The following is a 288,358-nucleotide window of genomic DNA, read 5'->3' as shown; positions in this document are numbered from 1 at the left end:
GTCATAAAACCAGTGTCATTGAAGATCCACAGTGCACATGGACCAGTATAGCATTACCGTAGTGCTCATATGAGATGTTCCTCCTAGGGTGTCTCAATAACAAAAGAAACACTAGAAGTTACATTTAGAGATAAATACTAGGCATTTGAATTTTTGGCTACACCTCAGAGTCCCTAAGAAATAAAGAAACATTTGTTCTCTGGCCCAACAACTAATGAACTCATTTTATTTTATAGCTCTATATGGTTAAGATACATCAGAAATGACTTTGGATAACCCATGCCTTTGCTGACAAAGTTAACATAGAGAATGTTCAGCTCACTAAGTGTTCAGTAGCATTTACTTATTTTATAAGATGTTGTAACTTTGCTCTCCAACAAGTTAGGTTAGTATCTAGCTTTATACAGTAGTCAAACTTTTTTTTTATGTGTATAAATGAAAGTTTCTGGTAAATTAAATTATGCTCAGTCCAACTCATTGGTTCATATTGAACAACACTGTGCTTATAGTTTTTTAACATTTCCTACTGTAAGTCATCTTAGGGAAGGGAAAAATCTGTATTGGCCTTTCTATTTTCAGTTCCACCGCAGGGTTGAGTCACCATGTTCCAGCCCCGGTGAATTAGTGATAAGAGGAAAGGGCACAAAACGTTTATCAGGAAGTAAGGTTATCTGGTATAATTGCTCTGCTCTCCCCTGGCACCTCTCAGTGCTTGCTCTTGCCTGAACACCCTCCTCGCTTCCATCTGTCCTTTTTTTTTTTTTTTTTCCTCCAGCATGCTGTTGGAATGGAAGCTCAGAAGGCATTTGGCTGATGGTTATTTGGAAAGGCCAAATCAAAAGCATGGTGGTGACCAGGTGCTCAGTGGCAGCCCAGCCACAGATATGGTAAGAACTGGGGCCGAACAGGGGAATCTCCATGACCACAGAGGATCGGGTGGGCACAAGGGACCAGGCATTCAATGTCGGGACTATCCAGCCAGGGTAGCAGGTGGTGTTGCAGGAGGTGGGCGGAGTACGCAACAGGGACTTTGGGAACCAGAGATCCACGGAGATCCAGGCATGAGACAGCTCTCAGCATCGGGCTGTCTGGCAGCTTGGAGCAAGTGACTTGCATGGGCCAGGATGTATAGAGTTAGCTGGGTACTCAGCCTGGCTGGGGCTCGTCTGGGAGGACCTTCCCTGTCATTGTCCATCCTGGCCTGTGAGAAGCTGTAGGTGCCCCAACGGCTCAGTGGGAAGATGAACGAGCTGGTCCAGCAAGTCAAAGAGCAGCAAGTGGGTATGGTCATAACAATTAAAATGATTTTTTAAAAATAGTGTTCTTGGGTTTCCCTGGTGGCGCAGTGGTTGAGAGTCCGCCTGCCAATGCAGGGGACACGGGTTCGTGCCCCAGTCCAGGAAGATCCCACATGCCATGGAGCGGCTGGGCCCGTGAGCCATGGCCGCTGAGCCTGCGCGTCCGGAGCCTGTGCTCCGCAACAGGAGAGGCCACAGCAGTGAGAGGCGCGTGTACCGCAAAAAAAATAAAAATAAAATAGTGTTCTTTTTTTCCTTTTGGCCTCCCTAGCCTGTCCGGATTTCAGAACAGAGACCAGCTCTTCACGTCAGCCGCGGTGGGGATGCTATCGGGGCCGTCCAGAGGTCAGCAGGTGTGGAGACGGGCCTGCAAGCACTCGTCAGAGTTATTTCTTTTCAGGAAGCAGCTATAAAGGAGCTGATACATGGAAAGTGAGCCAAGCATTCTTGGCAATATGTGGGGAGAGGTAGAGAAAGTCGAGAAAAGACTGAACTGACTCTATTCTGGGTGAGAAGAGATATCACCAAATATGGTACTCCCAGGCTGGTGAGGCCTGGGACTCTGGAGTAATATGGCTGTGCTGTGAATGCTGTCACCTAGACAGAATATTGCTCCCGATTAGGTGACAGACAGGGAGTAGGTTATTGAGGGTCTCAGGTATAATGTCCTGAGGGATCTCAGGAGACCAAAGATAGTAGAGAGTATGTCCCTTATGCATCTTATAGCTTTAAGAATGCTGTAGCTCAAGGATCAGTAAAGCCCTAAGTCAAGCGGAGGGACAGGTGGAGGGAGCTGCAAGTCTGATAAACGGGAGAAGAAAGTCTGGTGATCAGAGCAAGGAGGCAAGCCTGAGGCTAATATCAGGCACTGCGCAGAAAGCTGAGGTGCTCTGGGCATACTTGCTATTCAGTGATGGATGGGCCACACACACAGGGAGGCAGGCTGATAAATATCTGAATCAGGGCCATGGCCGTGGCCCAGGGCTGATTCTTCGCATCTGCCTTAGGTGTGATGTATGATGGGGCCACTACAGTTAGAGGGACACAGACAAAGGGACGACATGGAACAAACAGCAGTTGGTTTAGTGCTGAGTGCTTTCATCTGGTAAAAGACTAATTTCCTAGTTCCAAAGGTGGAATTGAGAACATGTTCTTTTGCCTCTAGACGAATGGTTCATGACAGGCAGATAAAGACACCAGCTAAAGGTAAAAATAAAAGCGGCTTTATGGCTACCTGCCTTAGCCTCCAGATCTGGTGGGCAAGTGAGAGGAGTTCCCCAACCCAGGGGAGAGTCAGGTTTGCAGCTCTTGCCACCCCTGGCATGGTACAGGGCATGCTGGTGGCAGAGAGGGAGTTTGCCATCCTTGCCTCCTACAGGGTCCACCTCCTCCAGCTACAGAAAGGCATCAGTGAGACAGAAATGTACAATAGATTTAACAGTAGCTGCCCAGATGGAGTTCATGTTCTGTTACCCCAGGCTTCCAGAAAGAAAACTAGACATCATCTCCTTTATGGGACTAACCAGCAAAATCCTTGTCTTACTGAGTACAGCCAGGTATTCTCAGCCTGGGTCACCATGCATAGGATGACCACATAATTCATTCAAACTTGACACTTCTGAGAGTGAAACAGTTACATACACAGTAACCCAATCTTTTCAATTTTGCTATAAAAAGCTAGTCATGCTCTTAAATTCAAACATAACATTTGAGTCTAAAGTAGATTTGCCAGATAAAATACAAGATGCCCTATTAAATTTCAGGTAAATAATTTTTAGTACGAATATGTCCCAAGTATTGCATGGTGCATACTTAATACTAAAAAGAATTATTCATTGTTTATTCAAAATTAAATCTGAATTCAGTGTTCTGTATTTTAATTTGCAACTGGCAACCCTAAAGTTAAACCACTGTATTATATGCTAATTCAATCACACTGCTTATGATGCAAGGCTTTTGGTCTTCAGCTGATTTAGGACATGGTCTGGCTGACCAAAGGAGAAAGTGGAGGGGACCGCCCCAATTAACCCAGTCACCTGAGCTATGCAAATCAGCTCCCTTCAATTTCTCTGGACTAGGAATAGGCTCAGACTAGGTCTCAGTGCCTGGGGTGAGCTGGGCCAGCAGGTGAGAGGAATCAGCTGTGGGACAGGAAGTTACATGGATAGGGCTTCCCTGGTGGCGCAGTGGTTGAGAGTCCGCCTGCCGATGCAGGGGACACAGCTTCGTGCCCTGGTCCGGGAGGATCCCACATGTCGCGGAGCGGCTGGGCCCGTGAGCCATGGCCGCTGAGCCTGCGCGTCCGGAGCCTGTGCTCCACAACCGGAGAGGCCACAACAGTGAGAGGCCCGCGTACCGCAAAAAAAAAAGAAGTTACATGGATAAACACATTCTTCCTGCTTTCTGTTCACTTTTGCTTGATCTAGTGTACATTAGAATCACCTGGGGAGCTGATAAAACCTACTGAGGCTTGGGCCCCACTTCCAACCAATTAAATCAGGATCTCTAGGGGTGTGATCAGGCATCCATGATTGCAAAAGTTCCCCAGGTGAGCTCATTCTGATCCCAGTGACCTAGGTCCTGCTTACTTGACTTCTCTCCTTTGAATACCCTCCCTGTAGTATCGGACATTTCATAGTCCAGGAAGTACGACTAGAGCACAGGTTTCCTTGTCCATGCAAGACCTGTCTCCCGCCTGCTCTCACCTCTCTTCAGCTTTGGCATCCCCTGTCTCCTACTCCTCTGCTCCCTACATATCCACTCCCAGTTTGCAGTTGATCTCCTCTCAAGTGCATCCAATGGCAGACTGCTTTGGCTTGAAGCAAGGACATCCTCCAGAGAAATGTCGCTGCAGGCCATGCTGATGGCACTGGCTGATTTCCAGGGCTTCCCTCATCCCTGGCTTCTGCCCCAAGGGGGCTAAGCCCAAGACTTTAGCCATAGAGGAAACCCAGATTTTGTATTTCCAGAACAGGGATTGGTAGACCCTTTGAGGGTGGTGTGTCAAAGTGCCAATTTTCTTCCAAAAGGCTCGCAGGGTAAACAGTGGTTTGCTTTCCAAATGGTAGCGAGAAGGGCCTGGCAGTGGCACACTGCCCATCCATCATTGAAAACTGACTCTCTTGCTTGCTTTGGAATTTGACCCAGTGAACTCAGATGAGCTTTGGGCAATGACCAGCTCAGAGTCCAGAGCAGGATACGGCAAGAGCTTTTGGATTATTCATTCACTGAGTACCTACCACGTGCCAGATACCATGCTATATCCTGAGAGGACACAGGTGAATAAAGCAGATATGGTATCTGGAGCCTATGAATCTTACCATCCTTCTAATCACAAGTAACTGAAAGGAAGAAGAATACAGAGGAAAACTGGGGTGGAAATACTGGTGCAGAATGAGAGTGGAAGCCTAAGTGCCTGAATACGCAATACTTTTTAAATGCAGCATTTCACCCAGCACACAATCAACCGCTCTGACCTTCTCAGAGACACAAGGCCACACACTCAGATTCCTTCGTCAAATAATAGGCTGGTGCAAATGGAGCTATTTCTTAAACCCAGCTGTTTACACAACAGCTACAAATCTGTTTAGAAAGAATCCCCGCCATTCACAACTGCCTATCGAGCAGATGCTCAGGGGCATTTGTCTCTCACCACCAGGGTTTCCATAAAGAGGAGGGAGCAGGTTTGAACGTCTGCAGCTCCTGGAACTTCACGTGCTGCTCTGTCTTATTCTGTGCCCAGAGGCTGCTGCTCCTCTCCCCAGCGCCCCTCTCAGAACAATAATGATTTTTAGAGGCATAATAAGGAGGGTTTGCATTGAATTATTAAACAATGGATGTTGAAGATGTGTTTTCTCTGACCTCCTTACCTCTCGCTTTTACCAGCCAGTTTTCTCTTGTACGGAGGCAAAGATTTCTAAAATATTAAAGCAGATTATGTTTTCCTTCTTATAGTATCTTCCAAACTTATTGAAAATCCCTGCATTTAAAAAAAAAACTGCTTTCCCGTTTGATAAACTTTGAAACATCGCATGCCCTCCTTTCATTTTCTGAATTCAGCATAAGTATCAGGGGGAAAAAAAACACTAGAACAAAGCACTGCTTTGTTTTCAAACCAGACCTACAACCCAGCCCCCTGAGATGCGGGTGGGCTGGCATGTGGGAGACTGAACTCCCCCCCCCCACCTCCAGTTCCTGAGACTCATTGTTCTAAATGGTAATATTAACATTTACCATCTTCAATTGTGGGTAATATCCTGTTAGCATTTTCAGTTGTAAACGTTTTCACGTTTTCTCTGTGACATAAAGTATGAGCTGTGACAATGAAATAATGAGACAGGCTTGAAACACATAAACAAGCATTTATACAATCTAATGAGCATTGTGCCTTTGAAATGGCCACTTTGGGAGTCACCACTTTTTTTTAGGCATTTTTCTAGGGCTAAAATGCCATAACTCAAAAAAAAGTGGAGTGATTCTTTAGTTATAGCCTGGGGCAAAAAGCGTGAGTTTTGTTTGGAGACAGGTGACCTGGGTGTGAATCAAGTTCTGCCACTTTTTAGCTATGCGACCTTGACCCAGTTGCTTAATCTCCCTCAGAGCCTCAGTTTCCTCATTGGTAAAATGAGAAAAAAGGCCAGGTAAAATGTATATAAAGTATCTGCCTATCCCAGGTAGCCCAGTAAGTAGTTATTCATACCATAATTATCACTAATGACGTTCTTTTGAATTGCATTAAAAGATCTTTGAGAGTGATTTGGGGGGAAAATTCCAAGTCTTTTAAAGTCAAATGAGAAAAATAAAAGTGGATAATAAATGGCTGGAAATTCTAGTCTGGGTGGGAAAAAATAATCGTTGCTATAGACACAAGCCTAAAATTTCATGTGGCTCATTAAGTGACTCTGAAGTCAACTCCAGAAGATGTTTCCAAATGTTCTGAAAGACTACACTCTGCTTAGCATTGTGCATGGGCTCCCTGGGTGGCCACTTTGAAGTGGGTACAACTGCTTTTAATGTTTAAGTAAGCTGTGTGGTGTTAAAGAAATCCTATTTGCTTTATAGTCACGCCACAGATCTGGACCCTGTAAAAAAGGCTTAACTATTGCAAAATCTGCCTTGTCACTTCCTCTACGTCCTGATATACATCTTCCTTCTTTAAACTGTGGTGTGTAGTCACCAGACTTTTTCCCCCCTTTTTAAGTGTCCTCCCTTTCATTTCTGAACCCTTGTAACAGAAGGGGAAAATGAAACCCAGTTCCTGCTACCAAAAGCTACTGTCATCATTCCACAATTTCAGAAGGCTTTCAGGTTTCCATTTTCCTTGTCTCAGCCCAGATGCTTGGCATATGCGATAGCAACAAAAACAAAATCTGTTGTGTTTTTGGTTGTTACTAATGCTTAAGCAGCCCAGGGATTGAGACAGCTAAGATAGCCACACAAATGAGCGTGCACGCGCGTGTGCGCACACACACACACACACACTTTTTTTTTTTTAAATGCAGAGAGCAAAGAGACAAAATGTGCCCAAAGAACTTTGTCTGGAAGAGTCACCCACGTGCATTCTAATCCACTAATTTCCCTCAGCTTCCCTCCTCCACCACTACTCAGTCTTTATTTCTCAGTAAGAAAACCACTTTATGTGTCAGACAATGATATTACACAATAGAACTATAAATCCAATGTTTGTCTAGAATTTAAATGGCACTGCGGAACTCCACCCTTCCTCCCATTAACAACATCAGAAAAGAAGTTAGTGAGGGGCAAAATCATCTGTTAGTGTGTCTGAGTGGATTTGAAAATTACTCCCCCCAGGGTCTTCTAGGGTTTTAAAATAGGAAGGTGTTCATTCAACTGAAAACATTTTATGTCTATAAGCAATTTAAGATTCAGCATGTCTGGCAATTCGCATTTTTTTAAAGGATGAGAAAAATGCAGCACTAATGTGAATATGTATGTTGCGTAGGGGAACTTCTGAACCCTTCACTGTCATCTTGAGGCTAATGGAAGCCGGGTCTCTCACTATTGGACAGATCTACATTCAAGCTACAAATACAGAAAGGAAGAAGGCTGGAATAAACTCTGTACTGGTGAACTGGAATTGAAGGTTTCTGTGTGAGCTCCTGGTTTTTACATGAGTAGATAAATTAGATTTATGTGTATTTATGTGTGTGTGTTATCTATAGATAGATACTTACATAGGCATACATGTACTGCATGGTCAGGCCACTCCAGATGGCTGTTCTCTTGCTCTCCATACATCCCCTGCCCAACCAGTGCCTGCTTCACCTACACCCTATGCACATGACTGACCTTCCTATGTACTTGTCCCAGGCCCCAGCTAGTGAGTGTTCTTATCAAAGGGGCTGGTGAGGGGCGTGCCCCTCTACTGGTTTCCCTGGTAACTAATGAGCCCACCTGACATCAATTCCCCTGTAACAGGTAATCTCCCCTCCCCCACCCCCCCAAGCAAGGACCTTCACCACGCCCTGCCCTCCATGCACCGCCCATGGTGGGGTGTCACTCCAGGACCTTGATTCAGATGTATAAGCTCCCCCACCTACTAAACCACTGACGTCTCTGTTGCTGACTCTGGGCTCTTTCTTCAGTCTCGAAGCTGGGCAAGCGCAGGCCTTGTAGGCCTTTGTGGTGCAGCCCAACAATTGGCAGAGCCAGCCAGGAAACAGGGAACTCCTGTGAGCACTGAGATGTCGGGAGATACAGGACGGGGAATGGAAAGTGGCAGGGGCCGTCCACTAGTATGTGGGGACCAAAAGTTGTGGGTATAATCCTGAGGTGGCTGTCCACTAACACGTGAGGCCCAAAAGTTCCAGGGGTGATCCTGAAAGTTGCAGGGGATATTCCCGGGGTGGCTGTCCACTAGTATTTGGGGCCTCGTGGTGGCTGGCCTTGATGAATGGGGGCTGCCAAGCTATCTGGAGAACAATGGCATCTAATGGCTCTGCTATTGTATCAAAGTGAGCCTTTTGTAATTGGTTAAGCTAGCTTTCTAGAAGGAACTGGTATTTCTCTTGTGCCTTTGAGATGTAAATTATGTACGGCTTTCTGGAACTTTAATCTTTTGTGATCTCTGAGAGCAAAGGAGAAAAAAGGCTTTTAAGTAAACTCTAGAAATAATTATGTTTTACGAATGTCTCTCTAAAATAGTCTCTAGATTTCGGTAACTTGAAACTAAATGAAGTTAAATGACTATCTGGGTCATTTCAAATAGGATAAAATATTGGAACATTAATTGCTGAGTTTAGCAATTAAAGGTCTCAGTTTAGCTACCTTTGCCTGCTTAGGAGAGGAAGACTAAAGCATTAAGTTTTCCGATCAGGAAATGCACAATTACTTGCTTCTTGGCTTTTGCCAGAGATTGAGGTTTTCAAGGGTTAAGATTATAATCAGTCATAATTCTTGTAACCAAGTTTCTTTATTGATTACATTAAGATCAGGTGTTTGTGCCTTTTAAAGTCTTCTGTCATTTGTAGACAGTAATTGTACTCTGATGCTTCTGCAAATGTGCTTCATCTTCAAGAAGATTCATAGGAAGGACCTTGTGACAATAACAGGTCTCTGATAAATTTCAGATTATACTGCTGAACAGGGTAAGAAATTAAAGAATCCTAATGGAAAGCCTGATGGTTTCATAAAAAGTTAACAAAAAGATTAGTTACTGAGTGAACTGGTGAATATGGTTATAATGTTTAGGGGTTTTGTCTGGAATGTTACTGGTTTTGGTCTCTGTTTTCCAGATAGAGGGAAGACCTTCCCCTCACTTGAGTTATGATTTATGGCATGATTTATGAGTTATGGCAATTTGGTAAATTATAAATTAGTAATTTATAATTACAATTGAGATATTTTTCTTTTCTCACTGCCTGGTGCTTCCAGAAATTGGAGACTCTTGGGTTCTGAGCTGCCTTATCAGGTGAATGGGAATGACTATCTCCCAGCATGTGGAGGAATCTCAGTATTTTGGGGACTGAGAAACCCACTGGGGCAGAGCCTTATGGCAGGCCTCGGGCTTGACTTTCCTGGCCTTGAGAAGCCTGTTGGGAATTCAGTCTGAGACTCCTTCTGAGGAGTTCTACCTCAGCCAGTTTGGAGGGACCTATATGATCAATTGACCAGACTTGTTTTGCAAACAAATTAGTCTTGATTTGGCTGTGTTTGGTGGAGATGAGGGTAATTTCAGAAAGAAAAAAAGGCAATGTTTTTTTAAAAAATATTTTTATTGGAGTATAATTGCTTTACAGTGTTGTGTTAGTAAGACTATGTTTGAGTGGATATTAAATTTTAGTTCTGTTAATTGAGATCTGTATTTATGAAAGTTATTGTGTTACCCACACTTTTGCCCTGATGTTCAGGAGGAAAAGAAAATTCTCTAGTGAAGTTGCCACAGAGTATAACTACTCATGCTATGTAACACTGCTTGCTTTAAGTCTGTTGCTAAAAGCACATGTACAATGCTTGTGTGACAACCAGGTATAAGTGATAAAAATGTATGACCTATATAGTGTTTCCCCATTGACATACCTCTGAGCCTGTTCATAAGATCTGATTAGTTTTCCCCCAACGTGAATGACTAGGTGGATATTAAGGATGCCTAGCACTGAGGGACATGATCTGAACCTGGGGTAGAAGCCAGTACCTCAGCACTGCGGGACAAATATTTTGATCATTAGTGCTTTCTATTCAAAGATTTGCAACCAAAAGGGGAAATGATGGAAAAATCTGCACATATTGAGGTAGGGGGAAGTCAGAAGGCTTATACATGGTTTAGCTTACATTTTACTGACCAGAGCAGCCTGTTTTGTCCTTTCAGACACGCATTGTACATCTGCTTTGGCCATTGAGGAAGGGAATGGATTTGAGAGTCAAAATGGAGTAGCTGTGGTTCAGACATTGAGGTAAAACTAGGTGGCCGTTGTATATGTGATTTTAGACACATTCTTGTATTATTGAAAAGTTGAGTTTTCTGAATTGTAACGCAGATCAGGACAAAAACCACAGGTGGGTATGGTATTACCTCAGAATTCGGTTGCTGCTTGTATTTTGCTTAATGGTCATCATCTCCCCTGTGTTGTGTCTGTTAGATGTCTTATATTTTGTCCCTAGCCTGAGGGAGGAAATCTATTTGAGGACTGGGCAGCAACAATGGCCTCACTGCGAAATGAGTCTAATTGCTGGGTCAAAAGCCAGATGCCACTGTCTTCCTCTGGACTTCCACGAAAAATTGACCCGGCTACTATGATTATGTGGGGACTACCGACCATGGGGGAGAAAGACTCTCACGATCTTCCTGTCCCACATGTCAGTACATCAGAAGGACCCCTGTTGATAAACATTACTGTACAACTGACTGCCCGTGAGCCCTCCTGGGCTATGCTGTGTGGAATGGAATAGGCTGGCTTCTGGACACACAAGTCCAACTAGTGGGATTAACTGCTTTTTTTTTTTTTTTTTTTTTTTTTTTTTTTTACGGTGTGCGGGCCTCCCACTGTTGTGGCCTCTCCCGCTGCGGAGCACAGGCTCCAGATGCGCAGGCTCAGCGTCCATGGCGCACGGGCCAAGCCGCTCCGCGGCATGTGGGATCTTCCCAGACCGGGGCACGAACCCATGTCCCCTGCATCGGCAGGCGGACTCCCAACCACTGCGCCACCAGGGAAGCCCTAACTGCTTTTTGATGGAAAAGACCTAATGGGTTCACCCCTAGTGGCACTCAACATAACATGTGGTGACAGATCTGTACTGTGACTGCTGACTCCTGGCTAGGCCACCAGAATGTTTCACCTGCCCATGGGGGTGGCTCTGGGTTTGTGAAAAACAGGGGTGGGCTTACCTTCCTTATAACTGGACAGGGCCCTGCTGCTATTGACTCCCTTTACATTGACCTGGTAAGTGCTTGGCTCCAAAATTTGCCCACATCCTGGAGAATGACAGTTCTGAGCATACTGGGTATCTTACTCTTGATGCGCTGTGGCTGCTGCTGTCTGTATTGTATTTGTGGTGTCTGGTTGCAGTGCCTGCTATATACCTGACCCCGGGGATATTGTGGAAAAGGGGCGGGCCAAGACTGTAAGGGTCATGCAGCGTGCGTAGCGGTGGAGTGTATGTTCAGGCCACTCAGGATGGCTGTTCTCTTGCTCTCCGTACATCCCCTGCCCGACCAGTGCCTGCTTCACCTCTACCCTACCCACATGACTGACCTTCCTGCATACTTGCCCCAAGCCCCAGCTAGGGATTGTTCTTATCAAAGGGGCAGGTAATGGGCACGACCCTCTACTGGTTTCCCTGGTAACTAATGAGCCTATAGCTGGTAATCTCCCCTTCTGCCCTACCTCGGGAGTGAAGACTGCAACCATGTCCTGCCCGCTGTACACTGCACATGGTGGGGTGTCGCTCCAGGACTTTGCTTCAGACATGTAATATATGCCCCCCCCCACCCCGCCCATTAAACCATTGATATCTCTGTTGCTGACTCTAGGCTCTTTCTTTGATCTTGAAGCTGGGCTTGTAGGCCTGTGGGGTACAGCCCAACATATTCACAGACATACATCCACACCTCTCTCTCTTTCTCTCTCTGTAATTTCCTAGCTCTATCTGCATACAGTGTCAGGAAGTAAAGACATCCAAGTAGCAAGAGCATACCAACATTCACATCTTGGCTTCTAGATATCTTTCTCCATTAAGAAGAACCAGCACTCCTTCAAGAAATGACTGAGTCCAAGATGTGGTGGGCTAAAAACTGATCCACCAAATGATATCCACATCCTAAGCCCTAGAACCTGTAAATGTTACCTTATTTGGAAAAAAGATCTTTGCAGATGTGATTAAGGTTCTCTCAAGATGAGGAGATTATCCCATATTATCTGGGTGGGCCCTACATACCCATGACAAGAGTCCTTATAAGAGAGAAACAGAAAAAGAGATTACGGACAGTAGAGGAAGAGATCATGTGACCACAGAGTCAGGCACTAGAGTGATATGGCCACGAGCCAAGGAATGCTGGCAGCCATCAGAAGTTAGAAGAGGCAAGGGATGGATGCCCCCCTAGAGCTTCCAGATGGAGCATGGTCCTGCTGACAACTAGATTTCAGCCCAGTGATACTGATTTCAGACTTCTAGCCTCCAAACTTGTGAGAGAATAAATTTCTGTTGTTTTAAGTCACAAGTCTGGGATAATTTGTTACAGCAGCCACAGGAACTAATATACAGGGCTAAGACAGTGGATATGCAAGATGAACCTGGACTTCTTTTTCCAGAAAGTAACGTAGTACTCAGGAATGAGGAGGACGTATCAAAAGGACTCGGCTTGAAGGGTCTCGCATTGGCCATATTGAGGGCAATTAAGAATCAAAATAAATATCAAGACTAATATGTTACAACCTGTTATAATAGGAATCCATGAGTCTAAAATGACATACGTAAATAAATTAGAGAAAACTCTACCTCACAGTGTAACACCAACACATAAACATAGAAAGAATGATGGAATTAGAAAATCAGGGTTGGCCACCATCATAATAAAAATTGATTTAGGCAAGAATCATCGGCGGATGCTAAAACCAGTGGATGAAAATTTGATGAGAAACAGAATATTCACATCATCTCATAGTATCTCCCAATAAAATACTTATTAAAAAGTACAAAATGCTTATTAATTAACTTGACTGTGAAGAACCAGCTTAACTAAGTGGCTAAATTTTTTTTTTAACATCTTTATTGAGGTATAATTGCTTTACAATGGTGTGTTAGTCTCCGCTTTATAACAAAGTGAATCAGTTATACATATGTTCCGATATCTCTTCCCTCTTGCGTCTCCCTCCCTCCCACCCTCCCTATCCCACCCCTCCAGGCGGTCACAAAGCACCGAGCCGATATCCCTGTGTAAGTGGCTAAATTTGACAGCACGAGTAGTGGGACAAATCGATGTCGCATATCCCTGACGTGACACACTGGTCCAAGTGTTACTCTGTGGCGGCCCTGACAAAAATGCATGACCTAAAGCTAATCATGAGGAAATATCAGACAAACGCAAATTGAAGAATATTCTACAGAACAATATTCTACAGGCTGTACTCTTTGCAAATGTCAAAGACATACAGGACAAGGAAAGCCTAAGGAACTATTCCAAATTAAAGGAGACCAGAGACAGATGACAATTAAATGCAACACATCATCTTGGATTGGAGTCTAGACCCATAAAGGATATTATTGGGACAGATGGTAAAATTTGAATGTTGTTTGTGGATTAGACGGTAACATTGTCTCAATGTTTGTACTGCGGTTATATTGGAGAATGTCCTTGTTTTTAGAAAATGCGTACTAAAGTATTAAGGGTTAATGAGGCATTGTGCCTGCAACTTCCTCTTAAATCATTTGGAAAAAAGTAAAGTGTATAAATATGCAGAGAGAATAAAGACAAATGTGGTAAAATGTTAACAATTGGGGAATCTGGGTGAAGGGCATATGCGAGTTTGTAGCATTCTTGCAACATGTTTGTAATTTTGAAATTATTTCCAAAGAAAATAAAGGCCATTATTCTTCCATGGTACCTTATCACTTCCATTCAAAGAGTCTTTATGGAATGCCATTATTCAAAAAAGTGAAAGGACATTGAAGGGAAAGCCAGGAGACCTGGTTCTGTCACTCTCTGTGTCACCTTGTGCAGGTAACTGAACTTCTTTGAACCTCCGTGTCCTCAGGTTTATTCTCTGCTTTCTATGCCTAAGGCAGTGGTTTTACTAGTTGGTTTGCTTCAGCTCCAACAATGGCTGAGTCAAAAATTATTGCTGTGGAATGGGAAACAGATGCCAATGGACATCTAATCCCATTTCTTTTTGCAGGGTACAAACGTTCTAAAATTAGATTGTGGTGATGGTTGACTAACCCTGTGAAAATAGTGAAAAATATCGAATGGTGCACTTTAAATGCTGAATTATATGATACATGAATTATATTTCATTAAAGCTGTTAAAATCATTGCTTTTGCTTTCCTCCACCCCCCACACACACCCAACTGTGAATCTTTATGGTTAGAGTAGAACGTCTGTGACGGAATGGCGGTGGTTGAGTAGAGAAGGCTTATGCTCATCCCCGAGGCAGGGTGGGAAGGAAAAGGACAAACAGTAAAGGCCCTTTCAGAATGGATGGAGGGAAGGCTGTGGAGGGGCCCCTCAAGGGCCTGTCTTCCAGGCTCTGTTGTTATCCTCTGTTCCTCTCACTGCACAAAGCCGCTGCGAGACTGGGTCCATATGTGTGGTTTCAACTCTCTCCCATAGGTTGGTGATTCCCTGTGTAAATTAGGCTAATACTGGTCATTTAAAAGCTTAACCAAAAGAGTAGTTTTGGAATTTTTTCTTTCTCACATAAAAGTCTGAGTAAATAGTCCAGAGCTGTTATGAAGAAGCTCCATGACGTCAGGGACCCAGACCCTGGGCCTCCATTTACAGCCTCGCAGGCTGTGCCCTGCAGCTCCAGGAAGCGTTATCCACATACACAGCTTGAACCATCCCTTCTGGAGTAGTGCAAAGTGATGGCCTTGCCCAGGACCCTTCCCTCTTGATGTTCTCCTTTAAGTGGTCTCAACCTTATTGTCCAAGGGGGCAGCGTCTATCTTCCAGGCAGAAAGATAGAGAAAGGGACAGATGCAAAAGGAGGAGCACAGGGTACACATAGGTTGAACCTAAAGTAAGGTTTTCAGAACCTCTCACATGATACTTCACTTATGTTTCATTGTTTAGATCTTAGTCATATGACCAGGCCCAGTTGCAAAAGAAGCTGGGAAACATAGTTTTTATTCTAGGTGTCCATGTATGCAGCAGAGAGAGAGCAAGAGATGGAATTCTAGTACCAAAGAACAACAGGCAATAAATATTGGAGAACTCACAGTCCTAGTCTTTCTTTCCAATCCATACTTCTAGTCCAGATCCATGTATCCAATTGCCTGGACATCTCTACCCAGGTGACTCACAGACTATAAAACTGAACATGGGGCTTCCCTGGTGGTGCAGTGGTTGGGAGTCTGCCTGCCAATGCAGGGAACGCGGGTTCGTGCCCCAGTCTGGGAGGATCCCACATGCCGTGAACCATGGCCGCTGAGCCTGTGCGTCCGGAGACTGTGCTCCGCAACGGGAGAGGCCACGAGAGTGAGAGGCCCACATACTGAAAAAAAAAAAAAAACTGAACATGCCCTAAATGGAAGGTATCATATTTACCCACCCCAGTCCCATCTCAGACCTGCTCCTTCTCCTGTGATCTCCATCTCAAGGAATGGCAACGTCATCCACCAAGTTGGATGGAAATCATCTTAGACTCTCATTTCCCTCACTGCCTGCCCTCTACCCCTACCCTGCAAGCTCTACCTCCTAAATGGCTCTTATAGCTACCTCCTCCTCCCCATTCTCATAACTTTAGCTCAGACTCTCCTTTCTTTCTGGTCTGGATTACTATAGGGATCTTAAACTGGACCCCCTGCCTGTAGGCTGCACGCCTACAACCCCTTCCTCACATTGCACCCAGAGTGCTCTTTCTAAACATAAAACTAGTTTCAACCCACCCTCCCTCAAACTTTCCAGTGGTTGCCCATACCTTTGGTGGTAAAGTTCACTTTCTGAAAGCATGGCGCCTGAGGCTCTACCTGATCTGGCCTCTGCCTGCCTCTCTCACCCCCTCTGCTGCCTCTTCCCCTCAGTATAACTGCCTCCAGTTATACTGAACTATCAATATGTTTAGTTCCCTAAACAGTCAGTGCCACTCTGCCTTTGCACGTGTTGACCGCTCTGTCTGGAATGACCTTCCCATTTTCGTCTATGTAACTTATACTTCTTCAAAACTCAGTTGAACATTGCCTCCCCCAGGAAGTGTTCCCCAATCTGATTTAGGCGCTCTTCCTCTTGCTCGATAGTGCTCCATCCATACTTGTCTCAATACTCAAAACATACAAATCTTTCCCGCTAGACTATAAGCTCTTCAAGGGATAAGGTCTTGTCTTTTTTGCCCTAGTGTCTGGCACATACATATTTGTTGAATGACTAAATATGCCTGGTTCAATCTCATACATGTTTTTTGTTTTGTTTTGTTTTTTGTTTTTGCGGTACGCGGGCCTCTCACTGCTGTGGCCTCTCCTGTTGCAGAGCACAGGCTATGGACGCGCAGGCTCAGCGGCCATGGCTCACGGGCCCAGCCGCTCCACGGCATGTGGGATCTTCCCAGCTGGGGCACGAACCCATGTCCCCTGCATCGGCAGGTGGACTCTCAACCACTGCGCCACCAGGGAAGCCCTCATACGTGTTTATATATAGTATTTAATTCTCATAAAACCCCTATGAGTTATATCCATTTTACAAATGGGGAAACTGAGGCTCAGGAGAATTGCAAGACATGTTAAAGACCACTGAGCTAGTTAGAAATGCAAATGGAAAGTAAATCTAATGTTCTTGCCTCCCTGTATGTTCCTATTTAGACAAATAACATTTGTGGCTGCTATGAATTGAAATATGGAAGCACCCACTTTGGAGCTGGTTAACTTCCATCCTTAATCCACCATCAGAAATGTGCATTTCTTCCCTTTCTCCAAATTCCTGCGTCCCTGAACACAATACTAGGGTACTTACAAAACATAGAGTGTAGGGACTTTGTTTCTTTGCCTCCTCATATGAAAATGTCTTTATTAAGCTCTGATCTCTAGCAGCAGAGTCTCTTTCTTTACTCATCCACTCTTTCAATGAATATTTATTAAACGCCAGCTCTGCTAATGTTAGCCTCATTCTCACACAAACATGCAGAAACAAAGACGTTTCAGCCATTTTCAGAATCTTTTAATCTTTTGTCTGAGATTCAGCCTTGTCTAAGGATACAGTTACAAATGAAGAACAAGCAGCAGAGCCGTACTGTATGTTCAAGGTTACTGGTTATTATCGTTCCTCCTTAAGCAAGGAGTGTACAATCCTTGTATTGGAAACAGGTTCAAGGCACAATAAACAACGTGCTCCCTTATCCCAGATGCACTACGGTGGTTCAGCGAGTTGTTTACCACTCAGGTATTCCTTATTCAGCACTTTTCATACAATAATGATACCTTTAAATTCCCTAATGCTCTACCCTCCCAAAAGGCAGTAAGAAATCAAAACTGTGTGCTGCTTAAATGAACATGAGTTCATTTGTGTGGAGAACAAAGCCATTTTTATATACTCCTGCAATGTCCATTTGACTAGAAGCCAGAATATTTTACACAAGCAGCAAAATCCATCCCCTGAAATTGATTCAGGTTTTGTCCAAAGGGGGGTGGGGTTAAAGAAAAAGAAAAGCACGTGCTTACAATGGCATTTGGAAGCAGTCCCAATTACGAGAGCAGTTCTTAAAGCTGTTCTTTTGGTTTCATCTTTAATTATCTTAATGGAGCAGTAAAGTTTAGTAGGAACAAAGAAAAGCGGGGAAAGGAAAGCTGGGAGTTTTTATTTATTCATTTAACAAATATTGAGCACCAACCACATTAGGACATGTGGAAACGTGAAAATTAGTCACACAAGAGTTCTGCCTTCAAGAGAGTACAATACAGCAGGCAAGTTAACAGGCATACACACACGCATGCACACTCATGTGTGCATACACACACCTGTGTCATCCTCACTGTTCAAACTCTTTACCGGAACTTTTGTTACCCAAACTCAGGAACTGAATAGATTCAGATACTTTTAAAAATAAATCCATCTCCATCCAAACTTTTACTTCTCACTTTCCAAAACTCAAAAACCTAATCAGTATTTCCACTCACTATTCAAACTGTCAGTCTCCAAACTCAGGAACCTGATTAATGTGGCTAGCAGAATAATTAGTACTATGTAAACATGAAAACATTACTATATTGGGTGCTGTAAGAGTGGCCCCCAATGCCATGAAGCTTGGAGGAGCGTGGGATACCTTCCAGTGGAGGTACAATTTCATGGAGAACATATTTCAACTGAGCCTTAAGAGATGGGTAGAATTTTTTATCTCCAACCTCAGTATCACTGGCAATCCTTTTATTTGTCCCTATATGCACCCCTACCCCCAAGCCTAGCACTTTACCTCTACGCCCCCCACTGATTCACTCTCAGCAAATGCCCTTACTTCATAGAGTAAAAGGGGGGCTTTGAGTGAGAGAGAGTGATATCTCTGGTCCCTTCTTATAAGGGCACTGATCCCATCATGAGGACCCTACCCTCATGACTTCATCTACAATTAATTACCTCCCAAAGGCCCCACCTCCAAATACCATCAAACTGGGGAGGTTAGGGCTTCAATATATGAATTCTGCGAGACAGAAACATTCAGGTTATAGCAATAGTCTGGCTCTGTATTTCCTAGCATCTTTTCTCTCTCCTTAGCCTTGTCCTCAGGCAGGCTCAGAAGAGGAACTCACAGCTGTGAATGACTTCATTTTCCTGACCACATTCTCCTCTTCTCAATAAAAACCACCCACCCTTTCTACATTTCATTCATCCCTACCTCATTCCCATCTGTCTCAAAGGATGGAACCCCTTAGCAAACGGATTTTTTCATTTGTCTTTCGAATTCTATCCCCTCCCAAGTCTGTGGATCTATGGTAAACATCTACCATGTTTTTGTCTCTCTGCTCTGTATTCCTTACTTTCCTAACTCCCCTTTCCCTTTTCCATGTGCCTGGGGCTGTCCATAATGGGACTCTGCTTTCCCTAGCACAAGGTGAACCCTTGACCTAAATAAGGCCAATTAGAATCTGTTTCAAGACTGGATACAAGCACTGCAGGACAGTTTTCTTTTTTCTTGAGATTGTCAGTTATTAAACCAATGTAAGCCTGGCCGTCTTACATGGAGTGAGCTTGCCTAAGAACAAGGCTGAGGGAGAGGCAAAAGATGCCAGGAAATACAGAGCTAGAGTACTGCTATAGAGTGAAAGTTTGTGTCTCCCTGAAAGTCATATGTTGAAGCCCTAACTCCCAATGTGATGGTATTTGGAGATGGGGCCTTTGGGAGGTAATTAAGTTTAGATGAGGTCATGAGGGTAGAGTCTTCACCATGGGATGAGTGCCCTTATAAGAAGACACCAGACAGCTTTCTCCCTCCCTCTTTCTCTCTCTCTCTCTCTCTCCCTCCCTCTCCCTCTGTCATGTGAGGACACAGCAAGAAGACAGCCATCTGCACGCCAGGAAGAGGGCTCTCACCAGAACCTGACCATACTGGCACCCTGATCTCAGACTTCCCAGCCTTCAGAACAGTGAGAAATAGATGTCTTTTGTTTAAGCCACCCGGATTATGGTATTTTGTTACAGCCGCCTGAGCTAAGACAAGTACTGACAACATTGTTTTTAAATTTTTGGACTTTTCAGTTATGTGAGTCCCAAACTTTCCTTTGTGCTTAAGGTAGTTTGAATTGAGTTTCTGTTGTCTGACATCAAGAACTCTGATTCAAGTAGTTTTCACTCCATCAATGAGCCTCCCCCCATCTCCAGTAACTTTGGTCTCTCCCCTCAAAACTAGCTCCTTCCCTTCAGCCTACACACACGCTCCAGTCTCATCTGTCCAGAAAAAGTCCCTTTTGATCCTATAACCACTGCCTGTTCTCCCTGCTTCCTTTCATATCTACAGGCCAGGGTTGTTAGGTGATGAAGTTTTCACTAGTCAGTGGCAAAACCAAAAAAGATAAGGATAATACAGTGAAGTTTTGGTTTGGTTTGGTTTATTGAAGTATAAATGAACACAGTAAAATTCACCCTTTTTGCATGTGCAGTTCTATGAGTGTTGAAACTTAGAAACAGTTGTGTTACCACCACCATAATCAAGATATATAGTATATTTTCATCACCCCCAAAATTCCCTCTTGCCCCTTTAAATTAAACCTCTCCCTCAGGCCCTGGCAAACACCAATCTAACTTCTGTCCCTGCAGTTTTCTTTTCCCAAATGTCATATAAATGGAATCATACAGTATGTGGCCTTTTTTTTTTTTTTTCGCGGTACGCGGGCCTCTCCCGTTGTGGAGCACAGGCTCTGGATGCGCAGGCTCAGCGGCCATGGCTCAGGGGCCCAGCCGCTCCGCGGCATGTGGGATCTTTCCGGACCGGGACACGAACCCGTGTCCCCTGCATCGGCAGGCGGACTCTCAACCACTGTGCCACCAGGGGAGCCCAGTATGTGGCCTTTTGTGTCTGGCTTCTTTTACTTCGTATAATTATTTTGAGATTCATTCATGTTATTGTGTGTTTCATTAGCTCATTCTTTTAATTGCTGAGTAATATTCCATTGTATGGTGGTACAACAATTTATTTATCCATTCATCAGCTGATGGACATTTAGATTGTTTTCTGTTTGGTGGAATTATGAATAAGCCACTATGAACATTTGTATATGGTCTTTGTGTGAACATGTGTTTTATTTCGACTGGGTAAATATCTAGGAGTAGGATTGCTGGGTCACAGGGTAAATATTTAACCTTATAAAAATCTGTCAAACTGTTTTCCTAAATGGATGTCCCATTTTGCACTCCTACCAGCAATCTATTGAGAGTTCAACTTACTCTACATCCTTGTCACCACTTGGTATTATCAGGATTTGTTTTTTGGTTTCTTTGTTTTTGTCACTCTAATGTGTGTGTAGTGATACTTCATTGTGGTTTTAATTTGCATTTCCCTAATAACTAACGATGTTGTGCATCTTCTTAAGAGCTTATTTTCCATCTGTATCTCTTTTTTGATTAAGAGGATCTTTGTCTCACTTAAAAAATTGAGTTGTTTGTATCCTTAGTGCTTTGTGAGGGTACATACTCTGGAAAGAAGTTCTTTGTCAGATATGGTTTTGGCAAATATTTCTTTCCTAATCTGTGACATTCAAAGAGCAGAGTTTTAAATTGGTTCAGGCTTATGGTTTGTGTGACATTCAAAGAGCAGAGTTTTAAATTGGTTCTGGCTTATGGTTTGTGTCCTATATAAGAAGTCTTTGTCTAACCAGTGGTTTTGTTTTTAATTAAACTAAACATTTAGTTCAAAGCATTTTTAATTTATTCTGAGATTGTAATTCTTTCTTTGTTGGAATTAAAGTATTTTAAAAAATAATAATGTGACAATAGGAATGTGTGTGTGTGTTTACCTAGAAAAATAGAGATGACTGACAATTCTATATTAGTGTCCTAGGTCAGGTTCCCCAGGAAACAGACAGAAATTTGCTTGTGACAAAGACTCTCTCCTTGACCAAATGCTAGTTAGTCTCCTTTAAGGCCTCTTCTTAACCAGGCTTTGACCTTGGGTTTCAGGGTCTGTCCTTGTCAAGCCTGCATCACCCAGTTGTAGCAAGAGTCCTGTTAAGTCAATTTAGAGAGACTCCCCCACCCTCAGTATCTGATCACCCTCAATACCTGATCAAATGCTTCATCCCCTAGCATCTGCCAGGTGATGATATTTGATCTCCCTGGTCTGCTTTCAGCAAAAATCTTGTCAAGTTGATTTAGTCAGAATTCTCCCCTTACCCCTGATGTTTCCACTTAGGATCTTCCACCCACTGACCCCACCCTGCTCTTGGCTATAAATTCCCACTTGTCCTTCTTATATTTGAAGGACATTGAGCCTGATTCTATATAGAGATCTCTTCTCTCCTATTGCAATAGTTCCTGAACAAAATGTGTTTTTTTAACCACTTTAACTACTGTCCAGCTCTGGTGTTTCTTTGACACATGCAGGAATTTTACTGGGGAGTGCCACCAGAAACAACACCTCTAAGAGTGGGAGTGAAACAGGATTGGCAAAGGGAGCTGTTGAATTGTGATGAGGTTGCCTCAGAGGCCTCAGCTGATCCCAGGGGGAGTTCTGGAGATGGGATGGCTCTTCAGAATTGCCCTGAATGGAGGGAAGGGTCTGGACCTTTGCATTCCTCAATTCTTCCTCCCCATCAAATGAGATAATGTGTAAAACTAATATAAAAAGTGGTATAGGAGTGAGAGAGATTAAAATTTGAACTATAGTAAGTCTTGGTGAGCCCGAGGCAATCTTTTTATAAAGAGAAATAAATTAAAACGAATTAGTCATTTGTGAAACCCTTTCCATGGTTCTGTGACCTTTGCCACCCAACAGTGATGTATCCTGGCAACAGTTTCTGGGCTTTGTGCCTGGTTTGCATCGTTCCCCTCAGCTTCCCAGGGTAAAGACATCGTTTTACCTGTTCCATTGTTTCTTGGCCTCATGTAAAAAGGAATAACTGGTTTGCCTGAATGCAAATGGCTACTCTTTGAAGCTGGCAGATCCAGATGGTAAAGGAACTGCAGAAGGAAAGAGCTCCATGCCCCGAAGTGAATCCTAGGGGATGTGGACAAGGCTTTGTATGAAGACTTTAATAAAGGATAAGTCTTGAGGGTATGTGGGAAATGATGTTTTGCTGGTTTTAATTTACATGCTTGGGCATCATCCAGGCATCAAGGAACCCCCTGCCCTACTTCTCACACTGCTGTCAGCCTAAGCCAAAAAGGCAAAGACTCAAAGTCTCCCACCACCCAGCTCTGCACAAATCAGTCTGAGGATCCACTAGAGAAAGGGGTTTTTCCTTCCCCAAGGTGGTTCTCCTGGCCCCTTCTAGTCCTTTCAGCAAAAGTGCTCCTGGGAGTTGGAGCTGTCAAGAGGGATGAGATCAATCTGCTATCATATTTTTAATCTGACCTTCCCCAAATGAGAAAACTAGCCTAGGATCATTCGACTAACTTGTGGCAGAACCAGAATGAGAGTCAGATCTCCTGTATCTCAAGTCAACCAAGTCAGAAATTCTGAGCTATCCTTGATTCTCCTATCTTCCCCACCTCTCTCATCCACTTAGTCACTAAGGTGTGTTATTTTGACTTAAAAACATCTCTGATTTATCCTCATCCCCCAGTTATTATTGTCACTTCTTTTGCTTAGGTTCTACCTAATCTCTTGGGCAGTTACAGTAGCTTCATAACTGGTCTCTCTGCCTCTGTTTCTTCCATTTTCAGCCCGGCACAGCATCCAGAGTAATGGTTTTCAAGCACAAATCTGACAACACATTCCTCTGTCTAAACCTCTCCACAGCTCCCATTTCTTTTCATGATGAGGGCCAAACTCCTTAGTCATACATCCAAAATGTCACCCTTACCATAACAGCAGTTATGACAAATTTGACAACAAGCACGATTAACAGTGGCTGTAACCAGAAAATCCTTAACTGTTTTCTAAGCTAAAAGTCCTAAGGCAGGCAGTCTTACAATTGGTTTGTTGACCCTGTGATGTTGTTGAACACCCTACTGTCTTCTGTCCTTTCTCTTCCATCTGTGGTGTGTGACTGTCATCCTCAGGCTTCCCATTATGGGCACAAGATGGCTATTGCAACTCTAGATGTCACATCCTCCTATGACAACATTCAAATCACAAAAGAAGGGAATGAGGAAAATGGGAACTCCTTCTTGTACAGAGTTCTTTTTTTTTTTTTTAATCAGAGGTGAAACTCTTTTTTCTGTGCCCTCTACAAGACTTCTATTTCTCTGGCCATAACTAAGTGCTATACCCAATCCTAGACCAAGCATTATCATTAGCGTAAAGGGAATTGCTATGATTGGCTTGACCAATTGTGATTTATATATTGGTCCTGGATACCTTACCACCTGAACAAAATCAAAGTTTTGTTAACAAGAAGAAGTGGTTCATGGAATGTCAGCCTACAGTGTGTGCCCTAACCTAGGCCCTGTGCGCTAGCCTCTACCTACCCCTTAAGCTTCATCTTCTACCACTCTCCTTCATAATAGCCTTCATAAATCTAATCATGTGGAACCACTCACACTTCCCAGAATAGTCCTCCATGACTTTGCACATGCTGTTCCCCCTGCCTGGATTATCCTCTTCCCTTGGTAATCTTATGGATTCTCATTCTTCTTGGAAAACTCAACTGAAGTGTTACCACCTTTGTAAAACCTTTCCTGATACTCCAAAGTAGGGACAGTGACCCTTGACCTTTCCTGGTCCAGAGAGTACCTGGTACATTGTAGGTGCTCGATAAGTATTTGTTAAGAATTTTTGCATCATTCAAATTATTCAAATCAGATTGCTACCACTGCTTACTTGTCAATTAAAATAATTACTTTCATCATAGAACCATACGATGGTTAATTTTATGTGTTAACTTGATCAGCACACAGGGTTCCCAGATATTTGGTTAAACATTGTTTCTGGGTATGTCTGTGAGGCTGTTTCTGGATGAGATTAGCATTTGAATCAGTAGGCTGAGTAAAGCAGATTGCCCTCCCCAGTGTACGTGGGCCTCAACCAGTCTGTTGAGCATCTGAAAAGAACAAAAACACAGAGGAAAGAAGAATTCAATCTTGGCCTGACTACTTGAGCTGGCGCATTCGTCTTCTCCTGCACTTTGGACTGGAACTTACATCACCAACTTCCCTGGTTCTCAGGCATTCAGACTTGAACTGGAACTACACACGAGCCACCAGATTTCCTGGGTCTCCATCTTGCAGCCCGCAGACCATGACACTTCCAAGCCTCCATAATCTCATGAGCTAATACCTTATAATAATCTCCCCCCACCCTGTGTATATGTGTGTATATATACATATACATTTATATACATATACATGTGTATATATATATATATATATATATATACACACATTGTTTCTCTAGACAATTCTGGCCAATACAAGCCAGTTAATGGATTCCTTAGTATATAAAAATATTTCTAAATGGTGAGATCAAGTTGCTGATATGAAATACAATTCTGGGGAAAGCTGAAATACCCTAATTTGGTGTTTAGTCCCATGATAGTCTATCCAATGGTACCTATAATAAAGAATTCTCTTTCATTCCTGCTTATCTTGCATACCTTTTTCTTCCCCACTGTCAAGTTATTTAACGCATGTTATGTAGAGATAGGGACACTTGGAAATGCTCCTCTGTACTGGGGCTAATACTAGCTGGAGTGTGTGTACAGAAAAATTATTCAAATGCATCAGTGAGATTGAGGTCAAAAAGATGACTGAATATGAAGTAGAAAATGATAAAATGTTAGAGTGCAATTTATCCTAAAATGTGAGAAGCAGATTCAAAGTAATTACAGGTGTACAGGTACTTCGCCTTAAATAACATTAATGTGTAAGAGCTTATTCCCTTTTCAATTAATCTCTCTCAATTCTTGTTAATGGTCTATTTCCACAAGTCACCAGGCTCAGGAAGTGGTATTTCACCTTCTCTGGAGCCCTGTGCTCTGACCTGGCTGACAGTGGCTTAGAGCCATTCTAGCAAAGCTGGCGGTGCAAATCTTTGGCATTGTGCTGCCTGCCAGATATTAGCTCCTGAATAAACAGAAGAAGGAAATATCTATGTAGCCACAGAACGGGACTTCGAGGAGGGAAACTACTCAAATCAACAGAATGAGACTTTTGTGGGGTATATAGGTTTAAAAGGAAGAAAACTAGGGCTCTAAGTTAAAGAGTGAAAGAAAGGAAAGGAAGGAAAGAAAGGAAGGGAGGGAGGGAGGAAGGAAGGGAGGAAAGAGGAAGGGAGGAAGGAAGGAAGGAAGGAAAGAAGGAAGGAAGGGAGGAAGGAAGTTAGTTGAAGCCTTGAGGGTCCAATAGGACACCTGAAGATGTTTAGACTGTTGATTCCAGGTGTTTCTGCCTAATTTCTTTGAAATATGACTCGGGTCCTTATCAGGGTCTGCTCTGTCCTTTTTCTAAAAGCACTTTAAACTCTATTCTCCGTACTCAGTCCAGGTGGGATCTCCATTCTTTACATCCAGCCATCTCCTCTGCAGGGAAGAGTCACAGATGACCGAGGTACCTGCCTCACTCATACCTGACAGGAGCAAGTTCTGATTCTCTTGTCACTGCAGCCGTTCCTCGGTCTCACCATCTTGGGCTGCTTCTGCTATTGTTGGCTGCCACTGTCCTTACGGTCCTTGGTTCCCTTGGAACGTCTGTAGCTGAGGGCTAGGATCTGGTGACTGCCTGGGCAGAAGAGGAGGACTGGGTTAGGTGCAATGCTTGCTGGTTAATAAAGGTTTGTCTGGACATTTTAGCCAAATACCCAGCTTAAAGTTCAGAAAGAGTCCATACCTTGTAAAATCTCAGGTTGGAGCTTCTTGAGGGTGCCCAGCAAGGATAGCCTGTGCAAAACTATGCAGGAAGACAGTTGGACTTTCAGCGCTGCAGTCTCCTTTGGGTGTGGCTCCCACAGGAGGCCCAGTGGCCTCCACTATCTCTGTGGGTCACTATCAAAAGCTGCCCTCAGGAAAAAAAAAAAATCTGCCCTCAGGAATGGAGCTAAGGGACTCATTCCCACAGCTGCTATGGCTAAATGAGAAACTTCTCTCAAAAGGTCTTAAAACAAAAGGATTCATGGCTATTTTTGACATCTATCAGTGCCAAGGAAAGAGAGGTGTTCTGGAAGACAGGAGAGCCCTCTTGGTATCTCTGATACCACACCTCATGGGATTTAGCCTCTCAATAATACTGGCTCTTTACCATGCCTGGCACAATGTGCTCAGTATTCAAAATAAGTTTGAAGTCTCCTCTCTTCTGAACTAAACACCAAAGGAAGCACAATCAAGCTAACCTTTATTGAGCGCTTACTGTGTACCAGGTATTTTGCCAAGCACTTTACAAGACATTATTTTCTTCTCAAATTTAGGGAGACTATCACTGGGGATCCTCTTGATTTATCTGAACAAACAGGTATAAATCAAAGGGCATTGATTGGCTCATGAGACTGAGAAGTCCAGGTACAGGGCTGGCCTCAGGCATGACTGGACTCAAACAATGTTATCAGAACCTTGTCTCCTCCCTCCATCTCCTGGACTGGCTCCACCTGCCTTTGTGTGTTGGCTTTGTTCTCAGGTTCCATGTGGGGGCAGGTGGCTGAAGCTGCTCCAGCCAGACAGTCTTCCAGTGTCTCTCTTCTTGGCAGAAAATAAAGAGCTTCCTCCTGAGAGCTCAGTGCACTCCAATTAGGTGGGGTCACGTGCTCATCCCGAACTGGTCTCATGGCCAGGGGCCTCTCCCCATTCATGTTCTGCATTCCTGGAGTGAGGTGGTGCGGCCCCCAACCAGAACAAAGTGTTGGAGGGTAGGGGCGAAGGATCTCCAAATGGAAACTGGGGGAATAGATAGTCAGTAGGCACCAAGAAACTTTCAAACCCTAGTTTCCAGTTTAACAGATGAGGAAACGGAGGCTCAGAGGGTTTCAGTAATTTGCCCAAGGTCACTGCTACTAACTGGCAGAGCAGGGATTTGAATCCTGTCTGCTATATTTAACAAGTTATATTTGTTGTTCCCTTTATTCAGAGGAAATGTGTTTGCTCTTTAAATAAATAAAAACAAAGATGCATAACTAGTGTAAATGAATGAATGTCAAATTTTCCATAATGAAAATCCCCCCTAACTTGTCCTGCAAATGTATCCCAGGGGACAGGCTAGAAGCCCTCTAAGAAGCCCTCTCTTTCCAACATGCCATTTGCCAAGTTCTGCTGCGGAGGAAAGGGAAGGGAATGTGGCTATTTATTAAAGATACAGGACAGGCTTCTAATTCATCCCCAGAATGATTTGAACCAAAAACCCTGTTGGCTTCAAGAAAACCAACATGCTAAGTGAATTCTTGTTATAGTCTATACTTTCTTAGACACTTCAGATGGGCCCAGCTGCTTCCAGGAAGGTTTTTGAAACGGTCATCCAAGAGGTATGGTCATTGTTGATTTTGTTCTGAACTCTCAACCACAAGAGGCTATAACGTCTGTCATTAATGGCCTTATCATATTGACGCAGGGCCGTGTACTAACCAAGACAGAGAAAGCCATGGTGTGCACTACAGGCTGGAACACTCAATTTAGAGTTAGCAGAGTCCTGGATCTGGTACTAATTAACTCTGTAACCTCAGACAAATCACCTAACCTTGCTGCTTCTCACCTTCTTTATAAAAATCTTTAAAATGATGTAACTCTTCCTTTATAGATTTTTGTGAAATTCAGATGATATAATGTTTCTTAAAATTCCAGAGCATCTGCAAACCTTTAAACATTTCATAAATATGAAGTATTATAATCCTTCCAGTCTAAGAATCTGGGATCCCTCACGCCAGTCATGGGTGGCCTGTGAATGGGTCACCTCCATTCCAGTGGCCCACCCATCAGTAAAAGGGCAGCTTCCTGCCAACCAGTCCTCTCTCTTCATTTTGCTGCAAGGCAGTCTCCTCCAGCCAACATTTCACCTTTAGGCTTCTTCTGGTGAAAGTTAGTCACCAGTCCCTGTGTCCCTCGAACTTCCAGAGACACAGGTTAAGACGTCCAAATGATTCTTGTGAAGCTCCCTCACTTTGTTTAAGGTGAGAGGTTGTTTCCTGTGGCAGAGTAGGGATGGGATGAGCTGTGGAACACAGCAACAGGACCACTCTCTATAAAGAAGCCCTTGCTCTGGCCTCTTAAACCTCCCACAAGATGTTTTCTAGCTTCTCTGCCATGGCCTGAAGGTGGGTAATGAGCTGTTACCGGCAGAGGCATTTCGCAATGTGTTTGTACGCCCTGCTTAGCTAGGCGATTTAGCACTTCCTTTTAGAATGTACCAACTTAGGACCTACCATAGTATTCTTAGCCTTTGCAAGCTTGAGGTAATAGGGAAAGTAATTTTCCGTACAAACTAAAACTCACCTATAATTCCACTAATTTTTACCCCTCCTTTGGAAGCGTAGAGAATAAAGAGTGAAAGTCTCCTTCCCTCCTCTCATCTTTACCAGTTTGGTGTGTACCTTTTAAAATTGTCTTTTGTGCTTATACAAATCTGAAAAATAGGTAGATAGATGATAGATAGATGATTTTAAAACATAGCTGCAAAATTTTTGACATTGTTCCCATCTAGAGGTAGAATTTATATTCTCTTCCCTTGAATTGAGGCAGGCTTCTCACTGTTTTGACCCATGGAATACAGTGGAGATGAAGCTATATGACTTCTGTGGTTAGGTCACTAAAGACCATGGAACTTCCACCTTGCTCCCGGAAGACAGTAGCCCTTGAAGCACTGAGCCACCACAGAAGTCTGACTGAGGCCATGATGTTGAGCAGGCCACACATAGGTCCCCTGGTCAACAGTGCCACCTGAATCTGTCCTTCTGCATTGCAGCCTAGGTGTCAGATGTGCAAGTAAAGAAGCACCTTAGGAGTATGTCTTTCAACTCCAGCTGTTCCCATCCCAGTTACTCAAGTCAAACCGGCTCTAGAATCACAGGGCAGAGAAGAACCAACCCTGTATGCTCTGTTTGAACTCCTGACCCACGGAATCTGTGAGCATAATAAAATTGTGGTTGTTTTAGGCCATTACGTTTTGGGGTGGCTTGTTATTACATGGTGATAGGTAACAGGAACAGACAGAGACATTCATGTCAGAAAGTTCCTTTAACTGCAAATGGTGAGGATGGAGCAGATAGGGGCAAGTTTGGAAGCAGGGAAACAAGGTATGGGGCTTTTGCAGTAATCCACATGAGAGATAGGGCTAAAGTAAGGAAGTAGTGGTTGTAGGAAGGAGAGGCAGGGCCCAACGGGGAAGTACTCAGGCTCAACAGTTCAGGCCCACTGGCCAGTGTCAAGAGTACAAAGTGTTAAGAGACAGGAAAAGAAGGTGTCGGGCAGGTGCCCTTGTATGTACTGTAAAGGTATGTCTCCTTGGGCATGTCTCAGCTTTTTTCTCTGTGCGTATAATCAGCTTTCTTACCCCAGGCTGTGATTACATGGTTTAGTTCCACAAACGGGGGACCCTGAATGTTAGCCTACAGATTACATTAATCTATTTTGTTTCATCTTCCGTGTTACTTAAAAGCATCTTAAGAAAATATATTTAAAGTAATGTATGAATTAACAGAGTCTTGTCATCTTTTTCAGCTGAGCCCTGGTACCCTGTCAGTGAACAAAGAAGCCCTGGGTGAGCAGGGTCAGTCTACAGCAATCAGTCTCCGAGGGACCAAGCTCCCTGCAACAGGGCAGTAAGGTGAGCGTACAGGACTACAGAAAGACAGAGAAAAATCACTCCCAGCTACCTCACTAACACGTTTCAGGATATACTAGGTCCAGATTGTAGAACAGTATGTGAGTAGGAATAGTTTACATCCTAAAAAAGATACACACATGTGTGGATATGGGCTTAGACAAAGACTGGAAGCATGCATGCCGAAATGGTAAAGGTTAGCATCTTGGAGGTAGAATTACTTCTGTTTTTGTTGGTTTGCTTGTCTGTTGGGTCCTTTGTGCTTTTTTATGTTTTCCAAGTTTCCTGTATACATATTACTTCTGTAATTCTGAAATTTTTTAATTCTGAAAATTAAAAAAAAGGACAAACAAACTTTTATGTTAAAAATCAGTGGGCCGGGGCTTCCCTGGTGGCGCAGTGGTTGAGAGTCCGCCTGCCGATGCAGGGGACACGGGTTCGTGCCCCAGTCCGGGAAGATCCCACATGCCGCAGAGCGGCTGGGCTCATGAGCCATGGCCACTGGGCCTGTGCATCCAGAGCCTGTGCTCCGCAATGGGAGAGGCCACAGCAGTGAGAGGCCCGCGTACCAAAAAAAAAAAAAAAATCAGTGGGCCGGGGACTTCTCTGGTGACGCAGTGGTTAAGACTCTGTGCTCCCAATGCAGGGGGCCTGGGTTCAATCCCTGGTCTGGGAACTAGATCCCACATGCATGCTACAACTAAGGAGCTAGCATGCCGCAACTAAGGAGCCAGTGCAACCAAATAATTATAAATATGTTTTAAAAAATCAGTAGGCCCTCAGAATTTCATTCACTTTGCCCATCCTTATCAGTGGTAGTGTTTCCTGCAAGTTCCCTCTTAGATCAGCCTACTAATTTTCATCTTGTTAGACTAGGAGACCACAAATACAAAAACAAACTACTGTACACACAAAGTTTAGGGACCTTCTGATTCTCCCTTTCAGGAATCTTTTCTACACCTTTCTCTAACACTCACCCCTTTCTCCAAGTGCTCAGGACAGCCTCTGGGTCTCCCCTAATCCTCTCTACAGTGCCAGGTCTGTGGTCTTTAGTAACCATGTCTGTGCCCCCAAAACCTCCTCTCTCTGGCATCTTCTGTATTCTCCCATTCCCTACCCTCCATCCAAGTGCCTACTTTCCAAGTAGCTCTCAGTCAGATGTCGGAAACAGTCAATAAATATTAAGCTAATTCACAAAATTTAAATAGCTAATAGCTTCATACTCACGGGTTTTAAAAGAGGTTGCCTAGTTAATGTTACCGAGTCTCTAACTGGGGATACTAAAGCTTTAGTCAAATGCAGATTTTCATGCTCCCATTAAATCCATGGGCAGGCAGGTCACAACCTCTCTTAGCCAAGCAAGGAAGTTTTCCTGTAGCCAGGCGCCATCCCCATTACTATCAGATAGAGCAGCAACTAATTCAGTCATGTTGATGGATGCCGAGATGGTGCCCAGACTCGTCCACAATCGGAGCTACAGAGCTAGAGGGTGAGAAACTAATTTCCTCCTGGCCTGAAGTGCTCCAGGTCACCTCTGGTTACAGGGAAAATGACATGAGTCACTGTGTCTCCTGAGCCAGTTCATCCAGAGTGTTGTGCACAGCTAAGCCACCAATAACAATAGGTGTACGCAGAATGCGTGTTGTTTCACCCCATTAGTTCCAAAGCTCTAACTCTAATTTCCCAGAAGAAAGGTTAGGGAAACTGCAAAATGTGGCAGTTACAAAAAGCACTTCAATCCAATACCCAACAGGGGAAAAAATGCAGAGAAACTTATGAACTTCAGTCACTGAGCCAACCCAAAACAAGGCTGTACCTGCCCAAGAGTATCCCTTCCCTGGGGTAACTTCAAATGGTTGCCAGGGTTCTCTGTAGAGCTAGAGGTGAGGAATTTTTGTTGTTGTGTTTTTATGCCAAGGTTTCATTTATTAAACAAAGATGTATAAGTGCCTACTATGTGCCAGGTGTTGTGCCGGGCACCTTTGCTTCCAATCTGAATGTGGATCAGTCCCTGCTCTGAAGGAAGCTACCATCCAACTAGGGGGTGGCAGCAGGGATTGGCGCAAATGATGAAACAAACAGAAATAAAATAAATTAAGCCCTATAAGAGAGTGTAGGAGAACAGAGATGAGAGCAGAGGTGAGACAGAGCTGGGAGTGGGGATCCCGTGGATACGAGGCAAGCTGGGTTGGGGGCGGGGAGGGAGTCGAGGGGGGAAGGGGTGTGAGGAGAAGAGGGTGAGGGGAGAAGGGTGGAGGGTTGGGGGGTGGTAAGGTCCTTCAACAACCGCAGCGGGGTAGCGAGGGGGATGGGCAGCACCCGCACCCCAGGGCGCTAGCCGAGGTGAGCAGAGCCACCCTGGCACGCAGGGGTTGGATGCCAGGCCCCAGGCCCCGGGGGGGTAGGCGTTGGGGGGGGGGGTACAGAGCTGGCAGACCTCCTCAGGAGGGGCCAGTTCCTTGAACCTTCTTCATTTCTTCGGAGAGCGCCTCCTTCAGGGCCCAGTAGGCCTTGTCCAGGCTGTCGTTGCCCATGATCAGGTCAAACAGGCCGGGCTCCTTGCTGCTCTCCAGGTTTCAGGTCGGCCCGGGCGGCGGCCAGGCTCTGCCCTGTGTCTGTGTTCCGCTGCTCCGTGTCTGTGTTCCGCTGCTCCAGGCGGTCCAGCGAGGGCGACCGCAGGAAGATGAAGATGGGCCGCAGGTCAGTCTTCCCGATGTTGCGCACGCCCTGCAGGACTACGTCCAACAAGCAGATGCGGTTCACGGCTTGCACCGCCCTCACGGCCGCTTTGCTGGTCCCATACAGATTCCCTGAGACCCCGGTGTGCTCCATGAAATTCCAGCAAAAGACACAGTACCAACCCTAGATTTTTATATCAGCTTATTTTTCTTTTGTTTCTTGTTTAACTCTTTTTCCAGTAGTTGTTTCATAATCTACTTCCAAAGAGATTCAGAGCAAGCAACCAATGCATCTGTTTAACTGATCCAGTTTAAATGATTATGAAAAAGTTGGAAACGAAAAGCTACATTTCAACTTTATTTCCTCAGTTAGCCTGATAATTGGGAGATAAGTATAGAATATGCCACATCCACTCCAAAGTATATTTACAGGAAAAATGCCAGAGGTCTGGCTCCCTATTCATTTTCTCTAAGAGTTTCCAGATGCCCTAGATGCACCTAAAATATACAATTTTATATGGCAAACTACTCATGTATTCCTTCTAAACTAATTTTTAAAATTATAAACATAAAATATATGCTTATGAGTTAAAATAAAAGTACAGAAGGGACTAACAGTTGCTCCCCAGAAGTAATTACCATCCAAAGCTTTGCAAATCTCTTTCCAATATACATATTAGAACAAGAAGATTGTATTGCAGATTATGGCCTCTCCAGAATTTCTATTGGGTTGGCCAAAAGGTTAGTTTGGTTTATTCAGTAAGATAGCTCTAGCAGCACTTAGCTGTCTTTAACTTCATTTGAAACAATTTTGTTAGATGTGAAAGCTGTCATATCAGCGAGCATTTAAAAAAAGACATCAAAATGGTTGGATTTTTGTGTAGCCATTTTAATATTGAAGATGGAAGGAAAAAGCAACATTTTCAGCATATTATGCTTTATTATTTCAAGAAAGGTAAAAACGCAACTGGAAGGTAAAAAAAGATTTGTGCAGTGTATGGAGAAGGTGCTGTGACTGATAGAAAATGTCAAAATTGGTTTGTGAAGTTTCATGATGGAGATCTCTTGCTGGACGATGCTCCACGGTGGGGTAGACCAGTTGAAGTTGATAGCGATCAAATCGAGACATTAATTGAGAACAGTCAACATTATACCATGCAGGAGATAGCCGACATACTCAAAACATCCAACTCAAGCACTGAAAATAATTTGCACCAGCTTGGTTATGTTCATCGCTTTGATGTTTGGGTTCCACATAAGTTAAGAGAAAAAAACCTTCTTGACTATATTTCCTCATGCAATTCTCTACTAAACGTAACAAAAACTTTCCGTTTTTCAAACAAATTGTGAATGGGGGTTGAAAAGTGGAAACTGTACAATAATGTGGAAGAGAAGAGATCATGGGGCAAGCGAAATGAACCACGACCAACCACACCAAAGGCCAATCGTCTTCCAAAGAATGTGGTGTTGTGTATATAGTGGGACTGGAAGGGAGTCTTCTATTCCAGCTCCTTTTGGAAAATGAAACGATTAATTCCAACAAGTACTGCTCCCAATTAGACCAACTGAAAGCAGCACTCAACAAAAAGCTTCCAGAATTAGTCAAAGAAAATGCATAATTTTCCATCAGGATAATGCAAGACCACATGTTTCTTTGACGACTAGGCAAAACTGTTAACAGCTTGGCTGGGAAGTTCTGATTCATCCGCCATATTCACCAGACATTGCACCTTTGGATTTCCATTTATTTTGGCGTTTACAAAATTCCCTTAATGGAAAAAATTTCAATTCCCTGGAAGACTGTAAAAGTCACCTGGAACAGTTCTTTGCTCAAAAAGATTAAAAGTTTTGGGAAGATAGAATTATGAAATTGCCTGAAAAATGGCAGAAGGTAGGGGAACAAAAGGGTGAATACATTGTTCAATAAACTTCTTGGTGAAAATGAAAAATGTGTCTTCCATTTTTACTTAAAAAGCAAAGGCACTTTCTGGCCAACACAGTATATTGGAGAGGATGTGTCTGTGTGTGTTTGGGGGGAGGGGGCCGCAATCTGGTTAAATGGAAAGGCTAGGAGAGAAGCTTCATTTGCATAGTAAGCAGTTAGTGTTTAGGCTGACGTTGATTTGACCTGGTTTGGGGGGGTGGCGGTGGGAACTGGAGGAGATTATGAGAGAACCTCATCTGAACCTACTCAGAGCCAGCCATAGCAAGCACTGCCACATATATATTTCCATAACTTGCTTTTTTTATTTAAAAATAGGTCGTGAGGGACTTCCCTGGTGGTCCAGTGGTAAAGAATCTGCCTTCCAATGCAGGGGACGCGGGTTCGATCCCTGGTCAGGGAACTGAGATCCCACACGCCGCGGGGCAACTAAGCCTGCGCGCCTCAACAAGAGAGCCCGTGTGCCGCAAACTACAGAGCCCATGAGCTCTGAAGCCCACGCACCACAACCAGAGAGAAGCCCATGCTCCTCAACGAAAGATCCGGCGTGCCGCAACGGAAGATCCCACGTACCGCAACTAAGACCCTATGCAGCCAAAAATTAAAATAAATAAATAATAAATCTTTAAAAACTAAAAATAGGTCATGAATATTTCATCATCTCATCAACACATATAGATCTACCACCTTATTTTATAATAATTACATAGGACTCCGTTGTGTTTAACTAGACTACTGATAAACATTTAGATCTTTTCCAATTTTCACTAAGCATTCTTTTGTGTGTGTGTGTGTGTGTGTGTGTGTATGTGTGCATGATCTGTATGTATATAATCTGCTCATAACATGAGAATTTCTATAAAATAGATTCAAAGAAGGGAAATTTCTAGGATGAAGTATATGTGCACTTTCAATTTTGACAGAAAACTGCCATTGTTTAATATACAATTAATATACTGTTCAATGTACAGTTGTTACATGACCCTACTTCCATTGTGCTGGCAGAATACTGTCTTATATGATTAACAGTGATCATGTAATTTAGTGTCCAAGCCAGAACACTTTCGAAAGAGAAAGGGGATGCTATTAATAATTATATTGGCCCCACGGGCATAGACCAGGACTATCCTGGGCAACCTGGGACATTTAGTCACCCTAATAATTATTAACCTAAACATTATTAATGAGAATAATTGCTGAAAACTTAAGACAGTTTCACAGACAGCTTAAGAAGTTTCCATTGTCCTCCTTTTATCCCTCCGAAACTTACTTTATTACTCCCACAGTTTTACACTGAGAGAGTGTAGAAAACTTCCAGCAGCCTGCTTGTCAGATCTTGTCTTAATGACAGCAAACCAAAGATTTAGGGGAAAGGAAGAAGAATTAGCTTCTAAATATTTTGCACTATTAAACTGTTCATTTGAAAAATGAAGATTCCCAAACCAGGAATCAAAGCAAAATATCTCAGGGAATAAAGAAATAATATGGAGGGAAGGGGGAAAAAAAGTGTTTTGAAAAATACTAGTAAAACATTATTACAAAACATTTGCTTCCTGTAAGTCCAGCCTCAGGATTCCCTGATAAGCCTCAAAGCTATGTAAAAACATGAAAAAGAACATAGCATATTCAGTTTTCTGACGCCTATGACTTGGGTTCCAGAAGGCTAAATTTCGGGTAATCCCTGGACCAATGTTGATATTTATGGCTCAGCGTGAGAACATATATTCTCTTTTGTGTCCTATAAAATGCTGGCAGGTGTTAGGCTACTTCTTTGGCTCTTTATGGACAGTCCAAGACCTGGAATATTAGACATACAGCCTTCTGTGAGTGTAGTCTATCACATATGTCAGTTCCCATTTCCAAGACAGCTGGGAAAAAACTTATCTCATTCCCAGGCAAGATCAATCTATGGCAAAAATCTGTGTAAGTTCAGGAGATGACTGGCAGGTAGTTCCAGATGGAAAAAGAGAGCCCATCACATGCCTTGTACGTGTGTGTTCCCATCCCTCCAGCAGCGCCCTTTGTTAGTCATTAAGGATTACATTCCTTTTTCTGCCTGTTATCCCAGGCTCAGGAAGAAAGCCCCTGACGGGTTAATTGCCCAGCACACTGACTCATCTGTCTTGTGTTTCTCACTAAATGAGAGGCATTAACAGATCAGTGCTGAGGTGTTGGGAAGTATGTTTCTAGCTAGTGGCAAGCTGTTGAAATGCCTCAGAGCCTTACAATACACTACCTGAAGGCAACCCCATGAGAGGGTATTTTCCAAAACGTTCCTCATTTCACCTCTGGTCCATTGGCTGCTAATTCGAAAAGTGGATGTAATGGCTTAATTTTTTTTTAAGGCTGAATGTTACAACAACATATTGTGTAATAGGAACAACTATTAAGCTATGCTGATTTTTTTCAGTATATAGCACTTAGCCCCACTTTCTCACCCAGGCTTTGTTTTGATTAAGGCAGGCATTGGCAAAACATTTGAAACTCATTCTGTTTCTGTGAAACGGATGTTTTCCTTTGTCAAAAGCTATCTGAAAACTGAGATCAATCTATAGATACTGACAAAGAACGATAGCTGTTTGTTTGTCCAAAACAAACAATAATTGCCGAACAGTATGTATGGCAGATCTCACTTATGGAAAAATATGTGTAAATATAGTATGTGTTGGTATATGAATGAGGAAATTTGAAAGACTCTGTACCACATTATTAATAGCTGTTACGTCTGGGGGTGGGATTGCCAGGGCTTTTTCTTCCTAAGACATCTGTATGATTTGCCTTTTATACAATAAGCATCTGTTACTTTTCCAATCCAAAAGAGAAAGGGGATGCAAAAATAAAGTTACTCACAAGGATTGAACTGATTTCTTAGCCCTACAATCAAATGGGCTGAGCTGACCAAAAGCAAACATAAGCAGGAATGACCAGTTCATAATGTGGAAGGCAGCATTATTATATATTAATAAACATTATCTATATACTTCTAAGGACAGAAGAAAAGGACAAATGCTAGACAGACAGAATTTTCTATTACTCATTAAAAATATACTTATTTTGGGCTTCCCTGGTGGCACAGTTGTTGAGAGTCTGCCTGCCGATGCAGGGGACACAGGTTCGTGTCCTGGTCCGGGAAGATCCCACATGCCGTGGAGCGGCTGGGCCCGTGAGCTATGGCCGCTGAGCCTGCGTGTCTGGAGCCTGTGCTCCGCAGCGGGAGAGGCCACAGCAGTGAGAGGCCTGCATACAGCAAAAAAAAAAAAAATATATATATATATATATATATATATATATACTTGTTTTAAAAATAAGCAAATTTATTTCTTAATCTGCTTAGAAAACTTTTTCAGACTTGTAGAATTATTTTAGAAGAGTACTCATTTTGGTTATATAATTTGAACTCTCAGTTTAGGAAAATGTTCAGCTAACATATGTCAGATGTTAGCTGGTAGTGACTGATGGCAAGTTACTGATACAGAGTTCAATTATATCAGATCTAACACACCATTTTGTGAGTCATCCCAGTGTGGTGCAGTGGAAAGTACATAGTTTTTGGAGATTCAACCTGGATTCAAGTCTCCCCTCCCCCACTATACTTACGATTTGATCTTGAATAAGTTACTTAACTCCCTAGATCCTCAGTTTTCTGAATTAAATGTATTTTGTAACAATAACTACTGAGGTAGCGTGGTTATAAGGCTTAAACAAAATAATCTGTAAACTGCATTTTATAACCTGTAAAAAATGCTCTAGCCTATAGCAGGCACTGACTACTGAGTGAATGAATGAATGAATGAATGGGAGAATATTATTCTAGACTTTGTTAAGTGTCCCTACCAAAATAAGGGAGAGAGACTCATTCTAGTTCCTTCAGATGTGGAGTTTTTTTAAGAATAAAAGTGACTCTTATGATTTAGAAAAAGAAAAAAGTAAACAATAGTTGAATGAAGGCTCTAGATTTAGAATAACGCTGCAAAATTCTGAAATTGCCACACACACACGCACACACACACAATTACCCCCAGCACCTATCATCCTTTAAGGCTATCTCAAATGTCACAGCCGTTGTGAAGCCTTTGCTGACTTCCCAGGCAAAAGCAGGAACTCCCTCCCAAGGAGGGCCTGGGATGCAAAGATTAGCTGTGCCAATGAGATTCTCTTTCAGAGGAATTAAAGCTAACAGAATCGAAAGAATTTGCCAGTTGGACAGAGAAGCCCACTTTCAGTATAAGTTCCCTTAAAGATAGTGCCCCAGATGTGACAGTTCTATGACCCAAGTCTACTCTTGGTGCCCCAGTTAGGAAAGAGGTAAAGTCAGGCATATACTCAAGGATAGTTTAATTTAGTTATCCTATACAGGAATTTGGGGAGTGTGTAAACACCTTAGAGAAAAGTTTAAAATCCCTGTTCTTTTAGAAATAACTTGACCTGACAGCTTGTTTGTAGGCACTCATTATGTTTTCTTTCCTTATCCTGCAGCCCTTTCCGTTCTTGCATTTGCCACATGACACTTCTGACCAACAATGTACACACAAGTAACATTTTGGGGATCTCAGAGCCAAACAGTTCAGACGGCAGGCGGACTCTCAACCACTGCGCCACCAGGGAAGCCCTGCAGTGAGTTTTAAAGTGAAGGTGGACTAAAGAAATAGAGCAGTGCTCACGGATTTTCCTTTTAAGGAGACTAACAGAGGAGGAAAATTGTCCAGACAGGCCTGGCATCCTTAATTGCTCCCTCTCCACCCATGGCAAGGCCACAGGTCCCCTATAAATGGAGGCTAGACTAGGTGTCTGCACCTTGAGAAATCTCTCTGTTCTGGCTCCCTTCCAATTTCCTGCAACTTCTGGCTCTATCTTCCTGTTTCTAGTCATAGATCCTTTAACTCCCATCCACTTTTCCCCTCTCTGCCCAGTGTATTTTGGATTGATACAGTGTTTGACCATCTCTTTTGTTCTCACCCTATTTCACCTGATGCTGCCCTCAGTTCCCTTTTTGTTCCCTGTCCTGGGGCTCTACTCCAGCCCCTCCCCATCTGGGTACCCAGACCCTGACTCCTGGCCTCCCTGAGCCCCCCACCTTGTCTAGATTGGAGCAGAACTGGTTCAGAAGGAGACAGAAAGGCACAAAATAGAGGAGGATAAAGTCTAGGAAAGGAGTGTCAGTTGGTTTCACTCTCAGAGAGACTGGGAAAGGAGGAAGAACGAGCAGCAGAGAGCAAAGGTAGGAAAGAGGAGAGAAGCTGAGGAGGGAAGTCTCCTGAGTGAGCACGAGGGGGTTAAGGACATGGGTGGAGGCCTTGACAGAGGAAGGGAAACTTCAGCCAGCCTCCGAGATAAGAGAGAGTAGCTGACGTTAAGGATGGGTGTGGTTAAGTTCATAGGCGGTGAGGAATCTGCTCAGGGTGAGGGGTATGGAGGTTGGGCAGGAGGTTGGAACTTGTGAGAGTTTGGATGGTCACTCAGGGGAAAGGGAAAGTGAACAAAGCAAGGAACAGCACTTTAAGTACTGTGAGACCAGCAGAAGCTGGAGACCCAGCGCTTGTAGTGGTGCCTGTGCACCATTGTGTCATTTTCTCCAGAAGTGCTTTAGCCCGCGAAGACCATCTCTTATGAGCCAGGCTGCGCATCAGGCCTGGTGACTAAGGCCAGCATTCCTAGGACCTGACTTGGTTCTAGCCCAAGGGTCTGATGCATTGTCCTTAAGACACTGGAGGACTCAGAATGAAAGAAACTTAATGTCCTTTCAACTGACCTCTTGGCTCTACAAAGGAAGTGAGTGCCCTGCAGGCAACATATAAGAATTTGACAGGGGACTAGTAGACTATATGGAGAAAATAGTATTTTGCAGGATCAAGGCCAGTCTCCCTACTTGCTGTACACTGACCCTGCCCTGACTGAGCCTCAATGGAGACCCAGCCTGCTGGCCAGTTTTCCTGCTACAACTGGAAATTCTCATGACCCTCGTTGCCCATTTTCCAGAGGAGACTGAGCATATGACTTTCCTGGTCTCTTTGCCACATAGAACAGGGGGAAAGTGTCCTGGGTTAAAAACTCTGAGGGTTTCTGAAGCAAGCCATATTTTATGTATGAAGTTTGGTCAAAGGAAGGGTACCCGCTAGGCCATTCACAAGCGCCAGCAGGGTTACCATCTTGTCAGCACTTTGTAGCAGGGCTCTGAGCCTGGCCCATGACCTGCCTGGAACAGTACTACTCTGGGTGTCCTTTCCAACAGACTGCCTAGCCCCTCCATGATGCACTGTCTGAGAATGCTCAGGGGCAAAAGGCACAGCTGTGGTTGTTCCCTGGAATGAAGAACCACTCTGTACAAGGGCGCCCTGCGAGGAAACCCACCTCCATCACCGGGAAATCACGTGTTCTCTCAGCCAGGAAGGAAGCCAGACAGGACTGAAGGGATCTCCCCTCCTTTCCTTGCTGGTCCATCTATCCTCCTGGGCATGTTTTGGGCACCCTTGTGGTTACAGGGAGCTAAGGCTCCCTTGCAGTTCAGGCCGTTATAGTCCCAGTGTCAAGGTTCCAATTGCAAAGAACAAAAAAATAAGTGCCGCGCATCCACACATTCCAAAACCAAGTGCTAAACCACCTGTACAGGAGAGGCTGGCCTATCCATCACCCGTCTCTACTCTACTCTCTACCACAAAAGAATGAAGGGAGAGAAGCTGGTGGAGGATTGACTCAGAGATGGTGGTGTGATCTTCCCTCATCCATGAGGAATGGGGAATTGGGGTTTCCTCCTCACCTCAGGCCGAGGGAAGGGGATTCAAGGGAACACAGTGTCTGACACATCCTCAGAGCTGGCTAACTGATCTGTGGGACCCAGTGCAAAATACAAATGGGGAGACCCTTGTTCAAAAAGCAGGGTAGGAGCCTCCCTGGTGGCGCAGTGGTTAAGAGTCCGCCTGCCGATGCAGGGGACACGGGTTCGTGCCCCGGTCCAGGAAGATCTCACATGCCGCGGAGCGGCTGGGCCCGTGAGCCATGGCCGCTGGGCCTGCGCGTCCGGAGCCTGTGCTCCGCAACGGGAGAAGCCACAACAGTGAGAGGCCCGCGTACCGCAAAAAAAAAAGCAGGGTAAAATGACATTAAAAGTACTAAATTAAAAAAAATAAGAGGGTGGATTATATCCTTGCTCTCAGAAACACATCCTATTGAAGCAGATCTCAAGGTCTGCTTTGGGCAAAACTTTAGGCCTGGGTCCTTTAAGAATTAAGAGATGAGAAACGGTTATGTGTTTCATTAATTACCTATTGTGTGCCAGGCACTGTGGTAGGCATTTTACATCTGTTATCTTGTTTAACCTTCATGACAATCCTGCAGTTTTCACAGTTGTCCAAGGTCACACAGTTAGTCAGTGGCAGAGATAGGAAGTGGGCCCAGGTCTTCCAGGCTCCAAAGTCTTGGTTCTTTCTATTCTCCTTCAGTGTCTCCCATGGAAGATGGGAAAGTGTAGAATGCTGGTACTTTGGGGGCATCTACTTGTGCTGGCACTGTGCTTGATGGAGTTGGTCCAGCTCTTTGAGGATGAGCTTCTGCTTCTGGAGGACCCTCTTCCAGGCCCTTCAGATGGGCACATAATCTCCACTGTTTGCTGCAGCAGTCTAGCCGCCAGGCAGAGGAGCTGGAACACTGATGGAGGAGGAAACAGAAATGTCTCTCATTCTCTCAGACATTCTTTTGTTCACTCATGTACAGTGTTTCATTGAGCCCTCCTCTTTTGCACTCCCGAGTTCCCAGGGCAATTGTGACTCTCTCTCTTTCTTTTGACCTTCTTTTTGTCTGTCCAGGGCCATGAAAATTTAATGAAAAGACAACTGAGAAGTTATGTACATGATGAAAGGAAAATAAGTTATTTCAGAGTTGCATGCTTTCTTAAATGAGATTTCAATATTTTAAACAACAACAGCAAAATGACCTGTCTGGCCAATTATCTTGTTTGTCCAAGAATTATTACTTGACTCAGCCCTAAGTCCGTGAAATTAACTGCCATCAGATAAAACAAAAAGGGTCATAACTAAGCAGAAGCTGGGCAATGGGGTTGATGATCCTTTTCTTGTAAGGTTATGATATGATCTTGGAATATGTGTAAACTCATGACTGTATTTAATGGCTTGTCTAAAACATGGTCTGAAAGGCTGGAGCTGTGAGTAACCTTGGCAACAGAGCAAGAAGGGAGGATGACCTATGGTAGAATCCAGATTCTAGAGCTAAATGTTCCATGGTGGTCATCTAGTCTGTCTTGTTTGACAAACAAGGGAACTGAGACATAGAGATGCTAGATGAACTTTTTAATGACCCACAAGTCATTAAGGCAGAGTTGAGCCAGGAAACCAAGTCTCCTGGCTACAAGTTCAGGGCTTTGCCATTACATCGTATTATTTTGCCTATGGTTTATTTCTGGAGGTTATTTTTATTTACTAGCTTAATTATGTTTAAATGTTTTTATTTTCATATTTTATTGTTTTAAAAATTATAAAAGTAATATATGCTTATAGTAAAGAAATTCAAAACGTAAGTATATACAGTAAAAATGTGTTTGCCTTTCACTTCTCTCTCCCAAATACATTTTCTCCCCGGAGGAAGGCTCTGTTAACAGACTAATATGTATTTTTGTTGACTCTTTCCTATGCATTTACAAACACATGTATTGTTTCCTTTTTCACAAATGGAAACATGCTATTCATATTGTTTTGAGGTTTGCTTTTTTAATTTAACGTTTTTCTGTACCAGTACAAAGATACTTATCTCATTCTCTCTTTGAAATTGAGAAATAATTCACATAATATAAAATTCCATCCTTTTAGAGTATATAACTCAATGGTTTTTATTATATTCACCATGTTGTGCAACCATCACCACTGTCTAATTCCAGAATGTTTCCATCACCCAAAAAGAAGCCCTGTATCTATTAGCCGTTAGACCTATTCCCCTGTCCCCTCATTCCCCTGGCAACTATAATCTATTTTCTGTCTCTCTAGATTTGCTTATTCTGGACATTTCATATAAATGGAATCATGCAAAATATGGCTGTTTGTGTCTTTTTTCACTTAGCATGTTTTCAATGTTCATCCATGTTGTAGCATGTGTCAGAGCTTCATTCCTTTTTAGGGCTGAATAATTTTCCATTGTATGGATAGACCACATTTTGTTTATCTGTTTATCAGTTCATGGCCATTTGGGTTATTCCTGCTTTTTGACTATCATGGATAATGTTACTATGAATATTCTACATGTTTTGCATGACTAAATGTTTTCAGTTCTCTTGGGCTCATTCTTTTGAATTACTGCATAATATTCTATAATTTGAATTTGCTGTGTAACCATCTCTCCTATTGTTGAACATTCATCTTTCATTCATCTTTTTAAAAAATTACAAATAATGGTGCAATATATATTCCTATGCATATTTCTTTGAGAGAGGCAGCATAGTACTGCAGTGGCACACAGAAGTGAGTGTCTGGATGCCTGCACTGCCACTTATTAATTGTTAACTTAGTCTTTGTGCTTCCGTTTCCTTGCCTGTAAAATGGGATAAGAATAGAACTTATCTCACAGGTTCCAAATGACTAATATAAATAAAGCAGTTAGACAGGGCTTGACACATGGTATGTGTTCAATGAATGTTGTTAGTATTGCATGCAAATAGTTTTGTAGGTTAAATTCCTAGAAATAGAGTTTTGGGGTCAAACTATTCATTGTTATAATTTGGAAAGATATTGCTAATTGCCCTCCAATAACATTATACCAGCAAGAATGAGAATGCCTTTTTCCCCACACTTGCTGATTCTGTAAATTATTAAAATTTTGAGGGTTTTTTTTGCGGTACGCGGGCCTCTCACTGTTGTGGCCTCTCCAGTTGCAGAGCACAGGCTCCGGACACGCAGGCCCAGCGGCCATGGCTCACGGCCCCAGCCGCTCTGCGGCACGTGGGATCCTCCCGGACCGGGGCACAAACCCGTGTCCCCTGCATCAGCAGGCAGACTCTCAACCACTGTGCCACCAGGGAAGCCCCAAATTTTGAGTTTTCAGTTTGAATTTTGTCTATCTCAAAGATAAGAATGTAATATTGTTGCTATAACTTGTATTTCCCTAATTCCAACTGAGATTAAGTATCATTTAGTATATTTATTGGCTACTTATATGTCTCTCCTACTGTGAAATGCCTGTTTTTATATCTGCCTGTGTGTTTTGATTTGTAGACTCTCTTTGTACATGGTTACTAACCTTTTGTTACATATTTCAAAAATATTTTCTCTCAGTTTGGTTCTTACCATCTAATTTTGTTAATGATATCTTTTGTCATATTGAAGTTCTGTATTTTTATGAAGTCTAATATATCAATATTTTCCTCTAGAAGCTCTTCCATAGACAATTAAAAGCTCAACCTGGGATATGGGGAGGGGGAAGGGTAAGCTGGGACAAAGGGAGAGAGTGGCATGGACATATATACACTACCAAACGTAAAATAGATAGCTAGCGGGAAGCAGCTGCATAGCACAGGGAGATCAGCTCGGTGGTTTGTGACCACCTAGAGGGGTGGGATAGGGAGGGTGGGAGGGAGGGAGACGAAAGAGGGAAGAGATATGGGAACATATGTATATGTATAACTGATTCACTATGTTATAAAGCAGAAACTAACACACCATTGTAAAGCAATTACACTCCAATAAAGATGTTAAAAATATTTTTTTTCATGTCAAACTGCTTCATTACATCTTAAATAACAGTACAGTGAATATAGGATCTATCTGGCATCCAGCTTCCTTGCAGTACACTGACTTTAAAATTAAATACAAAAGGTGAGGGACAGGGTGCAGAGAGCTCTACAGGGGTGCCGAGGGGGGTGGGGGCGGGGTGGGGTGGGGTGCTTGTCCCACTCTCTGTGGGCCCAGGGCACACGGCACACAGGATGGTGCAAACACAGGATGGAGAAGTCGCTGCTGCCTCTACGGGAGTGCTTGGTGAAGGGGAGGAGGCCTGCGCCGTCCCAACGCCACTGCTCCACACTGGACTCACACAAAACCAGGGATGTCTGCATGTTAGAAAAATGGTCTGCCTCGGTGCAAAAGGCTGGTTCCATGGGAGAGCCGGGCTGTGAGGAATCCACAAAGGGAGGCCGAGTTCTCCATTCCCTGTACCACCCCGCCCCAACCCCCAATTCCAACAGCAATCATTTGGAACAGGACTTGTTTTTAAAGGAATAAAGAAAACAGTGAATATCCCGCTAGGTGAGTATGTAGAGCTGCTGACTGCACGGCTTCCGATGCGATGCGTGTGCACAGAGGAGCAATGGTTACAGCTTTAAAGAGGTTATTTCTGAAAAGAAAGAGAACATCTAAGGACTGAGTCCTATATGCACTTTTGAGCATTTTTACAGCATGCGATTCTAAGAGTAAACCCACCCGATATGGCAAACGATCAAATTTTTTAAAATTTAACTTTGAAAGTTTGAGATCATTATTTTCAAAACATTGATTTGTACATTGTTTCATACACTAATAACTGACTGACTATCCAAGCACAGGACGGGCACCTCGCTTGAGAGCAGAGGCTCCTGACGGTCAGAGTGGGGCACAGGGTAGTGTCACGCTGTTGTTGTTGTATAAACTTCCCTCCAACTTCACAAGGAGACCCAGGGTGAGATTAAAAACTGAACTGAGAAGGTAGAGAGGGTGGGTTGGGGAGCAAAGGTGCCTAACTGGTGTTCACTGTTCGTCCACGGCGTGTGCTCTGTTCCTGGCTTCTCAGCAGCAAACTTCTATGCCGTGTGTGCACACAATGATCATGTGACACGAGACGAAAAGTAAAAAAACTAGGGACTAGATGTACATCATTAACAATTCCAGAGAGGCTGCACTAGACGCTCTTTCTCTGTTCAACTACTGAACAGAAAGGGATATATTTTAAGAAGGAAATATGAATGTCTGCAAAATCCTGTTAACAAACACAATCTGAAACTTAGAATCAATTACGAGATGAAGTCCTCAACTTGTTTTCCATGAACATCACAAAACAGGATCACTGATCTAGAATTCAAAGAAACTAGTCAAAAAGTGTGTCTGTCTTACAATTACACTCAAGTTTACCTTCTGGTTAACATTAAAAAATTTTTTTTTGAATAAATAAATAAAAGCTCAACCTGGAGATGATACAAATTACTCCCACTCATTAATCAGAACTGGTCACACAGCCCCACCTAACCACACAGGGACCAGGAAGTAGAATCCCAGCCCAAGCCCAGAAGATGAAGAGCAGCCTGGATAACTACCACAGTGGTCTAAGTCAGAAATAGACTGACAGAAATGAGGAAAGGACGAAAGAGTGGTAAGGGAAGTGTTAACAGGCCTCCAAATGTTGGGAGAGAAGACTGTGACCAAGAAGTGCAGAATTAATTCCAGGTGAGTTAGGAAGATGGGGCTTCAGGAAGTTGTTTCATGTGAAGTAAGCTTGGAATAGGATTCCAAGAGGGCCACATTTTCTGAAAAAGCTGACAGAGTTCTTAGCGTTCAAAGAGTGAGCAGAGGAATACTGGTTTTGCTCATCGGCCCTCGATTTCATCCTGATGTGAGGAGTTTATATAGATCATCCGAATATTAAGTCACCAAGCCAGAGGGTATTTGGAATGCGTCTGGGGAATGGCAGAGCTGCCTGTTCTTGAATAAATGCCTGCCCAACCCCCATCCTCTGTAAGCGCTCTTAGTATGTGTGTGTGCACTTCCGTGAGCGGAAAATCAATACCTTTTTGGACAGATGGAAATTGAGCTATGTCAAGGCATACATGCGTTGTCTGATAGCATCTTTCTGCCAGGAATCTAATATATTGATCAAATTTCCCTAGCAGAGCATCTGTGCAATATCGAATGGCAAGACAGGGTAATGGTAGGAATGTCGGCTATACATTTTTCTGAAATGTCGCCTTTAACTAAAAAAATCAAAGCTGGAGATTTTCATGCAGGGCACTGCCTCTCCTGATGAGTGTCCTAATCTTCTTTGAATTTTCTGGCAGGGGTCAGGAACAACACACTCTCCTGTTTCTGTGGCTCACCTGCTCCTCACGGCGGGTGAGAAATGATTTTCTCAGTTGGAACACCCCTGTCAAAGGCAGGGTTCTTCCTCCTCCTCTCCTTTGCCTCCGCCTATTCCCCTCCTTGCTTTGAGCCAAAGCAACATTCCTTTTCCCCCCCAGTAACAGCAGCAAATGTGTCGGGTGGCTATTCGGCTGAAGCTTTATTTAGCTACAGAAGTTGTACCTTTGCATCGTGCATCGTGCACAGGTTGTTTGGATTGTTGTTAATAAGGTTTGTTATTATTGTTGTTGTTTATAGGTCAGAGTGATGATGGGAGAAAAGGAGGACGGGCTCTCCGCTTGGCTTTTTAGGACATGTTCATTCCTAGCTCGGAACGATGACACACAAGCACAGGGGTATTTGCTGCTGACACTGTTCATCGTGGATGCACCTGCCTTCAGCTGCTAAAGAGGAAGGGACACACGGAAGCAGAGAAGAGGATGTGCCTGTATTTTTAAATAAACTGCCTTGTGATGCACAAGGCCTATGAAACATTTTAGATATTGAACCTGAGATACATGGAAAATTACTCACATGGTTTTATTTTTTCCCCCCTAATGACTCTAGTAATCTGAAGGGAAATTATTCTGGTTGAATGACTCATCTAAAACACGTTTTTTGACTGTATCTTGGGCAAGGAAGAATCTATTCAGAGATAACAATTTATTATTTAACATTTCGACAGGTCCACAGAAGTACAAGTCAGCTGAGTCCAAATAAAGAAATGTGCTATTTTTTAACAACTTCTAGATGTTCTTGGCAGAACACAGGCTAGACTTTATTAGAGGAAACAACAGGTATTTATGATGTTTTTCCTTCAGGTTTTCAATGAAAATTTGATAATCACAACAATATTTTAAAAGCCAAGAAATAGCCTTAGAAATGTTTATGCAGATATGATGAAAGGTTAGCAAGGGAAAAAGAAATAAACAAAAGAAGAAAGAAAAAAGAAAGAAAGAAAGAAGGAAAAATGCAGAAACAAACTGTACCCTAGAACTAGAAATAGATGGGCCTGAAATAGAGAAATTGGAATATTTCTGTTACTTCATTCCTATTATTGCATAGATTGTGAGAGAGATCTCCTACATTATAGTATGTTTTTATTTCCCTATAATAAAGTTATTTCATCCTTTATACATGAAAAATACCATCCTGTTGGAACTCTATCATCCCAATGGCAACAAATTTAATATGGGATTTTTATATTTTCACAATGTTTTCAAACATCTCATACATTTTACACTATTTAAGAAGCATGCATTCTCATCAGATAGGTAGAGCATGCATTATTACCCCTGTTTTACTGGTGAGGCAATGACAGCCAAGGTCATATAGCAAAATAATACAGTTGGAATGCACCTCTGCAATAACAAATCTATTACAACATAATGCCTCTTTAGACCAAAACTTACCATATTTTTGGGCATATACTTATTGTCATTTTCTTTCTTTCTCCTGAACCCCTAGAGTCCTTGAAAAGTTCTGTTTGTTGTATAAAATTTTTTTCTTTCTTCTGAGGGAGTCACAAATGAGGGTTTTGTTCCCTTTGCGGTGGAAATGGATATTATGTTGCACTTCAAAGGCCCAAAGGAGGAGAATTGGCCCAACTTTACCTTATACCACTTTCTAGTACCTTCACTTGTAGTGACTTATGCTCTGGTTAATTGCAGCAACATTGGAAATATTAACATAGGTATGTCATGATGATCGGATATAGACATTCATAAATCCAAAATAAGAGTGTGAATAATCATACCATTATGTAACGATCTGATTCCTGTCTCTCTTACTTTTCCTTATTTTGCAGTTTAGCTCTTTATTATCATGTGTTTCGTGTTGAAGTCTGGGTTTACCAACATGTAAATAAATTGAATGTAGGACTTCTGATCTCTTTTGTAACCCTACAGCTAAAATCTTCAATCTTTTGAATCCTCTTGAAACTTTCTTCATTTAAAAATATTCCATGCTCCATTTTTGTTGAATGTTATATGTTTATTGCCTGCTTCCATGCTGAATTTATTATACTCCCTAAATATCCTTGCTAATTCATTCCTTCATTAATTGCTTCATTTATACATCTATACATCAAGTACAGCTAGCATGTATTGTACTCCAATAATATTTACCATGTTATGTTGTACTAATCTGTTTCTCCTTCTAGATTTGAACTCTCTGAGGGAAAAGACTGTGTGTTTCTAATCTTTTCATTTTGGGAGTTACCTGGTACATAGTAGGTATACAATAAAAGTATTTAGATGAATAGTACCTGATAAAATTCCACGTACTTGGCCAGTAGTGACTAAATGTTATCGTGGTAAAGACAATACTGATTTCTTTTACTTTGTTTTAATCATTTTTCTTATAAATGAAAGGTTTGAAATATTTGAAAGAATAAGACTCTATCTTTTGTACAGAGTTCAAAATTTCACTACCATGCAAAATCCTCTAAACAAATAAACAACCTATCTTTTGGGTGGCTGGATATTGAATGCCCCTGAAACTATTAAATACTTTATCAATATGCATAATTTTTTCAGTAGGTTGATATATGCATGTTACAATGGCAAGAAACCTTATTTGGGATCAATATATACTATATTTTAAATCCTGGTAGAATAAACAGAAAATAATGAAACAAATGGATATTTATTTCTTTGTTCATTTGAAATTCTGCCTTGGGTTAAACCAAGCAGCCTTTCCAAAATCATTGTAACTGGAATAACACGCTTTTTGCTTTTGCTTGTTCAATTTTTCATTTGCAAAGGTAAATGCAAATGCTTTTGCTTGTTCAATTTTTCATTTGCAAAGGTAATCCACGCTTTAAAACCTGGAAAACTTTGAAATATGCATCAGGCAGGAGGCCGGTGTGGAGACTGCCTTGAGGTCAGGGCTTTCAGTTCCTTGGTTGCTGAGTCTGAGGTTTCTGTCAAAGGCCACGAAATATCCCTTCATTACTGGTTCTTCACGGCAAGTATAATTAACAGCTTGCCATAGACCTGAATGCTGTAAAAGGATAGATGTCTCCTGTGGTGTGAAAATAGGGCCAGAGACACTGATCCCATGACAAGAGTCCCGTACAGTCGCTGCCCTGTAGTTGGTGGGGATGTGATTTAGCAAAATTATCTGGAATAAAGTAGCTCTGTAATGCGGGTGGTTTCTGACAGCACGATCTTTTGTGGTGCTGGCATGTGCAGAGCACGGAGGCTTGATTTCACATGTTGGCAATTCCTCTGGTTTACCAAAGCCCTTTCCCAAGGACTCTCATGTCAGGCCAGTTAGGTGCATGTTTGTACAGGTGGTGGGTGGATCAGCTGTTTTCCCTGGAAGTCATCCCCTTTTGGTTCCAGTTTTCCCGTTGAGGGTCACTGAAGGGTGACGAGAAGTTTACTGCTCCTTGAAGGCTGAACCTACTGTTGCTGTGGCTGCCAAAACACAGCCTCAAAGAGACAACGATTTGAACCTGGTTTGCTGACTGCTTGTCTCTAGACTCCCTGGCACCACTCAGTTTGGGGAAGAACAAAACATTCCCGGTAGCATTCAAGTCTAGAATTGTAATGAAGTTAGGGTGTCCAGATGTATCCCTTTAAAGGGATTAACCCAGTGTTCCAGGAAGCCTTTTGAGGTTAATAAATTATTTACTTTTTCCAAAGGAGATAGGCATAGGAAATCTTCAATTGTGCTCATAGAGATTAGAATTTGAGATAGACCTTTTCCTAGTAGGGAGGAGGTAGCTGTTTGTGTTACACAGATGCACAGCGGCTCTTTGTTTGCACCTGGGTCATTAGTGCACGCTTCTGATCCTGCCAAGGTCCCAAGAGCCCACCAATCACATTTTGCTGAAGTCTGTCATAAGGAGATTGGGTGATGTGGTTAAAAGAAAAATCAAAAATCATCCTGGGCTGGGAAGGAGGGATTTTGAAATGCTAAGATTTACCTTTGCAAGATTACATACTGATAACCCCTTCCATCATGCAATTCTCTCCTCCTCTGGCTCACTAAACAGGCTTGAACCATTCGCCAAACCCCTCTTCACACCCTTCACACACTAGTCAAACCAGACTCCTTACCATTTCCCGAACACAGTATCAAATACTTATCAAGTCCATGCTATGTGCCAGGTACTGTGTTATGTGTTCTATACACATAGATTTTTCATGGTGACTAGTAACTGTTCATTCTTTTATTCAGTCAAGAAATACTTAGTGCACACCTGCTATACGTCAGGCATAAGCTAAGTGGGGAGGGTGTGGCTGTGAATAAAGTAGACATGTTCCCTGTCCCTACAGAGCTTATAGTCTAGCAGATGAGACAGGTGTTAAATAATAACAAGAATGGAAAGATCGGAAGACATGACGACATGGAGCGAGGAGGTTTGACCCTCAGGAATGGATGTTTACCCTGAGAAATGAAGACATTGTCAGAATCGGCCAAATTAAGAGGGTGAAGATGAATGCTGGGGCTGAGGGAAGAGTCTGAAGGAGTGGGAACAAGGTCAGAGAATGGCACAGTGGTGTGGACTGCACAGCCAATATTCCTGGTTCCAACCCTGACTTACTTTCATTGTAACTTTGGGCAAGTTGCTTAACTTCCGTGCCTCTATTTCCTTATCTTTATTTTTTAACAGTTTTCTTTCTTTCTTAAAAATTTATTTTTAAAAATTCTTATTTTATTTATTTATTTTTGGCTGTGTTGGGTCTTCGTTGCTGCATGCGGGCTTTCTCTAGCTGCAGTGAGCGGGGGCTACTCTTCATTCCGGTGCACAGGCTTTTCATTGCAGTGGCTTCTCTTGTTGCGGAGCACGGGCTCTAGGCACATGGGCTTCAGTAGTTGTGGCTCGCGGGCTCTAGAGCACAGGCTCAGTAGTTGTAGCGCACAGGCTTAGTTGCTCTGCGGCATGTGGGATCTTCCCGGACCAGGGATTGAACCCGTGTCCCCGGCATTAGCAGGCAGATTCTTATCCATGGCGCCACCAGGGAAGCCCCCTATTTCCTTATCTTTAAATGGGGATAGTAACAGTATTAAGCTGATAGTTTTGTTGTCCTGACAAATGAGTTGCTGTGTGCCCAGCACATAGTGAGCTGGTAAGTGTTAGTCATTTTAACAAGGAAGTGAAGGTATTTTGAATTACTCGCTAACCTGGAGTATACAGTGTAAATACAGAAAGAGGGGAGGTTAGAAAAACTGATAGAGCTTGGATTAAGAGGGACTGGGGCATGGGGAGGTCTGGTAAACATGTGAAGGACTTTCTTGATGTGAGAGGAGTAGAAAGTCATTGAGAGGATTTAAGCAGGACAATGACACAATCAGCTTATCTGAGCCAAGCTGGTGGCCATGGAGATAAACCAAAGTGTGTGGATTGGCAAGATACCTAGGAGGCAGAATGAACAACACTGAGTTACACACTGAAAGTGTAAATTAGGAAGAGGGAAGAATGAAGAATGATCACCTGGACCAGAAAGCAACCAGGGTACCTCTTATGTGCAAATAACAGGGGCAAGTCCAGGATAGCTATGGATACACGTGGGTTCATAGGTTTGGTGGTAAGAACTGAGGAGAAATGGAGGGTGGTGGAGGTCTGAGGAAGTATGATTTGAAATACAAGTTGCAGAGAATGAGAAAGAGCATTAACTAGGGAAACCAAGGCAGGGTAAGGGACTCCGGTGAGTTTGGTGATGTTTAATTTTCACTGGTGCCCGACTGCCTAGGTGTGAGGTTTTCTCAGTTTTCGGCAGCTCTCAGATGCAGAGGAGACATGAACAGTTGAAAGTTCTAGGATCAGGATAATCAGATGATGATAATAATCTTGTCTAACATTTATGAAGGTTTACTAGGTGCCAGGTGCTGTTTTAAGAGCTTTACATACATTATTTTATTTAATTAGATGCAGGCATGTCTTAGAGTTGCATGAAATGTACTAAATCATGGCACGTTAACTGACTAAATTGAAGTCAGCAATTAAAAGCTTAGCTGTTTGGCATGTTATTTATATAATTGTCCTGTATAATTGTGTTTCTCTGGCCTCACAAATCTATGGGGAAAATTAGGGTCAAAATAACAGCAATGAAACAATGTCTCTTTCTTTGGCTGTCTTATTCACTCTGAAAAACTCCTTTCCTCAAATTCTGTATCAATTTCCTAGGGCTGCTGTAACAAAGTACCACTCCCCAGTGGCTTAAAACAACAGAAATTTATTGTCTCACTGTTCTGGAGGCTAGAAGTCCAAAATCAAGGTGTTGGCAGGGCCATGCTCCCTCTGAAACCCGTAAGGGAGAATCCTTCCTTGCCTCTTCCTAGCTTCTGATGGCGGCCGTCAATACTTGGCCTCCCTTGGTTTGCTGCTGCATCCCTCCAATCTCTGCTTCTTCGTCCCTTGGCATTCTCCTGGTATGTCTGTGTCTTCACCTAGCATTTTCCTTTTCTTATAAGGACACCAGTCGTATTGGATTACAGCCCACCCAAAGGACCATATCTCGACTTGGTTATATCTCCAGTGACCCTATTGCCAATAAGGTCACATTCTGAGGAGGTACTGGAGGACAGGACGCTAGCATGGTTTTCTAGAGGACACAATTCAATTCATAACAAATTCCTTCCAAGTAGCTCTGAAAGGGCCCATGGGTGCCCCTGGGTGGTCATGATCTTGTATTCTTTGTTTTCACACATTTTTCTCCTCTCCTGTTTTGGTTTGATCCAGTGACGTCTCTCATGTTGCCACCAAGGTCAGTATGCTTCTGCAAAATACTTCCAAACCTGCAAAGACGCACCAGAGGGACAATGCCCACTGAAGGTGCCAGCGTCCCCTTGATGCCACTGCAGTCTGGTGTCCTGTCCCATGCCCTCTCCGATTCAGCTGTAGGTTGGTCTCCTGTGTCCGTTCTGAGTCCTCACATGTCCCACATTGTGACCTGACTCCTGACTGTACCTCCCCTAGCACTGTTTGTAGACTGTACTACCTTACGCCTTGCTTTTGTCCATCCCTCTGCAGGTCCTGCTCCCTAAGCTCAACTGGGCTGGAGGACAATCACAGTGACAGATGCTGTCTGGGATTTAATCATCCTTCTCACTGACACTGACCTTGAACTAGAGTCCTTGAACTAAATTTGTGAGCTTCACCTGTCTCTTCTACTGGTCCAACGGCTGCTATGATGCCCTTTGGTACAAATAAAACCTCTGCTAAGTCAGACATGCCTGGACATATCAACATAAATCCTAGAGTGAATGCAGCTTAGTTTCTCAAGCCAAGACCGTGGCTCCCTATGATATATATTTAAACTAATTTTATACAAAAATTTATCCACACCATGATGCTTAGCATCGGTAACCGTGAGGTTGGGCTATTGGCTGTATCTGCTGCTCAAGGTTTGAAATACATCTTCTACCCTATGAGAAAGGGCTTTCTCCATACACTCCACATTTAGTCTGTACTCTCCTCCTCTTTCCAAGCCTACTGAATCCAGCAAGATGTTTGATTTCAGTCCTCAGCCCCTTACAGCCAATCACAGCCTCTCCCTACAGATAACACAACCACGCCCAGTAATATTCAGCTCTAGTACATCTTGATTTCTTTTTTTTTTAAGAGGCCCTATCATTAAAGTAATTATAAATGTTTGTACCTAATCTTCACTTTAACAGTTTTCACTTTCACCACAGTAAGAAAAGGGTTGACTGTAATTATATCTGGGTGTCTTTGATTCTAGCCTGTCTCCAGGTGTGATATCTTTCTTCCCTACCAAAATATCAATCCAAAGTTAGTTAGTCAATTAATCAATCACCAAATATTTGTTGTGTATTTCTTATGTGTCCTGCATTAGCAAAAAACAAACACAAGGAAATTATCTTTTCAGTAATTATTATTTTAAATTCTTCAAACCCAAATGATGTAAAATCATTCATTCCAGAAGTCCTGAGCATCTACTACGTGTCAGATACTGTGCCAGGCACTAGGGGATACAGCAGAGCAAAACACACATAATCTCTATCTTCTTAGAATCTACCATCTGTTGGGGAAACTGGATCTTAAAAATCTTACAACTAAATATATATATTCACAAATTTTAATAAGAACTGTAAAGGAAATGTATGGGGTACTATGTATAGAGGAAGAACCTAAATTAGATTGGGTGTGGATGGTTAATGAAGTTGAAGTTCATTTCAACCTTTAAGCTGAAGTTCAAAGGATGAGTGAGAAGGGAGGAAAATATCTCATGCAGGATAGAACGTGGAAAGGCTCTAAGGTAGAAAAGAGCTTGGTGCCTCAAAGAAACTGAAAAAAAGACTAGTGAAGCTGGAGCACAGTGAATTAGGAAGAAAGTGAGACCAGATGAAGGAGAGGAAGGTCAAGGACAGATCCTGTATGGCCATGGTAAGGATTCTGGATTCTATCATATACGCCATGGAAGCATTGAAGGGTTTTTTTTTTGGCTGCGTTGGGTCTTTGTTGCTGCATGTGGGCTTTCTCTAGTTGCAGCGAGCAGGGGCTACTCTTTGTTGCGATGCGCGGGCTTCTCATTGCGGTGGCTTCTCTTGTTGCGGAGCACGGGCTCTAGGCGCTGCGGGCTTCAGTAGTTGTGGCACGCGGGCTCAGTAGTTGTGGCTCCCGGGCTCTAGAGCACAGCCTCAGTAGTTGTGGCGCACAGGCTTAGTTGCTCCGCGGCATGTGGGATCTTCCTGGACCAGAGCTTGAACCCGTGTTCCCTGCATTGGCTGGCAGATTCTTAACCACTGTGCCACCAGGGAAGTCCCACGTTGAAGGGTTTGAAGCAAGAAAAAGGCGTGATGGGATTATGTTTTAAAAGATTGCTCTGACTGTTATGTGGACAGTGGAGTAGGGCCAGAAGGGGAGACCAGCTAGGAAGCTATTAAATATTACAGTTAAGGTGCGAGAATATGTTGACCGGTGCTCTGGAGACAGGAAGAAGTGAACTGATTCAGGAGATATTTTGGAGATAGAATTAACAAATTTCTTTTTAGGGCAGTATGAAGAAGAAGCTTTAACCAGTATAGATCGCTGAATTATTTAGGTCCTAGTCCAAATAAACGGGAAGTTAATCATCTGCTCAGCACTGGAGTCACCACTGAAAATCTGTCCTGGTGCATTTCAGGGAATATACCATTGAACAAGACCCAAACCTCCAATTCACTAGGAGATAGAAAAATTGACTTTCATTTTAGTGCATGCTTTGCCTGGGGCTGTGCGGTTCATTTCAGGATTTCAGGAAGTGAACAAATGAAAGTTGGTTTTGTGTTTTTTTTTTTTTTTTTAAAGGCCGTTGTCAGAAGCCAGCTTTCAGAGATATACAAAGAGCAGGAGCAGGAAATGATGAATGTTTTTCTTAATGCCGTAGGCAGTGTCCTGCTTTGTGTCTCCTCCCCCATTTTGCTTTTTCCTTGACATTCACTAGCAGGAGCCCATAAGAGTTTCTTCGAAATAAACCTGCCCAACAGACATCCAAATCTTACTCCTTGCCCACTTCCAATCATACTGACATACTGAGCTTTCTACAGACACACCCTATCTCCTCAGATCTAACCGGTGCTTCTCATGGCCCTCTTTGCCCTCCTTCCACCCAGATCCTGGCTCTCAGAAGACAGCTGGAAACACGAGATGAAATGTACTGTCAACTGGTGGGAAGAACATGCTGGGCTTCCCTAACTGGTTTTTCTTAATATCAATCTGTCACACAAAGAGTAACCCCTTCCCTTTGAGTCAAGACAAAACATCTCTTTGTTTTTTTTGTTTTTGCGGTACGCGGGCCTCTCACCGTTGTGGCCTCTCCCGTTGCGGAGCACAGGCTCCGGACGCTCAGCGGCCATGGCTCACGGGCCCAGCCGCTCCGCGGCATGTGGGATCCTCCCAGACCGGGGCATGAACCCGTGTCCCCTGCATCGGCGGGCGGACTCTCAACCACTGCGCCACCAGGGAAGCCCAACATCTCTTTGTTTTAATGGCCAAGTCAGAGGTTTTGGGTAGCTTGTGGAGCATGCCTCAGGGACAGGTACCCTGATGTCAGGGACACTAAAGAGTTACAAGAGAGGGATACATTTCTGCTCCACCTCTCACTTTCTCTAACCTCTCAACTATGCTAACTTAAAAAGAAAAAAAGTAATATACATGTTGATAGTAGTTTCTCCTGGGTGATGAGGTGGGGGGATCTTTTTTTCTGCTTCTTTATACCTTCCTGTGCTTTCTAAATTCTCTATGATTAGTGGGTATTAATTTGATAATTAAGAAAAAACACAATGAAAATCAAACTTCCTTGAGGTTGGGAATTTTTTGATTGGAGGTACTGGTAACTGAACAGAATACCAAAAGACTCTTATGTACTCCAGTAGGACTTTTGGTATACATGATAACAAGACTCCCCAATCCCTGAATGCTTCAGGTTTCTCACTTTTCTGAATATATCACCCCTTGCTTACAAGTCTCTGATTCTAGCTTAAGTTTTCAACCATTCCAGGTGTTGGGGAAAGAGCCTAGATTCTAATGACATGTTTTTATAATAAGAATGGATCTGCATGGACCCCAAAATTGTCATGCTTATCACTCCTGGGTGGGTGGGTGGAAGCATATATTAAAGAATCAATTTATATTACTTTGTGGAGGCTACTGTGTTAAGTGCCATTACAAGTGAATAAGATAGGAGTGGTGCCCGTCCCTCAGGAGCCAGCTGCACTCTCGGAAAGGTTATTTCTCTGACTTTAAAGATGTAAGTGTTGGCAGAAAACAGCAATTCTTCTCCTTGATCAAGACATCTGTGAGACTCATAAAAAGACAAAGCCATGTCAAAGTGAGCTACACTGTGGCCTTAAGCAATTTTTGTAGCCTGAATAGAAATGAAAAAGCTCTTTTAAGTAACCAAAACAAATAATCTAAAGCACTATTCCATAATCATTTTGATTCCATAACAATATAAACATTGCTTATATTTTTTCATTCTTTGCAGTGTTGTTTGTTTTGCTTTTTGGTCAGCGCTTAAGTACAGATAACAGAAAGCCACTGGTGCAGTTTTAGTCAGGATGGACTGAATCCAGGGAACTAGTGTCATTGAAAGGCCTGGAGGAGTGGGCTGTCTGAAAATCAGGAAGGCCCTAGAGGAACTCCTGGCTCCAAGGGGATGTTCATTCCTCTTCTAGTTTGGTCACAATACCACCTTCATATCCTCTGACTCAAGGTCTAACTTATAAAGTTCACCACCTCACACAGCCATATGAAATACTAGAGAAAAAGGAAAGAGTAAGCAAAGAAAATTGGTTACTGCATGCATTACAAAGCCAGGAAGAAAACAGGGTAGCTAGTACAGACCTTATTTCTGCATCTGGTCCCAAGCCCATAGTTGGTATTTATAACTTTCTTCCACTCCCCTCTCATGTTCTTTTCTTTTCTTTCTTTTCTTTTTAATCTTCAGCTAGCACCTCAGCTAGTCATGCTACTTTATCTGATGGGGTAACTTAAACTTTCATTCTAAGGGTCTGAACCGTTGATGATCTTGCCTGGATTGGGCTGGTACATCTTCAATTAACTTTTATCACTGGACAGAACAACACAAGGGGTTACCATGAAGGTTACCCTTGGTTTTAGACCCACTCCTACCCTCCTACCCATCCATTTCATTTGTATGGGAACTCTTGGTTCTTTGTGAAAATCAGGACCAATCATTCCAGCAATACAGGAAGCCCTGATCTTTTAACATCATGAAGAGCCCATATAGGTCAAATGGTTATCTCAACTTCTCCTTTAATGGAATCATTGTTGAGTCTTCGGGTGGAAGCAATTTTTTTCTGGGTTTTAAGCCTTCAAAACCAGCAGAGAGCCAAGCATTATGAGAAACGGATACAAAAACTTTTTGACTGGGTTCTTATATGTAATAATGAGAAGTGATATTATCATTCCACTCCTTGGTTTCTGGACTCATGTCTGGCTGGGAGAAGCAGCAACATATATTGGTTACTGTTTAGAACGTTATCTCATTCTATAGCACAGCACTCCAACTACTCAGCGTGGTGTCTCCTAGCTGGTACCACAACAGAGTCTTTAATAGGTTATAATACCATTCTGTAAGGGCATGTGCTTATAGGTGATGGGATACGTGGAGAGACCAGTGAAATCCATAGACATCTTTCCTTTCTCTCACTTCTTTCTTTCGTAGAAGCAATATTAAATGGGACACTGTGACAGTAGATAAAGATGTTCACAGACGGTATTGCTGGCAAAAACATAGCTGGCAGAAAAGACAAATCCATATCTAGAATTATTACTTACTCTAGTGAGAATAAATTAATTCCTCTGTCCCCAACTCCCATGATGGAAAAAGATCAATGTAATCAGTCTTGCACCAGGTATTTGACTGGTCTATCTCTACTCCAAATATGGGACTCATCCCAAATTATATTAGGGACTCAGCGTTGTTCCCTATAAGCAGTTGACAGATCAGCCTTGGTGAGGGAAAGACAATATTTTTGAGCCCCTGCGTATCCTCCCTCCCTGCTACTATGACCATTTGATCCATGAGCCCATTAAACAAGCCCCATTCATAAAAATTCTTATATGTATCTGATTATTGAGTACCTCCTTGGCAACAGCCGTAGGCAAAGTTCTTAATCCCTATGACCCATCCAGGGTGCTTGGTTATAAACCGGAAAATCTGACTCCGGTTAACTTAATCAGAAATAGATTTTATTGGATTGCTTTGGGTTGCTCACATTATCTATATGAAGGCTTGTAAACGAGTCTAAGAAAAAGGCAGAAGCCAAGAAAAGCTTATAGCCGAGAACAGAACAGAGGTCATGCCAGAGAAACAATCAGGTCAGGACGCTGCGTTTGACAGTCCAGTTTTTGGATGCTTGATGCCGTTTTCACTGCTAGACTTGAAATCTGCTGCAGCCTCTGAGAATATGCTCCACCTGTTGCCATGTCTTTGATTACTTCCACATGAGACTATATTCCTGGCAGAAGCATCTGTTTGGACAAACATGAGCCACATACTTCCTGCCAAAGAGCCGGGATAGGGATATCTGCCCACTTTACACCTAGTGGGAGCTGGGGTCTTGCCTCTTATCAAGTCCTAAGGGATGGGGGTATCCCACCATCTAGGAAGGTAGCTCCCAAACCTGGCAACAAATCGGCCATACCTTCCAAACCTCAGTTTTCTCATCTGTACAATGAAAAATATCCCTTTTTTACTGTTATCCTTTGCTATGTTTTAACCTAATATACTTTTTTTTAACCTAATGTACTTTTAATCCTTATCCATTGCTATGAGGATTAAATTAAATAATGCATGTGACATACAACAAATCTTGGTTGTTGTTATTTTGTTTCCATTTGTACCTCAGTATCTTTATCTCCTTGTCCTAAGATGTTTTCTGCAATTCCTAACCTTGGAACTGTCCTTTCCTTCAATTCCTGCTCCTAGACTGCTGAACACTGCTGGAAAATTTGACAAAATCTTTCTAGTTGATTCTGTTGCAAGTGAATAGTTTCTATACTCAGTGCTATTGCATACCTCTTGTCCAACTCTGCTCCCATTTTCCCAAGCAAATGAACTTGTCTCCTTAGAGACAATTCCTTCCCCTCCAACTACAAAGTTATGTATGTCTACCCCAATCATTACTATCACCCTCAACCCCAAGTCTCAAATGATGTCAAGTGTCTCCTCCCTTTAAGGGTTAATCCTTTGTCTACACTCTTCTGCTTTCTCTGGGCCCTTGCTTGAGTTTTCATCCCCTGGATTTTCTCTATCTCTCAGTCCACTGGTTTCTTTCTTGTGGCTTGCAGTATCAAATGCTGCAGAGATACTTTTTTGTACTCATTGGATATCACTTGTTCTGGAATTATTTAAACAGGACACTTACTGTTTTTGTAGGTTTGATAAATACACTTTGTAAAAATTGAAAGCAACATAGAAAAATACGAGTAAAAATCCCTTGAAATCTCTAACCCAGAGGTAACCATTCTGAACATCCTTCTTGAACCTGTATCACTATCAAATATGTGTATTTTATGTCTGGTTTTACACAGAGAAAATTTATGTGCACTTTCTTTCCTGTATAATCATTTTTTCTTTCTACGCTGAATCACCTCCACCAGAATACATACATGCTGTTATCTTACTGTTATTTCTCCCATTAAAAAACCCCCTCTGTTATCACATTCCAATTCAACTATTACCTTATTACTCTATCCCCCTTTATAGAAACATTTCCTGAAAGAATGATCAATTCTCACTGTATTGGCTTCTTCTCAGCCTTATTTCTTCTTGTCAGTTTCCTTTGTGGCTTCCTCCTCACCTTCCCAGCGTTTACGCATTGGAGTATCCCAGGTATCTGTCTTTAGATCTCTTCTCTTTTCTATCTACACTCATTTTCTGGGCAATCCCATGGGTTCTGCATATCATTTTTATTCTGTTGACTCACAAACTTATATCTTGACCCAGGGCCTCTCTGATGACCTCCAAACTCTAAATTGCCTATTGGACATTTCCACCTCTGTGCCTGACAGGCATAGCACACCCCGAACTGAACTTTTGAGTTTCACCCTCCACCCCCAACCCTGCTTCTTCTGCAATATCCCCCAATCCCATTCTAATTACTCAGACAGAAGACCTTGGAGTCATCCTTGATGCCTCTTTTTTGCTCACATCCCACATTTAAACCACCAGTAAATCCTGTTGACTCTATCTTCAAAATACATTCAATTTCCAACCACTCCTCATCCTCTCCAATGCTAACCTCCTGATCCAAACCACCATCATATGTCCCTTGGGTGATTACAATACCATCTTTACCAGTGTTCCCATGTTGTGGGTTGACTTGTGTCCCCCCAAAAAAGATATGTTGAAATTCTAACCCCCCAGTACATGTGAATGTGTTCTTATTTGGAAATAGGGTCTTTTCAGATGTAATCAATTTATGATGAGGTCATAATTCAATTAGGGTGGACCCTAATCCAATAAGACCGTTGTCCTCATAAGAAGAGAAAACAGACACAAGGAGGGCGAACAGCTCTGTGAAGAGTCAGAGACACATTGGGAGAACATCATTTGATGATGGAGGCAGAGACTGGAGTTAAGTGGTTGCAAGCCAATGAACACCAAGGATTGCCAGCCACAGTAGAAACGAGAAGAAAGGCACAGAAGAGATTCACCAGGTTTAAGAGCTGCTGACAGAGAGTAAGCCTGCTGAAACCTTGATTCTGGACTTCTAACTTCAAGTACTGTGAGAGAATAATTTTCTGTTGTTTTAAGTCACCCAGTTTGTGGTAATTTGTTAAAACAGCCCTAGGAAACTTATCCACCTTGCTTTTTCTTCTTCTCCTCTGAAGACTGTTTTTCACACAGCAAAAAATATATATAATTTATCTGATTGATGATGTCACTCAAAAACCTACATTTCCTCATAAAGTTAAACATAGAATTACCACATGATTCAGCAATTCCACTGCTACATATATGCCCCAAAGAATTTAAAGCAAGGATTCAAGTTATACTTGTACACCAGTGATCACAGCAGCATTATTCAGAATAGTCAAAAGGTGGAAACCCAAATGTCCATCAACAGGTGAATGGTATATTTTGTTTACAACTAACAAATGGTAACAATGGAATATTATTCAGACTTAAAACTGAAGTGCTGATGCATGCTACAACATGGATGAACCCTGAAGAGATTATGCTAAGTGAAATAAGCCAAACACAGAAGGACAAATATTGTATGATTCCACATATACGAGGTACCTAGAATAGGAAAATTCATAGAGACAGAAAGTAAAATAGAATTTACCAGGCGCTGGAGGGAGGGTGGAATAGGAATTATTATTTAATGGGTATAGAGTTTCCATTTGGGATTATGCAAATGTTCTGGAAATAGATAGTGATGATGGTTGTACAATATTGTGAATGAATTTAATGACACTGGATTGTACACTTAAAATACGGTTAAAATGGAAAATTTCATGTTCTGTATATTTTACCATGATTTTTAGAAATGCATGAAAAAAAGGTGGTTATTACTACATGTAAAGGAAAACAAACAAACACACAAACTCAAAACAAAAGAAACAAAAAAATCTCCAATGTCCTCAATTCACTCAGAGCCCAAGTCTTTATCTTGGCCCTAAGCCTTCTCAGGCCCTAAGCAATTTGGCTCCTGACTACCTCTCTGACCTTCTGTCTCCCTGAAACACTCTTTAACCACATTGGCATCTTTGTTTCTCAGCACATTTTAACCTCAGGGCCTTTGCACTTGCCGATTCCTCTGCTTTGACTCCTACTCTCCTATCCAACTCCCATCTTCAACCCATATCTACATAGTTCTCTCCTTCCTTCCCTTCAGAACTCTGATTAAAAATCACCTCATCAGTAAGGCCTTTCCTGACTCCCCTATATAAAATTACATAACAATCTTTCTATCTCTTACTCTGCTTTACTTTTCTCCATGCACTTCTCTCTGCATACTTGTTTATTGTCTGTATCCTCTCATTTGACAGCAAGCTCCAGGAAGCCAAGGACTTTGTTTTATTCACTGCTCTATCTAGAGCAGTGATAGTAGTAGCTGCTCAGTAAGTATTTGTTGAATGAATGAATGACTATTATAACATTCTTTTGTAACTTGCAAAATACACTTCTCGCTCCTTGAAAAAAAAAAAAAAAACCTCAAGGTGTACTTAATCAAAATTGTGTTGAAATAAAGGTATTTATAGAAATAAATGAATTGGATCATTTGAAACTTCATTTATAAATTCTTTATGTCAGTTTTTTTTTTTTTGGTGGGGAGAGAGGGGTGTTTAGTCCCCTGGTGCTATTGTTTTAAATGTTTTCAGGCTGTGAAAACTTTTGAGAAATGATGTTGATCCTTTCTCCAGAAAAATATTCAAATAACACACAAAGTTTTGCATGTAATTTTATGGGCGCTATGGGCCACCTGAAGCCCATCTATTGAACCCTTTTAGATCTATAAACCTATCATATTTTATAGTTAGACTGGGCCTCCTATAATTCAAAGCCTGAGCTCTACTGAGAACATCATCTTCACTGCTAGGCCATCTTAGCTTATTCAGCTTCAGTGGGAAGTGTAGCTTAAGATTTGATCTCTCTGCAGGTCAGTTCTTTACCTTTCAGCAATGATCACTAACCTCATTTGCTCAAGCAACAGTTTGACTTTATATTTATCACACATAATTCTAAGTTTTAGAAGAGTTACTTTGTGGTAAGTATAACTGTTCCCAAACTTAGAATTACATGTGATAAATATAAAGCGTTCAGACTCAGCACTTGTGAATTTCTAGATATACTGCTGAGTACACTAGTAAATTCTCACTCATGGTCCTACAACATGCACACAGAGTAATGACAATTTAGGATATACAAAAACCAAATGCTGTACACTGCTCAGCCTTCTGTAGCCCTTCATGCTATGGAAGCTACTTTCTCTGAGGTCACTAGTAAGTCTTTAATTGCTAAACCCAATGGCTTAGAAGTCATCCTACTCAACCTCTCTATAACATCTGACAATGTTGATCACTGCTTCCTTGACACAATTTTCATCGTTTTATGGCTTCCTTGACACTTGCTTCTCCTTATTGTTTTGCTGCCCACTCTGGCCTCACCCCAGCCTCTTTCCTTGTCCCATCTTCTTTATCAGGCTCATACCAGGATGTTCCCTTGGACCCCTTTTCATTTCAGTGTATACTCTCTCCCTGGGCAGACTTACCAGGACTTAATCATCATCTAAAGGTGAATGGCTCCCCAGGCCTTCAGCGCTACCTTCTTCTTCCAGAGCTCTAGATCTGTATTTCCAACTGGAGTACTGTGTGTCTCACAAATTCTAACTATTTAACACATCCAACAATGCCCCAAACCTGCTCTCCACTTCCTTATCTCAGTTCGTGGCAGCAGCATCTACCCAGTCACTAGGGTTAGAGTCACACATCACACCTCCTTTCTGTCCATCACTATGGCTGGCTTGGGTTGTTGCATCAACAGTCAACATAACATGGTGGTTAACAGTAAGGACTCTGGAGCTGGATTGCCAGGGTTCAAACCCAGCTCTACTACTTGCTAAGTGGTTGACCTTGAGCAAGATTCTTAACTGCTCTGTCTCAGTTTACTCACCTCTAAAATGAGAAGAGTGATAGTAGCTACCTCCTGGGGTCTCTGTGGGGATTAAATAAGTTTGTATTTGTGAAGCATTTAGAACAGTGTCTGTCACAGAGTAAAGGCTACATAGGTGCTTGTTAGTAAATTGGTTACTGGTTTGTCCCTACTCTAGTCCATCCTTCACACCGCTAACAGAGGTTTTCGAGGGGCTGCCAGTTACTGAGTGGTCAACCAGAGGTCAGTCATTATGCTAAGTGCTTTATGTACAGAATTTCATTTAATCTTCATAACTACCTGTCAGGGAAGTGCTATTATTCCCATTTGAGAGATGAGGAAACTGAGGCATTAAGCGCTAATGTACTTGGCCCAAAGTCACACACTATAAATGCCAGAGTTGGGATTTTAATTCAGGTCTGTCTATTCCCAGAGCCATAGTTCAAAACCAGGAAGCCATACTACACTGCTTTCCCAAGGCAGAGTTAGTCACTGCAAAGACTTCAAAGATCCCGCACTGCCTATGCTGTCATGATCTATTCCTTTACAATTTTATTCCAACTTAACTTTATTTCCTGCAACTTCCCTCTATGTGGCTGTGCTTTCCTTCCTCTTTCCTTCTCTCCTTCCCTTCTTTCCTTCCTTCTTTCTTTTCTTCGTCAACATTTATTGAATGCTTGAATGCCAGGCACCACGCTAAATTAGAGAAAATGAGAGAAAAGAGCAATTTATCTTCAAGGAGCTCATAGTCTGACGCAAATTATTATTGACAATACAGTGAGGAGAGTGCACCAGGGGGATGCGGGAGCCAGAATGGGTAAGGGAGGTAAGGGGATGGGGACAGTTTCTTTGAGGCAGGGACATTTAGCTGCCTTAAAGGATATTCTGGTCAGACAACTTCTTGCCATTCTCTAACAGCCCTGAATTCTCTTTGCTTTTTGCCTTTGAGATCTCTGGAGGTGTCTTTCTCCCTGTCAGATAGTTGTTTAAGACTGTATTTGAAAGCCACTTTTTCTGGGATACCCTCCTTCCCTTCCTAGTCAGCTGAATGTGTCCTTGTAGATACCTCAGTTACAGTGCATATCACATTGTAATCTAGATATTGGCCTATCTGCTGTCTATCTGACTGGATTTTGATGTCCTCCAAGGAAAAGACAGTCTTATTTATTTATTTATTTTTATAAATTTCTTTATTTACTTATTTATTTTTGGCTGCATTGGGTCTTTGTTTCTGCTTGTGGACTTTCTCTAGTTGCGGTGAGCGGGGGCTACTATTGGTTGTGGTGCGCAGGCTTCTCATTGCAGTGGCTTCTCTTGTTGTAGAGCACGGGCTCTAGAGCGTAGGCTCAGTAGCTGTGGCGCAGGGGCTTAGTTGCTCTGCAGCATGTGGGATCTTCCCGGACCAGGGCTCGAACCCGTGTCCCCTGCATTGGCTGGCGGATTCTTTTTTTTTTTTTTTTTTTGTGGTATGCGGGCCTCTCACTGCTGTGGCCTCTCCCGTTGCAGAGCACAGGCTCCGGACGCACGGGCTCAGCCGCCATGGCTCACGGGCCCAGCCGCTCCGCGGCACGTGGGATCCTCCCGGACCCGGGCACGAACCCATGTCCCCTGCATCGGCAGGCGGACTCCCAACCACCGCGCCACCAGGGAAGCCCCTGGCTGGCGGATTCTTAACCACTGCATCACCAGGGAAGCCCTATTTTTGAACTGTCCTTCATTCCCAAAGTGGCATGGCTGGCATATCATAGTGTTCAGTAAAATTTTGATGAATGAAGAGTTATTTTCCTATTTACAAAAGAAAGTGTAAGAGTTACTTCTGATTCAGACTAAAACTATTCAGATTATCATTCTTAGTACCTTAGCACAGTACTCTGTAGAAAGTAGGTTTTCAATAAATACTAAGTATTTGATTGTTCTGTCAATGAACTATCTGAAGTAATGCTAGGAATAAGAAACTTATTATTAAATTTAATTCTGTAGATAAACTAAGATTTTCAGGTCCAACTGAGTCTTGGGGCTCTGGATCCAGCATAAGAAAAATTAAGAATTATTGGTAATAGTATTGAGGATTTCCTGTCTTCTCTGGGTTGAGTCATGGTTCCAGAATCTTGCGCACAGTTAAGGTACCAAGGTATGGTGCTGTTGGGAGCTGGATGCCACGGTCTACAGGAGTTGCTGCCAAGAGTCTACCATTCTTCCATCATCAAAGAGTCTACAAATAATAACTGCTGGAGAGGGTGTGGAGTAAAGAGAACCCTCCTACACTGTTGGTGGGAATGTAAATTGGTGCAGCCACTATGGAGAACAGTACGGAGGTTCCTTAAAAAACTAAAAATAGAGCTACCATATGATCCTGTAATACCATTTCCCACTCCTGGGCATATATCTGGAGAAAACCATAATTTAAAACGATACATGGGGCTTCCCTGGTGGCGCAGTGGTTGAGAGTCCGCCTGCCAATGCAGGGGACACGGGTTCATGCCCCGGTCCGGGAAGATCCCACATGCCGCGGAGTGGCTGGGCCCGTGAGCCATGGCCTCTGAGCCTGCGCGTCCGGAGCCTGTGCTCCGCAGCAGGAGAGGCCACAACAGTGAGAGGCCCGTATACCGCAAAAAAAAAAAAAAAAAAAAAAAAAAAAACGATACATGCACCCCAATGTTCCCAGCAGCACTATTTACAATTATTGAGACATGGAAACAACCTAAATGTCCATCAACAGATGAATAAAGATGTGGGGTGTGTGTGTGTGTGTGTGTGTGTGTGTATATATATATATATATATATATATATATATATATATATAATGGAATATTATTCAGCCATAAAAAAGAATGAAATAATGCCATTTGCAGCAACATGGATGGAGCTAGAGATTATCATACGAAGTGAAGTAAGTCAGACAGAGAAAGACAAATACCATATGATATCACTTATATGCAGAATCTAAAAAAATGATACAAAGGAACTTATTTACAAAACAGAAACAGACTCACAGACGTAGAAAACAAACTTATATAACCAAAGGGGAAACGGGCGGAGGGATAAATTAGGGATTTGGGATTAACAGATACACACTACTATACATAAAACAGATAAACAAGGACCTACTGTATTGCACAGGGAACTATATTCAATAGCTTACTATAACCTATAATGGAAAAGAATCTGAAAAAGAAAATATCTATATCTACAACTGAATCACTTTGCTGTACACCTGAAACATTGTAAATCAATTCTACTTCAATTAAAAAAAAAAGAGTCTACCATTCTAGTCTATACTTGGTAAAGGCCCACAATCTCTTTTGCAGCTGCTCCTGGTTCTGTCTTCCTAGGCACACCATGCAGTTATTATCTCTGTGGTTGTGCCTCCTTCCTGGGAGCCTAGCCCTCTCTTGCTGTCTTTTTTCTCCTGACAACCTTTACCTCCAGTAGAGGGGAATTGTTATGGAGGGCAGCAGGGTATAGTGCTGAGCTGAGAGGAGTCCTCACTCCTTCTCCTATTCTTCTTCTTTTTTTGACCCTGATTACCCTTTCACCCAAGGTTGAGGCTTTTTTGTACAATAAAAGTCAGAAAGACTCATAGTCTATGCCTGTTTTCCATCATGCATCACCCCTTTCCTGAGGAAATAATTGCAGAATCCCTACTGGCATGAATTAAGAGGAAGGGGAAAAGGGAAAAAACACATGGAAAAAAAAAAAAGCCAACAGTAGATGTTGATAACTAAGAGTACTGTCTCGGTTGTCCCCCAGTCTTTGGACATCCTCAAAATTGTGAGAATTAAAGGACAAGGTACTGTACGTATAAGGGGTTTAGAATAATGTTTGTTACATGGACAGTGAGTGCTTAACAAATGTTAGTTATTATTATCCAGGGTTCCTCTACTCAGGGAAGGACCTTGGTTAGTGTCCCAAATCAGGTCCTCCAGGACAATCACTCCCATGCTCAAAGTAGTGCCAAGCTGTGTGTGTGATCTATTCTCCATTCTCCTCAAGGACAGTCAGCCTGGATGCTGGATCCATGTCTGGTCTCCCTGAGGGTAGAGATCCAACCGTAACTCTAGAGGATTCTCTTTCCTCCCAACATTGGTTACCCTCTCAACCCCACTCCTAATCTCCAGGAAGCTCAGTCACAAGTCCAGCTGGTACCCACAATCCTGGTTTGGGCCCAGGTGTTGTTGCTGGCCTTTCTGGTAGCCCCGGGACTAGATAATTACATTGAAATTCAGAAGCAGCATGCAATTCTTGCCACTGACTTCTTTAATTAAATTCAACAAGCATTTATTGAGCACCTAGAGCATGTAAAATAGGATTCCTTTAAATACATGTGGCCCTTAACTATTTAGTCTGTTTTAGTTACTCAGTTTGGATTAATGTTGATCCATCATTGAGGGTTTTATGAAGAATAAATATCAAAATGGAAAAACGTTTGCACAAATCTTTTTTTTTTAATATAGTTATTTATTTTATTTAATTTTAGTTGTCTTGGTTGCTGCTTTCTCTAGTTGTGGCGAGCGGGTGCTACTCTTCGTTGTGGTGCGTGGGCTTCTCATTGTGGTGGCCTCTCTTGTTGCAGAGCACAGGCTCTAGGTGCATAGGCTTCAGTAGTTGTGGCACGCAGGCTCAGTAGTTGCCGCCCACTGGCTTAGTTGCTCCGAGCTTTGGAGATTTTCCTGGACCAGGGCTCGAACATGTGTCTCCTGAATTGGCAGGCAGATTCTTAACCACTGCGCCACCACAGAAGCCCTGCACAAATCTTTGAAAACATAAACGTCTTGTGTGGATTATTGTTGCTACAGTATTAATATTAATTGCAATAACAGCACTGCTGCTTCCCAGGCTGGAGGTAAAGAGCAGCTGTAAGGCCCACAGGCGCCAGACGTAAGAGGTCAGGGGAGGTGCCTTCAGCACGTCCGGCCCAGAAGGGGCGGAGCCTTGAGGAATGTACGCAAAGCCCGCCCCTTACTCCGCCCCTTCGTCGGTGCGCGTAGGCGGTTACCATGGCGATGACGTATAGAGGGCGGGGCGGGGCGGGGCTATGGAGAGGAGGAGGAAGATGGCGGGAGGGCGGCTCTGAGGAGACCTCGGCGGCGGCGGAGGAGGAGAGAAGCGCATCGCCGCGCCGCGCCGGGGCCCATGTGGGGAGGAGTCGGAGTCGCTGTTGCCGCCGCCGCCGCCGCCTGTAACTGCTGGATCCGAGTGGGAGTGAGGGGGAGACGGCAGGATGAAGTTCGCCGAGCACCTCTCCGCGCACATCACTCCCGAGTGGAGGAAGCAATACATCCAGTATGAGGTACCGGCAGCGGCCGGGTAGTGGGAGGACTCGGAGGGGCCACCATCTCGCCAGTCCCGACCTCCACCGCCGCCTTCCGCTCCTGCTGCTTCCCCGCGGACTTTAACCCGGTGCGGCGGGGAGCCACTGCGGCATCCCCGCCGCGGCCGGCCCCCTCCAGGCCCCGCTGACCTTCCCCTCCCCCGCAGCCCCGCTGCCGCCGGAGTAACGGATATGCGGGCGGCGGACCGGGAGGGACGGCACAGCCGGTCGGGGCTGGGGAATGGTGGTGGGAGGGCGAGCTGCAGGTGGGGGAGTCGGGGTGTAAGGGTAGCCTGGGGTCGCGGCGGTTCCGCGCTAATCCCCTCCTCTCGCTCACCCTGACCTCTGGTTCCCACCCTGGGCGAGCGCCCCCTCGCCAAGGTTAGGTCTTGTTTCTCTCTGCTCACCTCTCACCAAGGAATCCTTCTCTTCCCAGATAAGCCCCTCTAGTGATTTCCTTCATTCCACAGAGCCCTTCAGCTTTCCCCCACTTGCCCACTGTTGACAAAGGCTTTGTTAACAGCGTTGAAACTTGATTTAAATGTGTATCACACATGCGGTGGTTACAGTATGCAAACGTATCGTAATCAACTATTTTGTTTTGATAAAAAGACGGTGATTCGTTTTTTCACTAATTTAATGAAGTATATAAAGTAATCATATCTTTGGTTTTGGCTCTTCTGTTGTTTTGGAATGGAGTGAAGGGGAAGAGGAAGGAAGAAAGAGAAGGGAATTATTAAAATTTTAAGGTTTTCTTTCCTAAAATTTTTGTTAGCTAGGGAGAAAAGTACCATCTTGTAAACAATGTACTTTGAAAACATACCTGTGTTATTACAGAAATCATAGCCCTCCTCACCCTTAATTTCTGTGATAACTGCTCCTGAAGGGTATTTAATAGATAGTGATAAGGAACCTTACACTAATAAAAAGAAAAGTGAAGATAACGAGCTCATTTATATTTTCAGAAGCCAAGATACCTGAAGGGCTTGAAGCATTGCAATAGGTTATTCTCAGTGGCTGGCAGTTCAGCTCCTGGATAGAGAAAGACTTGATCTGTAACCTCCAGGAATTCACATCTATGTTATGTGCAGGAACAAAGAGTATAAAATCAATATGAACACAAATATTCTAGCCAGGTTTTATAAATTGAGATATTTCGATTTTCTATTTAATTTCTGTTTTAAGTTCATTGATAGGATGTTTAGGCAACAACGCGGGTTTATTTATTCGTATAACAGTTGTAATAATTGAAGAAAAGGAAAGGGATGTAAGTAGGTTAAACAACCTTGAAGATTGTAAAATAAATTCACCTTGTAACATACAGTATTTGAGTATTGCCAGAAGTGAAAGGCCTAAAATTATGAATGCTTTCTTTAAACTTAATTTTCTTGTAGTGTTTTGTGGCTACATTTTGTAAGAATGAAATAAGGGATTAGCTTTTCAGCCTGTAGAGTTTTTGATTTATTGTTTCTAATAACATTTGGTCAGTTTTAAAACCTTGGCTAGAGTCCAGATGATGGTTTTTATTGAAAGGAAGGTATTGGTCTTTCATCTTTCTAGTAGTAATTTTCAGCACCACTGCTAGTTCTTCATAGAACACAGCATGCTGAAGCAACATCTTATACTTGTTATATAGTATGGAATGCTTCATTTGGGGAGAAGTAATAGTGGCTGATTGTATGCTATGATTCATTTTAAGTATTACAGCACTTAACTGTTTCATAGAATTGTATTAATCTGGAATACAGTTTCTGGGGCTGGAAGGAGAAGCATAAGATTTAGTTTGAAGATGAAGTTACCTCTTGATTTATAATGTCAGCTTTGTGGCTGGAGTCATTCTGGGACTCTTCATTCACATACTCCATTTGGACATTAGTCCTAAATGGTTACTTTAGTTTGGTCAGAGAGGAGAGGAACACATTTCATATGTGTGACTGCGTTATCTTTCCTAGGCCAATTAGAAATTATTTTTTGAAAAATTCATTAACTGTTGAAATTTTATTCTGCAGAGGGTCCCTACTATGTGACTCCTGTTGTGGAAAAGCTCATTGTTTGGTAGGCAAAACTAATAAGGAGCACTTTTCTTTGTGAATTGGAGCCATTAAAGACATTTTTCATAGGGTTGGGGTCTGTGTGTTGTATACTATTTCTCAAGAGCTGGTGCTGTTCCTTTAAAAATAGTTAAAGGGGCATAAATAAGCGTCTTTAGAGTCTAGGAATTTTGGCAGCTTAAAACTTTGGGGAGAAAAGGACATCATAAAAGATGTTAGCATTTGCTAGAGAAAAGAACCTTCTCATAGTGCAGTAACATGTTTCTCATATGTGAAGATGATGCTCTTGAAACACTTAGTAGACCAGACACTTGAATTTGTTTTTCAAGTACTGGTGATGAAATTTGGGTGTATTACTCCTGATTTCTTGTGTAGGCTGCTTTCTAGTGCTGTGAACGACTATGAACTGTTCAGCTTCTTTGGTTTTATGTCATTTTGCTATATTAAATTTTACTTGAAATAAGCAGAGAATTAGGTTGAAGCTGAAAATGTTGTTTTACATCTCCGATTATATGTATTATTGTGTACACACGGTCATACAATAAGTGCTAGTTCTTATACACGTTCATCATGAGGCCATGGGGACAGTCTTTTTGCCTTTCCAGGGTTCTTTCCTCTTTCATAAAATAAGAATATAGGGCCAGAGCTTTTCAAGTTCTGTTGTAGTTCATAGGTTTTTTGTATTTTTTAAAATTAATTTAATTTATTTAGTGGCTGCGCTGGGTCTTCGCCTCTGTGTGCGGGCTCTCTCTAGCTGCGACGTGCAGCTTCGTTGCGGTGCGTGAGCCTTTCATTGTGGTGGCTTCTCTTGTTGCGGAGCACGGGCTCCAGGCACGTGCCCTCAGTAGTTGTGGATTGCGGGCTCCAGAGAAAAGACTCCGCAGTTGCGGCGCACGGCCTCAGTTGCTCCGCGGCATGTGGGATCTTCCCAGACCAGGGCTTGAACCCGTGTCCCCTGCATTGGCAGGCGGATTCTTAACCACTGCACTACCAGGGAAGGCCCAGTTCATAGGGTTTTTTTTTGTGTGTTTTTTTTTTGCGGTACGCGGGCCTCTCACTGCTGTGGCCTCTCCCGCCGCGGAGCACAGGCTCTGGATGCGCAGGCCCAGCGGCCATGTCTCACGGGCCCAGCTGCCCCGCGGCATGTGGGATCCTCCCGGACCGGGGCACGAACCCGTGTCCCCTGCATCAGCAGGCGGACTCTCAACCACTGCGCCACCAGGGAAGCCCACCCCCATAGGTTTTTGATTTAACTTTTAATGGATTTCGTTTTTTGGATTGTTAAAATTATTGTTAGTGATCCATCAATATCCTGAAAATTATCAGTTTCTAATTTAAAAATGAATTGTGGCGTTCACAGACTTGGTCTTCATAGGCAGAATAACAGAGCATAAAAGAATAGAGCAACATGGAGAAACCATATAAAGAAAATCAGTTTGATCCATTTGTGAATAGTTTTTACAAACAACAAACACAAATGGGAAGAGACTACTATCCCTGTTTCCAATAATCTATTTGAGTGTAAATCTTGGCATATAAGATAAGACATCAATAAAGCTTTATAAGAGTACTTTTTTTTCTTTTAATTTATTTATTTTTGGCTGCGTTGGGTCTTTGTTGCTGCATCCGGGCTTTCTCTGGTTGCCATGAGTGGGGGCTACTCTTTGTCGCGGTGTGTGGGCTTCTCATTGCAGTGGCTTCTCTTGTTGCAGAGCACAGTCCCTAGGCACGCAGACTTAAGTAGTTGTGGCTCGCGGTCTACTGAGCACAGGCTCAGTAGCTGTGGCGCACGGGCTTAGTTGCTCCACAGCATGTGGGATCTTCCTGGACCAGGGCTCGAACCCGTGTCCCCTGCGTTGGCAGGCGGATTCTTAACCACTGCGCCACCAGGGAAGCCCCAAAGAGTACTTTTTAAAATTTAGTATCAGTGATTGTATATTTTAGAGTTCTGTAATTGATTAATCAAAATTAATTTAGACCAGTTTCAACCAAATAGGCTAGTATGACCATGTTAATATTTTACAGAATATTAGCAAAAGAAGCAAATATATTTGGTGCCTTAGGCTGCTGACTTGTATTTTCTTCCCTAGGGCCCTGTGCTGCTTTGGTTTCTCAGGAACCAGGAATGGTTTTTTCAGTGTACGCTGTAGTTTTGTAAGGTACTAAAATAATGAGGTATCTAAATTTCAGGACTTTAGAGTTAAAAGGGAATTGAGAGATTATCTGCCTCCTTGTTTTTTTTCCAGGCAAGGAAACTAAGGTCCAGAAAGGTTAAGTTATTTATTTGTCCAGGATCATATATAGATAGCTAGTCTCTTGAGCACAGATGTGTAAGCATTGGGAGTCAGGTCACCCAGACTGTGTGACCCTGACGAAATCACTTCCTCTTTCTGGGCTTTAGGTTCTTCATCTGTAAAGTGAGAGAATTGGACTTGATGGTTTCTAAGCTCACAGCCCTCTATTTTCTAAGGACACATATAGCTCCAAATTTCTGTACATTTTTATGGTTTCATTATGTTTTACATATGAAGAGGACAGAACTTAAAGCATTACTATTAATATCATCCTTTTAAATTAATAGTCTCCTTTCAAATAATTTAAATGATATTTTAATCTGTGACTGGAAAGCTGACCCAGTGAAGCTTTTATTTAACTTAAGTAAAAAGTGATGGTCATAGTTTAATTTTTTGTTGCAAGATTTGGGAAGGGATTTTCCATAAACTGTATATCCCTTATTTTCAAGTGTAAGGAAACACTGCCATAACATTATTGTGATTTTCATTTATAGAACTCTCCCATGAGAACACTTGTGTTGCAGGCTTCAATTTCCCAAAGGTATTATGTTGATTAGTTACGGTTAACTTGCCTTGCTGGAACTTGTTTGAAATTTCCAGTTTGGCCACCCGATGGGGCACAAACCACACTTCTTTTAGGCACTTCTGCAAATGAAAGTACAATATAGCATATTTAAAATAACATTTGTAAATGAGTATGGCAGTAAGATGCCTGGCATATACAAATGTTTCTTAAGTGAGTGAATGAATGTTGTATAAAACAGGAAGTTATTACTGTTCTTTATTATCTTTGTATAATAAAGTACGTTAGGTTAAGTGTCCTGGAAAGATTACACTTGTCCATCCATCCCTGAAGGTTGGTTTTGGATCAGTTTTTGAGTGAAGGCCCAGATCATAAGAACATAAGACTCTTATTTGACCCGAGGTGACCATGGAAAATCAGTCCTGACTTCAAATCCAATCCTAATCTGAAAAGCATTTGAGACTGATTGAGTTGTGCTGGCTAGATGTTGCAAGTATATTTGCATCATAGCCCCCAAAGGAGAGTACCCAACACTCCCATGGAGTAAGAGAAGGTAGTTTTAGAAGGCTTAATTATATTCATTTTTATGCATATGACAAGAAGAAATGAAATTTTACTTATATTGAATAAATGGATTGATGCAATGACCTTGTTTAGGAGGTAGTCTGAGGGAAAGAGACAAGAATTGCTAATAGTTTTCTCACTTGTTTGTTCACTTTCAGCAAATAGCAATTAATCCAGTTTATGGGTGCATAATTAAGATGAATTTATGGATATTATTTAGTTTTGACTAAACTAACTCTTATAAAATGGATGTGACTTAAAAAGACTCTTGTAAAGAAGCCTCAACAGCAGTACCAGCCATAACAGCATAATGCAAGCACATGTGAACAACAAGAAAATGGCAGAGCTGACAATTCTACTTCTAGTACTAGCTTTTTGTCAACCAAATTACAGAAAAAACAATGGTACTTTAATAGACCTGACAAGACGTTTGCCAAAAAGTTTCAAAATAATTAAGATAATTCTTTGAAATAAGATTTTACATCCTTTGTCATCCACAGTGAACACCCTAAATGTATGTTATGTATTAGAGTTTTCTGCCTTTGTGAGGTCTGTTTTCCAGCTTATAGCCATTATAATCAAGTTTCAAAATTAAGTGAATCCTGAAGTTTGAACTAGGCCTTTGAGATACTAAAAACTAAGATTTTAAAAAGGAATGAACTTTTTCTGTTAGGTTGTTCTTTAAAAGTATTGTTATTGATAATTTCTTAAGAGAAATTAAAAATTTTCACATTATTCACAAATGAAAGTTTAAATTATTTATTTTATTATTGTCTCATCTTTTAAAACTTCCACTTAAAAAAGTTCTGAGTTTTATAATGTACACAGTTGTAGAAGGAGATAATTTATAAACAAAGGTACATATATTGGAGGCGCATAGTAAACTTTTTTTTTTTTTTTTTTTTTTTTTGCGGTATGCGGGCCTCTCACTGCTGTGGCCTCTCCTGTTGCGGAGCACAGGCTCCAGATGCGCAGGCCCAGCGGCCTTGGCTCACGGGCCCAGCTGCTCCGCGGCATGCGGGATCCTCCCGGACCGGGGCACGAACCCGTGTCCCCTGCATCGGCAGGCGGACTCTCAACCACTGCGCCACCAGGGAAGCCCCCCCTTTTTTTTTTTAATAGTGATATGACATAAAAATAGTTTGGAAGATTTTTCTCAAGTTGTATAGCTTAACTGCAGGTGGTTTGTGGGTTGCTTGGTATTTAATTGGCCTTTGGGATTGAGAGATTGTCAGAATTCACTAGGATTCTTGCCCAGTTGTATTTTCCTTTTCAGTTCTTCCCCTTACCTAGTAAATGCTAAAAGAAGCCAAGTAGGGCCTTCCCTTGTGGTCCAGTGGTTGAGACTTCACCTTCCAGTGCAGGGGGTGTGGGTTCGATCCCTGGTCAGGGAGCTAAGGTCCCACATGCCTCGCGGCCAAAAAACAAAAACATAAAACAGAAGCAGTATTGTAACAAATTCGATAAAGACTTTAAAAAAAACGGTCCACATTTAAAAAAAAAAATCTTTAAAAGAAGCCAAGTAGACAATGTTCGTGAACAAATGCCTTAAAAAATTATTCATTCATTCAACAAATATTTATAGGGGCTCTATTATGTCCTATAGGCTGATAGATTTGTCATTAAATTCTAGCTCTTTTGTTGTCTTAAAAATAGAAAAAAACAAAAAGCAGTATTTTTTATAAATTTATTTATTTTTGGCTGCATTGGGTCTTCGTTGCTGCGTGCGATTTCTCTAGTTGCGGTGAGCGGGGGCTACTCTTCATTGTGCGGGCTTCTCATTGTGGTGGCTTCTCTTGTTGTGGAGCGTGGGCTCTAGGTGTGTGGGCTTCAGTAGTTGTGGCACATGGGCTCAGTAGTTGTGGCTTGCGGGCTCTAGAGTGCAGACTCAGTAGTTGTGGTGCACGGGCTTACTTGTTCCGTGGCATGTGGGATCTTCCTGGACCAGGGATCAAACCCGTGTCCCTTGCATTGGCAGGCAGATTCTTATCCACTGCGCCACCAGGGAAGTCCCAATAAACAGTACTCCTGTGTGTGTGTGTTTGGTTTTATATTTTAGTCAGCATAGTGCTTTCAAAATTAAAAATGGTGTAGAAAGGGAAAATTGTAGATTGTGGACTTGGAACATGGTGAAATTTGGATCACTTGTGTAAATAATATGGATTCATAATATGGATGAATTCTCCCTGGCTTTTCAAACGTTTTATGTTATATGCCTTTAAATTTAATTTCTTTATAGGAAGAAATTTGGTTACCTGTTTCTTCCCATCACTAGGCAGGTGTGGTATCCATGGGGACTGATCAGAAAATCCTTAAAAAGTTGTTTATTATAGGTCAGAGGAAAGTTTAATTAACCTGCTGTAAGCATAACTTACAATTTTCATATTGTCTGTAACAGGAGGGACAGTATGTTGATTAAGAAAACATAGTCATTCCTTATTGAAGATGACCTGCAGTATTTGGAAAGACTGTAGACCATGAATAAGGAGATGTAAGTCCTTAGACCCAGTTCTGTCCCTGAATAGTCATAAATAATTAGTGAACAAGTGATTTTTTTGAAGATTGAAGGGTGAAATGTAATCATACAGGAAAATGAGAAGCTTTTAGATTATTGTGTGAATTACTTATTTAAGCTAAATTGGTAAAGTTGTAATTCACAGTAATCCAAGTGCTTTGTGTGCTTTTTCTATACCTAAGAGAAGTCCTTTAACTCTTTGGTCTTGGGACCATTTGAAACTCTTAAAAATTATTGAGGATTTCAATGTCTATTGATAATATGCTACATTAGAAATTAAAACTAAGAAATGTCTGAAACACAAGAGTATACAAGCACACCTCTACTAGCCATCAGAGACATGACATCACGTTTCATTTAGCCTCTGGAAAACTACACTGTGTACTCATGAAAGAATGAGAGTGAAAAAAGCACATGAAGTTGTAGTATTATTATGAAAATAGTTTTGACCTTTTGGCTCCCCTGAAAGGGTTTCTGAGAGTTGCTGCCTTAGAGCACAGGACTCCTTTCAGAATGTTTGGAGATGGCCTGAGAAAAAGCTCTCTAGTCTTAGGAAGCACATAAGAGGATAAAGGAAATCCCATAAGTGAGGATTCTCTGGTATATCCCACCTGCACAGGACGATAGAGAAAAGAAAGTTGTCTTTCCTGAGATTCCCACTTTCATTCTCTCTTCTTTGAATTGAACTAGTGGAAATGTGGTCATTTTGTCATTAAGGAGAAAGGAATTAACATTTATTGACCAGTTAGGAACCAGGTGTCATCAGTATGTTACTTCATTTAATCTTCACAACAGTTTTGTGAGATAGATGATTTATTATCTCCATTTTACTGATGAGGAAACCCAGGCTTAGAGAGACTAGTCAATTTGTTCATGCCACACATCTAGTAAGTAGTAGAACCAGAATTTGAAATCAAATTTGTCACACTTTGGAACTCTTGCTTTTTTATATGCGAATTGTAAATAACAGTGGTGGCAGTAACAGTGCCAGTAACAGTAGCAGGAACAACAGCTGTTATTTATTTTATTTTATTTTTATTTTTGTGGTATGCGGGCCTCTCACCGCTTCGGCCTCTCCCGTTGCGGAGCACAGGCTCTGGATGCGCAGGCCCAGCGGCCAAGGCTCACGGACCCAGCCGCCCCACGGCACGTGGGATCCTCCCAGACCGGGGCACGAACTCGTGTCCCCTGCATCGGCAGGCGGACTCCCAACCACTGCGCCACCAGGGAATCCCCATCAGCTGTTATTTTTTGAGTGCTTATTTTGTCAGTCACTGTGACATTACTTTAAAAACGTTTTCTCTTTATAGTAAGCTGTTTAGGTAGGTTGTTATGTTAGTTATGTTTGTAGATGGGGAACCTGAGTCTTAGAGCCATTAAGTAACTGATTATGTTGAAACTGCTAATTGTGGTTAGCAGAGATGAGACTGAAAGAGCCCCTGCTTTTAATTCCTACATCATACTGCTTTATGAAAAATAAATAAATCCATCCATTTATACGTAAGTACATTTAGGCGTAGTCTTACCTGTTCTCCAGCACCTGCTGAAGTAATGGCTGGTCTGTTTTTAGTCCCAGGTCTCAGTCTGCATGGTTTGGAGGTAGTAGAGTATGGTCTGGAGGTCAGAGTTCACCTGTGTTAATTTATTTCTTCCTCAAGATTATCAGTGTAACTATTACGAGGTAGGCAGCTGTTAAATAGAGGACCTTATAAAGATGAGCCATAAGAAAAAAATAATGAGATATAATGATAAGTGTAAGAAGAGGAAGATAAAGAACAGCGTATATAGCTGTTGCTATGCCACAGTCATGGCTTTTGGCTTTTAGATTCTTCCATAGATCATGGAACGTTAGACCTGTAAGGAATTTCAGATACTAATTAAGTCCAATTCCCTTTTTTACTTGAGTGGGAAATGAGGTCCAGAGAGGTTGTGATTCAGGGACACATGGCTTGGTTAGTGGCTGAGTGAACACAATCACCCTGATTCATTTTATTGTTTAACTATTTTGCATCATATGCTTATATGTCAATAACGCGTACAGAGAAGAAACTCTGAAGCCAGACTGCCTAGGTTCATATTCCATCTGGACAGTTTACTAGTTGAGTGACCTCAGGCAAGTCATTCTACCTCTCTGTGCTGCAGTTTCCTTATTTGTATAATCGGGACAGTAATAGTAGTTACAGGACTTTTAAAAAACATCTTTATTGGAGTATAATTGCTTTACAATGTTGTGTTAGTTTCTGCTGTATAACAAAGTGAATCAGCTATACGTATACATATATCCCCATATCCCCTCCCTCTTGAGCCTCCCTCCCACCCTCCCTATCCCACCCCTCTAGGTGGTCACAAAGCACTGAGCTGATCTCCCTGGGCTATGTGGCTGCTTCCCACTAGCTATCTATTTTACATTTGGTAGAGTATATATGTCCATGCCACTCTCTCACTTTGTCCCAGCTTACCCTTCCCCCTCCCCATGTCCTCAAGTCCATTCTCTAAGTCTGCGTCTTTATTCCTGTCCTGCCCCTACGTTCTTCAGAACCATTTTTTTTTATTCCATATATATGTGTTAGCATATGGTATTTGTTTTTCTCTTTCTGACTTACTTCACTCTAGTTACAGGACTTTTGTGAGGATTATATGAATTAAAATATGAAAAGTGCTTAGACAATGCCTATGCCTATATTTGCTATTAAAATTATTTAGTTAATGCTAGGTTAACAGTACCTTTGTGAGGGAAACTGAGCCTCAAATTTTGTCCCTCTGGGCTTGTCCAGTTCATATTTTCTTGGAAAATGGCTTTGTTGATTTTAGGTATTACTCCTGTTATCTGTGATATTTTTATTAATAAATTGTCCTTTTTTATATACAGTAAGAAATTCAGGTGGGAACAATTATATGGTTTTGAAATAAATTAGTTCTCCTTGGTTACTTGTAACTTGCATTCATTTCAGTTATAGACTGTGCCTTCATATTCTTTTCTTTTTTAAAAATTGGGGTGAAATTCACATGTGCATTCCTAAGTATGTTTGAATAGCTTAAGTGAATCCTTTGAGTTTTCAGAGACTATCTAGTTTTAGTTCTTTTCACTTCTGTAATGGAAATTTAATTTTTAATACTAGAATTAGTTTTAGAGTTGAAAAAGACCTTCCCAAGCCCTCTGTTTCACAGATGAATAAATCGAGGACAGAAAGGCCAAGATATGTGGTCAGTCTCACAACTAACTGATAGGAGAGCCTGGAATAAAAGTATTGACCTCCTGCTCACTGCTATACCTTGCTGAGGCTTATCACTGCCATATAAACATTTCTTTACTTTTAATTTTAAGAATAAATTTTCTTTGTAAGAACCCATATAAATTTAAATGTTCTTGTTAATGATTACTTAAATACTCTGTTAATAACATTTATCTGAACCTAATCCATTAGTTCACATTAACGACCTCAAATAGTTCCTGTGTGTGTCAATTAAAAGACTAAGTAAGTTAAGAGACTCAAACCTTAAAAATGTTGTTTACTCAACTACAGAAAATTAGCCATTGCCCCATCTAGGTAGAAACCTATTGTAGGTGAGGAGACAGGACTGAGGAATTACGGTAAGGCTTGAGGAGTTAGGTAGAGATGAGAGCAAGACTCAGGAAAGTTGAAAAATCATTTGGGCATTTCTCTGTAGCATATCTGTTTGAATGTTAACACAGGTTACATGTACTTGAAGAGCACCTCCCCTCCCCCCTGCCCCCCATCTCCCCATCTCTTATGCTGCCAAGCCAAAGTCAGGGCACATCTGACTAGAGGAGATTAGAATATGTATTAAACCAATTCGTTAAGTATTCATGAGTGTCCCCTTCCTTTTTTTAAAAAAATAATAAAACAATGATGATGATAATAACAGCCAATATTTATTGAGTGTTTCCATTGTGCCAGGCATTTTACATTTAATCCTTACCCTCTAAGGTAGGTTTTGTTATCCCTGTTTTAAGAAGTCGCTGAGCCTTGGATTGAGTAGACTGCCCAAGGTCACATAGGTAGTGAATGGTTAAAACCAGAATTCAGACACAGGTTTGTCTTATTTCAGAACCTGGATTCTTTTTTGTAAGTTTATTTACTTATTTATTTTTGGCTGTGTTGGGTCTTCATTGCTGAGTGCGGGCTTTCTCTAGTTTCAGTGAGCAGGGGCTACTCTTCGTTGAGGTGCTTGGGGTTCTCATTGCGGTGGCTTCTCTTGTTGTGGAGCATGAGCTCTAGGTGTGTGGGCTTCCGTAGTTGTGGCTCGTGGGTTCTAGAGCGCAGGCTCAGTCGTTGTGGTGCACGGGCTTAGCTGCTCCGCAGCATGTGGGATCTTCCAGACAAGGGCTCGAGCCTTTGTCCCCTGCATTAGCAGGCAGATTCTTAACCACTGCGCCACCACGGAAGCCCCAGAACCTGGATTCTTAACATGGTGTTACATGGTCAGGATTTCATAGAACAGAAAGTTTATGTTCCTACTTGTTAATGGTTATTTATGAAAGAAAAAAAAGGTTAATGTATACATTTTTGAAAGTTTCTTTGGTTTCGGTAGAGATGAAAAACTGGGAAGAAAATTGGTAACTTTTTCCTTTTTCTTTTGCACTTTTGTTGTACAGCCTTATTAGAATTTCTGAATTGATTTGTAAGCATAATGTATTAGAGAAGAAAATGTTTTAGGGAAAGAAATTACTATCAAATGCAGAATTTTGAAATTCCTCCTTGACCTTTCTTACTTCCATTTTAGAGACAGTGTTATTTAATATGATAGGTTTTATGTAAGGAAAACTTATTAAACCATTTTTTTGTTTGTGTTTATTTTAAATAAATTTGTTTTATTTATTTATTTTTGGCTGCACTGGGTCTTTGTTGCTGTGCGTGGGCTTTCTCTAGTTGTGGCGAGCGGGGGCTACTCTTCATTGTGGTGCGGGGGCTTCTCATTGCAGTGGCTTCTCTTGTGGAGCGCGGGCTTCAGTAGTTGTGGCTCACGGGCTCTAGAGTGCAGGCTCAGTAGTTGTGGCACACGGGCTTAGTTGCTCCGCGGCATGTGGGATCTTCCCAGACCAGGGCTCGAACCCGTGTCCCCTGCATTGGCAGGTGGATTCTTAACCACTGTGTCACCAGGGAAGCCCTAAAACATTGTTTAAACAACTTTATGTTTAAAAAATTTTAGCAATGATATCAATAATTAATAATAATAATTTAATGCATATTTTGTTAACCTGCCCTGTTAAACACATAGTATCCTATTAAAGTAACATCTGCCTTCTTGGAATTGACCTATATACACTAATATGTATAAAATGGATAACTAATAAGAACCTGCTGTATAAAAAAATAAATAAAATAAAATTCAAAAATTCAAAAAAAAAAAGCAACATCTCCCTTCCAAGTTGTGTAATTGCAAGCATACACAATATTTTAGTAGTTAGATCTCTTTTTTTCTCATTAGTATTTGAAATTAAATAAAGATATTATTGGTAAAGGTAAAGTAATACCATTAAACTTTTTTTTTTTATTGGCTGCGCCATGCGGCATGTGGTATCTTAGTTCCCTGACCAGGGATCAAACCTGTGCCCCCTGCATTGGGAGTATGGAGTCTTAAGCACTGGACCACCAGGGAAGTCCCTATTAAACATGTTTTAACGTATCTCTTTTTATTGCTTAGCACAGTGATTTATGTAGGTGCTTCGATATTTATACTTTAAATAACAGAAGTTGGATGAGTTGCCAGATATAGGGGTTGAAGGAGGGAAGAATTTAATATAGATATAATGGTTTAAACCTAGGGAAACTGGTAGAGGAGAGCTACTTATGGGGGTGGTAAATTCATGAAATTAGATCTTAAGTATGCTGATTTCATACACAAAATGTCTATATGTAGAGATAAGTACTAGCTGGAATTTGAAAAATTGTATCAAAGATAAGATTTATTACAATTGAGATAGTAATTAAAGAATTAATTCACTAAGGGAAAGTATGTAATGCAGAAAAATAGAGACATAGAGGAAATCTTGGAAAAAACGTCATAGGAGTTAGGGTCTTAAGGGTAAATGGACTATCAGCAGTAACGTACTTTGTAGACAGGTTCATGAGAATGAGGATTAAGGATAGGCCTTTGGATTTGATAAACCTTGCTCATTAGTGAATTCTGAACGTAAATTGTCTTCTGCTAACTTTATTCCAGGTTTTAAGAGGTTAAAGTCATTGAGACAACATATGTGTACTTCTCATTTGAGAAATTTGTCTGTTAACAGAGTGAGGAAAATAGGATAGAACCTTTAGGAATGAGTAGGATAAAGTAAGATTCTTTGGAGGATATATGGGATCCATTCATCTTGAAGGCAGTAGAGAAAGTAGCTTTAATTTTATCTAAATTTTTTGCTTTAATTGCATTTCCCTCATTTATTGGCTGTGGACTTTTAAACAGTTATTTTATTTCTCTGAACCTCAATTTTCTTGCATGCAAAATGGGGATAATATTTACCTTTCAAGATTATTATGAGAATTAGCTATAATAATATATGAAAGTGCCAGCAAGGGCCTGACCTATAGAAGATGCTTTTCAATAAAGTATAGCTGTTAATTTCTGTCTTCATTAAAAATAAGCCATAGGAGTAACTTTTATTCATTTATTCAGCAGACGTTTATTTTAGGGTGTTGGTACTCAATCTTTTAGTATAACAAGACTCTTTCAACATCATGAAATTTCTTGGAAACCAAATGATGGTAGCTGGACTTTTAGAATCCATTGCTTGAGAAACCACATTTTGACCAAATGAATTACTGCATTTTGTAGATTCTAAGATGCACATTCCTTGTTCCACATTCCTACGCCTTTGAAATTGAGATTCATTTTCCAGATGTCACATAGTTAATTGGTAATGTTTTTCTTTCTTAATGGTACGTAAAATAATGGTGCAGTGATACATAAATTAATGGTGTGTCTTAACAATTGACGGTATCTTAGACTCGATGAAATATGGTAGTATTTTATTAAGTACAAATACCTTCATGTATTTTGACAAGTAGTAATGTATTTGTGGGAAACATTATTTAGCCTACAGAGAATACCTAGTTTATAAGGTTTTACAGTATTGAAATTGGAGCTATGAAGTGGTCTGAGACTGATGGATTAGAAACCATTTTTATAAGTGTACAGGTGTATTGCAGAACCTTTGGGTTCCTTTTTTTGTTTTCTTTCAGATAAACAGGCAAACAAAGAACAGAGTGAGAATTTTATGTTGCCATACTATTATATTTGGTCAAAATTCGACATGTTTTACCAACCTGTATAAACCTTATATATTAAAGAGGACTGGAAGCCAAACACACTAAGAACTTTTCTTGTGGCTAGTAAATGAAAGAGGTTTGAATCTTATGTAGAAATAAAAGATAATGAAAATTAGGAAAAATAAGAAATGACTTTGCATTTTGATATTTCATGAAACTGGAAATGCTATAAAATAATTCAATAAAAATAACATAGTTACTTAAAAAATTAACTGATGTGCTCATTTTGGATATTTAGGCTTTGAAATAAAGCCTTTTTTTTTTTTTTTTTTTTTTTTTTTTGCGTTACGCGGGCCTCTCACCGTTGTGGCCTCTCCCGTTGCGGAGCACAGGCTCCGGACGCGCAGGCTCAGGGGCCATGGCGCACGGGCCCAGCCGCCCTGCGGCATGTGGGATCTTCCCGGACCGGGGCACGAACCCGTGTCCCCTGCCTCGGCAGGCGGACTCTCAACCACTGCGCCACCAGGGAAGCCCTGGATATTTAGGCTTTGTGTTACAAAGTCTGTGCAATTGACAAATGTACTTTGAACCTGTACTGTGCTGGATGCTGTGGCCCATAAGAATTGAAGTGAGACTGCTCTCTGCCCTCAGAGAATTTACAGTTGTTACCATAGTAAATGTAAGAATGAGCCATACAGATTTAATTAGTTATAAAAGAGCATTTGTTATCAGCTTTATTTTATTGTCAGAATAGGATCCTTAGACAAGGAGGATGCTGATTTAATCTATCAGATTTATTCCGTCCCAGCTCAGCAGCTATGTGACTTCTCAAGGGCATTCAAGGGTATAAGTTAAATTACAGTATTGGTGGCTGTGGCTTATGGGAATGCAGTTTTGCTTGTTATTGCTAAATAAATCACTTACTTGAAATTGTCATAGTTTTCATTTCCATAGTTTTTGTATCTTTATAGGAATAAAACTTTTAGGTACTTTGATCAAGACAAGCCAGAGATGTTGGTTATGATCTAATAACATTACATTCTGTGATATAAAAATGTTTTTCAAATCTAGCCTCATGTATTAATTATCTGTTGCTCTATAACAAACTACCTAAAACTGCTGAAACAATAAGAAACATTAATTGTCTTACACTCTTGCTGTGTGTAAAGAGTTTGGAAACAGCTTAACTGGGTGATTCTGGTTAAGGATATTTTGTGAGGTTGTCGTCAAGATGCCAGTCAAGGCTGCAGTCATCTCAAGGCTTGCCTGGGGCTGGATCCAATTCTAGAATGGCACACTCGAATGGTTGACAAATTTGTGCTGGCTTTTTTCAGGAGGCCTCAGTTCCTTACCACTTGGACCTCTCCATAGGGCTGCTTCAGTTTTTTCATGGCTGGCTTTCCCCAGAGTGGGGAATCCAAGAGAGAATAAGATGAAAACCACAGTGCCTTTTATGACCTAGCCTTGGAAGTAGTACTCGGTCATTTATGCAATATTCTATTGGTTATAGAGGTCAGTCCTATTTAGTATGGGAGGGGATTGCACAAGAGCATTACTACCAGAAGTTAAGAATCATTGGGGGTTATTTCAGAGGCTAGTTACCACACCTGATATAAAAATCTAATGGTTTAGAAAAGTTTTGGAAATGAAAGGAAGAGTATCAGAAAATTGAGAGGCCAAAATTAGAGGTAAATCTTGGAAAATAAGATTTCACTCCAAATAGTGGACTATGTGTCTTTTTCTCAAAGAAGCGTGGATTACAGAATGAGCAATACTTGGGCAAGATGATACTTTAATAACCTTTCTGAATTTCAGATCTTCAGTGGTAAAATGAAAATCATATTTACATTAAAGAGTTGTGGGCCTCTGTTAAAGTAGTGTGTTTAAAATACTCAAAATGATATCTGATAGTAGGCATTCAGTAAAGGTAACTATAATTACTTTTATTATCGATCAGTATTTGTGGTCATCATATCCTCAGCTCTCGTGTACTCAAAGCAATCTAATCTAGTTTCTGCCCCATTACTCTACTGAAACCGTTTTTTGAAGGTCACCAATGAGCTCCTGATCCTCAGACCTAATTATATCTCTTCTTAGTCTCTTCTTGATCTCTAAGCAGCTTTTAATTTTTCTTTCCTTTAACTTAAGGATATATTTTATTAATCTTACATATGAATAGTTTAAGTTATAGGCTCTAATGTTAGGCATTTTAATGTTAGCTATTTTTGTTTCTTTATAATTCAGTTGCAGCATTCCAATTAGATAGATAGATAGACAGACAGACAGACAGATGGATAGGTAGGTAAATAGGCATCTGTATTCACCTTCCAGCTGAAGAAACAGAATAATTGTTAGTATACTGAACCCTTCCTTGATAGCTGTTTTATTTAACTCAAATGATCTCAGTTTTCTTTAAAATTTTTCTTCCAGTTTTACTGAGATATAATTGACACATGGTGTAAATTTAAGGTGTGCAGTGTGTTGATATGATACAATTATAGATTGCAGATGATTACCACTTTAGCACTAGCTAACTCCTCCATTACATCACGTAATTACCATTTCATATTTTTGGTGAAAACATTTAAGATCCATTGTTGCAATTTTCAAGTATATAATACAGTATTATTAGCTATAATCACCATGCTGTACATTAGATGCTCAGAACTTGTTAATCTTATAACTGGAAGTTTGTACCCTTTTACCAATATCTTCCCATTTCCCCCACCCCCCAGCCCTGGGTAACCATCATTCTACTCTTTGTTTCTTTGAGTTCGGCATTTTTCAATTCCACGTTTCAGTGATATCATATAGTATTTGTCTTTCTCTGACTTCACTTAGCATAATGCCCTCAAGGTTTATGCAAGTTATTGCAAATGGCTGGATTTCCTTCTTTCTCACAGCTGAATAATATTCCATCGTGTGTTTTTGTGTGTGTGTGTGTGTGTGTGTGTGTGTGTATCTCACATCTTCTTTACCCGTTCATCTGTTGACAGACACTTAGGTTGTTTCCATGTCTTGGCTATTGTGAATAATGCTGCAGAAAACATGGAGGTGCAGATATGTCTCCTCTAAGCAGCTTTTGATAATTTTTAATATATCTTCCTTCTTGAAATGCCCCTTTAATTCCTGTGGCACTCTATACATCTGGTGTTTTCCTTATTGTCTTCTCTGTTGCTTTGTATTCCAAAAGATTCTGTCCTTGGTCCACTTACTTTCTGAAAAATTTCATTTACTTAGGGCATAGGCAGTTTCAAATCACCTTATACACATAATTTCCAACTCTTAACCACTAGCTCTGACCTATTTTCCAAACTGTAGATCTCTGTTTTCATCTGTCTGCTGACCATCTTAGTTGTCCTGTGGATACCTGAAGTGGTTTGTTAACCCAAACTCCTGTCTTTTCTTTGCCCAAGTTTTTTCTTTGGTGTTTTTGCAGCTCGGTTAATAGTATCACTAAGCCTCTTTCTCTAGGTTTACCTATGCTCAAAATCTTAGAGATCTTTAATTCCCTTAGTTCATGTTTAGTTGTTTGTCTAATCTTCCTATTTTGCTTCTTGGTATCCCCCTCTTTCCCATATATCACCTTCTTTTTTTAAATTGCTACTATGTTAGTTAGGCCTTCAATATGCTTTGATCATTTTTAAAGTATTTAACATATTATATTAAAATGTATCTATTTATATGACTATCTTTTCCTTGCTTGATCCACCATTATTTCTTTAGAGCCTGGAATAGTGGACAGAGTAGACATGCAGTAATGTTCATTTAATGACTAAAACTTAGTAACTTCTTTAATGATGATATTAAGTAATCTAGAAATGTTTATGATGAGCCTTTCTTATACAAGTACAAGCAAGGTGGCTAAAACCCTGACTTTACAGTCAAATGGTGAACAAGTGACACACATAAATAATTAAAACATAAGGTGGAAATATTAAGTGCTATAAATGGTTTCAAATAGAGTACTACAGGATTTCAGAGGAATGAGTAAAGACTTCCAGCTGGAGGAATCAGGACAAAACATAAAAGAGATTAAATTTGATCTGGACCTTGAAGGATGGTTAAGATTTGGAAATTAGATTGAAAAGATGGAAGTAGGGATAGGGGATTCCAGGTAGAGGTAATAGTTGTAAACAAAAGGCAAAGATGGAAGAAATATTGAAGTCTCCAAAGTGAGTAATAGGTAATTCATTTTGACTTGAGGGTCAGGTTGTGAAAATGAAATTGGCTTTCTTCAGTTCGGAAGATAAGCCTAGAAACATAGATTGGATCATTCTGGGTGCCTTATAGGCCAGCAGAGGAATATGGGCTTTATTTTGTGGCCATTGGGAAATCCTTGTAAGTTTTTAAGAGGAGAGTCAGACTGGTGCTTTGGAAAGATTGATATGGCAGTTGTTTGTGAGATGTGTTAGAGAGATGAAAACCTAAAGGTTGGTAAATCAGTGAAGAGTCCGTTGAAATAGTTCAGGTGAATGGATAGGAGAGAATGAATGTAAAAGAGGTTGTGGTGGTGGCATTGACGAATCAGATCACTAAACTTAGGAGTGGAAAGGAGGAGAATATAAGAATGTTAATTCAGCTAGGACAGGGATTTTTATTTTCCTTGTGATGTATCCCAGGTGCCTAGAACAGGCTTGGCACATAGCAGATACACAAATATTTGTTGAATGAGTGATACAATAGCTGAGATTGTGAATCTGTGTGATGTGGATACTGGCAGTGACATTAACAGAAATAAAGACATGAGAAGAGTAGGCTTTGGGAAGAAAATGAATTTTGGACATTTTGAGTATGTGTTAGCAAACGTGTGGCTGAGGATACAGATTTGGGAGATATCCACATAGAAATAGTAAAAGCCACGTCAGTGGATATCAGAGTATGTTAGTGAGGAAATTTATAAATGTGAATATAACGGGACGTATTCCAAATTAGTTCTTCCTATTATAAATTATATACATTTTATACATTTAACAAATTCAATAATAATTTAATGTTGTAACAACTTCTGTATATTGAATTGCCTTTGCTGATGGGGTACATTTAAATTCCATGAAAATTTTGAGTCATGCATAATGCTTCTAATATACTACAGCCTTTGGATTGTTAAGTATGTACAAGAATACATTAATTTAAAATTTTAACATACTAGATTAAAAAAATTTGTATACGAGTTTCTTTTTACAGATCATTTCTATCATCAAAAACAGAGCTAGGTTAGTTTATTTGGGGATAGAAATGAAGATTAATTAGATGGTCATTCTTTGTACAGGACATATGAGAATGCTCAGTGCCCTCTTTTGAGGTTTATAATTTGATTTACAGAACTGTTCTTAGCACTTTAGTATCAGGAAAACATGACTGATTTCTAGATGACGAGACAAAGAAACCAGGTCAGATATAACTCACTTGCACATTATTCACATTATTTCTGGGGTATGTAGATCAGGCATAGTGTACATATTTTTAAGTATATATCAAATTATAATAGTACCATTTGGAAAAACCTTCAGAATAAAAAAAAGTCTGATGCAAATTTTATCAAATAATTAAACACTGTTAACAGGGATTATGATTCCTTTAAAGGTTTATAATAAATATTCCTTGTCCTTCCTCTTCAAATGCCTGTGTTTATATTATTGTTCATTAATCCAATAATTAGATTGCCATATGCTGACTTTGAATGAATATTGAAGCAGACAGATGAGAACAACATAGATTAGATATTTTATTGATGGAGATGGTAATATTTATAGTATGTTATATGTGCGGCTAATAGTGAGTTGATAGGAAGTAGGAATCTTTCTAGCTTCTGATCCTTGTTCTGTGAAATGGTCTGTAAAACCCATGTGTTTGGAAAGGAGATTAGAGATGATCTACTGTGGGTTACTAAAAATTAACAACGTAAGAAATTTTTACTGGCGGTATTATTGAACATACATATTAAGTTCGAACTATACCCTATTTTATACACTAGATATGTTGTAGAAAGTTTAAGTAATAAAATTAGGAGTCTTTGTTATTTAATGCGTTCGCAGATTGGGACTGCCTATATTTTCTTGGGAATCTATAGGTTTCTTATAAGAATTAAAAACTGTGTGTGCTCATGTCAGCTATCATCAGAAAATATAATAGCATATTCTAAATCATCTAGTTGACCATCTTTTAAGCTGGTAATGCCAGGAGATTGCAGTGCCTCTATTTATGTTTGTTTGGTCATGTTGGCTCCGGGTACTATTGTACTACTTTGTGAAGAGTTAGTTAAGAACTGAGGCATATCTAATGCATAAATGATGTATTCATGTCTAGTAGACCACCAAATGATGCTACAGCCCACTACATGACATAAGTTTTGTGGTAGTTCACATTCTATTAGCTAACATTCTTTGAGCATCTTCTATGTTCTAGGCACTGTTCAAAGTACTCTTCATGTATAATAATGAAGCATAATTAATATAAGGATTTGTGTTTTAAATTCATACAGTAGACCTGTGAGGTATGTGTAATTACTATTCCTGTTTTACAGATGAAGGTACTGAAGTATAGAGAAGTTAATTTTCCTAAGGTTACACAGCTAATAAGTGGTAGAGTTGGTTTTCATACACATTGTCTGACTCCATAGCTTCTAGCCACTGACTATACTGCCTTACAGTAGATCCCATCTGACGCAGTTATCTGGGCATTCCAAACTCAGAACAGGTAAATTGGCATTGTATTCATGTTATCAATTGAGATTTTGTTTCAGCAAACATCTTGTTTTCTGTCATGTTAATGTTGTTGATTGAATAATACTGGTTTTATGATTGTATTTGGATTTAATTTGTAAGATTTTACTGTCATATGCATTGTTATAAACACTAAGAGTTTTGTCCTAGTTTATATATATTTCAATAACATCATAACAAAAATAACTTAATTTTTGTAACTCAGACATTACAGTAGAGATGCTGATTGCATCAGAATTGCTTTGAATCTTTTTTTGTTTGTTTGTTTTGCTTTTTTTGGCCGTGCCATGTGGCTTGTGGGATCTTAGTTCCCTGACCAGGGATTGAACCCTGGGCCCTTGGCAGTGATCAAAGAAATCTTTTGTAATGCACATGAATACATATTGATTTTATTTATTATACAAATTCAGAGTTTCATGTACAGTATTGGATTTTCTTGAAGTAAAACAGCATGAATTGAGGAAACTTTGAATTTGTTGTTTTGTGCATTTGGAGGTACTGCTCCCAACCCAGGTGACTCATATTACAGACGAACAATCCATAGGTATTAATATAGACAATACTTTGTAGGATTTTCCCCCACTGGTTCCCAGTTGGGGGCTATTCTCTAGTCACTGTCAGGGAATGGTATCCTATAGAGTTCTTATAGAGCTCTCTAGAGTCTATTACTATCAAAAACATAGAGGGTCTCTTATTCAGAGGAAAACTGAAGTAGTAAGAAGCAAAAAAAGAGTTGTCCCTGATTTTACCTAGAGTTATCTTGACTTAAATGAAATTATGATTTATTTTTATAACCAAAATGAATACTATCGGGCTTCCCTGGTGGCGCAGTGGTTGGGAGTGCGCCTGCCGATGCAGGGGATGGTGGTTCGTGCCCCGGTCTGGGAGGATCCCACGTGCCGCGGAGCGGCTGGGCCCGTGAGCCATGGCCACTGGGCCTGCGCATCAGGAGCCTGTGCTCCGCGGCGGGAGAGGCCACAGCGGTGAGAGGCCCGCGTAAAGCAAAAAAAAAAAAAAAAAACTATCATAATTTTTCTCTTTATAAAATTTAAATCATCTTTTTAAAACCTTAATTTGGTAAGCTTTCCTTTTGCAAATTTAATTCATTTTAATTGTGTACCAGAGATTCTACTTAGTGTGCTTTTTCAGTGTGCTGAGAAACCCTTTTGAATTCAAGAACTATTTATTGAGCTCCTACTGCATACAAGCTACTCTGCTAGTCATTGGTGGTTTATTTGGTTACTGATAACTTCATTTGATTTTGGTAAACATGCCTATCATACTTCAGAAGTTGAAAAACTTCATTTAGATGTTTGAGTCTCTGGTATTACCTGCTTCCATGATAGCTTTATTTCCTTAAGTATTCTCTGGCTGGATTTTTTTGTTCCTTTCTTCTTATGTTTTTCTATTTCTAGAGATTTACTCTGCTCTAAGCAATCTATTCATTTACCCTCTTAAAATATTCTGTGGAAGAACCATAACATAACTACTACTCGGCACTTGTTTTTTTTTTAATTTATATATGTATGTATGTATGTATGTATTGGCTGCGTTCGGTCTTCATTGCTGCCCACGGGCTTTCTCTAGTTCCGGAGAGCGGGGGCTACTCTTCATTGCGGTGCGCAGGCTTCTCAGAGCGCAAGCTCAGTAGTTGTGGCACACGGGCTCCGTGGCATGTGGGATCTTTCTGGACCAGGGATTGAACCTGTGTCCCCTGCATTGGCGGGCAGATTCTTAACCACTGCGCCACCAGGGAAGCTCCCTACTCTGCACTTGTATAGGACTTTAATATGAAATTCCAGTCTGTGAACTGAAATAAAGACTTTCTGATGTTTGATAAGATCTGAGCTAACTTCTTTTTTTAAACTGGACGTTAGTGGTTCCTGAGACATCTGAAATAGTAAAGAAAGTAGTGAGCATATATACATTTTTTCTTAAAAGAAGTTCTAGATCTTTGTTTTATTCACTTAGGGCTTTTGTATATTATCAGACTGGTTAGGGTTAGTCATGGAACTGACAGGTTGGTCATTAATTTAAAGTAAATGGTAATTTCATTGGGGAAGAATGTAATTTACTAGACTTGAATACAGAGTGGGTTACCTTGGAGGTTTGTTTCTTCTTTTTTGGTTTTATATGCTTGAATGACTCTAGGCCGGTGGTTCTGGGGAGGTGATTTTTGTCCTCTAGGGGCATTTGGTAGTGTCTGGAGACATTTTTGGTTGGTTGCTGCTGGTATCTAGTGAATCTCTAGATACCAGGGGTAGTGCCAAAAATCCTAATATGCACAGAACAGCCCCCACAACAAAGAATTATCTGGCCCCAAATGTCAGTTGTACTGAGGCTGAGGAATGCTGGAGACCAATTTGGGAATCACCAGTGGTTGGTTAGATGGTATTTGAAGCTATGGGATAGGTAAAGTCACCTAAGCTTATGACTAGCTCTTCTGCTCTGGAGTTTATCCACTTAATTGATTCTACCATTTTGGTAGGTATGAAGAAGTACTTTTCATTCCTTTCCCAAAACCACTTATCAAGAGACCAAACTGCAACCATCTAAATTACCTAAATATGATTGTTAGTTAACTTATTGGTTTGGAAAAAACAATAAAAGCTCTACTATCTTTATAGTCCTGAACTCTTTTAACAGAGGACTTTCCAGACCTCCACTGAAAAGTATTTGTATCCAAGGTGAAAAGAATTCTGGAGATTGTCTACACAACAGTGTAACTTTACTTAACACTATGAACTGTGCACTTAAAACTGGTTAAGGGCTTCCCTGGTGGCACAGTGGTTGAGAGTCCGCCTGCCGATGCAGGGGACACGGGTTCGTGCCCCGATCCGGGAGGATCCCACATGCCGCGGAGCGGCTGGGCCCGTGAGCCATGGCCGCTGAGCCTGCGCGTCCGGAGCCTGTGCTCCGTAATGGCAGAGGCCACAACAGTGAGAGGCCCACGTATGGCCAAAAAAAAAAAAACTGGTTAAGATAGTGAATTTTATGTTCAGGTATATGATACCACAATTTAAAAAAATTTGTATCCAGCATTTTATATCTTCTTATGCAGTGTTCCATTGTATTCCTCTAGGACTGTTCTCAGTTTCTATCACTATTTTTTTTTTTTAGTCAAGAGATTTTATGATCTCTCAGGTGATTTTTCATTCTTTTCCAAATGCCCCTTAATTTTTAAAGTATACACATTAGCCCTCATCTTAAAGATGGGACAATACTGGGTTGATAAGAAAGTATAGTATTTGGGTTTTAGCTTATTAAAGTATTTCACTAAATTCTCAATTTAGGGAACCGTATGTAGTCATTGTCTGGATATTGAAAAAGAAGTAATTGTTTAGCTCAAAATGCTTTTACTGTAAAGATTACTCATGATTCCATGTATGTTTTCTTTCTTTCTAATAGGCTTTTAAGGATATGCTGTACTCGGCTCAGGACCAGGCACCTTCTGTGGAAGGTAAGATGCATTAATCTCTACATTTAGCCACATAAAACTTTTTAAGAAAAGATATTTTAAACTGAACAGTATAAAACTAATATAACCTGCCCTACTATATAATCTTTTTTGTTTTTTATAATATATATTATGATTACTTCGTGTTTCAATGAAACTTTTTTTTTTGTTTAGCTCACATTTACTTTATGATGGATCTCTTATAATGTCCTCAAATCACCTTAGCATTGTGAATCATAGATATTGGTTTAGAGTTAAAGCTCTTATCTGTGTCATGCTCCCTCCCCCAAACAATGTATTTTTATATTTGTCTCTATTGTCTATTCATCCATCCATCCATCATTCAGTAAATCCTTAGTTTATAATTAGTCTGGGCAACACAGCTTTTTCTTTCTATTTATGTCATGTCTTTAGACTGGGACTAGTAAAACAATGAACCATATTTACTCTGTGTGTGTGTGTGTGTGTGTGTGTGTGTGTGTGTGTGTGTTTATAAGCATGTATATGTATGCCTGTGCAGAGTTTGGCAGTCATAAAATGACTGACCTAAGGATAGTGGTTATCTTTCCAGTTATCTTTATTGATCCTCTGTTACCTCAGCTTCTACTCACTAGCTCATTCTTTATGAGTTTAACCTTTGATAGGTTTGGAGAGTTGTAAGTTAAAGTTGTAGTTCTTGTGTCAGTAAATAATTAGCTAATTCGACAACTATTTCTTGAGGGAGTGTTCCTTCTGAGGCTGGATAGTCTTTTAAAATTTTGCATCACATATTTTCAGGAGAGATGAATATGAAGTTGTTTATTAAAACTACAGACCTGTAATTAAAAATCTCATTGTCTTTAATGACATAGAAGTGTATATCTTTCAGCTCTAACTGTTCTGAATTCAAAATATGCTTCCTTCAGCATCTCAAAATCTTTACTAGGGTATTGGCACCTGGGTATTACTTTTATAATATGTCACTAAATTTTGGATTATATTTAATATATTTAACATAGTTAATATAATTCTCTAATATTTAACTGAAGACAAATGTTTAGTTCTTTATTAGGTTATTATCTCTTATTTTATGTGTCTTAAAGAGTACCTCCTCAAAATATTTTAAGAATGTAAGAAAAATGAAATTGCGTGGAAGTTAAGCTGGTTTCCTCACCCTGTGTTACTTGCTTTAATATTGGTTCTTTTAATTTTATTCTCAAAGTTGGACTACTTATCCTTAATTTTTTTTTAAAGTTTTACCATCTGGTTTGTAACAAAGATATTCTGAGATATGTTGAAAGTTATGATCTTTATTCATCCCTCCATGCTGGATCATGTTGCTAGTAATTCTCATATACTTTTAGCTGTTATGGGAGAAAAACTGAATTCTGTCAAAGTATGCTAAAATGACAAATATTTATAGTTAATAACTTTTTCTTTATGTCATTGTCCAGAGACATTAACTTCTTTGGACCCTGTTATAAAGGGAGTACTCTAGGCTGATCATGCAGATATATGTACTGCTTTCATAAGGGAAATATTCTGTACTTGTTCATTCTTTCCATTCTCAGATAAACAAACTAAACCCATGTAGTTTTTGTCTTCTTAAAATGAATTTTTCTCTTTAGAGACACTGGGGAATTGAAGGTATTGGAAGGTAGATTAAGGAAACATTCTATGTAGTATTGAGGTTAGAAAAAGTTATTTAAAGGGACTATAATTTTGTGTCTCATTTGCATTGTGATACTATATTAATTTACTCTCTTTTATATGGTGTTAAATTTAAATGATAATCATTTCTGTCATTCATTTATTCTTGCTATTGGGTTTGTATTTCTAGATTTTTATTTAGCAGTTATCTATAAAATAATGCAACGTCAGCAGATTTATCACAAAGTCCAAGATAGGACTTTCAACTTTTAACAATTTTTTAAAAAAATATAAATTTATTTATTTTTGGCTGCATTAGGTGTTCGTTGCTGCGCACGGGCTTTCTCTAGTTGCGGCGAGCAGGGGCCACTCCTCGTTGCGGTGCGCAGGCCTCTCATTGCGGTGGCCTCTCCTGCCATGGAGCACAGGCTCTAGGTGCGTGGGCTTCAGTAGTTGTGGCACGCGGGCTCAGTAGTTGTGGCATACAGGCCCAGCTGCTCCGCAACATGTGGGATCTTACCAGACCAGGGCTCGAACCCGTGTCCCCTGCATTGGCAGGTGGACTCACAACCACTGCACCACCAGGGAAGTCCCAACTTTTAACATTTTTAAAGGAAAAAAATGTTTGATTGGCCTTGATTATTTTTTTTTATTTTTTTTTTTATTTTTTTTTTGCGGTACGTGGGCCTCTCACTGTTGTGGCCTCTCTCGTTGCGGAGCACAGGCTCAGCGGCCATGGCTCACGGGCGCGCAGGCTCAGCGGCCATGGCTCACGGGCCTAGCCGCTCCGCAGCATGTGGGATCTTCTCGGACAGGGGCACGAACCCTTGTCCCCTGCATCGGCAGGCGGACTCTCAACCACTGCGCCACCAGGGAAGCTCTGATTATTTTTTTGAATATTGTCTTTCTCTCTCTTCTTCATTCTCCTCTTTTTGTATACCTTAAGTTTTAGTAGACTTAAGACTTTTGGTGCCAGTAAGCAAGTTTTTTGTTTTAATCTTAAAACTGGAGTATACCATAAATTGGTGATTTTCAAATCTGCTACACAATTAACTCAGTTTACTTGTGTTTTGTTTGTATGATACTTAGTAGCTTTCTCAGGCCAGTTAAAATAGGATATGGGGAGTGGAGCCCAGGCATTGATAGTTTTATAGTCTTTCTAGGTTATTCTAATAAAATAGCCAAAGTTGAGAACCCTTGCCATAAATAATCTTTTTTTAAAAAAATAAATTTTATTTATTTATTTATTTATTTATGGCTGCATTGGGTCTTTTGTTGCTGCACGCGGGCTTTCTCTAGTTGCGGCGAGCAGGGGCCACTCTTCGTTGCGGTTCGCGGGCTTCTCATTGCGGTGGCTTCTCTTGTTGCAGAGCACGGCTCTAGGTGCACGGGCTTCAGTCATTGCGGCACAGGGGCTCAGTAGTTGTGGCTTGCGGGCTCTAGAGTGCAGGCTCAGTAGTTGTTGCACACGGGCTTAGTTGCTCCGTGGCATGTGGGATCTTCCCGGACCAGGGCTTGGACCTGTGTCCTCTGCGTTGGCAGGCGGATTCTTAACCACTGCGCTACTAGGGAAGTCCCCAGCCATAAATAATCTTAAAGAATTTTAGACCAGTATTGTTAATGCTAAATTTTTTCAGGCAATAACTAGCCAGTAGGTTTATAGGCTTCTTAAGTTCATCTATAGTCTGATTATTCTATTAGCATTTATAGGATGTTTATTTTTTAAATGTTTATTGCATTGAATTGAATATAAGTAATAGCTGTACTGATTATTTACATATATTAAATCGTTATAACTTAACATTGTTATTAGAATTAAAAAACATTTTTGTTGAATTATTACTTAAGATTAGTTATAGTAAAATAAGTAGCTTCATATTTTCGCAGTACTTTTGTTTAAGATCGAGTGGATTTCTGATTATAGTGAAAGAAAGGTAACTTGAAATGGATTCTTAAAGAGTGAAGTGGTTTATTTGATAAAAGTAAATTAGATAAAAGGCACAGTATATGAAAGTTTTTGTTGATTAGAAGTTGAGTATTATTTTTTACACTAGTGGATTATTTTCTTATAATTTCAGGATAGTGCCTTTATTCTTCATAGATAAAGTGGTGCTTTTTTTCCCATTTAAAAGTAAACTAGGGCTTCCCTGGTGGCACAGTGGTTGAGTCCGCCTGCCGATGCAGGGGACACGGGTTCGTGCCCCGGTCCAGGAAGATCCCACATGCCGCAGAGCAGCTGGGCCCGTGAGCCATGGCTGCTGAGCCTGAGCATCGGGAGCGGGAGAGGCTGCAACAGTGAGAGGCCCGTGTACCGCAAAAAAAAAAAAAAAAAAAAAGTAAACCAACCAAACAAAATAATTTCAGTGTATTAAGATATCAAGGAGCATTTACTTAAAGTTGCTTTTATTATTCAAATAAATAAACATTCAGATTCTTGGTTATTTTGCTTGGTTATTTTGCTTCATTCGTCCTTTGAGAGTGAATTTCATGAATCATTCATACATTGATTCATGAAAAATAAAGGGTCTCTACTTTTATTTAAAATAAATGTCTTATGGTTATAGCTAGGAAATGCTCATATTCTGAAATGATATATTTAAAGTGCTAACAGGCATTCCTTATCAATTTATATCTAATCTCCTTTGATATATATCATTACCTACGCTTTTGTGTAATCTTTGTTATTTTTGGTAGGCATTTACATTTAGAAATATGACTAAGAAGGTGAATTAAAATTCTATGTTAAAACTAACACAATGCATTGGATTTTAAATAATGGCATAGATAATTAAGAATTTTACTATTTATTTTATCTTTTTCTACAGAAAGAATTGTAGGGCATATGTGACAGTAGAATAAGGGTATTAAAGTGACTAAAATAGTGGATATATATTTTTTTATGTGGAGGAGCAGGCACACTTAGGACCCTTAGAGTCAGTGTTTAATGAAATAATGTTTTGAGGAATTTTTGGAAATAGATGCTAAAAACTTTTCAACTATATTGTGTTTTTATAGTTCCTGCTGTCAATGTGGTATTTGGTATTTGGGTATTTGGGGCAGATTAAATTAAGCTGCCAACTGAAAGTCCCAGCATCAGTGAATCAGTCACATCTTGATAATCAGAATTGTTTCGAGGCAAGACAATTTATTACAGATATGACAACAGAACTCCTAATTGTGGTACCCATTTGACGTAGTCAAATTCTGTCAAATTTACTTAGGTAAATATTAACACCTGTTTTTGGGGAAACTTCCTCCTTCCTCAGGATATTTTTGATACATATGATTTTCATATATATATAATATATAAACTTATACACTTCATATAATTTATACACTAAATTTATTTTAGTTTGTACTCTGAATTATTTTCAAGTAAAGCTTAAAACTTTATTTTGCCATCTTCTTTTTAAAATGTAGTATCTTTTGTTTAGAAGCATTAATGTTTTCCACTCTTGTGATACAAAAATATGAGAATCTGACAGTCAGCCTAGGTCACAGAATTAAGAAATCGACACTTCTAATTGAAAGAGACATTAAAAGATCATTTTGCTTCACCCTCATCTTAGATTTGTACAATCAGAGACCATGTTAAGGTTGCATGGATCAGTAAGAACAATCAGGATTACTAATGCTATATATGACAACAAAAGGAGAGAGAATTCAAGAGATTAATACTGAAACATAAAAATACTTTTTTTATATTGACTTTATATTTTTATCCAAACGATATCTTTGAGTAACATTTTTAATTGGACATTTCCTTGAGTCTCTGTATTTTTAAAAGATTTATAAAGCATTACCTACTTTGAATAATACTGAACTACTTGACTTGTTGGGCAAAAGCTAATTGTGTCTTTCAAGAAATCTCTTTCTACTAATTTTTTTATTGCTCCACATAATTCCTAGAATTTTTGGGAAAGGTTTATAGAATTAAATAAAATAATTAGATAACAGTAGTTATAGAGGTTAGAATAAGGGGAAAATAAAGATAAAACAGTGATATAAAGCTCCAGTAAATTTAATATATAGAATAGATACCATAAAGATCCTGGAAGAAAAAGCACATCAGGTAAAAATTAAGGAAATCTGAGTAAATTATGGACTTTAGTTAATAATAATGTATCATTATTGGCTCATTAATTGTGACAAATGTACCATACTCATCATGTAAGATGTTAATGACAGGGGAAGCCGGGGGGTGGGGGGGAGTATATGAGAATCCTTTGTACTACTTTTGTAACTTTTCTGTAAATATAAAACTATTCTAAAATAAAAAGTTTATTAAAAAAATAGATGCCATAAGATTTATACAGTTGCCAGAAACTAATTGTAAATTCAGCCCTGACTTTGCTGGAGTTCAGAGGATAGAGGAGAGCATGATTAATTTCAGAATTCACATAAGGTAAATTTATACCAGTTACTCAGAAAAAGATCAGCTCTTACTGAACATGAGATCTGAGAGAAACTCTTCCTTTGCACCTTCGTGAAGAGTATTTTGTTTGGTGTGGTGGATAGTATCCCCAACAGCTATTTTACAAAAAGCATGACAGTAAGTTTCATGAGGCTGCTTCTTACAGTCCAAGGGTATAATGTAAAAATTTATTACTCTGACCTACAAGGCCCTAAATAATGTGGTCCTATGTCTGTGACCTCACCTTCTGCCATTTTCCCTCTTGTTTACTAGGCTACAGTCACATTGCCTTTTGTTGTGTACCTAAATCAGCCCAAGCTTGCTCTTACAATAGGGCCTAAGCTCTTGCCTTTTGTTTCGTTAGATCGGTCCATAGCTGTGTCCTTCAAGAGGCCTTTTGAATACCCAATCTTATGTAGCCACGCAGTCACTTTGTATTACATCACCCTATTTTATTTATTTATTTTTGCATACAGTTTTTTTATATCTTGTGTGTTTTCATTGATTTATTAATTTTGAGATAAGTCCCTTGAGACCAGAGATTTTGTCTTTCTTTTTGGACCATTTTATACTTAGTATCTAAAATAGGCACATACCTTACATATTTACTGAGCACATCAATGAATAGGAATAAAAATGAATCCTTTCTCTCAATCTTCCTTAAAGCCAAAGTACCATTTATTTTAAAATTCACCTAGTTTGCTCCTTTGTTTTATTTTTTTTAATTTTTAACTTCTCTTGATTTTTAGATGCAGAATTTTACCTTATGGTTAGATGGCTAAGCATACTGTTTGTTGTTGTCTTATGATGCTGACTGTAATTTCATAAGATATAGTCTGAGGTGACACACATAGCATTTCTTTAAAACTGAGCGAGAAGCAGATGATATGAGATCTTAGTTTATAAAGATTTTTTGGCATTGTGTTGTCTTGATGCCAAGCATAGAGTTTCCTTTGATTGCTGAGAAATCATATTTTATAAGCTACTGGGTGACTGTATATTTTTTGTAAGACACTAAACCACTTCTTTTTGTTTGGGTATGTTTCCTTTCAAAGGTACATGAAATAGGCATAGATCTGAAAAATACATATATGAATTGTTGGAGAATTTTTTCCATATATGTCTACTTAGTGGAATATATGTTTTTATATTATTTGAATTAAAATGGAAAGACCTAGAGGTGCTTTGGTTGTTTCGCTTTCACATTTTGCCTCTTTTGTTATTTTATAAAATATTCCTTTTGATGGGGAGTATATAGCTAATGTTAGCCTAATATAGCTCTCTGATTCAGTTAGCTTAATACAGCTATCTGACTTTCTAAAATGGAATGAATAGATATAGTTAAGGATATAAGTCACTGACCACTGCTGCATTAGTCTCTGGTTTTCGGCCAGTTCTTTTTAGTCCCCCATCCCCTTCCCCAATCTTATGAACAGGTTTGTTGGATCATTTTTGCTTAGGTCTCCTCTGCATATTCAATTTGGTTAGCAGATGTTTTACAGTCTCCCTAAGCTCCTTAGAATTCAGCTCTTAGTGGCACTGAAGATGAAAGTATGCTTGTAAATTATTCATTCTGATTATACGCTTGAACGGACAGAGTCCACTTCAGGCATCTTCTTCCACCTCACCTCTCTCCATAGGTCTTTGTTGTTTTAACAGATGTGAGCTTCAAGAGGATGGAAGACCGAACTGCATTTCTAAAATACATGAAGTAGTTTTCGCATGTATAGGATTACTGTTAAATCTATGCATTCATAATACATTACTTTTCTTATGTTGTTTTTAATCTTGTGTCTCCCCTCCCCCCAGTTTTCCTTTTTGCTATCCTGTATCACTGTCCCTTTAAAAAATTTTTTTCTGACCTAGAAATAAAACCTTTTGATATTTGTAATAGGGAGAACTATATGTAATTTGTTACATTTTCAGCTGGGCAGTGGCAGGAGAGTATCTTTTCTAAGTTCCACTTTTCTATTAGTGTTGTTTTGTTTAGTCACTTACTGTCAATTTTCAGAAGTCCTTCTGCTAGTAGTAGGTTTATATTGCATGAGAAGACTATAGATGAGTAGAGAGTTTAACCTCCAGAATGAAATGCTGGATTCATTTGTAGCCACTGCAACCTTGTTTTGAAATAAAGAAATACAGGTGGCTAAGAAGTGGAAGTTGAGACAGGAGCCAAGCCAAAAAAATAATTGTCATCTCTTTAAGAATGATATATTTTCTATTCCCCATTAACTTCTTTTAGAAAGGATCAAAAGACCTGACTGATATTCAGAGACATATAATGGAGTTTTTTCTTCTGAAGGGTGTGCTTATTTCATGTTTACTTTGGAAAAGGATTGCATATTCATTTGTACTGTGGAAATGACAGCTTCTAGGTAAAAAATATTATCACCTTCAAAAATGTACTTGTGTATTCTTTAAAGATGTCACTAACCTCAAACTAGTTCATGAATAGGAAAGATGTGCTTCTGGATAATAAATAACATTACATTATTCGAGTTGACAAAATATCTACTTCTCTTTCACAGAGAATTAAACATAATTTAATGCTCATTGTTAGGACATAAGATGACAATATAAATAGGTAGTAAATTATGTGATTAAAAATATGTATCAACTTTGAGTAGCATATAGGTGGGAAGCTAGAAGAAATGAAGAAGTGCTTTGAACAGGCTTTTAATCCTTTCTTTGCGACACTGCAGAGTATTTAAAATATTTTCAGTGTTTAAAATTTTCCTTTGCGTATAAAAGTCAATAACACATAAGGGCACTGTGTCATTTGTCACATAGTGGTATTTCTTTTTTTATTGGTAAGTTTGAGGGAAGGTCATAAAGTAGAGAAGGAATAAATATAAAACATTAAGTCATGAAGCAGAAATGTTCTGGGAATTATTGGTGTATACTCTACATTGTATATAAAGGGTACTATAACACAGGAGTATTGAATATGATGATTTCAGATAGAATTTTCTAAACTAGTGTTAGAAAACTGGAACAATTGTTAAGGCTTAAAGTTGGCAGAATTTAAAGTTAAGGGAAGTTTTTCTTTATGCTCTTATTTCTTTAGGTAGAACCACCTTAGGTTTTTAGTAAAAGAACACCAATGAGAAAGGTAGAAAGAAGCATAAAAAGCTATGATCAGGGTCTTCCCAGGTGGTGCAATGGTTGAGAGTCCGCCTGCCGATGCAGGGGACACGGGTTCGTGCCCTGGTCCGGGAAGATCCCACATGCCGCGGAGCGGCTGGGCCCGTGAGCCATGGCCGCTGAGCCTGCGCGTCCGGAGCCTGTGCTCCGCAACGGGAGAGGCCACAACAGTGAGAGGCCCGCATACCGCAAAAAAAAAAAAAAAAGCTATGATCAGAGAGTAGTTTTCCAGCACTAGGTTACATCATTGAATAAAAGAAACAAAAATTCCTGACCTCAAAATGGAAAAGATGCTCTAAAAATCATTTAGATTCTCAATAATGTTTAATTATTGAGGCAATATGAAGAAGGAATAAGGTATTCAGTGGTTGAAAGAGTAGATAATCCCCTTTGTTAGTTTTCTGTGTCTGCTGTAACAATTTATCACAAACTTGGTGGCTTAAAGTAAGAGAAATTTGTTCTCTCACAGTTCTGGAGGCCACAGTGTGAATCAAGGTATTGGCAGGGCTGCACTCCTGGAATTTTGGGGGAATAATCTACCTCTTGCAGCCTCTGGTGGTTGCTGGCTTCCTTGGCTTGTGGCCACCTCAGTCCAATATCTGCCTCGTCACTTTTTTTTCTCCTCTATCTATTCTCTGTGTATCTAAGGACATTTCTCATTGGATTTAAGGGCATCTAGGTAATTCAGGATGATTTCATCTCAGGATCCTTAATTACATTGCAAAGACCCTTTTTCCAAATAAGATAACATCACAGGTTCCAGAGGTTTGACAAGGATAGCATTTGCCTCCGGTGGGGGTGGTCGTGGTCAGTTTTGGCCTACCATATCCCTAATCCAAATTGAAAAAAAAATACATTGTGATTAATGTTCTTCCTTCAAATTTTGTGCTAGAGCTAGAGTTACAACTGAGGCATTTGCATTCATATTCTAATCTACCCATGTTGAAAGGAGCAGTCAAATGATGTCAAAGAAAAGTTCAAGTATGATACCCAGAAAGTGAAAAGCTGTCCAGTAGATAGTCAGGCTTGAGTGTATAAAATATAGTATAGGACAGTTTATCTGCCTCTAACCAAACTATCTTTCTTAAGAATTTCTTTTATATTTCTGGTATCCTTCCTGGGGGAAACAGAAAGGCAAACCTCTTCCTAGCATGCAGGTTAAGTGTCCTCTCCTCCCCCCAAAATTTTTATTATGGAAAATTTCAAAGGTATACAAAAGTAGAGAGAATGTATACAGAATCCCATTTATCCATCGCCCAGCTTCAGTCCTTATCAATTCAATGCCTAGTCTTGTTTTATCCCCCTTGATTATTTTGAAGCAAATTCCAGAAATTATATCATTTCTCTGTAAATATTTCTTTCTTTTTTTAAGGTACATTAAAATAATTGAAGAATAGTTGATTTACAATGTTGTGTTTCAGGTGTACAGCAAAGTGATTCAGTTATACATATATGTATGTACATATATATATTCTTTTTCAGATTCTTTTCCCTTATAGGTTATTACAAAATATTGAGTATAGTTCCCTGTGCCCTACAGTAGGTCCTTCTTATTTATCTATTTTATACATAGCTGTGTGTATGTGTTAATCCCAAACTCCTAATTTATCCCCCCGCTTCCCTGTTGGTAATCATCAGTTTGTTTTCTGTCTGTGGGTCTATCTCTGTTTTGTATATAAGTTCATTTGTATCATTTTTCTTTTTTTAGATTCCACATATAAGCGATATCTGACTTACTTCACTCAGTATATTAATCTCTAGGTCCATCCATGTTGCTGCAAATGGCCTTGTTTCATTCTTTTTTATGGCTGAGTAATATTCCATTGTGTATATATGTGTGTGTGTATGTATGTATGTGTGTGTGTGTGTGAATATATACACACACACACACACACATATACACAGCACGTCTTTGTCTGTTCATCTGTTGATGAACATTTAGGTTGCCTCCATGTCTTGGCTGTTGCAAATAGTGCTGCTATGAACATTAGAGTGCGTGTATCTTTTCGAATTATGGTTTTCTCTGGTGTAAATATTTCTAAAGGATAGTTTCTGCCCTAATTACCAAAATACAGTTATCACACATAAAAAATATTAATAGTAATTTCTTAATATTATTAAGAATATCAGACAGATATTTAATACTATTAAGAAATTTCTAGTAATATATATTTTAAAAAATTTATTACTTTGACTAGAGATGCAAATAAGATCAATCATATGATATACTGTGATTAATAAGTCTCTTAATTCTCCATTGATCAATAGTGGTACCATCCAATATGGTAGCCACTAGCCACAAGTAGCTATTTAAATTTAAATTAATTACAATTAAAATGAAATAGTGTGATCTTCAGTCACACTGCCTACATATCAAGTACCCAGGAGCCACATGAGATTAGGGGCTACCATACTGGACAGCATAGAGCATTTCACTCATTGAAGAATGTTTTATTAGTTAGAGCTGATCTATAGATTTCCCCTCCAACTCTTTTATTTTTCTTGTGTTTTCTATTTTCTTTAAAAAATGTTTATTATCATTATTACTTGATGGAACAAACTGGCTTGCTTGGTTTTTTTGGTCTCCCAGAGCCTGGATTTTACTGATTGTACTCCTGTGGTATACCTTAACATGGTATCTGTTCTCCGTATTTCCTGTAAATTTGTATTTAAATCTAGAGACTTGATCTAAATCAGGTTAAATATTATGTATATATACTTTTTCCCAAGAACACTTTATACGTGCTGGTGTGTACCTCTTTTAGGAGGGATATATAATGTCAGATTGTTTCTCTTTGTAATCTTACTAGCTATTGATGATCATTGCCTAGCCCCAGATCCATGAATTTGTTAAGGTTTACAAAATGGTGATATGTATATTTTTTAATTTTATTATTATTTATTTTATTTATGTATTTTTGTCTGCATTGGGTCTTTGTTGCTGTGCGCAGGCTTTCTCTAGTTGCTGTGCGTGGGCTTTCTCTAGTTGCTGTGAGCGGGGACTACTTTTCGTTGCGGTGTGCGGGCTTCTCATTACGGTGGCTTCTCTTGTTGCAGAGCACGGGCTCCAGGAGTTGTGGCTCGCAGGCTCTGGAGCGCAGCCTCAGTAGTTGTGGCACACGGGCTTAGTTGCTCCGCGGCATGTGGGATCTTCCCGGACCAGGGCTCAAATCCGTGTCCCCTGCATTGGCAGGCGGATTCTTAACTACTGGCCACCAGGGAAGCCTAGTGGTGATATCTTAATGCTCTTGTGTTTATTAGCCAGCCTTCTATAAAGAGAAACTTACCTTTGTTAACTCTTTGCATAGGAAAGGTAGGATGATTGCCTAATTCTTTTATTTTATAGTTTTCAAAATAATATTGCTGCTCTAACATTTTCCAAAGATGACCAGTGAAATGTTTTTAAGTGTTTTAATGAATTAATATGTTTAAACCTGTTTAGTATGTTTTGGTCCATTGTAGTTTTTATCCGTATTAATGATCTGATTTTTAACTTTGACCCAGTAGGAGCCTTTTCAAGTGGTTTCCTCATTCCTTTTGATATGACCCTCATAGTCTTTGATAGCTTCCTTTCTGTCTGATATGACACAACTTTCCAGACTCATCTAACATATTTCCAGCCTGGGAGCTGGAATCAACCATTTTGCCAAGGAGTCTTGATTCTTTTCGTGATAACCAAGGAGTCTTAATTCCTTTAGAAGCCACATATAAGCACTTCTTTCAGAGTATCATTGCTACTGAGTTATTCATTGTTTTAGGCTTTGTTTTTCAGTGGGGAGAAATATATACATACATACCCACATATGCATACATACATATATTTTTATATATGTTTATATTTTAAGATAAAATACCTCATTCATTAAAACTTAGATTCTTAGTATACTTTAGACTTGAAAGTGTCTGCTACAGCTGAAAAGGTGAACTGTGATGAATTTTAGGATTGAATAATACTCTTTAGGCATGGGAACCACAAGTACACCTCTTTGGCATTAGAGTATTGGGGGTAGGGAATCTGCCTATACAGATTAAATTTTCATTTTCTTTATTGAAGTTTGAGAGGGAAAACATAGTTTATCACTATGAGACTGAGTGCCAATTTGTGGTTCCTGATGAGAAATTGATCAGCTGTGTTCTTGTTACAAAAGGTGCAATCAGTGAGATTGGAAAAGGAAATTGAATTTATATTGGTGTGTTATCACATGCAATTAACTTTGCATATACTCCCGAGGCACATGAATCTTGAGGTTGAAATATCTATACTTTGAATCAGGGCATTGCAAATCTAGTGTGATTAAATATATTTAAGAGTTTCTGTTGTTCCACAATTGGTGTGCAGTTCTAAAGTATGTTCTTATTAGGCTATTCAAAAAGGAGTCTTTTGGTCATTATAATGGGAAAGTGAAATAGCTGAATTTGTGCATTTCTTTTATAAAGGATGGAGCAGAATAAGGAAATTTATATTGTATGATTTATTATTTTTATACTCTTTATTTTTTCTTTATGACATCTCTGTCATCTTAGTAGAACGAGGTTGTTATCCTTTTAGAAGACTACGACTAGTCTTTCTACTTAAGGAAAAATATGATACCGTTCACTCATGATGTGGTAAATAAGTTGGGGTATTTATAGCAGAGAGGAACTTTAAACAATACAAGAATAGCACAGCATATTAGGTAGATATCCTCAGGAACAGTTTATCTGTTGTGTACACAAAATAATCTTCATAAACGAAGTAGTAAGGGAATGATTAATGGAGGAGTTGAGATTTGATTTGGGTCTTGAAGCATAGTTATAGCTGTAGGAGAGGGCCTTCTAGGCACAGAGAAGCAACAGGACAAAACCAAAGGGGTGCAAGTACATAAGACGTTCGGGGGGATTCAATAGAACACTTTAAATGAAGCAGAGGGTTATTATAGGAGAATAGTGAACTCTAAGGATGAGCCCAAATTTCCAAGAAGCTTAAATTTTTTAAAAAGTTGGACTTTATTTGGGAGACCAGTATATCTTAACATTTGGGGCTGTTAGTCTAATGCAGGTGAGAATTTAGAGATCATTGTGAATGCTTTGCTCTAGTTTAGCAGTATCCAAAAATAGAAGTCCAGAGGAATGCAGGCTTTAGGTATGGTGGTACCATCCAGTCTTCAGCTCTGCTAAATATTTTTATGATTCTTGTAATTGTGTCCTCTTCCATGTTGGGAGTCTTCCAGCTGTCTGCCATCAACAATTAGGGTCAGGCTTCCCTGGTGGCACAGTGGTTAGGAATCCGCCTGCCAATGCGGGGGACACGGGTTCAAGCCATGGTCTAGGAAGATCCCACATGCCACGGAGCAACTAAGCCCATGAGCCACAACTGCTGAGCCCACGTGCCACAACTGCTGAAGCCCACGTGCCTAGAACCTGTGCTCCGCAACAAGAGAAGCCACGACAATGAGAAGCCTGTGCACCGCAATGAAGAGTAGCCCCCCCTCACCACAACTAGAGAAAGCCCACGTGCAGCAGTGAAGACCCAAGGTGGCCAAAAATAAGTAATAAAATAAAATAAATAAATTTATAAAACAAAAAACAATTAGGGTTACATGCTCCCTTCAAGATATTGGAAAAAGCAGATTCATAATTAAAAAAAATTATTATTGAAATATAGTGATTTACAATATTGTTAGTTTCAGGTGTACAGCATAGTGATTCAGTATTTTTGCAGATTATATTCTGTTATACATTATTACAAGGTAATGGGTATAATTCCCCATGCTATATAGTATATCCTTGTTGCTTGTCTATTTTGTATATAGTAGTTAGTATCTGTTAATCCCATACCCTAATTTGTCCCTCCCCCTTCCCTCTCCCCTTTGGTAACCACAGGTTTGTTTTCTATAGCAGATTCATAATTTTTAATTAGCTACATGACCCAGAATATGCACAGAAGCATTTTTTTTTCTGAGATAAATTGACGTAAGATAAAATTAACCATTTTAAAGTGTACTGTCATCCAGTGGCATTTAATACGTTCACAGTGTTGTTCAACCATCACCTTTATCAAGACACAGAGCATTTTTAAATGGAATTTACTTAAACTGAAAACGAGGTTTACTACAAAGTAGTAGTACAAAGTAGGCAGATGTTTTTGCTTGCTAGTTCTTCAGTCAGTCTATATTGTAGAAATATATTTCTTTTTAAATTCTCCCTTGCATTCATATTTAAGTTTTATAATTTGGGGGAATCAAAGAATTAACTTAAGGATAGAATTTTTCTTGTTTTGATAGTAGTTGGAAAATAAAGAAGGTCAGAAAACCTGAATAGAATTTTTGTTCACTTTTGAATAGAACGAAGTAGTTTAACTTAGAATTGTTTTTTCAAATTAGAACTGTGAAGAGAGGCATTTAGAGTTGGTAAATTCTAGTTTTTTGTTTTTTTTTTTGCAATATGCGGGCCTCTCACTGTTGTGGCCTCTCCCGTTGCGGAGCACAGGCTCCGGACGCCCAGGCTCAGTGGCCATGGCTCACGGACCCAGCCGCTCTGCGGCATGTGGGATCTTCCCGGACCGGGGCACGAACCCGTGTCCCCTGCATGGGCAGGCAGACTCTCAACCTCTGCGCCACCAGAGAAGCCCCGGTAAATTCTAGTGTTTAAAGTGCCTACACAACACCATCTGAATAGGGCTTGGGGGTATAGGACCTCATTCTTCTCTGTTCTTACTTATACGTTGTGTGTTATGGACCTAGAAAGGTGAACGTTGTGCTTCCTGATTTTAGTTTTCTTTTTCTGGTTCTTACCCTAACTCTCCAAAAACTCTATACATTGTTAATTTGGAACATCCCAGTAGAAGCAGAGTGTTGATTGTTGCAAACATGAATTCTGGGCATTTATGCAAAATATTTTAGATTTTAACTTTTAATTCTTAGAAGAGGTCTTTCGGGGTTCTGATTTTGCTCATGAATGTCTTTAATCTGTATACTAATTTTTTCTCATGGTCACTTGTTCCTTCTGTGGAGGTGGTAGTGTTGGTGCTAAAGTAGTAACATGAGGAGGATGGCAGTGATATTTCTAATTAGTGTTTCTTAGTTCTTTTAGGACCCCTAGTGAGAAACAATTAGGTCAAATTAATTTAGAAAAGCTAAGAAGACTATTTAAGGCACTATATTCAATCAGTATGATACTATGCAGCTTAATTGAACATGTATTTACAAATATGAATTTTCAGAATTATCAGATGGGTTTAATAATTAGCCAGTAGTTTTTGCCTGCTGTTCCTATAAATAGTAGCATCTCAGTTTCACATCTTTTATGATTTAAAAGACTGAGTCTAAAGAAGTATCTTTAATTTCCTGCTTTTGTTTCACTTAACAAATACTTAGTGATTATGTACTGTGTTCATTTGAGGTAGTGCAAAGGATTGGAAATAGATAATGGTGATGGTTGCACAACATTGTAAATATACTTAATACCACTGAATTGTACACTTAAAATTGGTTAGAATGGTAAAATTTATGTTACCATATAAAGAAAAGGAAGAAAAATCTCATCAGTAAATATATATTTCTGGCATGATTTCTTTGTAGTTATGAAATTTTTTAGTGAAGATTTTATTACAAGATTATTTTTAATCCTATAGTCCTGGTGTAACTGATTCCTACTTTTAGCCATAAGTATTTAGAAGAAGAACAGGAAAATATAATCTCGTTATGACTTTTCTTAGTTTTGAAAGTCCTAGCCATGGCAGTCAGAGAAGAAAAAGAAATAAAAGGAATCCAAATTGGAAAGAAGTAAAACTGTCACTGTTTGCAGATGACATGGTACTATACATAGAGAATCCTAGAGATGCTACCAGAAAACTACTACAGCTAATCAGTGAATTTAGTAAAGTCACAGGATACAAAATTAATACACAGAAATCTCTTGCATTCCTATACACTAACAATGAAAAATCAGAAAGAGAAATTAAGGAAACAATCCCATTTACCATTGCAACAAAAAAAATAAAATACCTAGGAATAAACCTACCTAAGGAGGCAAAAGACACTGATGAAAGAAATCAAAGATGACACAAACAGATGGAGAGGTATACCATGTTCTTGGATGGGAAGAATCAACATTGTGAAAATGATGATACTACCCAAAGCAATCTACAGATTCAATGCAATCCCTATCAAATTACCAGTGGCATTTTTCACAGCACTAGAACAAAAAGTTTTACAATTTGTATGGAAACACAAAAGACCCCCAAAAGCCAAAACAATCTTGAGAAAGAAAAATGGAGCTGGAGGAATCAGGCTCCCTGACTTCAGACTACAGTAATCAAGGCAGAATGGTACTGGCACAAAAACAGAAATATAGATCAATGGAACAGTATAGAAAGCCTAGAGATAAACCCACACACCTACGGTCACCTTATCTTTGACAAAGGAGGGAAGAATATACAATGGAGAAAAGACAGCCTCTTCAATAAGTGGTGCTGGGAAAACTGGACAGCTACATGTAAAAGAATGAAATTAGAACACTTCCTAACACCATACACAAAAACAAACTCAAAATGGATTAAAGACCTAAATGTAAGACCAGACACTATAAAACTCTTAGAAGAAAACATAGGCAGAACACTCTTGGACATAAATCACAGCAAGATCCTTTTTGATCCACCTCCTAGAGTAATGAAAATAAAAACAAAAATAAACAAATGGGACCTAATGAAGCTTAAAAGCTTTTGCACAGCAAAGGAAACCATAAACAAGCCAAAAAGACAACCCTCAGAATGGGAGAAAATATTTGCAAACGAAGCAACTGATAAAGGATTAATCCCCCAAATATACAAGCAGCTCATGCAGCTCAATATCAAAGAAAACAACCCAATCAAAAAATGGGTGGAAGACCTAAATAGACATTTCTTCAGGGAAGACACACAGATTGCCAACAAACACATGAAAAGATGCTCAACATCACTAATTATTAGAGAAAAGGAAATCAAAACCACAATGAGGTATCACCTCACACCAGTCAGAATGGCCGTCATCAAAAAATCTACAAACAATAAATGCTGGAAAGAGTGTGGAGAAAAGGGAACCCTCTTGCCCTGTTGGTGGGAATGTAAATTGATACAGCCACTTTGGAGAGCAATATGGAGGTTCCTTAAAAAACAAAAAATAGAACTACCATATGACCCAGCAGTCCCACTGCTGGGCATATACTCTGAGAAAAACATAGTTCAAAAAGATACATGGGAGGCTTCCCTGATGGCGCAGTGGTTGAGAGTCCGCCTGCCGATGCAGGGGACACGGGTTCGTGCCCCGGTCCGGGAAGATCCCACATGCCGCGGAGTGGCTAGGCCCGTGAGCCATGGTCGCTGAGCCTGCGTGTCCGGAACCTGTGCTCCGCAACGGGAAAGGCCACAGCAGTGAGAGGCCAGCGTACTGCAAAAAAAAAAAAAAAAAAATGATACATGTACCCCAGTGTTCATTGCAGCACTATTCACAATAGCCAGGACATGGAAGCACACCTAAATGTTTGACAGATGAATGGATAAAGAAGATGTGATACATATATACAGTGGAATAGTAGCCATAAAAAGGAACGAAATTGGGTCATTTGTAGTGATGTGGATGAACCTAGAGTCTGTCATACAGAGTGAAGTAAGTCAGAAAGAGAACAACAAATATTGTACATTAATGTGTATATATGGAATCTAGAAAAATGGTACTGATGAACTTACTTGCAGGGCAGGAAAAGAGACACAGAAGTAGAGAATGGACTTGTGGACACAGGGTGGGAAGGGGAGGGTGGGATGAATTGAGAGAGTAGCATTGACATATATACACTACCATGTGTAAAACAGATAGCTAGCAGGAAGCTTCTGCATAGCACAGGGATCTCAGCTCCGTGCTCTGTCATGATCTAGAGGGGTGGGATAGGGGCTGGGAAGGAGGCTCAAGAGGGAGGGGATATATGTATACATACAGCTGATTCACTTTGTTCTACAGCAGAAACTAACACAACATTGTAAAGCAATTATACTCCAATAAAGAAAAAAAGATTATTGAGAAGTATAAAAAATTTTTTTAAATGAATGTATTATTTAAAATATCATGCCATTAAAAATTACAAACTATTTCATAAAGATAACATTTAATTTTCTAAGTCATAAAATTAAACATTTTGTTTTTATACAAAAAGTTTCCCCCCAAATGAAATGAAGTCTAATTTGCATTTACAAGAAATCTTCTAATACCTGTAGTCCTAACCAGCATGTAAAGTGACAAGAAAAGCAGTTTTTCTCTTTTTTTTCCCCTGGTTAATATATGTTTTTAAAAGCTTTATTGTGGTATAATTGATATTCAAGAAACTGTACATATTTAAAGTGTAGAGTTGATGTTATGATATTTGTATACACTGATGAAACCACCACTTAATCAAGATAGTGAACTATCACTCCCCAAAGTTTCCTCATACCTTTTTATAATCCCTCTTTCCCACTCCACCCCATCCTACCCCTCCTCAATCAGTGATCTGCTTTTTTTCACTATCAATCATTTGCATTTTCTAAAGTTTTATGTAATTGTATTTATTTATGTAGCATGTACCCTTGTTTTGCTTTTTTCATTCAGCCTAATTATTTTGAGATCTACAGTGATTGTTCCATCTTACATTCCCTCTTACAGTGTATAAACATTCTGTTTTTCCTGTGTCCTCACCAATACTTGGTATAGTCAGTCTAATGTTAACTATTTTAATAGGAACATAGTGATATTTCATTGCAGGTTAATTTGCATTTCTCTAATGACTAACAATATTGAACATTTTCCTTGTGCTTATTTGCCATTTGTATATCTTCTTTGATGAAGTGTCTGTTCAAATCTTTTGCCCATTTTTAAAATGAGGTTGTTCGTTTTCTTATTCGTTAGTTTTGAGAATTCTCTTTATATTCTGGATACCAGATCTTTATCAGATGTAACCTTTGCAGAGGTTATCTCCCAGTCTGTAGCTTGTCTTTTCATTCTCTTACAAGTGTCTTCTCCAGAGTGGAGTTTTAAAATTTTGATGTAGTCTAATTCATCAGCTTGTTCTTATATGGATCAGGCTTTTGGTCAACTCTAAGAATTCTTTGTTTAATTCAAGGTACTGTGGACCGAATGTTTGTATTCCTCCCAGTTCTTATGTTTAAGCCTAATCCTTAGTGTGATGACATTTGGGGTGAGGCCTTTGGGAGGTAGTAGGTCTTGAGAGAAGAGCCCTCATGAATTAGATTATTGCCTTTATAAAAAGAGACATGAGAGAGCTTGCTTCCTTTCTCTACTCTCTGCTTTGTGAAGATGCAACAAGAAGGAACCCTATTGCAAGCCAGAAGTAGTCTCACCAGAATCTGAGCATGCTGGCACCACGATCTCAGACTTCCCAGCTTCCAGAACTGTGAGAAATAAATTTCTGCTGTTTAAGCCACCCAATCTATGGCACTTTGTTATAGTAGTCCAAACTAAGACACGAGGTCACAAATATTTTCTTCTATGTTTTCATAACTAAAAGCGTTATAATTTTAGGTTTTGTATTTAGGTCTGTGGTCCATTTTGAATTAATTTTTTGTATATGATATGATTTATGGGAAAAAAATTAACTTTTGCATACTGCTGTCAATTATTCCAATACCATTTTTTGAAAAAGCTATCCTTTTCTTCAGTATATTGTCTTTGCATGTTTGTCAAAAATGTGTGGGTCTATATTTCTTGATTACCAAAGCTTTAGTAAGTCTTGAAATCAGATTGTGTTAGTCCTCCAGTTTGTTCTTTTCCAAAGTTGTTTTGGTTATTCTACGTCTTTTGCAATTCCATGTGAATTTTATAACAAGGTGTACATTTTTATTAAAAAAAAAAGCCTGCTGGGATTTGGGATTATGTTGAATCTTTAAATTTGGGGAAAATTGACATCTTAACTATATGCTGTCAGTTCTGTTTAATCTTCCATGTGATGAATAAAGTATATCTCTTCATTTATGTATTTTTAAATTTCTTTCAGCAGTGTTTTGTAGTTTTCAGTACACAGGTTTTTTACATCTTCAGTCAGATTTATCCCTAAGTATTTAACATTTTTTGATGCTACTGTAATGGTTTTGTCTTTCCATTTCAGTTTCTAATTATTTGCTGTTAGTATACAGAAGTACAGTTGACTTGTATATATTGATCTTATATCCTGCAACTTGGCTAAACCCACTTCTTAGTTCTGGTAGCTTTTTTGTAGATTCCATCAGATTTTCTATACAGACCATAATGCCATCTGCTAGTAAAGACAGTTCTACCTCTACCTTGCCAATCTGGATGTCTTTTGTTTCTTTTTCTTGACTGATTACACCAGGTAGAATCACTAATATAATGTTGGATAGAAGTGGTGAGATTGGACATCTCTTCTACTGCTCATTTGATGAGAGTTTTTATCAAGAGTAAGTAATGTTACTATTGGTGGGAATGTAAGTTGGTGCAGCCACTATGGAAAACAGTATGGAAGTACCTCAAAAAAACTAAAAATAGAGTTGCTGTATGATCCAACAATCCCATCCCTGGGCATATATCCAGACAGAACTATAATTCAAAAAGATACATGCACCTGTATGTTCATAGTAGCACTATTCACAATAGCCAAGTCATGGAAACAACCTAAATGTCCATTGACAGATGAATGGATAAAGAAGTCGTGGTACATACATACAGTGGAATACTACTCAGCCATAAAAAAGAATGAGGGGCTTCCCTGGTGGTGCAGTGGTTAAGAATCCGCCTGCCAATGCAGGGGACACAGGTTCGAGCCCTGGTCTGGGAAGATCCCACATGCCACAGAGCAACTAAGCCCGTGCACCACAACTACTGAGCCTGCACTCTAGAGCCTGTGAGCCACAACTAGTGAGCCCTCATGCCACAGCTACTGAAGCCCGTGCGCCTGGAACCCATGCTCTGCAACAAGAGAAGCCACTGCAATGAGAAGCCCGCGCACTGCAACGAAGAGTAGCCCCCGCTCGCCACAACTAGAGAAAGCCTGCACATAGCAACAAAGACCCAACACAGCCAAAAATAAAAACAAGTAAATTAAAAAAAAAAAAAAAACAACGAAACAATGTCATTTGCAGCAACATGAATGGAACTAGAGATTATCATACTCGGTGGAGAAAGTAACAGAAAGACAAGTGCCATATGATATCACTTATATGTGGAATCTAAAATATGACACAAATGAACTTATCTATGAAATGGAAACAGACTCACAGACATAGAGAACAGACTTGTGGTTGCCAAGTGGGAGGGGAAATGGGGGAGAGATGGACTGGGAGTTTGGGATTAGCAGATGCAAACTATTATATATAGAATGGATAAACAACAAGGTCCTACTATATAGCACAGGAAACATATTCAATATCCAGTGATAAACCATAACGGAAAAAGAATATAAGAAAAGAATATGTATATGTATAACTGGAACACTTTTCTGTACAGCAGAAATTAACACAACATTGTAAATCAACTATACTTCAATAAAACTTTTAAAAAAAGAGTAGTAGTGTTAGACTTTGTCAAGTGCTTTTTCCACATCTGTTGAGATGATCATATAACTTTTGTTTTTTTAGTTTGTTAATATGGTGAATTAAATTGCTTGATTTTCAAATGTTAAATCAACCATTCATTCCCAGGATAAACCCCATGTCTTAGTCTGTTTAGGCTGCTGTACCAAAATATTATAAACTGAGTGGCTTCTAAACAACAATTTTTCACATTTCTGGGGCCTGGGAAGTCCAAAATCAATGACCTGACAGATTTGGTGTCTGTTGAAGACCCGCTTCCTCTTTGACAGTCATTTTCTTACTGGAACCTCATGTGGTGGCAGGGATGAGGGATCTCTGTGGGTTCTCTTTTATAAGAGCACTAATCCCGTTCATGAGGGCTCAACCGTTAGGACCTAAACACCCTCCAAAGACCCCACCTCCTAATATCTTCACATTGGGCATTAAGATTCATATGAATTTGGGGGGGGGACAAAAATATTCGGTCTATAGTACCCCACTTTGTCACCACATACCTTTTTTATATATTGCTGAATTAGATTCACTAAAATTTCATTAGAATTGTTACATCTGGGACTTCCCTGGTGGTCCAGTAGTAAAGAATCCGCCTTCCAATGCGGGGAACGCAGTTTTGATCCCTGGTCTGGGAACTAAGATCCCACATGCTGCGGGGCAGCTAAGCCCATGTGCCACAACTACTGAGCTCGCGTGCCTCAACAGAGAGCCCGCATGCTGCAAACTACAGAGCCCATGCATCCTGGAACCCACACGCCGCAACTAGGGAGAGAAAACCCACGCATCACAGCAGAGAGCCCCGTGCGCCGCAACGAGGAACATCTCGCATGCCTCAACGAAGATCCCATGTGCTGCAATTAAGACCTAACTCAGCCAAAAATAAATAAATAAATAAATAAAAGTAGAATATTTACATCTATATTCATTAGGATATTTGTCTATAGATATCTTTTCTGGTAATGTCTTTGTCATGTTTTGGCATCAGGGTAATGTTGGCATCATAGAATGAGTTGGGAAAAAATTCTTTTCTCTTTAATTTTCTGGAAGGGTTTCTATTGAATTGGGATTATTCTTCCTTAAATGTTCGATAAAATTCAGCAATGAAGTCATTTGGGCCTGCAGTATTCTCTGTGCAAAGGTTTAAATAAGGGTATTTAGATTATCCATTCTTCTTGAGTGAACTTTGGTAGTTGATGTCTTTTAAGGAATTAGCATATTTAAATTGTTGAACTTATAGGTATGAAGTTGCTCATAATATTCCCATATCATTATTTTACTAGCTGTAGAATCTGTAGCTGTGTTACCTTGTTCATTCCTGTTACTGGCAATTTGTGTCTTCTTTTTTATTAACTTATAGTCTGGCTAGAGGTTTATCAATTTTATTGTTCTCCTCAAAGAACCAGCCTTCGGTTTCATTGATTTTTCTCTCTCTGTTTTTTTTTTTTTTTTTTTGGTTTTCTATTTCATTGCTTTCCTTGTTGATCTTTATTATTTCCTTTTTTTCTGTTTACTTTGAGTTTAATTTGCTCTTCTTTTTCTAGTTTTTTAAGGTGGAAGCTTTATTTCCAGTGTTACCCTTTTCTGTTGATCAGCCCTTCTGATCAGCATTTTAATCAGTGTCTTTGTTGATAATGCTAATAATAGTATTTCAACCACTTATTGAGTTGGAAAGAGTAGCTAATATTATGAAGTATCAATTTGATCCCATCTTAGGCTAAGATGGTGGCCTAAACAAATCAAGATACATGCTAATTAAGAAAAATCTCAAATCTTATATTCAGTGCCAAAAAATCAATTTGGGAAGTATGGGATAAGGGAGATCAACTTTAGTGCAGTATTGCTTAAGAGTAGTCAGTAGGATCCACAGTGCTGGATAACCAGGTATAGTTATCTGAATGTAATGTGGCCACAGAAAATCTAATTTGAGCAAAATCTTTATTAATGTAAATATAGTGTTTAGAAAAAAGAAGGTAATAAACCCACTCTTCTTTACTGAATTGACCATTTCTAGAATCTCGTATTTAATTCTGAGCACCACACACTAATGGATTTAGACTCATTAGCACTCTTGGCCAGAGTAAGCAGATTTGTAAGTGGACAAACCATGCCATAATGAGTCTTGGAATCATAAGATGTTAGAGTGTTTATGGATCTTGGAGACTGCTTTATTTTTCAGTTTAAGAAATCAAAGTTAGGAGCTGTCTTTTGGTTAACTCAATGTTACACACATAATCAGTGGCAAGTGTTCGATTTTCAGTTTCCAGAGATCATTTCAGCATTCTTTCCACTGACCCATCTTGTCATCAAAATATGGTCAGAAGAGGTGTGGGAGGTTTTGAAATGAGGAAAGATCAAAGATCAACAATAAAGTGTTGTAATAAAATTGTTTTAATCTTAACAAAAAAGATTGAGCTATCTGTGTGGTTCCCGGTTCCTGTAGATAGTCAGTGGGAGACTGGACTGAGCATCCCTAGTGTGAAATATTGTATATGGATTCATGTGTCAGGTAAGCTATAGGCTATATCAGCTGCAGAAATCTTTCTGAGTCCATTTCTTCTTTTGGTAGCTGCCATAGTCACTCTTACGAGCATTCTCATACTGCTGCCATTTCCCCCAATACTAAAGTAGTGCTGCCACCAGCTTGGAATTCCTAGGGGTGACTTGTGAAAGACAGGTACTTTTTTCAGTTGTAAGGCAGGCTTATCTCTTCCTGTCCATATTAGGGCCATTTTCTTTTCCCTTTTTTGGATGTCAGGCATGTTCTTTGGGAAGTTTCGTTACTTCTACTTTATAAGAAGAAACAGGTTTTTCTCTCTGCTTTGTTTAGAAGATGACTTCTTTTCTTCCAGAGCATTTGTGCTTCTACCCTAGCCCTGTTTCCCAAGTTGAAGTCTCAATTTCATTGCTCTTTATATGTATTTGAGTGCTAAAATCAGTACTTTCTAATGGTGACATTTAGCGGCATATATGATAAATATAAACCGACTCATAGATGTAAGTAATGAGATTTTAGATGTTTCATAAAGAGTGTTTTCTGATCTGTTGAATTATTTTACGACTTATGAGCAGAAAGTGTTTTGTGGCCAAATAAGGTTGTAAAACATTTAATAAAAATAGAATTTTCTACTATTCTTTATTAATATTATTATTATTTTTAATTCTAGGGCATTTTAGGGCTTTTCTTACTTACTATTTAGTTTACATTGTGACCATCAAAGAGGAAGAGATATAGTATTTAATGTTTCCCAAATTTATTTGACCTTGAAACCCTTTTTTCTTTTTAGGGACTAAAGTTCTGTGAGGCACTTTGGGAAAAGTTGACCTTGTCTGTTCCCCTTAATTTAGAAGATGAGGTTACTAGGACCTAGAGAGATGAACCAAATTTCAAATTTCCAGGGTCACTAGTTAGTGATTAAGGAATTACAGTTCTTCTGATCAATTTTAGGACTCTTGCAACTAAAAGGTAGTGTACCATCTTTTTATATTTGATATATTTCTCATTGTTATTTTTTCCCCTACCTCTTACCCATTCTTTTTCCTTCTTCCTTACTTTTTTGCTCTCTTGTCAGTCCTCTCTCATTCCCTTACATGTTTAAGACATTTGAAATTGTGGTTTTATATGGCTTTGCAAATCATTCTTTTTCTCTTAGAATTAAGCTTTCATTTTTGTTGGTTGAAACCTAAATATATTGTTTTTCAAAAGCAACCTCCATTGTGCAATTTTTTTTTTTTTTTTTGCGGTATGCGGGCCTCTCATTGTTATGGCCTCTCCCGTTGCAGAGCACAGGCTCCGGACGCACAGGCTCAGCTCAGGGGCCATGGCTCACAGGCCCAGCCACTCCGCGGCATGTGGGATCCTCCTGGACTGGGGCACGAACCCGTACCCCCTGCATCGGCAGGCAGACTCTCAACCACTGTACCACCAGGGAAGCCCCCATTGTGCAATTTTTAAAAAGCATCCTCAGAATTGTAGAAATCTTCAAATGTATATGAATCATTTTAATTTTCTGTAACTTCTAACTGTGCAAAGTGTGACTCTAAGGTTACTTTCATTCTAACATTTAATGTAGGGGCTAAATATGGAAGTTTTCATTGGTTGCTAAGGTAAGTAGGTATATGAAGTAATTTGGGAGCATGAGTTGCTTTGAGGAGTGTAGGTCTGAGTGAAGGGTGGATCTTATTGACATTTAAAATTAGTTAACTTGGGAGGCTGTCTTTTCTCCTTGCCATTTACAATGAGAAAAATGAAATAAAATGTACTTTGTTTTACTAAAATAGTAATGCTGATATATGTAAAAATATTTTTAATGTGAATAATTTTTATTTTCTGGGTATTATAAATTACACTTGTTTAGTTTTTTTATGGTGAAATATAAGTATCTATACCTCCTCAAGGTACAGTTCCAACTTTATAACTGTGGAACACTGAGTAGGCTCAAATGCTTATTGTGGTTACTTTTTAATTTAATGAAGTCTTTGACAAGTAATTAAAATTCGGGGTGCACTGGATGTTGCTTGTCAATACTTGTTTCTTGGTATCTTTGGCCTGTAGACACTGTCTGACTTGTCCATTTTTATGAGAATTTAAGTTACAGTAAACATGAGTTAGTTAATTTAGTGGATGGTGACAATAGGATATTGGGGAATAGTGAGCCAGTGTTTGGAAGAAAACGAGTTGAGATTAATTTCAATTCAGAGGCACAATTGTTAGTGCCATTAATGGATTAAAAAATATTAAAGAGGGGGGCTTCCCTGGTGGCGCAGTGGTTGAGAGTCTGCCTGTCGATGCAGGGGACACGGGTTCGTGCCCCAGTCTGGGAAGATCCCCCATGCCGTGGGCGAGAAGCCGCAACAGTGAGAGGCCCGCGTACTGCAAAAAAAAAAAATATTAAAGAGGGCTTCCCTGGTGGTGCAGTGGTTGAGAGTCCGCCTGCCGATGCAGGGGACACGGGTTCGTGCCCCGTCTGGGAAGATCCCACATGCCGCGGAGTGGCTAGGCCCGTGAGCCATGGCCGCTGAGCCTGCGCGTCCGGAGCCTGTGCTCCGCAACGGGAAAGGCCTCAGCAGTGAGAGGCCTGCGTACCGCAAAAAAAAAAAAAAAAAGTATTAAAGAATAAAACACTTTGTTCCATAGGTATAAATAAAAGCTGTCTATTGATAAATGTAATGAAGTGAATTTGTAACTTTTTGAAGAACTTGTTAACTTGTTTTGTTACCTTACAAATTCATTTTTGTCAGTTGTGCTTTTTTATACCTTGTTAAAGTATGTTTGTGTTTATTTAAAAATAATTACACAGGGAGCTCAGCTCAGTGCTCTGTGATGACCTAGATGAGCAGCATGGGATGGGGGAGGGGGTGTCGGAGGGAGGTCCAAGAGAGAGGGGATATATGTATGCATATAGCTGATTCACTTCGTGTACAGCAGAAACTAACACAACATTGTAAAGCGATTATAGTCCAATTAAAAAAAAATGTATAGGACAACCTAAAAAAAAAATTGTGCTTTTAGCATAGTTACTCCAATCCTTGGCTTCTATCCTGCTGTCGTATAGATTGTGAATGTAGTCGACACTTTAAAGATTATAGAGTAGGATTCCAGATTATTTTATGTGAATTGATAAAGTACTTATCGTGAATATTTCTTAAATTTTCTGTTATGGTAAATAGTTACAGATGTTATTCATATAAACTGAGCTTTTTGTGGGTCTTTAATAATTTTTCAAAGTGTGTAAGAGGTCGTGAGACTAAAACAGTTTTTAAATTATTGGTCTAAGCCACTGTTTGATTTAGGAATGAGCTTGTGACCATTTTGCCAAATAAAACCTGAGGTGAGGATTTCTACAATATGGATTTCTGTGTAGGTTTCCTTGCTTTTATAAAAAGAGATAGAAGAGAAGAAGTAAATTCTTTTCCACCTAGATATTTGTTGTGTGGTGATATTATGCCTGAAACTGCTGCAGCCATCTTCTTATTATGAGGGGGAACAGCTGACATGCTGAGGGTGGCTGAGCAAAAAGATGGAAAGAATCTGAATCCTTGATGATGTGATGATGTTGACCTGAAATTAATTCTGGAATTGCCCTACTTCCAGATTTCTTGTGATGTGAGATAATGAATTTCTTTCTTGTTTAAGCCATTTCTTCTTTAAGTCTTATTTGCAGTTATAAGCATTTATCTGAAATAGCTTCATTCTGACCCAACAAATTCACTAGTATTTCTATTTATAGCGTGTATGTTTTAAATACCTGAGACATATTTCTGTGTCAGAAACTTTATTTTCAGAGAGAGGAATAGGGATGTGGATATCTGGATAAACCAATTACTTTTGCCTTCTTGATTTTGTGCATCCTAGTTCTATGGTTTTGGAATGCCCTTTGTTTTGAAATGTAACAAAAAAACTCCTACTCCCAGCTAAATGTCATGTCTTTTTCTGATCTTCATTTGTCTTCTCATGAAACATTTATGTATAATTTTCTTATAGTACTGATAATATCATTATAATTATTTTTGTACTTTCTTCTAATAATTCAAGAATTCCTGAAAGATAGGGCTTTATTTTATTCAGCTTCATATTATGATTTCCGATACATAGTAGATAGACCATTATAGAAAATGTTTTAATAAAATTGTGGGGTACTGTTGGGCAACTGGCTTGGCCACATCTCACTGAACCAATTAGGTTAATCCTTAAATAAAGTGACAAAGGCCAGGGAGTTTGAAACCATTGCCTGAATTTTTGTACTGGATTATCTCAGAAAAATCCTGAGGGATATACTCACATGTATGTCCTTAAACATGTAGAGGGAGATATGAGTGGTCAGCCATGGGCAGACAAACTTTATAGAGGAAGATGTAGGGAGATTTGAGCATATGTGAGAATACATAATTTATAAACATAATCAACATTATGAAAAATGGTAAAATAATAGTATGGAGAGAATTTGTAGACTGGTAGGTAAGAGAGTTAGTAGGAGGCATTGAGTGATATAGGTAGTGTGGTATAAGCAATTTTGTCTAAGAAATAGGAATAAAGAGAGTGAGCCAGGTTTGAAATAAGTCAAATAATAAATTTGGCTTTGTGTAACATGTATGTAACTGATTAAGATGAACTTTTGATAGTTCTTTATTTGTTGTTAAAGTTTAAAATAGTTTAAAGTTTAAAACCTCATGTTTATGTAAATGTTTATATTTGTCTCTCTAAATAGATTATTAGCTTATTGAGACTGGCAGCAGTGCAACTTAAACTTCATTATGTCTCCTTTGCTTTGCTTTGAGGATTTAGTGAATGCCAACTGATTAATTTTGTTGATCAGCAAAGCACCTGATAACTTTTCACTCAGAGGCTAATAAGTACGCTTGGCCTCCCAAACGTCTTGTTAAGAGTGGAATCAGACTCAGTTTAGTTTCAGAATCTCAGAACATTTTTAAAAAGAGGTGTGAGCCAATAAGAAGGAAGAGAAGAAATTTATCAGGAGCTTACCTGTTATCAAGCCCTTATAATGAGCTTGCTCCACAAATAAGGTAATGATACAGTTTGCAAAATAAAATAGTATAATTCTAATTTATTGTTATAGTTACTACTGTTGCTGTTACACCCATTTTTAGATCCGTTGTAAACCTCCTGAATATCACTCTGAAGAAATAATTCTTTTCTTTTTTTTCCAGAAAATCTTGAATTATTTTGTGTGTGTCCTCATGAAATGTGTAATACTTTGTGTGCTGTATGTTTTTTATAATTGAATTTATTTTATTTTTTTATTATTGGGGTATAGTTGTTTTACAGTGTTGTATTAGTTTCTACTGTACAGAGTAGTGGAGTTCCCTGTGCTATACAGCAGGTTCTTATTAGTTATCTATTTTATACATATTAGTGTATATATGTCAATCCCAACCTCCCAATTCATCCCACTGACACCCCCCCACCCCCAGCTTTCAATAAGTTTTCTTTTCTTTTCAATAAGTTTTAGAAGTAAGTATGGAGACAGTGGTGGAACAGGTTGCTGTAGATGTTTGTTGATAATCTAGTGTACTGAGAAAGTAGCCTTCCATTCCTAATTTACTGAGTGATTTTTATCAGCAATGAGTGTTGGAGTTTGTCAAAAATTTTTTCTGCATCAATTGAGATAATTGTACTTTTTTTCTTTTTTCTTTTGTTAATATGGTGAACTACATTGATTTATTTTTAAATGTTAAACCCAACCTTGCATTCCTGGGATAATCCTACTTTGTCATGGCATTATTTTTTAATATTTTGCTGAATTAGATTTGCTAAAATTTAGTGAAAGATTTTTGTGTCTGTGTTCATGAGGTATACTGCTCTATAGTTTTCTTTTTTTGTAATATCTTTGGTTTGGGGATCAGGTAATGTTGGCCTCATAGAATGAATTGAGACTTGTTTCCTCTTCTTTTATGTTGTAGAAGAGTTTGTATATCTAGCCCTATAGTGTTCTGTATGAGAAAATTTTTTCTTTTTTTACTATAAGTTAAATTTTTTGCATAGGTATTATAGATATATTTCTTCTTGAGTGAGCTTTGGTAGTTTTTGTCTTTCAAGGAATTTGATCATTGCCTCTAAGTGGTCAGATTTATTTACAAAAGGTGTTCACAGTATTCCCCTTAGTAACGTTTTAATGTTTCCAGGATCTGTAGTTACAACTCCTCTTTAATTTTGATATTGGAAATTTGTATATTATCTTTTTTCCTGATCAGTATGAATAAAGGTTTATCAATTTTATTGATGTCTTCAAAGTACAACATTTTGGTTTCATTGTTTGTCTTTATTGTTTGCCTGATTGTATTTTATTGATTTCTGCTCTTTATTTTCTTCCTTCTTCCCTGTTTGGGTTTAATGTATTCTTCTTTTCTTAGTTTCTTGAAATGTAAGCTTTTGTCTGCTAAAAACTTTGTTGCTTTATTTGGCTCCCAGAAGCAGTCCTCTGCATGTGTAAGTCCAGGTTCTTGGCTTCATGCATGGAACATCAAATAACAAACGTACAAGGCTCAGCGGCTTACAGAAGGTAAACTCACCGCTCTAAGGTTCTTCCCTCTCTGGAATTAGGTCCTTTTCCTTCAGTTTTTGCTTTTTCAGCAGCTGTTTGCTCCTTGGTAGTGATTACTTATGTATATTATTCAGTTTACCAGTTTAATGTGAGGGTGCTAGTTGGCTTCCAGCTACTCTTCCAGCCCAGAAGTGGACCTTCCTTAAGTGGATTATGTTTGAGTGTTCAGTAATTTGGTCGTCTTCTAGGAGTGCATATTGGTTCACAAAAGCAAGTTATTCCAAGCTCACCTAATTTTTTTTTGAAGTTAGTTCTCATAATTGAATAGCAGAATGCCATAGGCATACAATCTCAGGAAGACAGTTTTTTAAACCTTTTATGCTATGCCTGTGGCCAGGATGGAAAAATATAAGATGAATGGTAATATATTTAAGGGGATTTGTAGCTGATTGAAATACTTATAATAAAGACTATTGACAGATTTGTGCCAGTTGTAAGGGAAAGTTTTAGTTTAATATTTTTAGTAATTATTTTAATGAAAACAAGGCATGGTTTAAAATTTTTGTTTTGTGAAGGAATAAAAAAAATTTGTTTCTCTTGATGGAAGACACCTAAAAAAAGATCTTGATGAGTTAAAAAGATCTTGATTGTTTTTACCTGACTGTGTACTTCAGAACTACCTGATTTAAACTACAGATTGTTTAAAACAGGGGTCCCCAACCCCTGGGCCACAGACTGGTACCAGTCCACACAGCAGGAGATGAGTGGCTGGTGAGTGAGTGAAGCTTCATCTGCCTTTCCCCATGGCTCGCATTACTGCCTGCACCATCCACCCCTCCCCCCACCCTACCCCCCACCCCCCATGGAAAAAGTGTCTTCCAAGAAACTGACGAAACTGGTCCCTGGTGCCAAAAAGGTTGGGGAACGCTGCTTTAAAATATAGAAATACTTGGATTCCAGTCTGTATACGTACTGCATCAAAATCTTAAGGATGGACTGGGTTGGGAAAAATTTTTTCAAAACAGGATTCTAAAGATTGTGATGGAGGGACTTCCCTGGTGGTCCAGTGGTTAAGAATCCTCCTTCCAGTGCAGGGAACGCGTGTTCAATCCCTGGCCTGGGAACTAAGATCCCACATGCTGTGGGGCAACTAAGCCCGTGGGCCACAACTGCAGAGCCCACGCGCTCTGGAGCCCAAGTGCCACAACTAGAGAGAAGCCTGCATGCCACAAGAGATCCTGTGTGCCACAACTAAGACCCGATGCAGCCATAAATAAATATTTAAAAATGAACAAAAAAATAATATTGTTTTTCCATTGTTGCTTTTAATAATTTTTCTTTGTCTTTAATTTTTGTCAATTTGATTACTATGTGTCTCGGCGTGTTTCTCCTTGGGTGTATCCTGCCTGGGACTCTCTGTGCTTCCTGGACTTGGGTGGCTATTTCCTTTCTCATGTTAGGGAAGTTTTTGACTGTTATAATCTCTTCAGACATTTTCTCGGGTCCTTTCTCTCTCTCTTCTCCTTCTGGGACCCCTATAATGTGAATGTTGTTGCGTTTAATGTTGTCCCAGAGGTCTCCTAGGCTGTCTTCATTTATTTTCATTCTTTTTTCTTTATTTTGTTCCATGGTAGTGAAATCCACCACTCTGTCTTCCAGGTCACTTATCCGTTCTTCTGCCTCAGTTATTCTGCTATTGATTCCTTCTCGTGTCTTTTTCATTTCAGTTATTGTATTGTTCATCTCTGATTGTTTGTTCTTTTATTCTTCTAGGTATTTGTTCTTTAATTCTTCTGGGTCTTTGTCAAACATTTCTTGCATCTTCTCCATCTTTCCCTTCATTCTTTTTCCGAGGTCCTGGATCATCTTCACTATCAGTATTCTGAATTCTTTTGGAAGGTTGCCTGTCTCCACTTCATTTAGTTGTTTTTCTGGGGTTTTATCTTGTACCTTCATCTGGTACATAGTCCTCTGCCTTTTCATTTTGTCTATCTTTCTGTGAATGTGATTTTTGTTCCACAGGCTGCAGGATTGTAGTTATTCTTGCTTCTGCTGTCTGCCTTCTGGATGAGGCTATCTCAAAAAAATAATAATGATTGTGATGGAAACTTCCAGTTAAGAATTATGAATTATATGTAGTGGTATGCTGAAGCTGTCTCACATAGGCTTGTGATGATTATCTGCATCTCTTCCCAATCCTGTGTTCAGTGTTGGTAGCTTGAAATTGGCCATGATGGGAGTATTTACATTATAGAAATTGGCAAATGCTACAGATTAGTCCCGTCAAATTGGAGAACATTTACCAACACACTACTAGTTAAATGTAATAGAATGGGTTAGATGTGAAGTTTAAAAAACCTGTAGGATGGAAGAATGGGAGCATAATTACAGTTAATATTAAAAAAAAAACCCTTAGGGATTTACCTGTTTCTTTGATTTGAGCCAGTAGTAAGATATAACTTTCAAAAAACGTTAATGCTTTATATTAAGTTGTGTAGAACAGACAAAAGTAATAATACTACTATGCAAAGCCCTAATCAGACCATCCTTTTCCTGGAGTATGAGGAATGATTATAGGTGCTATGTTTTTAAAAGGATATTGAACTTTTCTAGAAATGAACCACTAGTATATGGAAATGAGTTTGAAAACTGTTGTAGGGGTAAATGAATGAAGAAAAGTTGAGCATAGAGTACTTAGAGTAGCTCTGATGATTAACAAGAATAAGAATTATTTTATATGACCTAGATAAGTTAGAACTTGGATTGGTGGGTATGGAGTGGCATATTTTGCTTGTTAGAACTTTCAAATAATTAAAATTACCCTAAAGTTAAACTGACTGAGATATACTGAGTTGGGAATTGGTTGTCAGGTGGTTACTATACACAGTTATTGGAGGGAATTTTTGCATTTGGTAGGAAGCTGGACTAGATCAGTGATTTTTAACCATGGTTGCGTATTGGAATCACCTGGGGAACATTAAAAACAAAACAAAAAAACCCTCAGTATACAGGCTGTATCCCAAATTGACTAAATCAGAATCTTGGGACTTGGGCATCTGTATATTTTAAAGCTCTTTAGGTCATTATTATGTGAAGCCAAGTGTGAGAATCCCTGGATTAGACAAACTGTAATATATTTTCCAACTTAATTTTCCAACATAATTTTGACCATTGGATGGTAACACTTTGTTTTCCTGGAATAGATTGTGAATAATCTACATTTATAAAATATTTAGAAGACCTGGGATATATAGGTATCTGGGAAATGTGTAGACATAGACTTATTGAATCTAAGAACAGAGGGTCTGATTCTGGAAACACTAGTGAAACATTTGTATGATAATTTCATAATGATTAGTATTAAAATAATTGATTTAAAGTCCAACATGTTTAAGTTGAAATGCATTTAAAAATTATGGAACAATAAAGGAAAAAGTTGAATATATTTAGAGTTTTATTTCCTATTTCACATTTTTAAATGTGATGACGATATTAGCAAGATGTTAATCATTGTTGAAGCTGGGCTTTGGGCATGTTGGGGCTTATATTATTCTCTACTTTCTGCTTTATTAATTTTGAAATTTCAATAAATAGTTTTTAAAAACCCAGACTAATGCTATTCTTATAATACATTGAAAGGGTATGCATAGCTGGTTTGTCCTGAAAACATAACACATTAGAATTCAGTAGTTTCCTCTTTTAAAATTGCTTCCTGTGTAATTTTATGCTGTTACAGTCTTTCTAGGAAAAACAAATTATTGGTACATTAGATTGTTTGATTGGAGCAGAGACCTTTGGAAGCTCACAAAGCTCCATGAAATTCTGTCAATGAGAATATTAATACCTGAAGTAAGAAAGTAGATTATATTAGCTAATAATATGCAGAGAGAGAATGTTTCCCCTATGGCCAGAAAAACCTCTGGAGTGCAGAGCTCAGCGTTAAGAATGGTTGTGCTAATTCCTGCTTCTTTTTTATGCACTAGTAGACTGTAGGGGTCATGCTTAAAGTAATGAATGAAATGATGAATAAAATCCCTGTTCCCCTGGGTGGAGGTGGTGTGAGGGGAAGACTCTTTTTCCTTCCCCTACCACCCTCTCTTGAGTTCCTTTCTTGATTTCCTTTTTCCTCTACTTCTGTGCCCACTGCCTCTCTGTATCTCTCTTTCTTAGTATTTTTCCCTTTTACCTGCCCCTTCTCTGTCCTGATATCTGGGTCTATCCTTGCCTGTCTTTCTCTTTCTTCCTGACAGTTTCTCCTTGTCTCTCTGATTCACTCTTTCCCCCTTTTTCTCTCCCTTTCTAATGCTGTCGTACCCTTTCTGATCCTCTCTTCTGTGTTTACCCCCCATCTGTCCATCTGCTTCTGTCTGTTTCTCTCTCCCGCCATCAGTATCTCCCTGTCCTTGACTGTTCATCAGTCTGTTTCTCTGTCTGTCTGCCTTTTGGTCTTTCTCTTCATCTGACAGTTTGTCTCTTGTTCATCATTTTGTCTCTCCTTATTTGTCTTTCTCTCTTTGTGCATCTGTCTTCCTCTCACCATCTGTCTCTGTCTCTTCCTGTTTTTGTGGTTTTCTTTTTATTGTTCTCTCTGCTGTGTTCTGTTCTAAGCTCTCCTTGTTGCTCACGCTTGCTCTCCCAAACCTCCTGTCTGTGCCTCACTCTCTTTGTCTCCATTGCTTATTATCTGTTACTTGTTCACTCTCTATTAATAACCTTTTACTCATTCTTTTATAGAGTAGTCATTGTTAATATTTTATGTACCTGAGGTGCCCAAACTGTGCACAGAGATATTTTACATTTCTGAGGGAAATACAGCATTACTTGACGTCTGTTGGAAACTGCTCAAACTACTAGCACTAAGTAGTTCACAATTTCATTGTTAGATCTCACTGCCTTCCTTTTGATGTTATATATTTGTGAAGATGAATTTTCAGTGGCTTTTGAGATAAAATGCAAGTACTGTATGAAAACTACTGAAATCAGGGAATGAAGATGGTGGTGTCCAATGTGATATCAGTGTTTGAGAAGGTAGGTAGTGCCCAACACGACACAAATACTTATTAACTTATTTTGACCTAACCATTTAGTAAATGGAAAGTATTAGGTGTTTTCCTGGGTCTGAGGTCACCATGATAAAATTACTGGGACAGATTGTGGTATGATTCAAGTAGGTTCTGAAACTGTTTCCAAAGTGGATACAAACCGAGGTATATTATGTGACCCATGGTTATAATGGGGGACTTGATAAAAGCACAAATCCCTTGTATGGAACACACTTCAAGTTAAGAGGTGAGTGTAATTCCTGAATATAGTTCCTGAGTAGGAAAAACTCACTTCTCCTGTGTGTCACTACTTGCCCAGAACACTTCATTTCTGATGCTTCTGGTCACCAAATGTATGCCTCCCACCCCCTAGCAGTTCTCTGTGATACCAGCTAGTTGTCCTATAATTCCATTCAATTCTGACACTACCTATTTGGAGTTAGTGTCAGATCCCACAAGTTAAGGACTCAGTCCCATGAGACTGGCCCAACATTCCTCCCACTTCAGACGCCAATCCCAGGTTGTCATCTGTTCTTCTGACTGAATGACTATAAATCAGGGTTCCCACAACCCCCTCCTTGGGTCCTATAATTTGCTAGAGTAGCTCACAGAACTTAGGGAAACACTTACTTAATGTTTACTGGTTTATTATAAAAGGATATGATAGAGGATACGGATGAACATCTAGATGGAAGAGATACATAGGGCAAGGTGTGTGAGAAGGAGTGCAGAACTTCCATGCCCTCTCCAAGCACACCAGTCTCCTAGCAACCTGGAAGCTTTCTGAACCTCGTACCTTTGGGATTTTTATACAGACTTCATATCATGTAGGCATGATCCATCACTGACTCAATTTCCAGCACTTCTCCCTTTCCTGAAGGGGAGGGAATGGGGCTGAAAATTCCAAGCTTCTAATCACAGCTTGGTCTTTCTGGTGATCAGTTGCCATCCAGGAGCCCACCAAACATTGCATCATTGGCAGAAAAGATGTTCCCATCACCCAGGAAATTCCAAGGGATTTAGGAGCTCTGTGTCAGGAACCAGGATCAAAGGCCAAACATTAGAACAGAAGATGCTCCTAATGCTCTTATCACTTAAGAGATTGCAAGGGTTTTAGGAGCTCTGTGCTAGGAACCAGGGAAAGAGATATGTGTGTGTGTGTGTGTGTGTGTGTGTGTGTGTGTGTGTGTGTGTGTGTGTGTATTTTTTCTATTATTTCACAGTTCCCAAAATGTATCATCTTAAAGTTTTCCTATTGACCTAGAGCAGAACTTTGGTAATTATGTGATTCTAATCACTCTTAGTTCTTAGAGTACATCTCTTTTTTTGGTTCTGTGTGCAATTTACTACCCTCTATGCCCAAAGACTTAACAGCCACTTTTCTCCAGTAGTTGTCCTGGTATACTAACCATCAGCTGTAGGTCTCCTTGGATCAGCTGTAATCAGAGACCAAATTTAGGGATGTCACAGTGCCTGTGTGACTGTGGAATAAATATGTCTTACCACCATCATTTCCTCTTGATTATAGTGTTAGACTGTCTTTGTTCAGGTGACTCTGCCAACTTATGTTCTATCTTTTTATGGCTGTCAGCCTGAGTACATCTATGTTGTATTTATAACAGTTCTTTAGTTTTATATCTGAAATCTTTCTCTCAGGATAAAAGGTTTCTACTGGACTTTTACTCCATCAAATTTTGTTAATTTTTGCAAGTTCACATCAACAATCATTTGTTTGGCTTTGAGATTATGCTTTATGTATTATAATTAGCTCTGAGATGCTTTCCAGTTACATAATTTATGGTTTTATGATGGCAGATCTATAACGTTTGCATTTTTCTAGAAACTGATGCATATTAAATTCTTTTAACACTGGCAATTACAAAATGCATTCTTGAATTATTAACTCTATTACAAAATATTACTTTTATTCCCCAGTAGAACCTTAGGACCTTTATCTTTCACCCTCCACTTTTTATATGGTTGTTGCACATTTTGGTTCTACACATATTTTATAAATTTATTTATTTATTATTTATTTTTGGCTGCATTGGGGCTTCTTTGCTGTGTGCGGGCTTTCTCTAGTTACGGTGAGTGCGTAAGCTTCTCATTGTGGTGGCTTATCGTTGCGGAGCACGGGCTCTAGGCACATGGGCTTCAGTAGTTGTGGCTTGCGGACTCTAGAGCGCAGACTCAGTAGTTGTGGCGCACGGGCTTACTTACTCTGCGGCATGTGGGATCTTCCCGGACCAGGGCTCGAACCCATGTCCCCTGCATTGGCAGGCAGATTCTTAACCACTATGCCACCAGGGAACTCCCACCTTGATATTCTTAAAAGGGTATTTAAAAGTCAAAATAATCCTTCTGAATACTTACTGTTTCATTTTCAATTCAAAAATGAAAGGATCTTTAAAATAGATTATTTATAAAGTCCTTCTCTTATAAATCCAATATCTGAATGATCAGTGAGTCTGCGTTATGGTTTGTTTTTTTTCTCTTGGTTATCATGTTTTCTTGCCTATTTCATTATATGCAGAACATTGTATTGATATATATAAAAGAAGCTTAGAGAATTCAGATGATGTCATCCTTGACTAGAGAGGATTCTCCCTTTTCTCTGTTAGGCAGATAGGTGAGTGGCTGAGTACCTCAATCCAGTCAGGGATTGAGCCAGGTTTGAGCTTGGGTGCACTTTTCATAGTTTCACTAAAACTATAGTTGGTCTTTTTCCTAAGCCCTGGTGATTTTGATTGAGAACCTGGCTTATCTCTGTCCCCTTGGCCCTGAAATGCTGTAGGAAATCAGCTCTGCTTTTCAGAGGTTCTCAGCCCTCCTGCCACCCATGTACCTTTAAAACCTGGCAGATGTCTTGAGGAGCAAGTGTACTGATGTGAGTTATGTACTTGAGGCAAGGCCCCTCCCTCTGTCAGGCTTTTGTGTCCTAAACTACTATACCCTCAAGTTTTATCCCATATAACTACTAGAAGCTTTGTGGGTTTCTTTTTCCCCCATCACAGATTCCCTGTCTGGGTCAAACCCAATCCATAGCCCATGCCTAAGTCAGAAATTAGTGAGTTTGGAAACAAAAAAGCAACTGGTGATCATCAGCTCTACTCTGAACAGTTTTCCTTGGTCTATAAGTCTTTGTGGCTCCCACAGCTCTCTGTTACTTGTACAAATAAGATTTTAAAACTTATCCAGCCTTTTCTAGTTGTTGCATTGTAAGTGTTTGTTTTGACCTACTACATTCTTATTGAAAGTAGGAGTTTGTAATTATTTTTTTGAATTAAAAGGATGCTATAGTGAGTCATTTTTTAAAATGTAAGCTTATTTCTCACATATAATACGATTTAGATGAATCATTTATCTGTCCTCATATACATTTTTTGACCTTTACTCTAGTAAAATCAGTCATTTTTTTGTTCCTCAAGATACAGAATATATTAATGATTGCAGAGGTGACTTCGGTAGGGAAGGGTAGCAGCAGATGTAACATAAATTTTGCAAAGGAGCTGTTGGACAGATATAATGAGAAAAGACAAGTAAGCGGGAATTGAAGATTGTGCTCACTGTAAAGTAAGCGTTTTTGAAGATTTTTGAAGTCAGAATATTCTAAAGAATCAAAAGTTCCAGTAAGGCATAGTTTCTCTCCTCCAGATGCTTTATTCTAATTGGGAGATTTGAGTTTAGGACTGAGTATATTTTAAGTGCCATTTGAAAAAAGGACATGCAACAGGTAAGTTTATTGATAAGAAGATGGTAGGGAGAAACAGTATATATAATTGGTCTGGCTGAAAGGTCAAAAAATGATATTTTCTTATACTAGTTCTTTCTTAGTAGTTAAATCATTTTATTAGTCTTTCATTCTTTTAGCATTATTTATTGAGTACTTGTCCTATGCGAGGAGATAAAATTGTAAGTAAGACAGATAACGTCCCTGTAATTGTAGAGTTTATAGTCTAATAGAGAAGCATCAGAATGGTACTCAACTCTGTTTGTAATAAGGAATCTGAGAAAGTACAGGGTTCTTTGTGAGTGTATGGTGGAAAATTTGATGAATTGGGGGGTGGATAATTTGAGAGGGTTTCTTTGAGGAAGTGGCCTTTGAATTGAGGGATATAGAGGAATTAACTGGCAAGGAGTATAATTAAGGAGTTTTTATACATTGTAGGACTGGGTTCAAAGATATATCCCAAATGTGAGAATACCTAAAAATGCAGTCTAAACTAATAAGAACCTGCTGTATATTAAAAAAAAAAAAAAAATGCAGTCTAGACATCTCTCACAAAAGTCTCTGCTATGGAATTTAATCAAATAATTAATTTACATTATTCTTGCATACTACAAAAATGTGTACATTTCTTAAGTAGAGTATGTTACATGATTTTCATTGCAGCAGGCAATCTTGTGGGACATACACCTTTTTTTAGGTGTTTAACAAATTTCTTAATAACTGGAAAAACAATGTAAAAATTTGACTTTAGCAGTTTACTCATTTATCAAATACATAATGCATATTATAAATTTGATACCATCTATTACAAAAGTTAAAATTTATTAGGATCTACACAGATAGGCCTTAATATTGGCAGCCATCAGTTAATTAGTCATCAAAATAAATACAGATTCCACTGGAGTTTTGGAAATTTATTTTGGTTCTAGCTCTACCTTGTAGAAACTTTCCCATATTAGGGAAAGTTTAGATTGTTAAATTTACTTCTTTTTGGCTTTGTTTTATTTGGCTAAGCAAAGGAAGCAGCTATAAACTTTTCTGCAGAAATAATTAAATAAACCTTTAGAAATCAAGATTAACCTGTTCAGTAGGCATTCTAGTATAAATTCTGTTGACTTTTATACCAACTTTGTTTCTGCTACCCTTGTAAATCACCTCGAATTGTATCCTATTGAAAGTTGTGGGTTCCTTTGTTTTTTTAATTGATGTTGGCTACGTGTAAGCTTAATAGCATTGATGCTCTATGTGATTTTTATGACTGCTTAAGAATTGTATAATGAATTGATTTTTTTTTTTTTTTTTTGCTGTACACGGGCCTCTCACTGCTGTGGCCTCTCCCGTTGTGGAGCACAGGCTCCGGACGCGCAGGCTCAGCGGCCATGGCCCACGGGCCCAGCCGCTCCGCAGCATGTGGGATCTTCCCGGACCAGGGCGCGAGCCCGTGTCCCCTGCATCGGCAGGCGGACTCTCAACCACTGCGCCACCAGGGAAGCCCATGAATTGATATTTTATAGATAGTTAACTAATATGCCCAGAAGAGACAAAAGGAATATACAAATGATAGACATAAGATTAACTGATGTACAGTAGAAGCCTTATGTATCATTAACAGATAGATGGTAGTGTTTAAATATTAATCAAAAATATTTGTTGAGTGCCAGACATTTGGATGTTACTTCTCCCTTAAAGGATCTGTTTATTTCTTCAGGGAGATAAGGCTGTGTAATTAGATGACTACTTGGGCACTCCATGTTTTTGTAGTTCTCTGCCTGGAATGACCTATCAACATGGATATACAAATAGTAGTATTAAATCAGATTGAATACAGTGACTTATTTTCTTGGACTCTTATTTTTCCCTTTTTTCTGCTACATTCTTTCATTGTGCAGAAAAATTTGAAATATTCCTCGTTTCATAACTTGATTCTTCCCCTCTGTGAGCACCCCAGAATTTATCTTCTAATTGCCATGTTCACCTTTACCACATTGTATTATAATTAGGTTTGATCATGTAAGATAATTCTATAAGATATCTCTGTGTAAGATAATTTGGGATGTTTTTTGCTTCTTTTATCTATAACACAATAATATAATATTAATGATCGATTAATTTGATCAGATGCCTTTTCAGTATCTATTAGTATGATCATATGGGTGTTCTATTTTAATTTGTTAGTATAATTGATTATTGATAGATTTATTGATGTTTTACTCGCCCCCCTTTACATTTCTAGAATAAACCATGCCTGGTAATAGTATATTAATTACTCTTTTGAACGTCTCTAGTTTTATTTTATGTGGGTTTTTCTACCTATATATGTAAGCAGCACACAAGTTACTTAGGCTCTCTGTGCCTCAGTTTCTTCACCTATAAAACATAGATTATAGTAGTTACTATTTCTAATTTTGTATGAAGATTAATTGAGGTAACATATGAAAGTCCTTAGAACAGTGCCATGCCGATAACATGCTCAGATAAGTTTCAGCTATCATAACTATCATTTTTTCCCTAAGTGGGGGGTGAATGAGATGGTGAAGCCATCTGATCTTGAATGGTAACTTTCCAATCACTTTTCAATCATTTCTATAGTAATTTGACTATTCAAATTTAGTACTTATTATTGAATCATTTTGGTGATTCATATTTTGTTGGAAAGTTATTCATATTGTTTACGTTGACAAATAATGCCATACAATCACTTGGGGTATATGTTTTATGTCTTTTAAACTCTCCTCTATCTGTGCTTATGTGTCCTTTCTCCTTCTTCGTCTGTTTTGCTATCCCTGTTTTCCTAATAAGTCTTTTGGATTTATTTAACACCCCCTACACCTTTTTTTTTTTTATTGGATTAATTTTACCTTTTATCTTTATTGTTTAGGCTTAATAGGTTTTGGTCCAAATTAGTCTCTTTTGCTTTTTATTGCTTTCTACATTCTTTGAAATTTCCTTTTGATATCTTCTTTTAACCAAGGGTTACCCAAGAGTATGTTTCTTTTTTTTTTTAAAGATTTAATTTTATTTATTTTTGGCTTTGTTTGGTCTTTGTTGCTGCGCACGGGCTTTCTCTGGTTGTGGCGAGCAGGGGCTACTCTTCGTTGTGGTGCGCCAGCTTCTCATTGTGGTGGCTTCTTTTGTTGTGGAGCATGGACTCTAGACATGCGGTCTTCAGTAGTTGTGGCGCCAGGGCTCAGTAGTTGTGGCACGCGGGTCTAGAGCGCAGGCTCAGTAGTTGTGGTGCACGGGCTTAGTTGCTCTGTGGAATGTGGGGTCTTCCCAGACCAGGGATTGAACCCGTGTCCCCTGCACTGGCAGGCGGATTCTTAACCACTGTGCCATCAGGGAAGTCCCAAGAGTATGTTTCTTAATTCCTAAGTAGTTAGAAATTGCTTTGCTTTCAAGTATGTTTTTTATTTCTTTTAAGCATTTTTTTTTTTTTGTCTATTTCTTTTATTTGTTTGTCTTTTGCTCTATTAGCTTCTGATGTAGAGAGCAGGAATTTTACAGGATATGTTCATGTGTGGGACTTTTTTCTCGTTAGTAGTGAGTCCTTTCAGTCTGGACATCTAGGTCTTTATATAATTTGTTTAAATTTGTTTATATATATGTGTGTGTGTATATATATATATATACACATATATATGTGTTTAGATTTGTTTAAATTGTCTCTCCCTTTAGACTCCTACCATTTGCATTTTAGGTCTCCTGGGTATGTCTTTAAAGTGTCATGTTTTTACTCATGTTTTCTGCTTCAGACTTTTTGTTCTGGGCTTAGAGAGATTTTTTCCACTGTCTCTTCCAGGATACAAATTTGGGTTTGAGTGGTGAACATCAACTGAATCATTAATTAGGAAATCATGTTTTTTTTTTTTTTTTTTTACAGATTGAAAGAATTTATTATTCCTTATACAGAATTTAGTTGTCTAATTATGTTATTCATTGTTTTATCTTTCTCCTCCAGCATTTTATTTCACTGAGTCTTCTTATTATTCTATATGCTGATTATTCTACTTGTTATTTGCTCTACTGGATCCCTTTGTCTTTGTGGACCTTTTGAATTTAGGTCTAGCGGTTAGACAGTATGAATTGGTGGGAATCCTGTGGTTGGTTGAAAGCAAATGAGTTCCTACCCCCATGGATCTACAGGGGTATAGACAGGCAGGTTATTGTCAGTTTTCTTCTGATGCAACTAGAGGAATACTTTTATTTGCTGTTCTCTCTGTATTCTCTGTAGGGATACTCAATCCACCCATTTATTTTTGTGAGGTTAAGGAGGTGTGGATCACTAATACTAGGCTGATGTTGATCTTTTACGTTTCCACAGTGTTCTAAATGCTGAGGGCCTCCCAGAACGGCCTGATTTTTCTTCCTCTTCCTAAACTCCAGTGCTCTTCAACAATTGCATATCCAGCCCATGAGGGAGAAGACCACACCAGTTCTCTCTGCAAGGATCTCAACAGTTATCAAGTCCTGAGTTACACTCAATTGCCCATGGGTGACAACAGTCATATGTTTCAGGAAGGTCAAATTACTTGGAGTTAGTAGGGAGCAGAAGGAAGCCTGCATTCAGGTTATCCCTGTTCCCAGAATCAAATTGGCTAAAGTCTTGATTGCCGAAATCATCACTATCCATTCAGCTTCCCCACTCCCCACCTACCAAGGAGAAAATGACTTAACAGTGACCATATACAAGTTTGGAAAGTTGAAAGTATCTTTCTTGAAAAGTATTTTATGTTTTCCAAAAGGTATGGCCTTGGATTGTCCAACTTACAAATACTTTTTTGATGTTCTTCCATCTTACTTAAAGTACTGATATTATTGATAGTTACCATATTTTCTCAGTGACAGGCCTACATATATGTAGTTATGTGTGTGTTTTTACTCACAGGAACTGACAAACTATGGCCTGTCTGTTAAATGTCTTTAACATTAAACATACTTTAAAGTATCCACCATTCTTTAATAGACATTTTCTCAAAAATGAACAGAGTATCACTTCAAGAAAAGCAACTGACAATATTAGTTACCAATAAAAAATTTTGAGCTTTTAAGTGAAAATAAGAATTTGGAAAAACTTTTATCTGCCAGTGTAAGCTTGACAGCTTCCCACTACTTAACACTTTTCTTTTGAGACCAGACGTAATATTAACTGATGTCATTTTAAAATGAAATGTGTCAACTTTTGGAAGATCTGTATAACTCAGTGAACTAATATTTTCCAAATGACCAGTGCATGTTATTACGCAATGATGATTGGATATAAGATCTATTCAAAGTAGAGGGTAGACAAATGGATTTTAATGTTAACAGTATGAAAAAAGATACTTACACATTGCAACTAACCTTTAAGACAAGTTACTACTTGCTGACTTTTGGTGTGGTGTCAAAAAAGAATATACACAATTATCTGAAAAGGATATTAAGATACTTTTCCAACTACATATGTGAGAGACTTAATTTTCTTTAATCATAATATATTGCAACTGACTGCATGCAGAAGCAGATAGGAGCATCCAGCTATCTTATATTAAGCCAGGCATTGCTTTTTTTTTTCTTGTCCTTAACCTTTTAAGTCACGAGTTTAACATTATCTGTCTCAGCTTTGAGACTTATAAGTCACATTATATGTGACTTTAACGTGCAACAGAAAAAATAAAACCAGCACATCATGAATTCATCTAGAGTTGTGTATTTTTTTTACAAACATGTTCCAGAAATTATTAATAGTTTTAATCTGGCTTATCCTTTTTTGGTATGATGAGGCTAAATAAATCATGGCAAAGAAATAAGTATTTTATGATTATCATATTTTCCTTAGCATATCAGATACTTTAAAAAGTATAATGCATTGAAATGAAATAATGCAAACAAGGAAGAAATATTACCCTTTTTTTTAAAATGCTTGCTTATTATTATCATTATCATCCCTCTTCTATAGAGCAGGGAAACTGAAGGGAAAAAGTGGCATACTTCTCACAGTTTTACTCTTTCTTACCTGTATCAAGTACTTTGCTCTGTAAAACTCATTGCAACTTTTATTACCAAAGAATCAAATAGGACAGACATGGGTTTTTTTCAGCTCAGTGACTACAACACTTTCTTTATGATGTGTAATGCATTCAGTAACATACCAGAAATTGTTTCTTTGGTTTCTTTAATTCTTTACTAATGTGATTTAATTATCACTTTTTCTCCATGAATTACAGACAATGTTCATATATGGACTACAGGGAACAGGTTAAACTTGTATCAGAAATAAGTGTATTATCTCTGTTTTGTAACTTGATGCATTCCCATGTTCATTCTCTGGTCTTAATAGGTGACTGGAGTTTTACTCTCACCTCCTAAATGTCATGAATACTTAAGTATGTATCAGTATTACTCTTACTAGCTTTTCATGTTGAAGATGCTGTCATTCTTCTTTTATGTTGTAAGGGGTTTTGGGCTTAGTTAGGTTTAACTAGTTTGAAGACAATAAATCAAGAATTACATTACGGTCAAAAAGAATCCTTAGTTTAATCTCAGCTTTGCCTTGAACTAGGCAAACTATGATTATCCGTGGGCCTCAGTTGCTTTATCTGTAAAATAAGAGAAATGGATTCGATGCTTGATAAAGTCCATTCTAGATTCAAAATCTTATGTTTTGACTGTTCAACCAGAAGAGTTGTGAGGGTTGTGAATGTGTAGTTCTAGACGTAAGCCTTGAAACTCTCAATCCATAATAATTATAATGAGGACCCTCATTAAGACTGATTAGCTGTCTGCTAGCAGTGCACTGGCAAATACACACGTGGGCATAACATCTTATAATGGCCCATATAAATTAGCCATAATTTAGAGAAAATGATAAGATAATAATAGTAGTAATCCTAGCTCATATATTTAGTCATTCCATCACTTTGAGTTATTATAAACATTCTTCTCTGATGAGATAAAATAGGTTTATAAAAGACTGACAGGTCTATAAAGATTTGTTAAAGTTATTGTTTTTTATCCCCTTCCCATATACATTTTTTTTGAATTTTATTTATTTTTTTATATAGCAGGTTCTTATTAGTTATCCATTTTATACATATTAGTACATATACATATTTCTTTCTCCTAAATTTATTTTAAAAATAGTTTTCTCTTAGCCCTTAGATGACTTATCTGCCATGTACACCCTTAAATCAGTCATCCAAAACTAACTGAACTACAGTATCACAAATTTTGCTCTAAGGCTATTTCTTAGGTTTTAGTTAGCCAGTAGATGGTAGGACTTAACAAGTTTCCTGAATACATTCTGGATTTCTTCACCAACACTAATGTAATGGTTTTCATTAAAGTCTTTAACCATTATTTTCACTCTTAGTATTAACTAACTGTTATGTAATAGATTATGGGGGTAAAAGTTTTGGGGAGGTGAAGCCCATTTTGAGACATGCTCTGCCTATTTAATAGAGCTTTATAGTTTTCTTTGCAGTAGGAAGTGACCTGTTAATTTTTAATTTCTTTACCTTCAGAAAGGCACATTTTGTTAGGAACATTTTATCTTGGTGATAACATTTATAAGGCCAGGCAGCTAATAAAACTGAGGGCTGTAACAAAAAAAGAAAGACAGAAAACTAGGAAAAAATGTTTTTCTTTCAAATTAAAAAATAGATGCACTCACTGAGCAGAAAGTAACAAAGGGAAAAATTTGGACTTTACATAAGATGCTGTGTTAGGATATCTTTCTGGTTTCCTTGCTGATACTTATACATCTTAAATAGTGTTTTAATTTTTTTACTCCAGGTGGTTTGTATATTTGAAAGTATTTTCCGTTTGGGGGAAGTTTTTTTTTAAATCAAGAGATTAAATAATTTTGATGGTTTAAATTAGAATTCAATTGGAATTGTTCTTAGTTCAGTTTTTCTGTTATCTGTATCAAATGGTGTGTATGTGTGTTTGTGTGTGTGTGTTAGTGTAATATAATTTTCAACAGTGGTACTTAGATGACTATTAAAGTGTTTTGACTATTTATTTTGGATCAGGATAGTATGATGGAACATGGTGACACAGGTAAATGTGGCTTAAAAGTTAAGACTTGTTCTCTGCTAAATGGAATCAACCTATTCTGGTCACAGTATTAGTTGTTTTTGTCGCTTTTATAATTGAAAAATTTACTTTGTCTGCATAGCTCTTAAAAGTAAAGCCCTCATGAGGGGTTCAGATATAGTGTAGTTCTGTTTCTAAGATGAATGAAATATTATAAGTGCTCTCTCTAGTAATAAATATTGTGTGAGAAATGATTTTCAAATAAATTTTAAATGTCACAACATATCATCTACTTCGTTATACTGTACATAATCTACTGTAATATTGAATATAGTGAAGGAACATTGATGAATGAATAAAGGCTATTAATACTTTCACGTTGTACTTAGGACAATGTACAGTTCAGTTAAATTGCTGGGAAATTGTATAAAAGGATTTCTTTAATTTCCTAAACATTATAGTCCATGTTAATATCAGTAGTGCTAATTTTGTATCAAATCAGTCCAAATTTCAGTATAACATAATGAAGGTTAATTCTCATTCACACAAAATCTAATATGGGTATGCCTGATCAGGACATTCTCCTAGATAAGTTTTTTCCAAAAAGTGATTTAAGGATCCAGGCTTCTTCATACGTATTTCTACCATTTTCAGTCTGTGATTTCAGATGTCACCACAGAAACAGAGAGTGTAGGATACTGTGTGGGAGATTTTAATTGCCCAGGCCTAGAGGTAGAATATATCACTCTCACCTGCATTCTGCTGACCAGAACTCAGTTATGTGACCCTGCCTAATTGCAGAGGAACTCAAAGATTTTGTTTATTTGTGTGCCAGGCAGAAGAGAAGATACAGTTTATTGGGAAGCACTAACATTCCCTTCCACACTGATATTTAGTAAACTTGTTTATTTGTCAAAGTTGTGGTATTTAGTAAGCATATATTGCATGCCATCTTATATGGAATATAGTTTTCTTTAAATGAAGGAATCAAAAGAAATCAAAGAACTTCACAGTTTTTGGGCACAAGAAAATACACACTGAATGATTGGAAAACAGTTTTTTGAAAGGTACAAAACAATATAGTTCAAACATAATGTGTGTTTGCTGATCAAAAATGATCAGAATGAATTGAATGCAGTCAGGGAAAAATGAATTAATACCTGATTCACACTGGTTTTAAAGGTGATATGAATTGAAAGAGGAGAACATAGAGCTTTACAGTTGAGAAGGATGAAATCTGGAGGAAAGTTAGCAGATAGACTTGCAAGAACAGGGATTGTGTAAGAGAATCTGAGTTAGAGAGGTATGTTAGGGTCTTGTCTAGTGGATTACAATGTTTGATTTTGATATTTAATAAATATTCATGTGTTTTAGCATTTTTCTAACAGTTTTATTTCTTAGAAATCAGTAGAGCCAATGTATGGTTTATGAAATGATAAGTGGTTCTGACAGAGAGGAGAGAGTGCTAGGAGATAGGAGAGAAGCTGCTTTTTTATATGGTAATAAAGTTTATTAGATTATCTTTCAAGAAATATTAAAAGGAAAACATTTAGTTATGTAAACCAAACCAAAGCATAGTGTCTTAGAGAATAAACCTGATTAATGGCAAATGTAATTATGCAGTGACATAGGACAGAATTTCTGAAGCCTTTCAAGTTCCATTGTATTAAAGCAGTAGGTAGTGCGATAGTCCTTTAGCCTTTTTGGAAGCTTTTCTTTTTTGGTAGATGTGAAACATAAAAAAGACTTGAGGACATAGGCCACTATGGTGATTATTTATCATCTAATAAAAGAAATTTGAAGACTGTTCACATAAAGTAACTTTTAAAAATTAATGAATTAGAGCAATCTAAGGTATGATTTTGTGTGTAGGATATGAAAATGCATATTATGATTTAACATTAGATCAGTGATTTTCAGGTGTGGTCCCTGGACTAATAGCATCAGTATCACCTAGGCACTTGTTAGAAATGTATATTCTTAGACCTCACCTCAGACCTATTGAATCAGGAGGTGGGGCCTGGCCATCCGTGTTTTAATAAGCTCTTCATGGGATTCTGATGCATGCTAAAGTTTAAAAACCACACACTTAGAATGTTATTGTCCTTTTTTGTACTAGCCAGTAAGCAAAATTGTATACGTGTTATTCTGTTCAAGAGATGTACCCTTCTAGAGTGCCTTATTAATCAGTTGTACTGTCCATTTCAGAATATTTAAAAGGTGGAATTGATCAGAGAGTAAAACCAGAGCATGTGGTAGTTAGATGTCATTAGAATTTAGAAGGAAATTACTCCATTTCAGTGCTGACACTGGAGAAATCTAGGTTGTAAGATTTCTTTGTTTTCTGTGTTTTTTCTTTTTGGTACCATTTGTTGACATTTAGCCAACAAGTATGAGAGTGTTGAGTTTGCCAGACTGAGGGTAGACTTAGGTAGTTGTTAGTAATTGGTCTGGAATGTTACTTAGGACAGTATCAAAGTGGGTCTTTGAGAGAGGTGAGGAAAGAAGTTGTGCCTGTCTTGAGTTTGAGCAGGGATTGGAACAGTCATTTTGCTATTGGTTATGTGTGTCATAGTTTGAAAGTCATTGTCTTAATAAATTGTGTCTTTCTAGGACACATTATTAGGGCTTAGGTTTTTTTTGTTGTTGTTTTATTTTTTATATATACAATGAGCATTTGAATAGGAATGCTTAGAGAAAGTTAAGCCTTAAACTAGAAACATTTATATTAAATTTATACATTCAGTTGTATGTTTTAAATTATTTTAGAACTCTCATTTTAAGAAAGGACTAAAAAAAGTTGTAGAAATTAGTTGAGAAATCGGCCAGTGGTGAAAATGATCTGATGTATAATGTAACTTAATTGAACAAAAATGTAATTTTATTGTTTCTAACTGATAAATTCATTTATGCTTATTAATCTGGGATTTGACTGTTCTTTGAAAAATCCTGCCTGAGAAAGCAAAAAGTTTGACTCTCAGAACACTCGTCCCAAAATAGAGTTCAGACTGTTTTTCAACTTGACACAGTTGTCTCTCTTGCCTTGCTTTCCTCCTGAAATGATGTTTCCATTTTGGGGATGGGAAGAGCTATGATTATTTATAGACTAGTGTGTTTTGGACAGGTGGTGTGCTTACACACATCAGTGGAATTATCAAGTGTCCCCCAAGGCCTTTAATGTGAATACATTTTATTTTATCATCACTCTTTGTATTTTTAAGAACAAAATAATTATGTTGGATGGGGAGAACATTCTCTTTAATTTTATATTTTAACACAGCAGTTGTCCTCTATATATTAGGGATTTTTCAGTTTTGGAATGATAAAGTTTCTGGTAAACCATAAAGCTTTGTCATTGAAAAATTTTAAAGGCTGCTTTGTATTTTCTTAAAGAGCATATAAATTATAAACATCTTTCCCCCTTTTCCACTTTCTGCTATTTGACAGGAGTTTTTTAGGGAGTCAGACCCTGTAGGAACCTAAAGCATTAATAAATTATTGAAGCTTTTCATATCATGTAATTCCAAAATTATAATAAAGTCATAAAGTATCTGTTGGCAATACTACATAACAAAAATGTTACAACTTAAAAAACTCCTGAAGTTCAGCATGTGGACATATTTTTCATCTCTAAAACCATCGTTATGTCAATTAAGTAACCGTAGAGTCAATATTCCAATTATTGTACTAGGGCCATTTTGCCACAAAAGGCACCAAAGAAAATTCTTTCAGTCACTGTGTATATGATAGCTGTCTTCTCTAGTAAGAGTGCACATAAGGAACTGCTTTCACTTCCTCCTTGTAGTAGGCCGGGACTCCTTTCATTTTCTTCTGTTTTGAGAGTCCCTGCCTCTTGAGAACCTACTCCTATCTGCTTAGGGACTGGATGGTATAATATAGTCCCATTCAGAAAACTACTGATGGTAAAATAGTCTCCTCCTCTTTTCTTCCCCTTACCTGTCTTCAGCTCCTTTCTGGAATCTCTTTGTTCTCTATCCTTTAAGCCTTGGTCATTTAAAACCATGTTTAAACGCAGTTTTCTGCGTTCTTCATTATACTGAATTAACAACTCATTGTAGGATCATCCAGATGCTTTGACTAGAGGTATTTAGCATGCCTCTTGAGGCATTTGGCTATTTCATGATTTGCATCACATGGTTAAAAACCTCTTTCTATCTGGATAATGTACGTGACCATAGTGTTTAACAGTCTTTTCTGTTCTTACAGTTCCTATTTTACCCTTCTTTCTACAAACAAAAGTGGAAAGAAGAGTGGATTCTTTCCTGAGTATGTTAACACTTAGTTTAATAAAAAAACAGAATTGTCTGCTAAATTTGGTGGTGAAAAAAAATGAGTAAGCCATGGTAGTTGAGAAGATTAAGTGTCTACTTTAATAAGATAAATATTATAAGAGGAAAGAGAACCAAGTGCTGTGAGAGTAAGAAGATGACATTCTGCCTTGAGCCAAGTTTGGGAGGAGATCAAAGAATGTCTAGAAGAGGTGACATTGAAGCAGGACCTAGAAAAAAGGCTGATTTATCCATTAAGCACTGTAAGTACAGTGCCTAGGGCCCACAGTTCTCTTAGGAGCCCACAAAAAATGTTTCCATTTTAATTTACTTTAAAATCAGAAGAAAAAGAAAGCAGTATAAGAATAATGAGGGACTTCCCTGGTGGCTCAGTGGTTAAGAATCCGCCTGCCAATGCAGGGGACACAGGTTCGAGCCTTGGTCTGGGAAGATCCCACATGCTGTGGAGCAACTAAGCCTGTGTGCCACAACTACTGAGCCTGCACTCTAGAGCCCGTGAGCCACAGCTGCTGAAGCCTGCACGCCCTAGAGCCCGCACGCTGCAACTACTGAGCCCATGCGCCGCAACTACTGAGCCCACGCGCCGCAACTACTGAGCCCACATGCATAGAGCCCATGCTCCACAACAAGAAAAGCCACTGCAATGAGAAGCCCGCACGGTGCAACAGAGTAGCCCCTGCTCACTGCAACTAGAGAAAGCCCGTTCGCAGCAACGAAGACCCAATGCAGCCAAAAATAAACTAAAAAAAAAAAAAAAAAAAAAGAATGAATATGTAATAATAAATCCAGCCTGGATTATATTCCTCTTTATACTAATGCAATTGTAAAATATAATTTTCAATATTTTTTAAAATAGAGGTAGTGGCTTACGAAGGCAAAAGTGCCTGGGTGGGACTTGGAAAAATTAAAATGTGGCCTGCCTTGAAGGGTAAGTAAGGGTTTGTGGGTGCTAGAGGCTGAGATTAGCAAAATCCTGAGTAGGAAGTTGATAAGTAAACCACAGATTCACTTTAAGGAACTTTAATAAATGTGGTATCTCTTACACATGCTGCTACTAGTTGAAGTGCAGTGATGACTAGAGAAATAAACAGTACTTAGCTAGAATAAACAACACTTGGTATGCTAAACCCCAAATAAAGATGCCATTAATTAGCCAGAGATAATCATTATGTTGAGAGGCAATATCTACTTTAATATTTCCTTAGTTATCAATTTAATGTCAGTTTTTCAAAAAGTATTTTAAGATGTACACATCATTGGTAACAGAAATGTGGTTAAAATGTGGTGGTATGAAAAATACATCTTTGATTCTAAGAAGCACTGTAGTTTTTTGGTTTCACAAATGCATTGTCATGAAACTCACATCTCAACATAGCATGAACCTCCATGGTGAAACGAGGATTGACCGTTTCAGACCTTGATTTTATTCACTGTCATAAACTATAACCTGTCAGTGTGGGATAGTTTTAATTATTATTTCTATTTTACAGATGAGAGAAACAGTCAAAGAAATATTGGAGTATCTTTTCCAGGGTCAGACATTTAATAAGAAAGAGGCAGGGCCAGGATTTCAACCCAGGTAGTCTTCATTCCAGAACCTTTGCCTCCTAACCATTATACTTCCAAGTTGCTAAATTCAGTTTTGGACATGTTGAGTTCAAGGTGTTTGTGGGAGGGCCAATGGCAGATGTTCAGTATGGTGTATAAGTTTGGGGCTCAATAAGTAGTGAAATTGTTGTCGAACCCAAGTTCGTGTGCCTGACCCACAGTGAGGCCAAACAAACCAAAACGTGGAATTGGGAGTGGAGAAAGGTTTATTGCAAGGGCCATGCAAGGAGAACAGGGCAGCTTGTGCTCAAAAGACCTGAACTCCGCAAAGGGTCTCAGGGAAGAGTTTTTAAGGGAAGGTGAAGGAGGGGAGTTGCAGGGTGTGTGATCAGCTTGTGCACAGTTCTCTGACTGGTTGATGGTGAGGTAACAGGGCAGCGTCACAGGGGTTAACATTATTAATTCTCAGGCTCCAGTAGGTCTGCTGTATGCTCATGGTCATCAAGTAGTTAACTTCTTCCATTTGGTGGAGGTTTTAGCATCTGTAAAACAACAGTTCTACTGGCCCAACTGCTATTTTTTGTCGCTGCATGTTCATATCCTTTCACTCAATTCTTGAGGCAGGCTTATGTGACTCAGGGAAGGCCTGATAAACTACAGCTTTTCTACAAACAAGAGTCAGGCAGAGGATATGTGAGACGGGAGTCTGTTGCAGGAAGGCCCCACAGGATCTTGCTGGTGACAGTATGGGCCAGACATGAAGATTTTGGTGTCTTAATCACATAGGTGGTGGACTTTTAGTAGGAAGAACCAACCATGAAGATCAGTATCTTGGAAACCAAGATGGAGGGATAGGGTGTCAAGAACCATGAGTGGTCAGTATTGTGAAATGCAGTGGAGGGGGTCTCATAAGATAAGGACTGAAAAGTCTATTGCCTTAGCAGCAACAAGGATATCATTGGTGTCTGTGGAAAAAGTTAACATTTTATTTAATCAGCACTACCTCTTTCATATTAGAGGGGAAGTTGGAGCACAAAAAGATTAACTTCAGAGTGTGACCTTATTTGAAAATAGGGTCTTTGCAGATGTAATTAGTTAAGGATCTCGAGAATCTTGTCTATAGTGAGCCAGTGAGGAATGACAGAGATGCAGCTTAGTTCCCCTGACTACTCATGAGGGAGAGTTGATCTTTAATGTGTTTTTATTGTGGCTTCATTGAATAATGCCTGTTGCAGTGCAGAAACACACTTAAATTTGGAAGTACATGTTGTCAGACAGAATGTGTCTGTTCTGTATTTAATAGTCCAAGTCTGTTTGAAAACTAATCAAATAGTGTCTTTTTAAATGGTTTTAAACAGATTTGGGTATTGCATTATGGCTCTCTCTAGACATTAACTTGTTGAAACTTAAGAAAAATTGATTTCCAATTAACACCAGATTTCATAAGAAAGCAAATATTAGCTAAATAATTAATTCCATGAAATGACATGTATTCCAAACAAAAACAGGCAACATCTGTTAATTCAATTGGGAAGACAGGATTGAGTTTCGTCCTTTAATTTTTAAGTTTTGTTCAGAATTTTTATTTCAAGCATCTTTTAAGGACATTTATTGATCAATACTGTGTCACACCAGAACTTGAATAGTGTAGAATAGATTATACTCAGAATAGTTCAATTGTATTCTAATTATTTGAAAATTTGTTATTCACATTATAATAAAATATTTCAGAGGATTTTGAAGGTCCTCTAGTTTCAACTCCCATCCTTTGTGTGAATCTCTTTTACATTATTACTGAGAGGGTCCTATAACCTCCTTTTTATACCTCCAGGGATAGGGAGATTATTACCTCTGAGAGGCATGCAGCAACCAGTCATGTGTGTCTACCATATACTAGATGCCAGAGATATGATATGGCAGTGAACAAAATAGACACTTGCCCTGTCTTCATGGAGTCTGTAACCTAGCAGTGATTCCGAATAAGTAATTAGAAGTACGTAAGCGCTGCAAAGAAGAAATACAGAGTGCTAGAAGAATTTAACATAATCTGGGAGGGTCAGAGGATGTTGCCTTAAATTATTAATGTTTTAGCTGACACTTGTAGGATGCATTAGCTAGGAAAAAGGTGGGGAAGTTTTTCAAGTTGAGTAAACAGCATGCACCAAGATCTTGAGTTGAGAGCATGGCACGGTCAAGGAACCTGAAATAATTACGAGAGGGCATTCTCCTCATCTCTGCAAGAACCTAGCATGCCTCTTATGTATTGAGGACTAAAGGAATTCTTTAAGGATTTGCAGCTTTGGAAGGTCAGCATGAGAAATGGTGAAGCGCTTCTGTTAAATGAATTTATAAGAGTCAGACCTCAACAAAATAGGGACAGGATGTGGAGAACATAAGAACACCTGTGAGACATCTGTGGCCTCCCATAAATAACTGGGGTCAGGGATGGGGTGGGGAATGGAGGCCAAAAGGAGATATGAGACATTATGCAAGTGAGGGCAACAAGCAGTAAATAGTGGAGTTAACACTAATACACTTCAAGCTGGTAAGGCTGGAGAAAATTTAGGTTATATATTACCTAACATAGCATTTTCTAAAACAAACGATTTGATTTAAGCTATTTTCTTTCTCTTTGTTTCATTTCCCTCTTGCAGTAGTGATAATATAAATTGATACTGTTATTTGATTGCTAAACATTTTTTTAAAATTAATTAATTTATTTATTTAGGGCTATGTCGGGTCTTTGCTGCTGTGCACGGGTTTCTCATTGTGGTGGCTTCTCTTGTTGCAGAGCACAGGCTCTAGGCCCGCGGGCTTTAGTAGTTGTGGCTCGCAGGCTTTATAGCGCAGGCTCAGTAGTTGTGGCGCACGGGCTTAGTTGCTCTGCGGCATGTGGGATCTTCCTGGACCAGGGATCAATTCTGTGTCCCCTTCATTGGCAGGCAGATTCTTAACCACTGCGCCACCAGGGAAGCCCTGATTGCTTAACATTTTAAATTTATTTTTTAAGTTAACATACATAAGGGTGTATGTATGTTTTTGGGGTGTACAGTTCTATGAATTTTAACACATGTATAAATCCATGTAACTACCACCACAATCAGGATACAGAACAGCTCCATCACCCCCCAAAAACTCCTTGAGCTATCCCTTTATAGTCACACTCTCCTCCTACACATTACCCTCATCAACCACTGATCTGTTTCCATTACTATATTTTTGTCTTTTTGAGGATGTCATATAAATAGAATAATACAGTATAAAATTTTTTTTTATTTTTTTGCAGTACCCGGGCCTCCCACTGTTGCGGCCTCTCCCGTTGCGGAGCACAGGCTCCGGACGCGCAGGCCCAGCGGCCATGGCTCACGGGCTCAGCCGCTCCGCAGCATGTGGGATCTTCCCTGAGTGGGGCACGAACCCGCGTCCCCTGCATCGGCAGGCGGGCTCTCAACCACTACGCCACCAGGGAAGCCCTATATGAATATTTTTAGTATTTTATTTTATCGATTGTATTTTGTACTATATATATTTCTACAGTTTTGGATTTTTAAAAATGATTGCTCTATGAATTACAATATATAAACTTCACTTTTCACAGTCTACTTAGAATCAGTATTTTACAATTTTATTTGGAATGTAGAAACCTTAACACCAAATAGGTCTCTTTCCCTTTTCCCCTTTATGCTGTAGTTGTCTTATTTATTACATCAACATACATTGAAAACCCCTTCAGACAAGGTTATAATTTTTTCTTTCAACTGTCAAACATTTTAAGGAACTCAAGAGAAGTATAGTTCGTTACGTGTATCCAGATACTATCATGTCTGTTCCTTTTTCTTCATTCCTGAGTTTCCCATTTTCCTGATGGTATTATTTCTCTTCTATCCAAAGAACTCTCTTTAGCAATTTTTTTTTAAGAGTAGTCTGCTGCTGACAATTCTCTTAGGTTTTCTCCTGTTGATATTACTTTTATTCCACCTTCATTCCTAAAGGATATATATGCTAGATATATTTTCTGAGTTGACAGATCTCTTCTTGGTGTATTTGAAAATATTACTCCCTCTCCATGGCTGGTCTCTCTGATTTCTGATAAGAAATCTGCAGTCATTAAAATTATTGTTACTCTCTAAGTAATCAGTTGTTTTTTCTCTTGCTACTTTCAGGAGTTTATTTTAATCTTTAGTTTTCTGCAGTTTGATTATGGTCTGTTTGGGCATGAATTTGTTTGGATTTATCCCATTTGAGGTTAAAGGAAAACTTTTTCTACTCATAACTCTTCTGACACCAAGGGTTTTCCACATCAAGCAATTTTCTAATTCTTTGTGAACACCACCTGGTTTCCTACAGTTGAATTAAGTTCTAACACTACCTTCCTGGTGTTAGCACAAAACCCATACGTAGGTTAAGGCCTTAGTCCCACAAGACTGTCCCCACTTTAGGTATCAATAGCAAGTAGTGGGTCCCCAGGTTACCCACACTTCTGTCTGATTTGACTACAAATCAGGGGTCTCCACAATCCCCTCCTCAAGTTCAGTTATTTGCTATAACAGCTTATAGAACTCAGGGAAACACTACTTACCACCACCAGTTTATTATAAAGGGTACAGATGAACAGCCAGATGAAGTGGTATATATAAGCAAGGTCTGGAAGCATCCTGAGCACAGGAATTCCCATGGGATAGGGGTGCACCGCTCTCTTGGCATGTAGATGCACTCACCAATCTGAAGCTTGCTGAACCCCTTCATTTGGGTTTTTTTAAGGAGGTTCCATTATGATGACATGTTTAATTAAATCATTGGCCATTGGTGATGAGTACCCAGTCTCTTCCCCTCTTGGAGGTTGGGGGTGGGGTGGAGTGTGACTGAAAGTTATAACCCTCTAATCATATGGTTGGTTCCTTTGGCAACCAGCCCTAATCCTTAAGCTATCTGGGGTCTTCCAGCCACCAGTCATTTAAAGTGGTTTGTTATATATATACACTAATATGTATAAAATAGATAGCTAATAAGAACCTGCTGTATAGCACAGGGACCTCTACTTCACTTCGCTGTACAGTAGAAACTAACACAACATTGTAAAACAACTATACTCCAATTAAAAAAAAAAAAAGAGAGAGTTGGGGGACATGGTGGGGAGCTGGGGGTATATTCCCAGGAAGGCCCCACAGGATTCTGCTCAGTTTCAATATCACCCCTCTCTAGCCATGGGACTCTCCTTACTGATGCTTCTTGCATTAACCACAACATAAAAGAAAACTTACAATCCTTATTGTCAAGAAAAACTCAATTCATCTGGACTCTTGATATTATTTTAATATGTATGTGGTGTTATTTTATAATGATTTCTGAAGATGTTTTCTCTTGATTATATATTTTTGTTTTGTTATCCAACTTTATTAGTTTATCTACACAGTTTTACCATTGAATGAGAAAATAAGCTGACATTGTTAAATGCACACCCAGGGAAATTCTCTATGCTAGATGTTCATATTGTATTCCTTTAATCCTCTAAACAACCCTGTGAGGTCAATATTATTATCTCTGAATTGTATCTGAAGAAACTTATATCTGTAGATTAATAAATTGCCTAGGTTCACACAGGGAATACATTGTGGCACTGAAATTTTATATAGACCTATATGAATTCATAGTCTGAAGTGGAAAAGACAAAGAATTCACCTTGGATATCAGGAGAAATGATGGAACAAGGTCAATATTGGATTTTATAGGGGTAAAAGACTTATTTGGGCAGCAACAATGGAGGCACTGAGGCAAGATGTATATTACCAAATCTATAGGAAAAGTGGGTCATGACTATATCACAAAAAACATTTAATTTCACATACAATATTAATACTAGACTACTTACTAAAATAGGAAAGTGACTACATAGGGGCTAGACAACAAAAGTAATAACACTGTGGCAAAGAAAATAAGATGTAGCTATCCATTCCCCCACCCCGCGCCCCAAGTATCCTACCCCAGAGGCTTAAGTGGACAAAGAGAAGAGGTTGGGGCTATCCAAAAATAAAGTGGTTTGTTATAAATTACAAAAGATGCTCCTCTCACCCCGTCACTCAGGAAATTACAAGAGTTTTAGTAGCTCTGTGCCAGGAACGAGGAAGGAAGACTAAATATATATTTCTTAGTTATATCACAGCATCATATATTTGTTTTTGTAACATAATTTCAACATCTGTGTCATCTTGGAGTTGATGTCTGTTGTCTTTCTTATGAGTATTGAGATTTTCCTGGTTATTTATACGCAAGGTAATTTTGGATTGTTTCTTCGGCATTTTGAATATTATGTTATAAGATGCAGGATCATGCTTACATCCTGTGTGCGTGCGTGTGTGTGTGTGCGTGTGTGTGTGTGTGTTTTTTTAAGATTACTGGTAATCTTAACAATTTATTCTCATGGGGTTATTGTTGTAGCCTATAAGGAGCTTTTATCTTAGTTTTTGTCTTCACTGACTATTAGGATATGCATTGATTTTTACGAGATGTTAAGAGTATGGGAAAAAAAGGAAACTTTTTAAGGCTCTTATTGTTCAAAGCTCTTATCCATTAATTTGTTAATGAATTGCTTATTTGTACTTTTTAGCCCATAAAAGTTCACAGGTGAATCCACTGTTTAGTTTGTAATTTACTTTGCTTTAATTGTTGTATTTTTAGTGTTCTTAAATATAGGGATTATTTGCTGTTTCTTTAGTATTGATACATACTATTTCCCACTCAGTAAATACTCAGTGAATAAGTTATCTAGAATTTGGATAGTGAAGGGTTTTTTTTTTAAAGGTAATAGTGGAAGCTTTATTACTAATTAAATATGATGTAATACAGAAATACTCTGATTTTAATTGAACCCTACAAGGCAGAAACCATGAGCAGATGTACCCAGAAAAGTTAGACCATATAACCATAAGAGATAAGAAGACTGGCCAGTCCCTCAGTTGCCATGACTTTCCAATTCCCATGAGGCACACCTCTATCAAGATTTTTATGGGTGGGTCCCTAGCTTTTCAACCCAAATCCTTATGTCCATGCAGCAAACCTTCCCTTATTTAAAGTTATGAGACTCTCTGTTCTTCCAAATCAGAAGAGCATACCAAAACCAGGTTTCCACTTAAAATTTGCAAAGAAAAACATCCTTGTTTGAATTTTAATATTAAAGTTTGGTATAAAGTATATCTTTGATAACCTAGTATAATAGAGCACAGGTTTAGAGTCAGTCATACCCCAGCTTGGAGCACAGTATTACCATTTACCAACTTTGGGATCTTTTTTTTTTTTTAATTTTTTTCAAATTTGTTTATTTTATTTTTGGCTACATCAGATCTTAGTTGCGGCATGTGAGATCTTTCGTTGCGGCACAGGGGCTCCTCTCTACTTGTGGTGCATGGGCTCCAGAGTGTGTGGGCTCTGTAGTTTGCAGCATGTGAGCTCTCTAGTTGAGGCGCATGTGCTCAGTAGTTGTGGCATGTGGGCTTAGTTGCCCCACAGCATGTAAAATATTAGTTCACTGACCAGGGATTGAACCCGCATCCCCTGCATTGGAAGGCGGATTCCCAACCACTGGACCATCAGAGAAGTCCCTAACTGTGGGATCTTGAATGAACCACTGCTGAATTTCAGTTCCTTCGTCTGTGAAACATTTAGATGGTATCCAGCCAATACTCTACTGGAGCTGGCTTGTACCAGCTCATAAGAGCTGATTAAATTTTTAAAAATCTTATGAGCTGATTGTTAAATACAATCATCATTAAAAATTAAATTATGTAAACTTATAATTAAATAACTTATATTAAAAGCAATGTCATATAAATGCTCAAAACTCATCACTTCCTAATTATTTTGCTATACTGTACTATTATTTATGTCTGCTGTATCTGTATGGTGAAATATATAATGATGTGCTATTGCATATCTCTTCCCAGCTTTGTGTTTGGTGCTTTCACATTGGTAGCTTGACAGAAATGTGTCACGGTAGTATTTATACCATGGAAATTGGTAAATACTATAAATCACAGCTTGGTTTATTGTTTTGTTGATTGTCTAGATTTAAGAAAGTGACAGAGAAAATGCCAGTATAGCAGATTAAACTTAAACAGTCTGTTGCCTGTTGTTGTGAGTAACACAAAAAGAAATTAAAGAAATATTCTAAATTACTATCTAATTCAGCAAAGAAGTTGCTCATTTCATTGATGAACAAGTGTGAGGTTATGACATATGTCTTTGTTGTTTTACTTTCCTCTTATTCTTTCACATAAATGAAAATATGAAACAACATTAAGGTTGGAACTACACTCATTCATAAGTTGTAACCCTAGGTTGGCTTCTTATGACATTTGCAAAATCAACAAGAGCATTTTGTCAGAATCACTTGGCTCTATGGAATTTATAATAAAGAGTATTGCATATTTTATTGATATTATAATTGTAAATTGTGTCTTATACGTCCTTTATATTGGTAAAAATTTATAATAAACACATATAAATTTCACACACATACACGCACACATTGAGAACTGATTATTAGACATTTATTAGTGAAACACTGTGTCTGGCACAGAGCAGACATTTATTAAATACTTTCCCCTTTCCTTTTCTCCCCTTTGGCCTTTTCAAACAAAATACCTGCCATAATTAGAGTAAGCAGGGTTGGTGAAAGAAAATCTTAACACTGGCTTTAACTTCAAGGTTAGTATATCCTCTGGTATTATCACTTTCACCATTATTAAAAACATACCTTAGTTTGAAGGAGAAATGTGGGGTGAGGGAGTATGGTTTTCTTTTGAATTCCATATCCTGGGAGCTTTCAGGTCTAAAAATACCAATACTTCATTTTATTTCAAAGAGGGACATTAGAAGCTTAAAGAATATATTTACTGAATATTGAAAAACAACTATGAATTGTAGCACTTATCAACATTTGCTTGAAAATGTTTTACCAAGAAATGGGAATAATTTAAATTTTGGTTTTAATTTTGAAACTTTTCATTCTTTTTCATCCTTTGTCCCCCTTCCAGTATTAATAAGGAAATGATTTTATAAAAAGCATTTCAGCATTGGGTACAGCACAGACTGATTCTCATTTTCAGTAACTCAAAAGATATATTATGGATTCTTTGACATTACATTTTCCATCATTATGATGGCTTTTCTTCCCATTTTTAATCTGGAATAAAACATTTTTTTAAGGCTCCTGTTTTGTTTTTTGTATGCATTCAGAATATATTCTAAGAGTCATGTAGTCAGTGTTCTCACTTCTGTCCCTTGATCTAGTTTAGATAAGAGAAAAGCAGCTGTATTTCTGTAGTGCATAGCTGATTGTGTTCCAGCTCCCAAAGGAGAGGAACTAATTGCTGAACATAGAGAAGATAAAACATTGAGATACCTTTCTGTGTGTATTTAATATGCTACTAATCAGGGGAAAGTAAGCCTTTACACGTTTTAATCCTATTATTTCCAAAAGAATAACATGGAGTAATAGTGTTTCCGCCTCACGTATGTTTGAAAATATATACAGGAAGGGTTGAATTATATTTGTATCTTTATGGAAAACCAATTAACCACGCATATGTGGGTCTGTTTCTGGGCTATTGTATTCCATAGGGTTTATCCTTATGCCAGTGTAGTATTTGTTTTCATGATTATAGCTTCATAGTAAGTCCTCAAAATTGGACAGTATAGGGCTTCCCTGGTGGTGGCAGTGGTTAAGAAACCGCCTGCCAATGCAAGGGACACAGGTTCAATCCCTGGACCAGGAAGATCCCACATGTGGCGGAGCAACTAAGCCCAAGTGCCACGACTACTGACCCTGTGCTCTAGAGCCCGTGAGCCACAACTACTGAAGCCCATGCACCTAGAGCCCGTGCTCCGCAATAAGAGAAGCCACCACAATGAGAAGCCCACACACCGCAACAAAGAGTAGCCCCTGCTCACCGCAACTAGAGAAAGCCCACGCACAGCAACAAAGACCTAACACAGCCAAAAATAAATAAATAAAAATTTAAAAATTGGACAGTATAAATCTTCCAGCTTTTATTTTCATTTTCAAAATTGTTTGGCTATTCTAGGTTTTTTGGCACTCCCAAATAAATTTTAAAACCTACTTGTCAAGTTTTGCAAAACAGCCTGCAGGGATTTTGTTTGGGATTGCATTGAATCTGTAAGCCATTTTGGGGAGAATTGACATATTAACAGTGTTGAATATTGTAATCAACGAACATGATATAGTTCTCCACTTACTTAGGTCTTCCTTACTTAGTCTTTGCGGTGTTTTTAGTTTTCCATGTAGTTTTAGTTTTCCATATTTGTATGTACAGGTCTGGAATGTATTTCACTAAATTTATCCCTAAGTATTTCATGTTTTGATGCTATCATAGAGAGTAATGTTTTAAAATTTTATTTTCTAATCATTTGTTGCTAGTATATAGAGATATAGTTAAATTTTGTATATTGTCCTTATAATCTGAAACCTAGTTCAATTCAGTTATTAGTTCTAGCAGTGCTTTTGTAGATTTCTTAGGATGTGGTACATACACGTTGTGTTGTCTGTGAATAAGAACAGTTTTAAGTTTTTTCATTTCTGATCCATATGCTTTATATTTTTAAATTGTTAACCCACAGTTACAAGGCATTTCTTACTCATTTATGTATCTTGTCTAATCATTGGTAAGTTCCTTAATTTGAAAGCATATGACCAAATTTTCTTGATGTTAGTAATTAGAGGAACTCTGGTATAGCTTTTCTAATGAGAACAGTCATTCAAAACATGCCTTTCATATCAGTACCTAATAAATAATACTTGGAATGAATTTATTAGAAAATGAGAGTTTCTAATTTTTACAGAAAACTGAGGCTCTTTTAAGCTATGTCTTTTACCTGCTACTGTTGAAAAAATTAATACATTTTATATTAGATTTACTTTGTGAGCATTAACATTAGTTTTATATATAAAATAGCAATAAAAGGGAAGCCAAATCTACTGAAAGCATTTAAAAATTTTGTGTGTTCTTCCATGGTATTATAGCTGTCAGAATGCATTACTGTTTTATACATTTCCTAGAAAATTAAATATAGGTCACTTTCAGAGGTAGAATAGTTTAAATGAACCAGTAGTTCAATTTGTAGTGGCAGTCCCTCTTTCCTGTAGAATAGAAAGAGCAGATGGCAATAATCATTGAAATAAATCTCACCAACATGTCTATAATTTTAAGTGTGTAAGGGATGGTGAGCTCATCTTTCACATAGACCGTTGAAAATTGTTTCCCTCAAGAGGAAGAAGAAAGGAAGAGTTAATGTCTAAAGGGAATAAATGTGTCGCCCATAAGTCTGGGGATATGAGCTTCGACCCTTATAAATACAGAAAGCAATGTAATGATAGCATCATCTATGACACTTAGTAATGGAAAAAGAGGAAAGAGATAGTATGAGTATGCGTGAAAATAAGATTGAAGCTTCAAGTGAAAGTTGAATGTTTATGACATTAATATTTACTTGCAGACTCAATTGCTAACCGTGGATGGCAGAAGATACAATGGATTGGAAAAGGAACTTTGGTTATAAATAAGAACAGAAGAAATGTGACAAAATAAAGGGTAGTAGTTAGCTTAGAAGATGACAAAATTTTTTAAAAGATTATTCTTTTCTCTTTTTGGAATTATATGGCTAAATTTGTTCTCTTTGGTATACTTCTGTTGTAGATGCTAAAATTATTTGGATATTGAAACTTTACCATAAAACATTAGATGATATTGGTATCTCCCTATTCTTATCTTGATCTTTTCGGAGGGTTTTAGAAATAGCAGTTTTTACCAAAGTCTTACGTACTTGATTTTTGGCATTTGAAACTTGCCTGATTTTCATCTTCTATAGTAACTATTACTGTCATTTTTCTTTGAAGACTTTAGGAATTTCCCCATTGCTTGACCACACACCTTGGTTAAACAGCTAGATTGTGGTGAAGACGCTTGATTGACTATAATTTTAACCAAAGATAAACCAATTTTGATTTAACAGATCCCAGAGGAAGAATGCTCTTCCACATACTGCCTCTGAAATGTCTGATTGTGTAGGAAAATTGAACATTCAGTAATTACATTTTTTAGAAATATAACAATTTCCAAATCACAGATCTTCTGGCTTGTCACTGGATCATCATAGACAGTATCAATGTACTTTTAAAGAGTGCTCGAATATATAAAGATAAGGTTACTGATAATGATCTTAAATAGGCACAGTGAATCATAGAACTAAAAATTAGTTCTCCAATTTGCTATTGAAACATTAAGTTTTAGAAGTTGATAGGCGTACCACATAGAAAAGAAGTAGCAGGTATCTAAACGTTGCTTTTAATGATTTTAAAAAACAAAAGTAGGAGTTAGTTTAGCTGTGCCTTACTTAGAAAGAATACTGTGGTTAGCAGCAGAATCTGAGTTTGAATCCAAACTCTGCTACTTAGTTGACTTTTGGCAGAGCTCTTTGAACCTAACTTTGCTCTGTACAAAATAGTAATTGGAGTTCTGACAGTTCAAGATTGCTGTGTGCACAGGACCTAGCAAATTGTAGACACTGAAAAATTATAGTTGAATCTCTCCTGAAAAAAAAGTAGAACAAATAGAACATGTAAAGGTAATCAACTTTAAAGAGGCAATACTGAAAATGTAGAACTGTCACTTCAGTTGTACTACTAATAAATAAGCTCAGAGGAAAACTAATTTTCTTCTTTATTTTGTAGTAACAGTCTTCATTTCATCACTTAATTTTATATCATTTGTATTGCTATCAATTTGATACATCTATAAAATCAACATAACCGTATTTTGGCTGAGAGAATGTAATGTCTTCTACTTTTAGTTTAGTTCTTGCTAGCACAGTCCTAAGTGTATGTTCATATGTGTGGTTAACAAATGGGTGAATATGTATTTGAAATTGCACTATTATTTCCTCAAATTGCACGTTATTTCCTCAACTTTTATTGTGGTTCCTGTAGTTCTCTTACTATTTCCCACCACTGAAATCTGTCTGTCCTCAAATCTGTCTGCCACTCTTGCTTTAGAGCCTTTGTCTTTTCTGTTCCCTTTGTTCTCACATCTTTGCAAGGTTAACTCCTTTTGTCATCCAGGTCTCAACTCAAATGCCACTTCTTCAGAAAGGTATTCTCTGACCATCCATTCTAAAGTCATTCTCCCTGCATGTGTTACACTATCATATTACTCAGTTGCATTTTCCTCATAACCATTATAGTATTCTGAAAGTATCTTTTTTAATTTAATTATTTATCCTTTGTATAGAATATGAGTTCCATAAGAGCAGGGCCCTAGTATGTCTTACACTATGTCAGTGACCCCTTGTGGAAAAGTTAATATCATTTATTTTGACTATTAGTTTCTTTATGTCCAATATACTTGTTGTATTCCTGTTAATTGATAGGTCTGTAAGAGCTTGTTTTATATATTGTTCTCTCTTGTTTTGTATACGTTTGAAATTTTCTACAATATAAAGTGTTATAAAGGATAAAGCATATTTATATTACAGAAAAATACTTAATGTTATGGAACCCAATTTTGTCCTTTACTCTTCTCCTTTCTTATATTTTAAAATAACTTTGTAAGAGTAGGCTCTTCTCCTCCCTCAAAATTTTTCAGGGCTCTTTTTTCTTTAAAAAGTCTTCTGTTTTCTCCTCCTCTCCCATACTCCCCATCTCCCCAGTATTTTAGTCCAAAAGTCCAGTGCATGGTATTGGAGCCTGAATGGGATGAGGAGGACACCTACATGGACAGGAGTGGATTGCTGTAGCCGTAGAATACTGGTTACACACAGGGGATTGATCAAATAAGTAAATATGTTGAAGGTAATAGGAGCCAGGTATCTAACTTATAGGGAAGGAAATTTCAGATATGGAGAAGAATAAAACTAGAATGAACCTTACGGTTTTGGGTTGGCATTGGAGATATTATGATGAACTCATGGTTTTCAGCATAGATAGATAGACATGGTGGGTGGATGTGTATACATATATACCTTAGTTCTGTCTACTGAGAGGGCCTGGAAATCAACACCCCAATAACAGTGAGTACACTGAGCATCCAGATGTTAGTTTCTAAGTATAATTAGTTCTACTCTAACACTTGTTTTGAAATTATGCGTTTGTTCCAATGCAGTTAATATATTAGGGAACAGGTAGAAAATGAAGTGAATTTTGTGTTTATTTATGTATGATTTTGCCTTAGGTGAACTCAGAATACTACACACAGCTGAACCAAGCTGTGTAGAGATACACAAGATGCACGCATGTGCACACCTCAAACATTTACCAGCTATCTCATTTTACCACTTGTGTTATCCACCATACCAGTCCACATCTGTTATAAACTTTCCCTAATTTCATACAGCTAGCCCTCTTTACCAGTTCACAATAATTCAAAAACTATAGCCCTTCAGACAACCACTTCCACGAGCAAATTTGAGATCTTCTTTTTCTAGGTAAAATGCTGTGTTTACTGCAGCATTTATGTATTTCTTAGCCATTTAACATATATAAAACTGTGATACTATTTTTATTAGGTTCCTGTTTTTTAAATGTGCCCTGATGAAGGTTTTGAGTTTTGTGCTCCTAATCCCACTTTACCCATCAGCCTTGTGGTTGTTACTGAACAACTTTGCATAGTGTAGTGATTTGGGGGAACTTGTATATCACCCTGCAGAAGTGACTGAACCTTTCTTCACTAAGACAAACCAGAATTCCTTGGAAAAGTGGTTGACTCCAAGGTTGGGAGAGAGAGTGTACAAGATGAGCCTAGAATACTCTGTTGTGCCAGAAAGTAAGGAAGTGCTTGAAGAATGATGGGGACATGTCAAAGTGACAGAGAAGCCTGGTCCAAGAGGCTTCCACTGGCCAAATCTAGGACATTTTAGGCGTCAAAGTGAATAATGATAGTAACAAATAGAGATCCATAAGTGCATACTGATATAAATTTTAGATTGAATACATTTGATTCTGATTAAGAATAGGATATTTACACGGTCTCAAACTACCTCTCTATAAAATACTTCTTGATTACAAAGGGGGAAAATGAAAATAAATCAGTAAATTTAAATTTTGATTAGGAATAGGATATTAATGTAGTCTCAAAGTACATGCTTCACAAAATGCTTATTAATTACAAAGGGGAAAAAGAATTCATTTACAGTGGAGAAGCCTACCACTTAAGGCACCACCTTAAGTAATCAGTTAACATTACCCGTAATGGACAAACCTAAGTCATCTGCCATCTGATCAAATGCAATAAGAAGAACACAGCATCAGTTCTGTGAGGTTCCTGCTGAAGATGCATAACTTGAATCTAATCATGAGGAATTACCAGATAAACCCAAATTGAGAGACATTTTATAAAATAACTGCGTGCAATCTGCTAAAGTGTAAAGGTCATTGAAGTCCGGGAAAGACTGAAGAGTTGTTTCAGATCAAAGGAATCTTAAGAGACATGGCAACTAAATGTAATTCTGGACTGGATCTTTGGAGAAACTTGAATAGGATCTGAGGATTAAATGATAGTATGTATCATTATTAACTTTCTGATTTTGTTGTTTACATTGTGGTTATGCAGGAAATGGTATTATTAGAAATACATTCTAAATTATATGAGGATGATGTCATCATTTTGAAACTTATTCTCAGATGGTTCAGGGAAATAAATCATTTTTCTGTTTGTTTGGATTTTTAAGTATATTCACAGAGTTGTACAGCCAGCACCATAGTCAATTTTGGAACATTTTCATCACTCCCCCCAAATCCCTGTACCATTAGCACTCACTCTTCCCTCCTCTTCATCTCTGTCAATCCTAGATAACACTAATCTGCTTTCTGTCTCTGGATTTGCCCGTTCTGGACATTTAATACAAATGCAGTCATACACTGTGTGGTCTTTTGTGACTAGCTTCTTTCACTTAGCAAAACGTTTTCCTACTTCATCGATGTTGTAGCATGTATCAGTACTTCATTCTTTTTAATTGCCAAATAATATTCTATCAGTTGATGGACATTTGGGTTGCTTCCACCTTTTGACCATTATAAATAATGCTGCTATGAACATTTGCATACAAATTTTTGCATGCCTTTAAGTTTTCAGTTCTCTTGCATATATGCCTAGATGTGGAATATTTTTGGGTCATAAGGTAACTCTGTGTTTAAGCAGCTGTACCATTCTACATTCCCATCAGCAGCATATGAGGGTTCCAATTTCTCATATCCTTACCACTTGTTGTTTTCCAAATTTTTGATTATCACCATCTTAGGGATGTGAAGTAGTATATGTCATTGTGGGTTTTTTTCTGTACAGGTCAGTGCTGATGGGAAGGATTGAAATTTAAATTAGCAAGAATGAGATAGTTTTGGTAAATCACATTACTTTTCTGATACACACAGTATATTATGATATCATGAAGGAAAGGAACACTGAACCTGGTGTGTAATAAACATGCACTAGTTGGGTATGTTTAGTTGTCAAATATAATTCTAAGTAGGAGATAAACTTTTGTGCTTCTGGTCCAGGTAATGAAATATACTTTCAAAAAATTTTTTTAAAGAAATTACACTCAGAAGTGAGTTGTAAAGTATTTCCAGCAGTTAAAAAAAAACTTTTTAGTGAAATTGTTATCTGAAAATAAGTGTGGTAAATAGGTTTACAGTGCTGGTGGCTTAAAACTAAGAACACATTTGTTCTGGAGGGAGGAAGTGATTTCAGGGGGAAAAATGTAAGTAAAAATTACCAGTAAGTTTTCATTTTGTATCCCCAAATTAACATGTTTATATCTTATGCCTTTTATTTCTTATTTTGGGGTGAAAAAATGAAGGAATGAACAATAATCTACAAATTTATTGGCTACTTTTATTTCCTAATAGCCTTTAACAAAAGTTTTATTTGTAGCCCTGTTTAATATAGGTTTTATTTGTTATCAAATAAATTTGTCCCCTATACGTGGTGGCCCAAGAGTCATGACGCTCTATATAGTTTCTATGTTCTAAGGAAATTGTGTATATTATCTCCCTTAACATTTACAAACACAGGGCAGGTAATATTTTTATTAGTTTAAAAATGGGGAAACAAGCCTAAAGAAATTAGGAAATTTGTACGTGGGCACAAGGCTAACAAGGGGCAGAGCTAGGGTTAGAGCCTAGGTCTTGAGCCCAAACTTTTAACTGCTACAGTAACCTGTTTCTCAGTGTTCTTAATGAGATGATGAATGTAAAAGCATTTTTTATCACAAGAAACTTAAAAAAATTTTTTTTCATCTAAACTGAGTGTGTAGAGGTTTGGCTTAAGACTCAGGTTTACCTATGAAGTTTTATTTAGTTTGAGTACTACATAAACACTAGAGATTGTACATTATGTTTTGTTCATAGCTTTCTAGGAGGATCTCCTTCATTCATAGAAGATTCATAGGTCTGTTTCCAGATTCTATGTGCCAAAAATAAATGGTCAGAATTGATGTTTCTTTATGAAACCCTCAAGCCCTATAATTCTGTTATAACCTTCTTTTGGGGAATGCCACCTGAGTTTAGATTGGAAACATGACCAAGATTATATTTGTGCAGTTCCTGTGACTCTGAGGACAAAAGATGAAGAGGATATTGCACAATTAAATCGTAATCAGGTATTTCCCTCTGCAGGATTTATGCACATTACCCTTTAACAGAATTAAACAGAAAATATTAAATGTAAGTCTGAAGAGTATATAAACTTTGCTACAAGAATTAAAGGCTTCTCATTTCACTGAATATATTCCAGCCTATTAGACATTTCAGATTCCTTCTTTTAGTAACTAGAGCCATTTCTCAGTGTCCTTAAGGGTCTAAGCTGTTATTGTTCATAATGATTCTCAGAATATTGCCCAATAAAAGAACTTTATTTCCCTCTATGTGAATAAAAATTCTATGACTAAAGATTTCAGTAAGTTCAGAAAAAAGCAGTGCTTTTCACTGTCTGACATTCAGTAAGCTCAGTCAACTGCAGTCTACTTGGACTAATTTGTTCCAAGCATCCTGGAACAGGGACGAATTGCTGCTGTATTCTCTTCTCTTTACTTCAGAGATTTTAGCATTCTGAAGCAGTAAGTCTTAACTTTCTTTAAGGTAAATAAATCACTTTACATATTTTATGAAAAATGTAGATAGATGTCTCCTGGAATCTCTAACATTTTACATCTAGTTTTAGAAGGAATTCTTTATAGTTTATCTGTGAACTTCTGGTTAAGAATGCCAGTTTTAGGAGTGTCTTTGACTTTCTTTGTGTCTTTATTTTTATGTCTTGGGAACTCATTTTGAATATTGTTTGTCCCTTTCTAAAGGAGAATTCCCACGCTGTTGCTTCTTAGTAATATTGTATTATTTATATTTTAATACCAATTTTCCTTAATTTGATGCTTTCCAAATGTTAAACAAAAGGTCTCATTTTCTTATGAGTCAGTGAAGTACTAATGCATGTTCAGAACTTAACATGGAGGTTATAGAGTTAAAACACTGTACGCACAAAGCATGTCCTCCTGTTTTGCAGAGGAGCAAATCATTACTTTGAGATTGACAAAGCAAAGGTAGGATTAATACCTCTTACTCTCAAATTAAGTGTAATCTTATTGGAATAATTATTCCAATATCTTTATTGGAATAATTATTATATAATAATAATTATCTCTCCTAGTACTTATTGAGCAACAAGTATATGCTAACATCAGGCCCCTGGAAGAAATACGGCAGCCAAGACACAAAAGTGGCCTTGGCATAAGACACAAAAGAAAGCTAAAACATGTTTAGATGAATTGAGTTTATAATAAATAAGTCACCTGAAGACAATTACTAAAGAGTTTACTCATTTGTTTTAATATCTAAATTGTATAATAAAGTTGCCTAAACTTTAGTAGTAGAAGTAGTAGTAATAGAAGTTAAGTTTATACTGTCTTGACTCTCCTAAACATGTGCTGTGATTCACCTGGTAACAGATATCCTAAATGTAGGTAGAAATTATTCATCTCCATGGATGTATGATATGTTCTACTTTAAGTGTAGAAATGATTATCAGTTGAATTCTTTCATTGCAAGCAATTGAAGTTGAATGAATGAATAAAATGGGAATTTATTGAAAGCTGTTATGGTGGTGCATAGAATTGAAAGAACAGAATAGCTGGATCAACTAGAAAGTAAAAACAGGTCAGCTTTTGGTGCTTCCAGCACTAGGCTGTGGACTTTCAGAGCTTGTCTCTCAAATTATCTATGGTGAAGGACATCTATATCTGTTGGTTTTTTAATTCAGTATTCTTTCTTTTAAATAATTATTTTGGTTTTGAGCTTATTACTGTGTTTATATGTAAATACTGTTTAATTTAGATAGTTTATTACTTCATTAATCAGCTTCTCTCTACAGATGTCCTTGGGATAGCTTTTTGCTTCAGTGTTCAGTTCCTTCATGGATTTGTGTTTTCTCTTAGGTTTTTGGCTTCTGAAGATGTCTCTTACTTTCTTTCAGCTATGCATGTAAATAAATGGTTTTTAAATTTTGTTCAGCATTTTTAGGTGTTCTGTACTGTGAAAGGTTCTCAGCATGTCTAATCTGCTTTGCTTCTAGAAATACATCTCAGTCTCTTCATCTTCACCTTCTTGTTAAAAGTTCATCAGACTATACTACTCCCCTACTTGTTATCTTTTATAGGTTTCACCTAGCCCTAGTCTTATCTGATCCCTGCCTTTGCCTTCAGGTTTATTTTAGATTACTTTCACTTGGTGTGGTCCAGCAGTACTGGATATTTTTCTCAAGTCAGCCATACTCTCAACTCTTGCATATATACTGTGACTTCTTCCTGCCCCACATCCTTTAGTTTCTTCTTTATATCTCATCTGAAGTGTCATTTCCTCAGAAAGACTTGCTTGATCACTTTACACTGGCTTAGTGCCCGTTGTCATGCTCCCCTAGCATCCTGTGCTTTCCTTTTTATTACGTACTTTGCTCTTCTAATTACTTAATTAGTATCAGTTTTCTCTAAAAGTGTAGAGACTGTGTTAGCCTTCTTGATCACTATATTCCTAGTCAATAGCACATTGCCTGGCACATAGTAGATATTTTTAAAATATTTACTGTTTAATATATAACATTGATATTTAACACTTGTTATTGGACTGTCATTAATTAAATAGTATGGGGAATGCTATTACAATTAAATCATTCTCTTGACTAGGTTTAGTTGTTTTTTATTTTTTAATTGGTTTGCCTTCAAACCCTAGACATTTTGAATTAATCTTTTTTATTTTGAAATAATTTTAAACTTCCAGAAACATTGAAAGAAGAGTACAGAGAGTTCATGTATACCCTTCATCTAGTTTTCCCTGATGTTGACAGCTTACTTAACCGTAGTGCAATTATCAAAACCAGGAAATTAACAAGTTGGTACAATACTGTTGAATAAACTACAGACCTTACTGGAATTCTACCAGATTTTCTCTTTGTGTCCTTTTCTGTACAAGAATCCAATTCAGGATCCCACATTACACTGAGTTGTTTGTCTGTTTAGTCTCCTTCAATCTGTAACATTTCTTTAGTCATGACTTTGACACTTTGATGAATACTGTACTTTGATGAGTTATGTTTTTTTTAACAATATCTCTAGGTTTACTTTTGTCAGATGTTTTTTCGTTAATAGATTCAGATTATGCCTTTTTGTCAAGAATACCACAGAAGTGATATGTCCTTCAACAGTACATGATGTTGATATGTCGTATTTTATTGGTGATATTAACGCTGATTACTTGCTTAAAGTGTCGCCCAGTTTCTGCACTGTAAAGCTACTATTTCCCCCTTTGTATTGATAAATATCTTCCTGCTCCTCAAACTTTTGCCCACTGATCTTAGCATCTGTGGGTGGGTCTTGCCTGCAACAGTTTAATACTGTGGTATTTGCCTGATGGTGAGTTTGTATTTTTCTCATTCCTTCTACCTTTATTAATTAAAATTCTTCTATAAGGGAGAGTTGCCCTTTCTCCCACATTTATTTACTTATTCAATTATTTATATCAATATGGACCTGTGGATATTTGTTTTATTCTATGAATTATCATTTATTCTATCATTTACTTTATTGCTTTGGTCATTGGGAACTTCTTCAGGATGGTTTCTGTGTCATTTTGACATCCCCCAATCCTTTTGTGAGAATTTCTTATTTTTTATCACAAGATATTCCAAGGTCATCTTGTATTTTCTGTGCTCCAGCCCTGGAATCAACCTTCTTTCCTAAGAGCCCTGACTCCTATTAATTGGGGAATGGTACTTAGAAGTCAAGATCTGAGTGCTCGGTGTTCTCATTGTCATTAGAGTATCGTTTTCCTATACTCTGACAGCAGATAGAGCCAGGAAGTGTGTGTGTGTGTGTGTGTGTGTGTGTGTGTGTGTTAACCCTTGCATATATACGTATCTATACTATGTCTATCTATCTATGTATATATTAACAACCATGAGTTCACACTGATATCTCTGATTCTACTCTAACCCATAAGGTTCATTGTAGCTTTTTCCCTTTTCTAGCCCCCTAAGACTTAGTTCCCTTATATCCTTTCTCCTATTCTATGCCTGAAATTTACCTGATACTCCTTGTCCCAAGAGACATAGACTATTTACAGTCAATAATTTAATGTGTTAAATATGCTCAGGGTTGGGCTTCCCTGGTGGCGCAGTGGTTGAGAAGTCCGCCTGCCGATGCGGGGGACACGGGTTCGTGCCCCGGTCCGGGAAGATCCCACGTGCCGCGGAGCAGCTGGGCCCGTGAGCCATGGCCGCTGAGCCTGCACGTCCGGAGCCTGTGCTCCGCAGCGGGAGAGGCCACAACAGTGAGAGGCCCGCGTACTGCAAAAAAAAAAAAATGCTCAGGGCTGTTCTGGCCAGTAATATCTCTGAGAAGGGTTTTTGAAGAGGGTAAGTGTCAGGGAACAAGGGAGATAGTGTGAATATGAATGTTGGGACTGGGGAAAGAGACAGTTTTCGGGTGCTGAGGGGGAAAATGTTCAGGCAGAAGTACAGCTCATGTTAAGGTCCAAAGGTAAGAAAAGTATGGCTGGTTCAGGGAACTGAATATAGTTCAAGATAGCTATAGGGGTTGAGACATAGAGGTTCCAATTTCATACTGGAACTAGTTTCATAGTAGTTGGAAAAGATGCTTGATATGATTTCAACCTTCTTACATTTATTAAGATTTGTTTTCTTGCTTACCATATGATCTATCCTGGAGAATGTTCCATATATAATATATACTTGAGAAGAATACGTATAGGCATACCTCGGAGATATTGCAGGTTTGCTTCCAGACCACCGTAGTAAAGTGAATATTGCAACAAAGCGAGTCACAATTTTTTGATTTCCTAGTGCATATAAAAATTATGTTTATACTATACTGTAGTCTGTTAAGTGTGCAATAGCATTATGTCTAAAAAATGTACATACCTCAATTTAGAAAATACTTTATTGCTAAATATATGCTAATCATCATCTGAACCTTCAACAAGTCATAATCCTTTTGCTGGTGGAGGATCTTGCCTGGGTGTTGATGGCTGCTGACTGATTAGATTGTGGTTGCTGAAAGCTGTGGTGGTTCTGGCAATTTCTTAAAATAAGACAATGAAGTTTGCCTCATCGATTGACTCTTCGTTTCACAGATGATTTTTCTGTAGCATGCATTGCTGTTTTACCCACAGAATTTCTTTCAAAATTGGAGTCAGTCCTCTCAAATCGTGCCACTGCTTTATCAACTAAGTTTAAGTAATATTCTAAGTCCTTTGTTGCCACTTTACCAATCTTCACAGCATCTTCACGAGGACTAGATTCCATCTCAAGAAACTATTTTCTTTGCTCATCCATAAAAAGCAACTTCTCATTCATTCAAATTTTATCATGAGATTGCAGCAATTCAGTCACATCTTTTGGGTTCCACTTTTTTTTTTTTTTTTTTTTTTGTGGTATGCGGGCCTCTCACTGTTGTTGTCTCCCCGTTGCGGAGCACAGGCTCCAGATGTGCAGGTTCAGCGGCCATGGCTCACGGGCCTAGGCACTCCGTGGCATGTGGGATCTTCCCGGACCAGGGCACGAACCCATGTCCCCTGCATTGGCAGGCGGACTCTCAACCACTGCACCACCAGGGAAGCCCCTAGGTTCCACTTTTAATTCTAGTTCTTTTGCTGTTTCCATTATAGCTGTTAGTTACTTCCTCCACTGAAGTCTTGAACACCTCAAGTCATCCCTGAGGGTTGGAATCAACTTCTTCCAAATTCATGTTAATGTTAATATTTTGACCTCTTTCCATTAATCATGAAGAATGGTGAATCGTTTCTAGAAGGTTTTCAATTTACTTTGCCTGTATCCATCAAATGAATCACTATTTATAACAGCTGTAGCCTTACAAAATGTTATTTCTTAAATACTAAGACCTGAAAGTCAAAATTACTCTTGATCCATGGGCTACAGAATGAATGTTGTGTCAGCAGGCATGAAAACAACATTGATCTCATTGCACATCTCCTTCAGAGCTCTTGGCTGCCCAGGTGCATTGTCAGTGAGCAGTAATATTTTGAAAGAAATCTTTTTTTTACTGAGCAATAGGTCTCAATAGTGGGCTTAAAATATTTAGTAAACTATGTTGTAAACAGATGTCCTGTCATCCAGGCTTTGGTTGTTCCATTTACAGAACACAGGCAGAGTAGATTTAGCATAATTTTTAAGGGCCCTAGGATTTTTGAAATGGTAAATAATCATTGCTTCAACTTCAAGTATTCTGCTGCATTCACCCCTAATGAGAGAGTCCCCCCATCCCTTGAAGCTTTGAAGCCAGGCATTGACTTCTCTCTAGCTGTGAAAGTCCTAGATGGCATCTTCTTCCAATAGAAGGTTGCTTTTTCATCTACACTGAAAATCTGTTTTACAGTATAGCTAATTTCATTCGTTATCTTAGCTAGATCTTCTGGATAACTTGCTGCAACTTCTACATCAGCACTTGCTACTTCACCTTGTACTTTAATGTTATGGAGATGGCTTCTTTCCTTAAACCTCTTGAACCAAAACCTCTGCTAGCTTCAAACTTTTGCAGTTTCCTCACCCCTCAGGCTTCATAGAGTTGAAGAGACTTAGGGTCTTCCTCTGGAGTAGGCTTCGGCTTAAGAGAGGGTTGTGGCTGGTTTGACCTTCTTTCCAGACGAGTGAAACTTTCTCCATATCAGCAATAAGCTGTTTTGCTTTCTTATCATTCATGTGCTCACTGGAGTAGTACTTTTCATTTCCTTCCAGAATTTTTCCTTTGCATTTACAGTTTGGCTAACTGGCACAAGAGGCCTAGCTTTCGGCCTTTCTTGGCTTTTGACAAGCCTTCTTCACTAAACTTAATTATTTCTAGCTTTTAATTTAAAGTGAGATGTGTGACTCTTTCACCTGAGCACTTAGGGGCCATTGTAGGGTTATTAATTGGCATATTTTCAACATCGTTGTGTCTCAGGGAATAGCACAGCCTGAGGAGAAGGAGAGAGACTGGGGAACAGCCAGTTGCTTGAGCAGTCAGAACACAAGCAACATTTTTTTTTAAATTAAATTTAATTTATTTTTTATACAGCAGGTTCTTATTAGTTATCCATTTTATACACATCAGTGTATACATGTCAATCCCAATCTCCCAGTTCATCCCACCACCCCCCCGCCCCGCCACTTTCCCCACTTGGCGTCCATACGTTTGTTCTCTACATCTGTATCTGTTTCTGCCCTGCAAACCATATATACAACATTTAATGGTAAAATTTGCTGTCTTATATGGGTGCGGTTCATAGTGCCCCAAAACAATTACAACAGTAACATCAAACATCACAGATCACCGTAACAAATATAATAATACTGAAAAAATTTGAAATATTGTGAGAATTACCAAAATGTGACACAGAAACATGAAATGAGCAAATGCTGTTGGAAAAATGGCACCAATAGACTTGCTCAATGCAAGGTTGCCACAAACTTTCAATTTGTAAAAATGAACTATCTGCAAAGTGCAGTAGAGCTAAAATGAGGTATGCCTGTATTCTGCTGCTGTTGGATGGGATGTTCTGTAAGTCTGGTTTGACTTGTTCAAATCCAATGTTTCCTTCTTGATGTTCTGTCTGGATGACCTGTGCATTGTTGGAAGTGAGTTATTGAAGTACCCTACTGTTATTGTATTGCTTTCTATTTCTCCCTTAGATGTGGGGTCCAACCCCTTCTCTCCTCTGGGTGAAGCTGGGAATTGGAGTTGGGAGTTCCCTCCCCATTGTCTGGTGCTTGACCAGGGGTGGGGTTTATGGCGAGAGTGTGTCTCAGCCTTTCTTAACGATTTCAAGTGGGTGATGTGGGCATTTTCTCCTTCACTTGGTATGTGAGAGTCACTCAACTAGTTTCTGGATTTCTTTCAGAGGAAATTGCTCTGTGAGTAGCTATAGATTCAGTGTGTCTGTGGGAGGAGGTGAATTCAAGAGTTGTCTATGTTGCCGTCTTGGACTAGAACCCTCAATCCATGTTTTCTTTTAAGACAGATGCAGCTATAAAGTATGCTTTAGTTGTTTAGGTGGTAAATTTATCTATATGTAATTAAGAGCCCAAACTGTGATTTTTGGATCAGAAATTAGGTAAGGGATGTTTCTTTAATTGAATTGAATATGTTCTTTTCTCCTCAAGAAAATAGAAACTTTACCACCTTCCATTACCAAGCCTTCTGTTTAAACATATAAAATCACTAAGCTTTTTAAAAAATTGATTGTAGCAGCCAGTTTATTTCCTTAATTTAATTGCTTTATATACTTTTCCTTTGTTATCTTAGTGTGATTCTGGAATGCATTTTTAAAAATTTTTCTATCAGTCATTGGAATAGTCTTTATCAGTGGCTATTTTTCTGCTCTAATTTGAAGAATACTAAACAGTCTCAGAATATAGAGGAGGAGGGAAGCATATAAAATTCTGGCTTTGAGTTAATTGGAGCTAAGAGTTTAATTTTTTTTAGTTGATATGTTGCTATGAAATCAGAATAAAATTTGGGAATATTAGGGAAGCTTTTCAACAAAGTGTAATTTACGGATCTTAAAAGATTAACAAAGAGTACAACATACTTGATTTTTCAATGATTTTTTGTTAGAAAGCTGTGTGGCCTAGCTTTTTATATCTAACTGGAATATTGATGTTATGTCATTATAAATGCATTCTATCTTTAGCTACCTGCCTGCCACATCAGAGGGAAATGAGATAGCTACATAACTGTCGTTCTTTGAAAGCTTTATTCTTGGAATAAGTAACCAGAGTGGTTATAATTCTTATGGTTTGTTCTTGTATTCATCTTTGTAAAAAAAAAAAAGAAGACTGAAAATTCAGTTAAACTAATACTTCTCAGGTAATCATCAATCATCAGATATCTTGTATTTGGTTTGTTTATAGTAAACCCAGTCTTAATAATACATATGACCTGTTCATTGCTTTACAGAAGTGAAAAAACTATGATTAGTAATAATTCAGCTAAAGGTAGATTTAAACTACATAGATGTGATTAATAAAGTGGCTTTAAATAATGGCATATACTTTCTAGTTATGTGAAATAATTAGGCTAACAGAATTAGCAAATGGAAGTCATTCAGTAAAGAATAGATAATTCTCTTAAAAATATTATCTATATACAAATTAGCATTTTGTCATATTGGTTAAATGAAGGAACAGTGCTGGAAAAAAGTTATTTTTTATTGTCTTTTAGGGGAATCCATTTCCAGATCTTCCATATATACTAATTCCGGAAATTGATTTGCCTAAGTAATTGCCAGGCAGTTGTCCAGGATTTCTCTTTCAAATGGTCTTTCTCTGATTTTATAAAAGAAAGGCTTGTTTATTATTAAATCTGAATAGCCTCTCTGGCCCCCAAACAAAGGAATAGTCTTAACTACTCAAATGGTGTAGATGTTGAGAAAGTGAGTGATTAACAGGGAAACAAATCTTTTTGAACTCAAATTGTTTTCACTGAAATTGAAGAATGACTTATTTGTTACCTTATATATTATTAAAACTAATTTTTAACAATAGATCCCTATGCAGTTTTTGGAAAACACTTGGAAGGAGTTCAAAGAATTGACATTGCTACAGCATACTTTTATTCCAGTCTACTTATTTATGTGAACAAGATTTCTCAGAACTTACATCTATAAAATGAAGAATAAGGATAGCAATGCCTCTTAATTGTCTTACTCTACAATATTCTTAATATTCTAGCAAATAATGTAATATTCATCATTTTAGCAAATAATGTAATATTTATCTTTCTAGCAATGAAGTAACATTTATCAATGGATATGTGAACTAATTGGGAGAAAAAGCTTTTTCCAATTAAAGGTGAAATTTATTTGCCAATTGCCAATAGCATTTTACTTTTTATATCTCATGTTTACCAAGCTTATTACATGTTTATGTTGTATTGATGTAGTATGTTCTAATAATAGTAATAATAGCCCAATCCAGAAGAAATTTTAATATTTGAGCTTTATGGTTCAGAAAGTTTTTGTATTTAAATTTTCATTTATATACATTTAACGGCTAGGAACTATAATAAGATAATCAATAAATGACTTTCAAATCCAAAAATATATTAGAATAAATTTTGTAATCTAAATAGAATGGAAATACAAGTTCAAGAAGAAAATGAAATGATATAAAAGTTTTTGATAATGAATGGATGACAGTTATCATATTGCTATGGCATTTAAATTCCATTAGCTATATTTAAAACAATGTCATATTAATTTAAAATGCAAATAATTATAATGCATCACAAATTTCATTGTTTATAACTATTTAAATGTGTTCAAAGTCTTTCGTCATAACTTTAAAATATTCAAGATAGTTTTTCAAAAGTTTTGCTTTACCACTGAATTATGCCCTTGTTGGAATTATTTATTGCTATTTCATATATTGGTGTTTTTTGACTAGCAGACATTAGGTAAGCATTCATTGGGGCTGATAAATAGTTCCAATTATATCAAAGCTAGTACTAATGAGATTAATTTCATCTCAATTATATGTCACTAATGTGAATTAAAAGAATTTTTTGTTGTTGTTCTACCAGGACTATTTAAAGAGCACATTTAGTTAGATCTTATATGATGAAATGTCAAGGTAGCTCAGAAAATCTTGTTTAGGACCACTTCAGCTTAGTGGGATTCAGAATCATTTTGCAGAAATTAACAACTTTAATTGCAGAATATGAAATTTGGAACTTGAGGATGACTTAGAGATTTCCTATTGAAATGCCCTCATTTGTCAAAGAGAAAACACAGAGCCAGAGAGTCACTTACTCAAGCTAATACAGGGAGTACGCAACAGAACCATATCCAATCTGTCAGTAAAACCTATAGATTTTATCTCCAGTATCTCTACTGAGTTTCTGTACTTCTTCTCAGGCTCCAGTGCCCTCACCCTTGTTCAGGCAATCATGATCTCTCATCTGATACCTACTGTACTAGATCTGATTAGTCTCCCCACATCACCTCATTTACAAACCATATCTGATCACAATTATTCCTCTGCTTAAAATCCTTCAAAGATGTCTCATTGGTCATAGGAAGAAGGCTAGTCCTTTGTTCTGCAAGGCCTGACTGATCAGGCCTCTTGCTTGCCTGTCTAGCCTTAACTGCCACCACTGTCCCCTTTGCTCCCTGGATTCCAGTCACACAGGCCTCTTCAGTTTCTCAAAAGTACCATGCTCGTTTCTTTTTACAGTATCATGTTATATGCTGTTCCTGCTGCTTGGAGTGCTTCTACTGCTCTAGCGAATGCTTACTTATCTGTCAGATTTCATCTCAAATGACACTTTCAGAGACTCCCACACTGCCCCTCCCCCAGTCCTTGCAGACTAGATTGGTCCCACTGCTGTTTTTTTCTCATCTTTACTTTTTTCTTCAAAACCCATACTACACTTTGTATATTTGTGTGAGTATTTGATTAAAGTCTGTTTCCTTGGGTAGAGTGAGGGCAGAGTTTATGTGTATTTTGCTTATCATTATATCCCTAGCACCTGCCTCATTGCCTGGTACATGCAAGGAACTTAATGCTTGTTGAATGAATGATGCCCGATTAGTTCTATTTCTACTTCACCAATGATTTTAGAGTAACATTTCAGTGTTTGAAATCTTCTTTGCCATATGCTTTATATAACTTACCCATCTGTTGATGAAGTAGCATTTGGGAAAAAATAGAATTTCAAGTTATTTATTCCTAATTTGTAAATCACACTTTAAAAAAAAAAACTCAGAACACCTTTTTTTTTTTCTTAAAAGCATGAAACCAATAGTGCTAAATGTTCTTCCTATATTTGATGGAACCTAGTCACATGTTAATTTTTATTTATCAGCTGTCTTCATTTATGTGTAGTTTCTGAGAAACTAAGAAGCCATAGAAACTATTGCATATGGAGTGTAATAAAAATGCAAAGAGATGGTGGTAATATTAAAGTTCATGCCTCTCAACCACAGAACCATATTACTGGAAATTGTAATAGATATTCTTCACCCCCTTCCCCATCCTCCCCCAGCCATTCCCCCTCCACCCCCAAGAAGGATTGTGTTCTTGTAAATAACTTTAGAAACACAGTATACTACTTCTCCTTCTTGAAGAATAATAACAATGTTTGTTAGCATAGTAAAGCTTCTTTTGCCTTAAAGCAAAGTTTCTCACCTTTGGTGACGGTGACATTTTGGGTTGGATAATTCTTTGTTGAGGAAAAGGGGAGAGAGAAGATGATATACTGAGTATTATAGGGTGTTTAGCAGCATCCATGGCCTCTATCCACTAGACTCCAGTAACACCCTCTCAGTTTTGACAACCAAAAATGCCTCCAGACATTGCCAGATGACCCCCAGGAGACAAAATCATCCCCAGTTGAGAACTACTACATTAAAGGGATCAGTTTAACTCTAGACTCATATTTCCAAACTTATTTGAATTCCTTGAAATTCTTCTCCTTCTTTTCCTTCATCTACATACCTAATGTCCTGGGAAATGCTATTTTAAATTATCTTTTAGTAAAGCTAAACTAATTCTACCTTTTTCTTCTACTTTTTTAGACTCCCCCTTAAAACTCTTCAAAACTTTCCATTGCACTTTGAATAAAATTCAGACTCCTTAACGTGGCCTTCCTGCATGTAAAGGCCTTTGCCTACTTCCCTAACCTTATTTCCTATCACATCATGCTGTCAGTCCCATTGTGACCTGCTTTCAGGTCCTCAGGCACCCGAGTTTCTTTCCTAATGTGCTGTTCCTTCTGTTGGTAATCATTTTGCCCTTGCTCTTCCTTATCTTTTAAGTTCAGGTTTCAGATTAAATGTCATTTCCTATGGAGAGGTCTTTTCTGACCATCTCTTACCCTGCCAAAAAGGATAGTCATCCATCCCAATACCTACCTTCTATCTCAATACCCTGTTTGTTGCCTTCACAGTACTTTACAGTTTGTAATTATTTGTTTATTTGTGTGGATTTTTTTTTCTGCCTTAGTCATTAGAATGCAAACTCTGTGAGGGCAGGAACCACATCTGTCTTGTTCATCATTATATATTTAGCATTTAGCACAGAGCCTGTCATCTAACAGGCACAATAATTATTTGTTGCATAAATAAATAAATATGCTTTAATTTATCAGTGTGTTTCTTTTATAGGGTTAACCTTGGAGTTAAATTATTTTTATTGAGATATAATTCAGATACCATAAAATTTCACCCGTCGAAAGTGTGTAATTTAGTGGTTTCTAATATAATTCTAATATATTCACAAGCTTGCACAATCATCACCACTATCTAATTCCAAGGCATTTTCATCACTCCCCATCCCCCCTTCCCCCAGCCCCTGCCAACCACTAGTCTACTTTCTGTCTTTATGGATTTGCCTGTTCTGGACATACCATATAAGTGGAATTTTATAATATGTGGTCTTTAGTGTCTAGCTTCTTTTCCTTTGCATAATATTTTCAAGGTTCATCCATGCTGTAGCATGAAATACTGCTACATTCTATCTTATGGCTGAATAATATTTTTTTTATATGGATATGCCATGTTTTGTGTATCCATTCATCAGTTGCTAGACACTTGGATTGTTTCCACTTTTTGGCTATTATGAATAATGCTGCCATGGGCATTCATGTATAAGTTTTTGTTTTCACTTCTCTTGGGTATATACCTAGAAGTGGAATTGCTGGATCATATGGTAGCTCTATATTTAATTTTATGAGGAACTCCCAGACTGTTTTCCCAAGTGCCTACACCATTTTACATTCCTACCAGCAGTATATGAGGGTTCCAATTTCTCTTCACCCTTGCCAGCACTTAATATTGTCTTTTATTATAGCCATCCTACTGGGTATGAAGTGGCATTTTTGTTTTGATTTGCATTTCCCCAATGACCGATGACGTTGGAATGTGCTATTGGTCATTTGTATATCTTTTTTTGAGAAATGTCTATTCAGATCCTTTGCCCATTTTTTAATTGGGTTCTTTGTCTTTTAATTGTTGAGTGTTAAGAGTTCTTTATGTATGCTGGGTATTAGATTCTTATCTGACATATGGTTTGCACATATTTTCTCCCATTCTGTGGTTGTCTTTTCACTTTATTGATAGTGCCCTTTTATACACAAAAGTTTTTAATTTTGATGAACTCCAATTTAATCAATATTTTCTTTTATCACTTATGCTTTAGGTGTTTTATCTAAGAAACCATTGCCTCATCTAAGGACATGAAGATTTATGCCTGTTTTCCTTTGAGAGTTTTAATACTTTTCAATTTTATATTTAAATCTTTGATCCATTCAGTTTTTGTATATGATGTGAGGTGGGGGTGCAACTTCATTCCTTTGTGTACAAATATTTAATTGTTGGAGTTTTGTCTTTTTAAACTTTAATAAAGAATCATAATTTTCTCAAAATTATTATGAAACAAATATGTTTCATTTTTACAGTTAAAAAAAGTAATGTATGGAGCACATACTATGTACCAGACATTATGTTGGGCATAGGATCTGTAAAGATAAAAAAGATAATTCTTACCTTCAGTCTCTCACAGATCTGGAAATTAAGAAACTTGAAAGTATTGATAGTAATAAAAATGTGAATGGAACATATAAGATATTTGAAGAAGTTACTAGTGGTTTTAAAGAATTGGTTTTTGAGAGATTGCATGTGAAAATAAGATGACATGGTAAAAAATAAAAATATTCCTGAAAATTGCTGTAAAAAGCACTTGATGGTGGTTGCTATGCAGTAGGAATATTTTACCTTGATTAGTACTCATCCATAAATGCAAGGTAAAGATAAGACCATAACAGAAATGACAAAGAAATCTCTCACTCATTCTCTCTCTCCCTCCTCTCTCTCTCTCTCTTTAGTATAACTGAATGAATTAATATTTATTTAACTAAGAGTAAAGGGTTCTTTACAGCAGTGCTCTCTGAGTCATTCTTTGCCAATTCTGTGTTTTTTCTCACCCCTTTGTCTTCCTTTTTTTTTCCTCTTGATGTTAATCTTATATTTGTTGATACATCTTGCTAAGATTTGCACTTATTTACAACAGCTTTCTTTGAACTGAGTTTAGTCTTTTGTGACTAATTATTGAGTTAATAGTTTTGTGACTAATTGACATTAGGACATGTTAGATTCGTTGTATTAGTCTGCACGGGCTACCATAACAGAATACCAAAGACTGGGGGCCTTAAACAACAGAAATTTATGTTCTTAAAGTTCTAGAGGCTTGAAATGCAAGATCAAGGTACCAGCTCTTCTGGTAAGGCCCTTCCTGGCTTGCAGAGGGCCTTTTCGCTGTTTCTCACATGGCCTTTACTCTGTGTGCACGTGCAGGGGAGAGAGGTGGGGAGGGAGGGAGAGGGACATCTCTGATGTCTCTTCCTCTTCTTATAAGGACAGGAGTCCTTTTGGAATAAAGCCCCACCCTTATGATCTCATTTAACCTTAATTACCTCCTCAGTGTCCTATCTCCATATCCAGTCATATTGGGATAATTTGCGTGGAGAGCACAATTCAGTTCATAACACCCACGTAACACATTGTAGTCACTTTGATATTCTTTATTTTACAATAAGAAAGTACAGTTAGTCTCTGTAAAACTTACATTGTTGCTGGAGGGGGTGAAAAAAAACCTTACATTATCTAGGCTCTCTACACCTATATTTCCTCACCTATACAACAAGAAACTTGGACGAGTTGATTTCTGAATGCTGAAATTCTCTGTTCCTTCAATTTAGTTACTGATTTCTAATATTATTCAGCAGATAGGTTTTAGGAAGCATCTTATAATAGAAATTCATGTTCTGTAAATCAGCATTCTACCAACTCATTACTGAAGTGAAAGTCTTAGTCATTCTATGTACCTCTAAATTCTGACATAGATATTTTTTTCAACAAGCTATGCTGGTTAGGTTTTTACTATATTATTTTAAACTAGCTATGCTGGTTAGGTATAATTTAAAGAATTGAATGTGACATGTTTCTTTTTTCTTCCAGTTAATAATACCTTTTATTTATACAATAAAGTTTATCCTTCATAAATACATTTCATTGTAATGGATACAATAAATACAACATAATAAGTGTAGACAGTAAAATGTGAGAATCCCTCTCATACTTACTCCTCTTTCAAAGGAGTTAACCACAATTAACAGTTTAGTATGCATCCTTCTAATCTTCTTTCTATGAATCTACATATGAATATTAATTTATATTTTTTCATAAATGAGATCATACTGTATATATTCTGTTATTTAAATTTTTTCCTCAGCATTGTGTCTTGGGATTTTCATAAATACCAAGATATATGCATATCATATTTAAAATAGCTGCATGGTGTTATATAATGTTATTGTAATTTATGTAAGTGTTCCCCTTTTGTTGGATATCACTTTGTTTTCTTTATCACTATTAAAAGTAATGTGCAGAGATTCCTTTAGAATATACTTCCTACATGTGGGATTAAACACATTGAAAATTTTGATAGTTACTGTCTTCCTAAAAGGCTTTACAGATTTACATTCCACCAACAGGGAGTGATAGTGTTCATTTACTTTCACCACTGCCAAGATAATACCACTATTTTAAAATTGCTTCCAATCCAATGGTTGAAAAATTATATTTTCATTGTTTTAAAGTTGCATTTATCTGATATTTGGAATGTTGAACATCCTTTCACTTGTACACTGTATATTTTTCCATAAATTTCTCTAGTTTACCCATCTTTCTTATGGAGTATCTTTTTAATATTGATTTGTAAGAGTTTTGTAAAATATATTTTGCATGTGAATTCTTTATTTTAAATGTTGCAGGTATGTTTTCCCTGTCGTTCATCTTTTAACTTTGCTTTTGGTATCTTTTGATATGGAGATTTTTCATTTTGTGAGAATGTCAGTCATGCTCTTTATCCTCTCTGTTTTGTGTACTGTGTAGGAAGCTTCTTCATGTAGAGTTATTTAATTTTTTGTAGTATTTTATGTTTCTTTAACTCCATTTGGAGTTTATTTAAGTGGGTAGCCAATTCACCCAACCTTACTTGCTATGTAGTCCATTCTTACTGATTTGATACCATTTTATCTCAATCTAAATTTGTGTTATGCCGATCTATTTCTGGACTCTCTATTCTCTTCTTTTTGTTGTATTTTCCTAATTTCTTTACCAATAGTGTACTTCTAATTACAGTAGATTACTGTGTCTTTTGAAATCTGAAATGACAAGAACATTTTCCTTCATTTAATTTATTTTACACAGCTATTCTTGCTACTTTTATCTATAGTTTTTTTCCTCTTCTCTCTCTGTTTGCTATTACTTCTTAGTGTTGCTGTAATCTTACTCTACCCTCTTCTGATTTGTGGCTATTAAGTTATATGTGAACTAGAAAATTAGATAACAGACTGCTGGTATTTTAGATAAAATAGTCTCTAGATCGAGGAAATGAAGAATTCATATGACATTGATTCGTGGGTAGAATGTTCATGCTTTAATACATAAAATTTATTGCACGCGTTTTAGTTTCTCAGAGGCTTAGATTTTTTGTTGTTTCTAGGTTCTTAGTAATATTTTGAACAGTTGATGTTGCTGAATATGCAACATCATATAGAAACATTCATATATGTTAAAATTATTTTTTTAATTGAAGTATATAGTTAATTTACAATACTGTGTTACTCTCAGGTATACAGCAAAGTAATTTAGTTATATATGCGTATATTCTTTTTCAGATTCTTTTCCATTATAGGTTATTACAAGATATTGAATATAGTTCCCTGTGCTATACAGTAAATCTTTGTTGTTTATCTATTTTATATATAGTAGTGTGTATCTGTTAAGCCCATACTCCTAATTTATTCCTCCCCTGCAAAATTATTTTTTAAACAGAAACTACATTTAAATCACTTTGAGGGACAACTTTCTTTATTTCCATCATTTTATGGTAATGAAAGTTGTCTGTTAATAGGGAGACAAAGTAAATATGACCAAGCCCACTTCTTGCTTTGGGGTTTTCTTCTCTAACAATACAATAGAGAACAAAATTAAAATTTAAAAAAAAAGAGTAGGTAAAGTAGAGTAAGATTTACTCTTATTCTATATCAACTAGAACCAGATGTATTATAAGAGCAGCATCTGGAGAATTTCCTGGCTGTCCAGTTGTTAGGACTCCGTGCTTTCTCTGTGGGGGCCTGAGTTCAATCCCTGGTCTGGGAACGAAGATCCTGCAAGCCACACAGCGTGGTCCCCCAGCCCCACCCTGCCACCAAAAAACAAGAGCAGCATATGTTACCATGGAGCATCTTTAACTCAAGGTCAGCTTTAAAAAAAGCTTTGACCTGCTTTATGGTTTGGAAAAATAATTCTCACTGGCCTTGGGCAATTATAGCCTTTATTGTACCTAAATTGCTAAGCTTACATGAGGTACTTAAAGTAGCTGTCCCTTCTTTACTGCACAATCAGTAGAATCCTGCATTAGCTGTTCAGTTCTAAAGCATAAGAAATAGAGAAGTAGTAGTGCTATTTTTTTTTACATTTGTATATTCAAATTAAATGAATAGATTCAACATGCTTTTTTAAACTTCGTTTTAAGCTTTTGTTTTCTTTAGAATATCTCTGGTACTATGAGTTTGTGTGTATGTGTGTTACATATTACTTAGGGAAATACTGTTTCTCTTATTACTGGACAGGTGAATTATTTAAGGGTTTCCAGGATTGCACTAAGATTTGGAGCATCTGAGGGTTGTAAAAGAACCTGTACTTTTTGTAGACATTTCAAGCTTAGAGTGCCCCAGAGATCCAGAAATAGGGTAGTTCTAAATTATGATTAGCATCTGGAGTCTAGTCAGAGCTTACTTGGGCAAGAAACATACCCTTTTTAGGCTTGGGGTTCCTGAAGCTATATGTATCTATACTACGAGATTCAGTAAATCAATATGCTATATGACAGCTCACAAAGTGGATCCTGCCTGCAAAGACATATATTGATTGGCCCACACAGTGTTTTTAAAATACCTAGATTTATGGCTTCTGACTGAAAAATTGGAAGATCTGACAACCTGAGCAGCAACTAGCTAGATGGACTTGTGCTCTCCGCTTCACCAGAATCCATACCACTACTTATCCTGAATGTGTCAGTTGCCATTTGTCACCATACTTGCACAATTACCCACTTACTTAACTCATTTATGTTCCTACCCAGCAACTGAAGGTTTGGAATATCTAATTTATAACTATCAGTTTACATCTCTTTCTCTGTGTCTGGTGCAGCTAAGGTAAAAATGAGTAGATAGCAATTTAATATAGTTAGAACAATCAACTCATTTTTTCCAGAAACACATTACATATTCATGTCTTCATTATCTGTTGCATTTTGTGAATGCAGTACTTAATCCTGAGATACTTTATTTACTCTCTGCTGAATCCTACTCACTTCACCTCCCAGCACCTAGTTTCCCTTGATCACCTCTGCAGTAGTGTCTTCTGAAGTCTTATGAACACGTATTTTGTCCACCACTATAAGTTTATTATAGTAGAGATTTAGAAAACTTCATTCAATTAAAAAATAATTGTGTTCCTGTGAAGAGGCCTTTGATTAGCCTTTTCTTAATATAGTTCACAGTTCATTTTTTTCAAAGAAATACATATATTGACATTCGAAGACTAAGAAAGTAGTAATTTAAATTTTTATTTCCATAATTTTCCTAGTTGGCCTTTGGACACTAAATTTTAATATTGTTTTCCTTGCTTTCAGTTACAGATGAGGACACAGTAAAGAGGTATTTTGCCAAGTTTGAAGAAAAATTTTTCCAAACCTGTGAAAAAGAACTTGCCAAAATCAACACATTTTATTCAGGTAAGTAGTTGTTTGGTACAATATACAAGAGACAATTTCTGCTGCTAAGGAAGTAGGAACTCTACCATGTCATTGTTGAAACTTCTGATCATTTTAAAATTGGGGCTTTTCTTACTATATTGCAATTAAAGGATATTTTCTTTAGCTGAGGTAGGAATGCATCTGGTACTTCACTGTTTGAGCCTTATATGGTCATTGCCTAGTTCTCCTGCAGTTGCAAGGATTTCAGGACCTCATTATGACTCAATACCTTGAGCTTCACTGTGGCCCAGTCCAAAGCATTAAAGAGTCAGAAACTTGGTTTTATCATTTCTCTCAGAGCTGAATGACACAGTTGCAGCTTATTAATTATGTCACTTTTATGCCTTTCCGTTGTGTGGAACACTCATATCTGTCTCTCTAGGGTATGGTCTCCAGAGTAGCATCTACAAGATGCTCTTGAGAAGAAAAGAAAATATTAGAACTTCTATTTATTTATGTCTGACCCTTTAAATTGTTGTTTTTTTATATATGTTTACTCCCCTACTCCTTTAACATCTGTTTTTTCATTTCATAGAACTCACCTTTTTTGACTACCTCATTCTGTTCCATTTGACCAGGCCCCTCCCAGAATTACTTTCATTTCCATCAGTCCTTGAGCTTTTAATCCCTTTACCCTCATTGCCTTGTGTTGATTGCCTCTGCCTGGCAAAACTCCAACCGTGGACCAGTCCAGCCTTTTACCTTCTTCATGCCTACCCCCAGGCTGCTTAGGACAGCCGGGGAAAAAAAAATCACAGCAGAACAAATTTGAACCACTGTAAATTCATTGTTGCATTCTTAACTATGTTCTCAAAGCTGCCTGTGGATCCTGATCAGTGCCCTTTTTCATATTTCAAAGTGCTTTTCTAAACCCTATGCCATTCTCTTGAATTCTCTGACCCAAGCATCTTCCCCATCATGTTCATTATACCTCCTACTTTACAAATAAATATAAAGGCCTTCAATTCCTGTTGGTGTGTAATACTTATGCAGATCTGTGCCACTCCCCTCCCACCAAATACCTATAGATATTCTTACCCTTATTTATTTTCCTCCAATATTTGTAGAAAAGATATACCTCTTCAGTCTATGGAAAATTCTATAACTACTGACTGAATTTCAGCTCCTGGAGACTTTGTTCCAGAAATTATTTCCTCTAAGAAAATAACTTTCCTCTAACTTCCCTTTTCAATGGATTAGTTTCCTTAGCAAGTCACTCCCTTTAAACAGAAAATAAATAAATAAAAAAGGAAGCAAGGACTTCGCTGGTGGTGCAGTGGTTAAGAATCCGCTTGCCAGTGCAGGGGGACGTGGGTTCGAGCTCTGGTCCAGGGAGATCCCACATGACGCGGAGCAGCTAAGCCCGTGCGCCGCAACTGCTAAGCCTGCACTCTAGAGCCCGCAAGCCACAACTGCTGAGCCCGCATGCCACAACTACTGAAGCCTGCGCACCTAGAGCCTGTGCTCCGCAACAAGAGAAGTCACTGCAGTGAAGAGTAACCCCCACTCGCCACAACTAGAGAAAGCCCACGCGCAGCACCAAAGACCCAACACGGCCAAAATTAAATTAATTAATTAATTTTAAAAAAATTAAAAAAAATAAATGGGATCACCTCATCTTGAAAAAAAGGGAAGCAAATATCTTAACTCTGTGTTCTCCTTCTCATCTTTCATTTATGGCTGGATTTCTTCCTAGGCAGAGGAAGTAGTTTATGCAAAGGCACAGAGCTGTGAAAGGGCATAGCATATATGCACGTCCTTTTCACTATGTTACAAGCACTTAGAAGGCAGAAACAAAACAGAAATATTATTTGAAACCATGCAAATGCATAGATTTTCAGCAAGGGAAAAATGTACAGAAGGAATTAACAGTGTTCAAGGACAAAAATAATTTCGACAATTAGGAGGTAAGAGGATAAAGAGGAACCAGCAATGTAGACAGAGGAGAGGGGCAGCCATATAATGTAGAATGAGGAAGAAGAGACTAAAAGAGGAAGGCATTTGCAGTGGAAAGAGTATTTCGACTGAGAAAAGTCTATTGGGTATGATCTAAGGTTGTAAATGAGAAATATAAAGGTCAAGTTTATTAGCATTTTTCTTTTACTATGATTGTTCTGGGAAGGATCTCTGAACCCAACTCTAATTGGATAAATTAGATTACAAAAAGTAGATAAAGCTTCTTGATTTACAAAGAAAAATATCTGCTCTTAACAATAGATACATACTTTATATATTTTGAGTTAACAGTAAAAAATACATACAAATTATGACCTCATTACACAGACAGATGTGTGTGTTTTATATGTTTGCATGCATCTGTATATGTGTGTATGTGCAATATATTTGATTAAAAATATTTTCTCAAGTATTGTTTCATGAAACAATACTTATTCTTACTACTTATATTCTGTATTCTCTAATTGTTTCTATTTGATTTTTTAAATGCTGATTTATGATACACTAAATTGCTTTCATGATCTCATATTGAGTTACAACCCTCAGTTTGCAAAATGGTATTTTAGACTTGGTTACTTTTCAAAGATAATTTTAGGCTTTCTACTATTAAAAATTTGGGGGCTATGATTTAATGACTTCCTTTCTCTGTGCTTATTGGCAGAGCCATTAGGGCATGTCTCTTGATGTCATCAAGGAGTAGGTACAAATTGGTAGTCTTCAGACTGACTTTTTGCCAGGTCAGGAAATGATGGGTAATATGAAGACATGATTGACAGAAGTAGAATTGGTGCTTGTCCTAGATTGTGTCATTTTTCTCCTTATTTAGCCACTTTCTCCATGGCAGATTGTCTTGTATACTACAATCCTCAGATACTAGGGCACATGAAGAACTATAAATAATATAGGGGTGAGTTCATCTTATAAACCCTACCTCCACCCAGTTACATCTTACAAATTATTTAATGGTCAGTTAAAAATTGTTATTTTTTAGGTGAGATATAGTATTGACTGAAACCTTGAAGTACCCCCTGCCCAAATGCTATAAAAGCTAAACCAACAAAACAATGAATACTACTAAAATATGGATGTATTTATTTTCATAAAAGTCTATTACCTATCAATTACATTTTGGATTTTTGAACCTTATTATTTTTTTTGAAAACGTTTACCATGTAACCTTCCTTGGCCTCTACGTACTTACTTGTAAAATGGGCAAATTGATTCCCAGCCCTCTGGGATTTCACATGTAAGGAGTCAGAAGCTATTTTCAATATTTCACAAAACCTAATGTAAGTTATTTTATTGTTCTTTTTTTATTACATATTTTTTGGCTAATAAGATATAGGTATTTATTTAGATTTATAGATAAAATCTTCAAACATTTGAAGACCATGGGAAGAGAGGGAAATTTTTTAAAGGAGGTATCCTTTTGGTGATAACATTGCTGATCACTGACCTAGAGTTCTCCCAGGTGTCTTCTCGCACTGAAAATGGTATCAGTCAATACAAACTGAAGGTTGTAGTGCTAGAAACTTTTTTTTATGATGACCAGTAATGTCCTTTTCCATTGGGAGTACAAATTACTTCATGTCACATCTTTCTCTTTTCTCGAACCAGTTTGCTTTCTCCCTCCATTCAAAATACTTGGCTTCTAAGCAGTATTTCTATGCACCTACATTTTATTTTTCTTTTTCTTTTTTTTTTTTTTTTGCGGTACATGGGCCTCTCACCTTTGTGGCCTTTCCCGTCGCGGAGCACAGGCTCCAGACACGCAGGCTCAGCGGCCATGGCTCACGGGCCCAGCCGCTCCGCAGCATGTGCGATCTTCCCAGACCAGGGCACGAACCCATGTCCCCTGCATCGGCAGGTGGACTCTCAACCACTGCACCACCAGGGAAGCCCCAATGCACCTACGTTTAAAAAAAACTCTTAGACTACATCTGTTGCTTTTAATATTCCACAGTTAAAACAGGCAAGCCCTTTTTATTGGTTGGAATATTTTAAATGTCTAAATGCTTTTTCCTTTGTTTCTAAAGGAAATAATTTCAGGGTTTTTATCTGGCTTGTCCTAATTTTTGACTTCAGTTTTTATGTTAGGAACTCACAACACTGTTATGTGCTTTTCCTTTCTTTACCAAAAAGGAGGGAGGAAAGGTAGGAAATCACAGTAGTGTTATTCATAAGTAGGAAAATAATGGTAATAGAAACAGATTTATTTCTTGGCTGTAAAATATTTTCAGTCTCCATGTAAATGTAAGACCAATTGGATAATAGTTACTCAAAACTATTCCTATTATACAGTTATTCCTGTAATCCTATTATACAGTATCTTGCTATATGTTTACTTCTCTTCATTCTTATTGAATTTGAGGCACTGTATAATAATGAAACATAAGAAACTCTCTCACTGAAATACTAAATGTTCATTTCACAGGTGATTATGTGTCTAGTACCCCCAACTGTGACTTAATGGCTAGTTTTGTTCTTTGCTTATTCATGTGTTAAAATGTGGATTAAATATATTTAGTTAAGTAGGGTGACCATAGGTTTGTAATATTGTTTAAAATTCTATTGTCTTAGCGTTTCTTCCTACATCATTACAACAAAATCAGTTACTTTTTTTTTTAATATTTATTTATTTATTTGGCTGCATCGGGTCTTAGTTGTGGCGTGTGGGATCTTCATTGTGGCATATGGGATCCTCTGCTGCGGTGCCTGGGCTCCTCTCTAGTTGTGGCGTGCGGGCTCCAGAGTGTGCGGGCTCAGTAGTTGTGGCGTGCAGGCTCTCTAGTTGTGGCATGCGGGCGGCATGTAGGATCTTTGTTCCCCAACCAGGGATCGAACCCACATCCCCTGCATTGGAAGGTGTATTCCCAACCACTGGACCACCAGGGAAGTCCCCAGAATAAGTTACTTAAAAGCTATTAAAGGATGGGAGGTTAGGGGAAGTTGGGGAAGTGAATTAAAGCAGCTAGAGTGGCTTGCTTTCTTTCTAACACATCTGATGAAAATTAAAATTACAATTATTTACGTTCTATGCACAATAAATGTTGCTTTCTTCATTTTCTTTAAAAAAGTGATTGGGGCTTCCCTGGTGGTGCAGTGGTTGAGAGTCCACCTGCCGATGCAGGGGACGCGGATTCATGCCCCGGTCTGGGAGGATCCCGCATACCGCGGAGCGGCTGGGCCCATGAGCCATGGCCGCTGAGCCTGCGCGTCCGGAGCCTGTGCTCTGCAACGGGAGAAGCCGCAGTGGTGAGAGGCCCGCGTACCGCAAAAAAAACCCCAAACAAAAAAACAAAAACAAGCCATGGGAAACCAACCTTTTCTTTGTCTTTTCTTCTTTCTTTCCTCCTCCTTCCCTCCTAGCTTTTCTTTTCGTTTCTTTCTTTCTAAGACTGAAAGCATGGGCAATGCCCATAGTCATGGGGTAACAGGTTTTTAGGATGGCATCTTCACAAAAAAGCAGACTATCATCTAAATTAGTGTTCTTTTAAACAATTGTAGGTTACAACCCAATAAATGACTCACAGGGTCAATAAGTGACCCACAGGGGTCAGCACATTTTTTTAAAATATGAATAGAATATAGTAGAATGGAAAATATCAGAGTACATCTAATATATTTCTTTACTAATTATATCTTTAAAAAATTTATGATATTTGTTATGTAGAGTTGTACAACGTACTGTGGAAGCGAACATGAAGAAGCATAAATGGAAACGTTTAAATTTGCCATATCCTCTTGGAGGAGTGTGTTCGGGAATGGCTGTGTGGGGAGTAGGGAGAGCTGGAGTATGGTGTTCTAGGACAAGGGAAAAACCTATCCAGATGTGTAATGCATTAAAGTCCGTGACATATTTGGGGGTGAGGAGGATAACAAATAGTCAGCTGAGGCTGGAGTTGTAAGAAAATAAGGAGTGTTATTGATTAGAGAGAAAAGTGGAATGGAAGAATAGGATGCTATTTTCACACATGGAGGTTTTAGACTTAAGTATTTGAGGTTGTCAGAATTTCAGGTAAGAACTCCAGAAAAAGTCGTGCAAAAATAGGATGTAATGCAACAAGATTAACTATCCTGAATAGTTAACCTATAATGGGTCAACATTCTTATAAACTTACTTTGTATTTCAGGTAACAGTGAAATCCATAAATTGAATCAGAAAGATGATAACATTGAAAGACAATAAAAGTATTCTAAGACATTAACTTTATCAAGAAATGTTCTTCAGTTGCATAACATGATAGCTTTGCTATTTTGAAGATACCTTGTATTTCTAAAATAACTTTTCTAAAAGTAAAAATATGTATACAAATGTCGTTAAAACTAAAGATCTTGATAATCTTTTTTTAGCTCTTTGAGGGACACATAGGTACTTTGAAAGTCTTGAATGGTTATTGGAAATTTTTATCAAATATTTTATTATCAGTGTATGAGAGCTTATGGCATTAAACAAATATTATTAAGATAATAATCTGTTCATATTTAGAGTGACTTGATTCACTGGCATGAATAGAAATTGGAATTTATTGCCAAAATAGGCTGTTTTCATCAGTATTTATAAAATTGCTTAGGAATATTCATTTTTATTTTTTATAACTGTATTTGTAAATTTTCATTCATAGACCAAAATAAGTTTTATATACACATTTAATACCTCTTTTTAGGTTCTGTGCTGTTCCATGTATTTGAGCTTTTTGGAGATCTAACTTTAGAAAACTGAGGTATCATTGCAAAATAGACTTGGACACTTGGTGTCAAAAGCAGTGTTTCTCATCCTTTTTAAACCTATGCCCCTTTGATAAGTTAAAAAATCTCACACCATAACTGTAGTAATATTGAATTTTTTTTTCAAGTAACATATGCTTTATCCTCGACACTCCCACGTAGAGATTCTCTTTCATTATGCTCTTCTAGACAGTCGTGCCTTAAGGAAGAGAATCACTAGTTTAAAGAAAGTAGCAAAATACCCTTGAAAGTTTTACTTTTCCTTATTTCTACATAGGAACTTGGATTACTAGAGAGAACTTTTTTCCTACATATCCATTCATTCATTCATTCAGCAAACATGGATTGAACCTGCTATTGCAAAGATGAAGATAGTCCACACAAAAAAAGTGTATGTGAATGTTAATAGCCGCATAATTTATATAGTAAAAAGACTAAAAACAATCCAAATGTCCATGAACTGATGAACATTTAAACAAAATGTGGTGTATCCATACAGTGAAAAACAGTTCATCAATGAAAGGAACAAACTACTGATAATGAAAAGTAGTTTCATACAAAATGAATGAACCTCAAAATCATGCTAAGTTAAAGAAGCCAGACAGACACATAAGACTACATATTGTATGATTCCTTTATATAAGGTGTCCAGAAAAGGCAAATCTGTAGACAGAGAAAGCAAATCAGTGGTTACCTGGGGGTGGGAGTGAGGATCAACAGCCAGCAACCATGACAGAAGTGTATGAGGTAATGGAAATGTTCTAAAATTGGATTGTGGTGATGATTGTACAACTCTACAGATTTACTAAAAAATCAGCAAACTTTATGCTTACAGTGGGTGAATTTTATGGTATGTAAAACATACCTGAAGAAAAGATATTAGGGGCTTCCCTGGTGGCGCAGTGGTTGAGAGTCTGCTTGCTAATGCAGGGGACATGGGTTCGAGCCCTGGTCTGGGAGGATCCCACATGCCATGGAGCAACTAGGCCCGTGAGCCACAACTACTGAGCCTGCGCATCTGGAGCTTGTGCTCCGCAAAGAGAGAGCCCGCGATAGTGAGAGGTCCGCGCACCGCAACGAAGAGTGGCCCCCGCTTGCCACAACTGGAGAAAGCCCTCACATAGAGGCGAAGACCCAACACAGCAAAAATAAATAAATTAATTGATGGACTTCTACCTCCAACATCTAAAAAAAAAAAAAGGATTTAACAAAAAGAGTAAAAAAATTGTTCATCATAAAAGATGAGGATTATAGAACCATTGCCCTCAGAGAGCTCTCACAGTTAGTAAATAAAGCAAAAATATAAACAAAGAATTGTATGCAGTGTTCTATGTATGCCTATATGTAGTCCCATGAGAGCCTTGAAGGAGCTTCAAATTGTGACTGAGAGTTGTTAGACAAGAAGAATTTTACATAGAAAATGATATTTATGATTAACCATGTAAAATGAGTAAAGAGTTTGCCAGATGGAGAGGCTGTTTGTTGGCTTATTGCTGGCATACAGGTTCTTTTTCTATCCATTTTTTGGGGCTTCTTACATTTTTAATATCCTTGTACTGATAGATGTAAATAATTACAAAATTTATGTATTGACAACTCTGGCTAAGGAAGCTAAACAAATAGCAAACTCATGTATTAATGTTTTAACAACAAAAGTTGATCATTCATGCTACTTAGGATATTCTGGCTTTTCAATCTTACTAAATTACCTGAGGCTTTTAATTAGCATAATAATTTATAGTGGACTTTGGATAAACCTTCACATTCTTTCATTATATATGTGTTTGTATTTGTGTATAATATTTTTGCAAATAGCTATGAAGTGGTTGGGACGTAAATACTTAAGTTGTTTGAACCTAACTACTTAATAGAAGTGTTTGGTATATTTTTCGGCCTAGGAGCATCATGAAAAAATTGCTGAGATGTAAAGTGCACTGTGAACCAAGAAGTTCTATACTGTTTTTGATCATGAGGATAATAAGACAAACACATATGCAATAGAAATGCTTAACTTGTATTTTAAAAAAACCCTAGATTCATTTTCCCTTTGACTTAAATGTGAAATTTGAATATAGGTGAATAGTTCCATTTCTTACAATTATGGAAGACTACAAAACACTTAAAAGCTGTATAGCAGTGGTCCCCAACCTTTTTTGGCACCAGGGACCGGTTTCACAGAAGACAGTTTTTCCACGGACTGGGGGGGCAGGGGATGGTTTGGGGATGATTCAAGCATATTACATTTATTGTGCACTTTATTTCATTATATATTACAATGTAATAATAATAGAAATAATTATACAACTCACCATAATGCAGAATCAGTGGGAGCCCTGAGCTTGTTTTCACTTGACACTCACTGATAGGGTTTTGATATGAGTCTGCAAGCAGTTGATTTTTTATGGTCTCTGTGCAGTCAAACCTCTCTGCTAATGATAATCTGTATTTGCAGCCGCTCCCCAGCACTAGCATCACTGCCTCAGCTCCACCTCAGATCATCAGGCATTAGATTCTCATAAGGAGCGCGCAACCTAGATCCCTCGCGTGTGTAGTTCACAGTAGGGTTTGCACTTCTATGAGAATCTAATGCCGCCACTGATCTGACAGGAGGCGCAGCTCAGGCAGTAATGCGAGTGATGGGGAGCGGCTGTAAATACAGATGACGCTTTGCTGGCTTGCTCGCTGCTCACCTCCTGCTGTGTGGCCCGGTTCCCTGGGGGTTGGGGACTCCTGCTGTATACGATACGCAAATTATCAGGTACAAAATAAAACATACTTAATATGGCTATAGACATAAAAGAAGGTATCAAAACCATGAGCAAAGAATAAGAAATTATCAAAATTGACTTTTAAAAATAACCAATTAGAAAATTTTAAATGACAATATAATTACTTAAATTAATATCTTAATCAATTAAACTGTAAGTTAGTTAGACCTTAAAAGAGAATTTATAAACTGGTAGTGTTGAAGTAGTAACTCAGAATGCAGCACAGAGATAGAGAGGAAAATACAAGGTATGTAAAAGACAGAACAAGAAGGTCAAGAAGTGATAGTTGATATCTGTTATTTGCTTTTTCCACTACCCATTCCATATTTCCTTTGCCCTCAGCCAGTACCTTAGCTGGTGAGGGTTCTTTACTGGGTGGGATAACCGAAACTTTAATTCCTGAAGGGGCTGAATCCTTAGTAATTCTGTCTTTTTTTGATTGCTTTAGTTTTCCATTAACTTCTGTTATTGGTCATGCAAGTACTAGGATGTGTTCCAGGAAGTCTCCTGGGTGGCAGACACAATGCTCATTGCTACTGTTGTGTTATCTATTCCCCTTGGTAATCAGAATCACTTTAACCAGTAAACACCTTCTTTGCCTACTGGTTCAATGGTATGATGAGTCCAAAAAAGGCCAGGTGGCAGTCTCATCTTCCAGTTCAACAGAACCATTGTTGTATTCCTATGAAAGAAGCATTTCCTCTTGAGGACTAACCAACAGGCAGAGCTCAAGTTGCAGGTTGAGTGGATTATTAGATATAATAGTGAAAGGAGCCACTCCTACTTCCACCCCTTCATTCCTAGACTGAATTTTGGCTGTGGTTAGGATAGAACCAAATAATGGTCTCAGTACTGCATTCTGAAAGACAGAACCCCAACCTTTGAGAGTTTTGTCTCCCAACTCATTTCAGTAAGCCTTTATGTTAGGCCAGCTATTTCTGCGTGTGTGATAAAACCGTTTTATTCCATAGATATGCTCATTGCTTTACCACCTTGAAAATGGATAAGGCATTCCAGTTGATAGTGGTGCTAGCAGAAGCATTATAAGCAGGGAAGGCACATCCATATAAAGAAAGCACTTGTTCCAAAGAGGACAAATCTCTGCCCCCTGCATCCAGTGCGTGCAACCTGCCGCTAGGTTAGTCAGTTCCAATGAGGAATGGTATCATTTCTGGAGCTCATTGCTAGCCTCTGCTGCCTTGTAAGTAGCTGCATTATTTGATGCATAGTTTCATACCGGGTGCTAGAGGCTGTGTTGATTTGCACCAGTGATAATACCACATCTAGAATAGCAGCTGCCTTCAGGGTGACCATTATTGATTAAGTTTAACAATAATCCACACTCATTCTTCAAGATTCGTCCAACTTCTGCACAGACTAACCAGATGAGTTAAATGGAGATGTGATAGATAACATCATCCCTGGTGGTGGCACTAACCTCTGAAGTTCCCCTAGGGATATGTTTGTGCTTTTGGCTTACTATCTTGATAGGGAGAAATTCCAGAACTTCCACTAGCCCTTCCTCTCCTGGGTCAGAGTCAAATGTGGAGATTCCACCAGTAGCCCAGTATTTCTATTCCAGTTATACATTCCAGAACTGGAAATATAATCATAGTGTGAGCCTGTGAACCAACTGGGTCCACTGAGTTAAACCTGGGCTAATATTCCATCTATCACTTGAACAACTGTATATCTCCATTTTGACTGCGGGACCAAATGGCATTTGGAGTCTTCAGAAATTTGCATCAGTTCAAAGTATGTGGTAGGCGTAATTCTAAGGTGCCCTCCAAAATCCCTTCCCCCTGATATACACATACTTTCTCTCAGTTATTCAATCAAACACTAACCTAGGTGCTGCTATAAAGGATTTTGCAGGTATAATTAAGGTCTCAAATCAATTGACTTTAAGAAAGTGAGATTATTCCAGGTAAGCCTGACTTACTCATGAGAGCTCTTAAAAGGGAATGAGCTATTCCTGAGGAGAGAGATTCAAAGCATAAATACTCACAAGGTTGTACAACCATCACCACAATCTAATTCCAGAACATTCATCACCCCAAAAAGACCCTGTACCCATTAGCAGTCACTCCTCATTCCTCCCTCCCCCCAGGCCCTGCCAACCACTCATCTGCTCTCTGTCTCTGTGGACTTGTCTGTTCTAGACATTTCATATAAGTGGAATCACACAATTTTGTGGCATTTTATGTCTGGTCTCTTTCACTTAGAGCATTATATCTTCAATATTCATCCATGTTTTAGCATGTATCAATACTTCATTCTTTTTTTATGGCTGAACAATATTCCATTGTACATATATACCATATTTTGCTTATCCATTCATCAGTTAATGGACATTGGGTTTGTTGCCACTTTTTTGACTATTATGAGTCCCAGTTTGTGTTATGTGTACAAGTTTTTGTGTGCATGTATATTTTCAGTTTTCTTGGTTATATACCTAGGAGTGGAATTGCTGGATCTTAAGGTAACTCTATGTTTAACTTTTTAAGAACTGCCAGACTGTTTTCCAAATTACAGTGCGGCTGTACCATTTTGTATTCTCACTCTTCACGGCTTTTAAATTCTGTGTCTTCAATCTTCATCTGTAAAAAGAAAGGGTACACTTGAGGTTTTGCTGAGGGGAAGTGTGGGGTAGAATGAAAGGAGGGTATTACACTGAAACATGTTTTTCCTATCTAGTTCTAAATATTAAATGTAGCATTTTTTTCCCTAGAAATTTTAGGGAAACAGACTAATTAGTAAAAATTCAGACGTCAGTGAGAACTTTTACCAGCTTTTTTATCTTGATGATTTGACAGTTCTGTTTTACTTCTTACAGAAAAGCTCGCAGAGGCTCAGCGCAGGTTTGCTACACTTCAGAATGAACTTCAGTCATCACTGGATGCACAGAAAGAAAGCACTGGTGTTACTACACTGCGACAACGCAGAAAGCCAGTCTTCCACCTGTCCCATGAGGAACGTGTCCAACATAGAAATCTTAAAGACCTTAAACTGGCCTTCAGCGAGTTCTACCTCAGTCTTATCCTGCTGCAGAACTATCAGGTACTTCATTTTTTACCGTGGAGGATAGAACCTTTAAATGATTGAGAAATTAAAATAAATGGAATTTCCTTGAGCTCTACTAATGGGTCAATCCAAAAAGGGAAATTCTTAGCATGTAATTATTCTTTCTGTTCTTATTGGGATTTCAAATGTTCTTAATTGGCTAAAAACCAGGTTATCAGAGATGGTAAAATAATGTTAACAAGACTTCTGTTTTTGAAGATCAGTTTTCCAAAACCTTTTTGTACGGTATTCAGGAGTAGCCCTTGACTAAAAGAGTAATAGTTTGCTTCCTATTTTTAGAGGCATCTCTAAGTAATGAGTAGAAATAAGAAATAATGTATGTCTACCCAACCGCTGCTGGCTATGTAAGAACTTTTATATTCCACCACAGCAAAATTTCCATGAAAGCAGCTGTATAGTTAACTTTCCTGCAACTAACACTAATAGTGTAAAAGATACTGACTTTTCAACTTTCCACTGAGAACCCTTTCAGTTTTATTATCCACAGGCTGCAATATGACTGTATTTAAAACAAAAACTAAAACAAAACTTGGGAAAGAAAAGAAATTTTAAAACCCAACCTAAAAAGTTGAATTACCATGTATGCTAAATTATGGAAATGCTTGGCATTTATTCATTTGTAATTCTTTATAGATTTGTTCGCATAGTTAAATCTATAAAGAATATATTGAAAAACAGATTATTCATTAAATAATAAACATTTAAATAGGCAAAAGCATCTCCCTAATCTTTAAAGAGACCTTATGTGCTATTATTTTTCCACTTTATTCTTTTGATTATTACTTCTAATCTGGTTAAGATCATCACAGGATCATACACTATATAAAAACTAGAGGTTATATAATACAAGTATTACCATGGGTAAATATTGGAATTTTAAAATAAAAAGTAATTATAGGGCTTCCCTGGTGGCACAGTGGTTGAGAGTCCGCCTGCCGATGCAGGAGACACGGGTTCGTGCCCCGGTCTGGGAAGATCTGACATGCCGCAGAGTGGCTGGACCCGTGAGCCATGGCCGCTCACCTTGCACGTCCAGAGCCTGTGCTCCGCAACGGGAGAGGCCACAACAGTGAGAGGCCTGCAAACCGCCAAAAAAAAAGTAATTATAGTGCCATATCTGTAGTAATCTAAGTTTAATGCATGTACTTATTTCCATCTTTCCCTTTCATAATTCTGCTTTCTTTTTTGGTGATTTAATATTTTAACATTCAAAGAAGAACTCAGAAAATAACTTTAGAAGAATAGGAAAGTAATTATATAAGATATATATGATAGGAAATTCCTTTCCTTTGAAATTTACCCATAGCTTTATAATTTATCTTTAAAAAGAAACAGAAATGTGTTTCTTCTTGCTTATAGTGATATAAAATATTAACATTTCATATTCCTGTGTAATATTACACAGGAATTCCTGTGTAATATTACAGGGAAATACCCTTGTTAAATTTTACTTTATTAACTTTGCCAGAAGTTTTTGTTTTGGGTCATTATAAAAAGCTTCTTGAAAATAATTGTTAATTATAAAAGTTCTGATCTGTCCTTTATCCTTTAAGACTGTCTATCCTGTAAGAATACATTTATTTTGAAAATGATGAGAAAGGAAAATGAATTGAAAGCAGTCTCCAAATCATGGTGTATACACGCAAGGAGAGTTTAAGATGACCCATTAAAGTATGAAAAAAAAATTAACAAACAGGCAAGCAAGCAAAACCTAATTTGGAGTGACTGCTCAATTTTTTTTTTTACTGATGGTGATATATGGTCAAATTTGGGAGACCTCTGATTTAAAGAACCTTGCAAATCCACAGTTTCGTGCTTTTTTGTCTGTTGATTAAAGAACAACAGAATTTGAGAATATAGAAAAGTATAGTATTTTGATATTGTAGAAATGCAGGAAAAGTACAAGCTCCTACCCGTTATCAGCAAAACCCTGTAAGTATGATCACTTCTTCTCTTCCACTGACTCTTTGCACACCCATCCCCAAACAGAATGGATGGAAACAAAATAAAAGTTAAGAAAAATAGATGATTATCCATTTCCTGTGCTTGTTCATACATGCTTGCATAGCAGGGGGAAATACATAGCTATACCAGGCCTGCAAAAAGCAAAGAACTAATAAATGTATTCAGTTCATGATAAATCCAGAGGATTTTCTGAATATATGCTTTTGATCAAAGAAGCAAAATAACATAAATTAACTATTTTGAAAACAGTTGTACATAGGAAAATGGAAATAAAAATGTTTTGAGTTTAAGACTTCCATTAATTTACATGAAATAGAAATAATAGGGTTCATAATCCAGTTTCTTTGTATTACTGATAGCATACTACCTTGAAATGAATAAATGAAATAAGAAAGAAGAGTCTTATCTTTTTATAGTACATGCTTTTATGAAAGCATTGCCATTTCCCTCGGTACTCAATCTTCAGTCAACACAAAGGGCTTATTATTTTTCATCTTCTCTCATGGTGGTGGAAATTATAGTAGTGTTTCTCATTTCTTTCTGTAGAATCTGAATTTTACAGGGTTCCGAAAAATCCTTAAAAAGCATGACAAGATCCTGGAAACATCTCGTGGAGCAGATTGGCGAGTGGCTCATGTAGAAGTAGCCCCGTTTTATACATGCAAGAAAATCAACCAGCTCATCTCTGAAACTGAGGTACGGGAATCTCACTTATATACCACATATTTTCAATAATATTAATGTCTTATTTTTAATGAAATAACTCCTCATTTTTATTCTCCTTTTGTTATTGGTTGCTTGCTTTAAATACATACATTCTTACTCATGATTTTTTCTTTTGCTTTATTCAGTATATATTCACTGGGGGTTATCAGAATACCATATGTATAAATGATTCAGAATTATTTATGCAATACTCAAGTTCAGTATAACCTGTGTCAAAAGTTAACAATGTGTCTTTTAGGCTGTAGTGACCAATGAACTTGAAGATGGTGACAGACAAAAAGCTATGAAGCGTTTACGTGTTCCCCCTTTGGGAGCTGCTCAGGTTCGTATTTGTTTCCAGTTGTTTGGTTGGTTCATTTTACCTATTTAATAATCAACATGATCTGTTAGCTGATAAAATATACTAGTTTCATTACTTTAAAAAAGGTTTCAGCCAAAGTTTATAAGTGTTTATTACTATTGCTATTTTCACTTTAAAAAATTAGTTGCCAGATCTCACTTCATAATAAATTGTAATGTCTTCCCACCTTTCTCTTCTTATCCTGTACTACTTCTCTTGTTTATTCTTACTGACACGCTAACTTCGTCTGACCAAATGATTAAGATGAGATATTTATCTGATGATATGGGAGTGGGAGGGCTTCAGATAGTCTGGGCTACTACATACTTTCCTCTAAAACGCAATCGTTGTGCCTAAAAAAGCATTTGTTAAATGATATCTACATACTAGTTATACCAAAAGACATTTAAGTGATATCTTCGGTGTCATAAACTAAATCTCAGTAAATTTAAAAGGATTTAAATCATAGCAAATATGTTCTGTGACCAGAATGGAATGGAAATGAATAACAGAAAGATCTTCCTCATCCCAATAAAAGGTATTTATGAAAAACCTAAAACTAATATCATACTTAATGATGAAACACTGAATGCTTTCTCCCTAACTAGGGACAAGTGTATTCACTCTTACCACTTCTATTCAGCATATTACTGGAGATTATGGCCAGTGTAGTAAGGTAAGAAAAAGAAATAAAAGGCATTTAGATTAGAAAGAAAGAGGTAAAACTGGTGGGGTTTGTTTCGTTTGTTTTTTCTTTGCCGATGACATAATGACCTATTTAGAAAATCCAGTGACTCTATAGAATAGCTACTAGAGCTAATTACTGACTTTATTAGCAAGGTTGCAGAATACAAGATCAATACATAGATATTTAGGGTTAAATCTGACAAAAGATGTGCAATACTTTTACATTGAAAACTATAAAACACTACTGAGAAATTAAAGAAGACAGATACATGAGAGAAGTTAGAAAACCCAGTATTTTTAAAATATCATTTCTTCCTAAATGGATTCATAGATACAACACAAACTAACTCAAAATCTCAACAGGGCTTTTAAAAAATAATTATTAAGCAAATTTTTAAATTTATATGGAAGTACAAAGGACCAAGAATAGCCAGAACAACTTTGGAACAACTAAGTTGAAGGATTAACACTATGTGGTATCAATCTTATTAAAGCTATGGTAATCAAGACAGTGTGTTATTAGTGTCAGGATAGGCAAATAGATTAATGGAACAGAATAGAGAATCCAAAAGTAGACCAATAAATATATGAACAATTAATTTTCAATAAATATGCAAAGGCAGTTCACTGGAGAAAAGATAGTCTTTTCAACAAATGGGGCTGGAGCAATTGGCTTTCATATGCTAAAAAAAAAAACCAAACGCACAACTTCCATACATTGTTCATACCATGTATAGAAATTAATTTTACATGTACCATTGACCTAAATGAAAACCTAAAACTACAAATTATTGAAGAAAATATAGGAGAAAGTCCTGGTGACTTTGGGTTATGCAAAGATTTTTTAGAAATGACACCAAAAGCACTTCACCAAGATTAAAAACTCCTGCTCTTCAAAAGACAACGTTAAGAGAATGAAAAGCAACAGACTAGGAGAAAATATTTTAAAAATATATCTGATAAAAGACTTGTACCCAGAACATATAAAGAACTCTAGTACTCAATAATAAGAAAACAAACAACCCAACTTAAAAATCGTCAGAAGATCTTAACCAAAGATGTCTCGGTGGCAGATAAGCATGTGAATAGATGCTTAGTATCATTAATAGGGAAATGCAAATTAAAACCACAATGGGATAACACACACCTATTAGGATGACTGAAATTAAAAAGATTGACATACTGAATCTTGGAGGACCAAGAACTCTGATATCGCATATGCTGCTGGTGGAGTATAAAATGATGTAACCACACTGGAAAAGAATTTGGCAGTTTCTTAAAAAGTTAAACCTTCACCTGCAGTGAGATCTAGCCATTACACTCCTTAGTATTTACCCAAGACAAATGAAGCATATGTTCATATAAAAACAGACGTTCATAGCAGCTTTATTCATAATAGCCTAGAACTGGTAACAACCCAAATGTCTGTCAGTAGGTGAATAGGTAAACAATGTGGTATATCCATACAATGGAATACTACTCAGCAATAAAAAAAATAAACCTTGATATATGGAACAACATGATGCATCTCAAAATAATTATTCTGAAAAAATAAGCCAGACCAAAAAAGAATATATATATTATGGTTTTGTTTACCTAAGACTCTGGAAAATGCCAACTAACATATAGTGGCAGAAAGCAGGTTTGCAGTTGCCTGGAGGTGGGATGGGATGTGGTAAGAGGAAAAGAATTACAGAAGGCCAAAAGGAAACTCTTGGGGATGATAGACAATGTTCATTGCCTTGGTTATGGTGATAGTTTCATAGGCGTTTACATATGTCAAAATATCAGATTTTGTACACCTTAAATATGTACAGTTTATTGTATGTCAATTTAGTCAGAAAAACAGTTTAAAAAAAACACACATGAGGCTTCCCTGGTGGCACAGTGGTTGAGAGTCCACCTGCCAATGCAGGGGACACAGGTTCATGCCCCGGTCTGGGAAGATCCCACGTGCCGCGGAGCGGCTAGGCCCGTGAGCCATGGCCGCTGAGCCTGCGCATCCGGAGCCTGTGCTCCACAACGGGAGAGGCCACAACAGTGAGAGACCCGCATACCGCAAAAAAACACAGGCATATTATAGTCACACTGCTTGAAAATTAAAGAAAAATCTTAAAAGCATCCAGAGAGGAAAGACGCAAATTTTATACTTTAAATATGTGCAGTTCATTGTATGTCAGTTATATTTCAATAAAGCTGTTAAAAATAAGGAAATTAATTTTGAAAAATTAAGTCTTTAGGACTGCATGTAGAAGGGATAGAGCTAAAGAAAACATGGAAATGGTTATCTCTGGTGAGGAGGGAAGGATTTTGGATCTGGAAGGGGTAAGGATTTCAAAGAAATGGAAATGTGCTCTTCTAAAGATGGGTGATAGGTTTCGGTACCTTTTATTATTGTCTCTAATAGTCCAAATACATTATTTATATGTATATGTGTGTGTATACACACACACACACACATCCTTTTGTAAATATGATAAATTACACAATTAAAAAATTTTTTTTTGAAAAAGACAAATGACCATCTTCCTTCTGAATGCTTTCAGTCCTAAACTAATATAGAGTTATCTATTACTGATGAATAATAAGTCAGAGGAAGTCTCAGTGTTTTTTTTCATTTAAAGGTTTTTAGAAAACATTTGAAGAATCTTAAATGTAATATCACCTACTACAATTTCTCTTATAACATTCATAGCAAATATTTAAATTGATAAGATCATTTCTCCATATTTCTCATCTATTTATGTTTAAAGTATCAGGCACTCTCTTTTATTTATTTTGGAAAGCAGTAGATTTCTTTTTATTATTTTCTAAATTTAAAATTACATTTATAATAGAGAAAAATAATTTTTGCATGTACACATCCTGGAGATTCTTTTTCTTTTTTTTTGGGTGCATTGGGTCTTTGTTGCTGTATGTGGGCTTTCTCCAGTTGGGGCAATCAGGGACTACTCTTCATTGCGGTGTGTGGGCTTCTTATTGCAATGGCTTCTCTTGTTGCGGAGCACGGGCTCTAGGCATGTGGGCTTCAGTAGTTGCAGCACGTGGGCTCAGTAGTTGTGGCATGAAGGCCCTAGGGGGTGTGGGCTTCAGTAGTTGTGGTGTGAGAGCTCTAGAGCACAGGCTCAGTAGTTGTGGCACACGGGCTTAGTTGCTCCATGGCACGTAGATTCTTCCAAGACCAGGGCTCAAACCGGTGTCCCCTGCATTGGCAGGCGGATTCTTAACACTGTGCCACCAGGAAAGCCCCCATCCTGGAGATTCTGACATGAGTGTATGTTTAAAAATTCACTTTAAGGTACTGCAATATAATACTGTAAGTACTCAGAAAATGAGTATTCTTATTTTTATCATTGTCTCTAATTATATAGTACCAAATATGTGAACTCTAATTGAGTAATACTGACAAAATTTAAATATGTACACACTGTAAAAGTGAAATTGCACTTTAATCTCTCCTATAATAAAACTCAGTATATATATAATTTGATGCCTGAGATTCTAATTCTCTTTATTTAGTGACACAGATTTCTGTAAAATAATTAGAATAAACTGGCACTTCAATTCTAGTATTATTGGATAATGAAGGATGATTCCCTGGTCCAGATTTACAAAACTTCAGATCATAAAATATGTTCATGGTAGAACTTTGAGGCTTATAGTGCTAATTTATTACACCATATACTAAATGTATTCAATATTTTGCCCTTTACTCAAAATGCTATTTTTCTGTCCACAGCCTGCACCAGCATGGACTACTTTTAGAGTTGGCCTATTTTGTGGAATATTCATTGTACTGAATATTACCCTTGTGCTTGCCGGTGAGTAGTTTAAATTTTGAATTAAATTATTACTAATCTGCTTATGTCATATTCTGTCCCTCTACCAAAGTTACTACCAAACTACCAAAGCTACTGAAAGAGAAATCTGTCAGGGCTAAGTTTTTTGTTTTTATAAATGATGGGAGGGTGGGTGTTGGTTATTTTGGTTTGTTTTCCCCTTTGGATATAATTATCCCTTTAAACATTGCTAGATTGTGACTCCTTATTCTCCATCATTTTCAGCGTTTAGTTATCAATAACCTCAGCTCCCTTGATCACAGATGAGAGTAAATAAGATTTTACAAAATTTATGCACTAAGGTCATTTACTTTGCTTTTTGGAGACTCTCTCACATCCTTTCCAGAACCTATTTACAATTACTTTGCATATAATTTTAAGAAAATTAATTATATAATATTCTATTCTATAGCAGTTAAAAATTGTAAAGAGGTAGGAGGAATTGCTAGAAACAAGTACATTCCCAACATCAAGAAATGATGTAACAACAAGGGAGGCATAATCTTACTAAACCTCCCAACAGAATTTGACTTACCTCTCAGCAGCATTTTGACATTGTGGATCATTCCTTCTTGAAACTCTTCAGTTGATTTTGATGGGAAACCACACTCTGCTGGTTTTCTTATTAAACTTTGCTGGCAGTTTTTTCCCAGACTCCTTTCTAGCTTTCTTTTGGCATCTAAATGTTAGGAAGTACCACTGGGTTCAGTCCTCAGATCTTTCTCTGTCTACATTCATTTCCTAGCTAGGCAATCTTATTGAAGCCTATGGCTATAAATATCATCTATATGCTAATAACTCCCAAATTATATACTGTTTCCTCTGAATGATATCTAATTGGTTACTTAGATGTCTAATAGGCATCTTAAACTTATGTGAACAAATTTATTTTATCACTAAATATGCTTTCTCTTCCATATAGCATCACCTCTCATCAGTTTCTCAGGCCAGAAACCTTTAGCCTCTCTTTTCCCTCATACCTCATCTCCAGTCCATCAGCAAATCCTGTTGCTCTGTCTTCAAAACATGCTCTGAATCTGACCACCTCCGCCAGTGCCATCCTTGTCTAGCAACCATTTCTTTCTTAGTACACTGCAGCAGCCTCCTGAATTTGTCTCCATACAGCCACTCTTGCCTCTCTATAGTCACCAGTGTCTTTTTGATGCAAGTTAGATCACGTCACTCTCCTCTTCAAAATCCATTAAATGGCTTCTCTTACAATAAAATTGAAAGTTCCTACTATGGTATGCAAGATCTCATCCCTTTGGGCCTTTCTAACTTCATATTCTGTCATCCTCCCCACACTCAGTTTCACTTGGTTTCACTGTTTCCATCCACATTTGTTTTGTTACTATTCCTTGAACACACCAAGCTCATTCCCATCTATGAGCCCTTTCAATTGCCTAAAAGGCCCTTCCCCAAGATGTCTACATAGCTTACTCCCTCACTTCATGTAGTCTCTACTCAAATGCCACCTCCTTAGTAAGGCCTTCCCTGATCAGCCTACCCTAAAATAGCCTGTTCTATCCCTTTAGCCTACATTAGTTTTCTTTGGCGCACTTGTGACATATTTTGTTTGATATTATCTGCTTTCCCATTGGAATATAAATTCCTTAATGCCTTGGCTTTTGTCTCTCCTGTTCACCATTGTATCTCCAGCACCTAAAACATTGCCTGGGATATAGCAGGGTTCAAAAAATGTTGGTTGAAGTTTGAGTGGATGGAAGAGAAGGACAGAGATGAAATTAAATGATATACAGAAAACACACAAACAGCAAAAAAACACATATCTCAAAGATTCTTGAATTTGAGGGCTTTTACTTTAAGGGCAGATAATCCTGGTATACCCCAAGAGTTTGTGTACTTGGGGCTTCCCTGGTGGTGTAGTGGTTAAGAATCCGCCTGCCAATGCAGGGGGACATGGGTTCGAGCCCTGGTCCGGGAGGATCCCACATGCCACGGAGCATCTAAGCCCGTGCGCCACAACTACTGAGCCTGTGCTCTAGAGCCCGCAAACCACAACTACTGAGCCCACGTGCCACAACTACTGAAGCCCGCATGCCTAGAGCTCGTGCTCCACAAGAGAAGCTACCGCAATGAGAAGCCCTTGCACCTCAACAAAGAGTAGACCCCACTCGCCACAACTAGAGAAAGCCTGCACGCAGCAATGAAGACCCAATGCAGCCAAAAATAAATAAAAATAAATAAACTTATTTTTAAAAAAAAGAGTCTGTGTATTTGTGCTTATAATAACTGTGAGTCATTAATAAAGGATTAAATTCTGTTCAGTGAAGTCTGCACAGAAAATGACTTAGAAATAGATGTTATTGTATAAATATCCATTATAATCTGTTTTGGACTTTTAGTAATTATAATGCTGCTTGAACAAGGAAGGTTTATATCACTGTCACACTTAAACTATTCTCGATTCCAGGGACTATGTATTTTTCACTTTTGTATTTCAAGTTCCTAACGCAGTGCCAGACATATAGATGTTCAAGAAGTAATTTACTGAATTCATTATTCCTCATAAACATTCTTCTTAATTAAGATTGTCAAATTGCATATTATGAAATTATAGCCCAGGTTGTAATGGCTTTTAGATAGTGTGTGAACTTTACGTATTAACAGTGTATTTTCATTTGTATGTTTAGAGTTCTCCTTCCCACCAATTTTACTAAAAATTAACTGTGTTATTGTCTACTGTAAGCTCATGTTTTAATATTGGTATACTTTATGTTCATATTTAAATCTAGCTCTGTGTCTTCAGGGATGAATTCAGTTTACTTATATAGAATGCATGGAAATACTACAATAAAAGGCCCAGCCCTAGATTATCAAGCTAGCTGTTATGGAAAGAACACTGACTTATCTACAAAAGGCCTTGCCTGGTTGCAGTCCCAGCTCAACTGTTTCTTAATTGTTTTGGCTTTAAAGACATGACTTAACTTCTCTGAAACAATTTCCTCATTTGTTAAATGAGCTTAATACCTTACAAGAACAGGGTTGTATTAGAATTCATTCAACAAGTAAATTTTATGTATCTATGATTATGCTTGATAATCTTGAGTCTAAAGATAGATAAGAGAATTCCTTTCCTTATGAAGCTTATTACACGAGGGAGATTAAGATATATTAAAACAATAATAATACACTACAAAATAGAAGTGTTTTCTAAGCAGCTCAAGAGAACAAGTGATTACTTTCAAATGAGAGCATCAGGGAAGACTTTACTCATCTGTGTGTGAAATTTTTTCTTTTCTTTCCAAGATGAGCATGGTGTTATCGTCATCACCATCGTTAAATAAGACATAAGAATAGATAAATAAACTTCATTCTTTTTAGGTGAATGAATTGAAATGAAGTTTTCTTAAATTCAGGGGCAAGTTGGGGTTTTGTTTTCTTTCGTATGTATAGCCTACATTTTTGTGAGACGATCTGATTTATTTTCTAATGTGTGTGCTTTATGCATTTAGTGTTGCGTATTTATGTTCTCTCACCTCAGAACCCGTCTTTGTTTAATCTTTGTGTGTCTATGGGGGGAGGCAGGGTAAATACAGTTAAAGCCAGCTGTCTATCCTTATTTATCTCCCAGTGGTTGTGTAAATGATAACAGAGTTGAAAATTGAGAGAGAAACACAGCAGTAGTAATGCATGTACAATCATGATTCTTTTTTTTCAAACATTCACATTAAAAAAAATAATGTGTGTGGGCTTCTCTGGTGGCGCATTGGTTGAGAGTCCACCTGCCGATGCAGGGGACACGGGTTCATGCCCTGGTCCGGGAAGATCCCACGTGCCACAGAGCGGCTGGGCCCGTGAGCCATGGCCACTGAGCCTGCGCGTCCGGAGCCTGTGCTCCGCAACGGGAGAGGCCACAACAGTGAGAGGCCCGCGTACTGCAAAAATAATAATAATAATAATGTGCATAATTGCTATGGTTTCTCAAGGGGACATGACCTGATATTTAATAATTTGTCTGAAATTCACATATTCCAGATATTTAGTGTTATGAAGATGAAAAGTTACCTGTTCAGATTTTTTGAAACTTGTTCTTATAGTTTCCTAGTAACCTGTACTTAATTGATATAATAATAATATATCATATTTCACTTTCTGGTTTGACAAAGACAAGAGTTTGACCATTTAAACTGCCTATAAGGGAACACTTCTACATTGTTGGTGGGAATGTAAATTGGTACAGCCACTATGGAGAACAGTATGGAGGTTCCTTAAAAACTGAAAAAAGAGCTACCATATGATCCAGCAATCCTACTCCTGGGCATATACACAGAGAAAACCATAATTAGAAAAGATACATGCACCCCAATGTTCATTGCAGCACTATTTACAATAGCCAGGACATGGAAGCAACCTAATGTCCATCAACAGAGAAATGGGTAAAGAAGATGTGGTACATATATATACAATGGAATATTACTCAGCCATAAAAAAAGAATGAAATAATGCCATTTGCAATAACACGGATGGACCTAAAGATTGTCATACTGAGTGAAGTCAGACAGAGAAGGACAAATATTGTATGATATTGCTTGTATGTGAAATCTAAAAAATTGGTACAAATGAACTTATTTACAAAACAGAAATAGAGTTACAGATGTAGAAAACAATCTTATGGTTACCGGGGGGGATTGACATGTACACCCTACTATATATAAAATAGATAGCTAATAAGTACCTACTGTATAGAACAGGGAACTCTACTCAATACTCTGTAATGACCTATATGGGAAAAGAATCTTAAAAAGAGTGGATATGTGTATATGTATAACTGATTCACTTTGCTGTACAGCAGAAAGTAGCACAACATTGTAAATCAACTATATTCCAATAAATTTTTTTTTTTAAGTGCGTATAAGGGGCTTCCCTGGTGGCGCAGTGGTTGAGAGTCCACCGGCCGATGCAGGGGACACGGGTTTGTGTCCCGGTCCGGGAAGATCCCACATGCGGCGGAGCAGCAGGGCCCATGAGCCATGGCCGCTGAGCCTGCGCGTCTGGAGCCTGTGCTCCGCAACGGGAGAGGCCACAACAGTGAGGCCCGCGTACCGCAAAAAAAATAAATAAGTAAAAAAAAAGTGCATATAAGAGTGTGAAATAGCAAGCACTCATACACTAGTGGTAAAGTATTAATTGTCACAGTCTCTTTAGAGGATAATTTGGCAGCATATGTAAAAATTTTTTAGTACAATCACTTTGATTAAGCAATTTTATTTCTAAAAGTTTATCTTATAAACATACTTGTACATGGGTGCAAAGACATATATGAAAGGGGGGTATTCACCACTATTTTGTTTATAATAGCAAAATCCTAGGAACAGCTCAAATGTCTATCAGGAACTGTTTAAGAAAATAAATGACATTACCCCTATACAATGGAATACCATGAAGATATGAAAGTGAATGAGTGGAAGTGGCTATAGTACTTTGGAGAACTGTTTGGTAGTATCACCAAGACTGAATATAACTATGCTGTGTTGTTTCTACCTTTTGGCTAATGTGAGTTTTGCTGTTGTGAACATGCATATACGTGGATTTGTTTGGGTACCCATTTTCAGTTTTTTCAGATATATACCTAGGATTGGAATTGCTTAATTATATGATAATGCTTTTTAACCTTCTGAGGTACCACCAAATTGTTTTCCACAGAGGCGCCATCATTTTCTGTTTCCACCAGCAATTTATGAGGGTTCCATTTTCTCCACATTCCCATCAACACTTGTGATTTCCCTTTTTTTTTTCTTAATTATAGCCATCCTAGTGGGTTTGAAGTAGTATCTTGTTATGGTTTTGATTTGCATTTTTCTAATGACATTGACCATCTTTTCATGTGCTTATTGGCTATATGTATATTTTCTTTGGAAAAATATCTACCCAAGTCTTTGCCCATCTTTAAATTGAGTTGTCTTCTTATAGCTAAGTTACTAGAGTTCTTTATATATTCTGAATACTAGACCCTTATCAGATATATAATTTGCAAATATTTTCTCCCATTCTATAGATTGTCATTTTACTTTCTTGATAATGTCCTTTGATGCACAAAATTTTTTAACTTGGTGAAATCCAGTTTATCTGTTTTTGTTGTTGTGTTATTCATGCTTTTGGTGTCATATCTAAGACTTCCATTGCCAAATCCAAGGTCCTGAAGGTTTACCCTTATATTTTCTTCCAAGAGTTTTATGGTTTTAGCTCTTATATTTAGCTCATTGATTCATTTTGAACTAATTTTTGTACATGCTGTGAAGTATGGATTCAACTTCATTCTTTTGCATGTGAGTATCCAAATGTCTCAGCACCATTTGTTGAAGAGAATATTCTTTTTCATTGAATAGTCTTGGTTCTCTTATTGAAAATCCATCAGCCATAGATGTATAAGTTTATTTCTGACCTCTCAATCTATTCCATTTGTCTATATATCTTTTTTTATGCCAGTACCACACTATTTTGTAGTACAGTTTGAAATCATAAATTGTGAGTTCTCCAACTTTGTTCTTTTTTCAATATTGTTTTGGCTGTCTGGGGCCTCTTACAATTCCATATGAATTTAAGTATCGATTTGACATTTCTGCAAAAAAAGGCCATTAGAATTTTTATATGGATTGTATTGAATCTGTAGAATACTTTGGGTAACATTGCCATTTGAACAAGTCTTCCAATCCATGAACATGGGATTTCTTTCAGCAGTGTTTTGTAATTTTCAATGTACAAGTCTTTCACCTCCTTGGTTAGATTTATTCCTTGGTGTTCTCTTCTTTTGTTTGCTGTTGTAATTGGAATTGTTTTCTTAATTTCATTTCAGATTGTTCATTGGTGGTTTATATAAGGACAACTGAATTTTGTGTGTTGATCTTTTTTTTTTTTTTTTTTTGGCTGCGTTGGGTCTTCATTGCTACATGCGGGCTTTCTCTAGTTGCGGCGAGTGGGGGCTACTCTTCGTTACAGTGCTTGGGCTTCTCATTGTGGTGGCTTCTCTTATTGCGGATCACAGGCTCTAGGCGTACGGGCTTCAATAGTTGTGGCACACGGGCTCAGTAGTTGTGGCTCTCAGGCTCTAGAGCACAGGCTCAGTAGTTGTGGCACACAGGCTTAGTTGCTCCATAGCATGTGGGATCTTCCTGGACCAGGGCTCGAACGCGTGTCCCCTGCATTGACAGGAGGATTCTTAACCACTGTGCCCCCAGGGAAGTCCCTTTGTGTTGATCTTGTACTCTGCAACTTTGTTGATTTTATTAGCTCTAGTAGTTTAATTGTGTATTCTTTGGGATTTATACTTATTATTTTTGTTTCCTGACTGTTATAATATATATGTGGTCTTTGGTTGGGAATCAGGATGTAAGACCATATATATATTTTTTTATTTTCAACCTCCTAACTAATCTTCTTGCTACCATACTTGTTCCTTTGCAGTCTGTTCTTCACATGACAGCTAGAGTAGTCCTTTAAAATTATTAATCTGGTCATACCAATTATGTGAAAAACCTTTCATTGGCTTTATACATCTGAGTAAAAGCTTAAGTCTTGACAAAGTCCTACCTGATCTGCCTGTAGGTAACTTTTTGCCACTTTACCTCTCATTCATTCCAGTCATAGTGCCCTGGCCTTCTTCCTGTTCCTGGACTACACAAGGCTTATACCTATCTTAAGGCCCTTTGTACTTTTCCTCTACTTGGAGCCCTGTTCCTCCAGAGAGTCACATGATTGAGTCTCTATTTCCTTAAGGTTCCTGCAAATGTCATCTTCTGAGAAGTTTTCTTGACCACCCTACCGAAAATAGCACCTAACATTCTTTATCTCTTTACTTTTTTTCCTTCAAAATACTTATCTCACTATCTGACATTATACAGAATAGAAGTTGCCTGAAGACAGGTATTTTGTCTGTTGTTCATTACTGAATCTCCAGCTTTTAGAATGGTGTCACACATAATGGGCACCCAATAAATATTTGTCAAATTAATGAAAAAATGAATTTTCTTCAAGTAAAAAGAAACTGATATATACTGAATATTCAAAAATGGGCCAAACGTACTGTTTTCGGCATGTAGTTTATATTGTTCAGATTTAATCTTCTTAACAAACTTACGAGAATAGATATTCTCCCCATTGACCAACAAAGAAACTGAGACTTAGAAAAATTTAATAATTTGCCCTAGTAAAGCTAGGATTTGAAATCTGGTCTGTAGTATTTGACTCCAAAGCAAAGGCTTTCTCTACCTTGTTATTTTTAAATTATTAAATGTGCTATGTGCTATAGAGAATACAAAGATAAATAATAAATGGTTATTTAAGTATATAAGATGTATATAATTAAATTTCAAATGAGTGGTGCTAACAGTAAATTTTATAGTTATTTGGAAAATTGAGAAATTGGTAGTCAAATTGAAATGTTTGGCACAGAATAGGCTCAAAATGAAACATATTGATTCAATAAATTTATGAACAGATGAGAATCTGGTTCTTAAGTAATAAGTAGAAATAGAATTGGTCAAAAGAAAGAGCAAGGCCATTTTCGGTACAGGGGACAACATAAGCAAAATGAGTTTGTTAAAAGGATAATAAAATTTATCAGGAAATAAGAATTTAGGGGCACTATAAGTTTGGGAAACTTAATTGGAGATTAGATTGTGAAGAACTTGAATTGCGAGGCCGAAACGTTTGAATGTTATAATTATTGGCGATCTATAGGATAGTAGTGATACTGAACGTTTGTATGGGCATATGAGCAATTGAATGTAGTAATTAAGAGTACGGGCTTTGGAGCAAAACTGTCTGAGTTAAAATCCTGGCTCTGCTTTATCCTAGCTTGGTAAACCTGAGCAAATTACTTAACCTCTCTGCTGTAGTTTTCTCATCAATCAAATGGAGATAATAGTTTTTAACTCACAGAGCCATTGTGAAGATTAGATGAATTGTTATATGTAAAAATACAATCTTTAGCACATAGTAAGCATTCTATAAATACTAATTGTTGTCATTTATATGACATTTCAATTTTCACATTGCTTTCATATATACTCTTCCTTATAATTTTCATAGTAACACTGTGAGCTAGGCATTACTATATCCAATTCAGTGATGGACAAAACAAAGCCAAAGAAGTTGTGTCATGCCAGAAATCCCCAGCTGACAGAACTGATCTGATAGTTCTAAATTATTTCACCATGGACTAATATGCTGAAAGTCAAATTTTAGGAAAATTTTTCTGGTGGAATTTTGCAGAGTGAAATGAAGAAGAGAAAGAACCTCTAAGCAAGTTTATCAGACTCTTGAGATAACCTAGGTTTACGTTTTATTTATTAAAAATTCTTATGCCAGGGTTATATCCTTGAGAATTAAGAGAAAGACAATTAATGGAGACATTATAAATTTTCTAACTAACCAATTAGTTGATATTCTTTCAGCTGTATTTAAACTTGAAACAGATAGAAGTATTTGGCCCTTGATAAGAATCTATCGCGGTGGCTTTCTTCTGATTGAATTCCTTTTTCTACTGGGCATCAACACGTATGGTTGGAGACAGGCTGGAGTAAATCATGTGCTCATCTTTGAACTTAATCCGAGAAGCAATTTGTCTCATCAGCATCTCTTTGAGGTAATCAAAGCAAGACATAAAATCCCATGGATATAGTTTACATTAGCCATATAGCTGGTTTAGTGGGTACTAAAATCTATTTTCTATTTGAAGAGGATTGTTGATGTAATAATTAAACATTTTTCTTACCTCTGTTTTATTAAAGATTTTTTAAGTAATGGTAGAGATAAAAATAATTTTCTTTCTTTTTGTCTTTCCCATCCTTTATCAGATTGCTGGATTCCTCGGGATATTGTGGTGCCTGAGCCTTCTGGCATGCTTCTTTGCTCCAGTTAGTGTCATCCCCACATATGTGTACCCACTTGTCCTTTATGGGTTTATGGTTTTCTTTCTCATCAACCCCACCAAAACTTTCTATTATAAATCCCGGTTTTGGCTGCTTAAACTGCTGGTAAGTCCAGAAATTTGTGTATCATTTTTAGAGTGGTATATTGGTCATTGGCTTCCTCCAGAATGAAAACAAAACTCCTGTATTGCACAACTTCAGAAGGCATGTTCACATTGTAGTCTAAATGAGTGGTACCCCAGCTCCAGGGGCAAAGAATGCAGTATGGCGGGTACACCTGATGTTGTGCAGTAACAGTGGCCCTAGGAAAAGCACTCATGCATTTTTTCCTCCAAAATGGAATATGAAGTGTCGAGATATTGAAATGACTTTGCAAATTAATAATTCATAATTAATTACTTTAAAGATTAATCAACTGTGATAACATGTAGAATTTTCCCTTTTTTTAAGTGGTAAAACTATTACTTTCCTGTTAAATTGCTATAAGTAGTCAATCAAACATTTTTATTTTATGAAATATTGGTTCTCTAAAAGCAGTAGGAATATCTTGTCAGATCACCAAGTTTAATTTGAGAAATTGACTTTATAAATTCCATTTCTTCTTCCACTTTACCTATTTCTTAATCTCAAAATCAAGCAGTCTCAGCATTAGGATATAGAATTTCCTGCAAAAATGGTAACTATATTTTTTGGGATATTGTAGATTGCTCTGGAAAGGAACTTCTGCTTACTTCCAAATTTAACCAGCTCTATTTTGAAAATCAATTGGGAATGCTTTCGTATAATTATTTCTTAGATTACAAATTACAACTAACAGTAGAGTGATGGTTAGTAATTAAATTGACCAATCTCCACAGACTTCCAGAATTCTCATAATTATCGTCTCACTTTTTTTTCACCTTATAAAGTATATTGCCTTGAAAACTATAGTTTTAATTTCTTTTTCCTTTTGTATGCCCCTTAGGTTTAGGATAATTTTTGTTGTTGTTCTTAGCAATATGCTCTCTTTAGCATTAACTAAATTTTTACAATCTGAAGAAATAAAATATGACCTTCCAATTAAAAAAACATAGTAAGCAGTCAACAAATAAAAGCAGCCTATGTTCCAATGTAGGCAGGTATTTATAGCAATCTGAAAAAGAAAATGGCCCAAATCTTGATTTTTTTTCCCCCCAAAGTTAATTGTTCATTTATTGGTATTTCTTCTTTCTTCCACTAGGATTTTTATCACAAACTGAGAATCTCCCTCTTTTCCACCAACTTCATTCAATATAAATAAATAAATAAGCAAACAAGGAAGCAAATCATTCCCTTAAAGTATAGCACTACTAGGCCTAATTTTGAGTTTGAATTCTGAGTGTGGAACTTAGATGTTCAAGCATGTTTTAATAAGTCATAAGTTATACCATCACCTTTAATGTGTTTTGTCATCATCTAGAAAACATGCTTTTTAGATTTTTTTTTAATTTAAGACAAAAGAAAAAATTGAGCCAGTTTTTTCTCTTGAAATTTATACTAAAAATAAATCATTTCCAGTTAGTACAACAATATTAGATTACCTTTCTTATTTTGCGATTGTCATTTTATTTCTAGATTTTGTGGAGTTTCTAAACTGTGTTATTTGCATAAAAATGTTAATATTCTTCTGGTTACAAGGAAATAACTACAAGATTATAAACACCTATTTTTCCTTCCTAAATTATTGTGAAATCTCTATAAAGTTATTTTCAAATGAGATTTGAAAGACTTAGAAAACTCAGTTGTTAAGATGATTGCATCATTACAATAACAAAATAATACAGTTGTGTACATTATGTGCTAAGTGAACATTTCCCCATTGCATCCTTCTTTGTTTAAATAGGAAGCGGGTATGATTCATGAATGACCAGTTATTCTTATTAGCAGAACGATTCCCCATTGAGTAGACATTTATCTGTGCATCTGTTGTGTGTTAATAAATGAGGACTGTTGATGGAATGGGTTGGCAGGGGTGTAATATGAAATAAGAGAATAGTAAAATATACTCTCAGAAGCAGTGAAATACGGAAGCAACATTGTGATTTGGTATGTTTGTAATAATTATAAATAGTAAAAATGTTATTTATAGAATATTTTACTATTAATTGACCTATTGACTTATTTTAATTCAAATCTCACTGAGAAAATTTATCCTTAGAGTTATTTCTAGTGATTTAACAAGAACGTTTCTACCCTAGTTATGTTTTTCTGATACAGCTTTTCTTAAAGCTTCATCCTAAAGTAAACTACATTTCCCTTTTTCTTTTTTTCCTTAATTTTTGGTGGAAAAAGAACATTGTCACTTGGCCATAGTGGTAGGCACTGGGCACCACTTATATTCATATTTAAATTTGAATCTATGGAATTGATATGTTACTCCTCTCCCCAAAAGAAGCTAAAAAATTTTTAAGAAATTGATTTGTTTTGATATTAGTATTATATGTCAGATTAATACAGTTTATTTACATTCATTAGGTCATATATCCTCTCTCCAGATCTGTATTTGTCCTACTTGGAAATCCAGTTAGGAAGCATAAACAATGCCTCGGATTTTCTAAACAAAAGTATCAAGTTATTCTTATAGAAGGCTGCATAAAGTTTTTAAATTAGAGTCTTTTGCTATATTATTTTGGAATTAGTTTTTCCAGTATTTTCTTTAGTTGTATAATAAAAGTTTTACACGTGTCTATTATAAGAATAGATTAGAGAAATGTTCTCATTTAATAATGTACTATTCTGGACATTTTATATGTATCAACTTATTTAATCCTTTTAATAAACCATGAGGTTGGAGCTACTATTAATCCACAGTTTATAAATGAGGAAACCTAGGTTCAGGGAAGTTAAATAAGGTCACAAAGCCAGGATGTAATGGAGATGGGATATGAACCCAGGCATTCTGGCTCCATAATCTGTGTTCTTAAACACTACCATTTAACAGTTAGACCTGGTGGTCACTTTATCTACATGTTTAACTTTGATTAGTGGATCACCTAACAGGAATCTTAAAATCAGATTTGGAAAGAATGTGATTATCCACAAGTAGAAATTAAGACTTCATCTCCTTAACTGTTTATCTCCTTAACTTCATCATCTTAACTTAGAAGATGATAACATACATTCTTTGTAATAACTTGTTAGTGGTCTTTTTGTGTATGTGGGTAAAACATCAGATATCCAGGTTGTCTGTAGCTTTCTTAATACAGTTAGTGAATTGTTATCATTTTAATTTAAATCACAACAAAGTAGAAGTTGAAAGACCTTACCCAGAATAAGAAAGGAAGGAGAATTCTCACTCAAAAAGGGGAACTCAGGGCTTCCCTGGTGGCACAGTGGTTGAGAATCTGCCTGCCAATGCAGGGAACACGGGTTCGAGCCCTGGTCTGGGAAGATCCCGCATGTCGCGGAGCAACTGGGCCCGTGAGCCACAGCTACTGAGCCTGCGCGTCTGGAGCCTGTGCTCCACAACAAGAGAGGCTGCGACAGTGAGAGGCCCGCGTACCGCGATGAAGAGTGGCCCCCGCTCCCCGCAACTAGAGAAAGCCCACGCACAGACACGAAGACCCAACACAGCCAAAAATAATAAATAAATAAATAAATAAAAAATTTTTTAAAAAGGAGGCATTCAGATAAATCTAAGATGAATTTGACCATGTGTTAATGTCAGGGAGTTAAGTATGATCTGTTTATTTTCATTTCCACTCACCCTACCTCTGACCAAACTACTTTTTCCTTTCTTTGTATTTCCAGGGTATTTTGTATGCCTATCTGTAATAGCAGTTACCACATGGTGCTGTCATTATTTCTTTAGGTATTTATTATTTGACCAAAGGGATTGTGGGTCTTTAAGGGTACAGGCCATGTTTTATTTATTTAGTACCTCCACAATGCCTGACATATAGTAAATACTTAATAATCTTTGTTAAATGTATGAATGACTATAATTATGTTCTTACCTTCATTAGTTGTCTTATACCAATATTTACCACTGCCTTCTTTCTTTCTTTTTTCATCTTCTCTCTTCTGTAAATTTTCCCTTCCTTCCAATTTTTATTTTATGTCACTCCTTTCCTTTTCTAGTGCATCCCTCTATCTCTTTGTTTCTTATTTAATACACTGTCCTCCCCTTCTGCTCTTACAGAGGCTTTCCGTAATAGCCAGGTTTTGAGGCTGGGTGTGGCAGGTTGTGACAGTAATGGTAGTCTGTCTAACGTCAGTGAGAAATGAGAAGTTTGCCCTAGGCTACCAGTTTCACAAAAGTCCATGACTAGACTGAGTAAGACTTCCTGATCCTTTGTTGTTATATCCTAAATTATTCTCTTGTTTCTGTCTCTTTGAATCTTTTAAATCCATTCTGTACCTAGAGTTTCTTAAAATATTATATAAACTGGTACCAGAACCTCTTTGTGCATAAATGATTAACATCTCAATCCCTAATACCTCCTACCCCACCCTACCCTGAAAAAAAAAATAAAGTTTGCTGTATCTGGAGCTTATGGTTGCAAATGGTAACATCTCATCTGGCTTACTGAACAACTTTCTGAAAGAGTAAGCAAGTGATCAGAGATTGAACCGTGGACACAAAATATATCAGCTCCAGAAAGTAATGTCTTAAAGCCTGTGTTGTGTCCTGTAGACCCCTGGTCTAAATTCCAAAGCTCCAAGACAATACCTGTCATAGATAGTTGACACCCAGGATTAATTTGTAATATAGTCATTTATTATTTCCCTGAAATAATCAAGGGAATTATTTAGAGAAAGAATAGAAAGAACCAGCCAAGTCTGAGAGAAAAGAGCCATAGTCTCCCAGGCTGGATATGTCCATTAAATGAATATACCTAGATGGCAGGAGAGCTATAGCTTTAGACTCATTTTCTCAAAACTGTTGCTTAGCCAGAATTCCTTGTTTTAGGAGTCCATTTTCACCTGTGTAAGATAGAAAGGGTCTAACAGGGTGAGGAGGAAAGCTGCCTTCATCCCATCTTCACTTCACTCAAGGCCTTTCAAGGCCGTCTGTACAATTTGAGCTTATTTCTGATGATCAGTATCTAATTCTTTCTCTCTCTGCAACGCCAGGATTTTCCTTTGCAGTAGTAAACAGGCTTCCACAGAATAGAGTCAGGAGGAGTTATTGTTATAGGTCTTCTGTAAAATGGGGATATGGATAACACCTAGCTCAGAATTGTTATAGTTAATGGATTATAAGAAATGCATTATGAGAAAAATACAGAGTGGATTAGTGCTCAAGACATGTAACCTGAATTTATTTATCATTGTTTTTGTAACAGTGGGATGTGGGCTGAGTTTTGTGGCATAATTTGAAGACAAATACAATTATCACCATGGCATTAGTGAAATGAAAGTGACTTTGGTTAGAGAATAATACATACTTCAGATGAGGCGCTATCCTCCCCTTCCTATCCTGTGTAGGCAAAGAAGAGCTTTGTATTCAGTTAGCTAAGATGGGAGAATATTGCAGAAATTATCATAGCACATGGGTCTCCAGCAAAATTTAATTTAGGCTAACGCTAAATGTCCTCTCGGTGCATTTGTGCCATTCTCTGTGCTTTCCACTTCAGCTCTTCCCACCTCTCTGCTTTCTGTTTTCTGACTGTAGCTATTCCTGCCTTCCCCCGCCCCACCCTTTTAATTCCTTTCTTAGTTGTCCATTCAACTCATTCCCTTCATTACTAATTCTCAACCTAGCCACTGTTGCCAGGTCCCTGTGTTTGTGATTGGTTCATTGGTTTCCATTTTATCAACTAAAGTAATCATGCTGCAGGGTCAGACATGAATTAGAGAAATTTAATATGAACTTCCTTCTTTCTGTGTTTTCTGATTTTTTTTCTTTCTCCCAGTTTCGAGTATTTACAGCCCCCTTCCATAAGGTAGGCTTTGCTGATTTCTGGCTGGCCGATCAGCTGAACAGCCTGTCAGTGATACTGATGGACCTGGAATATATGATCTGCTTCTACAGTTTTGAGCTCAAATGGGATGAAAGTGGGGGCCTGTTGCCAAATGATTCAGAAGGTAGGGTATGAATGTGCATCCACACTACTGAACTGCCAGTGTAAACCAAGAAATACTGGGAATGATAACTGAGAAATTTAAGATCATCCAATAATATTACAAATTTAATTAAATGTACTTGGCACTCCTTTAGCAATCTCTTTATCTGATATAATTTGGCTCTTAAATTATATATTATAATTTTAGCTATTCATTTGCCAGGAGATTTACAACTTACACTTAAAGAATTCTAAAACTAAAAAACTTCTAATACATTGGTAATTAAATCACAGATGCTTTAGTGTCAACAATTGCTATCACAGTATTGCTTTACTATGATCAAAAATACTGATAATTTAGAAATTAGATCAAGTGCTTTGAGAAAGTCATAGATGTTTTTTAATTCTTCTTGGGGACCTTATTTTTCTTTTGGCTCTTTTTATCACTCTTTGTTTATGCCAGGTGTTCAAGTTACTAAGGAATTTTGCCTTAATGACAAAGACCAACTTTAGACAGATTATGTAACATCTGACTAACAAAAGTTAATGAAGCCAGTGCCAACACATTTTCATTGATGCCAGCAGATCACAATTCTATTGTATGTTGAACCACTCTGATACATTTCCAGAATTTGAAGAAAATTGATTTACGAACTCTATTCTTCTCATTTTAAAAGTATAAACTCTGTTTGTTTTCTTTGTTCGTTTTATTTAAAGAACAAGAGTGTGAACAACCTATAGTGGGTATATTGTAGTGGTTTGGAGTTCATGAAATTGACTGGAGTCACCAGTGATATATATAGGTTTTCCAGATGTTTCAGAGCTAATTTTTTTCTCCTTGATTAGTGTACTCATCTTCTAATTGTCTTATAGTTTTACCACACTCCAAAGAAGGTGATTCCAGAATAGACAGTCAGAAATCTGAGCCAGCAGATTTTTCTAAGTTCCCACTGTGTATTTTACCTTCTCTTCTCAGCTTATCAACCACTAAAAAGTTTAAGAATATAATAGTTGCAAAGAAAAAAGTGATTCTGAAACCCAGGTTCCTTGCTTTTATGGACTTCCTAGTGGTTACAATATATGACTCTAAATGATGTGAACAAGTTATTTTTTTTTAATTGTAGTCTTTTCTTCTTTGAAATCTTCACAGAACCAGAAATTTGCCACAATTACTCATATGGTGTGCGGGCTATTGTTCAGTGCATTCCTGCTTGGCTTCGCTTTATCCAGTGCCTGCGCCGATACCGAGACACAAAAAGGGCCTTTCCTCATTTAGTTAATGCTGGGAAATACTCCACGACTTTCTTCACGGTGACGTTTGCAGCCCTTTACAGCACTCACAAAGGTATTCATTGATTGTGAAAAGATTTTTCAAAATCTGGATTTTCACCACTTGAATCTGCTTCTTACTCTGGTTACCTTTCCATTTGTCATGCTTCTTTTTTTTCCATTGATGCTCCAGCCCCATCAGGTATACTACTTTGTTCTTGAACACAATTTTAGTCTCATTCCAGTATTTACTAACAAGTACCGTTAAAAAGAATCAAAGTCATCTGGAAGAGAAAGGATTTTGATAACGTTTGACGTCCTGAATTTGTTTAATGGGTTCAATCCAAGACACCTTGGGTTTGCATTTGGTTTTTTAGACTTCTTGTTCATTAATGAGGTTAGGAAATGCTACGTGAAGAAGATTCCCTCTGGCAATCATGTATATTTTTAATCGCTTTCCTTCACCAAGTAGTAAGGATTGTTTCCAGCCTATTTAACTGCAAATTGAGTTCTCTGATCTCTCTAGTTTCTTATCTCCATGGCAACCAGTTATTACTTGAGACTGTTCTTCTGTTGGGAGGAGAAAAAGGCTTTTAGGTTCTGAGCCACATACAGGCACTCCTTTTGAATTTTTAACCTTCTCCTAAGAGCTGTCAATCAAAGATCTCACTTCCATTTACTAAAATGCCTTCCTTCTTTGTCTATTTAAATCAGTATCAGCCTACACCTTAGAGGCTGCACTTTCATCTGTGAGTGGTAAAGAAATGTTACCAATTGAAATTATTACAATTATTTTTAGATACTTTGATAAAAAGTTCTTTTTCTGTGATTTTTTTTTTTAATTGAGATGCTGTATTTAGGAGCCTTAGCTAGTGCTCCAGAACTGCTGCTGTGTGTCTGATGGTCTTGAAAGATTAGGCTGGTTGTTTTTTGTAAAGCTTGTGATTTGGTCCAGCAGAACACTTTGCAGTAATATTGATAATGCAGGCAATAACTTTACCACTGTGGAGGCACTCTTGTTAAATGATATAATTTAACTAAGTACCTCAGTGAAAGAAATACATCCTGAAGCTCCCTTAATTTTTTTTTTTTTAACTCCTCTCTCATGTGCACCTACTGTTTGGCTAGCTCCTCAGACTCTCCATTGTACATGCTTACCCATTGGTCGGCCTGGGATACTGGTAGATTTTGTACTCAGATTTTGCATTTTACCCTTTCTGCAGGTCTCTCCCTTCAAGGATTACCCCTTTAAATTTCTAGCTGTTCCATCAACCCTGACTCTGTCCTGGAGGCAGTAAGACTGATTTTTCTGTGACTGGAGTAGAAAGAGGGTATTGGGAGCACCCTCAGGCAAAAAGCCACAAACTCACAATTCTTACTCTTTATGCCAACATCTTTTCAAAGTAAGCTCAGGCTTTTTGCCTGCTTTTGGTGGCTTTCCAGTGCCTTCTAATAGTTTTTTTTTTTTTCCTTGAAGTATAATTGACTTAACAATATTATATTAGTTTCAGGTGTACAACATAGTGACTCAGTATTTCTATATAATACAAAGTGATCATGATAAGTCTAGTTACTGTCTGTCACCATAAGAAGTTATCACAATATTATTGACTATAATTACTATGCTGTACATTAGATCCCCATGACTTATTTATTTTATAACTAGAATTTTATACCTCTTAATCTCCCTCACCTATTTCACTCATCCCCTAACCCGCCTCCCTTCTGGCAAGCACCAGTTTGTTCTCTGTATGTATGTCTGCTTTTGTTTTGTTATGTTTGTTCTTTTTTTGGTTTGTTTTTTAGATTCCACTTATAAGTGAAATCATATGCTATTTGTCTTTCTCTGTCTGACTTATTTCACTTAGCATAATATCCTCTAGGTCCATTCATGTTGTGGCAAATGGCAAGATTTCATTCTTTTTTATGGCTGAGTAATATTCCATATTGTGTGTGTGTCTGTGTGTGTGTGTGTCTGTGTGTGTGTCTGTGTGTGTGTGTGTATACCCCCCACATCTTTATCCATTCATCTATCAATGGACACTTAGATTGCTTTCATACCTTGGCTGTTATAAATAATACTGCAGTAAACACAGTGGTGCATATGTCTTTTCAAATTAGTGCTTTTATTTTCTTCAGAAAAATTCCCAGAAGTGGAATTCCTGGATTGTGTGGTAGTCCTATTTTTAATTTTTTGAGGAATCTCCATACTGTTTTCCATAGTGGCTGCACCAATTTAAATTCCCACCTACAGTGCACAAGGGATCCCTTTTCTCCACACCCTCTCCAACACTTGTTTTTCGTTGTCTTTTTGATAATAGTCATTCTGACAGGTGTGAGGTGATATATCATTGTGGTTTTGATTTGCATTTCCATGATGATTAATGATGTTGAGCATCTTTCCATGTGCCTGATGTCCATCTGAATGTCTTCTTTGGAAAAATTTCTGTTCAGGTCCTCTGCCCATTTTTTAATCAGGTTGGGTTTTTCTGCATGTTGAGATGTATGAGTTACTTGTATATTTTGGATATTAACCCCTTACCTCATATATCCTTTGCAAATATCTTGTCCCATTCAATAGGCAGCCCTTTCGTTTTGTTGATAGCTTCCTTCCCTGTGCAAATGCTTTTTAGTTTGATTAGGTCCCATTTGTTTATTTTTGCATTTGTCTCCCTTTCTAAGGAGACATATCCAAAAAAATATTGCTAAGACTGATGTCAAGAGCATACTGCCTATGTTTTCTTTTAGGAGTTTTAATGTTTCGGGTTTTACATTTCAGTCTTTAATTCATTTGGGGTGTATTTTTGTATATGATGTGAAAAGGTAGTACAGTTTGATTCTTTTGCCTATAGCTGTCCAGTTTTCCCAGCACCATTTATTGAAGAGGCTTTCTTTTCCCCATTGTATATTCTTGCCTCCTTTGTCATAGTTTAATTGATTATAAGTATTGGGTTGGCCAAAAAGTTTGTTCGGGTTTTTCATAAGCTGTTATGGAAAACCCGAACGAACTTTTTGGCCAACCCAATACATGGGTTTATTTCTGGGCTCTCTGTTCTACTAATCATGTGTCTGTTTTTGTGCCAGTACCATATTGTTTTGATTATTGTAGCTTTATAGTATAGTTTGAAATCAGGGAGCGTGTTACCTCCAGCTTTGCTCTTTCTCAAGATTGTTTTGGCTGTTTTGGGGGGGTCTTTTGTGTTTCCATACAAATTTAGGTTTTTTGTTTTTCTAGCTTTGCAGAAAATGCCATTGGTATTTTGATAGGGATTGCATCGAATCTGTAGATTGCCTTGGGTAGTATGGTCATTTTAACAATATTAATTCTTCCTATCCATGAAAGCTCCCCAAATTTTAACTCTTGGTGAAGAATGCTATTTTCAGTCCAGGCATGCATCATGATTCAGAAGGTTGTTAATAGAGAATTTGTAAGTCAGGCAGTTAATTTGATACATGCTACCCTATGGCTTAATAACCCTTTACTTTTCTCCCATCCTGGGTAAAATTGAGTACTGGTTTTTCTTTTCTTTCTTTTTTTTTTTGGTTGAATATTTTAGGATATAACATGTCTTTAACTATACTGATACCATTCAGTAAGAAGCTGAAAATCTGAATTCCTCGAATCTGTAAACACTACAAATCTGAACAGCTAAAGCTAGAAGCAGTGGTTTGGATAGTATTGTCCTTAGATTTTTTTTTGTTGTTCATGTACCCATTCAAATAACCTTTTAAACTATTGATATATTACTTTATTATCTTTATTTTATTATTTTAAATTATATTACTTCTCAGACATTTTTAAGTTTATGTCTGAAATTTTTTGTCTTAAATTTAAATAATTACAAAAAAATCTTTTCCAGTAAATTTTAAATATTCACTTTTTTTTTTAAAGCTGCTAAGTGTTTCTACTAAGTGTACCCAGGTAATCTAAATATAGAGGCATTATACCATGATTTAATTTTTTTTAGTGAAGCAATTCTACAATAGTCAGAAATTTTACATCTCTGTCCCATTGAACTTTATTTTAGTATAATATACTTTTGTTTTAATGACTTTTGTCTGATACATAGCATGTAAATTGAAATTAAATTATTAATTTCCTATTAGTAGGAAAATTAGTTACTAGGAAGATAAATTCCTATTATTAGGAAAAATACTTGTTAGAATAATTTTTTTCTTTCTGTGTTGTAATTATCATTACTCTGATTTTATCTATAGTTGTCAACATAACATTACAAATTTTAATAATTATTACACATAAATATTTCTTTTTAAAAAAATATTTATGTATTTATTTTTGGCTGTGTTGGGTCTGCATTGCTGCACGCAGGCTTTCTCTAGTTGCGGCAAGTGGGGGCTACTCTTCGTTGCGGTGTGCGGGCTTCTCATTGCAGTGGCTTCTCTTATTGCAGAGCACAGGCTCTAGGTGCACGGGCTCAGTAGTTGCAGCTCGTGGACTCTAGAGCACAGGCTCAATAGTTGTGGCACTCGGGCTTAGTTGCTCCGCAGCATGTGGGATCTTCCTGGACCAGGGCTCAAACCTGTGTCCCCTGCATTGGCAGGCAGATTCTTAACCACTCTGCCACCAGGGAAGTCCCAATGTTTCTTAATGAGGTAAATTTATATTACTTATTACTCTTCCATTTTTCAGTTTTTATATAAGTAAATCCTGAGAAACTTTGTTAGCATTGCTGTATACGTAAGAATGGAAATTTTGTTGTTGCATTGTCCCTCAGTTTTTTGGACAAATTCTGAATTATATGCCCCCCAAAATTGCATAGTAAACTATTATTAATAATTATTTTTTGTGATCTATCAAGTTTTCTTCGTTGAAAGCAAAGAGTTGAAAATAAACTGAGTAAAGAATTGAACATAAACTGAATGAAAAACGATTTGTTAACTAGTCACTAGAGTCATTCACTTTCTCTTTTTCTGGAGAGTATACCAAAAAGCTTGAGTAGGACCAATCATATATTTAGTTTTAAAGGCTCCTTGTTTAGTTCAACATACTCAAGAAACAATTAGGAAAATTAAAATATTGTTTATTTTAATACATTTTTCAATGCAGTGTTTTTGATGAAATGCTTTAACACATTTTTTAAATGTATTTTTGAAAACAAATTTTGGAGCTGCAGATTACACTCATCCAATTTATAGAGAATATCTGCTATATACCCTAATTAGAAAACCAGTCAACCAAATCAGAAAAAGTTCTGACTTTACATACCTTAATTTAAAATACTTTACTGTTAGGGGATATCTGTATGTGTATGGCTGATTCATTTTGTTGTGCAGTGGAGGCTAACACAACGTTGTAAAGCAACCATACTCCAATAAAAATTTAAAAATAATAATAATAAATAAAATACTTTACCATTAAAAATGCTAACCATCATCTGAGACTTCAATGAGCCTTCTCATGCTTTTGCATTAGAAACATCAAAGATCACTGATCATCATAACAATTATTATAATAATGAAAAAGTTTGTGAAATATTGCAAGAATTAACAAAATTTGACAGAAATACGAAGTAAGCAAAAGGAAAAATAGTGCCTGTAGACTTGCTCAACACAATTTGTAAAAAACACTGTGTCTGCAAAGCGCAATAAATCGATACACGACAACAGAGTTTTGAAAGCGTAATAAATCGATACACGATAACAACAGAGTTTTGACTGAAATTAATATACTTATGTATACCCCTGTGTAAACACCTCATTTTTTAGTTTTAATTCTGAATTAGGTAGGAAGGTGAGTGGGTAAGTAGGTGCATAGATTAAGAATTATTGAGAATATTCTATGTATCAGGCTGTGCCAGGCAGTAAAAAAAGAGCAACAAACAAGACACGATTCTTGCCCTTAAGAATTTATGATCTAGTAGGGGAAATAGGTAAAAAGGCATTCATTGGTTGCACAACAATGTGAATATAATTAAAACTTCTGAACTGTACACTGAGAAACGGTTAAGGTGGTAAATTTTATGCTGTGCTTTTTAGCACAATTTAAAAAAGAGAGACGTTAAAATAGAGGGTAAAGAGATAGCAGGGTTACCAGAACAGCCTACATACAGCTTAAGTTCCTAACCCAGCCTCTAGGCCTCAGGAAGGGAAGCGTAGAGAAGACTTCCCAGAGGTTATGGTTAAGCTGTATCTTATTGTCTATATTAACTTAGGGAGGATTCCACTTATCCCATTATGTGTCAAAACACAAGTCCGTGTAATTTATGAGTGATAGAAGTGTTACAAGTGTTACTGTTTCCCAGTTTTGTTCCTCTTTATCCCTAGGGCGTTCCCCCACCCCAACCCCAGATAAAACCCTACCTTTAAAGCAGAGATCATAGTATCTGTTCTGTTTATGTCACAGATTTGTTGTAAGGATCAAATAAGGTAGCGCACATGAAATCAAGAAATTCTGACTTGCTGTACAAGTGGAATTTATCTTTAAATGAAATATAATTCTCTTTACTGTCTAGAGCTAGTATATGTGTGTCTTCCTTTATGGAAAGTCTTTTCACAAGAAACACTTATGATCACCTTGAGTGTGTGGATAAGGGTGTTGTACTGGGTAAGTATCAACTAGGAATGTGTTTGGTTTTTTATTCAAGTAACACAGCTGTTTACTGACTGAACTTGATTCATGTGCCCACAGTCAAACTTTTAAAAACACAAGCATTTTTTAGAGGGACCATTGGTTGTAGTTTAATGATATCCCTAAAATTAAAAAAAAACACTTTTTATAGTTGCTACGTATTAAATATTTATATCACTAAATTTTTTTACCAAAAAGACAAAGGAACCCATGACAGAAAATTTGACATTGAATGGTGATCAAAAGCAGAATTTGATTTCTATTGTTTTCTTGGACAATATTCCAAGAGAAAAGGTATCAGAAAACATAGACTAGAAATGATCATTGAGTTAAAAAGAATAGATTCTGCATGGTTAATGAGGTTGATCTTTTTCAATTGAATGTGTATGTGCTATTTGCAAAGGATAAATTTTCTCAGCGGGGAGAAGTGTAGAAAATGGTGAGGTAACTTTGTTCAGACTCAGGAATCTGAGTCTTTTCAGAGAACTAGCCTACAAGAGTTACCATAGTAACAGCATTATTGGAGGCATTTTCAAGATTGTTTCAAAGGTTATGTCTTATGCCACATGATTTGTAAAAATGGAGACGCAAGGGTTAACGCTATACTTAGAATCACTTTTTAAAAGGTGAGGGAGGGGGGTTAGGCCCATTATTGGGAGAATAAGTTATGATAATACTGCAGCTAGCCCTCGTAGTAAGAAGGAAACACTTTAAACATTTCAGTATATTTTATTTTCTATCTTTGATTTTAGAAACAAAGGATTTAGCTCTCAGCCAATCTTATTTTAAGAATTCGCATTTCGTTACAAGCCTAAATTAGAAGCCAATTCCTACAAGTTTTTTGTTGGAATTGCGAGTGGAGGAGACAGGAAAGTACTTTAAATGGTTTTTGTGTGTCCTTGAGGTTTCTTGGCCTTGGCAAGGAAAAGCCTGTGGGAGGTACAGTAATAAAAAAGCCGTTGTGTTATTATTTCTAATCCATTGATGGGGAGAGAGTACTTCATTAGATTTTCTGGTTTTCATTTACAGTTTCTAACATTCTAAAATATTTATAAATTCTTAGTGGATTTTGCTCTTTGCTGTTCTCTGAATACATAGAAGAAAAAAAAACTTCTCTTAAAAAATACTTCATGTTTTACTTTAGACTCCTTTGTTAGCATTTGTTAGCATTTACTATTAGACATTTTAAAATACTTGGAAAAAAAGAGATACTCTCTACTCACTTAAAAGCCGAGTTCATTTGTATTTCTTTGCTTGGTTGTTTTCCAGTGCCCAGATCTCGTATATCTTCTAGATCCCTCCTTGTTTAACATTCTGTAAGGGGTGCTGTGTCCCCTAATGAGGATTCCTCAGCAGTAGTTCAGTGCCTTCAGTGCAAATAGTCATTTCATTGTTTTGGGTGAGCACACATAGTCCTGAAGTGCTTCCTCTCTGGGGGTATGGCCAGTGTGTTATTCTGTTTCTACCCTGAATAATGAGCTTCTATGCCACAATTTCCAAATTTTAGTCTTGTTATACTATAGTAGAAATGCTTTTTTTTTTTTAATCTCTAGGGAAACTTTTGTTCCATTAACTTTTTAAAGACATACACAAAATTTTTTAAAACAACTCATTTGAATAAATGCTTTCATTTTGGACTTAGTATTGAAAGTAGCTCAAATCTTTAACCCTTTTGAAATTTGATACATTTCGCTGTAATTTCTCTAGCTTAACTAATAATGCAGAAAAGAGATAGATTATTTTATTTGTTTTTTTTGTTTTGTTTGTTTGTTTGTTTTGCGGTACGCGGGCCTCTCACTGCCGCGGCCTCCCCAGTTGCGGAGCACAGGCTCCGGACGTGCAGGCTCAGCGGCCATGGCTCACGGGCCCAGCCGCTCTGCGGCATGTGGGATCTTCCCGGACCGGGGCACGAACCCGCGTCCGCTACATCGGCAGGAGGACTCTCAGCCACTGCGCCACCAGGGAAGCCCGAGATAGATTATTTTAGAATTCACCATTTGTCAGTATTGGCTTAAATTCTGCTGATGCTATAAAATCAGATGTGAGGTATTGTTTCTTTCTGATTATTAAATGGACTTTAATAGTATTTCTTGAGTAACATATCTACTTGGCACTGTGCTGATTTTTTTTTTTTTTTTTTTTTTTTTTTTTGCGGTACGCGGGCCTCTCACTGTTGTGGCCTCTCCCGTTGCGGAGCAACAGGCTCCGGACGCGTAGGCTCAGTGGCCATGGCTCACGGGCCCAGCCGCTCCACGGCATGTGGGATCTTCCCGGACCGGGACACGAACCTGTGTTCCCTGCATCGGCAGGCGGACTCTAAACCACTGCGCCACCAGGGAAGCCCACATTGTGCTGATTTTAAATGATTTTATAAATATTACACTAACAGTCCCATTTATATTTCACCTTAAGTTTCTTTTAAAACATTAAGTATAGCTTTGAATAAATTATATTTTTGTATCATATTTGTCATATAAAAGAAGAAGCTTTTTAAAAAAACACTTGTCCAGGGACTTGCCCCATGGTCCAGTGGTTAAGACTCTGCACTTCCACTGCAGGGGGTGCAGGTTCGATCCCTGGTTGGGGAACTAAGATCTCACATGCCGCGAGACGTGGCCTAAATAAATAATAATAAAGATGATTTAAAAAAAAAAAAAAAAACACTTGTCCTTATACCCTGAAGCTGTTTTTGTTGACTTTTCTCTAATCACCTTTGTTTTCTTAATTGCTCTTATAACTGATAGATGTAATTTGTTAGCATTTCTATGTAAATTGTGTTGCTTTTGAAACACTCATGCACAAAAATTTAAAGTTTAAAAACAATCTCTATTATTGTTTAGATACTGCTGGAGGATCTGTGATGTTTAAAAGAACAAGGTCAAAATTATTTATGAATTCAACTTACGGAGCAATTTGTCTAATTGAAAAAGAATTTAAAGACAAGTACTTGCAAATAAAATTTTAATTTTAATTTATATATTATTTTATATTATATATAATTTTACATGAGGCTCTTATTGGTGAAAAGTATAAACATCAAGAAAAGGTATAGTGTCTAGGTATTTTCAGCAAAAAGAAAAGAAAAAAAGAGAAAAACTGAGCAGGCAAATGAATTATGAGGCCTAAGTTCCTGCTAGGTATATGTTACTCTAGGGAATATAAGTAGTAGATTATACATGAATCTCTGTCTTTCAGAGTTTCATAATATAATACAATAAGAGTACTAATCAGATATTGCTACATAATAAACCACCCCAAAACTCAGCAGCTTAAAACAGCAGTAATTTATTCTGCTTTATATATGTGTATATATTTATTCTCCTTTATGTTTGCGGGTCAGCTGGGAATTGGTGGAACTAGGCTGGGGTCTAGCTATTCTAGCTGAATAGCACGGCTTTAGGCCGCTGTTGCCATTGGGTTTTTGGCTCTTTCCTGAAAGTTGGGTTTGAGTTTGTTACATGTTTGTTCATTTTCGGGTCCCAGCCGAAGGGGCAGCAGTTATCCAAGGAAAAGCTCTTTATGTGGTACTAGCAGAAACAATTACTATTGCACAAACACTTTTTAAGTCTGCTTGTCTCACATCTGCTAACCTCCCACTGGCCAAAAGAAGTCATATAGCCAAGCCTAAAGGAAGTCTGCCCATCCTGAACAGACAAAGCAAATTATTAAACCCAACATCAATGGAGTAAGAGTCATGGAAGAAAGGAGTGGATATTTTTAAACTGTAATCTAATCACCACAAAACAAATTAATTTTAACTGATTTTTTTAATTGGAAAAGGATATAAACATAATATTGTAGAATAAACATGGCTAATAAACATGAAAAATGTTCTACTTTACTAGTAGCAAAAGAAATGCAAATTAAAATCATATTTAATCAAGGAGGTGATGATACAAATTGCTGACAAGGATGTGGAGAGATGAACACTCATTATGTTGATTGAGTATAAATTGGTAAGCAATTTGGTAATTCTATCAAGAGTATTAAAATCATTCATACCTTTTGACTTAGTAACTCCTTTCCATAACTTTTTCCTAAGGAAGTGATTAGAGAAGTGGGTATAAATGAATATATGTTCACAGCCCTATATAGTAAAAATCGAAAGTAATCTTATGAATGTCCAGCAGTAGGAGAATAATTTAATTACAGTGAGTTTATGGTACATGGAATATTATACAGTGGCTGGTCAAAAGTCACCCAAAGCACCTGCAAATAGTAGATGAAGAATAATGATATTGGGCTTTCCTGGTGGCTCAGTGGTTGAGAGTCCGCCTGCTGATGCAGGGGACACGGGTTCGTGCCCTGGTCCAGGAAGATCCCACATGCCACGGAGCGGCTAGGCCCATGAGCCATGGCTGCTGAGCCTGTGCGTCTGGAGCCTGTGCTCTGCAACGGAAAAGGCCACAAAGAATAATGATATTATTTAAAGCTAATAATTATTGAATACTTCTATGAGCTAACATTCTTTTAAGCATTTAACATGTGTTAACTCATTTAATCTTTGCAGCAACATTATGAGGTATTAGAATCAGAGCTGAATGGTAGTTAAATTGGCAAAAGCAAATTTTATTCAGGAACTGTTGCAATAGAGGAAAAGTAATCTCAGTACAGAACTGGGCTCAATTCTGAATATAGAATGGACCAGTGGGGATTTATAGCCAAGGAGCAGGGTGGTGGTCAATGAGTGGAAAATTGCTAAAAGGAAACATCAAGGGTAAGGGAGGATTTTGGCTAAACTGACTTGACAGGATTTTTGCTGAAATCAGATCAGGGTGATCAGATGCCAAAGGTGGAGGATGAAGAATTTGATGAGAGATTGAGGTGATCAGATATCAAGGGTAAAGAGTTCTCTCTAAACTGACTTAGCAAGATTCCTGCTACAACTGGGTGATGCATGCTTGACAAGGATGGACACCAAGTTTCGGTCTAGGGAACTTAGAGGAGCCTGACTATACTTAGGTCAAGGAGAGTCTTTATCCATCCATCACTTACGCTGGGTGCTACAGACTGACCCTGGAATAATGTGGGAGGGAATTACGGAGAGATGTGAATACCAAGGGGCAAGGAACATTGGATGCCATTTTAGAGAATGGCTACCACACTTTGTGTCTTGCCATTATTATTCTCCATTATTCACTTGCTGTGGAAATACACATGTACTAAATGACACTTTCGGAAAGGAGAGAGAAATCCAAGTCCTCAGTCTCCAAGATGGTTTCTAAAACTACAGGGTTTTTGCCTTCCAATAACCCCCTATGCCCAAGATTCATATCACAACCATCAGAAACCCTCTGGTTATCTTAAGAAAGATTTATTTAAAGGATGTTGAGTAGCTTACAGAAATCCCCACAGGCAGTGAAGACATCACAGCTTGTATTCCCAACACTACCAATGCTGGACACCAATGTTATCTCTAGAACTGCAACTGCGAGTACCTCTAGAATGAGGATGTGGCTGCTTCTCTTTGCCAGAATAAATTCTGTATGGTCCAAAATAAAAAGGAGAGTCTTTGTTGGAGGTAATCACTTGATCGTCATTTTTTGGGTGAGGAAATTCAAAACAGAGAGGTTAAGTTACTTGCCGGTCGTACAGCTATGAAGTGGAAGAACGTAGGTTGTGAATCTGAGTACAAACAATATAGCTCCAAAATCAAGTAGCAAGTAGGTGACCATGCTAGAACTCACACCCAGGTCTTGTGATTATTTTTCTCTACCATACTGCCTTCTAATATTATAGAATGACCTGAGCTCTTCCCAAAGGTGAAAAGTTAAACTCGTAGTAAACAAAGGAAGATCAGATAGGGTAGTGTGCTATCCCTACAAGTGCCAGATAAATTTGTGTTTGGGGAAGCACAAAGATACATTGAGAGAGAATAATTAGACTGTACTTTTGTATGGTTAGGCCCGCTTTGTGATCCCTTTGTCCTAATGGCCACATTCGTGGAAAACCAAAGACATTGCCAGGAACTAGCTATCTCACATTAACAGTCACACGCTTTTATTAGTAAGAGCAATGTGGAGTCACCTCAACTATATAAATAATTTCTCTCTGGAAGAAAATTGAAAGTCTTTCTTGAATCGAAGGGAGACGAACACTAACATATTGACATTGTTGCAAGTGATGGAAGAATGGATTGACATGAATAATTTGTTTAGAGTTTTATGCTTTGTTAGGGTCATGAAATTCACTTCCTGAGAAATACCAGAGGTAATTAGGTATTTGTTAAAGCTGGCTGGCTATTCCCTTAATATATATTGTTAATAAACATTCCAGCATGCTTCCTAGAATGTAGCGAGTAAAATATGGAAACAAAGACCAGTAAACTAATACTTAGTTTCACTGGTAGTATTTTGAATGAGGTATAAGATGTGGTTTTAATTGAAATGTTTAGAGTGAAATTTTTCTTATATTAAAAGCAGTATTTTCTTCACATATTAAAAAAATAGTGCTGCTACTTAATAGGAGGGAAAATAAAGCATCTACCTACTGCTTAAATATCACATTGATGTGTTGCATTTTTTGTTTCCTCATGTGGGATTCTCAGGGCTCTCTGTAAATACTTTTTGGTTGCCTCTGAATAATACCGAGCATATTTCTTTTAAAAGTAGAATTGTACTGCTTGCAGCTGTTTTAACTTTACCAGGAAGTCTTTTCAAAAGAAATGAACATCCACCAAAGTGGAATATTGAAGCTTACACAACGTTTCATAGCTGTTGTAGAAAACACTGAATCACTGAAGAAGGATGAACTGAAAGTCTAGGATCCGTTGTATAATCTTCCTCTTCCTTCTCGGTTATGAATATATGACTAACTATGTTTCCTTCCTCAACTAAAAAAAAATTAATATTTGAAATCAATGTTTAAAATTTATCCTTCATTTAACCTTCTGTTGCAGAAAGTGGAATGTCTTTGCCTAGAAAGCCAGATCCATCTCTCTGCTCAATTTAATCAAATCCTCTGCCAGTAAGAATTTTAAAAGCACCATCTTAATGAATGGCAGTGTTTCATGTTGAGAGAAAGAACATGGGCTTTGGAGTTACCACGACTAAGATAATTTAGGAATATTTTACCATATCACTAGACAGAAGGAGAAAAGCCATGTGATTGATCATCTAGATAGATGCCAGAGACATTCATTAATTAAAAATATACATAAGAATACTTCTTTTTTTTTTTAAGGATACTTCTTAAATATAGCAAGTACTGTGTATACATATAGGATCAGTATATACACACATATATATACATATATGTATACACACACACACAATCTATCGATCAGCATCCCACACTAGAATCATGACTAGAGGGGAAATGTTAGAGACATTCTCATTAAAATCTGGACTAACATGAGAATATCTGCAATCATCACTATTATTTAACATTCTTCTGATTATAATTATAAAATGAAAAGAATATTAAAATTTTAAATGAATAAAATAACATTTATAGGTAATATGATTGCCCAGTGCTCTCACTTTGTTTGCCCTTTTATGAACTTTTTATGGTGAATGTACAGTTCTTTTATAAACAGGAAAATAGTTATTTTTATTAAAAAAAATTAAAATGGAGTTGGCCTAGACTGTCTTTCTAAGGCTCCTTCAACTCTTTATATTCTATTATTCTAATAGAGCTGTTTGTCAATATGTAGCATCTTGGCACACATTATTTCATTTTGAACCTGATATTAACCCTAAGAGAAAGTAGATGTTATTATTATTTTAATATATCAGGAAGGTTAAATTGCCTGCCCTGAGTCACATGTCAGTAAGTAGCAAAACCATAATTCTCAGTCTCTGAATCCATTCCTTTTTCTACTTTAAAAAGTTATTTCCAACAAGGCAGCATGATACAATGCTGGGATCCTCAAACTTCGGTATATGTGTGAATCACCATGGATTATTACTTTAAAATGCATAATATTGGGCCCACCTTCAGTCTGATTCACTAGGATTAGGGTGATGATCCAGAAATTTATACATTTTTAACATGCACCTCATGGTGCTTCTACTAAAGGTGATTCATTGGCCACACTTAAGTAAACGTTAGTAGACCATAAGTTTGTTTTCTACATCTGTAACTCTATTTCTGTTTTGTAGGTAAGTTCATTTGTACCCTTTTTTTAGATTCCACATATAACGATATCATATGATAATTGTCTTTGACTTACTTCACTCAATATGACAATCTCTAGGTCCATCCATGTTGCTGCAAATGACAATATTTCATTCTTTTCTATGACTAATATTCCATTGTATATATGTACCACATCTTCGTTATCCATTCCTCTGTCGATTGACATTTAGGTTGCTTCCATATCCTGGCTATTGTAAATAGTGCTGCAGTGAACATTGGAGTGCATGTATCTTTCTGAATTATGGTTTTCTCCGATGTATGACCAGGAGTGGGATTGCTGGATCATATGGTAGGTCTATTTTTGGTTTTTAAGGAACCTCCATACTGTTCTCCATAGTGGCTGTACCAGTTTACATTCCCACCAACAGTGTAGGAGGGTTCCCTTTTCTTCACACCCTCTCTAGCATTTATTGTTTGTAGATTTTTTGATGATGGCCATTCTGGATGGTGGAGGTGATACCTCATGGTAGTTTTGATTTGCATTTCTCTAATAATTCATGATGTTGAACATCTTTTCACGTTCTTTGCCATCTGTATGTCTTCTTTGGAGAAATATCTATTTAGATCTTCCACCCATTTTTTGATTGGGTTGTTTGTTTTTTTGATACGGAGCTTCATGAGCTGTTTGTGTATTTTGGAGATTAATCCCTTGTCGGTTGCTTTGTTTGCAGATATTTCCTCCCATTCTGAGGGTTGTCTTTTCGTTTTGTTATTTTTAATTAAATCTCAAAGTGAATTGATACTGTGATGAGATGCTTCCTAGGTTAAATATTTGAATAGATGTTTCAGAAGTCCTGGTAAAGTTTGGGATAATTTAACTTTTACTCTATTTCTGATACCCAATTTGAAAGAAAATGCGTCAAATGAGGTTTCTATAAAAAGACATCACAGTCTTGGACTCTGAGATTAAGAATTGTTTCAGATGGCTTTTTTAGATCTGATGTGTTATACTAGTTTAGAGTATTGGCAGGTTGTGTGGAAAATGGTGGAAGAGATTTTGGCATTCCATCTTTCTCTGTGCATACCTCCTATTATATATACTCTCACTTCCTTCTTAGATCTGTTAATCATAATGTAGAATATATATTGTCATTTTTTGCTAACATTTATTTTTTTATCTATATTTTATTCAACTCTTATTACTGTATACTGCTCTTATGACTACTTAAATGTTATACAGTCTTTTTTGTTTGTTTTTGTTAATATTGATATTCTTTAATAGACTTATTTTAAGTAAATAAAATAAATACTTCAACATTAGTAACAAATTACAATTGAGCACAATGCACAAATGTATGGCAACACTGTGTTTGACAACACTTAGAAGAGGTTAGGATGCCAGGAAGGGGAAAAAAACAACAACATGGTTTTCTAAAGAACAAAACCAGATCAATTGATTTTTTTTTTTTACTTTCTTTGATTTAAGCAGTAGGCTATAGGCATGGGGGTTGTAGAAGTTCTTATCTACTTTGTTTTAAGTAAATTTTGAACTATTTCACAGTTCATTTTTTTTTCCTTTTTAACATCTTTATTGGACTATAATTGCTTTACAATGTTGTGTTAGTTTCTGCTTTATAACAAAGTGAATCAGCTATACATATACATATATCCCCATATCTCCTCACTCTTGCGTCTCCCTCCCACCTCCCTATCCCACCACTCTAGGTGGTCACAAAGGACTGAGCTGATCTTCCTGTGCTATGTGGCTGCTTCCCACTAGCTATCTATTTTACATTTGGTATTATATATAAGTCCATGCCACTCTCTCATTTCGTCCCAGCTTACCCTTCCCCCTCCCCATTCCCTCAAGTCCATTCTCTACGTCTGTGTCTTTATTTGTGTCCTGCCCCTAGGTTCTTTATAACCTTTTTTTTAGATTCCATATATATGTGTTAGCATACTGTGTTTGTTTTTCTCTTTCTGACTTACTTCACTCTGTATGACAGACTCTAGGTCCATCCTCACTACAATTAACTCAATTTTGTTTCTTTTTATGGCTGAATAATATTCCATTGTATATATGTGCCACATCTTCTTTATCCATTCATCTGTCAGTGGACACTTAGGTTGCTTCCATGTCCTGGCTATTGTAAATAGAGCTGCAGTGAACATTGTGGTACATGACTCTTTTTGAATTATGGTTTTCTCAGGGTGTATGCCAGTAGTGGGATTGCTGGGTCTTATGGTAGTTCTATTTTTAGTTTTTTAAGGAACCTCCATACTGTTCTCCATAGCGGCTGTATCAATTTACATTCCTACCAACAGTGCAAGAGGGTTCCCTTTTCTCCACACCCTCTCCAGCATTTATTGTTTGTAGATCTTTTGATGATGTCCATTCTGACTGGAGTGAAGTGATACCTCATTGTAGTTTTGATTTGCGTTTCTCTAATGATAAGTGATGTTGAACATTCTTTCATATGTTTGTTGGCAATCTGTATATCTTCTTTGAAGAAATGTCTATTTAGGTCTTCTGCCCATTTTTGGATTGGGTTGTTTGTTTTTTTGGTATTGAGCTGTTTGTAAATTTTGGAGATTAGTCCTTTGTCAGTTGCTTCATTTGCAAATGTTTTCTCCCATTCTGAGGGTTGTCTTTTCGTCTTGTTTATGGTTTTCTTTGCTGTGCAAAAGCTTTTAAGTTTCATTATATCCCATTTGTTTATTTTAGTTTTTATTTCCATTTCTCTAGGAGGCGGGTCAAAAAGGATCTTGCTGTGTTAAATCTTACACAATCTTATTTCCATTTTTAATTGGCTGTAATTTTAGCTTGTGTCTGTGGCTTAATTTTTTTCAGTTTAAGAAAAAAGTTTCTACCCTTATGAATGTAGTACCTGAAGCTTTTTTACAGCTTCATAAAGTAAGCACTTGAAACGGTGTCAAAAACTTTTAGGATCCTTGTATTTCTTTGTAAAATAATTATGGTCAGTAGCATTCCATTTAGTTAAAGAAATGACACTGTGTCTTTTTGCAGGAGAGGAGGGAAAAACACATACTTTTATCCATTCCAGAATTATTATTATTTAGTTATTGATCTTTTCAAGGAATCGGCTTTTTGTTTCATTGATCTTTTTCCTCCATTTTTCATTTCAATTTCATTGATTTCTGTGTTTATCTTGATTACTTCCTTCCTTCTGCTTGCTTTGGATTTATTTTGCTTTTCTTTTTCTAGGTTCTTGAGGTGGGTTCTTAGACTATTTATTTGATATTTTTTCTCTTTTTCTAATGTATGCAGTTGTATATATAATTATATGTATAATGCTATGCATTTTCCTCTCAGCACTGCTTTAGCCCAGTCCCACAAATTTTGATATGTTACATTTTCATTTTCATTTAGTTCAGTGTATTCTTTAAATTTCCCTTGAGACTTTGTCTTTAATCCATGAATTATTTAGTAGTGTGTTGTTTAGTTTCCAAGTGTTTGAAGATTTTTCTGTTATTGATTTTTTTGGCCTATCTTGCTATATGTTCATTGGGCATTTGAAAAGAATGTATGTTCTGCTGTTGTAGGGTGGAGTGTTTATTAGATCCTATTAGTTAATGATGTTGTTGAATTCTATATTGTTGCTTATTTTCTGTCTACTTGTTCCGTTAGTTGTTGAGAAGGACAGTTGAAATCTCTATAATTGTGGATTTGTCTATTTTTCTTTTCAATTTTATCAGCTTTTGCTTCATGTATTTTGCTACTCTAGTTGTTTGATGTAGACACGGTGAGGATTGCTACATCTTCTTCGTGGATTGACTCTAATATACTTATATAATGGCCCTGTCTGTTTACACTAATTTTCTTTGCTCTGAAATCTACTTTATTTGATAGTAAAATAGCCACCCTGCTTTCCTTTGATTATGGTTTACATGATGCATATCTTTCCATACTTTTACCTTCAACGTAGTTATATTATTACATTTGAAGTGAGTCCTTGTAGACAGGATGTAATTGGGTCATAGTTTTTAATCCCCTCTGCCAATCTCTTTTAAGTGATATATTTACACTATTGACATTTAATGTAATTATTGATATGTTAGAACTTAAATTAAGTATGCCATTTTCTTTTTTGGTTTTCTGCTCTCTCTGCTTTTTATTTCTCTGTATTTACTTGAATATTTTTAAATTCCATTTTGATTTATCTATAACATTTTTGAGTGTCTCTCTTTGTATAGGTTTTTTAGTAGTTCTCAGTATTACATTGTATATACATAACTTATCACAGTGTCCTAGTGTCATCATTTTACCATTTTGAGTGACTTATAGAAACCTTACCTCCCTTTACATCTCTTTACCCTCCCCCATTTATAATGTAATGGTCTTAAATATTTCCTCCATACATTTAGCACCATATCAGACAGTGTTATAATTTTTGCTTTAGCTGTCAAGAATACTTTGGAAAACTCAAGAGGAAAAGTACAGCCTATCATATTTACCCATATTTTTGCTTACTTGGTTCTTTCTTCCTTCTTGAAGTTCTAAGGTTCCTTCTTTTATTATTTTCTTTCTGTTTAGAGAATTCAACAATTCTTTCAGGGTAGATCTGCTAATATATTCTGTTAGTTTTCATTTATCTGAGAATGTCTTGATTTCCCCTTCCTTTCCTGAAGGATATTGAGTATAAGAATTTGTATACATTGAGTATAAAAATCTGGGTTTATAGTTCTTTTTTTCCCAGCTCTTGATAAATTTCGTGCTACTTTCTTCTGGCCTCCAGAAGATTTCTGATGAGAAATCCACTGTCAATCATATTGTTTTAACCCTGGCCGTTAAGGTATTGGGTTTTTCTTGACTGCTTTCCAGGTTTTTATCTTTGTCTTTAGTTTTGAGAAGTTTATTATTTTTTTTTTTGCAGTACGCGGGCCTCTCACTGTTGTGGCCTCTCCCGTTGTGGAGCACAGGCTCCGGACGTGCAGGCTCAGCGGCCATGGCTCACGGGCCCAGCCGCTCCGTGGCATGTGGGATCTTCCCGGACCGGGGCACGAACCCGTGTCTCCTGCATTGGCAGGTGGACTCTCAACCACTGTGCCACCAGGGAAGCCTGAGAAGTTTAATTTTAATGTGTTTTGGCTTTAGATTTATTTTATTTGAGGTTTGCTCAACTTCTTAAATCTGTAGGTTTATGTCTCTTATCAAATTTGAGGAGTTGTCGACCATTATTTCTTTAAGTACTTTTTCAGCCCCTCCCTATTCTTTCCTTCTGGGCTCCGATGACACAAATGTTCGAACATTTTTATGGTTCCACATGTCCCTGAATCTCTTTTCTTTTCTTTCTTCTTCTTTTTCGTTTTTTAAATATATTTTCATTCCACTGTTCAGCTTTGTTAGTTTCTATTCTCCTGTTTTCCAGTTTGCAGACTATTTCCTCTGTCTTCTCTATTCTGCTGTTAACATCATTCACTGAGTTTTTTATTTTCGTTATTGTATTTTTCAGTTCTAATATTTCCATGTGGTTTTTCTTTATGTCTTCTATTTCTTTGCTGAGACTTCCTATTTTTTCATTGTTTCAAGCATTTCATAATTGTTCATAAAAGCATTTTCATCAAATAATTTCAGCAGCTCTCATCTCATTTTTGGCATCTACTGATGGACTTTTTTCACTCAGTTTGAGATCTTCCTGGTTCTTGGTATGATTAGTGATTTTCAGTTGATAGCTGGACATTTTGGGTATTATGTTATAAGACTTTGCAGATAGTCACACACACCTTAGTTATCCTTTGGATTCAGAATGTTTCCTGCTTTCACATGGTAGCACTAGCTGCCAACTAACAGCTTTGGCAGCATCACCTTCTTTGTCACAAATACTAGTGTATTTGTGTGATTATTTGAATATTTTGTTCTGTTTTGTACATTTTTATTAAAATGAGTGGGAATTATATGTGATAGTACACTTCATTATTGAAAAGAAATGTCTCGAATTTAATACCATTAAAGCAAAGATGGAAATCATTAGGCATACTGAAAGCAGCAACGTTTAAACGTCATTGCCAACACTCATTCGATTTGAAGAGATTATCCTGTGTTCTGTTGTAAAGAGTAAAAACGAAAAATGTCTGTAAGATGTTGGGAATAATGTCATTAAATATTATGTCTAAAAGACAAGGAAGATATAATAAGGGGTTTTATTTTCTTATTTTTAGTTCTCAGGAAACAAAATCCTCATATAACATGTACACCTGTTACTTGTCTTTTTCATATTCAGCTATATACAAGTTTTTAGGGACACATTGTATGTGTAGGCTGCCAGAAACCATGTTGCCTTCCCCAAGTATTTGTTGGAATGTAAGGCATTGTACAGAAAGTTTAAAAATGAGTAAAACACAGCACTTGCCCTCAATTCAATTTGGCAAAAATTAATTGAGTTCCCGCTGTGTGGAGTGGAGTACATAGGCCTTGGAAAAATGCTGGCATGAGATCTTTCCCTAAAAGACATTACAATTTAATGGAAAAATACAAACACATACACAGTTTACTCCATCGTAAAATTAAATTCTTTTTAAAATGCTAGATAGGGTACAGTTTTATAGGAAAGAGAGAAAAAGTATGTTTATGTCATAATAAAAGATAGTATAAGCACAAACAAAATGTTTTATTAAAAAAAATCATAGGAAGGAGATATTACCCTCTTTCTAAACTTACACATGTTAATTTGTCCTTTGCTAACTTTTTTTTTTTTTTTTTTTTTTTTTTTGCGGTATGCGGGCCTCTCACTGTTGTGGCCTCTCCCGTTGCGGAGCACAGGCTCCGGACATGCAGGCTCAGCGGCCGTGGCCCACGGGCCCAGCCGCTGCGCGGCATGTGGGATCCTCCCGGACCGGGGCACGAACCCGTGTCCCCTGCATCAGGCAGGCGGACTCTCAACCACTGCGCCACCAGGGAAGCCCTGTCCTTTGCTAACTTTTATTATTAAATTTTTGTCATCTCAGAAAAGGGTATTAACTTGAAAAGGGTTTTCATGATAACTCTCATTGCTTTTCTCGAAACCTCCAACTCAGTCTTTCCCTCTTTACTTTTACAGACTACCTTTGTCTCCTGTACCCTGAAAAACTTGAACCTATCAGGAGTCATTTTCCTTCAGCTGTCTTCTACCTATATACATACTTATTTAACCCAAATCCATTCTCACCGTATTTTTCCCAGACTTTGGAACAAGGTTTCCTACCTTAGTGCTCTGACCTCATTTCCTCCTGTCTCTTTCAGGATCTTGCTCTGGCAGTCACCCCTTTTCGTTCCTAAATCTTCAGTCTCTTCGTCACTACTGGCCCCTTCCCTTCAACCTATATATACATTCAACAGTCTCTCATCCTAAAAAGGCTTTCCTTGTCTCCGTAAGCCACCTGGTCTAATCTGTTTCCTTTTCTCATTCCTGTATCTCAAAACAGTACTCTGCCTTTCCTCACTGTCTCTATTCTAATAGCCACAATGACTTTATATAATAATTTATTCTATACATTAATTATACATTAAAATAACATTTTAGATATATTAGATTAACAAAATATATTATTAAAATTAATTTTACCTGTTTCTTTTTACCTTTTAAATTATGATTACTAGAAAATGTAATATTATATATGTAAGTCTTCCTCCAGCTTTTCATGTAGCTGGCTCCTTCTCATTACTCAGATATCAACTTAGAGACCTTCTCTGCCTGAACACTATCTAAAGGAATTCTGCCAGTCTCAATCATGTCACCATGTTCTGTTTTCTTTTCTTTTTGTAATTTATTTATTTATTTATTTATTTTTGGCTGCACTGGGTCTTTGTTGCTGCTTGCATGCTTTCTCTAGTTGTGGCAAGCAGGGGCTACTCTTCATTGCGGTGTGCGGTGTCTTCTCTTGTTGCAGAGCACAGGCTACAGGCATGCAGGCTTTAGTAGTTGTGGCACACGGGTTCAGTAGTTGTGGCTCACAGGCTCTAGAGCGCAGGCTCAGTAGTTGTGGTGCACAGGCTTAGCTGCTCCGTGGCATGTGGGATCTTCCCAGACCAGGGCTCAAACCCATGTCCCCTGCATTGGCAGGTGAATTCTTAACCACTGCGCCACCAGAGAAGTCCCCATGTTCTGTTTCCTTCTTGGCACTTTTCACTGTCTGAAATTGTCTTGTTTACTTGTATATCTGATAATTGTTTACCCCAACTGAAGTAGTAAGCTTCATTAGGGTAGGAAATTTGCCCATTGGTGAATAAGATTCACTACTGTGTGCCTGGTATCTAGAATAATATCTGGCATATAGTAAGTAGGTGTTCATTTGTTGAATGAATGGTTTCTGTTCTTTGATATGGCTCTCTCTGCCTCACAAACCTGGTTAACTCAAGACTGTTAACTTTCAAGACTCAGCTCAAGTAGAACCCCCTCCAGGAAGCCTTTCCTGGCTGTTCCCGTCCTGAAAGCCTAACCTATTGATTCCTCCTGTATGCACAGTTCCACAGTTGCACTTTCACATTGTGCTTTTGTTTATTTTACATCTCTCCTCTTTCACACTTAGTCCTTAATAGTTCTTCAGTACCTTTCTGTTCTCTAAAATATACCTGGTTACCTCGTAGACATTCAGCATACATTTGTTGAATGTAGAAGTAAACAGATTTTTCTTTGCAGCTGATCTTAAGTATTATAGCTATATAATAAATAACACAGCTTATAGTAGTAGACACTCAGTAAGCATTTGTTGAACGAATAAATGAATTCCTGTGTAGCAATATAGCAGCAACAATAAAAACAGTATAGCAGCATTAAACTCTTGTTTAAATCATTTATAAAATATCATCACCCTGATGGTAACTGTTTTCTTTAGCCCACTTTCTTCCTTTTTCTTTTAGTTTAATTATACAAATAAAACATGGATATGTATATATGGCTATAAAAACAAAATTCAAATAATACATAAATACATAAAGTTAAAATGAATCCCTTTAATAATCTTACTTTCCTCATCAGGGATAGCTACCTCTGTATTTCTATAAACATAAAGTTATATACAGTCTGAAATAATAATATGTGTATACTTTTTAAATTGTTTTCCACATACCTTAGAAATATTTTTAATGTTACTTAATAGTTTTGTGGAACTATTATTTCAAGTTGAGTTGGACTTAGAGAAACAGTGCTGTCTAGTACAAAAAAAGTTCCTTGGTTAAAGATTCCTATTACTAGTTTCCTCATTTATCCTTAGGCCTAATGATTTCCATTTTTGTCTCAATCATTTGAAGATTATGAATTTTCTGTAGTCACAGAGTTGGAAAGAGGCAGAGTCTGGATTCAAACCCAGATCTTGTGACTTCAAATACAGTTATCTTTCCACTTACTGACTGTCTCGCTGAACTTCAGCTTCCTTAACTGTAAAATGGGAATATAATGTCTGTCTTGTCTGTCCTAGGATAAACTGATAGCCAAACTCACTCATAATTCAGCTTACCTGTATAGGTTTGAGCTTTGAACACAGTGTCCCCAGTCTATTTTATTTGTTTCCTTATTTAATTTCAGATTAAAACCTGGTAAGCTCTTACCAGAGTAGAAAGGTTTTGGTTGAAAGAAAACTGTTCACTTTGTTTTTACACAGTGCCACTTTTTCATATTTAAAATATCCTTCCTGAAATATGACTCACAATGATGTCCATATGTAATTTTTCTGATTTCTCTCTCAGCACTTTTCCCAACATATTATTTTGCTTTATCCTTCCTATGATGGTTAATGGGTACAAAACTCTAGGAAGCTTATTTTATTTGTTTTAGATTCACTAGATACCAATTACCATACATTTTTGTCTGGTATTAATTATGCTTCTAACATGGCAGGTGTGTAATAGAAGCTTAGTGTGGAATACCAATGACTTGATTTTCTGTGATTCTGAACATTACTAAAGTGGGCTACCAGAGTTAGCCAACAGAGAATTAGATGTAATTGCTTGCCTAAAGTGATAATATCTTCCCGGTACAACCTCTGAATACCAATGAAGGCAGATGATTTCAGGGAGAAGCACTCCTCATTTGGGAGATGGAAATGATCACGTAGGGTAGTAATTTTAAAAAGACCAAAACGTAGCATATGTAGACGAAATATTTGATTTCTTCAAATCATTGTTTGAAGAAGTTCATAAGATAAAAATTAGTTATTATAAAATATTCTGTTAAAGTATATTTTTTTAAGTCAATAAGTCCTTGTATATGTTTCATAGAAATTTCATAGAAATAATATGGGCTTAGAGGAAGGCAGTTTAGCCCATTGTCCCTTTTTTTTTTTTTTTTTTTTCGGTACGCGGGCCTCTCACTGCCGTGGCCTCTCCCGTTGCGGAGCACAGGCTCCGGACGCGCAGGCTCAGCGGCCATGGCTCACGGGCCCAGCCGCTCCGCGGCATGTGGGATCTTCCCAGACCGGGGCACGAACCCGTGTCCCCTGCATCGGCAGGCGGACTCTCAACCACTGCGCCACCAGGGAAGCCCCATAGCCCATTGTCCCATTTTAAGAATTATATTCTGAGGATAGAACTTGTTTTAAAATCTAGAAGAAATAACAAAATTAGCACGTTACTTTTAGTTTCATTATCAATTCCTTTTAGGTCTTTATCTCTGTGTTGATCTTGTTTTGAAAATACGACAAGAGTGAATTTTATTATGTTGCTAAATTTGCTTTATTCTTTGCAAACCTTAGTAGATGAGTTATGGAATTCTTTTGAATGCAACCATGATGGTACTTATTGAACAATACAACTCGGCTAGATTCTATATCTGTGTATAGAATGAAGTGAACAGGTATGTTAGAACACATCCAACTAAACCTAGATAATAAGTAAATATTTTGTTAGACCTTTTAAATGATAATTCATATGGCACAATGTTATAGAATAAATATTAACCCAATTTGCTCTTGATGAAGAAAAGATTTTGTGAAAATAGTTTAAACCTGAAAATGTGTTTATATCCAAGCTTGACTGTTCATTAGAATCAATTGTGGACCATTTTTAAAACTTTTGTTTCTGTTCCCTACCACTGACTTTCCAGGAGAAGGTGAACAGTGGTGTGCTGGTATATATTTAAAAACTAGCTCTCGGGTGGGGATGGGAGCACTGATTTGCAGTGTTTGCTGATTTCCATGGTGTAAATACGGACTGCTACCATAGCCAATTTCAAGCTACTAAGATGATTAACATGGAATGTTGGGAAAAGATGTATAGTATTTCCATTATATAGATACAATAAACATATATAACCTAAAAGAATAAATAATATCAAAATTTAATAAAGTAATTAGGAAGTGATGAATTTGAGTTTTCATTACCTTTGTTTTTAATATAGCTAATTATAAGTTTATGTAATTTAATTTTTAATAATGACTATGTTTAACAACCAGTTTGCAAAGTTTTTGAAAATTTGACAATTGGTTCATAAAGCTGGTACAGACTGATGCTAACACAACACTGGAGCTCAGAGATATCTGTATTTTTTTAACCAACTAAGTAGTTCTGATGAAAGCAACCTGCCAACCCATTATTTTTCTGAAATACAGATCTAATCCTAAGGCCCAAGAAGGCATTCCACAGTCAGACCCAAAATGTCTTTTCCAGCTTCATTTCAAATCATACCCACTCCCTCACATCCTCTGTGTTTCACCCACACTAGACTTAGATTACTTGCAACTTCTCAAAAATACCTTGCAGTTTCCCACCCTCATGGCTTTTCATTATCTTCTTTTAGCCTTGAATAGCCTTGCCTCATCTGCCTGACTTTTGCAACACTATTTATCCTAGAAATAACTCAAATGCTACTTCCTCTTCTTTCCTACTGCTGGAAACAGTCCCATTCTTCTTGATGTTCTCATAGTCCTTTGGGTTTTTTTGGGGTTTTTTTGCGGTACGCGGGCCTCTCACTGTTGTGGCCTCTCCCGTTGCGGAGCACAGGCTCCAGACGCGCAGGCTCAGCGGCCATGGCTCACGGGCCTAGGTGCTCTGCGGCATGTGGGATCCTCCCGGACCGGGACACAAACCCATGTCCCCTGCATCAGCAGGTGGACTCTCAACCACTGCGCCACCAGGGAAGCCCCTGTTTATTTTATTTTGATCTCAAATTTAGCATCAATAACAAATGGCTGTTTCAACTTACTAGATTATAAATGTCTAAAGGGTGCCTTTGAATAATACTGTACTTAACATTTTACTATCTAAAAATGATTAGTAAGCACTTGTTTTTTTGTTTGTTTGGCCGCACTGCATGGCTTGCAGGATCTTAGTTCCCTGACCAGAGATTGAACCCAAGCCCCAGCAGTGAAAGCACCGAGTTCTAAGCACTGGACCACCAGGAAATTCCCAGCACTTGTTTATTTTAATAGGAAGGATTATGGATAATGCATGATACATCCTTTACTTTCTAAGCCTTTGGGAAACTAACCACAATTTAAACTTTTTTTGAATTAGATGACACCTTTTTTTCCTGATGATTGAGGACCATATTAGTAGTAGTTATATACCTATATCCTACAACCAGAGAATACAAAGAACATCACGATGACTTTCAAACTTGTCAAAGAAAAGTTTCATAGAGAATATACAGAGCACTGGAGAGTGAAAAAGACTAGGTTGTGTAACTACCTTTGCAAATTATTTTTATTATTCTGATTTATTGCACTTTATAGTGTTCTCGGCATAAAACCCAAAGTTACATTATAGTGTTCCCAGCATAAAGTCACATTAAGCCTTTGCATCATTAAATAACATCCAAAAGAAGCAAATATATCATTCTTTGCTTTGTGATTTGAGAGAAGTTTGCTTTCATATATGTTCTTAAGGATACATTCCTCATCAATCTGTTGCTTTCTGGCATTTTACCTAGAATTAAAATTATCCGATTGCTTTCGCAATAAGTATTAAGATCTACATATATGAAGGAAATGTTGTTCTAAAGTAAAAACAATCCACGAATTTCTTAAAGCAAATGCAGCACATTCCTTGTTACTGGTGTTTCATAAAATTTTTTTCATCTTTGACCCTAAGCTGCCACCTGATGGCAAAAACTAAAATGACAACTTTTGTAATATTCAAAACCTCCATTGCAGTTATTTGAAATTTTATGTTTTCAAAAAAAATTAAAAAAAAAAAAAATTTTATGTTTTCACCATAAAGCCTCTAAACTCTAAATGCACATTTGTACAAATTTTGTGTATTTGATGAATGTTTGATAACTATTTGAACTTCAGAAGAATCAGATTTATTATTTAACTTTTGTTAGACAATGATCCTACTAAGGAGATTTCTTTTAAAATCTTATTTCCTTTATGGAGCTGGAGAAAGAATCTGTTTTTAAATTAGTTTTATTTAATGAAGAATTTTACCTGAATCTAGTAATTTTCTCTTTCCCTTTTCTTTCTTCAGAACGAGGTCACTCAGACACCGTAGTGTTCTTTTACCTGTGGATCGTCTTTTGTATCATCAGTTCCTGTTACACCCTCATCTGGGATCTGAAGATGGACTGGGGTCTTTTTGATAAGAATGCAGGAGAAAACACTTTCCTCCGGGAAGAGATTGTATACCCCCAAAAAGTATGTACAAAGAGTCCTTGGGTTTATTTAAAAAAGAAAAACAAAACAACAACTCAGGTGTACCTATTACAATATATACCCAATCCCAACCTAATATAATTAGAGAAAATACTTACCAAAAAGTACCAATCCATTCAGTCAGCAAAAATGTATCAGATGTTTACTATATGCTAGACGCTATAGGAAATAAAAACAAAAGTAAAATTGTGGTTCTCAAGGAGGCCTTAATCTATATTCTAAACAGATAAGTAAACAGATTGCAATACAATGTGATAAAGACTAGAATAGAGGAATAAATAACTTACTGTCATTTATGATTTATTTTGACCACGCAATTCCCTCCGTCTCAAATGCCCTCTTTCCCCTTTGTTTACCTTGCAAACTCTTGCTCCTTCTTTTTAAGTCAGTTTTTTACTTTCTCTAAGAAGCCTTTCTTATTTCTCCAAGCATAATTAGCCATTCGTACTAATCCCATTTTACCCTATACAAATTTCCGTTGTGGCAGTCGTCACACTGTATTTTAATTACCTGTTTAGGTATCTATATCCCTCACTATCCAGCATAGTCCCTGGCATACAGGGACTTAATGTTTGTGGAATGAATGAATAAATACTTGACTGAATGAGCAGCGCTATGAAAGCACGAAGGAAAGCGGAGTGCCTGACTTTGCTTGGGTGCATCAAGAAGGCTTCTCCTTTCATTTATTTCAATCAGTTTTCTTAAAGTTCCAATTTAATCCAAAAATATATGGATAATTATGTGGGAATTATTTTGGCATCTTATTTATATATATATGAATAAAAGGATGAGAGAGGCTGAGTTAAAAAGTCAAAAGGCCAAGAGTATTTTTACTCAGATATTGAAAGAAATTAAACAATGAACTGGGAATCCTTATAAGTGAATTCTAATCCCAGCTCTCTCACTAACTAGCTGTATAATTTCAGGCAACCAGACTACGGTGTATTCTTTTCTATAAGGTAGGGTGTTATAGTAGATTATCTCTTGATCCTTTCCCAGTCCTAAAATTCTGTGATGTGGAGGAGATTATAAATTGGGTCACTAATACTTTATACTATGTCAGAATGTCACCAGTACCTCAGAATTGCACTTTGAAAATGCGTGAATGTGTAGTATTTAATTGGTGATTAGGGAAGGCTGTTTTCAAGTGTGAGGATTAAAAATAAATGATAGGAGAGTGAATACGAAGAATAGTATATTAGGGTAACTTTGTATAAACAAATGAAGGCAGAAAAGGAGATGTTTACTGACAGTGATTTTTTTTTTAACATAAGCTGTAGCAATCCCAATGTGCAAATTTAGAATGTATGACCAAGATACTAGATATATCTTTATAAGTCTCATTTGAAAAGAAAATCAAAAAAAGTAATAGTAAGCACAAGTCAGACAGCAGACATGCATTCAAGTAAAGATGGCCTTTTGTGTTCACCAAGTGTATGTGCCTTATTGCTCTTTGAACTGTTCTTGCCTTACTGAGAGAGATAATACATTTATTTCTTGTTATAATGGTTGCTTTGATGAACTGTTTATATCTTTATATAAATATTCGTTCCTCCGTTTAAATAGTTCTAACTTTTTGATTTCTATGTAATAAAACTAGTTAATAGAATCAGTTTTTTTGTTATTATATATTTTCATGACCCTAGAAAATAAAGTATATGCTTTTGTACATTATGCTTTGCAAATGTATAAGAAAAATGTTCTAGGGGATCACCATACCCCTTTCAATATTAAAAAGGCAAATATTGGAATAAAATTTATTCTTCTTAAAAAAGGAAGAAGCTATTTGCTGAGTCCAGTGGTACTTCATTTAAAAATTAACACAGCTATATGTACCTTAAAATCAGTTCCTCGGCATTAACAACGCATACTATTGAGCACCATACCCAGGTCCAGGAAGCATTTTTGTTATCTCCATATTAAAACTTAACTTTTCTGTGTCTCTTGACCTCAAGTTAAGTGTATTCCTCCCAAAAGACCTTCAATTTTTGGTAACATCAGCTCCCACATCAGTGAAATGTGGATCCACTTGACTGGCTCTTAAAGACACATGAAATTGTAGCTCTTCACTGAGAGTCCTAATAATGAGTTCACTGCATGTGGATTTATCCAAAAATTACATTATCGCTCTATTGGATGGATGGGGGAGGGAAGAGGGAGATATGTTAATGTGTTAAAAATCTTCATAAAGTTCATCATAGTAAGCAGTGGATAATGTCTAAAATTGATTAATCAAGATATAGCAATATACACACATTATTTAGAAATGTGGAAGATAAATAATAGAAGAAATAGCTACAAATTTTGAAAATGTTTGTCTCTAGAGAATGGGACAAGAAGGGGACTGCTATTTCTTTTGTTTAATAGGCTTCTGACATGACTAGTATTCCTTTGTTAAATTTTTTAAAATAAAATAAGTGCTATGGCTTAATACATATCAGTTCTATTTCCCATAAGATGTCATAACCTTTAAATACATATTTTTAAAGAGCTAGATATCCAGAGATTAATAGTGAGAAAATCCGTGAATTACAGTTCTGGTCTATTGGCAGTTTGTTTACTTAAGACTTGTGTAGGTAAGCGTGGACTCTCAAATACTGGATACTAGTACCTGGAAAGATTAGTTGAGTGCTATCTTCCTCATGTGAAAATGGAACATTCCTTAAATTTAACTATGTATGTGAAATCCAAGCTTAATTTTATTTACTGACATCAAAAAGCAAGGCAAAATTTTTTCAGATGGAGGGTAAGGCAATTTGAGAATAAAAGTGCAAATAACAGAGTTAATAAATCTGCTAATATTTTCTAATATTAACTGTTGAGTCATTAGTGTATCACATACACATTAGAGTATAATTTCAGTCAGATCAAGGATTTCATCTGGTTTGTATTTCTGGGGTCTAGAAGAGAGCCTGGTATACAGTATGGGAATGAAGTTTATTTGTTAAATGATTACTGAAATTCAGTAAAACAATATTTATAAATTCATTTTAAATATTGTACCATTTAAGAAAAAAAAACTAAATTGGTGAAATCTTTCTAAAATATAAAACTCTTTAACCTGTGCTTGTCAGTAGGATATGTGACTCTTGTTACTGTGCTAAGTGTGCTTATTTGTAAGAAACATGATGGTAAGTGTACTCAATTTGCTTATTATTCCTCAGGCCTATTATTACTGTGCCATCATAGAGGATGTGATCCTGCGCTTTGCTTGGACTATCCAAATCTCAATTACCTCCATGACTTTGTTGCCTCATTCTAGGGACATCATTGCTACTGTCTTTGCTCCCCTTGAGGTTTTCCGGTAAGCAAACTACTGAAAAGTTTATCAAAGATTCTTTTTTACCTAAAAAGTTGCTCAATACTTATAAATCAGAATTTATTAAAACTTATACTTGAAAAGCTGAAATTTTCCAACTTTTCTCAAACTTTTCATCAGCCTCAGAGTTGGAAAATCCTGATTGAAGGACTAAGAGATTAATTCTTACAAAATTAAAGTAGCTGCTGATCATGACTTAGAAGCTTTTTTAGAACTGGGCTCCATTTGAACATCCAAATGGCTAATGAACATACGAAAAGGTTCTTAACATGCTTAGTCACCAGGGAAATACAAATTAAACCTACATTTGAGATATAGCTACTCACCTATGAGGGCTAAAATGAAAAATACAGACACACTAAGTATTGATGAGGATGTAGAACAATGGGAACAATTGGAATTCTCATACACTGCAGGTAGGAGGAAACTAGTACAACAGCCACTTTGGAAAACTCTTTGTCAGTATCTACCAAAGCTGTGCATGAACACCTGGGTATATAGTAAACAGGAGTGCTAACCTAAGGCCACCAAGACCCACATACAAGAATGTTCACAAAAATACTATTGATAGCAGACCAAAATGGAGACTACCCAAGTGCCCAGCAATATAGAGTGGATAGATAAATTGTGGTATTTTCACACATGCAAATCTATCCAGTAATGAGAACAAAAGACTAAATAACAACATGAATGAATCTCACAGAGCAAAATATTAAGCAAAAGAAGTTAGACACAAGAGTATGTCCCTGTATGATTCCAAATTTATAAAGTTCAAAAGCAGGCTAAACTCATCTATGGTATTAGAAGTCAAAATAGTATTTGCCCTTGTGGGACAGTGACTGGAAGTGGCACCAGGAGAACCTCCTTGGGTGAGGGGTGGAGTAATGTTCTGTTTTTTGATCTGTGTGCTAGTTATATGATGGGTTCACTTTGTTAAAATTCATCATGCAGTGCCCATCAGATTTGTTCACTTCTCTGAATGTGTGTTGTACTTAATAAAAGGTTTTTAAATCAAAAAAAGAAAGGAAAGAAAGAATTGGGCTCCATTGGAAGGGTCATGAGTAGAAATAAGGAGGTAAAAAGTCTTAGAACAGGAATTAGAATTAAAATCTTTTAAGAATCGTTTTTTGCAATTTAGCAATTTGGGTTATTCAGCCCAACCTTCTCAGTGGAAACACTAAAAATACCAGATAAAATGTTTTTTTAATCTTCCTAAAAGCATTAGTGATCTGACAAAATAGCCCAAATGCTAAGTGAAGGCAGATATCCCAGGATAAGCAGAACACTAAAGCCAATTTTGTGCTAAAGAAATTTGCCAGACCTAGAGACCTTGAGATTCATTTGTGATAGCCAATTCAAATTTGTATGCACCTAATAACATAGCTTGAAAATATGTAAAGCAAAAGTTGACACTGCTAAAAAGTAAAAGTAGATAAATTTACAATTTTAGAGAAGAATTTTAACATACTTTTCTCAGTAGTAAACAAGTAGTCAATTAACCAACTTGACCTAATTGACATATTTAGAGGACTGCATACAACAAGTACTAAATACAAGTGCTACACATGGAACATTTACCAAAATTAACCATATTCTAGGCTGTAAAGGAAGTCTTAACGAACTTCAGAGGAGTAAAATCACAAAAAGATATCTGAAAATTCACAAATGTTTAGAAATTAAGCATCACATGTATAAATAACCCATGGTTGAAGTTGAAATTGCAATGAAAATTTTAAAATATTTTGAATAGAATGAAATTGCAAATGTAACAAAAGAAAAGGTGAAATATAGCTAAAGCCATGCTTAGAGGGAAATGTATAGCCTTAAATGTATATATTAGAAAAGTATACAGCTCGATATTAGAAAAAAGATTTAAATAGCAAATCAAACCTCAAAAAAAGTAGAAGGAAGAAAATATAAAGAACAGAAATTAATGGAATAGAAAACAGACATATAATAGAGAAAATTAACAAAGCTAGTTAGTTCTTTTAAAAGACTACTAAAATTGTTAAAATGTCTAAATAGTACTGATCAAGGAAAGAAGGCACAAATTACAAATATCAAAAATCCTAAAGATGTTTTTTAAAAAAGCATGACAATATTATGAGCAACTTTGTGCCAATAAATTTAGAAATTTAAGCGAAGTGAACAAATTCCTCAAAAAAGCACAATTTACCAAAACCAATAAAGAGGAAATTAAAAATCTGATAGGTTTACATGTAGTAAAGAAAATAAATCCATATTAAAATTCTTCCTACAAAGAAAACTGCAGGGAATTCTTCCACATATATGAGGAGGAAATATCAGTTTTACACAAAACTCTTTTAGGGAAATGAGACAATGAAAGGAACACTTCCCAGTTCATTTTGTGCAGCCAGTATGACTTTGATGTCTGAACCTACAAGGATATTTCTCATGTCCAGGGATGCAAAAATCCTAAACAAAATATTGGGTAATGAATCCAACAATATATAAAAAGGATAATACATCACAACCAAGTTAGGTTCATTCCCAGAATGTAAGATGTAATATTCAAAAATCATTTAACATTTAAAAATCAATCTATGTAACTCACCACATTAATGAATAAAGGGGAAAACAACCCTCAACAAATAAAGAAAATGCCATTGAGAAAAGTCAATGCCTGTTTATGAAAAAAGTAAACACTACAAAAAAATAAATAATAAAAAAAAATCATATTTAATGGTAAAACACTGTGAGTTCTCCCTGGAGATCAGGAATGAGATAAGTATGCGTGCTGTCACCACTTCTATTTAACATCATACTGCAGGTATAGCTAGTGCAATGAGGAGAGAAAAAGTATAAGGATTAGAAAGGAAGAAATAAAACTATGATCATTCATTGGTGACATGACTGTATATGTAGAAAATTCAAAAGAATTTACAAATAAGCTATTAGAATGAATATATAAGGTTGACATAAATTAATGTTCTAAAAAAGTCACGAACAACTAGAAAATGAAATTTTAAAAAAACATACCGTTTTGAATAGCCCTGGAATGTATCAAATACCTAAAGGAATAAATTTTTTTTTTTTTTTGCGGTACGTGGGCCTCTCACTGTTGTGGCCTCTCCCGCTGCGGAGCACAGGCTCCAGACGCGCAGGCTCAGTGGCCATGGCTCACGGGCCTAGCCGCTCCGTGGCATGTGGGATCTTCCCGGACCAGGGCACGAACCTGCGTCCCCTGCATCGGCAGGCGGATTCTCAACCACTGCGCCACCGGGGAAGCCCTAAAGGAATAAATTTAATGAAAGATGTATGTATGTGAAAATTGACAAGCCAGTTCTAGAATTTATATGGTAGCAGTAAGATCAAGAATATCCAAGACTATCCTGAAAAGAACGAAGTAAAGGACTTATACTCTCAAATATCAAAACCTATTATATAACTACCATAAGTAAGACAGTGTCTGACGAGACAAAGAAGAGACAAATAGGCCACTGCAATAGAATAGGGAGTCCAGAAACAGATCCACACATTCATTGACACTACCTGATTTATGACAAAGGTGGCTATATAACAGTGGAGAAAAAAAGGTTCTTTAATAAATGATATTGAGTCAACTGGATATCCATATGGGGGAAAAAATAAATCTCAACTTCCACTGCATAATGTATGCAAAATCAATTCCAGGTGGATTGCAGAGCTAAATATGAAAGGTAAATCAATAAACTCTCTAGAAGATAACATAGGGGGGCCATACAGGCAGCTTTAGGTATATGGTAATTTTTTATTTCTTGTTTCTGAGTGATAATTACACATTGTGATCACTTTATAATAATTAACCAACCTGCACACTTAAAATTTGCACACTTTTATATATTTATGTTGTGCTTTAGTTAAAATGCTTATTAAAAAAAAAAAAAGGCAGCCCAAAAGAAAGGATTATCTTTAAAGAAATGGCTGTTAGATTTACAGCTGACTTCTCAACAGCAACAGTGGACGTCAGAAGTCATTAAAATGGTATCTTAAGTGTGCTGACGAAAATAACTCCCTACCTAGAACTCTTTACCCAGTGAAAATATCTTTCACAAATGAAGATGAAATAAAGATATTTTTAGACAGGTATATAGCTTTCCTCCGAGTCAGGATGGGCACGTATATCAGGATGGCCTGATAAAATAAGATTGAATCTGGAAGCAGTATACTTGTTGCTGTCAGTGCTCTCTCCAAACCATTTGTCAACCCTCCTTCCCCTCTTCACTTTCTCAGATGTCTAGGTTTGGGATCTGAAATTCTCCATCACCAATAACGCCTCCCCGCAAATACTCCTTTCTCTTTCATGTATGCTGCTTTATACATTAAGAAAAATTTTTGTTCTAGTAAAAAGAGGGAGCTCAATTACTTTTTTTTTTTTTTTTTGCGGTACGCGGGCCTCTCACTGCCATGGCCTCTCCCGTTGCGGAGCACAGGCTCCGGACGCGCAGGCTCAGCGGCCGTGGCTCACGGGCCCAGCCGCTCCACGGCATGTGGAGCACGAACCCACCGGGGCATGAACCCGTGCAGACTCTCAACCACTGCGCCACCAGGCAAGCCCAATTATTTTTTTATTCTTGATTTTTTTCTCTTTAAAAAATTATCTGCGGGGCTTCCCTGGTGGCGCAGTGGTTGAGAGTCCGCCTGCCGATGCAGGGGACACAGGTTCGTGCCCTGATCCGGGAAGATCCCACATGCCGCAGAGTGGCTGGGCCCGTGAGCCACGGCCGCTGAGCCTGCGCGTCCGGAGCCTCTGCTTCGCAACGGGAGAGGCCACGGCAGTGAGAGGCCCGCGTACCGCAAAAAAAAAAAAAAAAATCAGCTTCATAATAGAATCAGATGTTCTATCACCCATTTAAAGCAAAAGCAAAAAATCTCCTTTGAATCTTCCTCCAACTACTGCCCATTTTTCTGCTCTCCTTTACAGCAAAACTCTTCAAGAGATGTCTGTACTTGCTGTCTCTGCTCTCTGACTCCTCCCCCATTCTCCCTTTAATTCAACTCAAGTCTTCTTTTCCCAATACTCAAACTAAATTGCTTTTGTTAATAATCAATAATAATAATAGCAAACACTTATGTATTGCCTTCTATGTACCTGGCACTGTTCTAAGCCCTTTACATGTATTAACTTAGTGAATCCTCACAACAGTCTTGTGAGGTAGGTACTGTTACTGTCTCATTTTACTAATGAAGCATAGGTTAAGTAAATCATCCAAGGTTATTACACCTAGTAAGTGGCAGCATCCATGATTTGAATCTAGACAGTCTCCCAGAATCTGTGCTCTTAGATCATACTGCCTCTTTATCCTCTTCATGTAAATCCAGTGGTTAGTTCTCTGTACTTATCTTATTTTACCTCTCAGCAAAGCACTTTCTTCACTTGATTTCTCAGAAACTACACTCTTCTGTCTCACTATCTATTCCATCTCAGTTCCTTTACTGGTTCTTCTTCCTCTTCCCAAATTGTAAATATTGGAGTGCTCCAGGGTTTAATCCTCTTTAATCTTCTCTCCTCCACTTATATTATTCCTAAGCCCATGACTTGAAATACTGTTCTTATGCTGTCTATAGTCCTAGACTCTCTTGAACTGCAAACTCATGTCCATGTAGCTGTTGGATATCTAATGGCTCTGGCCTAATAGGAACAACCCAGATCTCTAGTAAATGGTGTCACCATTCACTGAGAACAAAAACCTGAGACCACTCACATCCCATGTCAGTAAGTCCTGTCGGCTTCATCTTCATAAATAAATCCCTAGTCTGTCTGCTTCTCATCACCTCTGTTATCCCCAGCTGTATCTAAGTCTCCATCATCTCTTTCCTGGACTACTGCAGCAGCTTCTAATTGGTCTTCCTTCAGGTGTTCTCATCTTCCTTTGGTCTGTTCACAGTTCAGCAGATAGAATGATCTTTTTAAAACAAATCACATCATTCTCCAGCTCAGAACTCTCCTTGTTTTCTATCACACTTAAAAATCTAAACTCTTCACTATGGCTTATAAGGCCCTCTATGGATCAGGCCCCTTTCTTTTCTACCTCTCCATCTTCATCTGCCATTTTAACCTTCCTGTTCCTCTCCAGCCCCACTGGCCTTGCTGTTGTTTTAACACACCAAAGTCCTGTCCAGCTTGGGAGCTTTTGCTGTTTCCTCTGCCCGGGATACTTTTCTGTAGGACTTTACCTGACTTGCTTCCTTGCTAGATGCCATCTCTTCAAAGAAACATGTTCTATACCCTTGCCCTGCTTTATTTTCTTCAGAGCACTTACCGTTAGCTAATTGTTTACTTGTTTATTATCTGTCTCTGTCATTAGAAATTGCACTTATACAGGAAGAGGCTTTGTCTCATTCAGTGCCTTTTCCTATCATATTGTAGGCCTTCAATAAATATTTGTTCAATAAAGGGAAAGAATGAGTACTCTGAAACTGCATTCCATGAGTCCCTTTCCTTTGCCTACTCCTTTCTTGTCCCCTTCCCCCCACACCCCCCCACACCATCTTTTTTCTATTCTATTTTAGTATTCTAGTCCTTAATTTCTTTTTTTGTTTCTATGAGTGGAAAGTTGTTATACTGGGAGGTCTACAGGTGATAGTAGTAGTATGTTCAAATTTTATAAGTAATTTGCCTATTCTACCCCATTTTGCTAAGGCGATTTGTGTGGAACTTCTTCCGCCTGGAGAATGAACATCTGAATAACTGTGGTGAATTCCGTGCTGTGAGGGACATCTCTGTGGCCCCTCTGAATGCAGATGATCAGACGCTTCTAGAGCAGATGATGGACCAGGAAGACGGGGTACGAAACCGCCAGAAGAATCGGCCATGGAAGTACAGCCAGAGCATATCCCTGCGCCGGCCTCGCCTTGCTTCTCAGTATGTATAGCTTCCACTTCTGTGAGATGAATTCCCTTCAGGTTTTAGTACTGGATAACATTTAAGTTAAGAAGCTGTCAGGTTGAACCAGGTGAAATTGCTGGCGTTCAACCGTGTTTCACCACAAAAACCAGCAATAACAGCAGTTTCATATGATCCAACCTATATATAGAATGTCTTAATGAACACATAGTGTAAAATGTCATTAATATGCTAATTAATACTTACTAATTTGGCATTAAAAGTACACTGGGGAAAATTTGTTGGAAAATAATTTACTTGACTCTTCAGTATATCTTGTATAAAAATCATTTCCAAGTTATAAACTTTAGCAATCCTAGTTCTGCCACTTGCCATCTATGTCATCTTGGCCAAATCACTTAATTTCTCTATATTATCCCTCATCTCTAAATTGGGATTAATATGGTCCTGCTCATAGGGTGGCTGGTTAGATTAAATTTGTGATGACATGGGATTTAGACCAGTTTCCTCACAGAAAGAGCTCGATAAGTGTAAGCTATTATTATTTTTACTTTTTTACTAAATACCTACAAAAGTATTTTTATCAGTCATTTACTTTGTATATTCCTAAAAGTAACAATAAATGTAGGGTATATTGTGGCTGCATTTGAAATTTAGAGACAGTGGCTAGCACAGTGGATTGGAGTGAAGGAGGAGACAGGTTAAGCATGAGCAGTTTTCTAAAGGATAAGGGAGTGTTTGAATAGGCTAGAGGCACAGTAAAGACATGAAGGTGGAAATGAGGGGCAGAAAGAAAAGCCCTGTGACTAAAACTAGTAACAGATAGTAAGAAAATTTAGCTGAATAGATGAAGTATGATTGTAGAAGGCTGAAAAGTACAAGCTTGATCTTGTAGGCAGGAAGGAGTCACAGAGAATTTTTTCATAGAATGATATTATGAAAGTAATATTTTCATAAGTTTTAATGGCACTGTGCAACATATATTTGGAAAGGGAAAACTCAAGGCCAGCTCAACTAAAAGACCAGTGCAGTATTCTTAAGTATGGAACATTAAAGACTTGAATTAGGATGGTTACAATAGGACTAAAAAGAAAATAAGGAAACATTTTAAAGGAAGTAAAAAAAAAAAAAAAAATAGGAGGTGGTAATAACCCACAGGGGCGCAGAGTAGAAATTGCCTGAGCTTTAGATAGAATTTAGGAGTTCTCTGAAGAGGAGAAGGTAGAGAAAAGAAAAGCAGAGCAAGGAACTGAGTCTTAGGGAACAAACACAGGCAAGAAAAAAAAGAACCAACAAAAGGGGCAGGAAAGGAATGGTCAGGGAGGTCAGCAGGAAGAACATCAAAACAAAGCATGATATTATTATATATAGCAGGAAGCAGAGTTTGAAGAAGCAAGAGGAGGGGATGTGGAGGCTGGTGGAGTCAGCAAGATAAGGGCCACAAAGGGCTAGAAGGCAGTGCTGTGGGTGGTCGTCTCATTGAGTTCCTAAATTGGAAAGTCTAATCCTTGTTAGTTACCAGCAGAGGGCAACCTAAACATACACTCTTTTTGTTTCAGAAACAAGGGAGCTCTTTGGCAATAGATGTTTACGTTCAATTTCAGGTGTTCAGTGGAAGAGCACTGGGGTACTAGATTGCCACCAGAGGAAGACATTTAGAACAATGGAGCAGGTTATATGTAATATATGTAACAAGAGAGCAGGGAATCTAAGAAGTTCTGAGATTGAGTACTGACTTTGTGACTCATGCAACCTTTAGCACATCCTTAACTTTTTGAATGTCTATTTTCACCTCTGTTGAGTAATAATAATAATACCCACTTCACCTCATGGGGCTTGTGAGTTGCAGAACATTTTGACATTATCTAATCCCATTTTTCATCCCATGCAGGAATGTCTTTTACAACATCCTGAATAGTTGGTCATCTTATGCTGATTGACAGTCATCAGTGATAGTGAAGTTTATAACTATACGAGGCACCTGCTTTTATTGTTGGATAATTATTGTGGTAGATAGCTTATGTTGAAATATGCTTCACTATAATTTCAACCAGTTGATCCTGATTGGGCTTTCTAACATAACTTCGTTTTCTGCCTCTTCTATGTATACTTTGTTAACTGTTTGAAGACAACTGTCATGTCTCTCCTTAGGTCTTATCACCTGCTGGCCAACTCTCCTGGTTTTTCATGTGTACCTCAAATGATTCTTCTATCATCCTTATTATAATTCCTTATATTTGTTTAATGCTTTACTGATGTTTTTTATATCCATTTTCTCACTTGATATTCATACTATCTCCATGAAGTGAAAGCAGTATTTTGTAAAATAGGTATTATTATTCCTGCTTTACAGAGATGAAAATTGTCACTCAAAGAGGTTAAAGAGATACATCATAAAATCAAAGTCCCTCCATTGCACATGACCTGGCATTGTTTTTGTTTCCTTCCTCTGGTTGCAATCTAGTTTCTTAGTGTTTTTCCAGTAATACCAACAATTGAATACGAAACTCCAGGAACAGTCCATCTGGTGTCCAACAGTGTATGGTGCCTGTGCCTGGTATTTTTAATGGTAGTAAGATTGGAAATGTACCTAATACTTTGGATGTGTTTGTATTTTAGTAATGGACTAAGGTTTTTTTTTTCCTGTTATTACCACTAGATCCAAGGCTCGTGACACTAAGGTATTGATAGAAGACACAGATGATGAAGCTAACACTTGAATCCTCTGAAGTCTAGATTAACATCCTTGGTTTTCCTACTCTACAGTTCTTTCCTCGACCAACGCAACCTCTAGTACCTTTCCAGCTGAAAACAGGAGAAGACATATAACACATTTTCCGAGCTCTTCCAGATCGGATCCTATGGACTCCAAACAAGCTCACTGTGTTTCTTTTCTTTTCTTCTGGTTTCATTTTCATTTTCTACTTTTAAAACAAATATTTACTTCATTTTGCCAATCAGAGGACATTTTAAGGAACAAAAACATAGTATCTTATGGATTGTTTACAATCACAAGGACACAGATACCTGTCAGGATGAAGAACAAGCATTGCAAGGACCCTCTGATGGGACAGTACCGAGATATCTCGGCTTCCGCTTGGCCCGGTTTTGACTGGTTGAAACCGGACATTGGTTTTTAAATTTTTTGTCTGTTTATGTGGAGAATTTTTTCCTTTCCTTCATACCCAGCGCAAAAGCACTGGCCGCACTTGCAGGGAAAGTGCAACTTAGAGCAGTACCTTCATTCACGAAGCTACTTTTTAATTTGATGTAACTTTTCTTATTTTGGGGAGGGTTGCTGGGTGGGTGGGAAATATGATGTATTTGTTACATATGGTTTTCTCATTATTTATGAAACTTAACCATAAAAGAATGATATAACTCCTGTACAATGAAGGTGATAACAGTGAAAGAAGACAGGGGAAACTAATGTTGGACAGCATTTATGAGGGTTTAGTCCACAATACCTCTTTCATGAGACAACTTGCACCAGTTTGACTTTTTCTTTCCTTTCTTTTTAATTTTAAGCCAAAGTTTTATTACTGATTTCTTACGTTGCTGCTGCTTTAGAATCCTGAGCATGTCTCTCATAACAAAGCATCCACACACTTCCACACAACCAGTTGAAATTTCTTTAAGAGCTCTGATACTTTTTTCTTTAAAGGAACAGATGTGGAATACATTTGCCCATATTCCAACCGTAACAACTGAAGTTATGCCTTATTAAGCTTCAGCATGCAGGGTAATTGGAGTACAGCCTTTACTAACTCAGAATTAGAAGACAGAGCTATTTCAGAGACTCTCTACACCCTCATTGGATAGTTTTTCTTATCGGCCCTCTTACTTTAGCCAGAATTTGATCAAATTCAAAGTCTGTCTTGGGGAAACCATGCTTTTGAGAGCATAGAACAAATTATCCTTCCTCTTTTACATTACAGTGATAAAACAGACCTTAGCAGCCATTTCTCCCAGCAGTTTTTTTTTGTTTTTTGTTTGTTTTTTTGTGGTACGCGAGCCTCTCATTGTTGTGGCCTCTCCCGTTGCGGAGCACAGGCTCCAGACGCGCAGGCTCAGCGGCCATGGCTCACGGGCTCAGCCGCTCCGCGGCATGTGGGATCTTCCCGGACCGGGGCACGAACCCGTGTCCCCTGTATCGGCAGGCAGACTCTCAACCACTGCGCCACCAGGGAAGCCCTTTCCCAGCAGTTTTAAAGGATGAACATTGGATTTCATGCCCCTCCTATGATAGAAAAACTGCTTTTAAAATTTGGGGGTCTTGAACTTGGTTATACACAAAAAGTATTTCTTAGAAATTTCAGACTATCATGGTCTGTACATAATGCTCATTTTCACTTCTTTGTCTAATTTCTTTCCTATTTCCTAAGTCATCCAGATAAGCCCAAAAGCCATAAGGGATTTTACTTTCTTGAATGTGGTTGGCATTAAATTTAGTATTATCACTTAGTATTAAAAACATGGTTACTACCCCTTAGTATACCCTTTTGTCATCAGCTCTTCTCCCATGTATCACAAGTCTTTACTCATCCCTGTCGTAATTCCAGTAGATTAATTAAAGTTCCTGTTACTACCAAAATTCTGCCAATTAACTGACAAATAGTTTCTTTTTAAAGGAGGTTTTCTTTTTTTCATCTTTATTCTTACAAGTTCCCCAAATCTGTTCCCTTCCTGAATCGAGATTTTTTTTTTCCCCTGAAAAATCATAAAACTTTGTGGCCTTTATTGTTTTTTTTGTTTTGCCAAGCATGTTCCTTGGCCCAAAACTGAAGAAGAGAAGTTTAATTTGGGGTTTTTTTTTTTTTTTAGTTTAAATAAATTGAATCATTTATGATAATCAATGGTAACAATTTAGTGACCCTTAATAGTTTAAAGGTCACATTATTTATACTTGGGATTTTTTTCTAACTATTCTGGTTTTGTACTTTAAAACTATGGGGGAAATATCACTGGTCTGTCAAAAAGTAGCAGTAATTATTCCTGAAATACATAGATAAGTCCAGTGGACCAGTCATTTCCTGTACAAATAAAATTGGTGGTACTAATGTGTATCCAGAGCAATTTGAGTTGTCAACTTCATTCTTACTAGTAAACCTATATAGTGACACACAAAATCTTACAGTTGACTTCTGGTATTTGAATTCTCCAGTGTTTTTACTTCAGTGTATCCTATGACCAATTTGGTCTTTCTTCAACTATTATGATTCTAGGCCCTAATCAGTATTATTTTTTTCATAGGTAATACAATGTTAGAATGTATTATTTTTCTGATGTTCATCCTATCAGCATAGTCTATTCAAGAATGATAAGGCTTATGTAACTTTCAACTTACTATGACAGTTACTCAAATATGTATTTAAACACAACAGCTTTATGTTCCTCCTAAAGCTGTAAAGAGAAAAGAGGGCTTTTCCTCATCAGGAGAAAATGGTTTGGGAGACAGAATATATATTTAATTTTTTTTCTCCGAAAAAGGCATTGTGCATTTTTCTCCTAAGTTCTATATGCCCTAGCCGTTGTGAATGCTATATCCTAAAATTTTATTGGAGCTTCTTGTACGCTGAAACTCTCAATAGAACTCTTAGGAAATGAATGTCACAGAGTCATTTTAAAGGAGCAGCAATCTAACCAAAGGTAAAACTTCATCTGATTTTAGGTTTAGAAATTCTAGCTTTATTTTATTTGAGAATCACTCAATTTGATGTCAGTGAAAATACTCCCCAAATTAATGAAAAGGAAATACAAAAAACGAATAAAATTCCTTTTTCATTTTATGAAAGAAAGTATGGAAAGCATTGATTTGTGTAGAGAAAGTAAAAGACAAAAGTGGCTTATTTTCTATGCACAAATATGCACCTATTATTAAGGCTGCCTATACTATTAAAATGGAGTCATTGAGGAGGATTTCATACCAATACAGAAAGACAATAAAATGATCAAACATTAAGTCATCATTAGGTTATAATAGTTATTTCTAAGATTGGAAAGATGTTGAAAACCTATGTGCATCTTTCTTTTCTGGCATCAGCCATTTTTCTCCTTAAGAAACCTGCTTAACTTCAAATTCAGAAGCAATGATGTGAGAGGAGAATGCCTGTCACCTCAGCAGTAACATGTATGAACCCTTAAAGAAGGAAAATGGAGCCCAGCCCCTAGGATTTGTGGCATCCCAATATTCTCAACATAAGAGTTCTAAGATTTTAACAGATTTTACTAGAAGTAACTTGTTGCTATATGGTATCCTTCTACCATGATTTGACCAAAGTACAGTCATGATAACTAGAGAAAGCAGTTCATCCTTTCTTAACTAAGGCAAGTTAAGAATAGAAAAAAGTAGCCTATTACTGAGCATACAGGCATCAGATTAACAGACATTTAGTTGAAGAGAAATAAAATAATTGTGGAGATAGCAGAGAAGAGCAAAAGGATGTTGGACCTTGGCAGCAGGGCAGTTAGGAAAGTATATGAGCTTGATGGCATGGAGGTGACAATGCCTTGCTGTCTCTCCTTTCAGTGGTTATACAGCTGGTAAGAGACCTGCCTGTGTTTCCCTACCGTCTTTCTCCACTACTTTGCTTTATTCAGGAAATAGTTCTTTATGCCCAAGTGCAATTTTCTAAGCAATGACTAGAAAAATTTCTTAGTCTAAGAAAAGTAATTTAGAAAATAACTCTATCCATGGCATTATTTTATTCAAAAACTTAGGTTTCTCTGAAGTGATTGCACTTTATTTGGTAAACGAATTTCAGATTATTGTTTTCTGTAATAGTTTGCATGAAATTTTCTAGCCCAAAAAAATAAGTACTTCTTGCTATACAACATTGAAATTTTTAACATTAAGATAGCTTCTCAGATTGAAAAAAGTTATGTTGAATCTAAGGCTTTCTCAACTACAAAATCCCCATACTTTTAACAAATCTAATTTTAAAAGCCAACAATAAATAAGATCAGTGTCACTAGGTTAAGACAGTAAAAGTTCTAGTAGATCTTCAGGAAAAGTTAGGTAAAGAGGAGTAAATCAAATTTATGAGCTTAATTCATTTTATGACACATCTAACTTTTATTTCTTGCTTTGGATGATTAGCTGAAACAAGGAAAATTAAAGACATTTTGTAAATAACTTAAACACACTTCATTTCTGCATTTCAGGTATCAGTCTTGATAGTAAATCTTAAAAGCTAACCCTCTGCATTGTATTTTCAGTCTATACAATGTCAGAGCACAGTGGTAATGTGGGATAGAGTTGATTATATTAGAGCATAAGAAATTTGTGCTGGCCAATGCTACAAACCATTAATTCAACCAGCATTAAGCCACACTACTCACCAAATATGGAAAAGTAAAAGCATTTCATTAGATTTGGAACAGCTTAGTTTAAATGATATGAGAAGTTTGCCTGGGAATGGAGAGGAGCCTGCTGATGGGAATGGCTCATAATGCCTTTCTGGTATGAATTAGAAAAACTCTGATATTGAGTTGCCCCTTAAAAACAACCTTCCAGAATGAATTTGCTTACTCACTGTGGAAGAGGAAGTCAGAGGGACAAGATGAGAGTTTCCCCTGAAGAGAAGAAAATCATTATACTGCTTTTCATCTAAAGCATGTTTCCTTGTAGCAGACCTTTGGTTCATTTTATTATTAAATCAAAGTCACCTTCAGTTTTGTTTGTTTGTTTTTATTTTTTTATGGTGCCATCAACCTAAGGAGGACAATCAAATAACCAACTGTTTGCCTTGGATTCAGTGTGTCTGCTAATTACACAGTCTCATCTTGTATACCTTGTATACCTTCAAACCAGTTACTTCTACCATATTACCTTAGTTCTTCCTATGCCCTTTCCTCTGTACCACCACACATCAGAGGGAAGACTTACTACCAGAAAGATGTGGACTCCTACAAAAGCGAGGATTCCATCTCACTATCCCTTCATCATTATCTCTGAAGTCCCTACCCACACTTCCCTGATTGTCCTGTAGCAACACCAGCGTGATGGGAATAGGGAGGAAGATTGTGGGGAATCCTGAATGATCATGATGTTGTTATTCTTTTGAACTGTAAAGTGAAATTGTGAGCCAGTCACGTTTGCAAAAAGAGCAGAACTCTTAAGCTTTATCACATTGTGAAGATTAATATCTTGCTGTTTTCCAGATTAACACAGAAGCTTGTATCCATGAAGAGTATTTAGGAGGGCAATAGGGTGTAAAAGGTACCTGTCTTTTTGAATCCTCTCCCTCTACTTATGTTTCCTTCACCACCCCCACCATGTTGTGTTGGTCAAATGATACTATTCTATGAAACTCTGAACTATAGTTGTCAAAAGTAACTATGGAATGTGATTAGTCCTCTGTGGGTGCTGCTTTCCCTCTTTTTTCTCCCTTGCTTTCTTTCTTACTCTCTCCACTCCGGTAAATGGAAAAGGTGACGTCAAAGAATTGATGCTTGCTTGAACTCATGTTGTATCTGTGACTATGCTATTACCTGTCTCCTTTTTCCTTCTTTCTTACATGGGTAGAATTCTTACGAAGTGTGGAGTTCCCTTCTTGAAAGTAGGTTAAATGCACAATGTGGTACTGTTTTATAGTTTGTAGATGGTTGTATAAAACAAAAAGTTAATGTGGTTATGTGTTTTTAAAAGAAAACAAGTGATTGGTTAAAAAAACTCTGTCCTTTTTTCATTATTACAAGCTTTCTCTGTTTTCCAACAGTTTGCTGACTCCTTTGTCACTGGCGAATGGTTTGTGTGACTCTGTTTTTCTCTCTGGGTTTCTTGGATCCTGAACATGATTCCTCTTAGGACTAACTTGTATAAGGGTTTAGGGCAAACAGACTTCAAGGGTGAACATTTTTTTAACTCTTTTACTAAATGGAAAAATAATCATAAATGGCCTTTTTTCTTTATGTAATATATGAAGTGTGACTCTAAAGCAATGGATTGATGCAACAGGTCTTTTTTTCTAACTCACACAAAGAATCTCAAATACCAGATGAAATGACCTGTTCAGTTGTATCTTGGCGATCCAGACACCTGTTATCACTGCATACCCAGACCCTGTATGGGAACATCGAATTTTCTGTGGAATTCCTGGATCAGTTATTACTCCTTATATCTCTAGGAAAAGTTATGAAGTTAACTAACCCTAGGATGAGTATACTCAAAATGGAAAGAGAAAAATATTTTATTGACTAAGCCAAAAAGCCTTTTCATTTTATTTTAATATCAGAAGTTCTATTCTTACTACGTTTCTATCTAGGCTAATATGATAATGTGCAGTTACCAGGTTAAAGTCAAGATAAGCTGTGAGGGGCTTCCCTGGTGGTGCAGTGGTTGACTATGCCTGCCAATGCAGGGGACATGGGTTCGATTCCTGGTCCGGGAAGATCCCACATGCCACGGAGCAACTAAGCCTGTGCTCCACAACTACTGATCCTGTGCTCTAGAGCCCGCGAGCCACAACTACTGAGCCCACGTGCTGCAACTACTGGAGTCCACGTGCCTAGAGCCCTGCTCCGCAACAAAGGAAGCCACTGCAATGAGAAGCCCGCACACCGCAACTCAGAGTAGCCCCTACTTGCTGCAACTAGAGAAACCCAGTGTGCAGCAACGAAGACCCAATGCAGACAAAAAAAAATTTTTTTAATAATAATTAAATTTTAAAAAAAGATAAGCTGTGAATATATATGAATCACTGGATACTCGACAGCCCTTTCTATAATCTGATGATAATAATACATGCTCAACATTTGTATACCTATAGGCATATAAATACACTATAGTTTTTTTTTTTTTTTTTTTACTTTTTTGCGGTACACGGGCCTCTCACTGCTGTGGCCTCTCCCGTTGCGGAACACAGGCTTGGACACGCAGGCTCAGTGACCATGGCTCACGGGCCCAGCCACTCCACGGCATGTGGAATCTTCTCGGACCGGGGCACGAACCCGTGATTAGATTTTTTTCTTAGTTTATGAGAATAATAATGATTAATTTTACACATTTTTGGTTTTACTTAAATACATAAATTTTATTAAATATTCATGAAGCTATTTTTCAAAAACTGATTTGAGGAATTTCTATAACTTTACAGTTTCTGACACTTTTTTTCTTACTTTCCCACCTTTTCCCTAAGGAAATTAAGGAATTTTTGAATTCTTAAAAAATTAATTTAGTATGTGTTTACTGAGTTCCTATCATATACTAGGCATTACTTTGATACTTAATTTTAGTTAAAATTGGTTTAATAACTATTATAGTTTTATGGAGACAAGCAGGGAAAGATGATAAAATTACTTCTAAACTACTTATCTGAAACCACTGCCAAAAAAGCCAGACTGTCACGTTACTAGGTATCAGCACCCCAGGATAAGCTGAATTTTCTATCACCAAGTTAGAGATTCTTTTTTACCACTTCCCAGGCAAACATCAAATCCTATTATTTGGGTTTTTTTTTTAACTCATCCTTTTAAAAATAAAAGTATTAGAACTGTCAAGATTTGTTTCTTCAGAACTTTCTATTGCCAAAAAACTGTCCTTATAATTCACTTAGGAATGTCTTATCTGAACGGATGTAGTTCTTTTTTAACAACTAGGGGCAGCTTCCTACACAGGAAACAAATTTAAGTGATATCATTAAGTAACACATTAACATCAAAGTCCAGTGTTTACCTTTATAAAATGAAGTTTTTCCCCAAATATTAATATATTTTTATAGACTGCATAGCTGAATGAGAATGAGGATGATAATAGCATTCTGCCTTGTTCCAACTAGGGCAGCCCTATGGCTTCTTTTCTGCATAAGTGAATAGAATAACCAAAATCAAATGATTTTTGGCAGTAGATTTACTATGCTACTCTTCTTAAGGAAATGTTTCTAGGGTAAGGAGAAAACCAAGCAACTCAAGAGAAACAGGCAAGAGAATCAAGGAAAAGCATATTCATAATATTAACTCCCAAATATATTGCCACTTTACTAAATTTCAAAATTGCTATATTTGTGGTTTCTCAAACACTACCTTCTGACCAGATGAGCCAATAAAACTTAAAATTTTAGTCAATTAGGGCTCCTGTAGCACTTCTATAAGGAAGTATCAAAGATAGCTTAGAAACTTCAGTTTGCCAAAGATTGTTCCTGTCAACTATTGAATTTAGACATTTTTTTCTGCAGTTCCATAGCTTCCTTAGAAAACTTTAAGCCCCTCCCTGGCAGCTTTCGTTAAAAGACTTGCTGGATAGGGTATGTGCCCTGCTGCCAGCTATTGTCAGTGTTCGTGAGGATATATGCTGATTTCCTTCTGTGGCCATGCCCCAACCTTGACTAGTCTGGGGCTCTAGCAGTAATACAATTCAGGGGAGAGGAGACATTCTTTTTCCAAATGTGCTCTGTTGTCACCAGGAAGTCACACAAAATCATATTTACTGAAATGTGTCAAGTATCTAGTAGATAGTAGAGGCTTAATAAATATTTGTGAAACTGAAAGGTGACTTCTAGTTACAACGGACACTGCAGAAATACAAAGCATCATAAGAGACTACTACAAGCAACTCTATGCCAATAAAATGGACAACCTGGAAGAAATGGACAAAGTCTTAGAAAGGTATAACCTTCCAAGACTGAACCAGGAAGAAATGGAAAATATGACCAGACCAACCACAAGTAATGAAATTGAAACCATGATTAAAAATCTTCCAACAACAACAACAAAAAATCTTCCAACAAAAAGTCCAGGACCAGATGGCTTCACAGGTGAATTCTATCAAACATTTAGAGAATAGCTAACAGCCATCCTTCTCAGAGGAAGCAGAGGAAGGAACACTCCCAAACTCATTCTACGAGGCCACCATCACTCTGACACCAAAACCAGACAAAGATACTACAAAAAAAGAAAATTGCAGACCAATACCACTGATGAATATAGATGCAAAAATCCTCAACAAAATACTAGCAAACAGAATCCAACAACACATTAAAAGGATCATAAACCATGATAAAGTGGGATTTATCCCAGGGATGCAAGGATTCTTCAATGTATGCAAGTCAATCAATGTGATACGCTGTATTAACAATTGAAGAAGAAAAAACATACGATCATCTCAGTAGATGCAGAAAAAGCTTTTGACAAAATTCAACACCCATTTATGATAAAAACTCTCCAGAAAGTGGGCATAGAGGGAACCTACCTCAACATAATAAAGGCCATATACAACAAGCCCACAGCAAACATCATTCTCAATGGTGAAAAACTGAAAGCATTTCCTCTAAGATCAGGAACAAGACAAGGATGTCCACTCTCGCCACTATTATTCAACATAGTTTTGGAAGTCCTAGTCATGGCAATCAGAAAAGAAAAAGAAAAGGAATACGAATTGGAAAAGAAGAAGTAAGACTGTCACTGTTTGCAGATGACATGATACTATACATAGATTATCCTAAAGATGCCACCAGAAAACTACTAGAGCTAATTAATGAATTTGGTAAAGTTGCAGGTTACAAAATTAATGCACAGAAATCTCTTACATTCCTATACACTAACAATGAAAGACCAGAAAGAGAAATTAAGGAAACAATCCCATTCACCATTGCAACAAAGAATAAAATACCTAGGAATAAACCTACCTAAGGAGGTAAAAGACCTGTGCTCAGAAAACTATTAAGACAGTGATGAAAGAAATCAGAGATGACAAAAACAGATGGAGAGATATACCATGTTCTTGGATTGGAAAAATCAATATTGTGAAATGGCTGTACTACCCAAAGCAATCTACAGATTCAGTGCAATCCCTATCAAATCACCAATGGCATTTTTTTACAGAACTAGAACAAAAAAATCTTAAAATTTGTATGGAGACACAAAAGACCCTGAATAGCTAAAGCAATCTTGAGGGAAAAAAAACAGAGCTGGAGGTATCAGTTTCCCTGACTTCAGACTACAGTGATCAAGACAATGTGGTACTGGCACAAAAACAGAAAGATTTATCCATGGAACAGGATAGAAAGCCCAGAGATAAACTCACACACCTATAGTCAACTGATCTATAACAAAGGAGGCAAGGATATACAATGGAGAAAAGACAGTCTCTTCAATAAGTGGTGCTGGGAAAACTGGGCAGCTACATGTAAAAGAATGAAATTAGAACACTCCCTAACAGCATACACAAAAATAAACTCAAAATGGATTAAAGACCTAAATACAAGACCAGACACTATCAAACTCTTAGAGGAAAACATAGGAAGAACACTCTTTGACATAAATCATGGCAAAATCTTTTTTGACCCACCTCCTAGAGTAATGGAAATAAAAACAAAAACAAGTGGGACCTAATGAAAATTAAAAGCTTTTGCACAGCAAAGGAAATTATAAACAAGACGAAAAGACAACCCTCAGAATGGGAGAAAATATTTGCAAACGAAGCAACTGACAAAGGATTTATCTCCAAAATATATAAACAGCTCATGCAGCTCAATATTAAAAAAACAAACAACCCAATCCAAAAATGGGCAGAAGACCTAAATAGACATTTCTCCAGAGAAGACATACAGATGGCCAAGAAGCACATGAAAAGTTGCTCAACATCACTAATTATTAAAGAAATGCAAATCAAAACTACAATGAGGTGTCACCTCCCACCAGTTAGAATGGGCATCATCAGAAAATCTACAAACAAATGCTGGAGAGGGTGTGGAGAAAAGGGAACCCTCTTGCACTGTTGGTGGGAATGTAAATTGATATAGCCACTTTGGAGAACAGTATGGAGGTTCCTTAAAAAACTAAAAATAGAATTACCATATGACCCAGCAATCCCACTACTGGCCATATACCCAGAGAAAACCATAATTCAAAAAGACACATGCATGCCAATGTTCATTGCAGCACTGTTTACAATAGCCAGGTCATGGAAGCACCCTAAATGCCCATCGACAGATGAATGGATAAAGAAGATGTGGTACATATATACAATGGAATATTACTCAGCCATAAAAAGGAATGAAATTGGGTCATTTGTAGAGACACGGATGGATCTAGAGACTGTCATACAGAGTGAAGTAAGTCAGAAAGAGAAAAACAAATATCGTATATGAACGCATATATGTGGAATCTAGAAAAATGGTACAGATGAACCGGTTTGCAGGGCAGAAATAGAGACACAGATGTAGAGAACAAATGTATGGACACCAAGGGGGGAAAGCGGCAGGGGTGTATGTGTGTGATGAATTGGGAGATTGGGATTGACATATATACACTGATGTGTATAAAATTGATGACTGATAAGAACCTGCTGTATAAAAAAAAAATTAAAAAAAAAAAACACCAAAAACTGAAAGGTAACTTCTAGAGCCTATTAGTAGATAAGCTACTGAGTACGTTTAGGAGGTAACTGGCTTTTTTTAATCGACTGCTAAGAGGCTATGCCCCTTAGGAATGCTTGCTTACTGGCAAACTGGTCAGTGTTCTCACTTTGATCCTGTGCTGAGAAGTTGTGTGAAAACTTGTTCCCGATGCTCCCTCACTGATAATTAGCAGATGCTTCTTCATCCTGTGGACTTTCTATTCCACCCCACAGAGAACAGACCAGGTCCCTCAAGGGCAGAGTAGTCACTGCTGACCCTCATTTCCCACCACAGGCAAGGCCCATCTCACATCGAGTAGTGTTGGCACCATTTATAGAGGAGAAAGTGTTCAGTGACTGGCTGTGGACACTGCAGTAATTACTGAACCTGGGATTAGGTCTCTGATATGACTGGCTTGATAGCCCACATTCTCTCTGTTTCTCAGAGGAAAAGAAAGAAGAAAAAAAATTTTCCTGCTTGGCAGGAGCTAGGACGTGGCTTGTGAATTACTGCTTCTTTCCAAAGCTATGCCTGATCAGATCTCAACATAACCATTTTAAAGAAAATCAGAGAACACTCTCCTCCCTCCCACAAAACACACACACGCACACAACTATAGGTTCTTCAACAAGCTGGGTTCCCCTGATTGTTGCTGAGAATTTGTCTTCCGCCCCTCCAGGGACGACAACTCTTGGGACTGTTTTTTAACTAAACAGTAACAACAAATGAGCTCCCTAATCGACTGCTTTTCACAGGAGTCCTCTCCCTTGAGCCAGCCACCTTCCTTCCCTCCCTTCCCTTCCCTCCAATTTTTAAAAGTTTTATCCATGGTGAATTGGGATGGTATACTGGGGAAGGCATGAACTTGCAGTGTATCGGGCATTGGAGATGTAGAGAGAGTAGCTATAGCGCAATGAGATTGGATGGCTATTGCTAAGTGCCGTTGATGTCTACAGAAGGATCATGAACAGCTGAGGACAAGTACCAGGCAATTGAAAGTCAGATGTGGAACCAGAGGGCCTCTTTGTTTGCATACAAAGAAGCTCTCATCTCCTACAGTAAGAGGGGGAGGAAGGTCCAAGCCCAGGACTTAATAGAGTAGCAGACCTTCAAAGACAGTTAAACACCCAACAAAGGCAGGTCTGTTATGCTAGGTCAGGACCACTATTGGGAAAACCTGACACATCAGATGCAATGTCTGGTTATTTTGACTCCTCAAACCCCTGAGAACAGTCTGAGCCTATAGACATACCTCCCCATAATCCTCACTAGCCCTCCCCATCCCCATTCCATGATTCCATAGGAGCTGGAGGAGATCCTGAGGGTGCTGGAAGAAAGGGACCAAATGTAAGATTGAATAGAGAAGAATTTTTGACTTGGAAGTGCTCCCCAAGATGCAGAATTTAATTCCCTAGCAAGAATTCCAGGAGTCAGTACAAACTTTCTACTAGCATGGCTCCTAGAAACATAGAAAAAGTGATAGTCCATGTTAAGCAAAGTTAAAATTCCAGAATTGCTACAGTGGACAGTGAAGGCAGTGGCTACAAGGCTCATGGAAGTGGGCATGCTGGATACACAATGGCTGGAAGGCCAAGAGGACATACCATGGACAAAGGTCATAAAGAATGTACTGGTCAGAGCTACACCAGCCTCACTAAAAGTTCAAGGTAACTCTGCTATGAAGACACCATTACAGAGCTGTGTAGACTGATAGCAATAGGGATGATAGGACTCAGAAACAACAGAGGCCAGGTGGCAGCAGCACAAAACCATCCAAAGTCGGTCATGATTACTGTAATGACTGGCAAGATTAGACGGAGTGGCAGCCAAGAAGGTCAGAACCACGGAGGGTTATAAGAATGGTTACTAGAATAGTGTCCCTAGAGACGAAATAGATGGGCAGTTACCCAAATTGTACTACCCAGCTTACTAGCGGAAGAAATGAAAGATGGACGACCGGGAAGCTGAGGGCAGTTGCCCGATAAAAAGGCACATCGCTTGCCCAATTTCTGAACCTGAGCCAGTTTTCAAACCCAGAACTATTGACGGAAGTGGCTGGGTCCACAGGAGGAAAAACACTGCAATATCATGGCACATATACACAGCACTGATTCCCCTAGGTCTTCCGCACAGGCACCTATGGCTATTTGCTCAGGTGACTGTGCACTAGGGAAAAGCGAATAATACCCAGACATTCTGAAGACTGTTGGACATAGGACCTGAGTTATCACTGATGCGCAAAGGCCTGATTCATCATGGCCCCCACGTTAGCGTGGGTCCTATGGGCGGGGGCCAGATAATAACTGTAGTCCTGACCGATGTCCAGCTTACAGAGATCCACAGCATCTCTGGGCCCACCCAGTGGTCCATTACCCAGTCCTCAAACATATAATTGGGGTGACCTAGTTAACAGCTGGGCCAACACCCACATTGCATGGTTGGTCTGCAGAATAAGAAGTATCATATGGGGAAAGGCCAAATGAAATCTCAAATTAACCCTCTCCCCAGGCATAAATAAATAGATAAATGTAAAGTCATATTGTGGGAGACAGGAGAATGGAGATTATTGCCACATTCTATCCCTCTGCTCCTCCTCTCCATCCTTGTTTGACCAAGCTGGTCCCTGAAGAAACTGGATGAACTAGGAAGGGTCATTGTAGACCACCACAAGCTCAATCAAATATAACGACAGACACAGGCACAGTGCCATATGTGGTATCTTCATTAGATCAACTCAATACCACCTCAAGTATATGGTCTATAGCTAGTGACTTGGTGAAGGCATTCTTTGCTCTTCCAATAAAAACAGAGGATCAAAAGCAATTCACATTTCTGAGAAAATGACAGTATACATTAACAGTTTTGTTCCAAGGCCATATTAAGTCCAAAGAGATCCAGATCTGCTGGACATCCACAGTACATCACATTGATCCACTGCATTGATTACATTATATTGATTGGGTCAGATGAGCAAGAGGTGGCTAGCACACTGGAGACCTTTATAAGACGTGTGTTCCAGAGGGTCGGAGCTAAACCCTGAGAAGATTCAGGAGCCTGCCACATCTGTAACATTTTTAGAAGTCCAGTCATCAGGTCCAGTAACCAGGACCTCTTCTCCAAAGTGAAAGACAAATTATTGCATCTTGTACCTCCTACCATAAAGAAGGAAACATTCCAGGTAAACCTCTTCAAGTTCTTGAGTCAGCATATTCTACACCCAGAGATACTGCTCTGACTCATGTACCAGGTGATGTGAAAGGCTGCGAACTTTGAATGAGTCCCGGAGCAGCAAAGGACTTTGCAGCCAGCCCAGGATGCCATGTGAGCAATCCTGCTGCTTGGGCCTTATGACCTAACAGACCCTATGGTGTTGTTGGAGATATCAGTGGTGGGGAAAGATACCATGTGGAGTTTGTGGCAAACCCCAATGCGAGCCCCCAGGCTCTGGAGTAAGACCATGCCTTCTGCAGTGTAGAATTATATGCCTTTGAATAACAAGTTCTAACCTGCTAGTGGTCCCTGATAGAGAAAGAATGTCTAACCATGGGTCACCAACCAACCTTGTGGCTAGAACTGCCCATCAAATGCTGGGTCCTTTCAGACCCAATGAGTCAGATTGGGTGGAAGTGGTACCTCCAGGACTGAGCATTAGGAGGGTCAGAGGGCACAAGCAGGCTGCATGAACAAGTAACCCAGACCCCCCTCTCACCTACCATGGTTGCCTGAGAGCTCCTCCCTCAGGGCACACCTATGGCTGTATGGGACACCCTGTAAAACCAAATGAAAGAGGAGAAAAAAGCCTGAGCTCGTTTCATGGGTGGGTCAGCTCCATATGTGGGTGCAAGCTGCAATTGGACAGTAGGTGCACTGCAGCCTCACACAGGGGTAACCTTGAAAGACAGTAATGAAGGAAAATCCAATTGTCAGAGCTTTGAGCAGTGTACTGGTCATCCACTTGGTGCAGAAAGGAGAAGTGACCCAAGGTTAGACTATATCGTGGCAAATGGCCTGGCTAGCTGATTAGGAAAAACAGGAAGATCAGGGATAAGGGGTCTGGGGTAAAGGTCTGTGGATGGACTTATGGAAATGGGGGTGAAGTGGGAAAATCTTTGAATCACATGTTAACATCCTCAGAGAGCATCCACCATTGATGAAGAACTAAACGACCAAGCAGACAGATGACTCATCCCACTGACCTCAGCCAGCCTCTGTCATCAGCCGCTCCCGTGTTGGCATGATGGAAACATGAACAAAGTGGCTGAGGGGGCAAAGATGGAGGCTATTCATGGGCCACAAATGTAGACTATCACTTACCAAAGGTAATTTGGCTTCTGCTGCCACCAGAGTCATCCTGCCTGCAACAGAGACCAAAACGGAGTGCCCATTATGGCACCATACTAGTTGCTCTTCCTCAAGAGACAAAACCAGCCAGCTGGTAACAAGTTGACTACATTAGGCCCTTTCCATCCTGGAAGGTCCAGAAGTTTGTTCTTTACCCTCGGAGGAATAGATACATATTCAGGTTATGGGTTTGCCTTTTCCTGACCACAGAGGGTCTCAACAAGCACCACCATCTGAAGCCTTTCAGAGTACTTTATCCACTGGTATGGGATTCCATATAATATCACCTCAGACCAGAGGGCTAACTATATAGCATGGGGGGTGTGAGAGTCAGCTCATGACCATGGAATTCACCACCTAGAAGCTGCCAGCCTGAAAGAGCTGTGGAATGGTATACTGAAAGCATAGATAAGTGCCAAGCAGAGGCAGTACTCTGTGAGTATGGGTGTCACACTCCAGGATTCCATACATGCATTGAATCAAAACCCTGTATATGGTACTGGGCCCCCAAAGGGAAGGACACAGAGTCTGAGTATCAAGGTGTGGAAGCAGGAATAGCTCCACTTAGCATCAAGCTCATTAATCCACTTTCTGCTTTCTGTCCCCTGACTCTGAGCTCTGCAGGACTGGAAGTCCTGGTCCCACTGAATTATGAGCTAGGGTACTTTGGGCTTCCTCTGTCCAGGCACCAGCAGGCAAACAGAGGAGTCATGGTTTGGTAGAGTAATTGATCCCAATCATCAGGAAGAGGAGGCTGCTATTATGCGCAGCGGGGACGGGAGGAGTATGTTTGGCACCCAGGTGTAGAAAACAGATGTTTCAAAGAACACGCATATCATTTATAATTTATAATATATCATTTATAATCCTGCAGGATTATCGGATTCTAGTCTTATTCCTCAACTCAAACTGTTTTGCAACTCTTTGTTAAGTTGTAGGAAATGTAACTTCTGTCTTGTCCAGTAGTGATTTTAATGGACTCTCTTCCCACTGTAGAGAAAAACTTTGTCTCTACCTGCAATTCATCCCAACTTTCATTTATGCCATAAACGTCTGTGCTTTTTGGCTTCCCTGAGCTTTTGTATATATACACATATCTCATTCATCTTTGTATCTGTTGAAGAGTCATGCTTTTGTCTTTTTTCTGGAAAGAAAATTATTTTTTAACACAGGTGACCTGGGCACCCTTGATACTCCCTTGATACTCCCAATTGTGCCTGTAAACGGAGAGATACAGAAACCTCAGCCCAAGGACACAGTGACCAGGGCCCAGGCCCCTTGGGGGTAAGGTCTGGGTCATATCATCAGACTAGCCTCTGAAGCTGGGACAGCTGGTAACTGACGAGGAGAGGCATCTAGAGTGAAGGAGCATCGACTGTGGCCCAGAGACCCACTGGATCAGTGGGGGGCTGGCTTGTCCTACTAACCTCCCTCGGGAAGGAAATCACACCACAGTCCTGGCAGAACTGCTGTCTGGACATGTGTGGAAAAGTGAGCCGAATGACACAAAGGGTGAATTAAGGTGGACACAGAAGTGCCCCGCCCAGATCTCTGTCCAAGGAAGGACTCGCTTCACAGGTGTGGGGGCACAGGTAAGGGGGCTGCTGTGAGCAGTGTCTCTGGTTGACAGCTCCTCCAGGGTCTGCCTCAGTGGCAGACAGCTACCTCACTACAAACCATGCCCTTTCTGGGGCAATCAACGTCCAGTGACTACACGAATCCACGTGGAGTGACTGTTCTTTATGCCGGGCATATAAATGCTCAGCCATCTTGTCCCAACACATGACAACTCTGAGGGGCAATATTCACCCCAGGGCCTCATGCTGGATTGGCCAAGTGTTTGTCGGCCCCTCTCTGTGGTTCAACTTCTTCCTCCACCCATCCTGCTTCTCCCTTTAACTTCACAGGTGTAGCTCTCTAACAAATATTGTATACCCCATGCTTCCTCTCAGCACCTTCTACTGGAGAACCTACCCTGGGGCACTAGTCCCCTTGCTTCTAATCCATCTTCCCTCTGCAATCCGGAACTTTGTTTTGTTTTTGTAAACACACATCCAACCATGTCATTTCATCAGTGACTCAAAATCATCAGTGACTTCTCAGACCACGGTATTTGTTCCCTTAGACATGCCAGGAGATATGAGAAGCCAAAAATTTTACTCTTCTGAAATTTTAAATGCTACCTACAATCTGTCCTATATATTGTAGGACACGAGGCTCTTAAGAATCCAACCTCCTTCTGCTAGTCCATATTCATTTCTACCCATCCTTGGAATGGAAGCTTCAGGAAAGCCTGCCTCCCTGCCTCCATGCGTGAGGCTGATTCTCCAGAGAATTTCTCCTCCTGCCCTTCACCTGCCCAGGAAAAGCCAGCAAGCACTTTCACTTTCCTTCAGAAAAACTAACATGCCCCTGTTCTTACATTCCACCAGTACCCCCTTTAGAGCACTCCTTATCTCTATCAAGTCTGGTCATTTGTCAGTCTCTACCCAACACCCCAAATTTCCCCCCCATTCTAGACTGTTCTTGAGGACAAGGGTGCTATCTAATTTTCTCTCCTCAGTGTCCAACCATAATGCCTGGTTTACGCTAAGAAATATCAGCGTAATTGAAAACATGAGTTGAATAAATTTGGCCAAAGGTAATTTGTGTATATGAATGTTAATAGCAGCTTTATTCACAATGCAAAAAAACTGGAAACAACCAAATGTCCATCAACAGGTAAATGGATAAATAAATTGGGTAAATTGTCTTGGTCTGCTAGGGCTACCATAACAAAATACCACACACTGGGTAGCTTAAATAACAGAAATTTATTTCTCGTCCTGAAGGCTGGTAGGTAGAGATCAAGATGTTAGCAGATTTGGTTTCTCTGGAAGCGTAACTGCTTGGCTTGCAGACGGCTGCCTTCTCGCTCTCCTCACATGGCCCCTTCTCTGTGGACACATCAAAAGGTAATTTTAATTTTTTTTTTTTTTGCGGTACGCAGGCCTCTCACTGCCGTGGCCCCTCCCGTTGCAGAGCACAGGCTCTGGACGCGCAGGCTCAGCGGGCATGGCCCACGGGCCCAGACGCTTCGCGGCATGTGGGATCCTCCCGGACCGGGGCACGAACCCGCGTCCCCTACATCGGCAGACAGACTCCCAACCATTGCGCCACCAGGGAAGCCCCTCAAAAGGTAATTTTAAAAGAGGATATAGTCATGCCTTTCATAGAATTATAGATTTTATTTGTCAGTAATTAATAAGAGAACCCATACAGTGTTACAACCTGTTCAGAAGAGAATCTGAAACGCAGGCAAATATATAGACATCTGGAATGGTGAGAAAAATTTACAAATAAATGCAAAATCAGCAAAACTGGTCAATATTCATGGGTCAATTCCACCAACTATAATTGGCATTCGTATGGACGAAAATAATGTGCATTACTGTCAGTTTTTCTACAATTTATAGAATTGTAAAATAACTCAGATAACCTGAAAGGATGCAGTAGACAGTGCATCCAATAATGCTTTTTGGACCATTTCAAAGCTTTTTGCATTTTCCCCTATACTTTAACTCCTCCAGCCCAAATTATGCAGTTATTTATCAGGTCATTTGACATGATTAAACACACACACACACACACCCCAAAATGTTTTGTTCTCAACACCCTAGAGAAAAATCCTTTTCAACTTTCACCAGTTAGCTAAAGCCAGAAGCCTGGCTCAGGTCTTGGGGCAGATGGAATCCACCTCAGTTCTCCTCTTATTTCGTCTAAATCTTCACAGAAATGGCCCAAACTCAGTAAGAGATATTATTAGCAGCATCAACATTAGCAAGAGAAAGATTGTTTTTGTCTTAGATGCTCCATACTGAAGAAGTTTTAAAAGCTAAGCACCTTTTTGGTGACTTAGAGGGATGTACCAACTATGATTTTCACTGCTGCTCTCCTGGGGGCAGAAACAAGTCCCCAGGGCCCAGCTCCTAAGACTGCTGCAGAAATGGAGCCAGACGTTGCTGGAAGATGTTGGTGAAGAGGCCCAAGAGAGAGAAAGGGGAGGAGGAGAGTAGAGAGGTGATTCTGGGTGAACAGCATCTTGGGGGAAAAAGAAAATAGCCATGGACCATGCAGAGAACCTTTCCAAACGTGGCTGCTTATGAAGGGGTTATGTGGGGCTCAATGGGGCAGGACTTTGCACGTACAAAATCAGAGCTTTCAAGGGATGGCAAACCCTCAGACACTGGCACTCCCAGAATGCTTTCTAAGAAGTTATAGAGAATCCACTTTAGCCTGATCCCTGAGCCCACTGGCCCTATGGGGACTCCTCTCTCCTCAGCTCAGTAAAGGTAGCACCTCACACCCTTCCCCAGCAAGCTCTGAAAAGGGCCACCGTGTCACAGCCCTCTACACACTAAACATACCTCTGCAGGCAACCCCAGATTCTCCTTGGGGCGGTATCTTCTCTTTGAACACCCTAACCTCCTCCAGACCCCATCCACCCCTTCGCTCTCCACCATAGCTCTTAAAACTTGTTTTGGACCCAACCTCTTCTTACCTTTTTGTTACCAGCTGATTCTTTTATTACTTCTATGGCCCTTAAGTCTGTAAAGGTTTTGTCCAACAAGCCAACCATATTTATTGCATGATAATCCTTGTCCCCATGACAACCCACGTTGTCATACTGAGTTGATACAATACCAGTCAAAAGCAAAGACACTTCTCATGGTAAATGTATAATTTTCTTTAGACTTCTTTAAATATGGGATATTGCTTACGCTCCCCTCCCCATCAGGTGTCTAGGGACCCCAGGTTGGGAAACCCCGCTCTGAGGATTAATGTTGAGTGACTGCAACCAAGTCTCCCTTGCTCTCCCTTTTCTCAGATGGGCAAAGTGAGGCTGTTAGTTTTAAGGTGAACTGACTTAGTCAAATTGACAAAGAATCAGAATGGAAATTGAGATTTTTTTTCAGTCTCACCTTTTTTGGTCTCTCACTCCTCTTAGCATTAGATTTTCTTAAAAAATAAAATAAAATTTAGCTGGGATGGGCTGCCACTTGCCCCCAAGGGAGTCTTTTCTGCTTGCAGCCTGGCCCTCTCTATGGGATCCTAGAATTTGCTGCACAGCAGCTGCCTGCTCCTCCCCTCTGGGTCAAGAGACCTAGACCACCCTGACAAGAAAGAACCTGAGAGATTGTCTGGTCCAGGTTGTCCCAAAGTGTGTTCCTTAAGATGTTAATTGCTACTGGGGGGGAAACAGTTTCCATGGTCCATTACTTTTGAGAAAAGCAAAGTTAAGCAAAGGTAAACTGGTTTAGTTTTGTGTTGTTTTCACTTCAGGACTTGGCTAAGCCTTTGAAATGCCTCTGGACCTAATGACCTGCCAGGAGGATGAGATGGCATGTATTATCGCCCAAATTTATTGGACCTGAAATCTCTTTTTCAC

General features: G+C 38.0%; 1 protein-coding gene and 1 pseudogene across 2 annotated transcripts; one reads left to right on the top strand and one right to left on the bottom strand.

The window, feature by feature from the left end:
- Positions 1 to 32,724: 32,724 nt before the first annotated feature.
- LOC309973929 (guanylate kinase-like) lies at positions 32,725 to 33,115 on the bottom strand (annotated as a pseudogene). Its single transcript has one exon. The product of its transcript is annotated as a guanylate kinase-like (transcript).
- Positions 33,116 to 71,116: 38,001 nt separating this feature from the next.
- XPR1 (xenotropic and polytropic retrovirus receptor 1) lies at positions 71,117 to 267,538 on the top strand. Its single transcript, XM_082834431.1, has 15 exons — positions 71,117 to 71,358; positions 96,692 to 96,743; positions 188,432 to 188,533; positions 200,843 to 201,066; positions 203,602 to 203,751; positions 204,020 to 204,103; positions 208,548 to 208,629; positions 218,064 to 218,254; positions 218,466 to 218,645; positions 224,417 to 224,588; positions 225,717 to 225,911; positions 253,903 to 254,069; positions 257,252 to 257,391; positions 264,050 to 264,271; positions 266,913 to 267,538. The coding sequence occupies exons 1-15, from the start codon at positions 71,290 to 71,292 to the stop codon at positions 266,971 to 266,973; spliced, it is 2,091 nt and encodes a 696-aa protein (XP_082690557.1). The 5' UTR covers positions 71,117 to 71,289; the 3' UTR covers positions 266,974 to 267,538.
- Positions 267,539 to 288,358: the final 20,820 nt, after the last annotated feature.

Source organism: Leucopleurus acutus (genome assembly GCF_964270905.1).
Source record: "Leucopleurus acutus genome assembly, chromosome: 2".
NCBI lineage: Eukaryota > Metazoa > Chordata > Mammalia > Artiodactyla > Delphinidae > Leucopleurus > Leucopleurus acutus.
Note: the sequence above shows the minus strand (reverse complement) of the source record. Positions and strands in the feature narration are given on the sequence as shown.

Excerpts from the sequence above, each read along its gene's own strand:
- XPR1 (XM_082834431.1), top strand. The coding sequence starts at position 71,290 with ATGAAGTTCGCCGAGCACCTCTCCGCGCACATCACTCCCGAGTGGAGG. Across the intron at positions 203,752-204,019 it reads AGCTCATCTCTGAAACTGAG|GCTGTAGTGACCAATGAACT; the intron begins GTACGGGAATCT and ends TGTGTCTTTTAG. Across the intron at positions 218,255-218,465 it reads CTCATCAGCATCTCTTTGAG|ATTGCTGGATTCCTCGGGAT; the intron begins GTAATCAAAGCA and ends ATCCTTTATCAG.